Here is a 282,050-nt window from a genome sequence, read left to right as displayed (position 1 = left end):
CACCCAAGTAGGGCTGCCAGCTGTGGAGAGGCTTTCAGGGGTGCTGGGGGTGGGGGGGGAACTCACTCAGCAGCTCCCCTAACAGGCATGGCCCATGTAGCACTCCCCATGGTCCCACCTGACGGGAGAGGAGCCCCAGAGGAAACAGTGCAGGGCTGCAGAGGCACCTGGCTGGAGACAAAGCTCTGCTCTGTGTACCGCAGGGCACAGATGCCCCTGGGCAGACTGAGGCTGGGGTGAATTGTGGCTCCACTGCCCAGCAACCTGGCCTGCAGGTGGACTTGGTTTCCTTGCACAGCAGCCGAGAGCCAGAGGGTAAATAGAGGGGCAGGTGCAAGAGTGTGACAGCAAATCCGAAACCCCTTCTAGAGGGCAAGGATGGAGAAGTGTCCGGGGCCACCTGCGTAGGGCCCAAGGCATGGTTCCCCCAGCTGCAGAAGCTGTGAGGTGCTGGACACGTCCTGCTCTCAGAGGTGTGGGCCCACAACTCAACCAGCAGCTCCGACCGTAGGTGCAACTGGCCATTCTCCCCGGCACCCCGAAGGCGTCTCCTGGGAAGGGCAGCCTGCCCCTGCCCCTTGACTGAAAGGGCCTTGGTGCTGGAGAAGGTTCCTGTTCCCCCCCCAAACACACAGTGGCTAGTTCTCTGCCAAATGCTTCCCCACCTCCGGGCCGAGCAGCGCTGTCCCTGCCTGTCCCACACCTTCAGCAGCAGCAAGAGTAAACATAGCTTCAGCCCCTCATTGCAACTTGAGCAACAGCCCGGGCAGCGCAGACCGCTCCCCCTGCCTCCGAGGGGCCAGCTCACAGGCCTGGGGGGGTGCTCACAATGCTGCTCAGCGCCCAGCCAGCTGTCCAGGGAAGCCGGGAAGCCAGGAAACCACCCTGCCCCTCATCAGCCACCACTGCTCAGAATCACCTTCTCGCTGCCTGGACTGTCTCTCGGTGCTGGCCCAAGGCAGATCTCCAGCCAGTGAAGAATAGGGTGCGCTGGAGGTCGGGGTGCTGCTCCCGGGACCTCGGTTACCTACCGGGGAAATTCTTTTGATGTTCTTTGCAGCCCTCAAGGGCCAAGACAGACAGCAGTGCACCCCAGCTCAAGGTATCAGCCCAAGGAGCACAAGAGCCCCCACACCTGGCCCTTGTCTGGCAAGGAAGAGGCCCAGCTCTGGAAAAGATGCAATTGAGACTTGTCCTTTTATTGGGGATTTTCACAGTTGATGGGGGGGTGGGAGAAGAGAGAGAATAGTACTTTGACTCCATAGCCACACAGCTGGTAGGACAGTGTAGACACACACAAGACATGGGCCCTGCTGCACAATGGGGAGGGAGGCAGAGGAACGGGGCTGGACAGAGCTACAGGCCATGGGGAAATACCCTCCCTAGGGGGACTGCAGAGACCAAACCCCTAGGAGACAGAGGGATGAAATGGACACGAGACACGCAGACATTTCACCCCTGCACCGTTCCTGCCACATGGTGCTTGGCAAGTGTGTGCATGAATGCTGAGGGGCAGGGTGCTCTCTTAGAGAGCCCCCACATCATCTGCTGGAGGGGCTGTGCTCTGCTGGCCGGCCCCACTGCTCGGGGATCCAGGGACAGGGCCAAGGCGCCACCTCCATCACCCAGGGAAACCTGGCACAGCGCATGGTGGCTGCAGTGGCACGAGAAGCTTTTACAACAGGAAAACAGAGGGTTCTAAGCCAGCCCTCGCTAGCTTTGCTGCAAGAGGCAGCTGAGGTTGTGGTACTGTGGCAAGCCAAGCTCATTTCACAATGGCACCCACGGGCTCCCAGTACCTAGGGGATGGGGTGCTGATTGCATGCCCTCCCCCACAGCTGCATGGAGAGCAGCCACTGCCATGGGCCCTGACCCTGCAGAACCAGAGTCATGGCCACACAAGCCCTGCCTGCTCTACCCTCCTCCAGAAACAGCTGCATCCCTTAACCTAGACTGGTTCTTAGGGGAGCCCCTTCCTGCCTGACCATCAGAAGGGGGCAGATGGTGCCAGCGGTGCACTAACTGTTCTGGTGCCAGGTCGCAGGTTCTGCCAGGGCAGGAGGATGAGGGACCAGCGGTCAATGCATGGAAATGCCAGGCTCTTCATCCCACACACACAGGGCTCGCCCACATCTCCACCTGGCCTGCCAGCCCTGCAGCCATGCCCCATCCTGCTGCAAAGGGGCTGCTGCAACTGCTGATCTCACGCGCTGGGGTGCCAGGCCCCTCTGGCAGAGAAAGTTGTTTCTGTGATAGACAATCAGTGGGTAACGGGGAGGGGAGCGATGCACAGAGCTCCGGCTCCTCTCTGGTGGGAGGAAATCAGACAGTCCGCGCTGGTGCAGGTCCGGAGGTGCCGGGGCAGCTGGTGGGGCAGACTGGGGCGCGGCCCAGCTCCTTGGGCCTCTCCACAGAGGACACTAGTTCCTTGCGGCTATGACAACAGACAAGGCCACGCCACCAAGCGCTACAGCTGTTGCACCAAAGAGCCACTTCCAGGGAATAGCCTGGAGGGGAAGGAAAGAGCCCAGGAACATTAGAGGAGAGCCCAAGGGACCCGGCAGAGCCAGCCGAGGGTGCTCCAGGGGCAGGCCACCCTTGACAGCGGATTCATTAGAACCCTGCTGGCCCTGAGGCCAGAAAGCAGCATGAGGAATCAGTCCTGTGCCTGCCACGTGGTGGGGGAAGGGGGTCAGGAACCCCCATCCCACGTTGGGGTGCAGGGAGGTTCCCTGCCCCAGGAGCATTTGAGCACAGCAGGGCCTGAGTGGCAGCCCTCTACCTGGCCAGGGGTGATGCCATCAGGTGGACAGATGGCATTGCAGCTCTCTAGGCTGCCGGATCAGGAGCCATGTCTCAGCCCCACCCGTGGCCTGCCAGCCACAGCAAGCAGGCATCTCTACCCTCTCCACCACGGATCCCTCCAGCTGGCAGCTCCAGATTCTGCTCAGAGCCTGGCACACAGAGGCCTTTCCCTAGCACGTGCTGGCTCTGTGCTGGCCAGGAGAGCCCCAGCAGGCTTCCTAGTGCTAGGAGAGGAGGCGACCCACAGCCCAGCACACGCGGGCACAGGCAGCTGGCTGCTCCCTTGCTGAGACCAACAGCAAGCATGGAACCACTCCGGAAGCATGAGCCATCTCAGCGCCCCCTCAGCACATTGTCGCTGCTTTCCCGGGCCCCTGCCCACCCCTGCATTCCCCACCACTCACCCGGGGCGACTTGGCTTTGCATGTTGCAGGGGTGCTGCTCGTGCTGGGGTTCCCCAGCATTTTCCTGTACATCGCGGTCTCCACATTCTTCTGCTCCGCATGTTTCTTCACCAACTTGGAGAGCTCCGCATGGATAGTCTGGGAGTGAGACAGCCAGGCATACCTGAGAAGCAGCCCCACTTCCCGCCTCCAGCCAGCTCCCAGCACAGACAGGGCAGAGAGGAAAGAGCAACACGACAGCCCTGCAAAGACACAGAGCCAGCAGCCCCTTGGAGCCGGGCTCTACCCTGCTGGGCTTCCGTGTCTCAGTTCCCCACCTTTGAGAGCCTCACGAGGGGGCGACAGGGCCTTGTATTTGCTCCAGCCCTGTAGCGGGTGAGATGCACCCTAGTGGTAGGTAATGAAGCCCTGCGGCTGGTCTCCCAGAGCCCCACCCTGGGGCAATGGGACCACAGCAAAGTCCTGTTACAATTCCCCCCACCCCCCTGCCACCAAACCAGATCCCTCCAGGAGCACATGGCTCAGCCTCAGGCCATCAGCCGCAACAGGCCCATCACAACCATTGGGGATGGTTCCTCAGCATGCCAGGAAAGGGCTGCTTGCCATGCCTGGCTGGGGCTGCTGGTCAGGGCAGGGATGTCCCCAGCAGAGGGGGGAACTCCAGCAAGGGCAGGACAACAGGAGGGTCCCGGGCAAAGCAGGTCCTGGGGCTTCCAGCCTCTTCCAAGGTAGAGCTGCAGCCAGCACCACAGCTGTGACGGTCATGCTTGGGCCTGCATTCCCGGCAGGTGCTGGGCACGGCGGCCTAGCCAGGTTGGCGTCCTGGACCGACGGCCTGATGTACCTTCCCCCGCAGAGACGGACGTGGTGAGCGAGTAGCCGTGGAGGCAAGTGGCTCAACACCCAACTGGCTTCATTCTTCCCAAAGGCAGGGTTGAATGGGCTAGAGTCAGTGGCGTGACCCTCCATAACCCAGAGAGTAACAGGGCAGCTCCCAGAGCCGCAGCACCCTGCCAGCTCCCACAGCAGGGAGCCTTTCCTGCACCAGTCAAGCGTCCAGGAGCGCTGCACACAAGCAGGCTGCTCCCCAGATCCCCGGGAGCCTCGTGACTGGCGTGGGGCCAGTGCGGACACAGCAGCAGAACCACTGCCCTGGCCCAAAAGGAAGGAAGGAAGGGCATACCAGAAAACCCCACATCCCCTGATGCAGCTGCCCCCCACATTCCTTCCCTGCAGGCTTCCAGAGCCGGCACAGCCAGCCGGGAAGGGATTGCAAGGGCACTGGAGCAATGAGCAAAGTTGAATGCAGACCCGCCACCCTGGGTCATGTGCGAGTTTGGAACAGGCCCCGAGGCAAGATACCCAGGTAGCCCTTGGGGTCAGAGCCTGGGAATCCCTTAGACCATCTGCGGTCTCCAACCTGAGGCACTCACAAGATCATTGCCCAGCCCTTGGCCCGAGGGGGGAAGAGATGCCTGGCCCAGAAAGCTTGAGCGTGTGTTGGGTAAAGCTTCCAGGACACCAGAGCCAACCCCAACCCTGCTCCCAGGTCCCACTAGTCTCTGTGCCCCCAGCCACGAGAGGGCTGGTCTCACGGCTGGTCGGCTTGGGAGGAGGGGAAAGTTGCCCAGGCTTGGCATAAACATGTCTAGGAGACACGTAGATCAGCATCAAGCGGGAGCGGAGCAGAGGCCAGCCCACCTCAGCCAGAGGAGGTGCACTACAGCATAGGGCTTTATGGGGAAGCGGGAGTGAAGGGAGGAGCGAGATGGGCGGGAGGGGAAAGACACACACTAGAAACCTCCCCCAACAGCTCTGCAGAGATGTAACTAACATCAGATTCCATCCTTCCTGGAAGCTGAGCCCACCTCTGCTCATCAGGTAACAGGGCCCGTCGGAAAGGGATGTTAGCTGGGTGAGGAGCCAAAGGCCACCTCACAGGAAGTGGTGCTGTATGCTGATTTCACAGCCACTGGGAAGCCTCGAGGTTTCACAAGAGGTGCAGGCTAGTCCCTGCGCAGCCTGGAACTGAGCTCCCTGCAGGCTAGTCCCTGCAGTCCTACCCTCTTAGAACAGAGCTAGGTCCATACAAGACAGGTTCGAGATCCATTTAGGGGCATTTTCCCAGCACCTTGGGCAGCGAGATGTCACTGTCTCAGCCCCACTCTCTGGGATACAGCAGTACTAGCCCCCGCCCCCACTGGCTGAGGATTCCTAGCAGCCACGAGCCAGCTCTCAAAGCCCACATCAGAGGAACCAAAACAGAGCTGAGTGCGGACAGGACGCGAACCCAGGGCCTGGAAAGACTCAGCTTCAAGCCTTTGCCCCTTGTGCAGTGGGACTGCGCCCTCTGCTGGGGGAAGCTGGATACTTGTCTCTACACAGTGGGAATCCCACGAAGCGTCTTTGTAAAGGCATATGGGCATGGTGAAGTTACCTAAAGGAGCCAAGTTCCTTGACTTCTGTTATTTATCCTGGGTGTTTCTAAGACTCAGCTAATTTAAAGGATCCAAGTTTGCTGTTCCCCACTGATGGGCTCTCCCCATGACTCCTCTCTTGTTTGGAGCAATGAGAAGTCAGGGCCTTCACGCCTTGGGTTCCTGTACGCTAGCCAAGCACTGCAGGGGAAAGGCTCTTCCTTTACAAGCGATGCAGAATTTCCAGTTTGTGCTTTTCATGGAAAGAGATTTAGGCTCTGGAAAGAGGAGCCTTTCCAAAACCAGCCTTTGGGGCCAAATTTAATCCGACCATTTCCAAAGTAATAAAAACCAGGGGCACCAGAGAGAAGATTGGATTCTGGACAGTGTATTTTTAAGATGCTTTTGAGAGTGAAATGCAACAAGTTAGCCCAGTGATTGCTGCTTGTCATAACCCCACAGGCTGTCTGCCAGGTCGGTTCTGTTAGGAGGGCATCACGTCCAATGGCTTTCATGGGAGTTGTGAGCCCATGAGGAATTCCTGGGTGCAGTCCCTTGCTGTGTAGCAGGACATCTCCAGAGCAAAACCTGCCCCTGTGGGGGCAGGAATTAGCCAGCACTGCCTTTTCACCAACCCTATTTGAAGAGTTAGAATCTGGAACCTCCACACAGGGGGTGGGAAGAGAAATGCTCAATATTGCTGTGTGCTTGGCTTGCACCTGATGAAAGGCGCCTGACTAACAACTCTGGGGAACTGAATGATCAGACACAAATGAACATGATTTGTTGGGGGAGAGTCAACATGGCTTTTGTAAAGGGAAATCATGTCTCACTAATCTACTAGAATTCTTTAAGGGGGTCACCATAAGCATGTGGAGAAGGGTGATCCAGTAGATACAGACTACTTGGGCTTTCCAAAAGCCTTTGACAAGGTTCCTCACCAAAGGCTCTTAAGCAAAGTAAGCTGTCGTGGTAAGAGGGAAGGTCCCCTCATGGATTGGTAACAGGTTAAAAGTCAGGAAACCAAGGGTAGGAATAAATGGTCAGTTTTCAGAATGGAGCGAGATAAATAGCAGAGTCCTCCAGGCATCTGTACTGGGACCAGGCCTATTCAGCATATTCATAAATGATCCGGGAAAAGGTGGCAAAGTTTGCAGAGGATACAAAATTACTCAAGACAGTTAAGTTGAAAGCTGACTCCGAAGAGCTACGAAGGGATCTCACAAAACTGGGTGACTGGGCAACAAAATGGCAGATGAAATTTATTGTTAATAAATGCGAAGTAATGCACATTGGAAAATAATCCCAGCTGTTCATACAAATGATGGGGTCTAAATTAGCTGATGAGGGGATGGAACAGTTTCCGTGTGAGGAGAGATTCAAAAGGCTGGGACTGTTCAGATGGGAAAAGAGACAACTAAGGAGTGGGGGAGAACATGAGAGAGGTCGATAAAATCGTGACGGGGTGAAGCAAGTGAACAAGAAAGCGTTATTTACCCTTCACTTAACAAGAACCAGGGGTCACCCAATGAAATTAATAGGCAGCAGGTTTAAAACAAACAGAAGTAAGTATTTCTTCACACAACGCGCAGTCACCCTGGGGAACTCGTTGCCAGGTGATGTTGTGAAGGGCAAAAGCTAAAAACAAATTAGCCAAGTTCCTGGAGGTCAGGTACCTCACTGGCTATGCAACCCTGGGCACTGGGTTACCCTAAAGTTCTGACTGTCAGAGGCTGGGACTGGACAACAGGGGATGGGTCACTCGATAATCGCCCTGTTCTGTTCATTCCCTCTAGGGCACCTGGCACTGACCACTGTGGGAAGACAGGACACTGGGCTAGACGGACCACGGGTCATGTTCAGACTCCTCTAAGCCACAGAGCAAGTGAAGCTACGTTCTGCAGCTCATGAAAAACAAGTCCTATGTAGAGTTGTGAGTTAGTTAACACCACTGCCCTCCAGACCCCTGAGCCTTTGCTCCTGGGAACTCTGACAGCCCAAAGGAGTGGCCAGGTCTCTGCTGGACAAGCAGCCCCTGTTGACATTCCTGATGCGCACAAGATGCTTCGGGGAGAGCTGGGATTGTGGCTGACCACATCGCTCGCATGCCATCATACTGGCTATCCCAGCCCCCAACTGGGCCAGCTCGTCTTTGGCCTCGTCCCTATGAAGAAAAGGCGCGTTCTTCCCTCAAGCGAACGCAAACCCAGTAACACCCTACGGAAACAAGGCAATTTGCTGCTTTCACACAAGTTAAACCTTAGGCTCTCCCTTCCATCTCCATCAGCCCCGGCACGGCTTTGACGCCATTCATACTAAGGAATTCTGCTACATGGCCAGCAATCACAGGGTGCGGTAAGGTCAGAGAGACAGGCTGACCATCCAGCCAGTCCATCTGATGGGCCTAGCTAGAAATCAAACCAGGTGGCACCTGACCTGCAAGGAAGCCAAATCCTTTTTGGACTTGCCTGGATGAGGAGAAGGGGGAGTTACCACCACCTCTCTTCCTAGCAGAGATGCTCCCTTTTACACTGTAGGCTCTTTGGGGCAGGGACCGTCATTCACTAAGTCTGTACAGCCTCTAGCACAATGAGCCCATCCTATCTGTGACCATTAGGTGCGACAGGGATATAAAGTTTAACACCACTGCAATGAAATGCCCACTGAGATGCCTTTTCATAGTCAGGGGCACTCACTGACAGACAGGGAGAGCTTGTCCCCAGAGCAAAGCCCTACTCTGCCCAGACGCATGAAGGATTTGTGTATTCTGCCCCCGGCCCACGATCCTCACTGCCATCCTGGGTATTTCCTGGCTGCCTCAGGGCTTCCACTCCTGCAGCAGGGCATTAACGGGCAGGAAATTCCCCACCCAGAGCTCATCTCGGCCCATGCGCTTAACTGGAGTCCAGCTCTTTGGGGCTGCTCCCAGAGCAGAGTCAGTCATGCTCTGAACTGCCAAGCAAGGAGCCAGGGCTTGATTTCCACCCCACCTCCTACAATGATGGCCCAAGACGCTGGAAGCTGCTGGGCTGGGATCATCAAAATGTAGAGGGTATTTTTAACAAAGGATTGGGCTGGAGGGGCACCTGCCTGCCATGGGCCTCGACCCTGGGGGCAAAGGAGGAAGGGGAAAAAGCAGAGACCCAGTAGATCCATTTTCCCATGCATAACCAGAGCGGGTTCAGTCCCTACACTATGCAGTGTGAACACACACCACATGGTACCATAGCAATCTGAGCCCACAGGAGACACTGAATGCCTTGCACGGGCCAGCAGAGCAGCGCTGACCTGCTCCCGAGGGTGCCAGCCAATCGGCCTCCCCACGCCGGGATGGCTGGCAACACGAACCCAGAGTCTCAGTGAAGTGATGCCACACGACCAGGAGCCTGGCGGCTCCGGCAGGTAAATTCTCAGCTGGTCGCTCACTTCCACTCCAGCAGGAAGAGGAGCCCACTAGCCAAGCCCAATGCGCCAGCAGCCCAGCCGGCAGGGCGGCAGCAAGCACACTAGCCTACCTTGTTTGACGGCTCCAGCTTCAAAGCGGCTTTGAGGAGGGGTATGGCCTCGCTGTACTCGCCTTGCTGCGCCAGCACCTGGAAGACAAGCCACAAAGCTGAGCAGAGAGGCCCCTGGCTGGCCCCCAGCAGACACGCTCCCGCCCAGGCCGCAAGAGGCCAGGGTCCATCCAACACTCCCGCTGCTAAGGGGAGGGGGCCTCGCACAGCTCAGAGCCCCACTCTTACCTTCCCCTTGCGGAAGAGGGCCTTGATGTTCTCTGGCTGGTGCTCCAGGACCTGGGTGCAGGATCTCAGGGCAGCCTCATAATGGTCCAGCTTGAGCTGAGAGGCTGCCAGGTTGTTGAGACATTTCACCTTCACCTCCAGCAGCTCAGCCTCCTCCTCTGGGCTGAAGAGGACTGCAGAGATCCCAGAGCCGAGTTACACCCGCAGTACAACTGCTTTCCAGCCCTGCTCCAGCTCCCTTCGGTTTGCATTGCAGGGAACCCACTTCCCTAGCCCGCAAGCCATGGAGGTGTCTAGACCTCACCTGGGCCACCAACAGCCCGAGAGGGTGATCCCTGGGGGAGCCCCAGTAGACTGCTGCTGGGCTCTGGGCAGGACAGAGAGGAGCCAGCCTCTGCCCCAAGGGGCTCACAGCCATGGACAGACCAACAGAGGGTGCCCGTGGCGACCAGGCTCTCAGAACCATGCTGGTATGGCTGCCCGCAGGGAATGCTGGGGGCAGAGCAGGTGTGCAATGAAGGAAGCAGGCTGTAAAGCCACCAAATGCAACTTTCCAAAAAAATCTCCCCCCGACACTGCAGAAGGGCCCCAGGCAAGGAGACATCTCAGAGGGCAACAGTTCCTGAGAGACACAGGCTGCCAGGAGACCCAGCTCCCGGGTGGGGGATTTCTTGGCTCAGGCGAGGAGACGCTGTTCGAAGAGCAGCGTGTCCCAGAGGGGCCAGCGTCACACACGAGGACGAGGAGGGCTGAGCCCTGAGGGCTGGGCACCATGGTGGCAGAGACGCCTCAGACATGCAGTAACTCCACTTCCCAGAGTCCTGCTGCCCCCAGAGAACAGCTGTGCAGGCAGGAGCAGGACTGGCTGACCCCAGGGCAAGGCAGGGCAGGTACCTTTGGAGCTGGAGTTGATGGTCTTCAGGGCGATGTCGTACGAGTTGATGGCCAGCACGTAGTCCGTCTGCTGGTAGTAGAAGTTCCCGCGCTCCCGCTTGCGATTGGCCAGCTGGATTTTCTCTCTCCCCCGGAGGAGCTCCAGGTCAGGAGCATCCTGCACGGCCAGCAGCTGCACTTCCAGGGTGAGGGCTGCGTGGGGCGGGATGTCGGGGCTCCTGCTCACATGATGGAGGAGACGCGATGGCACCTCTCCCAGGAGGAAGCACGGGCCCAGCCGAGGCTGCGGTGGCTCTGGGGTCAGCAACGCTATAGCTCTGCGGCAGAGCCACCTGGCGCCAGCTACTGCCCCCAAAACACCCACCGGCTGCGAAGGAGCCATGCAGATTCAGTGCTGGGGAAAGGGGCAGCCCGACAACTGACACACACAGAGGCAGCCAGACCAGGGAGGGCAGCAGAACAGACCCTGTTGCCAGCTATGCCTCATTCCTGCCCTGGAGAAATCCCACCCTTCCCCGAGGGGCAATGGGGCCCACTGACGCCTGGGCTTATCTACTGGGACTGCGGCTAGGGGGTGAACTGTGCTGGGGACATGTTGATGAGGAATCGCACTGAGACCAACGCCTCCTCTCTCTCTCCCCACGGCAGAGGCTCCAGCCTTTGGCCTCGCTGCTGCAGGCCAGGGGGCTATCCCGGCTAAGCCTCCTCTCCAAGGATCCTCCCCCCTCCCTTTGGTCCTGCTGCGGTTAGCCTCCCACAGCCTCCCCGCACGGTCCCAGGACCCCTCTCACCTGCCCTGCGGGCCGAAGCAGTACTTGGGATCTGACATGATCAAGGCAGTTTCTCCCATTTCCAGCAGCTGTGCACACAGGTCTAGGGCCTGCAGGGACCCAGAGTTCAGAGGGAGGTCAGTGGAGGGCGTTCTCTGCTCAGGAGCAGGTGGTCATGGATTCAAATCCCACAGCCAGACTTGGGCTCCTCCCCAGAGGGCTGCTGTAGTGCAGGCAAAGGGACTGTACTGCTGGACAGGTCATTAAACCAGCACAGGAGCAGCTCAGAGTGCAGGCCGGCTGCCAAGCAAACCAGAGCGAGCCTGGCACAATGCAGGAACAGAGCAGGGGCAGGACAAGAGGGCATCAGCCTATAGCCCCAGACTTGGGGCTCTGCTTCTGAACCACAGTGCTTGGCGCAGAGTGCCGGATCAGTCAGTCAACACAACCTGGTGCCTTCGAGCGAGGAAGGGAGCCCCGCTTCCCAGGTGGGCAAAGGAAGCACTCACATGCCTCCTGTAGGTCGCCAGGGGGACGCACTCCCTCCCCCACCTTCACTCTCTCCCCGAGTTCTTAGAGAATAAAGCCAGCTGCCAAATCCACCTGTCAGGATAAAGAAGAAATTCCCTGGGCCCCTCCTCCCCCGCATTGCCCCACATACAGCATTCCTCAGTTAGCCAGGTGCATTACGGAGATCACAAGGGAAAGAGACACCAGGTGTCTGCAGTCACTCGGGGCAGGCAGGATACCGGGACCAGAGGAAGCAGCCATCTGACCCACACCAGACCCTCTCACCCAAACATTCCCAGGTCCATGAACCAGGCTTTGCACACAGGCTGGGCTCCACCAGGCAGGTCAGCTGCTGTGCAGAGATTCTTCTCCTCCCCCACCCCAAACACCTCTCGCTCCAGAGCACACAGGCCTCAGCCCCCTCGCACCTACCTGCATGACGTCGCAGTCTCCCAGGGTGAAGGAAAGGCTGGGATTGTCCTCCACCACGCTGCCATCCTCCAGCATCACCTTGAGTCGGACGGTGACATCCTGGCCTTTGCGCGGCCGGCTCTCCACGCCTTGACCTGGCACCAGGGTCGTCTTCTTGAGTAAGCCACTCCCTGGGGAGAGAGATGGGAGCCAGAAGCACGTCACACCCAGCGGGAGATAGAAAGGCTGTCTTGGCTCATGCTGCCGATGTCCACTTGGGTTTAAAGAGGAGGTGGGGGTGGGGAGGCAGCCAAGTTGGCACATGCTCCCATGGCTCATGTTGACAAGAGCGTGGTGGCCCTGAAGAGCCACTGGATTCACAGCCCTGGGGAACAAAGGCTCCTGGATACAGACACCGAGGAGGGAGAACGGGACAAAGCAAACTCACCCCCAGCAACTACCACCAACCTGCTGCTATCCTGCCAGGGAGGGACGGGGCTAGAGACAAGAGTGAGGGTTCACACTCCATGGACTCTCTGCTGAGACGTTAGCTGGGGGATCCCCCGAAGAGCTGCCACTTACCTCTCTGGGGCAGGGGCTGCGTCTCGCTCAGCATTTTGTAGGTTCTAAGACCAGAAAGGACCATTGTGATCAGCTAGTCTGACCGCCCGGATAACACAGACCAGAAACCTGCCCCCTGTTCATTCTAGGGCAGCTCTTTGTATTTAACCATTGGGACAATTTACCGAGGGTCACAGGGGCGTCTCCATCACTGGCCATTTCTAAATCAAGACTGAATGTTTCTCTAACCGATCTGCTCTAGGGATTATAGGGGGGCAGGTCTCTAGCCTGTGCTCGCAGGGGGTCAGACTAGATGATCACAATGGGCCTTTCTGGTCTTGGGATCTATGAATCCTTTGGAAAAATCCAAATCTTGATTTTAAATTCGCCAGTGAACAAAAACCCACCTCGCCCCTTGGTAAATGAGTTAATGACTCTCACTGTTGAAAATTTACATCTTATTTCCAGTCTGAATTGGTCTGGCTTCAACTTCCAGCCCTTCAGGGGACGACATTAGCACAACTGGTTGACTATGCTGAAGAGCCCATCATCAGATCTCTGTTTCCCAGGTAGGGACTTACAGACGGACCAAGTCTTCCCTTAACCTTCTCTTTGTCACAACGAACAGACTGAGCTCCTGAGTCCCTCCTGGAGGGGCATGTCATCGAATCCTTTCAACAGCCTTGTGGCTTTTCTCTCAAAGCCCTCCAGTGTATCAACATCCTTCTTGAACTGTGGGCACCACCGCTGGACACAGGATTCCAGCCGCGGTCGCACTGGTGCCAAGTGCAGCGGTAACAACCTCTGTGCCCACTTGCCATCCCCCAGTTTGTGTCTCCCAGGATGGCATTAGCCCTTTTGGCCCCAGCATCTCAGCGGGTGCTCTCGTTCAGCAGATTAGCCACCATGGTCCCCAGATCATCTTCTTCTTGGGAAGCACTAGCATGCTCTGAATGCTGCAGCGATCCAAGTCAACAACCTACATGCCGCGGGGGGCTCGGCCAAGACCCTCCCAAATGAACACACCCCTGACTCACAGGAGACGCTGTAAACAAACTGCAATGATAGCTGACACCTGACCTGGGCACAGACAGGTGGCTCAGAGGCCAAAGGCTCCATAGCGAGGCATCTGCCACACCCTCGGGCCCCCTTTCCCACACCACTACGGCATCTCCTGAGCTGCTGCGGGGGGCACATAGGAGCCCTGACTTCAGCCTGTTTGCCCTCGCTGGGAGGAGGGAGAAGGGGAAGAGCTTGTGACAACAGGAAACAGCATGGCATCTTCCTACACAGGATCTTACCCAAGACATCAAGCCACTCCTCAGCTGCCTGGGGCATGTTGGAGACCTCCTCCGGGGCTTGCTCTGACCCAGGCATCTGGGTGTCATCTCTGGCTGGTGGGGCCCTTCCCGTCCCTATGTCCTCCAGAGGGGGGAGTTCACTCAGGTCATCGTCGTCATCCTCATCTAGGACTTCAAAGTCCTCCCCGCTGTCCAGCATGGAGGCGCTGGCCTTGGTGAGGCCCGGTGAGCTGAGATCGATGCTGGTGTCAGCCCAGTCAGGGGAGCCATCGGCTGGACCCTCCCCTCCAGAAGCCATTGCAGAGAGGTGAGGATCAAACTAACTAAGAAGTAAAGACAGAAGAGGATGTTTTGTTTGGGGTTTTTTCCCCGGGGAGAGGCGGGGGGCAGGGGGGAGAGTTTAGAAGAGCCGTAGTTTGAGATTCCAGAACTACCTTGAAATGGGGCCTTGGAACCCAGCTCCCTCCTCCCCCCAGCCCAGCAGCCCTTGGGGAAGTCAGCACTCACACTCTGATAAACAGTGATCACTCAGATACAGCCAGGGTCCAGGACCCTGAGCTACCGCGAGAGAGACTGCAAATGGAACAGAACCAAAGCACCTGAAATTGCTACTCCCTCACTGAAGCACAGTGGGGCACGTTTGCCCGTTGCTCCCCAGCCCCCATCCAGGCTGTTGTCTGGACTCTGGGTGCAAATTGACCGGCTATGTTGTAGCTTGCAGCGGCCTCTGGTCTTTGCCATGAGCTTCGCAGGGCTTCTCCTCCGGCTCTCAAAGCCAGAAGCCCGGCATGGAAGAGTTAATCTGAAGCCGATCCCAGGATCACTGCAACCACACGTTTCCCTAACTAGTTTCCATTTATAGCAAGACCTACGAGCTGGGCTCTGCTGGGAAATGAAGTCTAACATGGCGCAGCATGGGGAGGAATTAGGAACCATCAAGCTCACAGGCAGCAAAGAGCCTAACTGGCAGAGGGAAAATATTTCCTAGATACAGAGTCTACAGCCAGATGGGCGGCAGGCGAGCCTCTCACCAGGGTTTTAGAAAGGCCTGGCTGACAAACACCTGGCAGTGGAGATTACCCCAGCGCTGGAGGAACAGGCTGGGCTGTACCCTCAGGCAGGCTCTTGGTCTTCAGTCAAGGGGACAGTTCCAGAAGGCCACCCATTCGGCAAGGGGCTTCATTCCTCTTTTCCAAGGGTATCTTTAAATAAAATAAAATAAAATAAAATCAATTAAGAAAGCTTGAGGAGACTCTTGCAGAGTCTGCAATCCCCACCCAGCCCCCATTTGGGGATGTCTGGACCCGATACCAGAGCCACCCATACACTGTGCTGCTTTAGAGCCAAGTATTGCAAAATAATCCCTGGGAAGAGGCAAGCGAGTGATGCCGCCAAGAGTCCAAGGGCAGACAGATTATGTCAGCCCAGCTTCCCAGCCTGGCCTCACACTCAGAGGGTGGAGGACAAGCCAAGGCCTCAAAGAGAAACAACAGGAACCTTGTGTCTCCACCGCAGAGCCCACCGCTGCTCTGGGTACGGCAGAGAGCACTCCCAGCAACAAGGGAAACTTGTTCACAGCAAGAGCTCGGTCTGCAAGCAAACGCCATTTGCTGGAAGCTGTTTATTACACACAAAGAGCCACAAGTAGCTCGCTGAGGAAAAGGTACGGGCTGCTAAGAGCAAACACGCAAATAGATCAGCTCCCGGCCAGGGCAGGAGAAGGGCGAGGCACCCCCCTGCACTGGGGCAGCCAGCTCACAGACGGGACAGGAACACTCTGGCTAGCGTCAGACAACGCGAACCCAGCTCCACAGAGGATAGAGGAGAGCAGAGTGCCCATCAGCCTGGGCCGAGCAGGCAATGAACATGTAAGAGAACAGGAAGAGACTGGTCTGGTGACAGCTGATGGAGATCAGCTGCCTTAGCATTCTCCTCTGGAGTAGGTGTCAGCCTTGCTGCCAGCTAATTACAGAAGCGAAACCAAGGCTGGTCTTGGACACCAGCCCAGGACCACAAAAGAAGACCTATGACCTACACTTGGAACTGGAGATATCGAGGCAAATAACTGTGGGGGCCACGTTCAGCGGCCATAGAGGGACTGCTAACAGAGTCTGCAGCTCAAACACCCAGACAAGAGCTACAGTACAGTGCCTAGCACCTTGGGGCCCCAGCAGTGGAGTGAGCTCTGAGGCCCTAATGCAATACACGTGATAAAGGATACCGCTCAGAACGGTCCGCCCACCAGCTCAGAGCTCTAGGCTTGCTGGAGAGCATCCTTCTCCCCGTCTGGGTCCTTCCAGCCTCCTGGCTAACGCACCATCATGCGCCAAACAGCAATGCCTGGATCTAGCCATTTGTATCCACTACGGCAGGGGTTCTCAAACTGGGGGTGTGATCCCTCACGGGGTCACAAGGTAGTTACATGGAGGTCACGAGCTATCAGTTTTATGGGGCTGACAGCCCTGAGCCCCCATTAAATTAAATTGCCCCTGGCCCTGTTTTTAACTTACAAGGAGGGGTGATACTCAGAGGCTTGCTGTGTGAAAGGGGTCACCAATACAAAAAGTTTGAAAACCACTGCTCTACAGCAAGTGCACAGGCCAAAAAAGAGCCATATTTCAGGAAGTTACTCCTCAATGTCATGCCCACCCCCTCCAGTTATCAAAAGGGAAAGACTGGGGAGTTTTAAATAAAAGTTCTCTCTTCACCACTGCCACAGTTCGTTTCCCTTTCTCTCTCTTTGGGACTGGGAAAGATGCTCAGATCCATAGCAATGAGGACCAGGTGAGTAGCTAGATAGACGGGGGATAATAATCCTGATTGTCTCCCATCCTTAGTCCCTGGCCTGAAGAGTTTTACAGTGTAAATAACAGGCCCATCTCACACTACAAGTCTGAGCAGCACTCAGCACAAGGGGCCCTCTGGGAGCTACCACAGTAGAATAATGAAGATCAGGCCCATAAAAAACAAATAAATCCAGCCCAGTCAGCATCCCCTTCTGGTTCTCAGGCCCTTACTACTGGCCAGGCTCCTTGTGATCCCAATGCAACATGGGAGGTAAAGTTACACTCCCTCTAAATGTAACGGACATATTTCTGTTCACACTTGTCACTCTGATGAGTGTGCTCCCAGAACCCTGGGCCCTGAAAGGACGGGCACGACTGGGACAAGCCCAGGAGCTTCCCTTAACCAGTCACTGGCCAGGGAGACTCAGGGGTCTGGCAGGCCCAAGACACTTTGCTGCTGCATATGGCCTGAGTGAATTCATCCTTGCCTTAACCACTGCCTCGCCCCCCAACCCCCAGCCCATTGCCTGCTGGGCTTTGCCTCTCTCACTGCCAGTCCCTCCAGCCCAGGCTGCCAGCCCAGCTATGAGAGGGGCTGCAGCAGCATGCTGGGTCACCACAGGGAACGCATGCACCCAGCTGGGACACTTAGCAAACAACAGCCAAGTTAAAGGTTGTAGTCACCATGCCAAGGTACAAGTCCTTTAAGAGGCAGGACCCTAGCTACCCAGTCCCGCTTTCCTGGGCTCCTGCCCACATCACCCTGCCCCAAGTCACTCACCAAGGGGGAATTCAGAGTAAAGCCCCCAGCCAAGAGCATCATGGATTGGCACCCCGCAGGGAGAGCCCATCCAGAGACTCATGCCGCTCCAGTCTACAAAAAAGCACCAGAAGGCAGCCTAATTCTGTGAGCGCCACGATGCTCGGAGAACAGCCTGGATTTATGTGACAGCGTTTCCCAACGCCCCAACACCGCAGCATGGGGCAGGAAATCACATTTTCCCCTAGTAGGCGTTTCAGTGAGGGAGCGACACAAAGCCTCTGTGCGGGGCCCAGCCCTAATGGGCAACACCCGTAGGAGCCTTGGCCCAGCGAACAAGCCCGCAGGTATCCTCCCCTCCAGCAGTTGGCCTTTTCAGGCCCCGCTTCCCAGCAGGAGCCACCCACAGAAAGAGATGGCAGGACACAAGCACCAGACTTAACAGGAGTTCACCACTAACACGGTGAGAGCGATATGGTGACTGGACCCTTCAGCCTCCCCGAAACCCAGGGAGCAGCAACGGATGCCCCCGCCCTCCTCTGCCAAGCCACTGCAGGTCACACAGCTGCTCAGCGGGCGCCATGGGGGGACTGCCCCTTTGGAACCATCCCCCTCCACAGAGTCCTTCTGCGCACCCCGCTGCTGCTCCCGGGGCTCCCCCCGGGGCTCCCCCCGGACCTTCCTCCCCACCCCCGGACCTCCCGCTCCCGGACCTCCCTCCCCGCTCCGGGGGCTCCCCCCCACCCCTCCCCGCTCCCGGACCTCCCCCCCCCGCTCCGGGGGCTCCCCCCCACCCCTCCCCGCTCCCGGACCTCCCCCCCCCGCTCCGGGGGCTCCCCCCCACCCCTCCCCGCTCCCGGACCTCCCCCCCCGCTCCGGGGACTCCCCCCCACCCCCCCCCCGCTCCGGGGGCTCCCCCCCCCGGACCCCTCCCCCACCCCCGGACCTCCCGCTCCCGGACCTCCCGCTCCCGGGGCTTCCCCCCAGCCCTCCCCGCTCCCGGACCTCCCGCTCCCGGGGCTTCCCCCCAGCCCTCCCCGCTCCCGGACCTCCCTCCCCCCCCGCCCCTCCCCGCTCCCGGACCTACCTCCCCCCCCGCCCCTCCCCGCTCCCGGACCTCCCTCCCCCACCCCCGGACCTCCCCCGGACCTCCCGCTCCCGGACCTCCCCCCCCCGCTCCGCTCCGCTCCCGGGGCCCCCCCGCCGCTCTCAGCCCCCCGCGGGCCGGGGAAGCGGCTTGGCCCAGTCCCCCGGGCGCCCCTGCCCTTCACGGGCCCCTCGCCCCCCGTCGAGGCAGGGCCATCCCTACGCGGGCTAGCGAAGCGCGCCGGCCGCGCTCGGACACGGGCACCAGGCAGGGGCCGCCCCGCGAACCCCCCCGGCCAGCGCCGCCCCCACGAGCTCCGGCACCCACCTGGCCTTTGGGCTCAGCTGCTCCAGCCCCGCCCCCCGGCTCTCATTGGCTCCGCGGGCCTGCTCCAGGCCCGCCCGCGGCTCTCATTGGCTCCCCTGGGTGGGGAAGACTGCCGCTAAGTGGCCGGCTGCAACGCCCGTCTCGCCTGGATCGGCCTTTGCCCGGAGCCTTCTTAAAGGGGCCGCGGCCGGTGGGGCTGCGCGCAGGTGGGCTCAGCCCGGGCTGCCCCTGCTGGGGTGAGCGGGGGCTCTGGGTGGGTCCCCGGCGTGGGGCGGGGGAGGTCGTAGCAGCCCCCACTGCCATGCAGAAGGGGCAGCCAACAGGCCCCAGCATGCACGGCTGCACCCCAGCCCTGGGGAGATGGCGGGCCCCAGCATGCACGGCTGCACCCCAGCCCTGGGGAGATGGCGGGCCCCAGCATGCACGGCTGCACCCCAGCCCTGGGGAGATGGCGGGCCCCAGCATGCATTGCTCTGATCCAAGGTGGTAGCCACCCCATGGGGATGGCACAGCCCATGTGCCACTTGATGCTGGCAGTCTGGACTCTGCCTCTCCTTTGCAATTTGGACTGAGACAAAACCCCTCATTTTAATCCCTGGATTCTGTGTGGCTACACAGAGCTGGTGTCCCCGTCACTTTTGTGGCTGAAAGTTATCTACCTCCGAAATGCAGTCACTGCACCCTCATTCATGGTCTTTGTCACATGCTGCATCCCTGGGAGACCTGGCAGGTTGAGAGGTGTGATCAGGGCAGAGCACTGCAGTCCCTCTGCAGGTGGCATCTCTTTGTCAATGACACTATGTATGCGTGGCTGAACTCTGCGGGGAAGAGGGCGCATTCTGTCTTCCCCTGGCGTAAACCTCCAATCTTCCTCCCATGTGCTAATAGCTCAATAAGTTTCTACATTCATGGATACTTCCCTTCTTATGTACTGGGACCAGGATAGATGGTACCAGTCTTCGGGAATTCTCTTGTGCCGGTTTGATCACTCCGCTCATCCATTTTGTGCCTCACTCATGCAAGACTTTCACTAGGTCTGCCATCACTTCATCAGGTCCCTTTGCCTTCATTTCCTGGACCACACTTCTCACCTCCTCCTCTGTTAGGTCAGGCTCAGGCATCACATTAAGATCATATGTTGGTAACTCTGCCTTAAAAGGGGTTTGCCTATTTAAGAGACTCTCAAAGTATTGTTTCCAATTGTCCTTTCACTTGTTTGGGTGTTACTAGCTATCTCCCCTGACCATCATTTACCAATGGTATTAGAATACCACCCTCTTTCCCTTAGCCTTTCATATGGGTTATATCTCAAAATTAAATAACTATTGGATCTTACACATTTTTATCACAACATAGGGCACAAATCCTCCATCATACCCACTGACACCAGAGAAAGTATTTTTAAATTCATAGAAATCTGGGACTAGGTACCATGGTAGATACCTCCAGGAGATATACAAAGAACTTTCCCTAGAGTGTGTAAAGTTTGGTCCACTAACATCTGTCAGCAGGCAGCATTCTGAAATTGACACTGCAATATGAGAACCTAAAGGAAGAGATGAAGAAGTAAGCCCCAGTTCAGGAAACCATCCCTATTTGGGACAGCACTTGAACACATGCTTTACATGCACCTACAATTAATCACATGCTTCAGTGCTTTCTTTAATTGTGGCCCTAGACTACTCTGCTTTAATACTCATTTAACAAACAGAAGATCAACAGAGAAATTTGCGATTTAAACAAAATAAGGTCACCGTCCCTGTTAGGATGAGCAGATTAATTCTTCTCCATTATTCATATCACTTTCCTGCACACACAAAGGAGCAATATTCAGTGCAAGATTACTGATTTACCTCTAGGTTACATTTCAACCAGGAACTTGCTGTATTTTAATTTTTCTGTAAGAAAGGAAACATGATTTTTTCCGAGGGCAAAAGATCACCCATTTGTGACGTATGTCCAAGGTCACCAGATCACCACCTTGTGATTTTTTTTCCAAGTCATTTGACCACTGGTTCATATATATATATACATGTATCTATACACACCACTGGTTCGTATGGATATTTTTATATAAAAGGGACCTTACTGGACATGGGCAGGCCTTCATCCTCACCTTCTCTTCTTTATTTTCTGTCTGAGTCATGCAAACTTTTAAAATGACACCATCCACATCAAAATCTGAGGAGAAATGTTGAACATATTCAGAAATCCATTCACATGGCCTTGCAAAACTACCTAGAGATGCATAACTTTTTAAAACTGAAGTTGTTTTTAAGATTGCCAGGCCAGTAGTGAAAGAGGATGAAATTTCCTTTCCTTCTTATGGTCTGTGATGTTGCACACACACACACACTTTTGGTGTGAGTGAGATGGATGGAATTTCTATTAATGAAAGACTCTTGATTTAGATTATTAAGGGGAAAGGGTGCTAAATGAGGCCCTGATTTTAGAAAATCTGGAAGACAAGTGGAAAAGGAAGCAGCATTTCAGCTGGTCTGACTGTCTGTGCTGGCAACGTCTGCCTTGTCTGATTTATCGGTAACTTTGAGGCTTACTGCAAACTGAGAAAAAAGTGAAGCAATAATTTTCCTGAAAAAGCCCTGCAAGCTCTCGTATTTTTTCTGACAAATGAATCACCGAGACTTGGGGAACTTTTCTCTTGGTGATTTGTGCTGACAAAGAAGCTTGAAGTTGGACCAGTCTGTGCACTGACTGGACCTTATACGAAGTAGGAAAAAGTTGCTTTGATTTTATTCCAGTCCACTGGGCTCAACCTGTACGCTGCTCAGCCAATCTGTCTTTGATTTAGTTTCCTAGCAATGTACAAAAATGTACTGCTCCCAGAGAACCTTATAAATATTTCTCTGCCAGTGTAGTTACCCCAGAGCCCTTCTGGTCACATTAATCTTCTACAGCCTCATCCCTGAGGAAATTTATCTCTAGTGATGAGGGGGCGCTTATGTTATCCATATAGCTGAGGGGTCACATGAACTTGAACTTGAACTGTTACCCACTGGGCCAGGGTCCCTACAACATCAAGGCCACTTTCCATGCTCTGCCAGACTCCCCACAGTGCCCATGACCCCTGCCCAGCTGGCTTCTCCACATCAAAGCCCACAACTGTATTACTTTTGTTGGAGCCTCCCCCTAGAGAGTCCCAGAGGGCGGCTGTGGGAGCCCCCCCCTCAAACAGACACTGAGGGGGTGGGGAGCTGAGGGGGCTCCCCCTTGGGACACTGAGGGGGAGCGGGATTGTGGGGGGCTCTGCCATAGAACACTGAGGGGGAGGAGGAGGGGGAGTTGTAGGGGGTTCCCCTTGGGACACTGGTGGGGAGGGGTGTTGTGGGGGGGCTCCCCCATAGAGCACTGAGGGAGAGCTGTAGGGGGGCTCCCCCACAGAGCACTGAGTGGGAGGGGGAGCTGTAGGGGGTATCCCTTGGGACACTGGGGGGGAGCGGGGTTGTGGGGGGCTCCCCCATAGAGCACTGAGGGGGAGGGGAGCTGAGGGGGAGGGATGTTGTGGGGGGACTCCCCCACAGAGCACTGAGGGGGAGGGGGAGCTGCAGGGGGTTTCCCTTGGGACACTGAGGGGGAGCGAGGTTGTGGGGGGCTCCCCCATAGAGCACTGAGGGGGAGGGGAGCTGAGGGGGAGGGATGTTGTGGGGGGGCTCCCCCACAGAGCACGGAGGGGGAGGGGGAGCTGTAGGGGGTTTCCCTTGGGACACTGAGGGGGAGCGGGGTTGTGGGGGGCTCCCCCATAGAGCACTGAGGGGGAGGGGAGCTGAGGGGGAGGGATGTTGTGGGGGGGCTCCCCCACAGAGCACGGAGGGGGAGGGGGAGCTGTAGGGGGTTTCCCTTGGGACACTGAGGGGGAGCGGGGTTGTGGGGGGCTCCCCCATAGAGCACTGAGGGGGAGGGGAGCTGAGGGGGTGGGGTGTTGTGGCGGGCTCCCCCACAGAGCAATGAAGGGGAGGGGGAGCTGTAGGGGGGCTCCCCCATACAGCACTGAGGGGGGAGGGGAGCTGAGGGGGTGGGGTGTTGTGGCGGGCTCCCCCACAGAGCACTGAGGGGGAGGGGGAGCTGTAGGGGGTTCCCCTTGGGACACTGGGGGGGAGTGGGGTTGTGGGGGGGCTCCCCCATAGAGCACTGAGGGGGAGGGGAGCTGAGGGGGTGGGGTGTTGTGGCGGGCTCCCCCACAGAGCACTGAGGGGGAGGGGGAGCTGTAGGGGGGCTCCCCCATAGAGCGCTGAGGGGGAGGGGAGCTGAGGGGGAGGGATGTTGTGGGGGGCTCCCCCATAGAGCACGGAGGGGGAGGGGGAGCTGTAGGGGGTTCCCCTTGGGACACTGGGGGGGCAAGTGGTGTTGTGGGGGGGCTCCCCCATAGAGCGCTGAGGGGAGCTGAGGGGGAGGGATGTTGTGGGGGGCTCCCCCACAGAGCACTGAGGGGGAGGGGGAGCTGTAGGGGGTTCCCCTTGGGACACTGGGGGGGAGTGGGGTTGTGGGGGGGCTCCCCCATAGAGCACTGAGGGGGAGGGGGAGCTGTAGGGGGTTCCCCTTGGGACACTGAGGGGGAGTGGGGTTGTGGGGGGGCTCCCCCATAGAGCACTGAGGGGGAGGGGGAGCTGTAGGGGGGCTCCCCCATAGAGCACTGAGGGGGGAGGGGAGCTGAGGGGGTGGGGTGTTGTGGCGGGCTCCCCCACAGAGCACTGAGGGGGAGGGGGAGCTGTAGGGGGTTCCCCTTGGGACACTGGGGGGGAGCGGGGTTGTGGGGGGCTCCCCCATAGAGCGCTGAGGGGGAGGGGAGCTGAGGGGGAGGGATGTTGTGGGGGGCTCCCCCATAGAGCACGGAGGGGGAGGGGGAGCTGTAGGGGGTTTCCCTTGGGACACTGGGGGGGCAAGTGGTGGCGGGCTCCCCCCAGGGGGGCAGGGGCGGGGACTCCTGGCGGGACCTCACGCACATGTACGTCCTGACGCGCCGGTCACGTCGTGCGCGTGACCTCCATCCCGGAAGTGAGGCTCCAGCCCGGGGACCCCACAAGCCGCCGCCGGCCCGCGCTTGCCCCGGCCCCGCTGCCGCTGCCCCACGGAGCCCCCTGGCCGGGGCGCCGCGTCCGTTATGTGAAGGCGGCGGCCCCAGGCTGGGCGGGGGGAGCGGCCCGTCCAGGTGCGCGGCCTCCGGCTGGGGAGTCGGGGGGGCCCCGCGCCAGTGGGGGGCCCCGGCTCCCGTGGGGCGCCCCGGCTCCCATGGGGCGGGGCTTTGGGGGGTCTCCATCCAATGCGGGGCGGTGATTCCATGCGAGGCGGGGTCATGAGCTGTCCCTATCCAGCAGGGCAGGGGCCGGGGGGTCCCCCATCCGGTGGGGGGCCGGGGGCCCTATAGGGAGAGGGGTTATGGAGGGGCCCGGGGTTCCCTAGGGGCGGGGTCCTGCAGGGAGAAGCGTTACAGGGTGTCGCCACCCCGTGGGGGTCTGCGTTCAGTGGGGACAGCTGAGGCCCCTGGGGAAAGGGCTCGAGGGGTGTCGGAGTTGGGGTGGTCCCCATACAAGGGGCTGGAAGGGTCTCCAGCCAGGCATGAGCCCCTTTAGCCGGCCACATCTCTAAAGGGTCCAAGTTTCCTTCCTGGGGTCGGCGGGGCCGTACTGTATCCCATGAGCCGTCTAGGTGTGTGGCTTTGGCTGGGCATCTCTGTAGCGGGACTAGATCTTGCCCTCTGGGAGAGGGTGAGGGGCTGCAGGGGCCGCAGTTACAGCGCGCGGCTTTGGTCTCATGGCTGCAGTTCTGGTCCTGTGTAAGGTAGCAGCGAAGGCGTGGCTGGTCCGGGAGGGATTCTGCTGTCTTCCTTCCTCAAGGATCTGACTGTTGTGAAAAACAGTTTGAGGGCGTCTGGTGCTGTTAATTGTTGCTAGGGCCGGTGAAGGAAGCTGCTTTGTGTTTTTATGAGCAGCCCTATGAACTTCCTCTCTGTATCTCTATTCCCTTCCTGCAGGCTACAGTGTACAGTAAAATGGAGCCCACAGCCTCTGGTGTGTTTTGCAGCAGGGTGCTAAGTATGGTGAACTCCGAAGACGTGAACGCCATCATTTTGGCTCAGAAGAATATGTGAGTCAAGTGGAATCTTATCAGCCAAAATACCCTGCTGTTCTGTTCAATAAATATACAAATATCCTTCTAATTACTAGTAATTCAGAGAAACTGGATGACTCGGTGGGGTTAGAATGTGATACAAAACCCCTGGTCACGATTTCAAAGCTGTCCTAGGTTGCCAGTAACTAACTGACAGCTGTTCTGTTCAGTGCCTGTTAAAATGAGTTGCAAGGTCTTAGTTAAATTCCTAGTGGGCATGTGTCTGGGCTGCCGAAGAGAGGGTTACATTTGCCACTTGTAGGCTGTCCTAGCTGAGAGGTCAAAGACTGAAAGAGCTGATCTTTCCAGGGCATGGGTGAGCTGCTTTGTGCTAATGCAAACTTCCTCGATTGCTGGTACTTTGTCAATTCTGGGAATAAACAGAGGCCTTTAGTTTGCAGGGCAGTCAAGTCAGCACCATCCTCAGTGCTGAATTCATTTCCTTTTTTAAACAAATTTTAAATATTAAGAAAAGTCCATCCATCACGTCTTAGCTGATCTTCACGTCTGTTCTCCCTTTTTGCTGCTGCTTTAAACTCCTCAATTCACTTATTTTGAATTCTTCCCTCAACCCCCAAATTTTCTGACAAATTTCCTGTCAGTAGAAATAGTCAATTAGACTCTGATTGATTTCACTAGGGTTTTGCCCAGGGTGGAATTTTGCATGCAGAGTTCTCTGGGCAGGACTGGGGCTTTAATCACTTCAAAAGCTTTTCGAGGAGGGGGAAAGAAGGATATAATTTTCTTTCTGACTTTTGTGGGGTTTGTGCATGTTTTGAGATAATTGTGAAAGTCTTACCTGGTGTGCTTTATTTTTGGAAACTCATGGACAAATTCCCCATGTCTCTTCCTTGCTCTAGGCTCGATAGATTTGAGAAAACCAACGAGATGTTGCTCAACTTTAATAATCTATCCAATGTACGCATGCAGCAGATGAATGAGAGGTTCCTGCATCACACTAGGACGCTGGTGGAAATGAAGAAAGATCTAGATAGTATTTTCCGAAGAATCAGGTGGGCTCTGGATTCAGGGTCTGGGATGCGGCATCTTTCTATAGTGCCTCCTGTTGGATGATAGAGGAAGGGCCCTGAGTGGATTCAGAGGGTGTCCTGCCCTGCTTTCCCTGTCCCAGGCAAGGTCACTGAGTCACAGTGACCTCTGTACAGCACCCCAGGAGGGTCAGAAAACGACAGAATGGTGACTAACAAACTCAGAAGGGGAGTGAATAAAAGGCATAGCTTGCTTTTACTCTGCAAAACAAACCAACATGGGAAGGAGGAGAGATGTGGTGTTTGCCATAGTACATTGGGTGTCAGGCTCCTGGCTTCCAGTCCTAGCTCTGCCACTGACCGTGTGACTCTGATCAAGTTACTTCACCTCTCCATGCCTCTGCAAAATGGGGAAAATGCAGACCCACCTCACAGAGGGCTTGTGAGGCTTAATGCTTGCAAAGGGATATGCTATTCTTGGGTGAAATGTGGTAGAGAAGGATTACATATTATTTAAAAACTTCTGATTTCAATTTTGGGGACAGCCTTGTCTTTGCTAAGGTGGAGGTAAAGTCATGAGACTGTCAAGAGTCTGCAAAGCAGTAGAGTATTTGTTGATTTACAGTGAATTACTTTATTCCAAAGCTCTGGGGCAAGGGGGGTGTTTTGGCCCCTTTACTTCTCAGTGCATGGAGAGCAACAATAGGTGCTCCTGCCCTGTGGTGGGGAGGTGCAGCAAGCAGACAGTCCATGAAGAGACCGGGAGGCTGCTGGAGCAATCAGGGACCCTGGAGCTGCTGCTCCTTGGTTGGGGCGCGTGACACTTCTCAACGCTGCAGTGCCCCATTTCCAGGGTGGGAAGGGACCTCAGGCTCCCTGCTTGCTACAGGGTTTAATAAAGTGCTTGAAGGGAAATGTCCCTTGAAGGAACATCTGGCAAGATGAGAAGTGGTCAGGACGTGACACGTCACGCCTCACATCTACCCTTTGTTCAGCAGGGTCTGGAGCTCAGGAGGGTCTGGGATTTCTGTTCCTGCAACAGCATGAATGTGCAGTGCAAGGGCATTTTATCTTAATCTGCTTAAACGGTTCCTGCAACAAAGCTTGTTCTGCTGAATGCTTGGCCCCTCTTTTGTTGGAGGGGAGAGGGGCAGTGGGTTGGTAGATATATTTATGTACTTTGTTAAAACTCAGCTCTCTTTTTCTTCTCCCTCCTGCCCCCTTACAGGACCCTAAAAGGGAAGCTGGCCAAACAGTACCCAGAAGCGTTCAGCAGTGAGTGTCTCCTTGTTATTCAATCTGATTTACAGCCTTTATATTGGCTTCCTTCCACTCTGATAAATCAGTACTTCTTGGTAATACAGCACCGGTTACTGTAGAGTCCCAGTGCATCCGAAGCTAAAGAGAAATGTGTGTTTGGGGCAGGCAGCTTGCAGTGGGGATTCTCTCGCGAGATTTTTTTTTTTAAACACCTCTGTGTTACCCAGTGAAAGGTGGCTGGGTGTAGGGTACAAAGCTGCAACTAGCTGCCAAGTTGAGTGCACATCACAGCAAAAGAGCTGGCAGGTTTTTTGTTACTACAATAATGAGCAGCCAAAGATTTTTGAAATAGAAATTGTAAGTTTGAACACCCTCGAGTCCTTCCTCAGTCCATTTTGGTGATGTTTGAGGATTCCTTCTTCAGTCATCTGTTTCCTCTTGCCGATACCTGTACCATGTCGTCTTTACTCTGGGTAGCTGGAGTAGCATGTGTGGCAAAGATACCTGGAGTCCTGTCATCTTTATGCAGATGGAATAAACTGCTGAGGTAACAATTGTGTCTCTCTCCTTTCAGATATTCATGAATCTCCAATTCTAGAAGATGACGATGATTTTGACCCTATTCCAAAAAGCACAGCGACCACAATTCCTACCTCTGAGCAGAGTACGGGCTCTTGTGACACAAGCCCTGACATTATTTCTCCAACCATGAGTCAGGATTTTGAGGATTTATCACAAGGCCGGTATGATTCTCCAGCTGTTAATGGACAGAGCCTAACAGATGATGAAATGGCCAATGAGCTGGACTAACACATACTAAAAACTAAGGCATCAGCTGAATCAGCTGCATGGACTGTGGAGCGCAACCAGAGAACTTCCTGTCCTGTATTTATATTTCTGTGTTTTCTTAGCCATTTACTTTTTTTGTGGGGAGAGGGAAAGTGAAGGCTGAGTGGAGAGGGGCCCATCACATGGTATTCAAAACTGCCATCATAATGCAAACATCGAGTCTGGGTATGGCAAACATGCAAAATGTATGGATTGAAATGTCTCTTCTCTGTTCTTGTTTGTGTGCAGGGGAGAGCAGTAAACCCAAAGGTTAGCTTTGAACATTAGTTTCTGGACAAATAGAGATCTTCTCAGAAGAGTACTCTAACTGCTTTTCTTTATACTTTTCTTAAATAATTTACTTGGTTTTACGCAGAAATCTTGAGGCTCTGTAATTTACAGTGCATGCAAACCCAAACTATAGCCTCCTTACCGGCGTGGTACAAATCTCTCTCAGCTGTGGCTCGCAGGATCTTGTACTTGCAAAGCAACTGTAGCTTGCTTTTTGTGATCTTCTCTGCCTTCTGAGAGGCCTGCCTGCACTACAGGGCCATGTAGCTAATTAATATATACTAATGATTTCTCTAGCACCTACAGAACATCTTTTCCCACACGGTAGCAAAAACCTGAAGTCCTCTTTTCTTAAGTGCGCAGCTGTTCTGTGCCACAGCTCGGATTTTCAGGAGGGAATCTTTCATAACCGCACTTCCATTGCTTAATGGAGACCTTTGACTGGAACAGTTTGACAACTGCTATGGCTGTACCTTGCTCTCTATAGTGTTCATCATATGTTAAATTATCAGGTAGTTTCTTTGGGTAAAACCTTTCATTTTTCAAACAGTGATAAAGACCCTGTACCGAAATGTCTGCTTTTTGTCTGTTTTCACCTTTGACTTTGCCAATGTCTGTGTTAATGTATTACTGAGAGCCAGGATGGAAATAACTAAACCTGTCGTCAACCTAAGAGAGAGGGGAAAGTTGCCCTCTAATCCTCAGTGGTTGTGATCAGCATATCTCCAGAAATATTATAGTGAAAAGAAAATATTTTTGTATTACATGTTTACAAATGCTAGGAGAAAATAACCAATAGAGAATTCATCAATAAAACATCCATCCAAAACACTTCATGTTTCTTCTTTATTAGGTGGAATTTGTGCATGTACGCTGTAACTTCCGGTCATGAGAGGTGAAGTTTGGTTTCTCTGATAGCTGTAGTGGCTATCACATAAGGGACATAGGAGTGGTCGTAATTATAGAGATGTGATCACTGCACCATGATTAAGAGTGTGAATTAAATGAAAATAGAAACGGAATTGGTGAGCTTTGCTGCACAAAGCAAAGGCCAGACTCTGAGAGCAACTGAGGGAAGCAGGTCAGTGCTTTATGAATCTGCCTTTACTCCCAATTCAAAATATTTTAATAGCAGAGGCCAGTAGCACCACTAAATTAGCTGTAGCGTAACAGTATAAATTGCTTAGGCAAATGAGGATCCTGCACATGGATCACAACCTCAGCCCTGGATTTTATACCCAAATACAGAAAAGTGGCCATGTTGGTGGAAACTGTCACTTCACCAAAGGAATTGGGGTAGCACTTTAAACTAAAGCTTTTTATTTTTAATGTTGGTGCAACATACATTTATAAAGCATTAATTCCTATAAAGCTGGGACCTGCACACAGCATGTGAACAATGTATACTAAGAAAGTTACTTCCAGAAGTTAGCAGAACTGATTAAAGGCTTTCCCTTAAATGAGAAAGGAAAGTTGTTTAATGCTGGGAGAAAGAAGCCGTGCAGACCTGCTGCCACTCCTTCGGGAATGAGCAACAATGATAAATGGAGGTGGGATAAAACCCTAACATGCTGTGAACTCTGCCCTGGACAAATGCTTGGTGTGTTGGGTGGGGAGATGTAATGTCTCATGCACAGCTGGTGTTAACCCCCAAACACAGAGCAGAGCCCTGTAGATATTTTATCTACCTCTGAGAGCGAGTATCTTACATTTTTTGGCAGCATCTCTACAGTACACAATGCTGATAAAGGATTTTGAACTGTCCGTGTGAGTGTGTGTAGCATGTGGGTATGTGTATGTGGACGGGTGAATGCACAGGGCACACATGTATCCACATAGAATCATAGAACTTGAAGGGACCTCAAGAGGTTTTCTAGTCCAGCCCTGTGCACTTGTGGCAGGACTAAGTATTACCTCCTAGACCATCCGTGACAAATGTTTTGTCCATCCTGCTCTTAAAAATCTCCAATGATGGAGATTCCACCACCTCTCTGGGAAATTTATTCCAGTGCTTAACCACCCTGACACGAAGTTTCTCCTAATGTCCAGCCTAAACCTCCCTAGCTACAATTTAGCCCATTGCAGAGCTTAAGAAAAACAATTTTTCTTCCTCCTTGTAACAACCTTTTATATACTTGAAAACTGTTATGTCCTCTCTCAGCCTTCTCTTTTCCAGACTAAACAAACCCAATTTTTTCAATCTTCCCTCATAGGTCATGTTTTCTAGACCTTTAATCATTTTTGTTGCTCTTCTCTGGACACTCCAATTTGTCCACATCCTTCCTGAAATGTGGCACCCAGAATTGGACTCAATACTCCAGTTGAGGCCTAATCAGCATGGAGTAGAGTGAAAGAATTACTTCTCATGTCTTGCTTACAATACTCCTACTAATACATCCCAGAATGATGTTCGCTTTTTTTTCAACAGCGTTACACTGTTGACTTATATTTAGCTTGTGGTCCAGTATGACCCCCCCCAGATCCCTTTCTGCAGTACTCCTTCCTATGCAGTCGTTTCTCATTTTGTGTGTGTACAGTTGCTTATTCCTTCCTAAGTGGAATATTTTGCATTTGTCCTTATTGAATTTCATCCTATTTACTTCAGACCATTTCTCCAGGTTTTCAGGATTATAATTCAAATTGATCTGATTATCCAAAGCCCTTGCAATCCCTCCCATCTTGGTATTGTTCACAAAAGTGTACTCTGTATGCTATTATCTAAATCATTGACCCGGACTTTAAGTCGCGCAATGCTTATAAACTGCCTGTGCCCGTAAGTGATCTGCACGCTGACTGTTTACGCTGTCTGGGGGAAACCCACCTCAGCGACCCTTGCCTTCCACTGCAGCATAGGGCCCGGGTCACTTGCTGGAGGATCTCTACACCTTGAAGTCTTTAAACCATGATTTGAGGACTTCAATAGCTCAGACATAGGTGAGAGGTTTATTGCAGGAGTGGGTGGGTGACATTTGGTGGCCTGCGTTGTGCAGGAGGTTAGATTAGATGATCATAATGGTCCCTTCTGACCTTAATTTCTATGAGTCTATGATATTGAACAGAACCGGACCCAGAACTGATCCCTGTGGGTCTCCACTTGTTATGCCCTTCCAGCGTGACTGTGATCCACTGATAACTACTGTCTGGGAACGTTTTCCAACCAGTTTTGCATCCACCCTACAGTAGCTCCATCTAGGTTGCATTTCCCTATTTTGTTTATGAGACAGTCATGCGAGACAGTACTAAAAACTTACTAAAGTAATGATATACCACATCTACTGCTTCCCCGCCCTGTGTGTGCGCCCCTCCACAAGGCTTGTTACCCTGTCAAAAAAAGCTATCAGGTTGGTTTGACATGATTTATTTTTGACAAATCCATGCTGACTGTTACTGATCACTTTATTGTCTAGATGTTTGCAAATTGATTCCTTAAGCATTTGTTTCATTATCTTTCTGGGTACAGAAGTTAAGCAGACTGGTCTGAAATTCCCTGAGTTGTCCTTATTTCCCTTTTTAGAGATGGGCACTAGATTTGCCCCTTTCCAGTCTTCTGGAATCTCTCCTGTCTTCCGTGACTTATCAAAGATAATCACTAATGGCTCAGCTATCCCCTCTGTCAGCTCCTGGAGTATTCTGGGATTCATTTCGTCAGGCCCCGTGCATGTGTGCCTGCACGGGCGAACGCACAGGGTGTGCATGTGTCCACATACGTGTGTGCGTGCATAGGCGAACGCACAGGGTGTGCACGTGTCCTCGTACGTGGGTGGGTGCACGGGCGAACGCCCAGGGTGTGCACGTGTCCTCGTACGTGGGTGGGTGCGCGGGCGAACGCCCAGGGTGTGCACGTGTCCACATACGTGGGTGGGTGCGCAGGTGAACGCCCAGGGTGTGCACGTGTCCACGTGCGTGGGTGGGTGCGTGGGCGAACGCCCAGGGTGTGCACGTGTCCACATACGTGGGTGGGTGCGCGGGCGAACGCCCAGGGTGTGCACGTGTCCACGTACGTGGCTGGGTGCGTGGGCGAATGCAGAGGGTGTGTCCACGTACGTGGCTGGGTGCACGGGCGAACGCTCAGGGTGTGCACGTGTCCACGTGCGTGGGTGTGTGCACGGGCGAACGCCCAGGGTGTGCACGTGTCCACGGGCGAATGCAGAGGGTGTGCATATGTCCACGTACGGGGGTGCGTGCATGGGTGAATGCCCAGGGTGTGTCCACATAAGTGGGTGCGTACACGGGCAAACACCCAGGGTGTGCACGTGTCCACGTACGTGGCTGGGTGCATGGGCGAACGCAGAGGGTGTGTCCACATACGTGGGTGTGTGCACGGGCGAACGCCCAGGGTGTGCATGTGTCCACGTACGTGGGTGTGTGCACAGGCGAACACCCAGGGTGTACACGTGTCCTCGTACGTGGGTGGGTGCGCGGGCGAACGCCCAGGGTGTACACGTGTCCTCGTACGTGGGTGGGTGCGCGGGCGAACGCCCAGGGTGTGCACGTGTCCACGTACAGGGGTGGGTGCATGGGTGAATGCCCAGGGTGTGTCCACGTACGGGGGTGCGTACACGGGCAAATGCAGAGGGTGTGTCCACGTACGTGGGTGGGTGCACGGGCGAACGCCCAGGGTGTGCACGTGTCCACGTACGGGGATGGGTGCATGGGTGAATGCCCAGGGTGTGTCCACGTACGGGGGTGCGTACACGGGCGAACGCAGAGGGTGTGTCCACGTACGTGGGTGGGTGCACAGGCGAATGCAGAGGGTGTGAACGTGTCCACGTACGGGGGTGTGTGCGCGGGCGAACGCCCAGGGTGTGCACGTGTCCACGTACGTGGGTGGGTGCATGGGTGAATGCCCAGGGTGTGTCCACGTACGGGGGTGCATGCACGGGCGAACGCAGAGGGTGTGTCCACGTACGGGGGTGCATGCACGGGTGAACGCCCAGGGTGTGCACGTGTCCACGTACGTGGCTGGGTGCATGGGTGAATGCCCAGGGTGTGTCCACGTACGTGGGTGGGTGCACGGGCGAATGCCGAGGGTGTGAACGTGTCCACGTACGTGGCTGGGTGCATGGGTGAATGCCCAGGGTGTGTCCACGTACAGGGGTGGGTGCATGGGTGAATGCCCAGGGTGTGTCCACGTACGTGGATGGGTGCACGGGCGAACGCAGAGGGTGTGTCCACGTACGTGGCTGGGTGCACGGGCGAACGCCCAGGGTGTGCACGTGTCCACGTACGGGGGTGGGTGCATGGGTGAATGCCCAGGGTGTGTCCACGTACGGGGGTGCGTACACGGGCGAACGCAGAGGGTGTGTCCACGTACGGGGGTGCGTGCGCGGGCGAATGCCGAGGGTGTGAACGTGTCCACGTACGTGGCTGGGTGCATGGGTGAATGCCTAGGGTGTGTCCACGTACGGGGTGGGTGCATGGGTGAATGCCCAGGGTGTGTCCACGTACGTGGCTGGGTGCACGGGCGAACGCCCAGGGTGTGCACGTGTCCACGTACGTGGGTGGGTGCATGGGTGAATGCCCAGGGCGTGTCCACGTACGGGGGTGCATGCACGGGCGAACGCAGAGGGTGTGTCCACGTACGGGGGTGCATGCACTGGCGAACGCCCAGGGTGTGCACGTGTCCACGTAGGCGTGAGCGGCGCTTGCACACCTAGGTGTGCCTGACCCCTACAAACAAACTCCCCCTGCCGGGGGCAGGACCCCGGACCCCGCGCACAGCCCCATGCTGGGACCAGCCGCCGCCGCCGCCGCCGCGCTGACTCCGCCCCCCGAGGGCCTCTCCGGCCGGGAGCTGACGGGGGCGGAGTTGAACGCGGCGGGCGGGGCCTTGGTTGTGACGCGCGGCACGAGGTGGGCGGGGCCACCATTATAATGCTGCGTGCGCGGCGCGTCTGACGTAACGCCCGCGTGCGCTGGGCTGTTTCCGGTTCCGGTGGGCCCTCTCTCTCTCTCTCTCCTGTCTGGCGAGGCGGCTGGGTGAGCGCCGGGCGGGGGCGGCCGGGGGGAGGGGAGCTGGGGGTCCGGGGTGGCAGTGGGGGGGAGCGTCGGGCGGGGCCGGGCTGGGGGCGGTGGGGGCAGGGGAGCTGGGGGGCCCGGGGTTGGGGGGAGGGGAGCTGGGGGGAGCGCCGGACGGGACCGGTCCGGGCTGGCGGACCTGGGGGCGGAGCTGAGGGGCCCGCGGGCGGTGGGGGGGGGGGAGGGGAGCTGGGGATCCTTGGGGAGGTGGGGGGAGGGCCGTGGGGCCGGCCGGATTGAGAGGCGGGGGCGGGCCCAGACTCTGCCTGGCTGGGAGGGGCTCGGGGCTGCCCCCTACCCCCCCCCCCGGCTGGGTGACCGCTCAGTGGGGGCGGGGCCGTTGCCTGGCTCGCCACGCGGGGCCGGCGCTGACCGGGTGTTGGCTCGTGCAGGGGACACGCGCGCGCCACGATGCAGATCTTCGTGAAAACCCTGACGGGCAAAACCATCACCTTGGAGGTGGAGCCCAGCGACACCATCGAGAATGTCAAGGCCAAGATCCAGGACAAGGAGGGTAAGGGGCTGGAGGGGGCTGGGGCTCGAAGGCCGAGGCCACCGTTGTTAAAGCCGGGGCAGTCACTTCCCCGCCCCGTACGCTGCCCTTGGGGCGGGGGTCCTAAGCTCGCCTTGGCAGCTTTATCCTCCAATGGGATCTGGGGACCCCCTGCGTCTCTAGTATGGGGGCTGGCCCCTGCTCAGAGACTGGTGGGGCTGGGTCTCTTCTGTCTTGATCCAGTCCTCTTTCTCCACCTCTGCTCCCCTGCATGCCCCAGGTCACAGATGAGGAGACAGCCGGCCACATTTCAGTGAGTGGCATTGTGGAAATGTTATAGTGAGTGTTGGAAATTGTAGTTTCTGTGACAAAATTGTGGCCTGTGATATTTTCACATCTTTATGAAGAATGGTCCCTGAACTACCCTCTGTTTGAGCTCTTGGGCGCTGCACTCCTGAGAAATGGATGGCTGGTGTATCTGATGAATGATGTTTACCTACCCCAGAAATGCAGCTGCTAAGGCATGGTAGCAGTTAAACACCTGCACAGCATTGCTGCACATAGGGCCGTGCAACTAAGTGCACATGTGGTTCAGAGAGTAGTTGTAGCCATGTTGGTCCCAGGACATTAGAGAGGCAAGATGGGTGAGGCAACTTCTGTTGGTCTAGTAAAAGATACTGCATCATCCATCTTGTGTCTCTGTTTCAGTGGTTCTCAAACTTTTGTACTGGTGACCCCTTTCATGTAGCAAGCCTCTGAGTGCGACCCCCCTCTTATAAATTAAAAACACTTTTTAGTATATTTAACACTACTGTAAATGCTGCATGCAAAGCAGGGTTTGGGGTGCAGGCTGACAGCTCGTGATCCCCCAGATAATAATCTTGAGATCCCCTGGGTGGGTTTCTGATCCCCAGTTCGAGAACCCCTGCTCTATTTGTTTCGGATACAAATTTTAAAAAAATTCATTTTAGTTTGACCCACAACATGTTTTGAAACTTCTGGTGTAAAAAACAAAAAAAAGTTGTTTTGTGTCAACTAAAACATTTTGTTTAAATTTTGAGGACATTCCAAAACTGAAATGTTTCACCTCTTCATTTAGGAAGTGGCATTTCAGCACTTCTGAATTTTTTTTTTCAACCAAAGCAGTTTGCCAAAATGACCCAAATTTGTTAATTATTTTGATGGACCCAAATCTGCATTTGTCTTATAGCAGATCACTCCCATCAGGTCTGCTGCCTCCCCGTGGTATAGTGCCCCATGGGTTGTGATTTGCTCGTCAAATCTCAATGTGATGTCAAAGGCAATTCAGTATTCCACACGTGGATGTCTTGTAGGTATTCCTCCTGACCAACAGCGTCTGATCTTTGCTGGGAAGCAGCTGGAGGATGGGCGTACCCTCTCAGACTACAACATCCAGAAAGGTATTGTTTGACAGCATATTACCACTGTGTAAGACCTGGGCTCAAAAATGGTTGCTAAACAGTAGCTTAAAGCACTACTAGAGGAAACTCTGCTCTTTCTGCCTGCAGAAGCTATCACTCAATGTCTTCTACAAGCCCTGTGGAATATCGAATTGAATTCACATCTCAGAAAAGGATTTCAGGGTCATGATGGATAATTTATAGAATATGAGCTTGTGGCACAATGAGGAAGCTAAGAGCAAATGTATTCCTTGGCTGTGTAAGTAGGGGAATAACGACTAGAAGTAGTGAGGAGTGGTGTGATCACTATCAAGTGTTAGTAAGATGGTTATTGGGGTTCTGTGTCCAGCTCGTGTGAACACAGACTGGAAACGCTTCAGAAAAGAGCTACAAGAACAAAGCACTGTCTTGGAAAACCTGCCTTAAAATAAGACTAAACAACTTCAGTCTATTTAACTTACAAAGGTTAGATTATTTCAGGGTGGTAAAGTACCCACGTGGGGACAAATTTTGGTAGCAGTGGGCTCTAGACAAAGGCATAACAAGATCCAGTGAGGCTAGACAAATTCAGACTAGAAACGAGGTCCACATTTTTTTAGTGGAGTGTAATTAACCATTGGAGCAAATCATCTCGTGATGTGGATTCTACACCATGTGCGCAGCTTTAAACCAAGATTTGGAAGGCTCTTTACAATGTGTTTCATCTCAACTGGAAGTTGTGGTCTTGATGCAGGAACTACCTGGTGAAACTGTCTGGCCTGTGATATGTAGGAAGTCCCTGTAGATCACAGTGGGCCCTCTGGCTTTCAAATCTAAGCATTGGAGGTTTCATGTAAGATGATGTTGCTGTCTTCTGTGTCTCTAACATATGGACTCTTAGAAATGGCTTTTAAATAACTGGGTTTGGGGGGGTTTAGGCTGGGACACCCAAACGGTGTCTTAAGAACAATGAGAGGCCCAGGTGTCTAAAGAACTGGCGTGCTTGTCCCATTTGCCTTTCGGAAACTGTCATGGCTCTCCCCACCCTCCCCTGGCAGTCTGGCTCTGCAGTGGGAATTGAGTTAATTTGGGGTTGAGACTGAAACCACCAGAACTGAAGTAGTCACTACTTTCTGTGGCAGTAGCACTTGGGACCTGGAGTCCCATTATGCTCCTCCCTCTGCAAACGGGGAAGTTTCTGCCTCAGTGCTAGCTCTGAAATGCTGCTAACTCGGTGTGTTCCTCCTTTCAGAATCCACTCTGCACTTGGTGCTGCGTTTGCGAGGAGGCATCATTGAGCCTTCTCTTCGCCAGCTCGCACAGAAGTACAACTGCGACAAAATGATCTGCCGCAAGTACGTGTCGCCTTATGCAATAGACTCAGCGTTTTAGCCTCTGGAGGGGAGTGTAGCCGCTGCCCTATCTGAGGGTGAACTCCTTTGAGCAGCATCCTTACATATTTGTGCTCTGATGTGTAGTGGGTGTCATTAGGTGATCAGTGTGCTAGGAGGCAGTTGGTAATGGAATCTGTCATAGAATAAAGAAAAGGAGGACTTGTGGCACCTTAGACTAACCAATTTATTTGAGCATAAGCTTTCATGAGCTACAGTTCGCTTCATCGGATGCAGCTCACGAAAGCTTATGCTCAAATAAATTGGTTAGTCTCTAAGGTGCCACAAGTTCTCCTTTTCTTTTTGCGGATACAGACTAACACGGCTGCTGCTCTGAAACCTGTCATAGAATAGATCGCTCAGTCTTGGCCTAAAGAGCCTGAGGAGGAGCTGGGCAGAGTAGCAAACTGCTTTGGGCAACTACAGCAGCATCCTGGCAGCTTTAACACCTTTTTACTGCCAGCTAATGCTGTACCGATCTCTCAACCTCCTAGAGAGGCTGCTGTTCTGGGTAGGTCATCTTCAGATTCACTGGGGTTGGGAAGAGCCTGTGATGGGTCACCTTGCCCTTTCTGCATGGGACAGAGGAGATGACACTATTTCCATCAAGGATTGGTGGGTGTTGCATTCTCTATTGAACTGGCAGGTGTTCATAAAAATCCCTTTGCATCATAAATGCGGGAGGCCAGAATAAATTGACATTGGTCCTTCCTATATAACTTCCCTCATTCTCTTCAGCTGCATATTCCTCCCCTGTGCTTGCTGCCTCAAGTAAATATGCTCGTAGTGTTCACAGGGGGGTTGACTGGGATCTTGCCATGCGAGGCAGAGCCTCCTGGGAGTTCCAAACCCCCAGAAGAGTTGACAGCTGTTCTTCTGCCCGTTTCAGGTGCTACGCCCGCCTGCACCCTCGTGCTGTTAACTGCCGTAAGAAGAAGTGTGGCCACACCAACAATCTGCGTCCCAAGAAGAAGGTCAAGTAGAGGGAGATACCTGTCTTCGGCCCGTGTGGCTACGTGCTGTTGAATTCAAGCTGGGTAGTCAGTCTGCTGCAATGTAGCTTGGTCCTGGGTGAGGCAGGGGTTTGTTGAATAAAGCTACGTCCAGTGCTCAGTCCCGTGTTTGTCATTTACCCTCTGCCCTCACCTGGACAGTTGCTTTCACATTCTTCAATGCTGTTCAGAACAATGCAGAGAAGATCATGTGCATATCCCGTAAAATGTGTTCTCTGGATGTCTGTTACTAATGTGTTTCAACATGAAATGCAGGGCTTGATTCAGACACGTCTATGCCATCCTTAAACTTGCCTGATCTATTCTTGGCTTCCTGTAGTAAAAGAGAGATACTGTTCCTTAGAACATACGTGGCAGATGGATTAAGGCATTCACAGTGCAGTGCAAACATTCCTGTACAGTAGGAACAGAATTCAATAGCTAAGTCCATGCTAACACATGGACCATCCTTTGCTAAAAGCACCTCTCAAATTCAAAACCATATTTTCTTGGTTTAAAGGGAATAGCCGCTGTGTAAGGAGTAGGTTGAAGATTTCTGTGGCTAGTCCACACCATCCTCATGTAGCAATCAGGGTTGTGCCAAAAACCTGTTCTGGTGGCTGGGGGAGAGTGAACCAGACAGCACATGGGAGATCTCAGACCCATGCGGTTGGAATAAAAGCCCAGCAGCAGTGAGGCTGCAGCTACAATGCTATAGGGCAGTGCTGGGAAGTCAGCTTGTTCCTCAGCTCTACCTAGAAAGGACCGTGTCAGTTGGGAAGAGGGGAAATGCCTTTCCCCTACTAAAGTAACTCCCCTGACAAAAAAGGGGGCAGGAGAGAGTTAGCCTCTTCTCTTGTGATCTGTCAAACTGAGTGACTGCCCCTTGCAGTGGATCGATCCTGGTGCCATCCTGAAAAGGCAAACTACCTGGCAGAGTGACTGAGATCAGTGCGTGGTGCCATCCTTGCAGGCTAGTGAGCTGAAAGCCTGGACAATCTATTTTGGGAATTGTTTGCTCCAATCCAGCACGAGCTCCTGCTCAGATGTACGAGTGCCTGTCTCATGGCTGGAGTTTTAGGGCCAAGCTGAAGTCAATGGGCTGCCCTTGTAAGGAATGGGGAGTTACTAGCCTGTGTTGCTCTAATGTGAGGATTTTACTTAGACACAAAGATGAAGGGCACTTTCTGGAGTGAAATGCGGGTGGAAGGTTCAATGTTTAGCTCTGCCAATGCACCTCACTCCTGGCCTGTGATCTTGGAGAAGAGAAGAAACCGCACGAGAGCCCCCTACTTCATGGCCACCTGTCACCTAAGTCAGGATTTTAACCCAGCCAGTGGGATCTGAAAGGGCTAGTGCGCAGTCAGCTCTCGGGGAAACAGCATTCCAGTTCCTAGCTCAGAAAACGGGTCATGGAGCTGAGTGCTGCAGTGTTGGAGACATCTTGTTCTAAGTGAGGAAATACTGTATTACCTCTGCTCTGGGACCTTTCTACTGGCCTCCTCCATCAGCTTTCATGAGCTTTAGCTAGGGTGACCAGATGTCCTGATCTTTAGTTTTGTCCTGCATCCTGACCGGTCTGGATGACATTTGTCCCGATATTGCGGCTTTGGCCGCTCCCGCCGGTTTTTTGTTGTTGTTTTGTCCGTTTCATCTGGTCACCCTGGCTTTAGCCTAAGGAAGCCTGCATCGGGGCTGCAGGGGAGGAGGCTGCCCTCTGGCTCAGGTGTCTGGGGATGCCTGTGTGGTCTCAGGAACAAGATGGGGTTGGGAAATGGTTCTGCCATGGGCCTGTCTCCCTGGGCCGAGTCCCCCCGGAACATGGGGATGATACTGACCCCCTTGCCCCCAGGCCTCTCCTGAGCTAATCCACGGCGACTGTAAGTCCTGTGGCATGGGGCCGGCCTTGTTCTGGCCCCCCACACCGAGCCCACCAGGGTCCTGCTCTGTGCATGTCTTCGCGCTACACCAGTACAAATAAGGACCGAGCTGAGGGGTTCGCAACCTCCCCCCCTAAAATCTCTACAGCCCACCTGTGTGTCAGCGACCGAGGGGGGGCAGCCAGCCGTGCAATTGCCCCAGTGAACGCGGCTTCGGCCCCCAGGGGCGGGGCCCTGCCCGGGGGACCCCCCGAAACCTGCTCGCGGCGCCCCGGGTGATCGTGACGGGGCGGGACCAGCGGCTCAGGGCCGCTGCCCCCCGGCGGGTCATGAGGCTGCCGGGCCTGCAGGCGGCCGCCGCCTCCCCGCTGCCTCCTGCCCGTCTCCGCGGCTGCGGCGCCGGCCCCTGCGAGCGGAGCTGGGGGCGCCCGGCCGGGGGAGCCTCCTGCCATGGTGAGCGCGGCTTTCCCCGGGGGCAGTGTCCGCACACCGCGGGCCAGGGCTGGGGGGCCGGGCCGGGCCAGAGCCGCTTTCCCCGGGGGGCCGTGCCGAGCCCGGGCCGGCCAGAGCCGCTTTCCCCGGGGGGCCGTGCCGAGCCCGGGCCGGCCAGAGCCGCTTTCCCCGGGGGGCCGTGCCGAGCCCGGGCCGGCCAGAGCCGCTTTCCCCGGGGGGGCCGTGCCGAGCCTGAGCCGGGCCAGAGCCGCTTTCCCCGCGGGGGGGCCGTGCCGAGCCTGGGCCGGCCAGAGCCGCTTTCCCCGCGGGGGGGCCGTGCCGAGCCTGGGCCGGCCAGAGCCGCTTTCCCCGGGGGGGCCGTGCCGAGCCTGAGCCGGGCCAGAGCCGCTTTCCCCGCGGGGGGGCCGTGCCGAGCCTGGGCCGGCCAGAGCCGCTTTCCCCGCGGGGGGGCCGTGCCGAGCCTGGGCCGGGCCAGAGCCGCTTTCCCCGCGGGGGGGCCGTGCCGAGCCTGTCCCGCGCCAGAGCCGCTTTCCCCGCGGGGGGCCGTGCCGGGCCTGAGCCGCTTTTCCGGGGGGCCGGGCCTGGCCCGGGCCGAGCTGCCTCGGCTCTAGCTGCGGCCACGCTTCCCGGTCCCGCATGGGCAGAGGCTGCCAATCCCCCCGGAGCAGGGCCCGCACGGAGCCCGGGGCGGGCTGGTTTCTGCCCCTGAGCGGGGCTGGGCTCGCAGCCTGCACCCCGGCCACCGGATCCCGGGCTCGCCTTTGCCTAGCGCGCTCCCGGGGCTGCGGCTGCCCTGGAGCGAGCCGGGAGCTCCCATCCCAGGCCCTGGTTTGGGGGTCTGGGGTGCAGAGTTCTGCCCCCAGCAGGGAGGGCGCAGGGGGGTCCTGGGGGGCTGCATACCCTCAGGATGGCCAGGCGCTCAGACACCAGGTGGTGGGGGACAGACACCGGAGATAGGAGGGTGCTGGGACTAGAGACGGGGAAGCCCAGCTGTGAAAAGCAGCCGGGGGAGGAGAGTGGAAGTGACTGAGGTGAACCAAGCCAGGCGCTATCAGGTAAAGAAATCCGTCTACACCAGCTCCTCTCAGGCTGGGCCCCTTCCCACTCCCCGGGCGTGAGAACCCTTGGTCTGTACTGAGGCCTTTCTCTCCCTTCCCCGGTTCATAAATTCAGCTGAGGGCCCCCCGCCCTCCCAGCTGTGCCCCCAGCAGAAGGCTCAGGAGTGCCAGCCCAGTTAAGGGGATGTCCGAATAGAAATGGAAGGAGAAGGGAAGTGGGGGACATTGGAGGAAATCTCCAACCCCCCTCTGTCTAATAGTAACCTAGCTAGTATTGACCCTTTACTTCTAGTGATTCGTCAACAAATATACGCAGCCATATGCTCAGTGTTGCATCATTTGCAACCAAAGAGCAAGTGGTGGCCGGGGACTCAAACTCACAATTTATAGTGGTTACTGACCATCTCCAGAAAGGTCAGTAGCAAACAGTTCATGGAGCACATTTTGATGGGAAATTTTTTCAGTCCAAAAATTTAGACCAGTTCTAATCACTAAATCACCGTAAGCATTTATAAGGTCACACTGTCCTTTGCGATAAGGTTCCTTCACACCACTCTGGCAATGTAAAGGAGCCTTAAAATGTTTACACCTGTCTTTGCTCTCCTGAGGGACAGTGCCTGCCCCATGCTTACCTCGTCAGAAACATCCCAAAGCCCTGGGGATGGCCGAGTGTGCCACAGTAGTGAGTGAGAACGGAGAGGGACAGAGTGTCTCTCTCTCTCTCTCTCACACGCACGACTCCCCAGGCCCTTTGCCCTGGTGGTGATTTACATCTCTATTGGGTACTCTGAGCACCCAAAGCAACCTGCCTACACTGCTGGGAAGGGGTGTGTGACCTTTGCTTCCCTGTCAGAAGTCATTTTTCTGTGGGGAAGCAAAGAAATCTGTGGGGGCCATGAATTCTGCACACACGCAGTAACGCAGAATTCCTGCAGGAGTAATCTCCATGTGAGTAGAGAATATGAATAACTAGCACTAGAATAGTGACTATTAGAAAACAAACCCTCATGCTACAGGGTGCAAGCCAACCTATGACCACTGGGGTCAGGAGGGATCAGGTCATCCCGTCTTTGCCTGCTGCCCCTTCCTCTGATGATGCTGGGGCTGGCCCTGGTGGTGAGAGGAATCTGACCTAGATAGGCCGCTGCACTGCTCCAGCCTGGTGATCCCAAGAGGATGCCACAGCCAGTGCCTGCTGCCACCCACTCAGGTGTGTGCCCTCTAATGCCCTGTAAAGCTTGGGCAATGGCACACTGGGTGTGGTTTGAGCTCCTTGTGGGCAGTAGCAGTGCATGGAGGATCGTTAGGCCGGAATTTACTGTCCCCGTTAATTGGGTGGGATACCGCAAGCTAAAAACTCCAGCGTATTGCTAAGACAGCACTCTGTCCCGCTCACTCTGTGCCTCCCCCCAGCCCTCGCCCCATTTGGAAGCAGAGGCGTTAGGGAGCGGAAGGCGCTTTGCTAAGCGCTGGCTCGGAAAGTGCTGAAATTGTGCTTTGGAGACTTGTCAAGCACACAACCCGCTTGGAAGGTTGTGAGGTTGCGGCGCTGGCTGCAGATGGCCGGGGGGCGGGGGCTCCCGGGGTGCTGGGTGAGATGGTATGAAACCTCCATCGCCCGGCGAGGGGCGACCCTGCCCTGGGTGCAGGCAGGTGGCTGGGTGCTGCTCACGGGAGTCCTGGCGACGCCGGAGCAGAGCCTCCTGGCTTGGTGCTGGGGGCCAAGGAGTCGCTCAAAGGCGATGGGGCTTGGAACCGGAGAGGCCGGCCGGGGGCTTTGCCAACAGGAAAGAGCCTCTGGAGCTGCCAAGTTAGAAAACGCAGCTGTTGTGTGGGGGGCTGGAGGCCTTGCCGTGCACTAGACCCCAGCACGGTGAGAGCTCTGGGGAGGATCCATGCATGCACGCAGGCCCTGCTGCTGCTCTGCAGCTCGGAACAGGCCCGCGGAAAGAGGCTTCTGGGAGCCCGTGGAACCTTCTTCTGGGGAGCGAGAGAAACCGGATCCCGCAGCTGCGGCAGCGAGGACTCTGGCCCCAGAATAGCCGACTCCGAGGCCGTCCACTCCTTACTGGGCTGGGGGGCCCTGGGCTCACCACCCTGGCCTCCCTCTGAGGAGCAGCTGCAGCCCCCGCACCTCCCAGCCCTCTGCCTCAAGCTTGGCATCTGAGAACCCAGAATGGTGGGCCGGAGTGGTGGGGAAGTGGGAGTGGATGCAGGGGGGTGGCCACGGCCCCATGTTGGTTACTGGTTCAAATCCAGCCCCAGGTTAGAGGGGACAGGATGGTACTTGGTACTGGGGGAGCCCTGGGGTGCTTTCATCTCCATGGCCCTGGCTCCAGCCCATCCTTCGGTGGGGAGACGCGGTGGGTCTCATGATGGGGACCTGCTGGCTCAGGGGGGTCAGGGAATGGAATATTGAGACATTCCTCACTACAGCCCTGGTTCCAGCTTATCCCTGTTTTGAGGCGACTGGATGGTCACAGGGTTAGGAACCCCTCACTCCATATAGTGAAGAGCCTGTCACCAGCTCCAATCCGGGCTAATTCAGGGGGCCTGGCTGGCTTGGGGGTTGTGAAATAGGACATGGGCCCTTTCCCATCCGGCTCCAGGGCAGGGGACTGGCCGGCTCAGGCAGGGAAAGCGGACACGGGGCCTTCCCTTTATGCGGCGTGGCTCTGATCTGTCCCAGGGTGGGAGACTGACTGGCACTTTTCCCTCGAGGGCACTGGTTCCCATGTGGCCCCAGGTCGGCAGTGGCAGGCAGCTGTGACATTGTGGCGGGGTTAGTGCCACAGTCCCTGGGTGGGGAGCCTCGCAGGGGGGAGGAGGAGGTGCCCCAGCACCATGTAGCGCCCTCCTGTGGCTGGTCTAGGGGTGGAGGGACTGGTTGCGAGGGATGTACTGGGGCCTGTCTCGCTGGTTCAGAGCCATCTGTGAGCCTGTTGCCCCAGGGCCGGTGGACACCCTGAGTCTCATGCTATCCCTTTGTCTCTCCCGCTGGCAGACGGACGACGCCGTGAAGCTGCTCCTGCACCGCTTTTACACCCTGCAGGGGGAGCGGGTGGAAGCCTACCGGCTCTTTGAGGAGTAAGTGACCCCAAGGCCGGAGAACCCCTGGTGGCTGTGGGCTCCGGCTCCCGCACGTGCCGGATCCCATCCTGTCCTCTGCCCTGGTTGCTCTTAGGGGCATCCGCACCCTGGCGTAGAAGGGCAGGCTCAGCCCCGCTGGAGACACTGATGTGCCAGGGCTGGGCAGGACTCTGGGTCTCAGCCCATGCGGACTGTGTATTTGGGCACAGACTGTGCCGTGGCAGACAACGCAGCCCCAAGCCAGCTCGCGGTGGGAGGTACCACTCTGCTGTGACTTCTCCTTCCAGCCCCCAGACCAAGGGAGGCTAACTCCTGCCAAACGGGGACTTTCAAGCAGATTCTTCTTGCTGCTGGCCTGCTCTGGCCGCTCCCGTTATTTGCAGGCAAACCGGGCGGGGCCGGGGGGGGGTGTTACTCCACCTGGCGGCCCTATCCTGGCACCTCTGCCTGCGGGGTGCCCCAGACTGAGTTTCCGATGCTTCCCGCTGCCCTCTGCAGCCTTCTTCCCCCTCCACCTGTGGTCCAGGGGCACTGAAGCAGGAGGGGAAAATGGGGCCATCCCCCTGCCCCATTGACCTTAAACTCCATAGCTCTGGCTGAGGCGCGTGCTGGCCTGAGGCCATTCCGCCCTTGCTGTGGTGCTTAGTGCCCAGTCTCTAAAGTTCCAGCCTCCCCTCCTGGCTGGCAAAGGGTCCCAGGAAGCAGCCGCCACTGCTTGCTGCTCAACACCTGGGCCTGGCCCCTGCGGGCTGGGGCTGAACGCCGGCTGGCCAGGGGGACCCGCGCACCAGACGCCTGTAGCCCATTTCAGCGACGTCTGGGAGATGATTTACTCTTCCGGATCCAGGCCCTGGAGTTTAACAAACAAACCAGCCCCAAGCCCGGCCAGCGGAGGTTAAGCTGTCGGGCCTGGTAATAATCCTCGGTAATGAGCCCTTCCTGAGCATTGGCAGCCAGCGGAGGTACGAGCTGCTAATTCAATAATATAGTGGAAAGGCTGAACAGGAAGATACCTGAACCGCTGACTGCAGGGGTCATGCAGAGGGTAGGGAGGGGGCCGTGCGCCTCTCTGCAGCACCAAGCTGAGAGCAAAGGCTTTGGGGTTACAAATCCCTGCCTGCAATTTGCTGTGCCTGGAAGTTATTACTGTACAGCCCCCAGACAGGCCTCCATCATGCCAGGTGCTGCCCAGAGAAAGACTCCCTGCCCCAGAGAGCATCATTATCCCGTTTAAGGACTGAGGCCCACACAGAGTCAGTGACAGAACTGGGATTTGAATTCAGGTCTCCTGAGGCCCAGTTCAGTGCCTTCACCACCCAGCCCATGCTTCCTGAGCTTGTCGGGAGCATCCCCTGCAGGGGTCTAGTAAAAGGGGCGCTCTCGGGAGGCTCATTCTTGTCAGATGACCGGTTGCTTTGTCCGGCTTGCAGGGGCCACCGGGCGTATCTGAGCAGCGGGCCGCACTACGACTTCCTCCGCTACCGGCAGCTGGTCCATGAGATCACGCTGGCCTTCAGCGGCATCTCCCGGGAGATCCTGGAGATCAAGGAGCAGCTCCAGGTGGAGCACGGGCGGCCGGAGCTTGCCCAGCACCTGTCCAGGGTCCAGCAGAAGGAGAAGGAGAAGCTAGAGCTGGTGAGAGGCCCCTGTCTCCTCCCCTTTGCACTGGGGCGTCCAAGGTGCCGACAGCCGCACTGCAGGCTGAGGGCCTCGATCTACTCACAGGGCAGGTGCAGCGCTAGAGTAGGCTTCCCGCCCCTACCCTGCAGCGCCCCTCCTCCCCCATGAGCCGGCCAGTCGTCAGAGCCCCGTCAGGCCAGGGGGCTGCTGGTGCCAGCTGTGGGAGGGGGTGTTGTACTGGGGACACTGCTTCCTAGGAGCTGGGCTGAGCCCTAGCAAACTTGTCTCATACAGCCGCCCCTCAGCTGCGAAAGGGCAGGAACTTGCACTCCTGGCTGCGCTGGGCTAGTATTGTGTATGAGAGCCCAGCCCCTGCCCCGGAGAGCTGCCAGGCGGAATGGACGAAGCAGGGGGAGCAGTCATCTCCCCAAGGCTCCGCGGTAGGTCGGAGGCATTGCTGCCGATAGCCCTGAGGCCCAGCCTCTCCTCCCGTCTCTCTCCTGTGCTGGAGGGGCCTTTGGTACAAGGAATCGAGGAGCGGGGGCCGGGGTGAGGTGGGGTCGCTCTGAGCCTGACCCGCCCTGGAGCCATGTGGCTGTGGTGGTGGTAATTTGCGTGGCAGCCCGGGGCGGGTTTGGGCCCTGAGGTGCCAGGTACTCTGGCCTACATTGCCCAGCCCGGGCGCCGCTCTGTGGGTGGGGTTGGTGTCTCCTCCTGGGAAGCTCGACTCCACCTGCCCTCCTCCTTGCAGACGGCTCAGCTGCAGCTCGCCAGGCAGCACGCCCAGGACCAGCCCGGCGTGCCAGCCCACCAGCAGGAGGTGCAGGAGCTCAAATACAAGTAGGTGCCCCGGGGGCTGGGCACAGCACCACCCCGTTGCCGCCCACGGCACTCTGAATGCCTCACGCCTTCGAGCCCCATGGAGGGGGGCATTGCCCCCCAGCATAGGGGCTAGTGGGAGCCCCCCCCTGAAGCCAGGCGGGAATGGCTCCAGCTGAGCCTGTGGCATGACGGGGGGTGAGGGCTGGGGGCTCCCCCTGTACACACTCACTGGGCACCCAGCTCCTGGATTCGAGGGGAAGGTCTAGAACTGCTCTGGCCAAGGTAGGACGGGGGCTAGCTCAGCACCCAGCAGCCTTTGGGGAAGGAGCAGGGGGGAGGCGCGCCGGCTGTTTGTTTGAGCAGCGTTTTGCCTGTCAGACCCTCCAGGCTGGGGGGCGACGTATGTGACCGGCCGGGGGGAGTGGGAGCTCCGGGATGGGATCCCCCAAGGGGGCGGTGGAGCAGGCTGGACTTGGCATGTGCTGCTCCAGGCCCTGGCAGCTCCTTTATCATCCCTTCTTCAAGGCTGGGGTGGAGGAAGGGCGCAGGGGGGATGAAAGTGCCTTCCCCAATCCCTTGGCCCCCTCTCCCTAACCAGGCCTGAAGGAGACCCAGATGGTGCCTTCAAAAGCTCTCTTGTTTGTCGGCCCTCTGGATTGTTTAGCACTGCCGCATGGCTTTGGTGCTGATCAGCCTCTCCCCGGCCGAGTGTTTCATAAACAGCGCCGGGAACGCGAGGCAGCCCAGATAATACACTCCATATGGCCTTTATTTATAGTTTCCATCCGCTCTCCTAGGCTAATTAAAACCATTGAGGCAATCAGCGAAATTCTCCAGGACCTCAAGTACGATTCGGAAGAAGCCGAGTGATGGGTCTCCCCGTGGGAATGGCTGGAGGAGGTGGGAAGCGCTGGAGGGGGTCAGCTGGGCCGAGCGCTGGGCCGCACTGCAGGGCTCTCGCTCACGTCGAGGTCTCGCTCCCCATGGCGGGATCCTCTCCCTGGCAAACCCCAGCCTTGGCGCCCCTGCGAGAGACTTGTCCAGGGCCCTCTGCCAGGCGGGCAGCAGCCTTTGCAACAGAGGAGCAGCTCGACTTTGGGCTGTTCCAGCACAGGGGCAGGTTTGCAAAAGGGCTCCACGGCCAGCAGGTCCCACTGGGAACGATGGGGAACCCTCCTCCTGCCTGAGAGCCATGGAGAACCCCCCACTGAGAACATCAGCAGCTTTGGGGGCTGAGCCCCTTTGACAAGCTTTCCCAGTTCGGTGCCAGGTGGGTGGGTGCCCTCGAGCCCGCCGGGCAGGATCAGCGTGCAGCCTAGATGTGTCGCTGTCTGTCCGGCAGGGCTGAACGCCCCCTCCCTCCAGGTCCCTTCCTCCTGGAGAGCCAGGAGCCCTTTGAGTACAGACAGAGCCAAACCTGTGGATTTGGAGAGGGATTTTCCAAGTGCCAAGGTGGCTGTGGGGGGGTGCCGTGCTCCTAAATCCCCTGGGTGCTTGGGAAAGCCCCCCCCCCGCCCCCATGCAGCAAAGCGTTTTAACCATGTGCTGTGACCTCTTTCAAGTCTGTTTGTTTTAAGAATTAAGCAAAGAACTCTCTGGCGTTAGGGCTAGGCTGGTTTGTGGCTCAATAAAAGGCAGGTGGGAGCTCAGAGTCCTGTCGCTGTCTCCTTTGCTCAGTGACATGCCACCGATGCTGCTGCCAGCCCAGGCTGGTGGCACCAGGGGCTGCCCATCACTGTGCCCTGGAGGGCCAGGCTAAACGGTGAGAGCATTCCCCTTTCGTACCCAAGCCCCTGGGGCACTCTGACCACTGGCTGGTCTGGGAACTTGGAGCTCCCCTTTTGCCCCAGGGCTCCGACCCCCGAGACAGGGTAGAGCCACGCCCTGCCTGTGGGTCCGCGGTGATGGCCTGTATCCAGCAGCCGTGAGGGAGGTGCCTGTCATCCCACCATGGCGCCACGATTGTCTCCTGCTGGGCCTTCCCACGAGCACTGCACCAGGCACCTCACAGCCCTGCCCATCGCTGCTGCCTGGCCTCTGCAGCGTGCCCAGGAATGGGCAAGGGGCACCTGCAAAGCGGCAGCGAGTTCCACCAGCCCCACGCCCCAGACGCTGGGCCAGAGCCAAGGACAAGGTAGGCCGGGGCTGGGCCAGTTCCTCCACAAACTCTGTCCTGACCTGCAGCCCCCCACCCATTCCAGCCGTGGGCTCCCCCTGCTCTTCCGAGGCCCCTTGTCACAGGGGAGATAGATGGGGGGGGGTCACAGCCTGGTCATGTGACCGGTGAGTCATGCAATCCAGCCAGGCCCTGGGGAAGATGTGCCCTTTGGGTGGAGCAGAGGAAGGTGCCTCCTGGAGCCCTGAGACCCTCGGGGGGGAGGGCGTGACCTGGGCTCCAGGCGGGCAGCCTGCGCCCAGCGGGGAGGCCTTGGAGGGGGCTGTGGTGGGGAAGGCTTCTCGCTTTCTTTGTGGCCAGCCTGGAGGGGCAGGGCTCAGGGAGCAGCCCCAGGAGGAGGGCGGTGGTGTCTCAGCCAGGAGGCTGGGGTTGGGTCTGCAGAAACCCTGGCAGCCACGTGTAAAGCCTTGGTCAGTTGGACCCCAGACGGGGCAGTTTGGTTTAAATACTCGTTACTGGAGAGCCGGGGGGGGACGTGAGGCTGGGGTGTGTGAAGGGCCGCCCCACACCAAGAGAGGGGCTGCAGCGGCGCTGGTGTCCCCACTACACCTCAGGCCTGACCTCCAGCCCCCCTGCCCCAGGCTCTGCTGCTGCCCCTCGTGCGCGCACACACACACACCCCGGCACGCAGCTTCGCCAGGGGACCTGAGCCTAGCACCCCTTTGTTCGGGCCTATGCCAGGGCTGGGCGGGCACGGCAGCCCCTTGTCGTACCTCACCCAGAGAGGAGCTGGCTCAGGCTCGCCAGCCAGGCTGCAGCGTGATCACCCATGGCCGGCAGGACACGTGTAGCTGACCGGGCCGTGCCGCCCATGGCTGCCCATCGCACTCCGGCCTGGGCTGCGCACACGGCACTGGGGGCAGACCTGGGGCGGAGGCAGATTGGGTCTGAGTGGTTTACTGGGGTTTAACGCAAACCCGTTCCCGATCGACTTCTGCATCACCAAATTATCCCTGAGCTGGTGCCGAATAAGAGCGGCCACGCGGCCTTCGGCACTGCTCTAAATACGCTGGTTTAAAGTCACGCCTTACGTGTAACTGGTGCAGCCCTGTGGAGACAGACACACACAAACCCGCTTTTACTCTCCCAGCCCCACGTGGGGCCGTTATTTATAGTTTCCATCCACTCTCCCAGGCTAATTAAAACCATGGAGGCAATCAGAGAAATTCTCCAGGACCTCGAGTACGATTCGGAAGAAGCCGAGTGATGGGTCTCCCCGTGGGAATGGCTGGAGGAGGTGGGACGCGCTGGAGGGGGTCAGCTGGGCGGAGCGCTGGGCCCTACCGCAGGGCTCTCGCTCACATCGGGGTCTCGCCTTGCAAGGAGGAGCCCCTTGCTCCACCCACTCAGGCCAGATCTTTTTTCTTCCTTGTTTTCTTTCCTTTATTAAATAAAACCAAGGGTGCGCCCCTCCCCCCCTCCCCCCGCAGACCGAGCTAGGGGTTGGCTAAAGCCACGCGACACTGCGTGTGCAATGAGCGAGTCTGTGTGGGCGCTGGAGGTGATGTCCATGTGGAGTCCAATGCTCGGAGAACCCCGGCCGTGGCTCTGCGCTCTGGTGTTTAATGTGGAGCCAGAAAATGAAACAGTTTCCCTGACACCTCGGGGGGGGGTGGGGGGAGGGCAGGGCTGGGCTGGACTTCGGGCCCCCAGGGGGCCCAGCGGGGGAGGTGGCAGTCATTTTCATGGATTCTTACGGAGGCTGAAGCCCTTTGGTGAAGTGTGGGCAGTGTAAAGGGGCCGTGCACAGGGCCTGTGTGTGCAGCATCCTGCCTGTCGTTTGCGTTTTGCCCAGTGGGGGATTCCCGCCCCCCGCTTCTTAATTCTGCCTCAGGGGCAACCTGCAGCAGAGTCCAGGCTCCACCAGCTGACAGCAGCCTGATCCCCTTCGGGGGTGTGCATTGACGGCTCCCCCTCAGTGCTGGGAGGGACCCTCCGCACCAGGGGTGCCTTGGCAATGCTGGGAGCCCCACCCAGCGGTGACAGGGAGGCTGCACCAGGGGCCCCTGCCAGGGAGCAGGGCTGGATGCTGGGAGGGGAGAGCCTGGGGAAGCCGGTCAAAGTCCAAGTCTTTCTTACTGTCCCTGTTGGAGAAGAATGATTTTGGGGGGTGGGGGGAGTCCACACCCTTCCCCCCAATCCTGAGGGCTGGGTGAGGTCCAGCCGCATGCGGGTGCCATGCAGCTGCAGCCCAGTGCTCCCTCTGCTCTCCTGCCACTGCCGAGCGCGGCGGGGGCTACAGCTTATCGCCGGGTAGCACCTAGAACGAGAGCACAGCCCAGCTTCCAGAGGCAGGAACCGCGAAGCCAAATGTCCGCCACGCCCTCCCAGCTAGCCACAGAGCAAACCTCCCGGTCCCAGCCTGTCTGTGGCCCGTCAGCCTGTTCGCCCTCCAGCAACTGTAAAGCATGCAGGGCACGTCTGCTTCCTCCTATAACCGCTGGGGCTGGGGCCGGCTCCCAGATGGGGCACCCGGCGGGAATGTCTCTGGGAGGCCAGTGGGGCGGGGGGGACAGAGCCAGCCCCAGGACCCAGATTCCCCCGGTGCTGCAGCTGAGCTTGGCTGGCCGGGCAGGATGTCCAGGCAGCAGCTTTGCCTCTCCAGAGCGGGGCAGGGCAGCCAGAGCCTGCGCGTGCTGCTTTCCCCTCGAGGGGGGCAGAGGTGGAGGGGATGCTAAGGAGCCTCATGGCCAGGGGCAAGGAATGCAGCCTCCGGTGGATGAGGGCCCTCTGCCAGGCTGGGCACTGGCTGGCACGTACAAGGCTGCCACTGTGCCAGGAGCCGGGGACCCTGTATAAATCCAGAGGGCAGCCCCTGTGCTATGGGAAAGTGCAGAGGCCTGACCACCTCCGAGGGCTGGCTCCCAGGTGCCCCAGCCTTGGCCCCCATCTCCAGATCACCGGGGCTGGTGAAACCTTGCCTCAGGGTGGGCGCTGCAGCAGGCAAGATGCCCCTTCAGGGCCATGGAGAGCAACTCCCAGGGGGGCAGCGGCGGGAATCTGACGGGGGCCGCTTTGTGTATCTGGAGACTCTGCTCCTCCTCGCAGGGAGAGGTGACGTGGGTGGGGGGCACCTGACGCCCGAACTCCTTGCCCGCCTCCCTCTCGGCACAGAGATGTAAGGAATCGGAGAAGGGTCCTTACCTACCTGGTTCCGTGTTTTGTGGGATTTCTGCAGCCAGACACGCCACTGGTCGTAGAGCTTGATGCTGAGGTTGGAGCAGCCGTAGGCGTGTTTCTTCACCCAGCCGAAGAACTGTTTGAGCTCCCGTCGCAGTGTGGTGTTCTGCTCACCGCTCTTGGGGTCGCACACGCCCGGGACCCGATCTGGGCCGGGGAGAGCAGAGGGGGTCAACACGGTGCTGCTGGGGATACCGGGGGGAGGATGCCCAGGAACAGCAGCACCTCTGTGGCCCTGGACGAGTTCCGTCTTTGGCCACGTTCTGGGTTTCATGAGCAACACAGGAATTGCGGCCTGGGGCCCAGCTCTGGCCGTGCCAGCAGCAGAAGACAGGGCGGGAGCCCTGCTGTTCTGGAACTGACAAGAGGGGGCCATTTCTCCCCGGTGCATGTTCCCTAGTGGTTGGCTCACCTGCAGAAGCAGGAGGGCTCCTACCCCTGGGGCTGGGGCGGGGGCTGTGAAGGCGATTTTCAAAGCTGTCTAGACAGGACCCTCCTATGAGTTTTAATGCCTCCAAATGTGACCTAAAATCTTCCGTCTGCCTAAGAATCCCGCTCCCTCCGGCGGCTTTTCTTGGCTGGGAGCAGCTGTGGGGGTCCCGTGCTCCCCCTCTTGTGTAGTCAAGGTGCTGAGCCTGCGGGTCCCCCAGCGAGGGCCAGGGTGGGGCAGAGCTGTTCCAAAACTAGGGCAAATCCCCCAGTGGTCCCGTGTTACAAATGCCCAGGGAAGGCGTGACATCAAAGTCACATAATAAATAAAGGCAGGAGAGCCCTGCTGAGCGGCGGGGCCATGCTGGCGCAGTGCGAGGGGTGAAAACGAGGTTCGCTCTCTCCCTGCTGGGAAATCAGAGCTCCAAATTGGCTCCTTTGCAAGAAATCCAGGTGCCGGGCACAGAGCGGGGCCAAGGGGGGAACAACCTCTCCGCACGTCCCTTGCGCTCCGGAAAGTGGGGAAGCAGAGGTTGGGCTGCTGGGGCCTCGGCAGCCTGCCCCGCCCCCCCGCCCCGCCTGCCCCCTCCCTTTCCAACCCCACGGCCCCCAAAAAACAATGCGAATCGCAGCCAATTTGCATATGGCGCGGGAGGAATGGCTGCCCCAGCAGGACTGAATGCTAATCTAATTATTGCCAGAGCCAAGGGGGGTGGGGAGGGGTGACCCTGAACTCCAGCAGCTGGCGGGGTGCCAAGACCCCCGGCACGCCAAGGAAAGTTACATCTCCGGGAGGAATAGGGGAGTCGGCGCTCCGAGCCATCTGGGGGGAGGCGCTGGGCTGGATTTCCGGCCTTGGTCTCTCGCTCCCCACCCTTGGCTGGGATGGGAGCATTGCAGAGGCTGTTGGCCTGCTGGGAAGCCTGGAGGGACCCCTCCAAGGCAAAAAAACTGGGGGGCTGTGACGAGCGAGAGCCTCAGCTGGAGAAGGTGGAGTTGCAGTGCTGGCTTTTCCATAGCAGCTGCCCCAGCTGTCAGAGCCCCCAGGCACCATCTGGGGGGAGTGGCTCCGCCTCACCCCAGGCCAGGCAGCACCTCTTGGGCAGGGCATCGATGGTTCCTGCCATCCCGCAGCATAGTGCCTGGCTGCAGGGAAGTGCCCAGCACCACAATCCCGAGGTACCCGATGGCCGAGAGCATTCACCTGGCTCCCTCCCGCCAGCTGGGAGCCCATGGGCCAAGTACCCGCTGCCAGCCCGAGGCCCCTCGCTGCAGCCTCTCCGCCTGGGCTCTGCTCTCCAGTGGCCCATGCAGATCGGCTGGGTCCCTGGCAGGTGCTCCGGGGCACGGCATTGCCCCAGCCTCCTCCCCTGTGGCCTGAAGGCCGTGATAGCATGGAGGACTCAGAGGGGCCCCTTCTCCCCTCCCCTGCCACGGTTATTGCCGCGGGGCCACGTTGCTCACCGCTGCGAGGAGTTGAGGCCGCTGTGGGGTTGCTCCAGTCACTCCAGATCCCAGCCTTTTTGGAACCATAGATGCCAAAGGGATTACACCGGACTTGGACGAAGTACACGGTGCCGGGCCGCAGCCCTGCCAGCCGGCAGGACGTCTGGTTCCCGACGTCGTCCACGACCTGCCGGGAGAGGAGGAGGGCGGGTTCCAGGCACGGTCCAGCCTGTAGCAGAGCTGGCAGCTGCGCCCTGGAATTCGCCTTCCCTCGATACCCAGAGATCCACACGGAGCTCATTCTCTGGGGAGGAAGAATGCCCAGAGCACCCCGTGGCCTTTGTGGAACCCCCGGCCCTGCGCTGAGCGAGGGACAGGCCAGGCCCAGGCCGGACTTTGAGCACCAGGACCAGGCCAGTCCCTCTCTAAGCAGGCGTGCATGGTTCCAGTCTCCTGGCCACCTGGGTGAGGTGCTGTCCCCTGGAGTCCTGGGGTACGTGTGGGCTCCCTCATGCTCACCTTCCACTCCGAACTGTCCTCCACCCTGTACTGGATCTGATACTTGGCTTGAAACAGAAAATCCTTCAGCGCAGGCGGGGAGCTCCAGCGAACGCTCAGCTGGTCCTCCAGGTCCCCGACTCGGCTCACGGTGACGTCTGCCGGTGGGTCGGTGGTGACTGCCAGGGGGAGAAGACGTGTTAAGGGGACCAAGTACAGGCAATGCCAGGGAGAGGGCTGCTGGCGTGACCTAAATGAATAGCCGGAGTGCTGCTTTTAGGGGGCCCAAGACGCCACAGAGAGATAGACAGTGCTTGTGCGGGGAGACAGGGAGTCACTAGCAATAGGGCCTGGCCAGACGGCAGCTGTGGCCAGTCCCAGCTCCTGTTTTTACAAGGCCTGGGAAGGGATTTGGTTGCTCCTCCAGGGGAGGCTTTCAGGCAGGAATCTGCTCCTGTGTCCAGTTACTTTCATGCCCGGGCCGAGTAAGGTGTAAAGCGTAAAAGCACCTTGCATGCAGGCAGCTCTCCCGTTCTCGTGGCTTCTAGAGCACGGTGCAGGGAGCACTTGGGAGCAGGATCCTCATGTGGCTGCAGGGCCCACTGGTGCCTCTCCGGCCAGGGAAGTAAGCTGCTAATGCTCCAGCCCAGGGGGAGGGCTCAGGGGGTGGGGTGGGGTGTGGGTGTGATGAACACCCAAGCCACTGGGGGGCCTCTCTGACCCTCCTAGGGCTGGGGGGCAGGACCAAGCACCCACAGTGTTTTGCTGCTCTAGACCAGCCAGGTGCACAAGCGGAAGGGAGGAGAGTTGGGACTTGCAGGGAGCTCTGAATGAAACCTTTCTTTTAGCCTCTTTCCCCGTTTGCTGCGAGGGCAATCAGTGGGCATTTGCTGCCCTTCCTGTTGCCTGGGACATTCGCTCGCCTTGCTGTTGTTGCTGGTTCGTGTGCAATGGGGGGCACCCCCTCCCCATACTGGGCCATAGCAACTGCCCATTCCTGGTCTGCGAGGGGGATGTGACATCTGCCTCCTGGGGGGCCCCATGGATCAGCACATCGTGCTGGGTTACTCTGCCTCCCTAGTATATGACACAAGAGGAAACGGGCATTTCTTCCTCCGGCCATGAGCCAGGGATGTTTTGTGTTCTCCGCGATGCAGGCTGGACATCTGGTCTCAGGTCATGTGGCAGCCCTGCCCCCCTTGCCTTGGCCTGGCAGCAGACCCCAGGATGGGGGTGGAGCCCATTTCCTGGCCATGTGCCTTGTGGGGCAGAAAGGGTTAAGGAGCAGCAGATGCCTCCAGGAAAACTTGGAGAAACATCCTAATTAGATTAGAAGCAATTCTGCTCACATATCGTCCATTTCCTGTTGCCCTTCTCCGTCCTTCTCTATTACCAGGGAGGATGCCATGAACCCAGGATCCTGGTCCCTCTTGGAGCTCCGCTACGCCTCCCCCCACAGCTGAGGTCATGATCCCCTGTGTGTGACATCACAGTCATCGCCGCAGCAACTGGCTGTGACATCACAGTTGGGAGGGCTGTGGCTCCAGGTGGAGAAGGAGCAGGGCAGGGACTATCCTGTTTGCAGGCAGTGCAGGAGGAGGGCAGGGGAATGCAGAGACTGTAGGTCTCAAGGAAGGATCAGGTCTCGCTGCAATGGGCTGTAACATTCTCCATGAGGTGTCAGCAGCTCTTTAGCGTGTGAGAAGCCCCCCAACTCCCCTCTGCACTGCTCCAAGCAGCCAGGGCTCGGATTACCAGAGCCGCTCGGCTCCAGAGGAAGGAGGTTAGCTGGGAGCAGAGGTGCGCTGGTAATTAGGGACGGGCTGCCCTATGCCTTCCCACCAGACTTTGAAATCCTTCGCCTCCCCTCTCCTCCCCTGTGCATTACTACTTCCCATGGCAGTCAGCCCCACAATGGTGCGCCCAGCCTCACGGGGAGCTGGCAGGAATGGGAGGTTTCCATGGAAGACCCTTGTGCTGGGATTCCACCCTGGAGCACCCAATGGGGTGGCTAAACCCCTCCTAGGCTGGGGAGGAGGTGGAGACCATGGGCTGTTTCTGAAGGATTTAAATCCCCCTCTCAAAAATAAAAATCTAGTCTAAAAAAAACCCCCTTTAAAAACCGCCAAAAATGGGAAGGAAGGAAAGAGAGAGAGGCGGGAACCATGCGAGCAGTGACCCCGTGCAGGGAGGGGGCGGCACAAGCCAATGTCTCACCCACGTCCAGAATGTCGAGCATGACGACTTCAGAGACAGCCACTCCGAGCCGATTGGAGGCCTCCACCCAGATCTCGTAGGGCGTGAAAAGAGCCAGGTCTTTGGGGATGTGGCAGGAGTACTGCCCTGCGGTGCGATACTCCTGGCACGTGTTATCCCGGCCGTACCACCTGCAAACAAGAGGCACCAGCCCACCCGTCAGGTCGAGTTGGCTCTGGAGTCAATTCAGTCAGTTTGCACCAGCAGAAAATTTGGCCCTTGGTTTCCATCCAACCTTCCATGGACAGCTGAAACTGCTTCCGGAACTCTGCGGATGCACATTGGTTCTAGTGCATTAAGCCGGGATGTGTCTGGTTTCCTCACTGGCAGCTTTTGATGTCACTGAGCTCTTTCGGTATTAATCCGTTGAGCACTAGGCATGGACAGCATTGCCAAGTCGACAGCCTCCATATTAACACAGGAGTTAACTGCTCCTAACAGGAACTGTGATTCATTCATCTGCTGTTTAATATTTGCAGTGTCTCTTTGCAAGGTGTTAGATTCCCAGCCCCAAACACCAACTTATGCTATTTATCCAGAAAGCAAAGACTCTTTGTGCTTCTATGTGCCTTAAAGCCAAGGATCTCAAAGCACTTCCCACATGCTAATGAATAATGCGCACAATCCCCCAGGAACTAGGTCAGTGCCATTTGCCCCATTGTATAGATGGGAAAACCAAAGCACGGAGAGATTGCCCAAGGACAGGTACAGAGTCAGTGGCTTAGCTGGGAATAGAACCCAGGAGTTCTGGCTCCCAATCCCCTGCCCTAACCCCTGCTTCCCTCCCACAGCTGGGAATAGAACCCAGGAGTCCAGGCACACACTACTATGCGTGTTAGCCACACACTCCTCTTAACCTCCCTGAGAGCATGTGTAGAAGAAGCAGTGGCAGGACATGCTTCACCTGGGCTGCACCCTGCCTGGGTCTCCCTGCTCATACAGTCCTTGGCCTCTCTCAGGCTGCCAGCAAGGAGAAGCCTGTTAGGAATCAGACTGAGCCCCACCAAACTCATTGCACATGCTGGCCAATGGTGCTGATTGGATGGCAAGAGCTTGCAGCCTGTCTTTCCCCTACGGGGTGGGCAGGTTGGAACTTGGAGGAGTTGCATACTGGTTCCCCTCTTTGTAGGTCTTTTGCTGCAACACTTGCCTCCCAAAATATAACAGGAATTTATCTCCCTTCCCCCTGCCCCATCTTGCCCATACCTGAGTTTGTATTTGAGGGTGTAGTTGGTGTGGAGGTAGGTCTCGCCTTCTGTGCCAGGGGCCCATTTACAGGTGAGGTCTTTCATGTTTTTGGACCAGCAGGTTATGTTGACTGGTTTTTCTGGTGGCACTAAAAGGGAAAAGAACCCTTGACATGAAACCCGTTCTGCAAAGAAACCGCCAAAGCTCCCCCAGCTCAAAGCAGCACAGAGACTTACAAGGGCTGAGCCAGAGAACTTTGGTTTGTTTAACAAACTGTTTTAAGATCCCTGACTAAATGCATTTAGATGTTCAACTAAAATCAGCTCATTTGTCACTCACCTGCGAAGACCCAAGGTCAGGATTCTGTGATTCACACGCAAGCGTGGATGACATCATCAACATCCAGAACACCCCAGGGAATACAGGAAAATGCCCTGAGCTGGGTGCCAACAAAACCACCCACTGTTGCAGGAGGAAGACAGGCTCCTGAACTCAGGTCTTGGCAGGTGCATGAAAGAGCAAATGATTTCCAGCTCTTTGTTTTAAATGTAAGTGCTTTTGTTGGGTTGGGGTGTTTTTTTTAAACATCCGTCCATTTATTCTGTTGCTGAGCTGGGATCTGAAACAGTTTTCTTTTGGGAACAAACCAAAAAAAAAACCTAAAAAACCCCGATGTTCTGTTCCTAGTTAAGCCTCTGTATTCTGAGAAACTCCTAGAAGTGTCCTTAAAATAGCCTAAGATAAAATCTTATGATCATTGATTTGGACAACTGTAATTTTACCAGTGATTGCCAAATAGTCTTTCTGTTGTTGTGTTCTCACATGCAGAGGCTAAAGCCAGCTCTGATAACTCCCAGGCTCAGAGCTCCATTAATTAATGCTGGGAAATGAGCAGTTAGTGCAAATTATTGCAAGGACGTTACAGGTGCAAATGATTAGTGTACAAATTACTGTTAATATTGCAGGGGCTTCTCTGACTCGTGTTCTTGGTAACCAACAACACTGTTTTAAATTACTCCGTTTGTTCTAATGAAATACTCAGCCCCTAATGAAACAGGTGGACACATGACAAAACGCGGCTTCTCATCTGGAAGAGAAGCAAAATCTCTCTGAACATCTTGTCGTTGGTAGAAACCGGTGGAACTTTTCTGACAAGAGCTGGAGCATTTAGCCTAGTGTTTGGGCCAAATTCCCTCCAGTGGTTCTGTCCCCCTCTAAATACCCGTGGCAGTTTTGATTAGAGATGTTATTCTTAATTTCCCCTCCTAAAAGCTATTGAGCAATGCTGCCCAGTATGTTCCACCCCAGAAACAGCTGCATGTCAGTGGGTGGGCAGTGACTGCTGTATCCATACAGTCCTTAAACTGCTTTGGGACCCCTTGGGATGAGAGGAGCAATCTAAAGTTAAGGTTTATCAATGAACAAGGTAAATATCCCTGTGTAGCCAGATTCATCCCTGTGTAAGCTCCCAACTCAGCAGACTTGTACCGGGGATGAATTTGGGCTGGTTTGTTTTCCTGTCTGTGACTGGGGTGTTTGGGGCAAAACAACATCTCTCGACGCAGACGCACTGCGAACCTACATCCCACATAAAGACAGGAGCCAGCCAGGATGCTGCTGTCTCTGCTGTGACACACCAGGTTATCTCCTGACTGCTGCCTCGACCCGTTCAGGTTGGCTAGAGCCACGCTGAGGGTGGTGCCATTGAGGACCTTGTAGGACTCTGGGGGGAGCCGTCTGCCATTCAGAGTCCAGTACAGGTCCTCTGCTTTCAGGTGTAAGTCAGAGTTCACTGAGCAAGTGGCGGTGAGCGAAGAGCCAATCACCAGAGTTGGATCTTGGGGGGATATGACTGCAGGATCTGCAGCAAAAAAAGAAAAAAAAAAAGAAAAAAATCAAGGAACAATCTCTTACGTGGCTCGACCTCTAGCTCTTCCCCCAAATAGACTGTGGTCTGCCTGCTGGGTAAAAATCCTCCCTTGCTCTTCTGATGAAAACCTAGGAGATGCCTGGGATTTATATAGGCAGGTTTGGCAGCTTTTTCCCACATGAACAGTGAGATGTAAATTGAATGTGGGTTTCTCTCCAAGAATAAGCTGATTGTGTCAGTGGAGAAGGTGTCTCTCGCTCACCGCTGCCTGGGCAGGGATTGTTTATGTGGTTTGCTTTGGCTTTGGTTTCTGATAGCCTACGGGGCTGCCCATGGCTGGTGGGTGGGGCTCGTGGCAAAGGGGATTTCAAAAGCAACTGTGGTAACACTTTTTCTAAAAACACATTCACAGCCAGACCTCCCCCCACCAGAGGGGGAAGTATCACGGACCCAGAGCTGGTCCGATAAACCCAGTTCTGGAGGGCTCCAATTCAACAAGGCCCTGGAGAACTGCTTAACTTTAAGCATGTGTGTAAGGCCTGAGTTGGGAGCACAAGTCCCTGTTGTAGGCACCTACGTCCAGTTTCGGCCCACGGTGATGCACAGGACTCCTCCTGCTCTAACCACCAGGTGACAGAGTCTGTCTCACAGGACTACCCCTCCTCCTCCCCAAACCAGCAGGAGGCACTGGAGTCCAAAGCGGGTTCCTGGCTGAGAACTGGAGCAGAAGCAGGCGTCCCCCGGAGCTTGGGGACCCCTCTGGTTGGCATCTCCCATGGGAGAGCCTAGCCCACTGGCTTTTGTGAATCACAGTCTAAGGGGCTTCTCTTGCCCCATTCGCTGTGCAGGAGCCTAGGTGCCGAAACTCGTGGTGATTTTTCCCAAGCACTCAGGGTCAGGCAGCGTGAGGTTCTGCTGCCCAGCACCTGAGAGCTTTGCTGGGTCAAAGCTTAGACCTGCCAATCCATCCCCTACACTCAGGAGCACAGTGTGCACCCAGAGCATCACGCTCGTCTGCACACACCAGTTTGCACTCCTAAGCACCAGCTGCTGAAAGGGGGCGAGCTGTTACAATCGCACTCCTGCCCTGTGCCCCGGTTGACACAGAGCTCAGATGCCTCCATTTGACAGTGCAGCCCGAAGTGTACATGGAGAGTCGCTGTGTTTATCTCACTCCAGTCATCGGAGAGAGACACCGAGAACATTTTACGCCCTGACGCCGCACCACTCTTAAGGCCATGCTTTTATTAGAGGTACCACTAACTTGCCTGGAACCTCTCACGTGGTTAAGCATAAAGAAAAGGAGGACTTGTGGCACCTTAGAGACGAACCAATTTATTAGAGCATGAGCTTTCGTGAGCTACAGCTCGCTTCATCGGATGCATGCCGTGAACTGTAGCTCACGAAAGCTTCTGCTCAAATAAATTGGTTAGTCTCTCAGGTGCCACAAGTCCTCCTTTTCTTTTTGCGAATACGGACTAACACGGCTGCTACTCTGAAACCTGTGGTTAAGCATGTATATTAAAGGGTTTGCTGAGGGCTTAGTTTATTTGTTTGTTTATATTCCACCCTCTGTGCCACAGGGCCACCCTGCCAAGCTCTTGGAGATTTACACAACATTTCTAGCCATCAAAATATGGAAAACGCCACCGATCTCCATCTAATGGAGACTAACACGCTTAATGTTCCAGCACCACTTTGGTTGCCCTGGAGATATTATAATCGACCACTGCTGAGCAGATGCCACTTCAGAGCTTTGTCAGCCAGGCAACTGCTTCTCCAAAAGGCTAATTTTCTGCTCCTGGCTGTGATCTTCCCCCTGTGGCCCTCTGCCCAGAGGCGAATTGCACCTCAGTGAGCTAGACAGTGCATTTATTTGGGATTAATTCTCAGAGCCCCTGGCAGCACCCTAAAAGCTCCCAAAGCCCCTCCCCACAGCTGGCAGGCAAAACCGAACCCTGCCAGCCTGCAGCCTCCCTGCCCGCAGCACTGATGACAAAAGAACACACTGAGCCTTAAGCCACAGCCTCGTACAGGTGCTGGGCAAGGAGCTGAGTCCACAGTGCAATCCCTGAAGTCAACAGAGTTGGGCCCTGGTATTCCAGTGGCAAACTGGGGTCCCCACTTTATTGCTATTTCCTTATATCGTGCTAGTGCCTAGAGGCCCCCAGACAAGGCTCAGGGCCTCGTTATGCCTGGCACGTGTTTGGCACTGCCCACGAACAGGGCTGCCTAGCGAGGGGATACCTTGACATCGCTTATCAAGGGGGTGGTGTTTTCTCTTGGGCCAGCTTAGTCAGCATGGTCCTAGGCTAGCCCCGTAGAATGGCCTCAGCATAACTAGACGCCTGAATGAGATGAGGAACCAAAGCCCAGAGGGGACCTTTGTCTCTAGCGTGCAGAGCTGCCACTGGGGAGTGTGCAGTATGGGAGCTGCACAAAGCTTTACATTCCCCTTTGCTAAAAACAAACAAAGGCCCGTCCAGCTGCTGTATGGTCTGAGAGCCCCTGGAATGAGGTGAACGAGCCCCTGATGGTGTGGCTGATGAATCTCTGCAGTTCAGAACGTCCAGCCCGATGTGTAGGACAGAACGCGCCTCGGCCTCCGAAAGGGCCTCTGAAAACATAATCATGCTGCACACAAGCATTTCCATCCACCAGCGTTTCCTCCATCAGGCAAACCCTGAGGAGCTCTCAGTGAGAAAGCTGAAGCCCTGAGGATAAAAGGGGCCAATGCTCTGGACCCTAATTCTAGTAAATCTTAATCTAAACACCACTGGAAACACGTACGAATGTCATAAAACAGACACATTTCCCGTCCTCCACGCAAAGCCTTAGAGAGGGAGTGTCTGCAGGGGCCAATTGTTTAAGCAGTGTTTTTTCGAGACAGACCCAGAAATGAACATGTGTTTTAAAAGGGAAAAGTGTGAAGTTTTCAGATTGGAGAAGAATGGGCCAGAGAGACACAGTCAATGTGTGGAATGTACAACTCAGAACTAAAATACCTGCTAGAAGTTTTATTACTTTCCTATTTTTTTTTTAAAAGAACGCTGATCAGGTGCTAAGTAATACTATAAAGTAAAACCACACGTCCAAGGTGTCAGGAGCATTTACTCTTTTCTTTTGAAGGGCTGGATTTCATTTTATTTTTATATTGGAAGTTTAAATGCCTGGGAAAGGGGGGAAAAGTCTCAGAGAAAAGCCTCTGAGATCACACAGCAAGAGCGTGCTTTAACTGGGAATTGTAAAGATTTAAAAAAATAATTATCTGCAAGATCCCCAAAGGGGAAAACAAAGGAGAATTTGTATGGTTTCAAATTGTGTAAAAAATACAGTTAACATTCCCGCAGATCCTGGGAAATGTGGCGCACAGATCCCCTTGTTGCTGGGCCAAAGTGACGTGACAGACCTCAGAAATCCCAACCGAAAGAGCCATTTCGGACACATCCTTTATTCCTTCACAATCTTCCCCTACCGTTTTTTTCCCCTTTCTCATTTTGAGGCTGCATTTCTCATGCTCCATCCCCCAGCTCAAAAGTGAATCTTTTAAAATGTTTTATCAAAATCAATAAAGTCAAATGTGTGGGTGGGGGGAATTAGCCATTTTAAAAGTGGTTTGGATTTATTTTTGAGTTCTGGTCACTCGGAGGGGTTCATTTCTGCATGTCACAGTTAGCATGGGCTTCGTCTTCATGCAGGGTGGGTGCCTTGGACAGGATTGAAAAAAACTGGCTCCCAAACGTATAAAGTTATAAGTGACTGAAAATGACACACTGGCCACTGACCTAGGGGGCTGCTATTTCCATTATTCAAAGCAACCCTAAGCATAGCCACTCATGCAGGCTGAGTTCATAAAATAGCAGAGCAGAGCAGTCTACCTTTGCCAAGGAGAAAGGACAAGCTTGTGGGTAAAGCTCTGGCTAGGGCCTAGAGCGACATGGGTTCCAGTCCCACCTCTCTTATGAGACTTCCTGGGCACGTCACCCTCTCTGTGCACCTCAGCGCCTCACCAGCCCCTGAGACTGTGATATCAACACACACCCCACAGGAGGGATTTGGGGCTCATGTTCTGTGGTCTATACCTTGGGAGGTTCCCCAGAGTGTTCTTGACATGTGTCTCACAGCCCAGGAGACCCATAGGAAAGTGTGAGTCCCTGGGTGGACATCTTGCCAAGTCTGCTGGGGCAACAGAAATGCCATACACAGGACGGTGCCTGGCTTGCTGTGTTCTCGTTGGAATCTCTCTGGCCACTTCCATTCTCACCCTCTTCTGGGATGTTTTGTGGTGACTCTAGCTGTGATGGGAGAACGTGTCACCAGCCTAGAGGTACCGTCCCCCTCCCCCACCAACCTGATAGCAAAAAGGGGGTAAAATACTTTTGACCATAGACTCTGGAGATTTAGGAAAAGGGCACACTCCCCCCTGCCCAACGGCAGCTCCAGACAAGCCACTGAAATGCACGTTCCCTGCTCTCCCCCAGCCCTGTGCATTTAGCAGACCCTGCTGCGTCTCTGGCTGTCCCTTTGGATCACCTGTCCGTGCATAGGAGTACTCCAGCCAGCATCAAAGGGCTGAATCCACTGAACTTTAGTGAAATCAGGCGAGTTACCCAAGGAGGCAGTTAGGGCTGGCAGGTCACATCTAGCCCAGTTCTCCCCAGGAGGGTACCTGAAAACACAGACTCCAAGGCAGTTCTGTATGGGAGGACTGCTCCCCAGCCTAACAGACAAGGTTTGTCCTCAAACTGAGCTTGAATTTCTTACCTTCACCCTAATCTGGCCACAAACCCCCTAAACAATCACCCCCTGCCAATGTAGGTGCCCATCGAACAGCTCCAGACTTGGACAGCAATGTCTCCGCTCACCTGGGACCCTGCTGACCAGAGCAATGCCCGGGCCAGCTGCCATGTGGGATACCCCACTAACACAGCAAATGCCACCCACACAGTATTAACTCAGGAGTGCCCAGGGACTGCCTCACACTTGGGGCCTGGTCCTGTAAGCCCTGCCCACGCAAAACTTCCATTGACTTCAGTGTAATGGGAGTGCAGGATGGGCCCCCCGCTGGAGAGAAGCTGGCCACACTTCTGAGACCCTCAGGTGGCTTTAACTCCAAATTCCTCCGTTTGGGTGAGTTTCCTTGGCAGGACCCCAGCTTAGCTGCTATTTCAGTCCCGAAGAATTAGCTTTTGCTGTTTAATGATTAACTGCTAACGGTTCTTGTGAATCAATCATTAAATAAGTCATTGCACGCTCCTTACTGCCCGTCAGGGAACAAGGCTCGGCGCTGCGGAGCCTGCCTGGGTCGTACTGGCCAGGTACAGCGCCAGGCTACCGAGCGGGAGGGAAGCCCCAAGTCCCAGCAGCCCACAGCAGCGGTGTCGCGGGCACCTGCTCTCACCACAGGGGCCTGGGAGCGGGACTGTCCTGGCTGAGGTTTCGGGCGCCCAGCTGCGGCCCTAGGTGTGGCTGGCGTGGTCTGTCCGGCCCGGGCCAGGCGGGGGGTGGCAACGCTTCCCAGACCACAGCAGCAGCCCTCCTTGGCCGGGCGAGCCCGTGTGTTTGCGGCGAAGAGCGTATTGAGAAATTCCCATCATAAAAAGGAAGCACCAACTTCCTGCTCCAGGAGAAAGGGAATTCCTCCCCCCCCGCCCCTTGCTTGGGAAACAAAAACAGAGCTCCAGGAACCAAAGGCTAATTTGTGTTAACAGCACTTCTGGGGCCTTAGGAAATACACTCCCTGCTCTGAGATGCACGCACGCACACACACAGACACACAGTTACACACACACAGGTAAACACACACACACACAGATACACACACAGACAGCTACACACACAGAGACACACACACACAGCTACACACACACAGATACACACAGACACACACAGACACACACACACAGGTCAGCTACATACACACACACACACAGCTACACACACACACACACACACACACAGATACTCCCACCACCTATAGATACACACAGACACACACAGATACACACACACAGATACTCCCACCACCTATAGATACACACAGATACACACAGATACACACACACACAGATACACACACACAGGTAAACACACACACACACAGATACTCCCACCACCTATAGATACACACAGATACACACAGATACACACACACACAGATACACACACACAGGTAAACACACACACACACAGATACTCCCACCACCTATAGATACACACAGACACACACAGATAAGCACACACCCCGCACAGAGACACACACAGATACACTTACACGCAGGCACACACTCCACAAATACACACACACAAACCCACTCCCCCCTGCTCCTACACACAGAGAGACACACGCCCCACAGATAAGCACACCCAGCCACACACACAGAGATTTGTTCTTGGTGAAATGATCATCCCAACGGAAGGAGGCAGAAACTTGCCCCCCACCCAAAGCCCAGACCCTTCTCCTGGAGGGAAATATCTGGGCCCTAGGAGCCACTGAAGGGCCTGCTCTGCTCCACGGAGTGAACAGACCAGCCTCCACTGCCCAGACGGACCAGGAGTGGGACTGAGGGTTCCCTTCTATTGTTCTCCATGGGGGTAAGAGAGATTCTCCATTGTTCTCAATGGGGGAGGGGGGATTCTCCATTGTTCTCAGTGGGGGAGGGGGGAGTCTCCATTGTCCTCAACGGGGGCTGCGCCCTTCAGGTCCCGAGCTGGGAGTCGAGCCCTGCGGCGGGTCTGGGCACACGTCCCCTTGCCCGGCTGCTTCCCGGATCGCTGGTCGCCGGGCCAGGCGGATGCTCCCCCGGGACTGGGCTGGCAGCTCCCCCAGGGAACCGCTGGGGCTGGGCGTGGGTGGACCCGCGGGGGGGGGGGGGACACACAAATCGCGAAGGGGGTTAGGACGCTTCATTCCTGGGGAGCCGCCCGCACCTGGCCTCAGCCTGCGCCCCGCGGCGGCTCTGCAGAACGAGCACCCCAAGCCCAGCAGCGGGGGCTGGGCGGCAGGAGACGGGAGACGAAGCCCAGGGGAAGGGGGTTTTCTCAGCCCCCCCCCCCCCCCGGCTGATCTCACCGCGGGATCTGTGCGGGCCCTGGCTGCCTTGTTGCGCTGGGGCTCAGAGCCCGCCCCGCGCAGGGAGACGGGCCAGGCTTGGCGCCCAGCGCCGCGGAGGATTTGGATTTGCAGCAATAAAGCCCTTTGTTATGGCCCCCCCGCCCGGCTCGCTGCTCAGCCCCCCACCTTTGCGCTTGGCGCGGAGCAAAGGGATCCCCCTCTCCAGGTGCGGTTCCGGAGGCTCTCCGCAGACAAGATCCCCCCTCTCTGCGCGCAGGCTGGGACCCCGCGGGAGCGAAATTCCCCTCTGCCTCGGGGGGCTTGGGGGCCGGGGCAGTGCGCTGGGAACCCTTTGTCATGTCAACGGCCCGAGCCCGGCACGTTCTCCTTGGACTCGCCCAGCCAGGCTCGCCCCGTGCCTGAGACGGGGTGTGTGTGCGTGATCCGGGGAGCACAGATAGGCAGGGACCGGGGGGACGGGCCCCAGAGAGAACCTGGGCTGGGGTGGGGGAGTTATTATAGAGCCTGGGACCCCCGACCCCGCGCGCCTCGGAAATCCACAGAGAGAAAATGAATGGGATGGCAAAGGAGGAAAAATAAGGATTAACGAAAAAGAGGGGCAGGGGCCTTAGGAGACCCCAACGGGGAAGCGCCCCGCCCCAGCAAGGGGGCCGGGTGCAGGGAGGGAATGGGGGGGCATTTCGCCCTGGTTTGCTGCAGATGGTCCTCGGAGGAGCCGCGTTTTCAGCCCGCACCACCGATTTCTGCGCTCTCCTCTCGGCCGCTGCGCCAGGGGCGCACGGAGCTTCCCGGCGTCCACTCCCATTGTCGGTGCCTCTCTCCCCTGCACGGCATTTGGGGGGGGGCAGATCCGTGCGCCCGCCATCCCGTGTGCGCGGGGCAAAGGGCTCGGGCAAACCCCGAAGCGTTTATCTGGGAATTAAAAAACTCCGGGCGCCTCAACTTTTGCTCAGAGCAAAATCTACCCCGCGCGCCCCACCCCACCCCTTGGCAATGGACTGGCCGTTTGCTCTACAACCTTGCTTGGCCCGGGCGGGCTCTGCCCCTCCCCTGGTATCTAAAACTATCCTTCCCTCGACCTTCTGCCTTGTCTCTGTCCCTAGCAAGGCACCTTTGCCTGGGCCGGGAGACCCCCTTTTACCAAGCGCGCTCTCCCACCTTGCAACTGCAAAGGTAATTTTCTTCAGGCTTTTAAAAATTCCCCTTTCGTGCCACATGTTGCTGGATTTTTCTATTTCCCTCATAACCCCCCAACCCCAACTCTCTCTCTCTCTCTCTCTCTCTCACACACACACACCCCTACCTTTGCTAGTTCCTAACCGGTTATTGATTTCTTGCTAGCATTGTCCCATCAGATACTGTCTATTACTGACTTGCAAAACATCCGTGCATCTGCTGCCCACCTTACCGAGAAAAGGCCCGGGAGAGAACGGAATGCGGCGTTACTTACATGTCAAGGATTCCACTCGAGAAAGACCAAGCCAAAGGAACAAAAAAGTGATCATATTTCAGCACTTTTGTGTGGGAGCCTGGGGGGTTGTTCTCCACCTCGAGGGGCAGAAATGGTTCCTTTCTCCCCGGCAGATGTTCCCAATGGGGAATGGGGTTCCCCTCAAATTTTTTCCCGGGTGTGTATTTCCCACACCCCAATTTTAAATTTCAAGAGATCTTGAGAAATGCCTGAAAGAGGAGCAGAGTGGAAGGGGGAGGTGGGGGGGGGGGCAGAAACACCAACAAGTTTTGGAAAGTCCTAAGCAAGTCTGAACAACTGAAATTGACAAGCTTCTTAATACGTCTCTGGCCCCGCCTCACCCTGCCCGGTCCCGCCCCCATGGGGGGACAGAAATTTACAAACCCTAGTCAGAAGAGATCCTATAGTATTTCCCCTATAGCCCCCACCCGCTTGTCTCTGGGTTGCTGCAGAGCAAAAGAAAGGGATGTGGGAGAAAGCCCCCCCGACCCCCCCATCTCAATGACATTTCCTGAAATCGCGCTCCTCTTACTCAATCAGCGCCCTGCAAAGATCAGCTGTGACTCACGGCTGTAAATACCTACTCGGCCCTGGGCTGCTGCCCCGCGCAGTGCGGTTTCTTTGTGCGTTGTTTGTAACCTTTCCCCGCTGTCCGAGCCTGGGACCCGCGGGCGGGGGGGTTCACAGCCGGCCTCCCGGAATAACGCCCCCAAAGTCCCTCGGCTGAGGGTTTCAGGGTGTCCCGCCCGCGCCCACCCACCCCCGAGGCTTGGAAGAGAGACACATTCCCTGCGCGATTAGGTGAGTAATAAATGAGCCCAGGAACTGGGATTACAGCCCCGGGCGCCTCTCCCGCCGTGCCTGGGAGCCCTGGCCTGGCCTCACCCCGGCCCCGGCCCCGCCTGACCGCCGCGGCTCTTCCTCCTCGTCCGCGGGCTTGTCTGGCCAAGAGTGACCCGCCATTTCTTGTCCCCGTCCCCCCCCGGTCCGTTTGCGCCTGTTGCTGCTGCCCGTCCCTTGTTAATAGGAGAAGCTGGGTGTTTCCCTGCAGCCACACAGACACCCCCGCCCCCGGGAAGGGCTGGGGGCCTGGTGTGCTTGGGGCTGTACAGGCAAGGGACAAAGGGCTTCTCTTCGCACAAGGGGCGCGCTGGTTTAACCGAGAAATCAGTTACTTGCCGGGCACCCTTCGCAGCCGGGTGGGAATCGGTTTTCTTCCCCCGACCAATTTTTCTTTATTTTTTGTGTGTTTCTGTCGTCCCCCCCCCCATTAAAATAAACGTGTTTTGAATTTTGGGGGGGATTTTGGCAACTAAAAGAATTTCGGTTTTTCAGTGACCCCCCCCCTTCAATAAAAACAGACATTTCCGCTGACACTTTCCATTTCACTGAATGGCAAGTTTTCCATCAAAGAAACTCTGACTTCCACCTAACTCCGCCTTGTATCTGTCCCCTGTGTGTGGACTGGGTCCAAAGAGCCAGTCCCTGCGCCCACAGCTCCAAGTCCAGGGGTCACATGTAGAGCTGTAGTCGCTAGATGTAATAGAAAGCCAGCCAGCCAGAGGTCCTAGCCAATTAAGGATTGGACAAACCCGAGAATATGCTTCTTTCGGAAAGAAATTGGGCTTTTAATGATCTGTCCAGGACCTAGACACTGCTCCTGCTGAGTGCTTTACACAAATATAAATAAACATTGGTAATCTTGGCAAGGCTGTATTTTCTCACAGCAGAATTTCCTTTCTTGCTCCTCCCCAGCCACCTTCCTTCCCAACACATCGATTTAACAATCGTACCTTCCATTCACATCAAATGGGACCTAGCCATTTTGGTGTAAACAGTACTCTGTGATGGCATGGGTTCATGTCATGAAAGAAGGTATCACAATGCATGCGCACAAGGATTAAAGCTGGACTGGCAGCCTTCATTCTGGCATTCCTAACTTGGCAGGGCTTCACTTTGCAACCTTAATGTTCTGTAATGTAACTCTTTGGGACATCATTTCCTCATTTAAACAAATAAATAAAATTGAACACTGGGAAAAAAAAAAACATTCCATGCTGTGGACCCACATCCAGACACATGGGTCCTCAGCAGAGTTGTGATCTTTAAATCTACCGGGTGTAACTGATGCAGTAGAAGGCTGCTACCTTCTGTGGGGACCCAGCGCTAGAGCGGGATGGAGACACGCTTTGGCATAGGGGCTGCAAGCTGACAGGGGAGGAATGCAGAGAGGGGAACCCTGGGTTCCATTCCAGGTTCTAGAGAGGAGGGCGTAGTTGTGGTCACAGACTCTTCTACCCCTGCTTCCCCAACCCAGGTACAGTCCCTGCCCCATCCCCTTCACCCCCCAGCTCCTGTCCTTTCGCCTGCTCCTCTCCCTTTGGATCTGGTCCCTAGCTCCTGTCCCGCACCCTGTATCTTCCCTCTTCCTCACCCCTCTTCCTCCTCCTCCATGTGGCCTGGGCCCAGCAGGTGGGTAAGGGAGAGCCCAGGAGAGACAGGCTCCCCGCTGTCACTTCTGGTGCCTGCTGCAGCCCCGCACTGTGGCAAAGAGCAGCCACAGGCCAGTCCTCTGCCGTGCCAGGCTGGCTCATGCTCTGGCGCTGTGTGTGGATGGCACATGTGCAGTCCAGCCACCTGGAGGAGCAGGGGCGGGACGGGGCATGCTCAGTGCGGATGGAAGCCTCCGTGGCTTGAGTTGCCAAACTCCATCTAGTGCACATTGAGATTTTTTAGAGGCTTATAACTTGGCCAAGTTTGGGTGAATTTTCAGTGTTGGCAAAAGGCACCTCCCTGGCTCCAGGGAAACGTCCCCTGCCACATTTCAAGTCCCTGCTCCAGAGCATGGAGATGCTTGAGCTTCTTAATGAAGCAGCTGGGCATTTTTTTTTTAACATGGGCCAAAGAATGTAGTTCTCCCTAGCCTCATTCTTGGAAACTGCTGAACTGTTTTAGCTGAAATTTCCCCAACGTTTCAGTCTGTTGCAGACACCCAGCATGGCAAATTTCATCCCATGCTTAAAGTCTGGCAAAGCTTTGAAAACAGGGTCTTACAATGGAAAGTATCGGGCAACATTCATCATAGGTGGTGCTAACAGCTGTACATATGACGCAGTCACGCCTTCATCTCAAAAGATCCCATCACGTTTCACTGGCTCTGAATAAAGTGCTTGCTTCCATCTCCATCGAAAAGCAACTGCCTCTGGGGTGAAACACAGCAAATGTTTAAGGACACAGAAAAACATTACCCAGCAGTGCTGCAGTAGACGAAGCAAAAAATTTCTCCACTTCAGAGCTCAGATGGAATCATAGCAATGTAGGACTGGAAGGGACCTTGATAAGTCATCTAGTCTCGTCCACTGCGCTGTGGCAGAGATAAGTATCATCTAGCCCAGTGTTTCTCAACCTTTTTGATACCAGGGATTGGCTTGCTGCCTTCCTAAATGGTGTTAGGGAGATACCGGGGCTGGCTGTTGAGACACACTGATCTAGCCCCTGAAATCCCTGACAGGTGTTTGTCTGACCTGTTCTTAAAAACCTCCAGTGATGCAGATCCCACAATCTCTCCAGGTAGTTTGTAATTTACAGCTAGGAAGTTTTTTCTAACCTAAATCTCCCTTATTGCAATTTCAGCCCATTATTTCTTGTCCTGTCCTCAGTGGCAAAGGAGAACAATTAATCACCCTCCTCTTTATAACAACCATTTATCTAATTGAAGACTGTTATCATGTCCCCCCTCAATCTTCTCTTCTCCAGACTAAACAAACAGTTTTTTCAACCTTTCCTCATAGGGTCAGGTTCTCTAGACCTTTAATGATTTTTGTTGCTCTCTTCCGGACTTTCTCCAGTTTGTCCACATCCTTCCTGAAGTGTGGTGCCCAGAACTGGACACAATACTCCAGCTGAGGCTGTATCAGCATGGAGTAGAGCGGAAGAATTACTGCTTGTGTCTTGCTTACAACCCTCCTGCTAGTACATCTCAGAATTATGTTTGCTTTTTTTTGCAATGGTGTTACCTTGTTGACTCATATTTACTTTGAGACCCATTGTGACCCCCCCAGATCCTTTTCTGCTGTGCTCCTTCCTACACACTTGTTTTCCATTTTGTGTGTGTGCAGTTGCTTATTCCTTCCTAAGTGGAGTATTTTGCATTTGTCTGTATTGAATTTCATCCTATTTATTTTAGACCAGTTCTCCAGTTTGTCAAGATCATTTTGCATTCTAATCCTGTCCTCCAAAGCACTTGCAATAGCTTGGTATTGTCCACAAACTTTGTACGTGTGCTCTCTGTGCTGATATCCAAATCATTTTTGGAGACCCTGAACAGAACCAGATCCAGGATGGATCCCTGCTGGAACCCACTCAATTTGCCCTTCCAGCTTGACTACTCTCTGAGTACAGTTTTCCTTATAGAAGGCTGAATGTAGTTACCCAAGTTGACAGGCCCTCTGGGCGAACGCCTCTTCTCTTGCGAAAAGGGTGGTGGGGTTTTTAATAACCACGAATTTTCAGGATCTTGGATTTTTTTAAATCTCATCTACAAGGTTCCACCAAACCTCTAACCCAGGATCCAGTGTAGGGAGCTGTGTGGGGGCTGCGGGACAGATACCCAGAGAACAGACACTCAAAGAGCAATGAGCAATCTGTGTTTTTGGGAGACAGAATGGGAAGCCACCACACTGGGATGTTATGGGCTTGTCTACCAGTGTCGATCCTGCCCTGGTCTGGGAATGCCTCTGGAAACATGAGCAACGGCCTGCACTGGGGCACCCAGGCATATGCTGCTGAGGTGCAGGAAAGCAAAATGGGTAAATTAATGGCTCTAGGGAGGAATTTACAGACTGAAGGCAAACCTGGGTGCTTTGTTGTGGGCTCCAGAGGTTGGAGCAGCTGTGGGGAAATAGTTAGTTATAAAACCCGTGTGCTTGCGAATGGAACACTAGGGTGTGGGAAGAGGGAGGGACAATCTGTTCCTGGTGGCGGGACAGACCATGCTAGCAATGGCCAGGAAATGACCAGGGTGCACTGAGTGGGACTGAACATCAGAGCAGCACATTCACGGCGTTTCACACCCTTCCCTCCCTGAGAGACCAACAGACCGTGCCCTGGAAGCTTTGATTATTCCCTCTTATTTGCGCTGCAGGCCCCAGCCAAGGCCAGGACCCCCTTGCACTGGAGACTACATCGGCACCCAGGGAGGCCTTGGGGATGGGCAATGATTTGTGGAGGTGCCCGCCATTGTGGAAGGGGCAGGAAAAGCACATTCCTCTAGATAAAGCAGGGAACAGCCCGACCTCCATTCTTCTTGGGTTTTATGGACAGGAAGGAATTCTATCCCCGCACGAGAAAACTCGGCTGGGTGACAAAGTCCAAAACACAGCACCTCCCTTCCCCCCACAAAAAAGAGGGAGGGGAGCGTGAATGTCCTGGGAGGGCAGGTGCTGGCTGCCAGTAAATAATGACAGACAGCGTAGCAGGAAGCTGAGGGTGCAGGAAGCCTGGCAGGATCAGGCCCTCTGAGGCAGAGTGGGAGTGGCAGAGACAAAGGCAGGGCGGGGAGAACTCCTTTCCCCACTTGCTCTGAGTCAGCCTCTCCACCACAAACCAGATGTGGTTCGTTTCGCCCTTCGACAGTGACCTTTAAAGAGCTGACTCCACGGACTCGCCATCCTGCCCACAGACTGACACAGCCGGCCATGGCTCACCAGGCACTCGCTGAGCTAAGAAAAGGAGCCACGCAGAGCAGCAGCAGTAGCCTTTCGGGGTGGGGCGGGGGGAATAATGCGGCCCCAGCGTGCAGCATGGTTTAAACTGAGGACAGGCTGAGCCGTTTTGTACAGAGCATGTCCTGCCCACTGGGGAGCACCCACGACTGTCCCTAGAAACCACTTCTAGTCTGCAGGGTCCTCCCACCCTCACCAAGTTCAGGACCCCCTTATTGTGTGTGTCAGGGAAGTGCCGGGGACCCCCACGCTGCTGGCGAGGCGCTGCACAGACGGAATACACGGCTAGATGGAACCGCGCGGAGAAGGAGCATGTGACATAGCTGGGTCCCCCCCGGCACAGTCGATGCTGTAGGGCACGCAGGACTGACCCTACCGGGTAGGAAACCACTTGTGCCACCCTCCCCTCCTGCCCTGTGTCTGCCTTGCCGGTTCAGCCTGGGCTTCGGCTGCCTCCCCCTCTGGGCCTGGGCAGCCCCGGCAAATCGCACACAGGTGGAACGGGAGCCGTGTGACAAGCGGGTCAGTGACAGCTCACTGTAAGGACAGCAGGCCCTCAAAGTGGCTCAGGTGACTGAACCAAGGGCCGGTGGGGCCCAACTGCCTGTGGCAAGGAGACCGGCTCCCCTTTGCGCTTGGCTCAGGTTCAGCGCTCCTTGGTGTGGCCCGTTTGATTGGCCAGCGGACCCTCATCGTCCTGTCCTCATTGGACCTTGTGTCTCATCAGCGCAGAGAGCTCTGGAGTTAATCGAATTACTTGATTTTCCAGCCAGGGGCTTACTCCATAAAGTCCTTGGATTGCGAGAGTATCTGGCTCCAAAGCTACGGTGTAAAAAGCCCCAGAAGAAAGCCCCAACCAAACCCACAGCAGATCTTTGCATGTTACTTTCTGCATCCTTTTAAAGTGACCTGGGGGGGGGAAATAAAGAAGCTAGAAATGCAAAGAATCCAGCAGTCAGGCTTTTCCTTATATTCTTCTCCCTAACATTTCCACATTAATGGGTAATTTACAACCCGTTTAACCCCTTCCACACTGCTGACACAAATCTGCTCTCCTTTGTGCAATAGCCCTCTTTGAAAAAAGCCAGCCCCGCCTTTTGGCTAGTGTTTGCATTGAGACAGCACAAATAGTTCTAGAGAGTGCAAGGGGCAGGGGGCGGGGGTTGGTTTGCTAATCTCTAGGGAGGGGGAAAAATGTGACAAATGTTGAGCATGGTGCTTGAGTCTGAGTGGCCGGTTCTCTGGGGTAACTCCAAGGGCCAGGGAGAGTCCAGCTGGGGGAGGGGAGATGTGTCTCGCCACATGGCGCAAGTGCAATTTTGGTGGAAAGGTGGATTTTCGCCACAGACCAAAAAACCAAAGCCCTCATTAACTCAGGTGTGTTCGCTGGGATTCCGGACCCGGGGCCGCAAGTCGTTACCTGTTGCACATTGGGGCTCACCTGGACGAGGTATTCAGGTAACCATGTGCCCCAAGGGAATGGCCCTAGCAATGAACCGGCTGGCCCAGTTGGAAGGGCCTGGCCCATGTGCCTCTCCAGCGACGGTGGTTTCGTTATCGGCTGAGAGGCGCCAGTAGGAGCAGGGGTCACTTCTGAGAAATGCGAAAGGCAGTAACTGTTTTTATTGAAAAGGGGGAGGGGGAAGTGAGGGGCAGGCAGGGAGGCTGAGGATCAGGTGTAAATGTTTGCCACCTGGAATAGGATTGCACGGGAAGGTTTTTCCCATTAGAATGCGAGTGCATTTCGTGCTCATGCCGTTGAGGAGCTGACAGCGCAGGCTTGAGCCAGGCATATTGCAGGCAGGTGCTGCATAGCTTTCCACACACACAGCTCTGCCAGCGCACTTCAGTCCTGACCTGCAGCCCCCCTGCTAGCCCAGTCCTGGGCCCCACACAGCTCTGCCAGCGTCCCCCACACCCTTCCTGGGCTCCCTCCAGCACTCCGTGATTTCAATGCCCCATACGCTTGTCAAGTGCGGGGCATCCCAGACAGCGCCTCAGACCCGACTGGCAGCCCACCCTGCTATTCCAGGCCTGGGTTTCTCCTGAGCAGGCCAAAAGCTGCATGGATGTATTTGTGATGGGCAGCGAACCCAGCTGAACTGGGCATTTTTCTCTTTTAACCACAACCCCGTGTCTCAGAGTGGGGGCTCCTAACTGAACGGTGATGGCATCATCCCACTCAGGGAGTCGCCCCACACGCACCCATTCCCACTGAGGCTGAAAATGGCACCATGGCCTCTCCCGCCACTGAACCCTTAAGATGCAAGAAGACAATGCAAGTCATCCCTTCCCAGGCGCCTTGGCCCAGCGCTGGGGCAGGAACGCTCCCCGGCATGGAACAGCTATAATGGAGGGTACTGGCCTGGCACCTGGGCTTTGCACCCTTCACTGCCATTGCTCTGCTGCGTGCCCTGGGGCAGGCCCCAGCTGCTCAGTGCGGATAATGACGCCACCTTTGTACCTTTGTACTTTGCAATTGAGGGATTAAAGGCAAGTGCAGAGCATGACCCTTACAGGAGAGTTTGCAAGAAGAGTGGAGTATCAGGGTCCTGCAAAGCCCAAACCAAGTTTGTTTAGGGTTTAAATCCCAAATTTCCAGAAGAATCCTCCATTTTGGGTGCCCAACTCGAGTCCCTTCGAGTCTGATCAGCAAAGGGGTTGAGCACCTGCTGCTCCCCCCGACTGCATCTCTGCAGGTCTGCAGTGCCACAGACGGGGCTCCCTATACGCTTGGAAAAGCGTTGGCCTGGCTCACCTTCAGCGGATGGTGACGTGGGGCCAGAGCTCCTGGCAGCCCCCCTCCCCGGGCAGTTCAGTGTCCTGAGCATTGGTAGTTCAAGGCATAGGTGTAGATCCCCAGTTGGTGCAACCGTAGCTCTAATGAAGTTACAGGAATGGTGCAGCACCTGGCCCACGGGTTTGTTGACACCCCAGGGCACTCGCCAGGGCACGTGGACATTGATATCTTAACGAAACTTGAGTGGCTGAGAAGCATCCATCCAGTGCGGCTGGCTCTGGGCATGCTCACAGGGGAGTGGGCGGGCGCTTCCCAATTACCGCCCTGAACAAGTGGATGAAGCAAGCCTGGGACACAGCGTTCTCTCAGCAAAGTGCACAGCGTCCCACTCCCCCAGCCCCAGTGCCAGGGGCTTGGCATGCTCGCGGGGGAGCGCGCCTAACAAAGGCAGGGCTGTGCCTTGGCCGGCTCCTGTGAATCTGCACGCTTTGCCAGTGAGATCAGCGTGAGCGACCAGCTCTGGCTTTTTCTGTGCAGCTGGGAGGGAGTGCTGGGCAGCGAGGGGTTCTGCTCAGCGCAGGGCTCTGGAAACTCTATCTGTCAAGCATGTGACTCGGCTCTCAGTGTGATTTACTGTGACAGCTCCCAATCTATTCAATTTACTTCGACATTACTCACCGATGCAGGACACGGAGGCCGAGAGCCTGGACCAGAGCCAGCGGTGGGGTGGGGGGGGGGGGCGGGTGGAGAGAGCAGAGCGGGGGAAGAACTAAAGCCAAACTGGCAAAGTCGCGAGCAGCTTTTCACCCTGGCCCAGTTTTATTGAGCAGAATAAGCTGGCACGACATGCCAGTGTGAGCCACCTGCCTCTTCGCCTTGCTCTGTCCACATGGCCCGGATTCTCCTCCAGTGCAAATCCGGGCCACGCCACCAACTTCAGGGGAGCAGGCAAAGAAGCAAAGGGAGGGTGGGGGAGAGCAGGACTCCCTTCCCCCTCCACTCCCTGGCTTGAGTAAGCGGCGCTCCCCCACTCCATGGATGGGTCTGGGGAGAGGTCTGCCCCGCTTCTGCTCTGTTCTACACTCACTGCTGATGATGCTGCTCTACGCCCGCTGAGGGTCCTGCCCCATGTGTTCCCCATTAGGGGTGTGAGGTTATCAAAGCCTGTCAGCAGCTCCCAGCAGGCTTTGGGGTGCTGCAATAAATAACCATAACGAATGGAGCAGTGACAGCCTGCAAGGAAATACTGCTCTCCCAGCACGAGATTGACATTGTAAGGAGAGGGAGCCAGGGGATGGGCAATGAGGCGCAGGTGGGGGGCTGGCGGGTATTTTTCCTCCTGCCTTAAAAAAACCCTGTGAAATAAAAGTTATAAATCTAGCATGTCAGGAAAAGCCCAACAATGTGTATCTTTGTTTGGTAACGTCGCTCGCCTAGGAACTGGCCTGGCTCGGGGGCTGCTCCGTGTGCACAGGGAAGTAATGAACTATGCCCACCTCAGACCTGAACCGCAGCCCTCTGGATGGCCAGCTCCACCCTCCGGATCATGAGAGGCAAGGCAGCTAGATGGAAACAGACAGCGCTGCAGGGAAAGCCAGGCCCAGCTGAGGGTCCTAATCCCAACCGTGGCTCGGACGGCGTGGTGCTCCTGCAGAGACTCCGTGGATCCATCAGCTCCTCAGACTGGGTGAGCTTCCTGGGGCAGCGACCAGACCTGGCTTTACCCTCGGGAAGCTCTCTGCGCAGTGCGGGCTCTATCGGAAACGACGGACACAAACTTTGGCCCAACAAGGAGCAATCTGAGTTAGCGGCCGAGCTGCCTTCCTGGGGGGCTGCAAAGCTGCGCTGTTTGGGTTTGAAATCTTGGGGGCTCCCCAAAGAACCGGGCAAAGCTCCGGAGCGGTGGTTCTCATTCTGCCTTTGCCACACTGGCTTCTTCCATGCCCCCGACCCAGCTCGCCGGCCTTCCCCTCCCATGCAGCAACCCGTGTTCCGGCAGGGCCTGGGGGCTGGGCTTGTAGGTGGTGCTCATTCCAGAGGGCAGCAAGAAGGATTTCTGGAAACTTGACAAGATCCCGAAAGCTGGGCCCAGCCTCAGACCTGCCGAGCACTTTACGGCTTCTCCGAGTGTTGGGAGCCAGGAGTTGAGGGGAGGGGTAAGAAAGGAGCCCAGAATTAGTGCCCACTCTTGAAAATGCAGGTCTAGGCCCAAAGTCACAGAGTGAGTTAGGATTAGCGCTTGCTGTGGAACCCAGGAGTCCTGACGCACAGTCCCTGGCTCTAACCGTTAGATCTCCAGAGCAGGAGTGGGGCGCAAGGTCATGCAGTGAGTCAGTGGCAGAGATGAGAATGGAACCCAGGAGTCCCGACTCTCAGTCCCGCTGCTGGAGCCACAAGCTGAGTACGAACTGAAATTCTCACCTACAGGGGGAGAATGATCCGGTTAAAGGGCCCGCCCATGCTCAATTAAGGGGGTGCAGCTGCACTGGGGCTCCTGGGGCAGCTCTGGTGCCGGGGCCCATAGTCCCCAAGGACGCCGGGCAGGTCCACTCTCCGGGCTGCTTAAAGTCACTAGAGAAATATCTCAGGCTTGAGGCAGAGCAGACACCAACGGGGCTGTCTGACCGGCCGCCAGGGATGTCACAGCCACGCCGCTAATGCCCAGGGAACGCCTGCATCTGGTGTCTTTCCCCTTTGCAGATTCCATCTCATGCCAGGCCTCAGACGCGCCCCGTCGGCTCAGGCGGCGAAAGCACGTTGGCGCCCGGCCCCGCCCGAGGCATGTGGTATAATTGCCCGGGAATGCATGGCCCCACAGGGCTCTCCCCACTCCAACACGCACTTAGCGGCTGCTTCTCACACCCTGGATGAGAAGCAGCCAGTCGCCCGGTTTCCCCTTTAATGCGGGGAATGTGCTGAGCAGGGCCGGTGGCCGGCTCCCTGAAGCTGCCTGGGCCTGGCTCTTCTCTGAGCCAGCCCGAATGTTAGCCTCTGAGGTGCCACAAGGACTCCTCGTTCCTTTTGCTGATACAGACTAACACGGCTACCGCTCTGACACCCGTAACTGAACAGTGCATGGTCTGCAGTCGGTCTGTCCGGACTCGGCTGTCGCTCTGTCTGAGGGAGAGAGGAAGCTGCCGCCGGGAAGGCAATGACTGGAAATCAACACACTGGTACAAAACTAGTCCCCAGTAGCTCCCATCCTCCCCTCAGCCCCGCCCCGCCCCACCCAGCTGATTCACCAGAGATTTGGCTCAGTCTGGGAAATGGGACCAGGCCCATTGCACTTCCCTGGGGCGCATCCACCCAAGGGTCTCGTCCACCCAAGTGTCTCGTCCTCATTAATTAATGCAACCCTCACTGGGATAATTTCACCTGCCACCTGAAATGCAGCCAGCTCTGGGGTGGAACGTGGCACCTGCTGAACAGCACACAGCAACACCACACAACAGTTAGGACAGGAAGTGAAAGAGACTATTGATGGCAAATGCATTTGCAGAGGCCCGGCGGGGGGGCAGAGTGGACTGACCTAGGGCCACAGTGGAATGGAATAGGCAATGATTGCTGTTATTCTTGGTTGCTCCCACCATCTCCCTTGGTACTGCTCACCCAGCTGGTGTGAATCCAGGGTGCCCCTCCGCCTGTCATTCCTCAGTTCACTAGGCATGTGCAGGGTGTGACTTCTGTTCTCCGTCTCATCTATCTCACTAGCACGCTGGGAAATGCCTGGGGCCTTAAGAGTTAATCACCGGAATCAATAATCATCTAATCCAAAGGAATTGCACTAAACGCCTGGCTCACGCACCAATGCTCAGTAGTTTGTGCTCCCTCCTAACATGCTTTGGCCCTGGCTGGAGGGGGAAGATCAGAACTGCTTAGCAGAGGAAGGCAGCAGTGAGGAAGGGAGCAGCTGGCCAGCTGTTCGGGTACCCTTTGCAGCAGAGAGCTGCATCTGAGAGGCCGAGCTCCCTCACTCCCTGCTTCCCCTGCTGTGTGCTGCCCAGCTGCAGAGGGGTGCATCCCTTAAAGGCCACCATGCACCCATGGTTTGGCTGGTGTGACCAGTCAGCACAGGGGATGTTGTATTTGCAGACAGGGATGCTAATATAAGAGTGTCTGGCCTGTACCTGGGAGCATGCTGGGATTTCCTCTCCACCCAAGAGCCCAGGAAAGGCGCCTTCACCCAAACCCTCCTGTTTGAGCTAGTGAACCTCCAGAGCCCCACCTGGGCCCTCTTGCAAGATGACTGCCCTATAACAGAGCATCTCTGCTAACTAGGAGACTCCAAGACATGAGATGGGCAGGTGGCCCTGACATCTTCTCTGCCTTTGCACTCCAAGCCAGGAAATGCAATACCCCCCGGAGCTGCGTGATGGAGCTCTTTGGTACCATGCAGCCCCTTGCCTGGGCCCTGGGCAGGATTTGTCCTGACCATGTTCACGGTTTTCCCTTGTCCTGTTCTGAATGACTCAAGTGACGGGGCTCCCACTACTCCCTTTGGGAGACTCCGTCTGTCCATGTTTCGGATGTGCCGACTGCCCAGTACCTAGATGATACACTTGGCTTATAGAGCGGCACTGGCAGGGGACAGCCAGTTCTCCGCCCTTCTGTTGGTTTCTCCAGCATCTCCCAAGACCCCACGCTAACCTGCCCCTGCCATTTTTCATTGCCTCATTCCCGCCTCTGGCCCACCCTGCTCCATTCCTCTCCCCGCAGCAAGTCAGCCGGCGTGACAATTCACGCCAAGGGGGGATCCCTTCCCAGCCAGGCCAGCCCCAGGGCGGCCTGTGCCACAGGAGAGCAGGCAGGGCTGCCCCATCCTCCCGTACAGGGAAATCCCGGGCACGCTCATCCACCAAGCAAACGCGAGCCATCGCTCCCAGGGCCCAGGGGGCAGCCCCAGGGCAGGAAGGGTGTTGGAGCCCTGCTGCAGAGGGAGGCCGGGCTCGGGCTCCAGCGCAGATCCTGCAGCCGGGATGCATGCGGTACCGTTGCATCCCCAGCTGCCCGCATCCCCCCCCCCCCCGTCTCCTCCCCCCTTCTCTCTCCCAGACTCCCTTGCTCTGTGCAAAGCACGTCACGGGGATATTGACACCGCTGGGCACCGCGCGCTCTGCCTCTCCCCGGGTTGCGGGCTGCAGCCCCGCAGTGCGAGAGGCCGGGGGGAGCCATGCAAAGCCCCGGGATGGCGGGGCGCCGCGCCCTACCGCTGCTCGCCCTCTGCCTGGCGCTGGCCGCCGCCGGCTCCGAGGCTCCCTTCGCCCCGCCGCTGGGGGACATCGGCGCCTGCCAGAGGCGCTGCGGCCAAGGCGCAGCCCGGGTGAGTGCGGCGGGTTCGAGCCCGGTCCCGGCGGCCGGGGACAGCGGGTTATTTCCCCGGGGGGGCTGGGTTAGAGGAACAGATTTTTCAAGGGCGGGGGGGGAGCCTGTGAGCAAAAGCAAAACACCCGCGGGGAGGCGCCCATCTTCCCGTGTCTGTGCATCGGGCCCAGGTATCGGGGCGCGGGGGGGGCCCTGCTGTCTGAAGGGGGAGGGGCAAAGCCCAGGACTGTTCGTGCATCGATTTGTTCTGCAAGCAGGAAGGGGGCGGGGGGGGTCTAATTTTTTTTGCAGCAGGGAGAAGGTTTGTCCTGTGGAATCCTCCCCCGCCCCCCCCGGCTCTGCCTCTTTCTGCTTATGCAGGGTCCAGGGCCTCTGGCCTGCCACCTCCCGTTTTAAAGCCTTGCCCATGGATTCCTTACCTCGCCTGGGGGGGTCGTGTAAAAACACTGAGCCGGGGGAAGGGGGGTGTGAGCTTGTCACTACACGAAGGGCGTTCATCCAGGGGACGCTCCTGGACTGGCGGAAGGTGCCCGGGCAGACGCTGCTGCCCAGGTGCGGGGCTTGGGGGCGGGCGATCGGACAGGGCTGGTAAAATTGCTGCTGATCCGTTTTATAACCCAGTGGACGAGCAGAAGCCGGTGGCTGGATCTGGTTGTGTTATGCAGCAGGACACCGGCCCTCTCTCCCACCGCTCCCCCCTCATAGGCTCAGCTGAAAGGTGCCCCTGCATTCCCCTCCCCACCCGACTCCCCGGAAAACCCAGGCCTGAGAGAAAAGCACTGCACCCGTAGGGCACCGTCTCCTCCCCGGATGCATCCTCCGTGGCGGAGCCTCCTGGCTGAGAACCGTCAAACTCGTCACACTGGTGTGTGCACAGCACTGGACAAAGCTCTTGTTAGTGCTGGAGCCAGTAATGCTCTCAGGAAATCGCTCGAGTCTCATTCGTAAGAGCTGCAATGACAAGAACCATGCAAACAATAATCATTGAAAAAAACCCAGTTCTGGCTTCTAAACTAATAACTTCAAACTAAGGCCTCGGATCAGAGGCTGCCTCGCCTTGCTGTAATAAATGTACCATGCCATACGTCCGCAGGTCAAAAAGGCCATCAAAGATCCATGAGATACATCCAAACACAGCAGGGGAAAAGCCCACCTGATTGTTTTAAAACCAGCCACATTTTCTGCTGTTAAAACCAGTTCAAGGGAGGGGGAAAATGCATGGTGTTGTCAGACACTTGCCATCCATAATACACTAGTAATAGTTTAGTTAAAAAGTAATTGAAATACTCCCCACCCCTAGCCATGGTATCCACTCTGGCCACTCATCAGGGAAGAAGAATCCGGTCTTTGTCCTCCCAGGCTTGGTAACTGACCCTTTGAAAATATATTGAACAGGATTATCTGCACTTGGTGTCGTCCCCTTTAATCTAGAAACGGGACCGACTTTTGTTTGTGCAGCAACAATAAAAATAGTTTAAAAACTCCACGTCCAAGATTTTTCCATGTCCATTTTAGCTTTTGTTTTCTGGATCGTTCGTTTGCAATAAATAATGCTTTGGGGGAAGGATTTGCTCAAATGAACAGGAGCTGAGGCAGGGGGAGGGCTGGGGCTGTTCTGGGTAGATTTTTGTATGTGCATGCATGTGAGAACTGGTGTTACTCTGAACTGGGACGTCTGATTTCCAAGCCATTTGGGCTGCTTTCTGGTTAGCGATCCTGCTTTGGAGGTGAAAGTGTGGAGTCCCTGTGGGATTCAGTCACAGGAGCTGGGTGCAAATCGAAAACATTTGAGGGGGGTCTGTAACTTTATATCTCGCAAAGACATATTTAAAATGTGAAACCCATTTGAAGTACGACACATACTGCAAAAAGGAAAAGCCTACTGCCAGCCTGAGCAACTAGCCCAAGCGTGTGAGGGCAGCAGCTGGCTTGTATGGTGTTCAGCTGATTGCAGCCACCTCGCTGCGGCTTGTGGAGACTACAGGTCCCAACATGCAATGTTCTATGGAGATCCGAGTGCCTTTGCTGGAACCCGGCATGCTGGGATCTGTCGCCTCTGCCCACTGCACCTCCATGTTTCAAAAAACCAGGCAGCCTTGGGCTGTGCCATAGAATTCCCGGGGTTGCTTTTGCACAAGGCTTTGGCCACCCGTGGTGTAGCAGAGAATGGAGGGGACTGGATGCTGCTGCAATCCACCTGGATGCCAGCATCTCCTTCCTGCTGGAATAACTCCCCTGAGACAGGACGTGCATAAAGCAGTGATTTCAGGGGAAGAGCCAGCATCTTAAAATGTAAACTGGGCAACTTGGGCTCTTCTTGTGTATCCCCTTGCAAGTGGCTGTTTGTTTGCCCAGACAGAAGCTGGGCAGGCGGCGATAAAAGTTGTTTGTTTTAGTGACCCTGGACAGCATGGTGTTAAAGTGGGTCTTCCTTTCTTAGCAAGGATGATCCTACTGTGCTTCCATGCCCTAGGGCTTCCCTCAGTGTACAGGCCAGTTGTCTGGTACACGGAGCCTCGAAGAGGAAGTGTAAAATAGATCCTTCTAAAGGCTCATGCCATTGTCCGCGCAGCATTTGAGCATGAGAAATGCAGGGCTGCGCTCCCATTTCCTGGCACAGGGTTCAGGGGATTTGGGATTCAGCCCTGGGGTTCTGTGCAAAGCAGAGGTTATGAAGTTGTAACCCTTAGGTAAATAGTGTGTCTTTGTCTGTCTGTCTTCAAACGCAACCATAGAAAAATACACACGGAGAGAAATACAATCCCAGGCTGGGAGGTTGCTGACCATGTAGGGCCAAAAGATAGACTGGTTGAGATGGGAAATTTCCTTGCCCTCTTTTGGAATAAATCACTTGTGGTCTCTGAAAACTAACCGTGCAGTTTTGTGAGCTCCATTCGCCAGCAAGTGCTCAGTTATTCCTAGGTGTTTTCCTTTCTTGCCCTTGTTTTTGTTCTATGTTTATTATCATTTAGTCTCATGCAGTGAGATCGCCACGCACGTATTGAAGAGTAACTGCAGCCCTACTTACAATTGCTGGTCCAGGGCCACTCTGACTTCCTGCTAATCTTGCCTCTTTCACCCTCCCTGCAGAATGCACAGCGGTGTCTGAGACAGGTGCTTGGCAGACTGATGGGAATATCTCCTTCTTCCTGGGGGCTCCTGCCTGGTCTTTGTTGTGTCTGTTTGCTGTCTCTTGGCTAGAACACTGGCTTGAGACTCAGGAGATCTGGGTTCTATTCCTGGCTCTGCCACTGGCCTGTTAGATGACCTTGGGCAAGTCACTGCCTCACTCTGTGCCTCAGTTTCCCCATCTGTAAAATGGGGGTAATGATTTCAAATCTACTCATGAAAAGAGCGATGTAGTGGTATAGCTACTTTACTGTGGGACAGGGACCATCCTTTTGTTATGCGTGTGTCCGGAGCCCGGCACGATGGGCCTGGAGCCAAGCCAGGCGTGATCCCAATACACACAATGAATGGAAATACTAATACCGGGGGGGGATCAACACTTCGCACACGTGTAAGGACGCCCCGTGCCAAGTGCAGGGCCTGAGCTATGCTGCCACAGAGACTCAGGAGGACGGATGCTGCAGGTGGATGCGTCACACGGCTGGTTTCCAAGCAGCCTCCTCAGTGGCCGTGTGGGGCAGGGGTGAGCCCAGGTGAGAGGGCTCGGGGTTGGCCTCGCCTCACAAGGCTGCTGTGGGTGATTGCCGGGCAGCATCGGGCCCTGGCAAAGGCAGGTAGGCAGGGAGGAGGGGGCTGTGTGTCCTGCTGCGGCCCCGAGCTCCCCCCTGCTGGTCAGTGGCGATACAGGGGCAGGTTGCTGGGTGCAGCGCCCAGGAGGCGAGAGCAGCAAACGGCACCTCGGTTCTTTTGCTGAAGCTGTTGTGTCTGCTGAGGCTGGTGCAGCTCTCGCTGGGGCCCGGCCCCGTGGCAGGATTCTGGGAGGGGGTGAAGGTGCCCTCAGAACTGTGCTCCCCCTGCGAACATGTGCGTGCTCCCCCACGTGCACGGGCCCACAGAGTGTGCGTGTGAGAAACACACGTCCTGTTGGCTCGCCAGGCCCATGGTTCTCGGGTAGCCAACATCACGCCGAGTTTTTCAGAGAAACGTTCGCAGCGTTGCGGGCTGCCCAGTGCTGTGAGGGTCGTACCAGCTCGAGGTGCAGGAGGCCAGCTCGCTCTCCTCTAGGTCAGGGGGTTTTCAACCTTCTGTCAACCCCTACAAAATTTCAAATGGAGGTGCGGACCCCTTTGGAAATCTTAGACATAGTCTGCGGGGTCCATGGTCCACAGGTGGTAAGCCACTGATCTAGTCCGTTCCCCGGGGAGCCCTGTCCCTTCCCTACAGTATATTCTGCAGGGCCTTGTCCAGCCTCGCTGTAAATGCCCAGCGCACTGGGGTTCCACCACCCCTCCTGGGAGACGGTGCCACCACCTAGACGTGGTGCTAGGTCTTGGTGCTTGTGTTCCATTGACAGGGAGGAAGGATCTGGAGCCGGCACCAAGGATCCAAGCCCTGGAGGTCCTGGTCCCATGTAGTGCAAAGCTCCCTCCCTCCCGCCCTGCCCTCTCCCTGCTGCCCCAGTCCCAGAGCACAGCTGGGTCCCCAGGGGCATTTGGGTATTTGCAGGGCGCTGGGGTGCAGCCACTGCGCTGTGTATTGTACCAGCTCCTAGCTCTCCTCTTCCTCTCCCCAGGATGCTGCGCTCAACGCCTGTTACCGAGGCTGCCGGCTGTTCTCCATCTGTCACTTTGTGGATGCGAGCGCCGAGCTGAACACAACCAGAGCCGAATGTGAATCAGGTAAAGAACAGTACAGCCAACTAACTTCCCCTCCCCTCTTCTCCTGTGGCCCCCCAGTTACATTGTCCAGAAGTGGCTTCTCCACTTATTCCTGTCAGGACAGAGGTTGCTTCTGCTCCTTCTGCGCTCCCATGCTGTCCAAACAAAGTTCCATGGCTGTGATGCACCAGCGGTGCAAATCCGGGCCGGCTCCGCTCGCTCCCTGGTGCAAATCCGGGCCGGCTCCGCTCGCTCCCTGGTGCAAATCCGGGCCGGCTCTGCTCGCTCCCTGGTGCAAATCTGGGCTGGCTCTGCTTGCTCCCTGGTGCAAATCCTGGAAGTTAGAGAGTCACCTGGATGCAAGGCCCCAAATGAACCCATAAGGGCTATGGCCACAGCAAATACCAAGGGGATTAATAATGTTCCAACCGTGATTTCAGCCTCTCAAAGGGGTGGGAAAAGGGAGAGGAGGATCCTCTGCTGAAGCCAACTCCCCACACCTCTGCAGTTCTAGCCTCACTGCCAGGCAGCTGCGAAGATGGAAGTTTCCTGCAGTAGCGACCGAATCCCCCCGCCAGGCCGAAGGCTGTCCAGCGAGTTCCCGGTGCCGTGTGAGCAAACCGGGCTTCCTCCCTGGCCCGGGGACGATGTGCTAACCCCCCAGTGCCTCTCATCACAAGGGATCCCAAAGCACTTTGCAGCCTCGCTTTGCAGCCTGCAGCTGCCTCTGGGGTGGGGCGGAGCAGCCGTATTCAGCACCAGGGAGGGTGGACTTTTCAGCTGAAGCTATTTGGGCAACCCCCTACTCTTGTGAAAAGTGCTCTGGGGGCTTTAATGTCCCCACAGAGTAGACAAGGCCTCAGTGTTTAAGGTATCGTAGGGGAGACGATCCCCCCTGCCCCCCCCATGCCACGCCGCTGGGATCTCAGGGTAGCTGCTTGGAATGGGGACTGGGCCTTTCCGGCACGGGTTAAGACTCTGCTTATGGGAAATCCGGGTGTGTCCCATTGGAAGCTGAGACCTGTCTGGGAACGTTGTGCTGATTGCCATGATTGGTTATTCTTTGGGCAGAAATGAACTAGGGCATGGAGCCCGTCAGGCAGCCCTGAGTGTGCCCAGCTCGGCCTAGTGGGGTGGCTCTGGGCGAGGCGCTCTCCGGGTGACTCCGATGGGCTGTCGGACGGGGTTTGGCTGGTGGACACACCCTTGAGCTGGGTGTCTGACTCGGAGCTGGGGGGGTCTCATCCTCGTCCATAGGGGGCGTTTGTGAACGTCACAGGACATTGACCATGACCTGGCAGGAGAAGCCCAGTCCTGGAATAGCTGTCAGGGCCGAAGAACGCTGACAGCTGCCCGTGGGAGCCCAGGGCTGGCATAGTAGGGGGCTGTGGGTGCCCTGGCACAACACCCCCGCTGCGCTCTGCCTGGCTCTAGGCTGTGCTGCCAGCCCCTTGTTGTCCTGAGCTGCGAATTCGCTCGTGTCCGACGGCTGCGGGGTGCCCGGGCCCTGACTGGTCCCTTCCCCTCCTGTCTTGCAGCTTGTATCGAAGCCTACAGCAGCGCTGAGGAGCAGTTCGGCTGCACGACTGGATGCAGGAAGCAGCTGCCCGAGACGCAGAGCTGGAAAGACAAGGTTTCAGCCTCCTCTTTCCCTAGTGCCAAGGGGCTCTGCTGCCTGGGTGATGGGCCTGAGAAGAACAGATCGTAGCAGGGGGCTGGGACAGTTTGTATAGTGGGGGGCTGTGAACCCCTGGGTGTGATGGGAACCCCTTCAAGCCAGGGGGTGCAGCAGCCCCCCGCAGCACCCCTAGGTGCAGCACCCATGGATCATAGTGGGAGAGGAGCATCGGCAGAGCCCCTCCCGTCTCCAGCTCAGCCGTGCGGCAGGGAAGCCAAGGAGCTGAAGGAGTTTCATTCTCCTGCACAGGGAGCTCCCACCATGGCCCATGGCTCCTGGGAGCAGGATGAGAGCCAGGGTCCGTTCCGGCGGGGGCTGGAAGCCAGCGAGTGCTCCTCTCTCTGCAGTGCTGAGCTGGCCATCTGGCCAGCAGACTGGGCCAGCCGGGGGGAACCCTGGATCGATTGCACCTGGAGTGGAGGCTCCCTCCTGCAGACAGGGCCCCCCGTTCCAGGGTCGGAGGGATTGCAGGGGCGGTAACCAACGGTCCCATTCGGTGGCTGTGTCATGAGGAAATCTGGGTTGTGACTCTGGCTGGGCAGTTGCTGTCCGCAGCCCAGCTCTCAGCGATCCCCGTGGGATGGGGCAGGCAGCAGTTCATGCCGAGAAACAGGGGAGGACGAGCTGGGTACCGGGCCATGATCTTCCTCCTCATGCCCTTGTTATCTCTCGGGAGACAAAGCCCAGCCAGCTCTGCTGCCGGCGCCTGTCGGCTCAGGGTGCCGTGGGCGTACGGAGCCGACAGGGTGTCCTGGAGGAAGACCATCCACTGGGGCAGCTGGGGAGACTAGTGCAGGGCTGGCGGGATCTGTGGATGCAGAGGAATTCGCTGTCTGATGGAAGGATAGAGGAACAGTTTGCCCTGCCCCCTCTGTCTAGACTCTGCATCCCGGAGGTAAGTGGAGCGGAGGAAGGTCGCATGGACCTTGCATTGATTCGGCCTGGCAGGAATGGGTGGAACCCCCCCGTCCGGCAGCACGTCCTCCTCTCTTCCTTTTCCCTTGTCATCGCTCGTGCTGGCAAAAGATGCAATGGGAAAAAGGACCCAACCCAGCTGTGTTCAAAGGGCCACAGCCGGGAGCCCCCTAGCGGGTGGATCCGGCTGCACTCGGAGGGTGCGTGACGGGAGCATTTGACCTTGTTCCCCCCCTTTCTGGTGGTGGTTCTGGCGCAGTCCCCCGGGGGGGCTCCGCACTTTTCGGGCGGGCGATGCAGGGCTCTTGGCACCTGTCCACAGGGCAGCTCTGCTGCCAATGCCCTCGTGTACCAGTGCGGGGGTGGGGACCAGATTAGCCAGAGCTGGGAGTGGGAAGCGGCACAAGGACATGGTTTCTGGAAACCGGCTCTAATCGGATTAGAGCGCCGTGGTCTGTCCGTCCCAGGAGGCTGATGCTCGTGCATTTGGCTCCTTCTCCAAAGTGCTTGTGGGCAGAGGGCGGGGAAGGCAAGGGCTGGGAACGTCCCCATGTGAGTGAGTCATGGTGCATCTGTTCCAGACGAAACCAGGCATCTGGGCTGCCGTGTCCTCAGAGCCTCGGCCAGGCAGTGCCATCCAGCAGTTAGAGCAGAGAACAGGGAGACAGGACACCTGGGTTCTCTGCCCCTCCTTGGAGGGGGTTGTTAGTGAGTGAGCCAAGCAAGGCACTAGGAGACAGGACTCCCGGCTCTGGAAGTCTCTAACAAGTGGAGCAGTGGGGGCTGGGAGGCAGGACTCCAGGGTTCTATTCTTGCCTCTTGGAGGGGATTGGTCTGTGTCTAGTGATTGGAGTGGAGGACTGAGAGATTCAGGGGAATGGCACCTGTATTTCCCCCTAGGTGCTCCCTTGAGGCTGTGTCAGGGAGGGTCATTTGGCTCGTGTCTCACTCCCCAGCTCTCTGCTCTACACAGCGATATCCCCAGCAAGCCAGGCTGTCTAACCGGCCAGCATGGCTGCTTTGCTCTCTCTCCGAGGGCTGTGACCAGCATGTTACCAGCTACCACCCCAGCTTCTGCTCAGCAAGCGCATTTATCCTGGCGGGTAAAAGCATTGCAGAGAAAGCCAGTAAAACCAATAAAAAGCCCTACCTGCATTCTAACAAGGTCACCCTGACTCTGGCCTGGGGCCAGGGTAGCGGCCTGTCCTTCAAACTCACAACTGGGTTTTTCCTCTGGTTACAAGTTCATATCAGTCTTTAGATCAGTTTCAGCTCGAGCTGTTCAGCCAAATCTCCTCTCTCTGCCTGTTCGACTCAGGAGAATCCAGGCTGGACCAGAAGATGGGAGCCTGTGATCTGAGTGATTTGCTTTCATCACCCCCAGCTGTTTTCCCTTCCCGGAGGGGCTGTGGTACCCTGCCCCCCAGTGGAGCGCATACAGTCCCTGGTCCACGGGGGAGCATCAGCAAGGCATATGCTCCATGCAATGTGCTCTCCCAAGGACAGTGTAGGAAGCTGCCCTGTTTGTCACCCCATTCTCCTCCCACCTCTGCTCCAGCCATGACAGAGCCCCTCAGTACTGACGGTCTGGAGATGCCACAACCGTGCAGCCGATCTAGGGCCAGACCCCCCCCCCCAGGCTGATTGCAACCCCCACCCCGACCCTCGGATCCTTATTCACATGTTGGGAGCGTGGGAGACATGTGAGACTGTGCCTGTTAGCCCAGTGCCTGGCAGGGCCCGGGGCGTGTGGTGAGGGGGCGTTGCGACCCAAACACCCAGATGCAGCTTTTATTGTTTTCAGCGGGGAGGGGCTGGATTTCGTTCAGCCCCAGCACGAGGCGTTGCATGGAGAGCACTGGGGTGGATTCAGCCCTGGGATCCTCTGGCCTCCGCATGCCCTGCGGGGCGTTGGGCAGCAGCTGCCTGAGACCGGGCCCCTGGACGCTCTGTTTCGCGGTCGCACGGCAAAGCTGCAATGATCAGACCTCTCCTGCAGCAGAGCGCAAGGAGACTGCCTGGAGCAGCGGGGGCTGGGAGCAAATCTGCTCCTTGGCCCCATATACAGCACCCTGCATCTCCGCCCAGCTGCACTGTGGGGAGCTTTTGTCTCCTTTGGCAGCACTGGGGATTGGCGGGAGGAGGTGGGGCTAGGAGGGCCCATTGCCTGGTCTGGGATTGCAGGATCCTGCGGGCGCGTGGTCAGTACCTGCTCCCTGGTACGCAGGGCCCCCATGCTGCTCCAAGCAGACACATGGCTGCTCCCTTGGGAGCTGTGCTCAGGGCCTGGGTGCAGGAGGATCCGTACTCACCCTCCTGTGGCTGGTGGAGTGGATCCTGCTCTGCAGGGGGGGCTGTTGATTGGCCTCGGTCTGGGGGCCAGGGCAGGCAGACACGTGGGCGAGGGAGCTGCAGACGTATTTGTGCTGACAGCTGCCACAGCAGACAGGCTCGGAGGAGTGACTGGCTGTGCCTGGCAGCGGGGAGGGAGTGTCGCTCCTTGCCAAACCTGGGGTTTAAAGCTTGCTGGTGGTCCTGGTGTCCAGTACAGCTGCTGCCTCTCTGCACAGAGCCCAGCTGCACGCCAAGGGGGTTATACCCTGGAGCTTGTTCCAGTGATGGGGCCAGGAGCAGATAACAAGGGGGCTGGGAGACAAGTTCTGGCTCAGAAACCCCAGGAGGAGGGAGCGCTGTGTGCTCGGATCCCAGCTGACCCAGCCCCTGGGCAGACAGCAGAGGCAGTGAGAGCTAGTGGGCAGGGCACAGCTTGGACGCCTGGGTGGAGCCACATCGAACAGGTCTCAGCCTGCCCTTCGGGAAGACTAAGTCAGTCGCTCTCTCCCTGCAGTCCCAGCACGTGGTGTTAAAGGCTTTTCCATTGTAATGGACACATCTCCCACCATAAAGGAGGACTTGTGGCACCTTAGAGACTAACCAATTTATTTGAGCATGAGCTTTCGTGAGCTACAGCTCACTTCATCGGATGCATCCTGTGGAAACTGCAGAAGACAGTCTGCATCCGATGAAGTGAGCTGTAGCTCACGAAAGCTCATGCTCAAATAAATTGGTTAGTCTCTAAGGTGCCACAAGTACTCCTTTTCTTTTTGCGAATGCAGACTAACACGGCTGTTACTCTGAAATCTCCCACCATGCCACCTTCCTGCCGGTAATCCCCCCGCCCACATTTTGGGAAATGCTGGTGCAGATCTGCACGGTCTGACCCGCCCTCTCCTTTCTCACACTCTGCGATGAGCGGGGGGAGCAGGTCTGAGCTAGCACCTCGTGGCGTGGACGGGGCAGTTACCATCTTGGAGCTACTGCTTCAGGGTCGCTGCAGGCCTGGGCAGGCGTCACTCTGCCCTGTACGCTCACTTCACCTTTGGAAGGTTTTTGTCCCAGCTGTAGCAGCTAGAGGCTGACGGCCTCTGGGAAATGAAAGCTGAGACTTGGGAGAAGAGGGGAGAGATCTGTCCATGTCCCCCCGCTACTCCATCAAGCCCTCTGCGGGGGCGCACCCTGCCCGTTGGGAAAGACAGCTTTAGTGCTTTTCAGCCCCCCAAAGGTCCCAGCATGCTTTGCAAACCGTATTGAAACAGGAAAACCGTAGAGCCCGGTTGCCATTTCCCCTTCCTGACGTCTCCCCCTTTCCCCCCAACGCACACTCAGCAGATCAGCTGGCTGAAGATGGAGGCGGCTGTGATAACTCCTCGTAGGCCGCCTGTCTGGAGCACAGACGTCCGGTCCGCTGTCCCCCCCTATTCAGTTGCCCCACGTCCCCCTTGCCACCAGATGGCAGCAGCGACGTGCCATACCCCCACATCGCAGTATCATTACACTGCAGCCCTTTTGAGGAACGCTGTCCTGGCTCTGGGCTCTGCAGCCGGGCATTTTGGATCCCTGCAATCTCAGGTCTTTGCAGCCCCTCACACAGCAGTAAAATTCCCCACTAGCAAACAATACTTACAAATATTTGACAGCAAAAAGGGGTCTTTGTTTATTTCATGTCCTTGTTCCCCCTCCGAGAATCCCACCTGCATAGCACACCTTCAGGGCATTTGATGGTCACCAGGTACCTGGGATGCAGGAGACAGACAAATGGTGCCAGAGCTTACAGGGAACCTGCGAATAACATTGTCCAGGGAGTGGATTGGTCTGGGCTGTTGGAGGCAGAACCACCCAATGCAGGGCTGTTTAAATCAAATCATAAATGGCAGCAGGTTCATTGCATTGCGCAAGGCCTTGATTTGGGCTAAGCTAGGGGATGCTGTTGAATTCCCAAGATGGAAGGTTCTTATCTATGATTACATTTAATTGATTAAGCTTTTGCCCAAATAATTGTGTTAGCCTTTGGCCCCAGGTAGAGGCTTTCAGCTTTGCAGGATGGCTTTCTGCAGTGAGGAGTAAGGATCAGGCATGGGCATACAGTGCTGCCTCTTCAGCTTCTCAGCCGAGGAGCTCAAAGTGCTTTCTACTAATTAATTAATGAACCCCTGGGAGGCTGGTAACAAACATTAAATATGGGGAAACTTAGGCATGGAATGGTCCAGTGACATGCCCAAGGTCGAACACAGAATCAGTGGTAGAGATCAATGTTTTTCTTTGTGGGAAAGAAGCCTCAGTCGGCTGGCTGTATCAGAGTGGCAGCTGTCCCTGTAAAGGGGACAAGCATCTGTCCCTGCTTCCCCTGAAAGAATGGGTGGATGGAACTCTGTGAAAGGCCAGGTCCCAAACGAGATTGCTCCATGGCGACAGTGTTCCAGACCTTCCCTTATTCCATTCATTCCACCCAAAGCATGTTTCCTTTGGATTCCTGGGCAAGCAGGCAAAGCAGATTTAGCACGATAATCAGCTACAGAACCTGAGCTATTTCTTTCCTATTTGCTCATCTGACTGAATGAGGGGCTCTGGCATTCCCAGCCTTGAGAAATGTTCTACGTCCATGGCAAGGAGCAGCCGAGCAGATTCCAGCAGGGATGCTTTAAAACATAACAAACCTTGCAAAGAGCCAAGTATCCGGGGCATGGCTAAGCTGGCAGGAGAGAAACGCCCTCGGCATCTCAGCTCCTCTTCTTTAAAACATTTTCATGTGAGTTTAGTGCTGGTGGAAGGAGCTGGGCTGTTTATCCCCAGCGCCTTCAGCCAGTGTGTATCGACTCTGATCTCTGTGGCCCGCTCAGCTCAGGGCCTTCATGCTGAGGCTGATGGTGCCGGGGCAAATGGTCCTCCGAGAAGGCATGGGATTGCCTGTGCAGGGGGACCTATATTGAGCCCTGCCAATGCATTTAATGCCAGCCCCTGCCCTGGGCTATATGGAGGTTAGCTGTCGTCTGTCTCCCTCACTGTAATATCCGAGGGTCTCCATGTCATCAATGGATTAAGCCACATGGTACAGGGCTGTAATCCCTATTGCACAGGTGGGGAAAATGAGGAACAGAGGAGCCAAGGGACTTGCTCCAGGTCACAGAGAGACTCTGGCAGAGCTGGGAATTGAGGCCAGGTCTCCCAAGGTCGAGGCTAGTGCTCTAAACACTAGACCTTCCTTTCGCTCTCAGGAGGGTTCATAGCTCATTAAGGCTATGTGGTGGGTCATTCAGCATGGTCTGGTCAATAGACCTGCTTTAGAGCCCTTGAGCAGAGCCTTGAGCCCTGTATGCTAGAGAGCTGGGGCTGGGGTGGGGCAGGATGATGCGGGGGTTCCCAGCACAGCGAGCTGGTCCTCTTCTCTTTGATTATTTACAGAGTTTGGAGCTGCAGCCCGTGTCCTTCTCCATGTTTGACTTGGTCTCCAGTTTCTGCAACGACATCGTCAGCTCTGCCCAGAGCTTCATCTCGTCCACCTGGACCTTCTACCTGCAGGCAGACGATGGCAAAGTGGTGGTGTTCCAGGTAGGCTCACGCAGCTGAGGTCATCAGTGGCCCTGCGTGGCTATGGGAACAGGGCATGGAACCCCATGCTTCAGGGCAGAAGCTGAAGCTGCAGGGGATCAGGAAGGGGTTCCCTCTTATCCCACGCATGCTGAGCATTTCACCAGTGACCAGGTATATTTGTCTTCCTGCAAAGCATCAGATATTGGCCAGAACCAGGAATGGATCACCACATTAGATGGGCCAGTGCTCTGGTACAGCAGGGAGGTAGGATACTGAGCTACAAGATGGAGTTATGGCCTGGTGCTAGACTAGATTGTACCATCCAGCACTCAGATGCTGCTGAGGTGACAGGCACCCCAGAAGTACAACGGACAGACAGACAGGCTGACTGACAAACCAGTGTCCGAGCCTTTGTGGCAAGTCCTGCGTCCCTACAATAATAACTGTTCTTGTTTGTATCTGGTGATGCCGAGGACGGGCACTGAGATTGGGCCCTACTGTGCCAGGTGCTGCCCAGACTCAGCGAGAGGCTGTCTCTGTGGGTTAATGCTGCAGGAGGGATCTGGCCCTCAATATCCCGCATGCCCCCCAGCTGAACCTGTGCCTCCCCCCCATGGGCCAGTCCTGCCCCCACAGGAGGTTTTGGGGCTCAGTCACTAACTGCGTTTTGGTCCTTTTTATTTCTTTTTGAATGCTGGCCCCTCAGTCCCAGCCGGAGATTGAGTACCCGGTGCCCGAGATGCCAGCACCCAAGTCGGAGCTGATGGAGAAGTCCTGGCCTGTCTCCAGTCCTAACACCTTGAGGCCCCACACAGGTGAGCAAGGGGCAGGGCCAGGTGGGTCAAGGGGGCTGGGAGCTGCTGGAAAGGTGGTCCCAGCTCTGAGCCGGTTTCTCTAGAGCCTGTGGCCTCTGATTAGCCCCCTGGGACATGCACACACTCTGGGCTGAATCCTAGTGCAGGCCTGGAGTCTGCCTCTGCCGGGCTCCTACCCGAGGGGCAGATCACCCATCCCGCCCCATGCCCCTCCTCCACTGACCTGGGACCATCCCCCATGCTATGGAAGCTTCCACATACAGTCCTGAGGCTTCGTCCTGACCGGGGCGGGGGGGAGGGGCAAGGAGGGCACCAGCGTCGTCAGGCAGCTCAGGTGCCCTGTCCCCTTCCGTCTCTAGCCTCTGCTGAGGCTGCCAGCACAAGGCATGTGGGGGTGGGTTTGTGCCATGGACACCTGGCTGCTGGGAACCAAACTAAGAACCCACCAAACTCACTGCACACTGGCTCCTGACCAGGCACAGCTCTCAGTCGCGACGTTCCAGTGGGGGGCGGGGAGCTGGCACCCTCAGTGCGAAGGGCTGGGTGGTTTGTGCCAGCCTCCTGGAGCTGTTTAAAGCCTGGAGTGATCATTATTTTAAGTCTTTTGGGGATGGTCTCGTTCTAGGCTGCTATCCAGTAAGCCAGGTCAAGGGCTTGCAGTTCTATTTGCCCCGTTTTCTACCCTCCCCTTTCTGGCCTTGGCACGCAAGTAGCAGCCCCAGCTTCGTTGGGGGCCCAGGTGGTTGTGCCCAGTTTGCTGTGGCAGGGGGGTCATTTGGGTCTGGGTGTCGTCCTGCCAGGCCGCAAGGAAAAGCTGGAGAAACCCCCCATGAAAGAGCCAAAGAGCAAAACCAAGTTCCAGCATGTGGAGACCCATCAGCCAGAGCACGACTTCCTGGGCTGCATGTCCAAGTAGGTGCAGGCCTGGCCCCGCAAGGGTGAGGGGGGCAGAGGGAGAGGCAGAATGAAAAGGCCTGGAAAATTGGGAGAGGGGTATGGGGGCAGGGAAGGAAAGAGGACGGGGTCTAGAAAGGGGATGGGGGGATAGGGATTTCCATTGCAGAATAATGTTGCAAAATGTTGCTAGCAAGGGGTGGGGTTATTTGGTCTGGGGGCGGGGCTATCTGAGTGAGGGGTGGGGTTATTTGGTCCAGGGGCGGGGCTATCTGGGTGAGGGGTGGGGTTATTTGGTCCAAGGGCGTGGCTATTTGGCCAGGGGTGAGACTGCAAAGGGAATGCTCCATGGAGGAGCCAGGGGAAATCCTTCCCTTGTTGGCCCTCTCTGAATCCTGTTTGTGCCCCCCTCCACCCTGATACCCAGCCATAAACTTGTCCTCTCTCTTTGGCGGGGGGTGGTGGGGTGCTACAGGCGGTCAGGCCTTCCTCGCTGGATCCTGGCTGCCTGCCTCTTCCTCTCCATCATGGTGATGCTGTGGCTGAGCTGTGCCAGCCTGGTGACTGCTCCGGACCAGCACGTCAAGACCCAGGTACGGAGCCAGCTGGCATCCCAGGGCAAACTCAGGTGCGGATGCCACTGAGCCGGGACCGGGCACTGAACCCAGCCACAGCCCACTGGGGGACGTCCGGGTGGGCTGGGGGCAGTTCATACCCTTGGCCTGCGTTGCACTGTCTGCTGGGTGGGGACACTGAGTGGGGAGGAGAGCCTGGAAAGCCCAAAGAGTAACCCATCCTCGCACATGCCCCGGGTACACCAGGGCTCCGGCACTTCACCCCCTGACCTTAGCCAAACAGCACCCGAGACTGGTTTATTTTGAGGGGTTAAATCATGGCTCCCGTTGGGAAATGAATCCCAGAAATTCCGGGAGCCGTGGTGATAAGACTCTGGGCTGGGCCCTCAATGGGTGCAAACCAAACCCCTGCTGTGATATGTCCCCCTCTCCGCTGCCACAGCCCCCTCCGTCCCCGGCCACGCCCTGTCACCTGGTGTCTGGCTCTGGCTCTCTTCCAGACGCTGAGCATTAATGGCGATAAGGAGGACCTGGAGAACCTGGATGGCTCGGCCCCCTTTTCTCTGCACCCTGTGATCGCTGTCACCATCTGCCCAGCGGACGACAACGAGGAGGCGGGGCCACTGCCGGTCAAGGTGGATCTGGACAAAACAGTGCTCTAGAGCCCCCCCTCCACCCCCTGCCGGCCTGTCATCTCCATGCCTTATTTCCTGTGAACATTTTAATGCAACCCCCCCTTGTTTTGATCTGCCTTCCCGTTTTCTGCTGTTTTAAACCCCCTCACCACACTGTGTTTGAAGATAACCATCCTGGGCTGTGGGGGGGCCATCCGCTCCCGGCTCCACCTCCATCCATTGTCCCCGTGCGCGGGAGGGGGAAATGTTTTCCTCCCCCTGTTCACAATCCCAGCTCAGCAGGGAGTGGTACTGAGGGAGATCTAGTTGGGGGTGGTTTCTGGCCTTGTGTCTCCAATGCTCCGGGAGGGAGCTTCGGTGAGAACAGCATGGTCTGTGACCTTGGTTGGATGGAGTCAGATGACTGGTGGGAGCAAAGAGGGGAGCACGGGGGGTGGGGAGAGAGTGCACCCTGCCATGGGGGTGGGGAGGGAGCGTGGGAGTTGGTATGGCAGCGCCCGTCTGGAACAGGGAGCTGCGTATGATGGGAGACCCCTCGGGGTTCAGGGCAGAGCCCTCCCCTTGCAAGCCTCAGGGCAGCTGGTTTTGCAGCCGTGGAAATGGGCAAGAAGCAGATGGGGGCTCCATGGGGAGAGGATGTGGCCGTGGGGTGGCTCCAGCTCTCGGTTCACCTTCCCTGGAGGCTGCAGGCATTGGAGGCACCCTGCGGGGAGGAAATTCTGGCTCCGGGCATGCAGTAAATTGATTCAGCCTCAGTCTCTGCAGCAAGGCGTTTACGCTCTGGCAGACTCTGGATGAGACGCGCTGCCCCCATGTGAAGGGTTTGCACTGCTGCAGCTCTGCTCTGCCGATTCGGGTAAATCCGGCAGGTAGACAAGGCCCAAGGCTGACACCTAAGAGGCTGGGAGTATCAGTGTTTCCCTGTCCCTGAGCCCAGGCACTCTCTAGGGCCCAGGGCAAGTGTCAGGGAGCTGTCATGACTCTTCTGCCATGGACATGGTTTCTGTCTGGTCCTTGCCAGCCCATGCTCGGTGCAAGGAGAGCTGCTGGCTGCAGCAACCGCAGCTGGCCAAGAGGAGCCTTGCTCTGAGCCAGATGCGGAGGAAGTTCCCCCTGGGGCTGCTCTAGTAGTGGGAGGAGGGGGGGACCCCGTGGGGAGCTGCTTGGAACCCCCTGCAGCCTGTTCACGCCACATCTCCAGGTTCCCCAGTGGGGATGCCGCTGCTATGGAAGGGCTGGATGGCAGGCCCCTGTGCCACGGCGTTGGAGCCAACTCAAGCCATTTCCCAGCTTGGTACCTCTCCCCACTCCCATCTCCCTAGCACCAGCTCCCACAGAGCTTCGGGCAATTCCTGAGCCACACTCCAGGGTTCCTGGACGAGGCCTCCCAATTCATCCCCTTTTGCTGTAACTGCTCTAGATGGTGATTGTGCTCCTGTGGCCAGGCGAGGGGGGAGCCCATCTCACGGATGTTCCATATCCCTTGACTTCACGTCTCATTTCCTTACGGTTTTGTTGTGCTGGCGTGGGCCGCTGAGCCCAGGCACTCTGCATGGGCACTCGCTCTGAGAACACCCTTCTGCAGCAGCAGGAAATCCGCTCATCAGTCCATTTGCCTAACGCTGTCTGTATAGATTAACTTATTACCTTGGACCCCCTAGCCTTGGGTTTGAAAGCTGTATATCTATTGACCCGTTACTTTGATGCTGCCTCAGTTTCACTGGATCCTGTAGGTTGTTATTGCAAAGAGACTCTTTCATCCTTCCCCCCTTCTGAGTTCTGTATCGTTCTGTATCACTTTAATGTGTGCAACATATCTGGTTTTTGGAGAGGGGGGAGGGCAGTTTGGGGAGGGGGGAGGGGATATTTTGTGTACGTGCTGGGATCCATCCCACGATTTTTCATGATAGCTTTTCGGCAGATCAGCTCAGTGAGGTGGCGTTTGTGGTATTGTCCTGACAGGTGCGTTCGAGCCAGCTGGGCCTCTCTGCCTTTTGTGTCAGCCATTAACGATCCCGGAGCTGAAGGCCCCTCGTGGCTGCGGCTTCGAGGGAAGCTGGGTTGAAATGGGGCGGGGGAAACAGAGAGTCATCTGGGGATCTGTGTGTGTCCTGAATTGTCGGAGAGAGCTGGTTTGTTGTTTTTATCTAAAAAAAGCCGTGAAAGGAGCACAGAGCGGGCTGGGAGGGGTGGAGAGGAATGGAAATAAAGGTTTGTAAAAGAACCAGCAGGGCCCGTGGCTTTATTGGGGTCACCTGGGGAAAGGGGGCAGCGGCTCTCCATGTCAGTGCCCAATGGGGAGTGCAGTGAACCAGATAAACCCCTCACCCCCAAGAGACAGGAGGTCTCCGCAGAGTGGAAACAGATATTTTCTTGGTAGGGAAACTGCCCCCCGACCCACAAACCCAACAAGAAGCAATCCCTACTCAGGCCGGGGTTTATAGGCCCAGGTCCTCCATGCCCTGGGAGACCAAGGTGCACCATGCTCCCCTCCCTGCCCTTTGTGGGAGCAGCGGCCCCATTTCGTTCTGCAGCCAGCGCTTTGCCAACAGGAATGGTGCTGGAGGTCGGAGCTCACTGTGCTGCCTGGCCCGGCGTGGCCTCTCACCCCCACGCCGGGGCAGCTCGATCTCTCCCGCTCCGCTGTTCCAAGCCTCCAAGAGCCTTTCTCCGCCTGGCTTCGGACTGACGCTGCTTCTCTCTGAGGTTCTTTCTCTCCCTGGTAGCAAGGCAGCGTGCAGCTCCCACCAGCGTGGTTAGAGGGAGGATGCTCCCGTTCACGACTCCTGCCAGGTCAGCCGAGGACACAGCTTCATCCCTTCCCTGGAGACGAGGCCCCTGGAACCAGGCACTCTAAAGGTACAAAACGGGGGGCCAAAGATCTGCATGGAACAAACGCCATTTGCCACCGACTTAGCGAGAAAGGAGAGGTACCGTTCCCGGGACAAGATGAAAGCCACCCCCCTCGCCGAGCAAGCGGCAGGGCCCGGGCGGGCGCCATGAAGTGGATTTCAGGAGTGGAATGCATGTGTCTGTGTGATTTGGGGGTTGTTATGGCAACAGCCCGGACTCATTCCAAGTCAGCCAGCAAATGCTGGGGTGGAAATCTGTGTGAAGGGCCAGGTCTCACGGCGGAGCCTTCCTGGCCGTCTCTAAGACAGGCAGCCACGAGTTTCCAGGACGGAGAGCCTGGCTGCTGGTGGGGAGGGAATCACGCAGCACGCAACCCACCCCCACGAAGAGATGCTCTTTGGAGAGCTCCCTGAGGGAATCCCCTCTTTACAAGAGTAAACAGCTGCCTGCATCCAGCAGGATGCAGGCTGAGGGGGCTCAGAGCTCCTCCACAGTGGGGCTCTGCCCTACACTTACTCCAGACTAAGGGCATTTGCCTCCCAGGCGGTGGGGCCAGCGAGGGCTGCGGGACTGCCCCCTCCCAGGGTGCAAAGGCTGGTCCCAGGAGGGAGTGGAAGAGAGCACCTGGCTGGGAGGATGGTGTGCAATTGCACAAGTGTGTGGGTGGGTGGGCAGGAGGCCGTGGACAGATACGTAATTGTTGTGGGCTGTCTGGGGAGAACTGCACTGTCTGCTGGGCTGTCCCGAGGAAAGGGAATCCAGGGACACACACGTTCTACACACACATACCCTTTGCGGTGTGTGCACACACTTATCCACATGCCCACAGGCTCCTTTCCCCACATGTTCACCCCTGGGAACGGGGTCCCCAGTCAGCTCCTGGAGACCGTGGCTGGGAGGCCCTCGGTGAATCCAGCAGCATGTGCAGCCCAGCTGGTACCTGCCCCAAATGTCGTTACTGCTGTTTATCCTCCCAGTGCATCACAACATGGCTGCAGGTCTGTGACGCCCCCTTCCTGCTCCTGGATCAGCTGTTCAGAGTGCTTGCTCCTCAGCACTATCCCCCTTCAGGCTTCCCAGCTCGCATAGGGCCCCCCTTTCCACTGGGGGCCCCTTCATTTGACTTTCCATCTGTGAGGGTTTCCCACAGTCCATCCCCAGAAGCAGTGTTCCTTCGGTGGGGGCTACCCCACAACTCCAACTCCAGCCCCACTCCTCTCCCCCCTTACAGGGATTGCTTTTACTCCTTCAGAGAGCTCCCCCTCACCCCAGTCCAGCCGCTGTATTCCAGCAGTGCATGTTCCATGTGCCGGCAGAGCACGCTGAATGGGGCCTCTTCCCCAGCACGGGCAGCAGGCAGTATCCTGGCTGATCAAAATGACCTTATTTTCTCCCTGCCTTGCACCCGCAGGTCTCACTCCTGAGGGAATCTCGTCTTTTCCCCCCTATCTCTGCTTGTGCTGGACAAGCCACTTTCCTTGGGAAATCTGCCTGGACACACTCCTCGGCCAACGTTACCGCTGCCTCCATCATCTCTGGCTGGTGTCTCATCACCAGACCTTAGAGGGATCTGGGAGAAGCTGCATAAATTGCTCTAATATCATGTTTCAGAGTAACAGCCGTGTTAGTCTGTATTCGCAAAAAGAAAAGGAGGACTTGTGGCACCTTAGAGACTAACCAATTTATTTGAGCATGAGCTTTCGTGAGCTACAGCTCACTTCATCGGATGCATACCGTATGAAGCGAGCTGTAGCTCACGAAAGCTTATGCTCAAATAAATTGGTTAGTCTCTATGGTGCCGCAAGTCCTCCTTTTCTAATATCATGGCATCCGTGACCGCTTCCACATCCTGCCCCCTTGGCCTCAGCCGTCCGGTGGCCCAATCAGTCAACTGCTGCACAAATGCGCTGGCTCTTACCCCCAAGTCCACCTGGCTGCCCTAAATTTCTATGGGTGTCTTTCGGCTGCCAAGCCTCGCCAATCCAGCCCCGCAGCCACGAACACACCGTAGTTCTCGGCCTGCTCTCGGCGCAGCACTGCGTAAGCGGCTTGAACATCCCCCACCAGCTAGGGGCTAACCAGAGCGCCCCTAAGCCTGGATCCCAGCCCCAGCTAGGCGCAATCCGTCAGTCCCAGTGCACTGGGATCATTCCCAGGCCCCACAACTTCCATTCCCCACGGCAGGGCGTGTCACGGTCTGTACTAACGGCTGCTCTCCCTGGGCCCGTTCCGTCCCAAACTCCTGAAACGTTGGCGATTGCACCACCTGCCACCCAAACAGGGCTTGTCTCTGGCTTCTGCTGCTCTCCCAGCCACTGCATCGGCTCCAGGTTCAGCCTGTCCTCTCACAGGCCACCTCTCGAGCCTACCTGGCTCTGGGAAGGGCTCCCCCGTCAGCTCCCGGAAACCACGCCTGAGAGGCCCTTGGTGAATCCAGCAGCGTGCGCAGCCCAGCCGGTACCTGCCCCAAGCATCTTTATTGCTGTTTATACTCCAGATGCATCGCAAGGTGGCAGCAGGTGTGTAGAGCCCCCTTCCTGCTCCTGGCTCAGCCGTTCAGAGGGCTTGCTTCCCAGCACTGTCCAGCTGGTGAGCGAATAACCTCAGTAGCTCAGCAGGCTCCCTGCCGTGCAAGTGATCCTGGCTACCCTTCCAAACCCAAACTGCCGACGGCCCTCCTACACCAGTGCCCTGGGTCGGCTACGGAACCAGGAGGGTGGCTTGCAAAGGGCTCAACTTATAGCTGCTAACAGCACCCTGTCACAATGCTGTACACACACACGCTGACACAAATGTTTCACACACAGACATCACACACATGCATGCTTCTCCCCGCCAAGAGACATATATCTTCCCCCCCAACCACTCAGCTAGGCCCTCCCCCCATGCACACACTGGACAAACGCATTCTCCACACACAGAAGGGGAAATTCCTGCTGTGGCCATGGCTCCCTTCAGTCTGAGCCTGTCGCTCCGGGGAACGCTTCTTGGAGCTGTCCCCCAGGAGCCTGGAGTTCGTTCATTTGCCCAGGGCACGTGGTGACAGGCGGAGCCCTGGGAAGTGACAGGATCTCTGCACCCAGGGCCTCAGCCTGATACCCTCCCTCAGGCAAACCTCCCAGCAAAGCCCAGAGATGCTTTGGGTGAGTAGAATCCAAGCCAGGACGTGGGGCTGTGGCTCCCACAGGACAGGGGGATGGACAGTGTCACACACAAGTGCCTCATGCCCTGTGTCTCAGCAGTGCCCTGTAGGGAGCCCGGCGAGGGCTGCTGGGTCTCCATGGCCTCACAGCGCCATGCCAGGGAATTGGGGCCAGCACTCCCTGCAAAGGAAGACCCCCCCTGCATTGGCTCTCCCACAGCGCCATGCCCCGCAGCGCCATGCTGGGGAATTGGGGCCAGCACTCCCTGCAAAGGAAGACCCCCCCCTGCATTGGCTCCCCCACAGCACCATGCCCCGCAGCGCCATGCTGGGGAATTGGGGCCAGCACTCCCTGCAAAGGAAGACCCCCCCTGCATTGGCTCCCCCACAGCACCATGCCCCGCAGCGCCATGCTGGGGAATTGGGGCCAGCACTCACTGCAAAGGAAGACCCCCCCTGCATTGGCTCCCCCACAGCACCATGCCCCGCAGCGCCATGCTGGGGAATTGGGGCCAGCCCTGAGGGCCCCCACCTGAGCCCCTTCCCTGCTGGGGGTGACTATACTGGGGTTGCTTGGTTAGTACGGGTCCATCCTCCCGCAGCTGCTGCCTCTTCTGAGCTCTCAAGAGTCCTTCAGCCTAATTCTCTGGCTGCCTGGAGGGCTCGTGGCGCGGCCCTGACCGCGCGACCTCAGCAGTCACATTGCCAAGGCAACCCCTGGTCTGTGGTTACGCTGGCCCGTTCCTCAGAGAGCTGAGGTCACGGGGGCCCCGGGGAGGCGACACCAGGGTGGCGGGAGGCAGCCGCAAACACTGCTGAGCGATGGGCGAAGGGCTGGGCTCGTCCGAGGGGCACCTTTGCCTCCAGGTCCCTGCTATAGCTCAAGGTCAGCCGTGGCTCTGGAGGCGAGAATGGCCCCGGGATGGGCTGGGCTGGGCTTAGGGAAGCCTGCGTGAGGCCTCAAGGCACATGGCCCGTCACAGGGCTCCCCTACGCTGTTACCTGGCAAGCGAGACCCCTGGTCCACACAGAGGCAGGGCTCCATGCCCGCCAGTGTGCATCAGCTGGGTGCGGGACAGGCCACTCCTAGGAAACCTTGGCCCGTGCACTAAGGCTGCCAGCTTGGGCAGGAGGGGAACTGGTGCCCAATATGCTGCAGACCCCTGTGCCACTGGAGACTAGACTGAGCCCAGCCCGCTCGCATCACGCAGGCCGCCTGGCAGCTAGCGGGCACAGCATCGGGTCACAGTGGCCTGGGGTAAACTCAGACAGGGACGCAGAGGTGAGAGGCTCCATAGGCCAGCCCCCATGCCCTGGGCCATCCTACTGCACCATTCTTATCTCCGGGGAGCTGCTGCTGGGCAAAGTGCTCGGGCTACTTGGAGTGGAGAACAGCTGTACAGCCCTCTCTGTGGGATTCACTCTGGGGCAGAGGCCCTGTAGGAGGCCTAGGAACCTCTTCAGTCCCATGTAAGCCCGGACGGCTCATGCACGGGGAAAAATTCACTCTGTGCCAGCAGCTGCATTAAAGTCCTGGGGAATTCTGACCCTCACCATGCATCATCCCCAGGCCCCAGTGTGAATCCCCTGCACAGGCCTGATGCCTTGTTTCTTGCTAGGGCTGTGAGAGTCAAATTCCTCTTTGCTGGCTCTAGGTTCATGAAACAGCCTCCAAGAGCAGGTGAAGAGGATCCCAGCTCTAACTAGCTGAAGATGCGTGAAATTAACCAGTTCCACTCCCCCCAGCAGGCAACCAATCCATTTTCCTTCGGATTTTCCCTCCTGTTTTGTTTATTACAGAGAAGACAAAAATCTCGGTGTGTGGCCCCATCTGCAAAGAAAAGGGAAATCTGCAAATCAATCTGCAATGGAATCGCCTCTCTCCCAGCCCCTAACTGCAGCTGATTATACAGTGGGTTGTTCCCCCCCCCGGTAAGTGATCTCCTGCAGCAGAAAGCAGCATCTGCGCTCCTCTACGCCCACACAAGCCCAAACAGCCCCAGCACATCTAGGCACAGGTTGGAAAGAAATTCCAGACCAGTAGGTGGGGCCTGTTAGCCGCAGTAGAAAACACAAGTGACTCATCAGCACAACTGGTAGATTAGGAAAACAAGCCCCCCCCTAAATCTATGCGTCTCTGTTGCTCTCTTACATTTAATACATGGGTTTGAGCATGCTCTCCCTAGCAGGAAGCAGATACATGTGTGAAGTATGTCCTTATACTTCCAGTTACTGCTTTGAACACTGGGCCTGATCCTGCTGCCTCTCATTGATTTCTAAGTGAGGGGGCCCTTCCCAGCAAGTTAGAGATAACAGCCTTGCAAGGAGCTACCTGGGTCAGTGTCAATTCAACTGCCTCCATCAAGTGCAGGATTTGCAACAGGGTGAGCACGACCGTCAGCTGGCCCTTTCCGTCAGTCTGTCTCTCTTTCCAGCTGTGCAGGGGCTGTGAGAACTGAGTTGATCACACACAGTCTGTCAGCTGACCTGCCTATTCAAAGGTTACCTTTGCTTCCTTCACATGGTACAAGTGTACAGACACGTTTAATGGCCCTTGGAGTAACTGGCTCTGTCCAGCCAGTGTGCTTGTGGCCGGCATCCTCATGTCATGCCATTCTTTCCTCTCTCTTTGGTTTAAAGTGTGATGTCACATGGTGTGGCCACACAACACTGCAGACTGCTGGGAAACTGGTTGCTGCCCCAGGCTTGCATGCACAGAAAGTTCAGTCCATGCAAGTCTCGTGAGAGTGTTTCCTCTCCCACCCCTTGTTACTAGAACTGAGCCAAGAGGCAGAGCTGCGGGTGACTCAATAAAAGCAAAAACAAATGAAAACCAGTCTCCTCCTGGCGATAATGGGATTGGTTCTGTCTCCACCAGGCACATTCCAGAGAGGCGCGAGGGACTGGGGGGAACTTTAACGAAGCCAAATTATTTTCCGTATTCAAATGTCAAAGTTCAGCAAGGTGCCGCTGGCTGCATCTGGCGCAGCTGCTGCCTGGTGGCAATGCGGTGGAGAGGCATCACACTCTTGTTGCAGCCAGCACAGAGTGTCTGGTGTGTGCATCCAGCCTTCAGCCAAGTGACATGCTTTTTCCATTCCCTGCTCTTCATTACTTTTTGGAACGCAGACAGCGTTACACTTGACCACAAGGGGCTTTGTTTCCCTTTGTATTTATTTTCCCTGTGTTTTGCTGTCATGTGCTCTCTTGCCAGACACGAAACTCAGCAAACCTGGTCAGTGAAAGTACAAGTGTATGGCTGTGGTTTGGCTGGGGGGATGGGAATTTTACTCCCTTGGGTGCCAATCCAGCAAAACACTTAAGCACCTGCTTAACTTTTGGCACTTGAATAATCCTGTTGGTTTCACTGGAACATCAAATCAAGCGCCTCCATAAATGTTTGTCTGGATTGGGTCCTGGGGTCAGTGGTTTCTACACGTGCCATTTATGGTACTTCCAACTTTGGGGCCTGGTACTGTAAGCTCCCCCTGCCTTTTCTAGAGCCTGATCCTGTGATGAGCCAGGTGCCCTCAGCTTTCATTGACCTGAGTGGGAGTTGAAGGAGCTAAGCATCTCACAGGAAGGTGCTAATACTTCCCCTGGGTTGGGCCTTAGTTCAGCACTGCTGCCTGCCTCCCATTCAGCTGTGCACCCTCTAGCCTGCTACGGGAGTTGGGCCGCTCTTAGGTTTGCAAATGCAGAGCAAAATCCCAGCATGAACTAGGAGGAGGCTGGAATAGATGAGGTTTTTATCTTGGGAGCTGGCACAACTGCCTGAGAAGGCTGGTACCAGTCTGAACAGCTGTCTTGCTGTCTGGTACCAGTCTGAACAGCCACGTTGCCTGCACCCTGGGGAGGGAGCAGATATTATGGCAAAGGACCATCCAGTGCTCATATGCTGTACTGTAGTTTCAGCAGCATTTTAGCTTTAGGGTTTTTTTTCTTGTCTTCCCACCATGAGAAGGAGAATGAAGCCTCATCGATTTGATCTCTTCCCCCCTGCTATTTGGATCTGTGGGTGTGAGTTTGTTGTGTCTGAGCTCACGCAGCTCTCGCTGCATGCTTACCTGAAGAGGTACCCATGTTAATTAGCTGACCAAAGCCACAGGAGTATTTGCAATGGAAATGGGCAGAGCAGCTAAGAGGGAGAGAAAGGCTGGTGTTGAAAAGGTCCCGACATATTTTGTGGGGAGGAAAATGTGTCACCGTAACCAGCTTCCTGGTTGAGAACAAATAATGCTCCAATCATCAAACCCCCCTATCCATGTGAGAACATGACTGTGAAGAGAGCCAGCCAGCGCTAAGGAGTGGGCTGACAGGCCAAGATCTTGGGTGTCCAGGAATCAGTCCTGCAGTAATTACTTTGCAGAGCAACCCACTCATTTACTCCCACACTCACCAGGGTACACACACATTCGCTGTCACACATGCTCTCCCCCTCCCACCCAGGATTATGGGGGGATTAAGGGAGGACAGTCTGTCAAAAATCAAGAGTGAACAAAGCCAGGCGAGACACAGACACAGAAAGAGGCCCCCCCACACACACACATTAAAATGATGGGATGCGATTAGTATTTGCGTTTGGTATTTTTTTCTAGACCCTGCGTCTTAGCTACTTAAACTGTGCTGCTGTAAGAGTGATTCCTGCAAGTTAGCACAACACTGTCGCAATGAGAGCTGAGCAGTACCCTCTGTTTGGGAGCAAAGGAGAGATCAGCCTTGTTCAACAGCTGGGCAGCTGGTGAGTTTAATCAGCCAGACTCAGGGGGAAAGTCACTGCATAATTAGTCCAGGAGCTGGCTCGGGCGACATCGCACTCTGGAAAGCTGCAAATGATGCCTTTGAAGCCGAGATAGGCCAGAGAGACAGTTCACCCTCCCATTTCTCCATGACAATAGCAATAAAGGCACTCAGGTGATCTCTTGGGCCTGGAATACTACTGAATAGCTGCTTAGGACCTGATCCCTATCCCTATCACCTCCACCCAAATATGCAAGTGATAATGCTGTGTGTTGTGACAGATGCCTGTGTATAAATAGTTAAGAAATAAAGTGCCAGTAGATGGCGCTCAAGAATATGCAGTGTTGCTACCTCAGGGTTTTATCCCTCATCTGGCGCTATTTGGTGTGTTTCTTGGAGCTCCAGCTTCTGGATTCATGTGAATATGTGAGACTCTCATCTTTTATTTACCAAAAATAGTTTGTAGCCCTTGTGGTTTCAGAGTAAAGCTTGAAAATGTGAGCTGAGTGCACCCCGAAGGCTCAAAATGCAGAAGGTAAAGAAAAACAACCACAAATGTATTATTGTTTTTAATAACTCCTGATTATTAAGCTTCAGAGTAACAGCCGTGTTAGTCTGTATTCAGTATGCATCCGATGAAGTGAGCTGTAGCTCACGAAAGCTTATGCTCAAATAAATTGGTTAGTCTCTAAGGTGCCACAAGTACTCCTTTTCTTTTTGATTATTAAGCCAGTCTCATTTTGAGCGAGGGGACTTGATGCATGATTTTTGAATGTTTGAGTCTTGGCAATACTGAATTCCTTCCTTCAGCCCCTTTGCTTCCTGCATCCATGCCTTGTTTATGCTGTCAGGCTGTGAGCCCTATTATAGATCTGCAAAGTGTCCAGCCTGGCTTGCGTGCTATATGAGAAAGATGGTTCAGGCACTAGAAGACTTCGGTTCAAGTCCCTGCTCTGCCACAGACTCCCTGTGTGCCCCTGGGAAAATCACCCTGTGCCTCAGTTCCCCATCTGTACAAGGGATGACAGCCTGGCCTTGCCTGCCAGATGTGTTGGGAGGATAAATACATGAAAGACTGTGAGGTGCTCAGATACTACAGCAATGGAGGCCATAAAAGTACCTTAGAGAGATATAAACATCATAATGGTAAGCTCCTCGGGACAGTCTACACCCTGCCTAGGGCTAAGGGCACTCAACAAATAATCAACAAAAGTAAAGTAAGTGTCAAATGGCCCATGCAAAGGTCCGGGACTTGTTGTCAGAGATCAAGTCCCATCAGTTATATGAAATAACCAGAAATATCCCCCATTGGTTTCCTTCTCTGCATGACATGAGGCAGCATGCCTGGTCACCAGAGGAGTTATGGAATCCATCTTCCTTCCAGCCTCTTATAAAGGTGTTTTTCATGCTTTGACAGACCTGGTGGGGTTTCCTTTAACTGGGGTCTGGGGAACATGTGAAAGCCATTTACAGCATGCGGCATCGTCTGGCTTTGCCCGCAGGGGGAGCAGAGGTGTGATGTTCATAGCTCCAATCCTTTGATCTGCCTTGCCTCCGGAAAGGTCTGAGTAGCCACTGCCGGGAAAGCCTGTAACTCGAGGGCAGCCTGGCCAGACGAGCAGTCAGCAAAGCTGGTTTATTGCTTTGCATATATTGGACTGAGACTTAACAAATAAAGTCAGAGTGTTTCTTTTAAACATGTAAAGCAGCAGGGGGGCGTGTGGGTAAGTATTTATAGTGCACAGTTACAGCTACAGAAGGGAACCCTTAGGGGAAAGTGCAGGTTGATGAAAAATGAAGTGGAGACCAATTTCAGAGGAAAGCTGCACGTGCGTGGGGTTGGGGAACCATAGAGTCCAGGGTGGGAGACCATCAGAAACAACAGAAAACAGGTTCAGATAGCAATGGTTCTTCGTGTGGTGACTGGGAGTCAGGACTCCTGGGTTCTGTAACTGACTCCCTGTATGACCTAGGGCAAGCCATTAACCTCTCTTTGCTTCCCTATCCCAAGCTGTAAGACAGGGATAGTAACAAGAGGCATTTTGAGCCAGAAGGTAGGGCATTAGAATGAAACTCCAGAGACCTGAGGATCTGCTGTTAACCTGTGGTTACCTTATGCAAGTGACTTCTCTCTATGCCTCTGTCCCCGCTCCGCTTTGCTTGTCATGGCTATTTAGACTATCAGCTGTTTGGGGCAGGGACTATCTCTATGTAGGTACAGCATTTAACACAATAGGGCTACATTCTTGATTGGGGCCACTGCATGCTACAGGAATACAAATAAATTAATAACTAGATCTTCCCTCCTTTGGCTGACAATGAATGTCTTTAAAGTGCCATTAGATCCCAGGTGAAAGGTGCTGAGGAAGTGCCAGATATGTTGAATTGCTCCACCAGATTGACAAGGATCAAGTTTGAAAAATACACAGTTCCACTCTTTCAAATGAAATCATCTCCTCGAACTGCAGCAGCCTTAGCCAGTTCTCATCATGCTGCCTTGAGAGAGTATTTTGAGAAATGAAGCTTTCCAAATAAGTTTATTCTTCTGTACAAATTCCTTATCCCCCCTTTTCAGATGTGGAAACTGAGGCATGGAGAATCCAAAGGGACTGGCAAGGCCAGGATTAGACAATATCCTGATTTCCAAGTCCGCTCCCTGCCTTCAGCTTTCTCTAGTTCTCTGCTGAGGTGCTTGCTGCACACTCTTAGAACCGCACTGATGTTTCTAGATCACATGGAGCATCAGCATTTTGCCCAGCTGTTGATAACACGCCTCCCTTAGCACACAGCCAACAGTGATTATGATTATGATGTTCTACATCAGTGGTTTTCAACTGGGGGTCTGCAGACTATATCTAAGATTTCCAAAGGGGTCTGCACCTCCATCCGGAATTTTGTAGGGGTCCGCAAGTGAAAAAAGGTTGAAGGCCTCTGTTCTAGGTGTATCGGGAAGTGGTGAAGGATGAAGTTCTGGACAGAGAGGTAAGACACCCAAGATGTGAGGATCTTTGACAACAGAACGGCACCCTCTGGAGGGTACTATTGTTTTTCCACAAAACTGTTCCTTTCAGTGAATGCTGGCACAGGTAGGCTGTGGTCTAATAATTACACAGCTCAGGATCCTTTCAGGGCTTCTCCCACAGGCCGCAAACAGTAGTGAAGTACAGCATGTGCTAGTCCTGTACACGGGACACGAGACACAAAGGACAGGGGCTGCCTGTAATGCCTGCGCAGGGGGACTGGGTGGCCTTCTCATGGGAAGGCACTGCCCCCTCCGGAACAAGTTACATTCCAAAACCAAAGTGGAACCGTTAACCGCTTTGGTGCAGTCTAAAGTAGGTGCGTGAAACAGTGTGAATTAATAATATAACATCCCAGAAGTTAGAGGTGGACAAGAGCTGCTAGATCAGACTGTGCTGGACACAAGGAGGTCCCAGGGGTCTTCTGCGAGGGAGCCTTACAACTGGGGGCAACTTATGCCTCTTATGAGCTGTGGTAGCAGGATTATTGTCCAGCCACTGTGTGTTTGCCATGCGACAGCAGCAGCTCGCACCCTTTGGCACCTCAGGAACTGGATGCACCCTGTGGGCAGCGCTGGGGATCCCCTTCAGCAGCCTGCTTGGTGCCAGGGGGCCTCTCTGGTGTGAATCACTCCACAGGGTCCCACCCCCAGGGCCCAGCTGCTTGTTGTAGGGCAGCACCCCTCGGATCTGACCAGTTCTGTGGGGTGGCAGCACCAGATGTCCCTCTCCAGGCCTCTTCGTGGGGCAGCGCCACGGGGCACCATGGACCCAGGCTCCCTATGGGGGCGGGGGGCTCCGGGGGGCAGCGCTGGGGGGGCACCACGGACCCAGGCTCTCTATGGGGGGGCGGGGGGCTCCTGAGGGCAGCGCTGGGGGGCACCACGGACCCAGGCTCCCTATTGGGGCACTGGGGGGCGGGGGGCTCCTGAGGGCAGCGCTGGGGGGCACCACGGACCCAGGCTCCCTATGGGGGCACCGGGGGCAGGGGGCTCCTGGGGGCAGCGCTGGGGGGCACCACGGACCCAGGCTCCCTATGGGGGCACCGGGGGCAGGGGGCTCCTGGGGGCAGCGCCAGGGGGCACCACAGACCCAGGCTCCCTATGGGGGGGCGGGAGGGCTCCAGGGGGGCACCATGGGCCCAGGCTCCCCATGGGGGCATCGGGGGCGGGGGGCTCCTGGGGGCAGCGCTGGGGGGCACCACGGACCCAGGCTCCCTATGGAGGGGCGGGGGGGCTCCGCGGGGGCACCACGGACCCAGGCTCCCTATGGGGGCACCGGGGGGTGGGGGGCTCCTGAGGGCAGCGCTGGGGGGCACCACGGGTCCAGGCTCCCTATGGGGGGTCGGGGGGCTCCTGGGGGCAGCGCCGGGGGGCACCACAGACCCAGGCTCCCTATGGGGGCACCGGGGGGTGGGGGGCTCCTGAGGGCAGCGCTGGGGGGCACCACGGACCCAGGCTCCCCATGGGGGGTCGGGGGGCTCCTGGGGGCAGCGCCGGGGGGCACCACAGACCCAGGCTCCCTATGGGGGGGCGGGACGGCTCCGGGGGGGCACCACGGACCCAGGCTCCCTATGGGGGCACCGGGGGGCGGGGGGCTCCTGAGGGCAGCGCCGGGGGGCACCTCGGGCCCAGGCTCCCCATGGGGGCTCCGGGCGGGGTCCGCAGGGGAGGCCGGGCCGGGCCGCACTCGGCTCCTGCCCCTTTAACGCGGCGGCGGCTCCAGCCCAGCGCCGGGCCCGGCGGCGGCGCGGGGAAGATGGCGGAGTCCGGCGGGGCCGAGTCCGCCCTGGAGCGGCCGAGCAGGTGAGCGGGGCCGGGGCCAACCTGCCCCCCGCATCGCCCCCTCCCCCTGCCCCCTCCGGTCCCCCCTCGCTCCCTCCCTGTCCCCCGGGTCCCCCCCTGCCCCCTCGCTCCCCCGATCCTCCCTCCCTGCCCCCCCGGGTTCCCCATCGCTCCCGGATCCCCTGCGCCCCCCGGGTCCCTCCCTGGGTCCCCCCCTGCCCCATCGCCCCACGGATCCCCCTCTGCCCCCCGGATCCCTCCCCGGGTCTCCCCTCCCCCCTCGCTCCCTGGATCCTCCCCCCCGGGTCCCCCATCGCCCCCCGGGTCCCCTCCTTTCCCCTCCCCCATTGCTCCCCGCCATCCCCTCCCCTCCCCTCCCCCCCCCGCCCCCCGGATCCCTCCCTCCTCCCCCATCGCTCCCTGCCATCCCGCCTGCCCCTTCCTCCTGCTCCCTCCCTTCCCCCCCCGCGGATCCTCCCTCCCCCATCACTCCCTGCCAACCCACCGTCCCTCCCCCTGGATCCCCCCTGCCCTCCCCCACCTGCTCCCCGGATTCCTCCCCTCCCCCCAGATCCCTCCCCGCCATCCCGCCTGCCCCTCCCCCCTGCCTCCTGGATTCCTCCCTGCCCGTCCCCCTGGATCCCCCTCACCTGCCCCCTGGATCCCTCCCCTCCCGACCTCTCTTCCCTCCCCCCAGCCTTTCTGCTCCCCCTTTTCCCCAGTGCTCCCCTCCTTAACTCTCTGCTGCTGCTGCTTGGCCCCAGCTGTCTGCCCACACTTCCTCCATTGTCCCCATCCCACTGCCCCCTAGCATGCATGCCCCGCCCCTTCTTGCACCCACCTGCTCCCCTCGGCTGTGCCTCTTGCACATACCCCCCTGCTCATGCACCTCTGCCTACCCTGATCCCCGCCTGCCCACCACCAGACGTTGCTCTGTGCCCCTTCCTCCCCCATGCCCCACCTTTCCCTGTGCCCCTCAGTGCATCCACTTAGAAACTCCCCCTCCTCTCCCCACCATGGGTCCCTCTCAACACACAGAGGAAAGTAAAAGTCTGGAGAAGTCCTTTTTTCTACCAATAATTAACCCCTTCCTGCTTGGAGACTTAGACTTTGTCTTTCTGCAGCAACAACAAAATGGTGTTTTTTATATCGAGATATCATTTGCTATGTAAAATCATAGTTGGGATAAGATGCAGGTAGTTTTTACCTGAGTATACCTAGTTGAAGTCAGTCCTGTTTCACACCTCCCCCGCAGTTTATTGTGACTTGCTACATCGGGGTAAAAACTACAGCCCCTTGTCTCCACTAGGTTTTTACATCAAAATAGCTATCCTGGTGCAAAACCACACCTCTTCTGCAGCGAGGACACAGTCCAATTTGGCAACTGAACTGGAAGGGGAGGGAGGAAAACGAATACAATGAATGTATTTAATGATCCCTTGTCTCTGATATTTGACCAAAGACATCAGAAGACACCCCCGTCCCCCCCTCCAACCTCCCCAAATCCAGGGTCTTTCCTGGTAAACTAGAGGCGGAGGTGGTGGTGAATTATTGCTAATTCTTAAGCATTAAGATTAATTTTTGGGGAGCATTAATGATTTCTGCAAAGACCAGTCCCTTTGAAGTAAACGTTTTTTGTAAAGATTTTCTCCAGTAGAATCAAACCTAGTCACAAGTTCCTGAAATGAACAATCTGCATAGATATTAATTAATTCCTAGGACTTCCTCCAAGAATGTATTAATAATTCCCAAACAAAAACTAGTCTTTGAAGAAATACTGCATCCTCCTTAGTTTTGTGATGCCGGCTCGTTTCTTCGGGGGAGAGAGAGGAAGTGGGCGGTGGCAAACAGCAAGTGAGTTTGCTCCCTGCCTTAATCTCTCAAACTGGCCTCAGTTCTTGGGACAGAGTTGCTTCCTAGGGAGTGGGCATAGGTGTTTGGGCTAAGATTTCTGACGGGGACTTTGTCACACTCCAGTACTGCTGTCTATAGTGTAAATGAAACGGGTTACACTGAGCAATAATTCACCACCACCTCCGCTCTAGTCTACGGTGGAAGAGGGGTTTTGCTGGTATTGCTATACCAGTAGAGAGGGAGTGGCAAACCCTCCTAGTGTAGATGCCGTTGTCTACCAACAGAGGGGTCTTTTGCCTGTATGGCTTATGTCAGTTCCCCAAACAAAATAAGCTATGTCAGCAAAATGACTTTTTTGTGGGTGTGGCTGTGTCTACACTCAGGTTTTCCTTGGTAGAGGAAAGGTGTAAAAAATCATACCACTAACCAACATTGTTGTATCAGCAAAAGTCCCTAGTATAAACCTGGCTACTCTTTCTTGAGTGCTCACAGTGAATTTAGACCCATCATTTTCTATATATAGTTGGGATAATGTTTTCCAATGTGCATTACTTTGCATTTATCAACAATGAATTTCATCTGCCATTTTGTTGCCCAGTCACCCAATTTTGTGAGATCCCTTCGTAGCTCTTCAGAGTCAGCTTTGGACTTAACAATCTTGAGTAACTTTGCATCATCTGCAAACACTGTCACCTCACAGTTTACCCCTTTTCCCAGACCATTCATGAATATGTTGAATAGGCCTGGTCCCAGTACAGATCTTTGGGGGACCCTGCTATTTACCTCTCTCCATTGTGAAAACTGACCATTATTCCTACCCTTTGTTTCCTGTCTTTTAACCTGTTACTGATCCATGAGGGGACCTTCTCTCTTATCCCATGACTGCTTACTTTGCTTAAAAGCCTTTGGTGAGGGACCTTGTAAAAGGCTTTCTGAAAATCCAAGTACACTGTATCCACTGGATCACCCTTGTCCACATGTTTGTTGACCCCTCTTGAAGTCATTGTGGAATTTGTGGGTAGTTCTCTGAAAACATCTGCTCAATGTGCAGCGACAGTCAAAAAAGCCAACAGAATGTTAACAACTATTAGGAAAGGGATGGATAATAAGACAGAAAATATCATAATGCCATTATATAAACCTATGGTACACCCACACCTTAAATACTGCATACAGTTCTGGTCGCCCCATCTCAAAATATATTAGAACTGGAAAAAGTACAGAGAAGGTGTGACATTCCCCGCTGGTATTACCCTGCTCAGCTGTGAAAACCCCCACTCCTGGGCTATTCATGCATAGCCTCTGGCATGTAAGCTGCTTGGATTGTGCAACCGAATGACACTAGCCAATATCTCCGGTCTCAGACACAGCCCTAGGAACTCCGTCTTGCAGTGTCCATTTATGCCCGTTGGATGCTGCAAGCTTATATGAGTCTGGCAATTTAACAAAGAAATTGATATGTACCAGGCTTGTTATCTCAAGGGGAGTCTCTGTCATGCTTCAAACCAAACGCACTGCTTCAGGTAGAATAAACAGATTTATTAACTATAAAGATAGATTTTTATAAGTGATTATAAGTCAAAGCATAACAAGTCGGATTTGATCAAATGAAATAAAAGCAAAATGCATTCTAAGCTGATCTTAACACTTTCAGTGCCCTTACAAACTTAGAAGCTCTCACCACAGGCTGAGTGGTTGCCCTTCAGCCAGGCTCTCCCCTTTGATCAGCGTTTCAGTCGCTTGGTGGTGATGTCTGTAGATGGAGGTGAAAGAGAGAGGAAGAGCATGGCAAACATCTCTCCCTTTTATCATGTTCTTTCTTCCCTCTTGGCTTTGCCCCCCTCAGAGTCAGGTGAGCATTACCTCATCGCAGTCCCCAACTGTCCAAAGGAAGGGGGGTGACTCACTCGAGAGTCCAACAGATCCTTTTGTTGCTGCCTCGGCCAGCGTCCTTTGTTCCTGTGAGGCTGGGCTGGGTTTGTCCCCTACATGCCTTGATGAGGTGTGAGCTGACCCTCTGCTCTTAGAGAGTTCTTGCCAGTTCTTATTTTAAGCCATGAAGACACATTTTCAGCCTCAGAACTATATACATGAAATTACAACCTATAACATTACGTAAGAACAATTACTATCACATCACTATAACAACAATGCTCAGTGCATCATGAGCCTTCCGAAGACACCCGGCATGACAAACTTTGCATTGGATACCACACAGTCATTCTACAGGGATGAACATGGGGGTGCTGGGTGTTCCCCCTGAGGTACAGAGCATCACAGAAGAGCAACAAAAATGGTTAGGGGTATGGAACAGCTTCCATATAAAGAAAATTTTAAAAGACTGGGACTTTTCAGCTTGGAAAAGAGACGACTGAGGGAGGATGTGACAGAGATCTATAAAAACATGATGGGTGTGGAGACAGTGAATAAGGACGTGTTAGTTACCCTTTCACATAACACAAGAACCAGGGGTCACTCAATAAAATGAACAGGCAGCAGATTTAAAACAAACATGAGGAAGCACTTATTCATACAGTGCACAGGCAACCTGTGGAACTCATTGCCAGGGGATGTTGTAAAGGCCAGAAGTGTAGCTGGGTTCAAAAAAGAATTAGATCTGTTCATGGTGAATAGATTCATGGCTATTAGCCAAGATGGTCAGGGATACAACCCCATGCTCTGGTTGACCCTAAACTTCTGACTGCCGGAAGCTGGGACTGAACAACAGGAAATGGATCTTTTGATAAACTGCTCTGTTCTTTTCATTTCCTCTGAGGCATTTGGCACTGTTCGAAGACAGGATACTTGGCTAGCTGGCCTGTTGGTTTGACCCAGTATGGCTGTTCTTAGTTATTAGAATTAGCTGTATGGGGGATAGGAAATGAAGGAATACTGGGATTCCATGCATTCCACTTTATTTGTATTTTAAAAAAGAAAATCCCTTAAAAATCCCCAACAGATCTTCATGTTCGAGCAATGTCGTTTGGCTGACGCCAAGAGTAAGGTTGCTGGTCTCCAGAGCATTCTTTATCCAGGCCGCTGTAGAGAAGGTTGGTTGTGGGTGCAGGGTGAAGGAGAAGCAGTGAGGGCAGAAATTCCTGGAGGATTCTCTCTCCACTTCCCCCGGTGTGATATCAATACACTTTGTGATGTATACGTGTGCAGCTGTGAAATTTTATTGAATGGTTTTAATGAAAAGGTGAGGAGTACTTGTGGCACCTTAGAGACTAACCAATTTATTTGAGCATGAGCTTTCGTTTTGGTTTTCCTTCACGAGGAAATGTAATCATGTTTCATAACAATTTTTAACGGGTTTGGTGATCTAAAGCTGCAACAGACAAGTTGCATTCAGCTTTGTGTCAGCTAGCGGGTAAACATTAGCCCCAGATTTACTTACATTGCTGACATAATGCTGAACTGACTTGCTCTTTTCCAGGTTGATGTCTGATAATTCGATTGTTCAAAAATAAAGCTTAAACACACTTCAATTTCTTAGTGAAAACGAGGCCTAAATGTAATTATTCCTGATTGATTTTTTTTTTAAAATAATGTCCTTTATCGATGGGGATTTATAGGAATGGGGTTAAGTGATCTAGCAGGACATAAATGTTTCCATCAGAAATGACCAGCTACAGCTGTTGATTGCAGAAAAACATTTGATTCCATTTAAGTATTGACAGTTTGTAAGATATTTTCAGATTACTCTGTTTTGGGGGCCTATTTTAAAAATACCAGGTATTTATTTCATACTGCTGTTCTGATCCCAAATATTTTATATAGGTTCCCTCCCAAAATCAAGCATTGCTGCTGTACTGATAATATCCCAGCCTTTCTTACTGGGCACATGCAGGGTGCTGGGTTTCTCCATACTTGCATGTGTTGTGCTGGCCATCCTGTTTGTCTTCCTGTGATCCGTCAGGGGACTGAAAAGTACAAGGATCCTCTTGCACTTTGTATGCTTCAATTCCTTATGCTTAGAATAATGGACCCAGACAAGTGGTGTAGAAGGACAGTGTGACATCTGTGAGGGTGGGCACAGAAGCATAGTTGGGAGGGCTGATTTTTTTGGCCCACTAGACACTATAATGTCCCCTGTAAAGGATATGTAAGATTAACAGTTGATTCAGAAAGCCAGCTCCAGATCTCTGTGCTGCACTGTTCAGATGGGAGCTCTTCCATGTATACATTAAAACCTCTTATACTTCTGGTGTGTGTGTGTGTATAAAATACATATATGTAAAACCTGGTCACTGCTAAAGATGTGTAGTTCCTTTGATTGTTGTGAACAGGTGGTTACTTAATACAGGGTGGCAAAGACCCTTCAGAGAACTTTTCAATGTAGGCATCTGCAATTGCATTGTTGTTTATGCATTCTAAAACACGACATACATAAACCATACCCCTCTCTTTGCAAGTTAAAATGTATAATTGTTCAAGTGACATTCTTCACATTTGGAAAAAATCCTGAAGAGACTTCCCTTCCTGGCTGCATTAGCCGGTGACTGCAATGAAATTTAAACCGATGACCATGTCAAGGTGAGACTTGCTGTAGAGGGGATAGGAAATTTCTCAAGGATGGAGATCTTGTGGACCGTTAGCACAGGTGACACAGTTAGTACATGGCAGTAAATACAGGTTTGATTGTGCACGCAGTGGGATTGCCACATGCTAGTCTTTCTGGTTTAATGCGTGCATTTGTTTCGCTCTCATGAGCTACAAGTTGTTATAGTTGAACGGTGTTCAGTAGCTCGCATTCCCTGTCCATTCTAAATCGTGTCTTACCGTGTCATTCCTTCACTTGGGAGGCCAAGTGTGCCCTCTCAACTTAAGCTGGCTGCATTTGCAAAGGAAACAGTCAATACGTGCATCGCGCTATGGGGAGGCAGTGTTCCTTGAGGCTAGAGCACAGCATTGGGGAAGAGGCCTTTCTGAATTCTAGCCCTAGCTTTGCTACTGACTTGTTGTGTAGCCTTGGTGTGTCATTACACCTCTCTCCATCCCCAAGCCCTCCTCCATAGAAATAGGGACAGTAATACTTCCCGTGGATGCTGTGAAGGCTAGTTGATGTCTGTGTGGCATTGGGAAGATTTACAGTGCTATGTGAAGTGGTGTACTTTGTTCGGAAGACATCGTAAACTATCCGGAATGGAGCTTCAGTGGTTTGTTCCCTGCCCTACGGAGAAACTGTTCTTGCATCATTGCATGTTGGTTGTTTTGAAATAAAGGGCTCTGCCACTCTAGATACCACTACTGCTTTCTTAAGTTTGGGTTTGTGAGAGAGTTCAGGGGTCTGCAGGAAGCAGAGTGTGAGGGAGAAGCTTTAAGGGCACCTCCTCCAGACCTTTATTTTGATTTGTTGTGCTCATTAAATATTTATTCTCGAAGGCAGATGAAAACAGTCCTTTGTTGCAGTTACGCAGACAGATACCATTTCAGTGGTGCAGGATTGTTCAAACAGCTGGAAATTCTGTCTGTGCAGAGGAATTACTACTGCGCTGTTAATGCTATTCACTTTAAAATAACACCGTAACCTCCTAAAAGCCAGGAAATTCAGCGATGTCTGCCACACATCCTATACACTAACCCAGTAAGGCAGAGATGGTCTCAGAATTGCATATGATCTTGCATTGGCTGTGTGCCGCTGTACTGTGGCACCTAGAAGGCATAGACAGAAGGGTCACTATAATCCTGAATTTGCCTGGGTTTTGCATAGTAAGAGGTATGTGTGCACACATACTGCACGTCCGTTCACATGTGTTTGCAATGCTTTTCAGTTACATTATTCCTCTTTTGATTGTTTAAAAGGTTGCAGTAAGAATTTAGTACCTTTAAAACAAGACCAAACTGATCCCAAATCCAAACCTTGTCTTTTGAAGTTAATGCTTCTTGCTTTTCGTGCAGTTAAGAATTGATGAAATGCAAAGGGCTATTACATCCAGCCCTTTCTATCTTGGTGAGGGAGAGGTTCAGGATACATAAATACATTTGGAAGAATGGGTACAGCCCAGGTCCTAAAGGAGGATTCCGACTCCAGAGAAGGTGGGTACAGAAGAGACAGCGAGACTCATTTGGTGTCCCCTGGCAGAAGACACGTACTGAACTGCATATTAGATTGAGGGATGGGTGAACTTTACTGCAGCGTTTGAGGACAAGAGGAAGGGTCGTGCTATGCTCTAGGAAAAATCCTTTTGGACTCTAGGGAAAGGGTATTGTGCAGAGTCACTGAATGGGAACTGACTAGGGAGGGTCTCAGCAAGGTATCGGGAAGAGCTGTGAATTTGGAATAATCTACCACAGAAAATAAGAGAAGCAAGTGGTATAAACTTTTTTAGTAAAACAAAGACTCCCGTTCCCCTCCCTCCCGTACTCCCAAAATAAAGTCTGCACAAAATGAAAAATGTGAAATATTTCCCACAACCCAGGAATCCTATAATATACTTTGGTGTCACCTGCCAAAAGCAGAATGAATGGATGCGGGAGACCTATAATTTTCTCCAGCTTAAAAGATGCATGTGTCTCATTGCACATCAAGAGCAAACAGGTCTGTTTTTTTTCTTCCTTAAAGAAGGTGGGAGAAAGAGATCAAATGTATCAGGAAGGAGGGGAAACCCAGTACAAAGGGAGATTATGGGCTGAACTAAGAGGCTAGGATTGAATTTATGTTGCTGTAACCTAATATACCTTTATTGTGGAGTCTGGTCCATTAGGGGACTTTTTTTCTCTAGGAACTGTTCAAAAATTCAGTTTTGCATAGATTTATATTCTGAGCATTTGCAACAAGGAGCTATTAAAACAAATTTAGCTGCCAGCTATGCTAGACATATATATATCTATATACTCGTATAAATGTTTATGCTGTAGTTGAGTCACTAAAAATGATTGCTGCTTTTTTTTCTTTCATCATCTAAAGGCTTCTGAGCTGATGGTTTCAGATTATGTAGTTTAAAAGTAAACTTCAGAAGTGCTTTATAGGCGTTGTGAGTTACTCTATAAGTAAACATTTAGTGCATTGTAAGAGACAATCCTGCATTAGTAGGACAATGAACTAGAGCAGGCGTTCTCAAACTGTGGGTTGGGACCCCAAAGTGGGTCACCACCCCATTTGAATGGGGTCACCAAGGCTGATGTTGGCCCTGGGCCCCAGCAAGTCTGAAGCCCAAGCCCCACTGCCCAGAGCTAAGGTTACATGTCCCCTGCCCAAGGCAGAAGCCCTTGGGCTTCAGCTTTAGTCTCCCCACCTGGGGCAGCAAGGCTCAGGTATTGGGGCTCGGTCTTTGGTCCCCCCTCCTGGGGTTGTGTAGTAATTTTTGTTGTCAGCAGGAGGTCATGGTGCAATGAAGTTTGAGAACCCCTGGACTAGAGCACTGGTTCTCAGCCTGCAGCCTGAGGGCTGCTTGTGGCCCAATCAGCACACAACTGCGACCCACATGACAACTTCAGGTCCATACAGGTAGTATATACATTGTGTGGATGCGGCCCAGAAAACACAAAGAGAGCTGCATATGCAGTCCACAATGGTAAATAAGTTGAGAACCGCTGGACTAGAGGGCCTATGAAGTCTTTTTCTATTTCTAATTTATATTAACTATAATTGCTGACCTTTCGTAGAAGGAGAATAGAAAATGAAATGACCTTTCCAAAGAAAAGCCGTTGCAGCACTCAGGTAGGACTTAGACTGTTCTGTTCAGTTAACACAGAGAAGCTGGAGTTCAAGGTGCGTAGCGTAGAACCGGTTTATGTCCCGTCCAAGACTCTTTAGAAATGCTACAGGAGAGCTTATAATGGGCACATCCTTACCCAGAAGGTGAGTGAAAAGGTCGTAGAAATGCAGGAAATGAGTGATATTAAGAGAATTTGACCATACAGAATTTGAAATTATAATGCCAGTTCCAAGTGCTCATGCAGCTGCTTGCCAGTGCTGCAAACCCGGATTTCTTGTCTTTGCGTTAAAGTGGAAGTATTTAAAATGCTCTGGCAGGCAAAATGATGGTGTGTTTTGGGTTTTTTGTTTTTTTTTTCCATTCTTGCTTCAGATTAGCAGTGGGTAGCAGCACCAATCTGGTGGGTGGTTGTTTATGGAGGGTCATGAAAGTTGAGCCTTAAATTTCCATCCATTTTACTGTATTCACATTTTGTATTTGTAAGTAACACAGATAATTGATACTGTCACTTAGGGTGTGTCTACACTGCAATTAGACACCCACGGTTGCCTGTGCCAGCTGACTCGGGCTAAGGGGCTGTTTAATTGCAGGGTAGATGTCAGCCCCAGCTCTGAGACCCTCCCACCTCGCAGGGTCCTAGAACCCTGGCTCTGGACTGAGCCTGGACGTCTACACCACAGTGAAACAGGCCCTGAGCTCTGTGAGCCTGAGTCAGCTGGCATGGGCCTGCTGCGGGCTTTTCATTGCAGTATAGACACACCCTTATAGTGCAGTAGCGCCCAGACGTCCCAGTCAAGTGCTACAAAGACACATAGCAACAGAGACCTATCCTGACCCGAAGAGTTCACAAGCCAGCTTTGAAATAAGCTGTGGTGAGTGTGGAAAAAGGGGGAAGGAAGGACGAGGGTAATGAAAATACTGTACCACGGCAGGGTTACAGAGGCCGCTACCTCACAAAGCGCTGAGTCCAACACATCAGACGTGGGGTAATCGATAGATTTTTTTCAGGCCAGAACGGGAGGGACAAATGTGAGCAAGTAGTGTGACCTGCTGCATAACGGAGCAGAAAATTTCACCCAGTGACTCAGAGTGGAGGGAACTCTTCTTCCCTGCTCTGTACGGAGTGTTAGTATTGTGTGCCGTGTTTTGTTTTTTAATAAAATCCACTCTCTGAGAGAGGTACAGCCTAGCCATCGCTGATTTGCGGTAGGTGTGGAAGCAGGGGTGGGTCTCGAGAAGGGATCTGAAGGCGGAAGCAGTGGCCTCGTGGATTCATTCGGGTAGGGTGTTCCGTTGTACCCGGTTCTATATGTCAGTCATGTGCACGTGCTCTTGAACTAGAAGTATTGCCAGGGGCAGTGTGGGAAATGAAAAACAAACCAAGAGCCCCCAAGTAATTAGGCCTGTTTGGGATCTGGAGGAATTACTGCACTTTAGTATGGCACACAAGCAGGTTTGATGTAACTCTTGCCTGCTCTGCGGCTTGGCACCACTAGGTGCCTCTCTGCTTTTGCACACCAGTCCGTGGAAATGTTGGCTATTTTAGGATGGTTGTGGTCAGGGGGGTATTGTATTAGGCAAAGAAAACAAACAAATGGTAGAAAAAACCTGGGTCCAATTTTGGGCCTCTAGATGCTACTGTGTTGCAGATAATACATCATGATTTTAAAAGAGGATCTCATTTTATGTAGTTGGGATCGGATGTATTTGGCTTGTTTTAAACTAGTGTCATTTGGTTTAGAGACTGGATCTGGAGGATTAACAGATTATGACTCCAGAGGATGTAAGCCAGTCATGGACGCTTTCTCTATCATATCAGACAGTGTTATTACCCGTAAGGAGTACCATGAAGACAGGGCACAGAATTTGTAATATTTTCCCATGTAACCCTTTGAATCTGGCTGAGTCTTTCTATCTCTTGAGGTCCTTGTGTGTTTGAATCATCCTGAAATTTTAGGAATGGAAGAGAGTAGCTGGTTGTTTTATACGATTGGGATACTGTGTAGCTGCCGGAGTAATTTGTAGGATTAGGATCATTTTATATGGGCCCAAGGTGGAGTCATTCCTATACACCAGCAGGATTAGAACTGGGTCTGATGACAGCACTGTCTTTGTTACTAAGTGTCCCCTTTTAGGATCTTCCCAGAACCAATCACTGTATGCACATAGCTTGAATGGTATCAGAGCGAAGTATGGGGCTTAAGTGCAGGCATGGTTGATTGTCTGGTTAAAGCACCAGGTGGGACTCAGGAGATGAGGATACAGTTCCAGGCTCGCTACAGATTCTGTACATGATATTGGGCAAATCACTTAATCTCTGTGGACCTCAGTTTCCCATCTCTGAAATGGGCATGATGTAGGGTTGTCAACTTTCTACTCCCACAAAACTGAACACCCTTGTCCTGCCTTCTGCCCCACCCCTTCTCGCTCATTTTCACCAGGCTGGGGTAGGGGGTTGGGGTGCAGGAGGGGGTGAGGGCTCCGGCTGAGGGTGCAGGCTCCGGGGTGGGGCTAGAAATGAGGAGTTCAGGGGGCGGGTTCCGGGCTGGGGGTTTGAGCTGAGGGGTTCAGAGTTGGGGTTTGGGAGCAGGTACAGGCTCTGGGCTAGGGGTGTGGGTTCCAGGGTGGAGCCAGAAATTAGGGGCTCAGGGTGCGGCAGGGGGATCTGGGCTGGGGCAGGGGGTTGGGGTATGGGGGGTGTGTGAGGGCTCCAGCTGGGGGTGCGGGCTCTGGGCTGGGGATGGGGATGAGGTGCTTGGGGTGTAGGAGGGTGCTTCGGGCTGGGACTGAGGGGCTCGGAGGGCGGGAGGGGGTCGGGATGCAGGTTCCCGGCAGCGCTGACCTCAGGCAGCCCCTGGAAGCAGTGGCATGTCCCCCTGCCAGCTCCTATGTGGAGGCGCGGGCAGGCAGCTTTGTGCGCTGCCCTATCTGCAGGTGCCACCCTACAGCTCCCATTGGCCACAGTTCCAGGCCAATGGGAGCTGCAGAGCCAGCGCTTGGGGCGGGGGCAGTGCTCGGAGCCCCCTGGCTGCCCCTACGCATAGGAGCCGGAAGGGGGACATGCCATTGCTTCTGGGAGCCACATGGAGCCTGTCTTAGCCCCGCTGCACTGCCAACCAGACTTTCAACGGCCCAGTCAGCTGTGCCGACTGGAGCCGCCAGGGTCCCTTTTCAACCGGACTTTCTGGTCCAAAACCAGACACCTGGTAACCCTATCTTGATGGTATGTCTATCTTGTCCACGTAGCATGATGGTAAGACTATCTTGTCCACGTAGATTGTAAACACTTGGCGGCAACAGAAAAGCTTCAGAAACAGACTCCAACAAGAAACTGCTGAGCTTGAATTAATATGCAAATTAGATACCATTAACTTGGGTTTGAATAGAGACTGGGAGTGGCTGGGTCATTACACAGACTGAATCTATTTCCCCATGTTAAGTATCCTCACACCTTCTTGTCAACTGTCTAAATGGGCCATCTTGATTATCACTACAGAAGTTTTTTTTCTGCTGCTGCTAATAGCTCATCTTAATTAATTAGCCTCTTACAGTTGGTATGGCTACTTCCACCTTTTCATGTTCTCTGTATGTATATATATATCTTCTCACTATATCTTCCATTCTATGCATCCGATGAAGTGAGCTGTAGCCCACGAAAGCTTATGCTCAAATAAATTTGTTAGTCTCTAAGGTGCCACAAGTACTCCTGTTCTTTTTTTGTATGTCTAATTTTATAAGCAAGTGGTTTTTAAGTGAGGTGTAACTTGGGGGTATGCGAGACAAATCCGACTCCTGAATGGGGGTCTGGAAAGGTTGAGAGCCACCGTCCTAGCATGTGTATTTTGTATTTACAATTCATGGCACCATGGGGTTCCAGCCACGGTTGGGGCATCTAAATGCTACCATAACATAAATAACAATGGTTGCTGTCTTGTTGATGTAAAGGTATATAATTTTTAAGAACAAGCAAATATTAAACCCCCTTCCCTCCCCCAAAGAGCAGATTTTGAAAATCGGGCCCATTGAAAGGGTCTCAGTTTGGGCACCCAGATCACTGGGCGTGTTTGAAATGCTTGGACAGACACATTAGTCCAGAGCTCAGTACTTGTCCTGATCATTTATGGTGAAAGACAAAGATGCCAGGGGACACAAAGAGAAGAGGGAGGTAAGGTGGGGAAGGGAACAAAGAAATGAGCAAAATTTATTTTATTCACCGATGTTGCTTCCTAAAGGTGTTTGGATTTCTCTGGAAAACAGCCCCTCCACTCTGTTAATGTTTAATTAGCTGCTGATCATTAAGTGATTATTGACAGGTTTCAGAGTAACAGCCGGGTTAGTCTGTATTCGCAAAAAGAAAAGGAGGACTTGTGGCACCTTAGAGACTAACCAATTTATTTGAGCATGAGCTTTCATGAGCTACAGCTCACTTCATCGGATGCATACAGCTCACAAAAGCTTATGCTCAAATAAATTGGTTAGTCTCTAAGGTGCCACAAGTACTCCTTTTCTTTAAGTGATTATTGTTAATTTGGACAGGGAGATGATGGTAGATTATTGTGATAGACTGTTCTGATGGTGGGCCACTCCAATTCCTGCATGCTGCTGCTGGGCATGTAAATAGGTTAATGGGCCAGGTATTTTTAAGAGCCACATGGCCGAGTAGCAGCTAACGGCCCTCCTCCTCCAAATGCCAAGCCTTGCATGTTAGTACGGAAGGAGCCGGATTAGTGGGTTTTGGCAGAGGGAAAGAGGGCCAGAGAAGTGGTGTCTGGAAGTCAAAGTGCCAATTGATATGACTCCATCCAATAGCAAACTCTTCAGCGGTCTGTTTAGCCTTATTGCTCCTTGGTAATATTTGTCAGTGTGAGTTGCTGAAAACAACAACTTTATCATTTGGGCGTGTGAGATAAAGCCTAAGGATCTGAAATATTACGGTAACCATAGCTACCACTGACTTATCCGAGGGAGTTTGACTTTTTTTGTTTTGATTTTAAGTGTCTAATTGTAGTTTAGAAATTGGAATCTGAATGTGCTTTTTACATAGGCACAAAACTGAAGGCATTTAAATGAACTACCTTAGTAAAATCTCTCTCGTGCTACCTTGCAAGCGCTCGGAAAGAAGGCCCTTTGTATTCAGACCACGCATGCAAAATAAAGGGATTCTCTCTGGCTTCACTTTAGTTTTGCTGTCCTCACTGATGTGGGCTTAGCACTGCCCGATCGACGGCTCGAGAGTCTGAAGTCCTTTTTTTATCCACTGAAAAGATGTGCCCATGCAAGCTTCATGCACATAAACCTACCCTTGCTGCTTCACACCCCCTGCAGTGTCTTACCGTTAGAGACTTGTCTACCGTAGGGACGCTTACAAACACCATCCCTCCAGTGCTACCCCTGGTAATCAGGGTTAGGACTAGTGGTAGCCATGAGGCTCTTGTGGTCAGACCTGTCTTTAGCACTGTCAGTTGTTGCTGTTGTTTGTTTGAATTAAAGTAGCACCTAGAAGCCCTGTCTGGTGTCAGGGCTCCATTGTGTTGGTGCTGTACAAAGGATGGGACAGTCCCTGCCCCATGGAGTTTGCAGTATAAACAGACAGACAAAGGGTGGGAGAGGAAATAGATGCACAGAGAGAGGAAGTGACTTGCTGACCAGTGGCAGAGCCAGGAATAGAACCCAAGTCTCCTGAGTCCTAGGCCAGCACCATAAACGCTGGACCATGCTGCCACTGGAAGCCTCCAGAACCCTGTGTACTCTAGGGCTCCCAGTGGCACCAACTGTGGTTCAGCTGAACCAATGTCAGCATTGGTGGTAAAATTCCCTAGTGTAGACACAATGGAGGGATAAGAGAGGAGCTCAGTATCCACGGGCCATTAAGTCCTTGGGATTTTTCAGAGGCCTGGTCTACATGGGGAAATTGTCCAGCATAACTTTTGTGGAATAAGTTCTTCTGCAATAGCTCTGCCATAATTGCTTCCCTGTGGACACGCTGTTCTGGAATAAGAGTGACTTTTACTTTGGAATAGCACCCATGTGGGAGAGTTACCCTAGAATAGCTGGGCTGGTCCCTTTCCCCCTTGTAGACAAGGCCTGAGACTGCTGTTTAGTTTTGTTAGAAAATGTACTAATGAATGTTAACTCCTAGGGCTAACCACAATGAGCTGATGTGTCTTGAAACATGAGAGCCCTTGGCCACACAAAGGGGGAACCCTGTATTAAACATTTGTTAGGTAAGGCTCATATTTTCTAATGCAATGTGTTTGCCCAGGAGAGAGAAGACCAAATGCTGCAGTTGTTTTTTGTGAGACAAGGTGGGTGAGGTAAAATCTTTTATTGGACCAACTTCTGTTGGTGGGAGAGACAAGCTTTCGAGCCACACAGAGCTCTTCTTCAGGTCTGTTTTTTTTTTTTTCTTCTGGTTGCTTTTTGTGATATGTACCATTGAGACTCACCAAATTCCTTTCACATGGGCTACGAAACAGCTATCACATAGTAATTGTTTTCAATCCTTTGTAGCTTGGACTGGCTTCAAGGAGCAGCAGAGAGATGAAAGGTGTTCCGTCCCATTACCTGTCTCTGAGTCAGCCAGTCCCTTTCACTAAATAGAACTGCGACTGTCACGGAGCTTATGGGAACATTTGGCCATTAGCATGGGCAGTGCCCATGAAACAGTCACCTACAATGAGCTGCCTGTACCCTACTCAGGGCTTGTCTACACTAGAAAACTATACCGCTTGAACTGGTCTATTAAAGCAGTACAATACAATCGCCCTAACTGGATGCAGATATACTGGTAGAAAGATGCTGTACACTGGAACTGCTGTTCCTGTATGGGAAGGAGAATAATTATACAAACTTTACATAACTATCCTAGCAGTCATCATCTTAGCAGTGCAACTGTGTTAAAAGCCCAGATCCTGCAAATGCTTTCAGGTCCTCTTAAAGTTGATGAACAAAGCCCTCGGATGCAATGTGCACTGAATATGTTATTGCTTTATGTGAATGTGGCTTTTTATTGTTGAATGTTTACACCAGGGTAATTCTGACTCGTTAATATAGACAGCCACTTCTCCTTGCTCCCTGGATTGGGAGGAACTTGAAGTGCTACAGAAGCAGTATTCTCAGCTCTTGGTGAAAAACACTTTGCTTTTCTCTAGAGGTCTCCGTAGGTCCTCTGAGAGGCTCTGCAACAGAGGGAGAGGGTGGCCATAACATGTAGCTTTGAGAGTGAAGAAATAAAATAAGGAAAATCCCCAAATGCCCCCAATCCTATCTTATTAAAAGGGGGGTGTGGGAGAGAAGAGGGAGAAAAGATTTGCAGACGAGTGAATAGCTTGGCACCGTTGTACAGTGAAGAAGGCTCTGTAGCTTGAAGGCATGTTCTGAAGCAGAGTGGTAGATGGTGACTCTTCCTTACTTTTGCCACTCAGGCCGTTTCTTCTTTATCAGACGGTGACAGTGATAAGTGTACGGTATATGCAGATGATCTCAAATTAGATACGAACAGCCTTGCAAAGGCACTTTCAGATATTCAAGGCTTCCTTTTGTGCTTCATCGTCTCTGGCATCCAGCTTCTGCTTCTCCTCGTTTCTCGTGTAGCACAAAGCACGGAGAGCAAGGCCACACAGTATAATGTAGTGCACCATTATTTTGTGCCCTGTGGTATGACAGACAGACTGGTTTGAGCTTAACCTGTTTTTATCACAAATCCTCTTCTATTAACTGCGGTGTTGTGAGACACAAGGCAGTACTTGTTCCTGCCTCTCCCCCTCACCCCCCCCCGCCCCTTGGTTTCTCTGCGCCTCTTCTTCTGTTTCCTGTGGTTGTGATTATTTGTCTCCATTGGACTTAGGGTTTCCAGTTTGAGCAGTTTATTTTGTGACAGTTTTGGGGTGGTACTTTTCAGTACCCCTAGCAAACATGGGCAACAATAACCCTCCTTATGCTATTGGATTTTTCATGTGTTTTATCAAAAGGAGCTAAAGTGACTTTAATTGTTGGATCCTTTGCATTTTTTCACCCAAAAATGTAAACATGAAGTAGACAGAGGAATTGTTGAGCATGGGGCAAGAGGGTATAACTAGGAGTAACGGGATGAAACTAAATGAGGAGGAATATTGGTACGGGGTGAACTTGTGAACAGTGAGATCTCAGGCCTGCCCTACACACAGCTTTTGTTCCACTTGACCTATTTTGTTCTGAGGTGTGATATTTTTCACCAAGATAGTTACACCAGCACAACCCCTAATGGGGTTCAGTTAGACTGTTGTAAAGTGGCTTATGCCATTATGGCTCATTCCCCATCCTGGATGGGAAAAGCTGTCCCAGGTTAGATTCATAGAGTTTAAGGCCAAGGACCATTAGATCAGCTAGTCTGATCTGTGTATCACAGAGCACTAAATTTCACCCAGTTTAATCCTGTGTTGAGCCAAACAACTTGTATTTTGACTAAGGAAAAACTTGTGTTTGGCTAAAGCAGATTTCCAAGACAGACAGACTAGGCCAGCTTTGTGGCTTGAACTATATCCTATAGTGAAAGCAGCGCAGCCCTTGTGTGTAGACAAGGCCTTATACTGTGGAATAGTCTCCCACGGAGATGGACGTTTAAAACTAAACAGGAGAGACTCCTGAAGAATGTTCCATTAATGAGATATCCTGCCCTGGGAGAGGGACCCGATGTAACCTAGTAAGTCTCTTCCATCTTCACTTTCCAAGATTAACAGCTAATAAGAGGAGATGTTTTAAGCCATGTTTTACCTGAATCTTTCTTTTTAAGCTTCTCATTTAAACTGGACTTGGTCCCATAGTTATTTCACAGGGTACAGAGAAGCGTAAAGCTTCATGTGCGCCGACCTCATTTGTCTTTAGCCGCTGAAGGGGGCCAGGGCATTTTAAGACAAGCTCCATGCATTTCTGCTCACAAGGAGAAATGGGTGGGGACTAGTGACATTTTCACTAAAGTAAAACCGATGTCAGAACTGTATTGAGCTTTATGAACTAAGACTTCGTCCTACTGGTAGGTAGCTGATTTGTAACAGTGAATTACGTCCCTAGAGGGACGCTGCCACACTTCACCGCCCCCCAGATATAACCATACATTAATAGCCCTGATGGACCCCAAGTGCTCTACAGTGACATGCATGTGGCACTCCTGATTAAGGCAGCTGCCTCATGGGCAGAGCATGACAGCTGACCAGAATGCTGGCCAACCTCTCAGGACTCTGATGGATTTTCTTTAACTCGTGCTGCCATAATGCACTGCATACAGGAAACTGCCATCTGATCACAACTAAGCAGTTGGCAAGTTGCGTTCACGGCTCCTAATTGGCTAAGAACTGGGCACATCCTGCTGATTTTGCTACCCTGTCTTCTCCTCCCCCCAGCTGACCTGCTTGTTTGTCTCATCCACTTCTTCTGTCTCTTGGTTTAACTTGCAAGCTCTTTGAACAGGGACTGTCAATTCATATATATTTGTACAGTCCCTAGCACAATGGGGCCCAACCTGTTTGGCCTCTAGGCATTACCCCAATATAAATGTTAATAGCACTAATCCTTCCCCCACCTATTCAGTTAGAATACCAAATACACTCATAGTATGGCTTGCATCTCCAGATGAGCTTGGCAGAAGTTAATCTCCAGGTAAAAGATGCACTGAACGTACATCCGTAGATTACTGTGTAAATACGACATCAGCAACTCATCAGGTTCTACAGGACCCATCTGGAACTCTCTGTCACTCCCTCCTCATTCCACAAAATATGCTAATTAGGGATGTAAATATCATTTAAAAAATTAACTGGTTAAACGATTAAAATTATGTCGGTTAACCGGTTAACTGAGGTCCGGCCAGCATGGCATGGCATGGCTGGGGCTGGGGTCCCTCTGGTGCGGCCCGGCACAGCTGGGGCTGAAGCTGTTGCAGTTGGCCAACTGGCCTGGCATGGCTGGGGCTGCTGTGGCCAGCATGGCCGGGTCCTGGGGCTGGGGTCCCGCTGGTCAGCCAGTGCGGCCAGGGCTGGGGCTGCTCCAGCTGGTGTGCAGGGGGTTAATGGTTAAGGTTGGTTGACAGTAAGCCTAATGCTTACCGGTTAACCTTTTACATCCCTAATGCTAATTAAAATCTGATGATCAGTAGTCTGAAGAAAGAATAATTTCTGCAAATTGAAATCCTAGCTTGAACACTAAGGTTCCTTCCAAAAGACAGAAGTGTGGGATGTTGAGCGAAATGACAAGAATAAGTGAACAATGGGTCAAATTTGAAAATAGGCCTCAAAAGTTTTGCGAACCCCATCCCCAGTGTGGTGTAATTTCAAAGTTTGCAGGTCCAGCATCGGACAGGCTTGAAAATTCAGCCTAGACCAGTGCTTCTCAAAGTGGTGGTCCACGGACCGGTGCCAGTCTACGAGCCATCGGCTGCTGGTCCGCGCACACATTGGGAAAAAAAATTGCTAGTCCACCACATCAGAGAGTTTGAGAAGGACTGGGCTAGACAATATACATCTTAATTGTAATTGTCTGCCCGGCTGCATGGAGGATCTGGGCTCTGATGTTCTGCTCTTCCTGTCTGTGTGGGAAACTCACAGCTGCCAGTGAGAACCCTACGTGTAGCGGGTAAGGAAGTGGAGTCAAGGCCCAGCATGTTAATCTGAGGGGAGAATTTTCCCCATAGCGAAGAACATGCACAGGATATTTCAAAAAACCCAAGAAGATATTGACATGGGGAGGAGTCTAGTTACAGTGCAATGCCAAATGCTGCACTAAATGGCAATGTCAGAGTTTGCATTCCCTCTTTGGATGTGGGTCAAGCTGGTGTGAAGAAAGCACTGATTAGGGGTTAGCAGGGCTGGCCTTAGGATATACAGGATGCTAAACTGCTGCAGCATGGAATGCGCTATGACTTGTGCCCCTCTCCAGCCGGGCGGCTCCGGAGATTGAGCAGTCAGCTGCGTTCCCCTCCAGTGTCAAGGCCAGAGTTGGAGGTCCGGATGGGCTCTGTAAGTTAGTCACAACTGTGGGGTCCCAGCAGTGTGTGTGAATTGCTTGGCCCTGTTTGCTGGTGTTTAGGCTGGCTCTGATCTGCTAGCCAAGAAGCCCATGTCAGCTGCAGGCTGACAGCTTGTTGTCAGTAACGTGAAAATGTAATTTAAAAATTCAGAAATCTGTCTGGGGTTGGGGGAGTGACAGCGAAGCTATGGACATCATCATGTTCTGCACTGCATTTGAGCTGGAGAACCCGGTATGATTGCTTTCAAACTGCTTTACATCACAGCATCTTCCCCAGCAGGTAGCTCCATAGGTGTATCACACGTTTTAAATTTAAAAAACCAGTCTGTTTCTCTTGTTCTGTTTTTAGCATGGCTGACAAGAACAGCGCCCTGAAATGCACGTTCTCTGCTCCTGGCCACAGCACCACTCTCCTGCAAGGACTGGCCTCGCTCCGGGCTCAGGCTCAGCTGCTTGATGTCATCCTCACTATAAATAACGAAGTGTTTCAGGTTCATAAAGTTGTCTTGGCTGCCTGCAGTGACTACTTCAGGTGAGAATCTGACAGGAAAGCAGAACCAGGCATCTCTTCCTTTGCCTTTCCTCCTTTACTCTAGGAAAGTTGGTGGGTTGTGAAATTAAGGGCTGGCTGCTCACTCACACTGAGTTGCACCTTAGTCACAGTGAAGTCTGTGCGGAGCGAGCAACTATTCAATATTCAATTCTAGGTCTTGGTCTCCTTTTGGAGGCTGCCCGGGCAGTGCTCTCTGCCTGTCAGGGAGGGAAACTCAGCGAGGGCTGTTCCAGCTGATTATGGAGGGTCATCGAGTGGCTCTGAGCTGGAAGGATGGTGGCCACAACCATAAGAGCCTCCAGGGGAGAAGTTAGGTAGCAATAATGCAAATGCTAGCTTGTTATTTTCAACTATTACATGTCATTTTATCTAAGGTGTTATGGCCCCCATTAAGAACATCAGAATGGCCACCTTGGGTCAGACCAGTGGTCCATTTAACCCAGTATCCTGTGTCTGACCAGTGCCAGATGCTTCAAGAGGGAATGAACAGAACAGGGCAGTTACTGAGTGCTTCATCCCCTGTCGTCCATTCCCAGGTTTAGGGACACCTGGAGCATGGGGTTGCATCCCTGACTATCTTGGCTAATAGCCACTGATGGACGTGTCCTCCAGGAACTGAGCTAATTCTTTTTTTAACATAGTTATACTTTTGGCCTTCACAACATCCCCCAGCAATGAGTTCCACAGAGTGACCCCTGGTTCTTGTGTTATGGGAAAGGATAAATTACACTTCCCTGTTCACCTTCTCCACACCAGCCACGATTTTATAGACCTTGGTCATATTCCCTCTTAGGCGTCTCTTTTCTCCTCTGAATGTCCCAGTCTTCTTCAGCTCTCATTCCCAGAGTAGCTGAGCCTCACAGTTTGGCTGGACGTATCCTTCCAGCACCCCTGGGAGGTGAGGCAGGGCTGTCACCCTCTTGGTACCAATGCAGAATGGAGGCAGAAAAATGAGCTAACGTGCCCTAGGCCAGACCTGGAGTGAGTCTGAGGCAAAGCAGGGCACTGGACCCAGCTGTCCTGAGTCACTAGCTAGCATCCTCCCACCGGGGCCCTCCAACCTCTCTGTCAAACTGTTATTAACTGACAGCGCATTTGAGAGTGGGATCGCTTCCTGACAGGGAAGCAGCAGTTCCAAATGCTAAAGGGTACTGGGGGTCCAGCAGGTGTTTTGATCCGAAGAGTCTGGGTTTCATTGGAGTTCCTGATGAACGGCCGTTCAACACTGGGAGCTAAAGGGGCAAAGGGCCCCGTAGGTGGAGTCTGCAGTCCCTGGAAGTGCTGGCTCTTGCCGGGTCTGAGGGGCTTGGCCGCTGGATCCCAATGGCCAAGAACACCAAGCACTGTGTACAGGGACATCTCTTTGATTTTTCCACCACATTTTGCTGCTGGTCCAGGCTGCCTTGTTGTGTGTCTGTTTTCTTAGCCAATCCAGGAGCTGTGTTTTTTCCATTACCGTGAGCCCGAAAGGTTTATCGCTGTCCCTAACAGGCAGGCGATTAACAATGGAGATGATCTTCCACCAAATGCTAATAGCACCGTTTGGATTCATAAAGGCTGTCGCAGTGCCATTGCTCGTGTGTTCTCACCGCCAACCATAATTGCCTAGTAGGGTTCTTTTTACCACCTCTGTTGTGTTAAGTAGGGCTGTCCTGGGGAACAATGGTAGCATAATCTAGCCTTTGAAAATACCCTGCTTTTTATTCAGAAAGGTGTGTGGGGGGGGGCAGAGCACTAAATGCCTCTTTCATACATTTCTGTAGCCAGTATTTCAGACCCATAACACCTTTTACAGGAATTGCATGATTTCACTATTTCATAGAATCATAGGACAGGAAGGGACCTCGAGAGGTCATCCAGTCCAGTCCCCTGCCTGTTTCCTTCTTCACATTCAGCTTCTCTACCCAACAAATACGTCTGCATCCCAGGTGGACCGAAAACCAGGGTCGCCCGGGGGGGAGCGGCAAGTGGGGCAATTTGCCCCAGGCCCCACAGGGGCCCCCAGGAGAGTTTTCGGTGGCAATTCGGCGGCAGGGGGTCTTTCAGTGCCACCGAACACACCCGAAGCGGAAGAACCCCCATCCCCGAAGACTCCAGACTCCCTGAATCCTCTGGGTGGCCCTGCGGAAAGCAGCATACTGCTCTGGGAGATGGTTATGTGGAGGGATTGTAATATAATGCTCCTTTCTGTTGCATGGACATACAACATCAGTCAATAGCATTATTGGTCACTGGGCCATGGAAGGCCCATTTTTTCCCCAGGTCTCCCACTCAGCTCAGCTGTCTGGGTGCCCACACTGGACTGCACCAATCCTTTTGGCACAGTTTGGGGAGGGGAATTGCAACTCCCTTGCCTCTGATGAAACCCCCAAGCCATTATTTTACTCCTGTGTCTAACTCCTTGAAGGTACAAAATCAGTTTCCTTCTCCCCAAGGTGAAGGCAGGGGAGAGAGGAAGAACTTGGAAGAACTTGGAAGAGAGAGGCAAAGGGGGCCAGGTGGGTGGGAGGCCCTAAAGTGGGGGGAAGCACATATCCATTAAAAGCCCTTTTTAAATTGCAGACCCTTTGGACCTTTATGCAGCCTGAGCCTGGTTTTGGTGAAAGTGGCTCCTCGTTGCTTCTCCAGCAACGTGTTTGCAAGAGGCGTTTGCTCCCTGCGCCCCTCTGGCAACACTAGCTGAGGCATGTGTTCACAAAACAAACCTTTGCACTCAAGCTTCCCAGAAGTAACATAAACGGCGCCTAAGTTTAATGTAAACTTGTAAATGACATGCGGCTACAGCCCCATCATGCCCACAGAGTGGGAAACGCAGCACCTACCTAGAACAGCTTACTAGCTTTGCCTGCAGCACCTGGCTCTGCATGTACCGCCTGTGGAATTTAGAAGCCTCCTGATGAGGGGATCCAGGGCCTAATCTGTGCAAGGCCTGGTCAACTGATTTGCTCACAGCTGTGCTGTAACTAGATATTGTTTTTAATTGCCTGCTAGCCCCCTGCCGTCCTCCTGCAATACGACAGCAGCTTTCGGAAGATGGTGCAAACTCACAGTTTCATAGGGAGTGGAGAATAACCCTCAAAACCAGCAGCGTAGCTGCACTAGTGTGCAGGGAAGCATGTAATTGGAGCAAGTGTTTGTAGCTAAGTAGTTCTCGACCTCCTCATATAAAAACACTGATGGTCCTTTAATAGGCTTGGTCCAGATATTTCTGTGAAGTGTAAGACTCGGCAACTGATGCCTGGCACTCCTAGAGTGATGGGTGTATAAAGGCTGTGGCCAAAGTGTGCTGGGCATTAGCTTCTGGCAGGATGTCTCAGTGACTGGCCAGCAGCGTGCTCTCTGCAGTTCTCTATCACAATTACCAAATGGAATTTTACAGTCAAGAAAAGTCAGATCCTTGTATTGAGATTTGCAGCAATTGCAAAGTTCTCCATGTGTCCAGAATCTTAAAGCCATTAATAAGTTCACACACAATACAATGGGCCAAACTGAAATCCTTGCCTGAAACGCCCTGCTCCATGTAAATCCAAAGCATCATTGAACCCCCAAATACCAGGACCTGTAGAAATCTCTGCATTCCCACTGCACCCACAAAACCCCCATTTGCACTTGCAAATCAGGAATTTAGGTGTGCAGTTACCCCTGGTGGTTTTTGCAGGGGCAGGATTGAGACCTTATTTTTTTATAACTGGAATATTTAATTTTTACCTTCATTGTATGTTCCATCATAAGTTTAGTATTGGTTATTTCGTGCTCCCATTTCTCTTTGGCAGTTAGGCCTTTCAAGATGCTGTGCTTTGATTACCAGTCCCCCGCCCCGCCCAAAAAACCAAACAAACACAAAAACAAAACAACTTAAGGTAGACAGTGCATCACTTTACACATGATTGGAAACAAAAATTTCTCTTGTGTTTTTGACCTTCAGGGCAATGTTCACAGGAGGGATGAGAGAAACCAGCCAAGATGTGATTGAACTGAAAGGGGTATCCGCAAAAGGACTGAAACACATAATAGACTTTGCTTATAGTGCTGAAGTGACTCTCGATCTTGATTGTATTCAGGATGTGCTGGGAGCTGCAGTCTTCCTCCAGATGGTGCCTGTGGTAGAGCTCTGTGAAGAGTTCCTGAAGTCTGCAATGAGTGTTGAAACGTGTCTTAATATCGGGCAGATGGCCACCACCTTCAGTCTCGCGTCCTTGAAGGAATCAGTAGACACGTTCACCTTTAGGCACTTCCTTCAGATTTCTGAGGAAGAGGATTTTCTTCACCTGCCCCTGGAGCGCCTTGTCTTCTTCCTGCAAAGCAATAAACTAAAGAGCTGCAGTGAAATAGACCTCTTCCAAGCTGCCATCCGCTGGCTGCAGTATGACCAGTCCCGCCGTGCCAACGCCAGCCAGGTGCTCTGCCACATTCGCTTCCCGCTCATGAAATCGTCTGAGCTGGTGGACAGCGTGCAGACCCTGGACATCATGGTGGAAGACGTCCTGTGCCGGCAGTATTTGCTGGAGGCGTTCAACTACCAGATCTTGCCCTTCCGCCAGCATGAGATGCAGTCTCCTCGAACCACCATCCGTTCCGATGTCCTGTCCCTCATCACCTTTGGTGGCACCCCATACACTGACAATGACCGGACTGTGAGCGGCAAAGTGTATTACTTGCCAGACACCAATGTGCGTCAATTCAAGGAGCTCACTGAGATGGAGGTGGGCAGCAGCCATGCCTGTGTGGCTGTGCTTGACAACTTTGTCTACGTCGTGGGGGGGCAGCATCTGCAGTACCGCAGTGGTGAGGGAGCTGTAGATATCTGCTACCGCTATGACCCCCACTTGAACCAGTGGCTGCGCATCCAAGCCATGCAAGAGAGCAGGATACAATTTCAGCTGAATGTCTTGTACGGCATGGTGTATGCCACGGGTGGGAGGAACCGGTCAGGGAGCCTGGCCTCCGTAGAGAAGTACTGTCCCAAAAAGAATGAGTGGACCTACGTGTGCTCCCTCAAACGCAGGACATGGGGGCATGCTGGGGCTACAGTGGGCGGCAAGCTGTACATATCGGGTGGATATGGAATATCAGTGGAAGACAAAAAAGCCCTGCACTGTTATGACCCGGCAGCTGATCAATGGGAGTTTAAAACCCCAATGAATGAACCTAGAGTCCTGCATGCCATGGTCAGTGCAAATACGAGGATTTATGCCCTAGGAGGGCGCATGGACCACGTTGACCGTTGTTTTGATGTATTGGCTGTGGAATACTATGTACCTGAAACTGACCAATGGACAACTGTGAACCCTATGCGGGCAGGTCAATCAGAAGCTGGTTGTTGCTTGTTAGAAAAGAAGATTTATATTGTGGGAGGGTACAACTGGCACCTGAACAATGTAACGAGCATCGTGCAAGTGTATAACATGGAAACAGATGAATGGGAAAGGGACCTGCATTTCCCAGAGTCTTTTGCTGGCATAGCATGTGCCCCTGTTATACTGCCACAAATAACAACCCAGAGATAACCATGTGGGACTGTGCTGTCTGGGAGCTCCTCTGTTGTGTTGCATGTTCTCAGGACTGTGTGTTGTCTCTTTGTTGTTTGCAAATAACGTTGTGTGTTTCGTTTGTTTGTTTCGGGGGGGGGGGGACGGTGGGGAAAGGGAGGAAGAAAATACTTTGCATTCCCTTCTCCAGGAAATCTCCTCCTCCTCTTAATGTAGCGTTCTGACAGCGTGTTCCCTCAGAAGCAGGAGTCGGCCAGTTAGACTTAACATATGCTACAGCTAGACAAGGCTCTTCGTTGTTGTCCTGGGGTGGGGAGGATGCCTTCTCTGATTGCCCATCTTTTTAACGAGGTCATGCATTGCAGGCAGTGACTGCTCAGGAGCATGTTAAGTACTGTGGGATGTTTAGATGAGTTCCGATGTGATTTCATTAATGTTTCACAATTCCAAAAGCTCACTGGGGAGTGTGGATTTTTGTCATCGTCTTGTTTTTAACAAACAAAACCAAACTCTTTATAACATACTGACCTCCAGAAGCAATAAGGGGATGCTGGAAACTAGACGAGTTGAGGTGCTTGGATTATGACGCATGTTCTTGGCTTCCCAAGAAGGGATTTTTTTCTTTCTTTTTGTCTAATAGGATACAGGTTCTCTCTGGCCACTGAGGTCTGTGTTGATTCTGTTTGCTCTTCACCAAATGGGACAGTTTAATGAAGCTCCTCCTCCCATTCCTCCAGATAACCATGTAATGTCCTACTCAACAAAACTCCCCTCAATTGGGGCACCCAAACTTTGCAACCCGGAGGGGCCATGTTGGCAGCTCGCCAGGAGCTGGAGTGCATTGCTAAACGTGCATGATTTTCATAATTGCCAATAAAGTGTGACATCCCCAGCAGTAAGAACCTTGGAGTTGGTAGCTGTTTGTACCCTGATGATATAGGCAGAAGGCACCCAGAGCTGCTTTATAGGGCCCATTTACTGCGTCTTTCGCATCTCCTTCCCCTTTGAGTGCATTTCCCTTCCCTCCCCTATGCAAATTTACCCAAACTGTTTTTTTTTAAATACTACCAAAGAGCCAGGTGGTGCTTGTCCTACTGCGAAAAGGTAGTACCAACCACCCCGTTTATGAATAAGAAACGTCCGCTCCTAACACAACAGAACTCTGTGAAATGTAAAGTCCTGTTGCCCCAAAATGTTTTATTCTTTAACTAGAGATTCATTTTAAGAGGGCTTTGCAGTGTGTGAAATATATTTGCGTTTTCTGCACATAGAAGGTTTTTACTTCTCAGATATGTTCTTTTTTCAGGTCAGTTTTCTAAGCAAATTAAACCTGTTGGTACATTGAAGTTTCTCCTTGTATCAGGAATTCTGTGCCAAGGGCTTCATTATATTTCTCTTTTTTGGTGTATGCAAAATGTTGAGAAACAGTTAGGTTCTGGCATTATATAAATGCTGAGCTGTTACCTTTTATAGGGAGTATAAAACGTCTGTTTTGCTAATGTATCCTTGATCAGGCCTATTTCTGCCCAAGTGATAAAGCATGAGCTTCATAATTCAAATTAATTTTCAGATACCTTTCTCTAGGACTTAAATTCAGGTATTTCAAAAAGCGATACAGTAAGTATGCATGTTACCCGGCTAACCTGGTGAAAATGTAATTCTCCATCTTCATTCCATATTTTGCCAGTGATGAATGAATAAAAATAATGCCCCCATTTTGCTGCAGACGTACTAGAGATGCTGCAAAAAAGGTGGCTTACCAACAAATGGCCAAAATTTGAGAGGAAAGAAATGTAAATAGAAGCACTAAAACAACAAAATAATGGAGCCCCTTTTATTAAAATAGTCTACCTCTACATGTTTATCAGACGTTAGCAAACCCCAAATGTAATCTGCCTTTTCTCTTCCAGTTGCAAAGTCCATGTAACTTTGCATGGGTTTCTTCCCAGAGGAACACTTCAGTGCTCTTCCCTATTTTGTTTTTCTAACCTTCATATAAATACTCTTTCTATGCCAGCAATGCAGAGCCGAAGAGCAGCCCTCTGATAACAAACCAAGGTGCATATTCCCAGTGCTCACAAACTACCTTACAGTAAACAAACCAGAGAGCCTGCATGAAGGATGAGATAGGAACCTGGTGCTAAGGTAAATTGATTTTTTTCGTTTCAAGCTTCGACAGTGGTGATTAAATTGTTGCAGGGAAAGAGAAGAGGAATCTACTTTAGAAATTATGAAAAATACGTTCTTGGGGTCCTTTTTAAATTACTCTTGTGGGAAAAAAAATCAGTTTGAATGCATCTCTGGAAGGGTGGTTCCTTGATAGGGGGCTAGAAAAAGCCATTCCAAAGTGGGCATTAATTACGCAGACACTTACCCACTGAACTAGCCTAGTCACTGCACTCCCTTTCCAGTCCCCCATGGAATCTGTGCTAGGGTGGGTTTCCTGATTCTCTAGCTGGAGACTGCTGGCAGAGCAGTGCTGTGCACCATCTGTGTGTTAATGGAATGTTCTTTTTATAGATCTATATCAAAATAAAATTATTTTTCATAACGTTAACTTTCAAAATTCTAGCTGCTCTGAATCTACAAGAAACTGGCTGAACTCTTGTGAAAATGTGTCTCTTGCATACCAGTAATAAAAGAAGTTTTACTCATGTAAAATACATAGTAATGGCTCTGAGCTGTAATATCCATAAGCTCTGTTACCCTGAAAATAAACTGGGTTCTTTGCTGGATAGAAGCTACTTGAATGAACATAGGGTCTACATGACAATGATACTGCTTTATTTCTTGGATGCACAGTTCAACAACTTTGAGTCTTAAAGGGACTTAGTGGGAGCAAAAGGTTGAGCTTTCCTGTATGCATTTTTCTGTTACAAGTCTGTCATCTGGGACTGAGTTTGCTTGGAAACCATCTACCTATTTACAAGAAGCATGGACCAGTTTGGGTGCAGATTTCTCCTTCTCTTCTTTGTCCTGACCTCGCTGGCTTTGTGCCTATAATAGGACAGTCTTGTTTGATAACATAGTGATGGTGCTCAGTATAAATACGCAGATAGATTTGTCCAGAATTCATTTTGGGAAGGGGAAGGGGGTGAAAGGACTTGCTTCACTTCTTGTTTTTCTTGTAGAACTCCTCACTGGCCACGTTTGGCTGGTGGAGCTGCACTCCGCGTGAACAGCAATTGGACTGGGATCCTCTCCCCTCAAAGAGTGAACAAAGCCAAACAAACGTTTGATTGCACTCTGAGTCATTTGTTAGATTCAGAGCAGCAATAAACATTACAGGGATAAACCTGATTTGGCACATTTTTAAATACACTTGAACAGATGGGAAGCGGTAAAAGCAAAGCGTCATTAGTTCTAGGTATTTGTGCAGTTCAGGCATGTCCCATTAGGGGCTCATGGCACTACCAGGATAATAGCCTCTGTCATTTTATGGGCCTGAAAATGTACTTCAAACTGTAAAGAAAAATTGGAGCTCTTGGCAGTGTCCTGTGCTTGGCAGTGTCAGTTTCATACAGCAGTGTCATTTCATACTTTCCCAAAGCTCTGTCTGCTTCATAATCTACTTTAGTTTCCCCTACAATAGAACCTCGCTAATTCTCACTTAACAACTCCCCAGGCAGGCTAATGCTCACAAACAGATCCCAGCCATCTCACCCCAATCCTCAAATTTAGAATGAATAAAAGCTCTCTTCTGCTAGTTCCGAGCACTCTGCCAATTATTTAAAATGACAAAATACAATACATTCAGCTCAGCCGTCTTAGCAAGCCACAGCACATTTATTCAAACACTCCCACACCCATCCAGTGGCCAGTACCTCCATCCATCTACCTCTCTTCAGATGCCGAATGAAACAAACAAGCCTGCAGTGTCCTGTGAAAGTTAGCAAACCCCAAGGCCTTTACTGAGAACGTCTTGCCAGCCACATCCCTCTCTGTTCTAGCAAGGGTGACCTAGCATCACTTGCTCTGCTGGCCCCATATCATGGGGAGGTGCTGTCTGATGAGATGTCATATTACTAAAACTCTTTTGTTAATAACCATACTGATCTCCTTTGCAAAGCACTTTGAGATCTACGGATGAATCATAGAATCATAGAATATCAGGGTTGGAAGGGACCCCAGAAGGTCATCTAGTCCAACCCCCTGCTCAAAGCAGGACCAATTCCCAGTTAAATCATCCCAGCCAGGGCTTTGTCAAGCCTGACCTTAAAAACCTCTAAGGAAGGAGATTCTAGCACCTCCCTAGGTAACGCATTCCAGTGTTTCACCACCCTCTTAGTGAAAAAGTTTTTCCTAATATCCAATCTAAACCTCCCCCACTGCAACTTGAGACCATTACTCCTCGTTCTGTCATCTGCTACCATTCAGAACAGTCTAGAGCCATCCTCTTTGGAACCCCCTTTCAGGTAGTTGAAAGCAGCTATCAAATCCCCCCTCATTCTTCTCTTCTGCAGGCTAAACAATCCCAGCTCCCTCAGCCTCTCCTCATAACTCATGTGTTCCAGTCCCCTAATCATTTTTGTTGCCCTTCGCTGGACTCTCTCCAATTTATCCACATCCTTCTTGAAGTGTGGGGCCCAAAACTGGACACAGTACTCCAGATGAGGCCTCACCAATGTCGAATAGAGGGAAACAATCACGTCCCTCGATCTGCTCGCTATGCCCCTCCTTATACATCCCAAAATGCCATTGGCCTTCTTGGCAACAAGGGCACACTGCTGACTCATATCCAGCTTCTCGTCCACTGTCACTCCTAGGTCCTTTTCCGCAGAAACTAGCAAAAGCGCTAGTTTATGAAACATGAATGATTCAAATCTAACTATTTTCAGAATAAATGATCAAAGTATACTTTATGATGCTCCTTGGTGTTTTTAACTCACATTTGTTAGCAGACTTGTTAAGTGACCAACTTCTGTAAGTTAGGTCTCCTGTCATTAGTGTGAATCAACAGGGTTTCACTGCAGGTGCCTTAAGGCAAGAGGAAAGCTAGTGTTACTTAATAAATCGACAGCTCTATTAAAAAAAAGTGGAGCCCATCCCAGTATTTCAGCTGAATATGGGGCTTTTCCAGCAGTATCTCCTAATACTGCGTTTGCTGATGATAATTTTAGACCATTATTCAGGTGTTTATAACTACCTCTTAAGGTCCCTTCCAGTTCTATATTTCTACGATTTGCTTTGGGAAGAAACTTAATCTGCAAGGTCCTCACCTGGGCATTGTTTTTTAACCAAACCCAACCTCCCCTAATTCCATCTGTTGTGGCGATTCTTGCATCGGACTGTGTATTTTAAACCCTGCCTGGGCATGGTACTCAAACTGCAGACCCTAAAGCTTCCTGGTTTTCCATCCTCATCCCAAGCTACTGGCTGAATTTCAGTAGCACTTTTTAGTTGAATATTTAAACAGAAGGGAATCACACAGAGAAGTTTGGAACTACATTTATGAGCCAGTTGTGATTTTTAACCTCATGACAGTTCAATCCCTGTACGTTCCACAAAGCGGGCAAATGCTGGCTGAGGTCTCGGCTGTGAAGTCTGGCAAGGAGCAGCTTGAAGACAGCTGCCAAACTAGCTTCATCTGCAGCCTGAAATTAGATTCAGATTGTAGGACAAAGGGTAAAGATTTAGTGCCCCAAGACTAGGCAGCAGTAAGAGCCCAGAGTTGCGAACTGAAATGGAAATCGGACTAACTGCTGCAGCAAAAGTCTCTAAGGTTTATTTACTGCAGAGAAAGCAAATCAAAGCCTCTTGGCTTCATCCCTGAGGCTTTGCAGCTGCAATTTCACACCCAGGTCCTGGCACATTGTTAGGTAGAGCAATTTCTGTGTCTTAAAAATAAAAATAAAACCTTTTTCACTTGTTTATGCAGACAGGGGCCAAACTCTGCTTCTGGTTACACGGGTTTAAATCTGGAGTAATTCCTTTGAAATCACAGGATTTACTCCAGATTAACGCTAGGGTAAGCAGAGCAGAATTTAGCCCTGTCAACGAGTAGTGATATGTATCTTTTCCCAGTCACATTGCTTTGGAATTGTATCCAGGAGTTTTTTACATATGGTATCTGATAACTTTCTTATCAGACCACTGCTCTGTGTCTCGGTAGGAACAGAGCTTGCCATTGTTTTAAGTGCATCATTTCCCTTTCATCACCAGCCTAGGATCTCAAAGCTGGAGACCTGTTAAACCTGCGGCCTTGAAGGGCACAGACTTAGAGATTCAGCAGCCATTCATCTTGCTGAGTGGAAATCTTGTGTTCAGAGTAAGCATGTTAATGGCAGCATTAAGATACTGATGCATAAATAAATTTGTGGGTTTCACTGAGGGTTGAAGGAGACAAACTTGTAATGCAATTCGTGTAACTAACCTGTGTGTATGGTGTAGAATTTGTGGAAAGGATTTTTGCATTAGACATGCGTATTGGCAGTTTCTTAGGAAGTGAACGCAGTCAAATACGACAGTGATGAGTGCATTATAACTACCTAGATAGGTGGAAATGCTTTCTGTTTGCTTAGGGAGGAACTTTCTACCCTGCCCCTTTCTGTCTAGTCACCACTCATCACTTTGAGATCTGGATCCTAAAGTGACTGATTAGAGAAATCTACCTAAAGTGCTTGTTTCCTAAGTGGAATTCGGAGTTGGAAATGGTTGACTTAAAAATCCCTAAAGGCTGCCTCTTTTCCTGCTTCCCCAAACCTGACACATGTTTATTGCTTGTTCATTAGGTGTGTAAACTAGGCCATTCAGGTTATTGCAGGTAATACAGGCTTTCTCTGCTTACCATGTGGGCTTGAGAGGCTTCCCCATAAAGATCTGAGACCTTTAGGTCATCGGGGAAGCGGTTGTTTGTCCTCTAGGGCTGCAGCTGTTGGGGTGGGGTGGGAACCTTATCACTGTCTGTAGCAGTAACATAGAAAATATTCCAGCCTTTACACCAGGGAATGAACACCATCAAGTTGGAATTCAGAAAAAGCAAGCCTTGACCCTGTAAATCTCTTTATGGGAGAGTTTCAGGCAGGAGCCTTGAAAATAACCATAAAGCTGCGTTTAGTTTCCGAGGATAGGGGCGCAGTGACTTCTCTGCTTTGGTTTGTGGCTTGCAGTTTGGGGAATCTGTCATTTGCATTGTGCAAAACAAGTAACTACATTCTGCTTTGGATGGGAATTCTATGAACAAGTAACTAGGATTTGAATGAATGAGTCAGATCTAACAAAGGGGAACCTTAAGAAGCTGCTTAGAAAGTGCACCTATTTTGAGGTGCACAGGCCCAGTGTTGGGAAAGCACTTATGTCAGTAATCCATTCCTATTCAGCAAAGCACTTAAGATTGTATTTCAAAGTTCCAGAAGCACATTAAAATTAAGCATGTGCTCACGTGCTTTGCTGATATAGGACTTAATCATGTGCTTAAAATTAAACACATGCTTAAGTGCTTTGCGGAATCAGAGCTTTAACTGCTAAAGACTCTGCTGCTCTGAAACTCAGTGTGCAAGTGAAGTTCAGACTCATACAGCAAAGACAGCAATCTAGTTCTGGAAACCACTCAAATGGGTCCACAGTTGGTCTGTAAGTAGTTACCTGGTTACACTGAATAAACAACTTTCGGTAATGTTCCAGGGAGTGAAAGTTAAGACACTCAAACACCTGAACTGCTTGGGTTTTCCAGGCATTCTCGTTTATTTGGTGATCCAGTTCCAATGCAACAAAGAAGACCTCTGCTTTCAGAAAGCCACTAAGTGCCTTCATTTTCTACTCCTCATCGGGGCAAATAAATCCAAATCATTCACAAAGGAGTAGATGTTTCATTTCTATGGCTAAAGAGAACATCCACAGTTACATTAGGTAAGAAATATGAGGGATCAAACCTTCACGCCTCAGGGCATGAGCTAACTGGCTGGGGCTAGGAACAAACTCCTGCTGTGGGCTGTTTATTCCAGAATGGTCCATTGTGGGGGATTCTTGCACCTTTCCTCTGAAGCATCTGGTGTGGGGCATTAAAACAGGATACTGGACTAGATAGACAATAGGTGTCCTCTGGCCTCTCAGCTGAGTCTGGACATCTGTCTACCAGGGACTAAGACCTATCAACTCAGAAGGGGGTGTTGAGGCTGCATTTCAGCAGTGGGTGAAGTAAGCTCTGTCTTGACAGCCTGTGAAGTCCCTTGAGAGTCTACTGGATTAATGCTGTATGAGTGTAACGAAGTATAATCTTTACAGAGAGACGTAGAAGGATACAAGAGACTGCAGCTCACTGTAATTTGAAACTCCCAAATACACACCCTGAGAGACCCCCATCCCAACACTGGGAATAGCAAGGAGGGATGCGGTCACCTTCAGGTTTGACTGTTACCACGTCAACTACCTCAGGTCAGATGCATCTAAAGCAGGGCCTTGTTTGCAACAAAACCTGATGCAAGCCTTTTAGCCCCTGTGCTTCACTAACTCCAGGTGAGCTTCGGAGCCACTTTCAGCACTTTAGTCTGTCCTAATCTCAAAGGTGCTTCCATCACAAAAGGTGTAGAGGGATGAGGTAGGTCTAGCTACCATCCCAGGGTGTCCCTGTTGTAGGGGAGGGATAGCTCAGTGGTTTGAGTATTGGCCTGCTAAACTCAGGGTTATGAGTTCAATCCTTGAGGGGTCCATTTAGGGATCGGGGGCAAAAATTGGGGATTGGTCCTGCTTTGAGCAGGGAGTTGGACTAGATACCTCTCCTGAGGACCCTCCCAGCCCTGATGTTCTATGATAACTTTTCCAGTGAGACCATCAGTGTTCTCATATAGCCCATCTGTGCTCAAGGTGGAAAGAGGGGCAGTCATATAAATAACATTCCTGGCCTCAGCTCATCATTTTGTCAGATACTTAGCACAGCATTTGCTGGGGGAAGGGTGAAACCTGGCACTGGGCTGAACTGCCTCCTTGCCAGAGCCTTAATGCAGTCAAGATTTATACTGGCTTCCAGGCCATGCACGCAGCTGTAGCCCAGACCCCACCCACACCCCATAATGTGCAACTATGCGTCGGAGAAAGACTCCAGAAGCAAGAAAATGTGTGAATATTTTGCAAGAAAAATTTAAAAACGATGTAAGAAGTTTTAACAAGTTTACAAATACTTGCCATGTAAATATCCGAAAGAAAACAGTTACCATGACCAGTTAGCATTTGTTCAGAGAGGCGTACAGGCATGTAGTCATCATATCTTTCTATCTGACAGGCGGTTAGAATATTCGAGTGAGAATCATTGCAACACCTATAATGTCATTTCGAATGATTTGATAAAGTTTAACATATTTAACAGACCAGGCATATCTCTCCGCTGTTAATATTCAGGAACAATTGGAGAGGTGTGCTGGGTTTTGTTTTGTTTTTTGCATGCAAGTGTACATTGAATATTGAATAAACAGTAATCAAATTTATCTACCTATCCTCTGTCTGTTTTGCCAGGTATGTAATTGATGTGTTAATTTGCTATAACCACAACCTTCCATATCTTCTGAATCATTCCTCTATGGTTGGACCGTTTTTTCTTTTTCCCATTAGTGGCTACCACTAACTGAGCAGCTCCTAGCAGATGAGAGACTAATTTTTCATTTCCTCTTGTGTAACCATTCCTATTAGGAAGCCCCAGCAGGATTACCAAGGGATCATTAAACAAATTATTTTAAAATCATGGAATGTGAGCACAAGAACTAGTTTAGCTGTTGTAATTCACCCAATCACATCATAGGACGATGGAGCCAAAGCCACATGAGAAAACCGCGGCTGGAAAAAACCTGTGTTCTCCCGCCATGCACCACCCGAGAAGCAGAAGTCAGGGAAGGTGAAAGGTTCTGTCGCCTTTGGGATGAAATCTAAGCAAATGGCCACCCACAGTCTTTCACCCCATGGAAGGAGAAAGGAAGTTGAATCAAGTTTAATCTTTAGCACTTAATCTTCTGATGCCAATACCAGCAGATTGCTATCTGGGTCTATGGATGCCTGGTATTCCCATTTGTATTAATCCGTTCTGAGACTGGGATAACTCTGCAAATCATTCCCACCCTTCCCAAGCAAAAATAATGAGTAGTTAATAAGTCACAAAATTTCTACATGCATTTAGCACTGAAGATCCATTATGCAGCTTGCACACTGTTAATTCCCCTGTACAGTCAGTTCCATTTACTCAGCTGGCCTGTATTTAACTATTCAGTTTGCTGTTTATCTAATTATTTATTCCTGATCAGTAATACACCAGCTACTAAGTTATCAATGAACTGAGGGTTGGTAAATGGAATGCAAGGTAAACTATTACCTGGTTGTTAATAGTAATAATATGTTGTGCTGACAGAGGCATAATTTCCTCCAGCCATCTCCAAGAGTTTTAAAATGTGGATAAGTATCGTTCTCTCTCTCTCTCAAAAGGGAGGGGACAGGGGCACTCAGCAGAGGCTGCATAGTGAGTCAGTGGCAGAGCTAGGAATAGACTCTAGGTCTTCTGACTCCCAGGCCTCTGCTCTGAGCACTTGACCATTACAAATACACCGTTAGTAGGGCATGGACTGTTCGTGTGACAAAATAATGCACCAAAAAGTAGGGTGCTGACTTTACCGCAGCTGTTCCGTAAAAGTGGCAGCGTAAAGGCCAGTGGGGGGCGTTAGGAAATACCAGCATGATCAGGGTTTATTACCGCTGAATGCCTGCATCTCCCCGACCCCAGCGCTTGACACCAAGATGGCATTAGCACAGCTGCAAGGGGTGACTTAGCAGCCTGAACTTGAAACAGCTACGCTCCCTGGAACTACAGGCTACAATCTCTTCTCTACCCTTCACCCTCTCAACTCCCAGGCAGGAAGGTCCATGCATTTTACGGAGGGTGGGTCTTCTAAGGTCCTGACTACTCAGCATGGACAGTAAAGATGCTGGGGGCACCTTTCGTAAGAGTAGAGGCTGCTACAGAGCAGGCAAGATGTGTGTGTGTCTTGATATTTTTATATATATAGGAGAGGGCAGGTGTATTTATAGGTGGGTGTAGGGGTATGCACTGGTAGTTATGGGGGGCTGGGTTACCACAGTGTAAATATTGCTTCCACGTCTCTCCTAGCTGCTTGTACCCTCTCTTGCAGAAGAGGGTAGCTGCTGGTGAGGGCAGCCAGGGCTGGAAGGAGGGGGGAATAGGAGGGGGAAGGGAGGGGTTGGGGACAATCAGGGCTAGGAGGAGGGGGGAATAGGAGGGGGAAATGGGGGGGTTAGGGGCAGCCAGGGCTGGGGTGGACGGGGAAATAGGAAGGGAAAGTGGGGGGACTGGGGCAGTGAGGGCTGGAGGAGAGGGGAACTGGGAGGGGAGTGGGGGGCAGCCAGGGCTGGGATGGAGGAAGGAAAGTGTGGGGAGGTTGGGGGCAGTTGGGGCAGGGGGAGGAGGAGGGGAGTGGGGGGCAGTCAGGCTGGGGTGGAGGGAGGAAAGTGGGGGGGGGTTGGGGGCAGCCCAGGGCTGGGGGGGAGGAGAGGAGTGGGGGGGTTGGGGGCAGCCAGGGCTGGGGGAGGAGGGAGGAAAGTGGGGGGGGGGCTGGGGGCAGCCAGGGCTGGGGTGGATGGGGAAATAGGAAGGGAAAGTGGGGGGACTGGGGGCAGTGAGGGCTGGAGGAGAAGGGAACTGGGAGGGGAGTGGGGGGCAGCCAGGGCTGGGATGGAGGGAGGAAAGTGGGGGGAGGTTGGGGGCAGTTGGGGCAGGGGGAGGAGGAGGGGAGTGGGGGGCAGTCAGGCTGGGGTGGAGGGAGGAAAGTGGGGGGGGTTGGGGGCAGCCAGGGCTGGGGGGGGAGGAGAGGAGTGGGGGGGTTGGGGGCAGCCAGGGCTGGGGGTGGAGGGAGGAAAGTGGGGGGGGTTGGGGGCAGCCAGGGCTGGGGGGGAGGAGAGGAGTGGGGGGTTGGGGGCAGCCAGGGCTGGGGGAGGAGGGAGGAAAGTGGGGGGGTGTTGGGGGCAGCCAGGGCTGGGGGGGGAGGAGAGGAGTGGGGCGGGTGGGGGCAGCCAGGGCTGGGGGAGGAGGGAGGAAAGTGGGGGGGTGTTGGGGGCAGCCAGGGCTGGGGGGGTGAGGAGAGGAGTGGGGGGGGGGCAGCCAGGGCTGGGGGAGGAGGGAGGAAAGTGTGGGGGGGGTTGGGGGCAGCCAGGGCTGGGGGGGGGAGGAGAGGAGTGGGGGGGTGGGGGCAGCCAGGGCTGGGGGAGGAGGGAGGAAAGTGGGGGGGTTGGGGGCAGCCAGGGCTGGGGGGGGAGGGAGGAAAGTGGGGGGGGCTGGGGGCAGCCAGGGCTGGGGGGGGAGGAGAGGAGTGGGGGGGTTGGGGGCAGCCAGGGCTGGGGGAGGAGGGAGGAAAGTGGGGGGGGTTGGGGGCAGCCAGGGCTGGGGGGGGGAGGAGAGGAGTGGGGGGGTGGGGGCAGCCAGGGCTGGGGGAGGAGGGAGGAAAGTGGGGGGAGGTTGGGGGCAGTTGGGGCAGGGGGAGGAGGAGGGGAGTGGGGGGCAGTCAGGCTGGGGTGGAGGGAGGAAAGTGGGGGGGGTTGGGGGCAGCCAGGGCTGGGGGGGGAGGGAGGAAAGTGGGGGGGGTTGGGGGCAGCCAGGGCTGGGTGGGGAGGAGAGGAGTGGGGGGTTGGGGGCAGCCAGGGCTGGGGGAGGAGGGAGGAAAGTGGGGGGGGTTGGGGGCAGCCAGGGCTGGGGGGGGGAGGAGAGGAGTGGGGGGGTGGGGGCAGCCAGGGCTGGGGGAGGAGGGAGGAAAGTGGGGGGAGGTTGGGGGCAGTTGGGGCAGGGGGAGGAGGAGGGGAGTGGGGGGCAGTCAGGCTGGGGTGGAGGGAGGAAAGTGGGGGGGGTTGGGGGCAGCCAGGGCTGGGGGGGGAGGGAGGAAAGTGGGGGGGGTTGGGGGCAGCCAGGGCTGGGGGGGGGAGGAGAGGAGTGGGGGGGTGGGGGCAGCCAGGGCTGGGGGAGGAGGGAGGAAAGTGGGGGGGGGGCAGCCAGGGCTGGGGGGGGAGGAGAGGAGTGGGGGGGTTGGGGGCAGCCAGGGCTGGGGGAGGAGGGAGGAAAGTGTGGGGGGGGCTGGGGGCAGCTAGAATAGGGGACACCCTCCCCGTCTATCTGTTCTTGCTGGATGGGAACAGGGTCGGTGGAGCCTAGATTTACCGCGCATGCGCGCCGGACGGCGCCCAACCTGCTCCTCTCCCTTCCCCTCCCAACTCATCTTTAAAGGGCCAGTAACGGGGGCGAGGACGCGGAAGTCCGCTCCTGCGCCTGTTCCACGGCGTCTGCGGCACTTCGCCCCGCGTACGCATGCGCACTTGGTTCCCTTCGCCCCGTCTCAGGCGCGGGCGCCGCTGGTCTCCACCCCCCGCCCGGCCCCTCCGCCCGCGCATGCGCCGTGCCCCCTCCGGCCCGGGGAGGGGGACGCGGACGGGGGAAGATGGCGGCCTCGAACAACCCGCGGAAATTCAGCGAGAAGATCGCGCTGCACAACCAGAAGCAGGCGGAGGAGACGGCGGCTTTCGAGGAGGTGATGAAGGACCTGAGCCTGACCCGGGCCCACAGGGTGAGTGAGCGCGGGGGGCTGCGGTGGACCCCTGCGAGGGGCAATAGCCCCCGGGGGGGGGCTGGGGGCGGCTGACCGCCGTGCAGCGGGCGGGCTGCGGAGGAGGGGGCAGCTCGTGTCCGCCTTGTGGGGGCTGAGGAGGGTGCAACTAACATCCCTCTCGTGGGTGAGGGGGCGATTGACCCCGCCCCCCTGTGTGTGTGTGGGGGGGCGGAGGGAGGAGGGGGCGATTGACCCCCCCTGTGTGGGGGGGGCTGAGGGAGGAGGGGGCGATTGACCCCCCCCTCTGTGTGTGTGTGGGGGGGGCTGAGGGAGGAGGGGGCGATTGACCCCCCCTGTGTGGGGGGGGCTGAGGGAGGAGGGGGCGATTGACCCCCCCCTCTGTGGGGGGGGGCTGAGGGAGGAGGGGGCGATTGACCCCCCCCTCTGTGTGTGTGTGGGGGGGGGCTGAGGGAGGAGGGGGCGATTGACCCCCCCCTCTGTGTGTGTGTGGGGGGGGGCTGAGGGAGGAGGGGGCGATTGATCCCCCCCTCTGTGTGTGTGTCTGGGGGGGGGCTGAGGGAGGAGGGGGCGATTGACCCCCCCCTCTGTGTGTGTGTCTGGGGGGGGGCTGAGGGGGCGATTGACCCCCCCCTCTGTGTGTGTGTCTGGGGGGGGGCTGAGGGAGGAGGGGGCGATTGACCCCCCCCTCTGTGTGTGTGTCTGGGGGGGGGCTGAGGGAGGAGGGGGCGATTGACCCCCCCCTCTGTGTGTGTGTGGGGGGGGGCTGAGGGAGGAGGGGGCGATTGACACCCTCCCCCGTGTGTGTGGGGGGTGCTGTGTGCAGCCCCAGTGCTGGTTTAACATTCCCCTCTGGAGAGCAGGGCTCACCAGGCTGCCTCCCCAGGATATATGCATGGCAGGGAGTGCCATGTATTCTGGTAGCTCGCACAAGAGTGGAACTGGTTGGATTTGTGGCATGGGGTTCTGCAGGCCCTTTTGCCCTGTCCAGCTTTTGGTGGTGCCATGATGCCCACCTGCTGAACAGAAGTAGGTTATTACTGCTGGCTAGAATCAGTACCTCGGAATAAGAATGAGCATCATTGTGTGAGTGAGAGCCCAGACTGAGGTGAGAGGAGTATCATCTGGGTGTGAGGTCCATGAGGAATGTGGAGAAGATTTCATGTAGTATTTAGGTTCAGGGGCCTTTTGTGCTTGGTCCTGTGCAAACATACAGGAAAACATTGTGTCTCTCAGAAAGAGTTTATAATCTGATCCTTGTCCTCCTCCTCCTTTGTAAATATGCATTTGCTTTCTTGATACCTTCTGTAGAGTGCTGAAAGCTTCCTTTTGCTTTACAAAATATGGAGAGATGAGTCCCTGCCTTGAGTAGCTTGCAACTGAACTTAGACATTACGCTGGATGAGTTCAGGCACAAGAAGGTGTAGAGGAGGCACATGTATCGCCATACTGATAATAAGTAAAACTGTAAAAGGAAAAGGAGGACTTGTGGCACCTTAGAGACTAACCAATTTATTTGAGCATAAGCTTTCATGAGCTACAGCTCACTTCATCGGATGCATGCAGTAGAAAATACAATGGGGAGATTTTGTATACACAGAACATGGAACAATGGGTGTTACTGCACCCATTATTTCATGTTCTCTGTGTATATAAAATCTCCCCACTGTATTTTCTATTGCATGCATCCGATGAAGTGAGCTGTAGATCACGAAAGCTTATGCTCAAATAAATTTGTTAGTCTCTAAGGTGCCACAAATACTCCTTTTCTTTTTGCAGATACAGACTAACACGGCTGCTACTCTGGAGTAAAACTGTGTGAATGCATTGAGTTAACATCATTAATATTTTTCCCATTATGTTTTAATTGTCATCAGTGCAAATTAATGCACCTTCAGCTCCGTTTTGTCTTGTGCTGTCTTTGGGAAACACATAATTAGAAATTACAGTGTAGTGAATACATTTTCAGTGCTTGCCAGGAATGTCAGGGTGCTATTTTGACTGCTTATGGATTTTTCTGATTTAAATCTAGTGATGGTTGAGACAGAGAGAGAGAGAGAGAGAAAACTCTCCATTAGTGTCTTCAGCTTGTGTGTGTGTCAACATTTTTATGCTGCTTTAAGATAAAAAAATAAAAATGCAAGCCTGTTTGTAGCCCTATCGTACCATGAAAGGGAACATATTGTTAAATTCGCTGTATTGCTTTATATTCCTTGTTATCAGAATAGTGTAAATACTTGTTTGTTTTAATTAAAACAGCTTGGTCTCTTTTACCAATAGAAGCTGGTCCAGTAAAAGATATTACCTCACCCATCTTGTCTCTCTAATAAAACAAAGGCACATTTCTTTTATCAGCTAACTCTTACTATGGTATATACTTACTTATTCTTACTCTGTTCATGCTAAACTATTTGTTGACATTTAATGGAGGATGCTATGTGAAGTTTCTCCTTGTGTTAGTTGAGGATATACTGAAAGCAGTTTTAGTGATGTTTGCAGTTATCTGAATCTTCTCTTATCCCTTGTGTTGCTGTTGTCCTGGTAGAGCTTGTCAAGTTGGGTTTTGTAAAGAATCTATTTAAATATACACGAGCTTTGTAATTTTCAACTCTCCAGATAGTTCTCAGGATTTGAATATTCTTGAGAGAGAATTCATGAAACCATGTACTTAAAATGTGCCCAGTGAAAAGTGATATTCAGTACTGAGCATTCACAGTTTGAAATATTTATATACGGTAAGGATGGATACAACTCGCAATACCAGAGCCAAGCATACCCAAATATTGGTGTTCAAAATTCTAGTCTGAATTTTGCAGATGGAACTCATCTTTAGTTTAAGGAAGACCAGCATTGAGAAAGTGACCCAAGCTGAATAACTTGTTTCAGGAATCTGGGTTCTGAAGTGATGGAAATTTTGACCAAATAGCTGAGCACAATGTCTCCTTTGTGAATTTTTTTTATTGCATGATTTCATCTGTGTTTAAAATGCAGTATAAAAAGGGTTAAGCACAATCTTGCTGTTGGCTCTCAATTTCACTTGGCAACCACACACTTTGCTGTCAGTCTGAAAATGCGTTATTCTGATTCAGTTTGTGGAACCAACCCAAAATTTCTCTTGTTTTTTTCATTATTAGTAATTGTCTTTTTGCAGTGCTTTACCATCTTGTCTGTTTAGGGTTAGTTATTGGTCATAGCAGAGGCAAAGACTTGCAATACTAACGTTTGTGCATACGCACATTAATGCTTCTCTGAGTTGGTATTCTTCATCTATTTATGCAATGTAGTCTTGTGTGCGGTTTTTTTTTTAAGTCATGGTATTTTCTTGTTCTCACCAAAGTATTTTAAATATGAAACAGAAAAGTCTTAATTTTTTTCACACCAGAGACACATCTTTCTCTCCCCCCCGGGAGATTTAAATTATTTTAGTTTGAAAGGTAGCTTAGCCTCATCATGACGGAGTGGGGAAGAAGGCCCATCTTGCAGCAGAGAGAACCTGGGAGCATGTTTTTTTGCTTTTGTTTTTAATTATCTGAGGCAGTGTGTGTGGGGAGAGGGAGGTGAGTGGCTAATACAGGGAACACACCAAAGTGGGGATGTGACTCAAATGGAATTACCCCTTGTGTATGGGACCTTTGTGCCTGTAATTGGAGAGATCTGTGAGACCCCATCTTACCAAAGTGAGTGAAAAGAACTTCTCTTTATTGTGGACTTTAATATCATAAACAGAGAGTAGGAGCTGTTTTTAAGGTTGGAGAGTGGCTCTTTTGTGGAAAGCCCCTTTTTTGGGACAGGACATGAACTTCCAACAGCTTTTCCGCTACCAATTAGTACTTTCTTTTGATGAATGAGCTATCCACATCAGTCTCCCCACAAAATATCTGCTACAGCACAGCCTGATGAGGGTTGCCTCTGCGTGTGTCATCCTAAATGATGGAGTAGCAACCTTAATATTCCTTTATAAATATTAATCAATTTTTCAAGGTTGTATGGACCAAAATGTTAGAGCACAAAAAATTTCAAGTAATGTTGGTATTCATATTTGGTCCTTCAAGTGTCAGGAAATTCAGGGTATAAAAAAACAGTTTAGGCTCAGAATGTCATCTGCCTTTTAAAGGTGGTTTTAATCCAGTTGGAGATATCCCCTGGATTCTAGCTGTTTGTTTTATATTTTTTGTAAATCACTAGGATTTGAGGGATCAGAGCCAAAACAGTATTTGAGCTCCCTCTTCTGGACTCAGCTGTGTTAACTAAGTGAGCACTGCTCTGAGAGCTGTGCTGACATAGATGATGCTGGTTCATAAACAAGGAAGTAAACAAAAAACTAGCTTCATGTCAACAGTTGGAAACATTTTCCATTATTCCAGTACTCCTGTGCAAAGGTTTGTGTTGTGGATAAAATCCCAGTGGTCATGGAACTGCATGGAGATGTTTCATTCAACCTTAATACTAATAGCACGTTTCATCTGAGGACCCCTAATAATAATAATAAGCCTATGATCCCCAGTGGCACACATTTACTTTATGTTCTGTAACACATAATCCAGCGTCATATGCAGTAGCATCATATGGATTCATATGTTTACGACCTGAGAAAATGGTGCATGCCTACATTACCTGTTTTTTTCAATGTTACTCAGTTACTGAAAATTTCTTTTGCGAAATACCCGCTCAAAGTTCACCTTGACTAAGCCTGAATTCTTGAATTTTTATATGACAATGAAGTTTTAAAATCGATCTTTCAACCTTAAACACAAGTGAAAAAATAAACTTAATGTAGTAGGTGTAGCCACATGACTGAAGTAAAATTAAATAAAAATGAATGAATGATTAAACAGGGTAAGATAGCAATACATTTGTGTGTGTGTATATATACAATGAAATTGTTATATGTAAAGTGAGAGAATTTCATTACTTGTATTTTGAATTAAAGCCTGTGTAAAAGAGCACTATGTCTTATATGTTCATAGAACACACAATTTGTAAGCAATCAAATGTAAACATTATGCAAAACAGTATTTAAAAGATTAGTTAAACCAAGAAAGCTCATCTATAAATTTTTTTGTTAAAAGGCAGGCTAAATATTAATGATGGTGATACAGTATTTAATTTTATTACAATAGTGTTTGTTTTTGTTAAAAGGATTTGATGAAAATGCTAACTAGGGAGATAGTCGTTATACGTATCTGTAAAGCTAAAATATATTGAAGAAATATATCATGAAAAATTAGGACCCAACCTTGCAAATGCTGCAGGTAGTGCTTTGCACTGGGAATCGTCCCACTGATGTCAGCAGTACTGCTTGTGGTAGTAAGCACCAGTGTTCCCTCTAATTTTTGACAGGCTGTGTGCGCAAAAAATTTCTTCTGTGCAAATTTTTGAAGCAGAGTTCAAATTTGTGCGCCCTGAGGCAAATGCTCCCAAGCGAGTAAAATGTTTATACATTATACATTATCCCTTCCCCTCCATGCCAGCTAGTAGAGTTTGGCTGTGTTGATAGATGGTGGGTGAACAATGTCAAAAATCGCCCGTAAATGATATTTCGGCCAGCTCCGATGTAGTATTTCATTTTGTGTGTGCGCACTGTTTTGGATCAGTGTGCGCCCGGACACGCGTGCAGCTTAGAGGGAACAGTGGTAAGCACTATACTTCACTTCTATAAGGGTTTGAGAGATCTGCCCCCTACGTTATTTAATCAGTGTCTAAAATGCTTAGTCACTTTTTTATTTTATTTCAGATCTTAGCTGCTAATTTCTTAAGCAGAACAACAGTGTTTATTTGATATTGTACTTTGGTAATATTTTAAATACTACCTATAAATCAAAACACAAATGATGTAGCAGAGTCTGAATACAACCTAAGTCATGTAACTGATTTAAAAAAAAAAAATTGTCCACCATTCGCAAATCACGTGGTGTTAGCATGGCGGCCCAGCCTGGCCCAGCATGGCACTTCAGATTTCTGTTTTAAGTCACTGTTGATGGATTTAAAGATGTTTTGTCTGGTGCGGCTCATGATTTTTCTTTTCTTTTTTTCTAACAGAAGGCTGCTTCTGCATTGTAAACACAGAACTCTCGATACGCAGTTACACAGGGAGGTAGCTGGATTTTAGACTCGGGTTTCCCCTCAAATGTACATATTAATTTTGACTCTTAGTTCCCTAGGTTTTGGGGGGTGGGGTGGGGGAGGTGGTAAAGGTCCTCCCCTTTAAGTCCTTCATAATGCTAAAGAAAGACTCAGGTCCCTGGATACATATCTCTAAGACGAAAACTAGGTCATTTAGGCCTGGCTCATAATCTTCCCGTATGGTAACTGAATTTCTGTAGCAGGACACAGAATAAAGCCATAATCCTGCAATTGACTGTTTGTGGGTAGACACCTGTGCATGCAGGTGGCATCCTTGAAGTGTTTGGGGATTTGTGTGCAGGGGTCTGCCGGTGTGTAAGAGGTTGCAGAATCAGGGCCTAAATGTCCAAGGGGCCATACTGTGTTCCCATTGGCTTTGTGCATTTTGTACTTATACTCACAAGCTTAGGGAGAATTAAATGTGCAGAAATAATTGCACCAGATGTTATTCATTCTTTGTAAGATTTAGTGTAAATTGCATTGTGTGAGCATGAAAGTTAATTACCCACAAGGGAATAAAGAGTTTCTGTTCTTGTGCATCACTCAGTGTTCCTTAACTAGTCTGCGTTGTCCAAAGTAAATAGACCTGGTTGGCTGTTGATATGCCAAAGTATAAAACACACATACTGTAGTATTTCTTACTATAAACTTGCTTACATTTTGTTTGAAAAAAGAAAGGGGAAAATTGCTTTGTTCTTAATTTGTCATTTACATGCATTCTGATTACTGAATTTTCTTAGAGGAAGTATTTTCCTATAAAGTTGCAGTGTTCTTGTATTTAGGTTCATAGTGTTTTGTTGGATTCGTATACACACACAAGAAATTACATTTGTAAAAATCTGTTATGTTTCAACAGCATCTTGTAACTGTTAGTAGAACACCATGTTCAGTTAAACAAGTTGTTTCTTTAGCTCAAGTGCTGAAGAATCCTTATGGTGGTTTGCCTTCATAGGAGTTATTCAGTTTACAAGCAAATCCATTCTGAAAGATATGTACGCTCAGCTCTTCCAGTTGTTTGAAGTTGACTAAGGTTTCCTTCCCAGTAAAATGCATTCTTGACATCCCAGACACAAATGCCAGAAGTCGCTGTAATGGGATATAGACCAATAGTTGAGAACAGTTAGTTTTGAGAGCAGGTTTTTCCACAGTTAAGATCCCCAAAAGTTGTTTTGAGTTGTTAGTTTCTCAGTGTCCTGTTTATAACCCAAAGTCTGTAATTTTGGTTTAGTACTGGTTATAGTTACAAAACTTGGCCTATTGACCTGAGTGGAGAACTGCTCCTAAGAACTGCCTGCATGAATAAGGGGGTTGTAGGTCTGGACCACAAAATCATGTCTATGATATGATATCGAACAGTTGCTGAAAATGTTTTAGCAACACATTTCCCTTAAAAATGTTTGAATGTAGATCAGGTGCAAACCATTTTCAGTACTATTTCAGAAAGTGTGATTGTGATTTGGTGAAAGAAAGGAAGGGAAAACAGTTTTGTATAGTCAACTCTTTTCAGTCCTGGTTTGGGGGAACCATTGCAGAAAACCATGCTCAGTAATGGTTTAGTTTCTTATACTTAAGATAGGTTCTCACAACTTCTCAGTTGCCAGCTGCATCTCATTTTCCACCGGACAAAAACATCTCCTTTTTCTTGGCATCTTGATTTTTTTTTTAAAATCACCTTAGATTTGACTGTGCCAATTGGGAGAAAGCAGACTTTTTTTTTAACTGTTTGACAAAATACTGCTTTTAAAATAGGAAATAAGTAATTAGTGCTAGAACCCATCTATTTGTCTCATTGATTTTTGTTGCAAACTATTTTGCTACATTTTTAAAGAGAGTAAGGACTCCCTTCTTCACCGAACTTGGATTGAGTGGACTCATGCCCAGATGGAGCCCCACTGAAACTCTGTGCAGGATCAGTGACTGTAAGGTGGCATTTCAGCTTTTCATGTTTGAGCACAATAATTCTACCAATTATTTTTACTCTTCAGTGAAGTGTCTGCATTGAGAACGTGTAAGGTGCTATTCCTTAGTAATTTTAAGATGATATACACTTGTTTAAATTCAGTTATGATTTAGTAGCAGCTTCTTAAATCTTGTAACTTTTTTGTTTTTAAATTTTATATCTGTGGTAGTAAATTGAGAGAAATTGAAGTTATTTAAAAAAAATGTTAACGTGCAAGTAATGCTAAAATGATTCCGATTCAGAAAAAAAAGTTAATTTTATCAAAGTAAATTTTTTTAAAATTGTTGCCCTTAATGTAAGATACATTTGCATTATCTTATTATCACTCAACTCTAATTATGAAACCACTGTATCAATTTCTAATAGTGAATTATTACAGCAGTCTTGTCAGAGCAGCTGTGAAAATACCAATTTGTGCACAATAACTTATTTTGTGTTGGCTTTGTTGTTTTTGTACTGAATATATTATCAGGAACTCACTACTTTAGTGTAGTGTGCAGCAAATGTAAAACTATATCTGAGAGAGAAAAAAACAATGGGGGTTTACATTTTAAAATAAAAATTCAGCGTCTTATGGCTGTAATATTACTCCAGTAGTATCATAAATATGCTATTATAGCTGTTTTACACATACATATATGCCAGCTGATGGCATTGGAAGAACTAGGTGAAAAGAAATAGGCTGTCAAGATACTCTTACAGTTTTTGCTAACCATGTAACAATGTTCACTTTGTGACAACAACTGGTTGTGACCTCAGTAGTGCATTCTTTGTGCTGCTTTGCTCTTAAACAACTTGCATTTCAGCAAACAAATGCAATCCAAAGACTAGTGTAAATTTAAGGGAGTGGTGACCGAAGTGGAGACCTCCACGTAGTTGAAACAATGGAATTCAGGAGGTTAGTGTTTATTATAGTTGTTTGGTTTGTTTAAAATCATCTTTCTTATAGTACTGAACGTGCTATGCATGACAACTCCGAACAAGACATTTGTAAAAGTCTCCATTGGCACTTGTGTTTAGAGTCAAATTAGCATTGCAAAAGAGCATATTTTGTCAACCAAAGATGTTTGAAAATTCATCACTACTTTATAACTCATAACGCTGTCACTGAATAACTATGATAGAACTGTTTATAACTGATTTCCTAAGAAATCAAAATTCTTCTCTCTCCCCAGAACAATCCTGTGCATTATTTAAAAAAAAAAATCACATGAAATGAATCTTAATTTTTTTAATGATTTGTCGTGGGTGGGGGGAGGATTAGAGTGGCACATTCTTATTTTATGGGGTACCTTAAAATCTTACAAATTTCATAAACATAATCACTTTGCTATTCAGAGGAATTGTGGTCTACCAATTAGAGTAGTAGGTCAGTGGTTCCCAAACTTGTTCCGCCTTTTGTGCAGGAAAAGCCCCTGGTGGGCCGGGCCGGTTTGTTTACCTGCCGCGTCCGCAGGTTCGGCCGATCGAGGCTCCCAGGGGCCGCGGTTCGCTGCTCCAGGCCAATGGGAGCTTCCTGGAGCAGCGAACCGCAGCCGCTGGGAGCCTCGATCGGCCTAACCTGCGGACGCGGCAAGTAAACAAACTGGCCCGGCCCACCAGGGGCTTTTCCTGCACAAGCGGCGGAACAAGTTTGGGAACCACTGGAGTAGGTTATTGGGAGCCAAGTCTCCTGAGCTGAGAGCTCCAGTTTCAGCCAGTAACTTAGTGTGTGGTCTTGGGCATGTCGCTTAACCTTGTGCTTTTTCCCCCCCTTTAAAATGGGAATAATGTTTGTAAAACACTTGAAGGTTCTTGAATGAAAGGTACTAGAAAAGTTCATCCTTTTTTATTAGGAAATGTTCCTAGAATATTTACTTCCTTGCCAATTAATCCCATCTCTGTTTTCTTGGTGACTGGGAGAATACCCTCCCTGATGCTCCCACATACCTTAATTTTTGAGGCTGCTTGTGAGTCTTCTTCATGTTGGTAATTGGATGTGCTAATGGCAGATTGCTGTGATGGTAGCTAAATCTTCAATTCATTTGGATTCCCAACATATAATTACTTTATTATTAGTGATGGGTTTGTTTTCCTCTGGATCGTCAAGGTTTCAGAAGAGAGATAAATTAGAATTGGATGCCCCAAACCCCTATCAGCTCACTTCATCGGATGCATTCAGTGGAAAATGCAGTGGGGAGATTTATACACACAGAGAGCATGAAACAATGGGTGTTACCATACACACTGTAAGGAGAGAGATCACTTAAGATGAGCTAATACCAGCGGGGGAGGGGGGAGAAAACCTTTTGTAGTGATACTCAAGGTGGGCCATTACCAGCAGTTGACAAGAACGTCTGAGGAACAGTGGGCGGGCGGGGGAGGAGGGGGGAATAAACATGGGGAAATAGTTTTACTTTGTGTAATGACCCATCCACTCCCAGTCTCTATTCAAGCCTAAATTAATTGTATCCAATTTGCATGTAGTTCAAGAAGGTGTGTTGCTATTTGAGGCAACTGATTATCTACTGCTAGTTCTTCTGAGGCATCAGGTTAGAAAGAGATACTTGCAGAGGTGTGTGTAGCTCTACAGAGGGTTCTTCATTGTTTTCATTTCTAATTGTTCTGATGCACTGAAATCCCTCAAGTGGTGCTCTGAGACCTCCCGTGGGCTGGTTCTTTTGAGAAGATCTGGGGGCAGGTGTCAAGACAATGGACTGGAGCTCCCTTTTCTTTTTCCTCAGTGACACACTGAGGCCACTTTTATGACTTCTAATACTGTTGGGTAGAGTGGATTATCAAGTTTTTTACCCCTTACTATCTATATATCCAGTGGCCGTCAGATTGCTTAAAAGGTTATGGTAAGGACACAATTGCAGGAAACCCACAATAGAGATTCCGCCCCCCCCCCAATTTTGTGGCATTCTCCCACCTGAGAGGGAGACTGAGGAGGACATTTTGAAAAGTGCCTGATTCCCACCCTTGTGCATGGAATTCAAACTTTGTTAATCTTTTCAGTAATATCATATTTTTCATTTGTCCAACAAAAGGATTAAATCTGTCAGCTTTTAGCATTCAGGGGATGCCAAGTGTTTCCAAACTTAAGGGGGCTTGTTCCTCATCTTGTAAACTCAGTATAGTTCTTGAGGTGCAGTATGAAGGTTGGAGGCTGAAGAGCAAGTGTAGTCATAATTTCAAGAACTGTCAGAGGGAAAAGCATGTTGCAAAGTTTGTGACATCAGGATTGGTGCAGTATAAATTTGGTAGCATCGACATGGTTAAATAACCTTCTTACCAATGTGAATGAACACAAGACTCCACAGGTTTCAGAGTAGCAGCCGTGTTAGTCTGTATTCGCAAAAAGAAAAGGAGGACTTGTGGCACCTTAGAGACTAACCAATTTATTTGAGCATAAGCTTTCGTGAGCTACAGCTCACTACATTGGATGCATGAATGCATCCACTGCATGCATCCGATGAAGTGAGCTGTAGCTCACGAAAGCTTATACAAGACTCCACAGTGGATGAATCATTTATTCATTTTGTAACAATAACATTTTAACTAATGAATCACACGAGGTATGCTCCCAGCTACCTGTCAGTGGAGTAAAGTGAAGTAGTACACTTCAAAGAATGTAAATATGCCCTGTTTGCCTTTTGATTTATGAAACATGTGGGGTTACATAACTGAATATTCATTCTGGGGCTAAAAATAAAAATTGGAGCATAAAAGCTTATTTTTTATCTTGCTTAATGAGGGCATCTCTGCTTTTGTTTGATCTTTCCTGAGGCCTTTCTATTTGAGGAACAGGGCATGGGGCAAAGAGCAGGTATTAGGGAGGCACACTTCATTCCAGATCATCCTGTGAAATGTCCATCAGCAAGGAGACGCACTTCAAAAATTATTTGTTCACAATTGGCTAAAGGTGTCTCTACATCATTAAACTTAAAACATTTGAGATAGGAGAGGTCTTTTTATAATAAACTAACCAATAAGTTTCAAGTCTGAGTCCAGGTTGAGGTTTTACATTTAATTGTCAGTGGCAAACATTCTCCTTTTGGCTGGATACTTTTCAAAAACAGAGGGTGACATTTGAGAACCGGCAATAGATCTGATTTGTGTGTGTGTGTGCACTTTTTTTTTTAAGCACAAGTAAGGTTTGGTTTGTCTTGTAGCTTAGCTTGGCTCCATGCCCAGCAGTAGAGCAGAACTCTGAAGAATAGTCACTATTTTAAGTCTGTATCCTGATTTTACTTGTTACTGAGTTGTGGCTGGGTTTTAAACTGCAAACTTTTGTTCACTAGAAATAGCAAAGAGTATTTAAACATAGAAAAACAATCCTGGCTTTCTTTTTTTTACAAATGTTGCAAGAATATGTTCTGATTCCTTAGACACTCAAATAGGTTAAACTTGTTCATTTTCCAGAAGACTTCAATCTTGGCTCGTGAAAAAAAAAGTGACACAGTGCTCTATTAAATCACCCACCCATATTTCTCTGGCATGTCATATCTGGATTCATATGCAAAAGGAATTTTGTCTGTGAAGTATCATGCAAATTTAGCATGATGTATGAATAATAAATATTTTCACTCCTAAAATGCATAATTGGCTACTCCTAGAATAAAAAAAGCAACTTTTGTATAACAGCAACAATATCTCCTGTTGCAGAGGTGATCTCTGTGTGTGTAACTGTAATATTGCTTTATTCGTAAGACAACCTTATAATTGAGGCCACCTTGGAGATTTGTTTTAAGCTTATGAGGGAGAATCTAGAATGTCTTGGAGGTCTAGCTTTATGAAATTTACAGAAGAAGCATAAGAGAACAAATGATTCAGTGAAATGAGCTGAGGTCTCAAATAATCTCTTCATTAAGAAGGTAGAAAAAACCCTCTATAAACTCATGAAAGACTATAGTAATTCTTGGCTGCTTTGTAATTGTAAGGATGCAGTGAATACCTCACTAAGTTCAGAAGCCTAGCTGGCAGGGAATCAAATGAATGATTACTGACTAAGTTTCTATCAATAAATACCTCAACTCTGAGTTCTTATGATTGGGTGTCGTTTGACTGATGGGCACTGATTTTAACACAGCATTATTATAAGTTCTGAGAGCTTCAAAAGTGAATTAATTTTGTGTGTGTGTATAATTGTTACCTTTTTATAGCTCTGCTATAATATTCTTATAGCAATGATGGCTTACAGAATCATAGACATTAGAAATGGGAACTGCTTATTATGTCATCCAGTCCAGAGGTTCCCAAGCTTTCTTTTTGCTTTTCCCCCTTTCAGAGAGTCACATTTCATGCACGCTCCACTCCGCCCTTCGGCAGTGCAGGGAAGAGTAGGAGGCAGAGCTGATGAGTGCATAGGAGGATGCAGTGGGTGGTGGGTGCCTGGGAAGATGCAGGGGGGCAGATTGTGTGGGAGGCAGGGGTTGGGTGGTTGCCGGGTGCCTGCAGGAGGTGAAGAGGCAGGGGTGCCTCTGATGCACTCAGTCACACTTCTGTCAGGAGCAAGTGCTAGGTGCCCATCTGCCCCCTGCCTCTTACTTGCTGCTGAGCACAGGAAGATGATCTGCTGCTGCTGGGGAGGCTTTGTTTCCTCCTTGCTGCAGCTTTGTAGCGACCCCCGCCCCCCATATCAAATCTGGTACCTCTGCAGTGTGCATGCACAGGCACCTGAAGGCTGCCTAGCTGTCTGTATGCTGTCTGACCTGAACTTGAGCAAAGCCCAATTCCCAAGCAGCGAGTGATGGCAGCAGCCTCCTAACTGTGTCACCAGGCAGGGCCTGCAGTGACCTGCACGATGTGGCTGACTCAGAAGCACCTATGCTCCATCCTGTTCACTGCTCCCCTGATAACCTCATCCCACCTCCCTCAGGGAGGTGCACCCCAGAGTTTTAAAACCAATGAGCTAGTCCATTCCTCTTGTCCAAAGCAGAATCACTCCATGCAGATTCTCTTCCACATGAGGAGAAATTAAAAACACTAGGCTGTGCAGCATAGAAAAGAGACAACTAAGGGGGGGGATATGATAGAGGGCTACAAAACCATGAATGGTGCGGAGAAAGTGAATAGAGGAGTGTTATTTAACCCTTCACATAATACAAAAACCAGGCGTCATCCAAGAAAATTAATAGGCAGCAGGTTTAAAACAGACATGAGGAAATACTTCACACAGTGCATAGTGAACCTGTGGAACTCATTGCCAGGAGATGTTGTGAAGGCCAAAAATATACCTAGATTAAAAAAAGAATTAGATATGTTCATGGAGAATAGATCCATCAATGGCTATTAGCCAAGATGGTCAGGAACGCAACCCAATGCTCTGGTTGACCCTAAACGTCTGACTGCCGGAAACTGGGAATTGACAACTGGATGAATCACTCAATAATTACCCTGTTCTGTACATTCCCTCTGAAGCATCTGGCACCAGCCTCTGTTGAAAGACAGGATACTGGGCATGATGGACCACTGGTCTGACCCAGTGTGGCCATTCTTCTGTTCAGTGCATATTTCTTAATGTTTTTATCCCATCTTAAATGACCTGCATAGGTTTTTTGCCAAGTCCGTAGCCTTGGAGACCTTGTGGTTAGCAGAGAGTAACTGAAGTTGCAGCACGCTTAGGACAAAGATATTTTCAAAGGGTTTGAGAAGTTGTATACATGAATTTTTAGTGCACTGGGAAGGCTCTTGGGCTGAGTAGTGCATTTGATTGCATGTAGATGGCCTGCTATCACCAGCGGAGCTATGCACAAGTGCAGCAGTTATTGCAGGGTTGGGGCCTTTTGTTGGAAAGTGTGAGTCCCGCCAGCGGGTACGTACGTACTTTACTGCTCAAATGGTACTGAAGAGGTGTGGGACTTTTAAAAAAGCTCCAGTGAAGTATAGCTATGTAGCAAAAACAGTTTTCATTTCATCACAGTTGCTTCCGATGAAGTTGGTTTTAGCCCACTAAAGCTTATGCCCAAATAAATCTGTTAAGTCTTCAAAGTGCCACCGGACTCCTTACAGTTTACATTGCTTTTGTCACTGGCTGATAACTTCTAACATGTTATACATAAGAGGATTTTTTTAAAGTAATTTTCACTTGGTTTGTAGTAGTCATTTGGCTTCCTGTTTTGGCTTGGTTGTCTGTGCTATAGAACCTACAGCACTTGAATATTAATGGCATCACAGCTCAAGTTTGAAGGCATTGGCAGATGCAAGTAGGGAAACTTTCACAGAGTCGTATCTACACTGTCTAGTTGTAGCCAGTGGTGTTGCTCTTCTCTTCTATGAGTAACCAAAAAAAAAAAAAAATCACTTGTGTAAGAGAATAAAACTGTTACAAAACATTTCACGTTAAAGGTGGAATACATTATGTCCCTTGAGTGCTCTGGAAGGAACAGGTGCTATCACTGTAGGTTACAACTTTGCTCTACACTTCAGGCTTTCACTTCCTGTGCCAGTCCTGTTGGAAGAACATCTGTCAGTCTGGATCCAGACACTGCTGTCTGATCAGTGTTAGGAACTGCAGGCAATCAGTGTCTTTAGAAAGCTTGGCTTGCTGGAGTTGCTTCCCAACTGTGACAGCAGAGAAACAGGGAGAGGAGAAGGAATTTTTTTGTTTTTTCTCTTTGATACAGACTCTGCTGTGCAGTTTGTGTCGGCACTGTCCTCGTAGAATTGTGAAAAAGCGGGCTGTTACCAATCGAGCACAAGATACAGTTAACAGTGTCTTCTGGTGAATTAACACACTAGCGGCTTTACAGATAAAATCGTTCTACTGTCATGAGCATTTAATGTTTTCCACCACTAATCTGACAACTAAGTAGTATGGCCTGAAATTTAGGTTTGCTAAAAAATAAAAATTATAACACTTGAAATGGTTTAAGAGCTTCTGTCTGGATGTAAACGTTCTCTTGCTGGGTTTGCAATCTCGAGATTGAAGCCTTAGTGCTAGTGAATATGAATCATGAAGAGAAATTGGTCTCCTCTTAGTGTTCAAGTTGATTAGAGTAATTAATGTAAATTGTGAAAACCAGTGTAGCTGCTTAATTTTTTTTGCCTTTTTTCATAAAATAAGGTGTTAACATAAATAATAATTCTCCATGCACTTGGACCCGTGTGCCTGCATGGATCCCTATTGACTTCAGTGGATTCTGCATGGGTGCAAAAGTTTGCCTGTGTGTAACAGTTTTCAGGATCAGGGCCTTGGATAAGGAAATTGTTTTAAAAATCATTTTTTAACTTGTTAGTGCCTTTTGACACCTTGAAATGGCATTCTCTCTCTCTCTCTGACACCCTTTAATAATTTGATCTAGTTGTTCAGGTTTTTTTTTGCAGAACATATAACTTGCTGTTTTCTGAAGTAAAAAGAAACTTCAGCCAGAATTCTAGTATGTAAACTAGCCAAGGTAGAAGCTGTGTGTTGAGTATTTGACAATCTGAAAAATCCTTGCATTTGATTAGGTGACTACAGATGCTCAAAGTCAGAATTAAATGATATAAAAATCAAGGGATTTGCACTCTTTATCTTCAGTGTAAAAAAAAAAAAAAAAAAGGACAAATCAAGGACCCGTATTTAACCCCCGTTATCATTAGATTATAATTGGAAATTGAACTGCATTGACCTAGAATTGCTGATTAAATTGATGGAAAAGTCTTACACATTTTCCTTTTGATGACCCTTGCAAATTAACAGTTATTTCTTCACCTCTACACCCAGTCAGGAACTGAAAGGAATATTTACGTCTTCATCTTAGTGTCAGGATTCTACCATTAGAGGTGCGTGTGTCTGTCTTTTTGGGCTGGTGGGTGTGGTGGGTGGGTATGTTCAAAAGAAATGGCAAAACCAGCAATTTCAGTTATAGATAATAGCTTGCCTATAGATAATATGCTTGTCTTGATTTACAGTGTTTGAAATTTCTCTCAACTGTTCTTGTTAAGTTTGTTAGACTAAATTTTTTCCTCCCCATAACCGTTCTGTATCGAACATCCCATTTGCACTCACGACTACAATTATTTTTATTGCTATAGTGAGTAGGAGTACTAGTCATGGACCAGGACTCCATTGTACTATGTGCAAACACAACAAAAACCAGTCACTGCCCCAGAAAGCTTAAGTATAAGACTAGAGGCAGATAGGCAGATGGGGGAGTGCAAGGAAACAGTGAAATTGTTAGCCTGCATAATAGGCAGTGGTCTCAGCACACCAGCAGCCGAACCGTTGCCAAGTATTTTGTAAGCATCACGAGGAAGAGTTTTTTAAGCAGGGATATGAAAGGGAATAACAAGTTCGCTTTTTTTGTGTGTGCGGGGAGTTTCTTCCAAACCTTTGGGGCAGATACTTCAAGATATGTAATGAACGATATAATAGCCACTGTAACTCACCCTTCACTGTTTCCAGCATATAATATAAGATGCCACTTCCTGGCTGTCATCTGTATTCAGGCAGCTGTCCACCTATTTGTGAGTTGTCCCTGTGGGCCCAAAATGTTTGCTGCTTTTTTTTTTTAATTCACTGATTGTCAGACATTTTATTAGTTTACCAAGCAATGATAGCTTTGAAAATCAGAATCAGTTTGTGTTTTGTGAAGTGTGCTGAAGGCAAACTCTAGTCACTGGTCCTCTTTAGTGCAGTAAGTGTGCTTACCCATATTGTCTTGCTGTACAGTAAGTCATGCCCAGCAGGCTGGGGAAAAAAATCTACTGGTTTGGATGTGAACTTTGTCTTTTGTAGTGTTTAATAGGGCTTCACCATATTATTTGTTTCACTTCATATATAATCTGGTATCCTTGAACATAAGGGATCCCAAGTGGCCTTATGTTCACCATAATCTTTGTTGCTGTGGACCAGAAAAATTAAAAAAGAAAAAGCAAACAAATAATACTCTATACACTTGATCAGGCAGTCATGTCATTCAAGGCCAAAAACCATCTAAGGAGTTTAATGACAAATATTAACCAGTTCTCCCAACTATTATGCTGAGTGAGTGACTAACTTGCCTAAGGACAGGTTTCAGAGTAACAGCCGTGTTAGTCTGTATTCGCGAAAAGAAAAGGAGTACTTGTGGCACCTTAAAGACTAATCAATTTATTTGAGCATAAGCTTTCGTGAGCATCCGATGAAGTGAGCGGTAGCTCAGGAAAGCTTATGCTCAAATAAATTGGCTAGTCTTTAAGGTGCCACAAGTACTCCTTTTCTTTTCTTCTAACTTGCCTAAGGATGCACTGGATGTTTAGCCTAATAAGGTGTAAAATACTTTGAGGCTAAAAGAGTTAGCCAGGATGGTCAGGGATGCAACCCCATGCTCTGGGTGTCCCTAGCCTTTGACTGCCAGAAGCTGGGAGTGGAAAAGCTTATGCTCAAATAAATTTGTTAGTCTCTAAGGTGCCACAAGTCCTCCTTTTCTTTTTGCGAATACAGACTAACACGGCTGCTACTCTGAAACAGGGGATGGATCACTGAATGATTGCATTTTATGTTCATTCCCTCTGAAATACCCGACATTGGCCACTGTTGGAACGTAGGATACTTGACTAGGTGGACAATTGATCTGATCCATTATGGGTAGTAGGATGGTACCCTTTCATTAGTATTGTGTTTCTGATTTATTATGGGTATTCTTATGTAGTAGGATGGTACCCTTTCATTAGTATTGTGTTTCTGATTTTTAATGGGACTCTATGTGAGTATGTTGGTCTGCCTGCAAGTATCTGATTGCAGGACACTTGCCATAGTTTGTACAAATGGGGGTACTGGTCTAAATTTTTCGTTTTAGGAGGGGATATCTGGGTAGAAAATTTTCTTTTTTTCATGGTTGTGCGACTATGTTTGATTGCAATTAAAAAGAAAAACAGATTTACAAATCAGATGTAGGTAGGGTGATATTGGCAAATAAGAGATTCTGTGGCTGGAGGAGGTGTAGTTGTATTAAATAACCCTGGGTGACTGTCTGTGCTGTTGTACATTTGTAAAATTTGTAAAAAATTACATGTGTAATTTGTAAAAAGCCGAAAATGGCTGAGAACTTAAAATTTGAATGGTAACAGACTGCGAAACCTGGTGATATTCTAAACAAAAAGAGCTCTCAACCATGCTTTTAGCTCTTTCCATTAGTTCACACTGACTCAACAGACATTCTAGGCTTCAGAGAGAAAGAGAGACAGTGACAATCCTGGAATCTTATTAAAATAGATTAATCAAAGAGTAATTGTCTTGCTCTTAAGATCTCTAAAGTTAAAAATGCAAAGTGAATTTCAAAAGTCTGAACAAGAGGGCTATTCTTCTATGGTTAAAAATGATTTTATGTTCAGAGTTGTTAAACTATGGTATAGTTTTGGGAAGCTTCTCAACATAGGCAGAAAAAACAATTTACTTTAATTTTTTGATGACTTAAATAGATTTTGCTTTATGTAGTGACTGGTTGACTTATGAAGTTTTTAGCCGAAGGCTATGCTGTCAAGTCCAAATCCATATATGTGAATCTCTCTTATACACTATTCACTTATCTTTCCTTTTAAGATTTTATTTGCTTTGCTTATCTTCGTGGGAATAGTGGACTGGGAGAAAGTCTCAAATTCCTTGTGGAAACAAATTGGCCAATCTTGAGGTTATTAGATTTTGTTTTTAATTTAGGGCTGGAGAAAGGTGCCAGACTGACCGCCTTGGAGACTGTGACATCCACAGGTCAGTCAGAGCCTGGGCATTTGGATTGGCAAGCTTTCTTATTGCCCTGCAGGTGTACCTTACTTCTGATCTTACAGGGCCCATCTTTAGGAATGAGAGGGGAGTTTGGTCTCAACTACCCATGTGGTCCATGGCCTCTGCTCAGATGACTAACAAGGGTAACGATTGTGGTATAGTGGCTTTTTGTTGATGTGGATGCGCAAAGAGGGAACTGGACTGGGACCACCACCTCATTTCATATAGGAGACCCCAGATTAGCTATTGAATAGTAAGTCTGGGTGCCAACCCAAAAACTTCCAAGCAACTGTAAATACTTCTGGGATGTTGTTTCTGTCTCACAGATAGTCATTTAGGAGGGGCAGTTCCTGAGCTCTTTTAAATGTGCCTTATTTGGAGACTGCTTGGAGTGCTGCTCCATGCAATCTCATTTCAGTTGAGACAGATTTGTACTAGTAGACTTCCTGAAGACTCTTCTGTAGTCTAACTTTATGTATTTAAGAGAATTCCTTTTAGCCCTTTAATCAGAGAAGTTTAATATCACTAATGTTTTATTTTAAATTATAAATTAGATTAAATCTTTGTTTAATTCACTGTATATTTAACTTGAAAGTACTGGCTGATTCTAGAATAGCTAAGTTTGAATTTGTATGTAAAATTTAGTATGGAAACTGCAAACTGGCAATTCTCTTGAACTATTACTTCCTGTGTTCATGAGATTCACAAGAGATTATCTTTGTTCTCATCAGAAGGACACTCCACCCTTATTATGATATCAGACTTGCGGGAGCCAAGTATTCTGAATGTGTATAAAGAGATGCTTTAAAAAGGGTGCTTATGAAATTTGTCATTTTACTGCAGCTGAGTTCTGTGTACACACTTGTAACTTGCTGAGAATTTTTTTGGGAAGAGTTTAGAACGTCCAGTGTTCAGTTTGCATAAATGCTGTGTTATTCCTGGTGGTTAGCACTTCCTTTGGCTTCCACCTGCATATTTTGATACTACTTAAAGTTGTGCAGGAAACCCCCATGAAAAAATAATGCACTTTTCACTTTCAGAGATCTGGTTCTCCTTTCCCACAACTCCCCTCTCCCCTCCATTCTGAATGCCACTGTCCAAACTCTTATATTTTTAGAAAGTTTTAGCCCAATTTAAATGGGACTCTTGGAGATAAGTCAAGTGAATGTGACTTTAGTTCTTGAGTGCAAGTCATAAAGTAGATACAGGAAAATTGCAGCACTGCTGGCTGTTAGGACAAGCCAGTAATTGTGTTAAATCTGGTGGTGTTGGATTCTGGTACAGATTCTGATCTAGGTTGTACTGTTGTAAATCCAGAGTAACTCTACTAACTTCAGCAAGATTAAAAAGAAAAGGAGGACTTGTGGCACCTTAGGGTATGTCTACACTACGGAATTGGGTCGAATTTATAGAAGTCGGTTTTTTAGAAATCGGTTTTATATATTCAAGTGTGTGTCCCCACAGAAAATGCTCTAAGTGCATTAACTCGGTGGAGTGCTTCCACAGTACCGAGGCTAGAGTCGACTTCCGGAGCGTTGCACTGTGGGTGGCTATCCCACAGTTCCCGCAGTCTCCGCTGCCCATTGGAATTCTGGGTTGAGATCCCAATGCCTGATGGGGCTAAAACATTGTCGCGGGTGGTTCTGGGTACATATCGTCAGGCCCCCGTTCCCTCCCTCCCTCCGTGAAAACAAGGGCAGACAATCGTTTCGCGCCTTTTTTCCTGAGTTACCTGTGCAGACGCCATACCACGGCAAGCATGGAGCCTGCTCAGGTAACCGTCACCGTATGTCTCCTGGGTGCTGGCAGACGCGGTACTGCATTGCTACACAGTAGCAGCAACCCATTGCCTTGTGGCAGCAGACGGTGCAATACGACTAGTAGCCGTCATCGTCATGTCCGAGGTGCTCCTGGCCACGTCGGCCTGGAGCAGCTGGACAGACATTGGCGCAGGGACTAAATTTGGAGTGACTTGACCAGGTCATTCTCTTTAGTCCTGCAGTCAGTCTTATTGAACCATCTTATGGTGAGCAGGCAGGCGATACGGATTGCTAGCAGTCGTACTGTACCATCTTCTGCCGGGCAGGCAAGAGATGAGGATGGCTAGCAGTCATATTGCATCATCTTCTGCCGGGCAGCCATGAGATGTGGATGGCATGCAGTCCTTCTGTACCGTCTGCTGCCAGCCAAAGATGTAAAAGATAGATGGAGTGGGTCAGAACAAGAAATAGACCAGATTTGTGTTGTACTCATTTGCTTCCCCCCCTCCCCTGTCTAGGGGACTCATTCCTCTAGGTCACACTGCAGTCACTCACAGGGAAGGTGCAGCGAGGTAAATCTAGCCATGTATCAATCAGAGGCCAGACTAACCTCCTTGTTCCAATAAGAACAATAACTTAGGTGCACCGTTTCTTATTGGAAGCCTCCATGAAGTCCTGCCTGAAATACTCCTTGATGTAAAGCCCACCCCCTTTGTTGATTTTAGCTCCCTGAAGCCAACCCTGTAAGCCGTGTCATCAGTCGCCCCTCCCTCCGTCAGAGCAACGGCAGACAATCGTTCCGCGCCTTTTTTCTGTGCGGACGCCATACCAAGGCAAGCATGGAGGCCGCTCAGCTCACTTTGGCAATTAGGAGCACATTAAACACCATACGCATTATCCAGCAGTATATGCAGCACCAGAACCTGGCAGAGCGATACCGGGCGAGGAGGTGACGTCCGCGCGGTCACGTGAGTGATCAGGACATGGACACAGATTTCTCTGAAAGCATGGGCCCTGCCAATGCATGCATCATGGTGCTAATGGGGCAGGTTCATGCTGTGGAACGCCGATTCTGGGCTCGGGAAACAAGCACAGACTGGTGGGACCGCATAGTGTTGCAGGTCTGGGACGATTCCCAGTGGCTGCGAAACTTTCGCATGCGTAAGGGCACTTTCATGGAACTTTGTGACTTGATTTCCCCTGCCCTGAAGCGCATGAATACCAAGATGAGAGCAGCGCTCACAATTGAGAAGCAAGTGATGATAGCCCTGTGGAAGCTTGCAATGCCAGACAGCTACCGGTCAGTTGGGAATCAATTTGGAGTGGGCAAATCTACTGTGGGGGCTGCTGTGATGCAAGTAGCCCACGCTATCAAAGATCTGCTGATATCAAGGGTAGTGACCCTGGGAAATGTGCAGGTCATAGTGGATGGCTTTGCTGCAATGGGATTCCCTAACTGTGGTGGGGCCATAGACGGAACCCATATCCCTATCTTGGCACCAGAGCACCAAGCTGGCGAGTACATAAACCGCAAGGGGTACTTTTCAATAGTGCTCCAAGCTCTGGTGGATCACAAGGGATGTTTCACCAACATCAACGTGGGATGGCCGGGAAAGGTACATGACGCTCGCATCTTCAGGAACTCTGGTCTGTTTCAAAAGCTGCAGGAAGGGACTTTATTCCCAGACCAGAAAATAACTGTTGGGGACGTTGAAATGCCTATATGTATCCTTGGGGACCCAGCCTACCCCTTAATGCCATGGCTCATGAAGCCGTACACAGGCAGCCTGGACAGTAGTCAGGAGCTGTTCAACTACAGGCTGAGCAAGTGCAGAATGGTGGTAGAATGTGCATTTGGACGTTTAAAGGCGCGCTGGCGCAGTTTACTGACTCGCTTAGACCTCAGCGAAACCAATATTCCCACTGTTATTACTGCTTGCTGTGTGCTCCACAATATCTGTGAGAGTAAGGGGGAGACGTTTATGGCGGGGTGGGAGGTTGAGGCAAATCGCCTGGCTGCTGGTTATGTGTAGCCAGACACCAGGGCAGTTAGAAGAGCACAGGAGGGCGCAGCACGCATCAGAGAAGCTTTGAAAACCAGTTTCATGACTGGCCAGGTTGCGGTGTGAAAGTTCTCTTTGTTTCTCCTTGATGAAACCCCCCGCCCCTTGGTTCATTCTACTTCCCTGTAAGCTAACCACCCTCCCCTCCTCCCTTCGATCATTGCTTGCAGAGGCATTAAAGTCATTGTTGCTTCACATTCATGCATTCTTTATTCATTCATCACACAAATAGGGGGATGACTACCAAGGTAGCCCAGGAGGGGTGGTGGAGGAGGGAAGGAAAATGCCACACAGCACTTTAAAAGTTTACAACTTTAAAATTTATTGAATGCCAGCCTTCTTTTTTTGGGCAATCCTCTGTGGTGGAGTGGCTGGTTGGCCGGTGGCCCCCCCACCGTGTTCTTGGGCGTCTGGGTGTGGAGGCTATGGAACTTGGGGAGGAGGGCGGTTGGTTACACAGGGGCTGTAGTGGCAGTCTGTGCTCCAGCTGCCTTTGCTGCAGCTCAACCATACACTGGAGCATACTGGTTTGGTCCTCCAGCAGCCTCAGCATTGAATCCTGCCTCCTCTCATCATGCTGCCGCCACATTTGAGCTTCAGCCCTGTCTTCAGCCCGCCACCTCTCCTCCTGGTCATTTTGTGCTTTCCTGCACTCTGACATTATTTGCCTCCACGCATTCGTGTATGCTCTGTCAGTGTGGGAGGACAGCATGAGCTCAGAGAACATTTCATCATGAGTGCTTTTTTTTTTTCTTTCTAATCTTTACTAGCCTCTGGGAAGGAGAAGATCCTGTGATCATTGAAACACGTGCAGCTGGTGGAGAAAAAAAGGGGACAGCGGTATTTAAAAAGACACATTTTATAAAACAGTGGCTACACTCTTTCAGGGTAAACCTTGCTGTTAACATTAAGTACATAGCACATGTGCTTTCGTTACAAGGTCGCATTTTGCCTCCCCCCACCGCATGGCTACCCCCTCAACCCTCCCCCCTCCCCGTGGCTAACAGCGGGGAACATTTCTGTTCAGCCACAGGCAAACAGCCCAGCAGGAATGGGCTCCTTTGAGTGTCCCCTGAAGAAAAGCACCCTATTTCAACCAGGTGACCATGAATGATATCTCTCTCTCCTGAGGATAACACAGAGAGATAAAGAACGGATGTTGTTTGAGCGCCAGCAAACATACACTGCAATGCTTTGTTGTACAGTGATTCCCGAGTACGTGTTACTGGCCTGGAGTGGTAAAGTGTCCTACTATGAAGGACGTAATAAGGCTGCCCTCCCCAGAAACCTTTTGCAAAGGCTTTGGGAGTACATCCAGGAGAGCCGTGAATGCCAGGGCAAAGTAATCCTTTCACATGCTTGCTTTTAAACCATGTATAGTATTTTAAAAGGTACACTCACCGGAGGTCCCTTCTCCGCCTGCCGGGTCCAGGAGGCAGCCTTGGGTGGGTTCGGGGGGTACTGGGTCCAGGGTGAGAAACAGTTCCTGGCTGTCGGGAAAAGCGGTTTCTCCGCTTGCTTGCTGTGAGCTATCTACAATCTCCTCCTCCTCATCATCATCTTCTTCGTCCCCAAAACCTGCTTCCATGTTGTCTCCATCTCCGTTGAAGGAGTCAAACAACACGGCTGGGGTAGTGGTGGCTGAACCCCCTAAAATGGCATGCAGCTCATCATAAAAGCGGCACGTTTGGGTTTCTGACCCGGAGTGGCCATTCGCCTCTCTGGTTTTCTGGTAGGCTTCCCTCAGCTCCTTAGTTTCACGCGGCACTGCTTCGGGTCCCTGTTATGGCCTCTGTCCTTCATGCCCTGGGAGATTTTGACAAAGGTTTTGGCATTTCGAAAACTGGAACGGAGTTCTGATAGCACGGATTCCTCTCCCCATACAGCAATCAGATCCCGTACCTCCCGTTCAGTCCATGCTGGAGCTCTTTTGCGATTCTGGGACTCCATCATGGTCACCTGTGCTGATGAGCTCTGCATGGTCACCTGCAGCTTGCCACGCTGGCCAAACAGGAAATGAGATTCAAAAGTTTGCAGTTCTTTTCCTGTCTACCTGGCCAGTGCATCTGAGTTGAGAGTGCTGTCCAGAGTGGTCACAATGGAGCACTCTGGGATAGCTCCCGGAGGCCAATACCGTCGAATTGTGTCCACAGTACCCCAAATTCGACCCGGCAAGGCCGATTTAAGCGCTAATCCACTTGTCAGGGGTGGAGTAAGGAAATCGATTTTAAGAGCCCTTTAAGTCGAAATAAAGGGCTTCTTCGTGTGGACGGGTGCAGGTTTACACCGATTTAACGCTGCTAAATTCGACCTAAAGTCCTAGTGTAGACCAGGGCTTTGAGACTAACCAATTTATTTGAGCATAAGCTTTTGTGAGCTACAGCTCAGTTCATCGGACAATTGTTTGTTTCCTGCTGAGGTAACTGAGTTAGGAATCTAGTTGTTTGGAATGTGCAGGCAGTCAGGGTACCAAATTGTTACATGACAAATTGCTGTTTCATTGTAAAGGTGCTTCTGTCAGCACATAAGATGTTCTTGGTTGTATCACTTTTGTAGCTTTTTGGAAATAATATGTGTGTTTTTAAATACAGCTCCTTTCACAAATCTAAAATAGCAAATTAGTAGCATGACATTTTCATTTGGGCAGCATTTCGTTTACAGTATACAACTGCTTCATGCAAAACCATTGTTTTTAATAATGAAATTTCTAAATTGATCTTTTAATTTAAAATACATGTTTCTCTGGGAAACATACAGTATAAATTGACACTGTATCTTGGACCAAGAAAGTAAAATATCTTGGTGAAGTCCCAAGAGTTCAAAATAGAAAACTTCCATTAATTTAATCTCAGTAGAGCAAACTAGAGTTGAGAAGTGTGAAAGGATTTGAGAATAATCTCACTCTGTAAAGCAACCTTTTATTTTCAAAAATGATGATCAGAGTATTTCAAAGGGTCCAACCTCTTTTGTCTCTGGGATTGCATCTTTAATTTACATTTTATGCATATAGTTGACAGGTTCATACCCTGGTGGAGTTATTTTGATTAGAAAAAGGAGGAAGTATTTGCTCTGGTGGCATCCAGTATCTATTCTAATTTAACTTGCTTCTTACCATAGAGGCTAAGTAATCCCTCTTAAGACGAGTCACATGTTTAGAGCACTCACAAATCGTAACAGTGAAATTTGCATTGCTTTTTTTCTGGTTTGTGCACACACAGCAGACTTGAACTGCATTTTCATGGTATCAGGCAAATATTTGGAGCATAAAAATGCTGCTCAAACTTCTAAAATATCAGTCAGTTGACAGTGTCATCTGATCATACAGAGTAACTTCAGGAAGTGGCCAGATGAGGAGATCTTTCCTTGTTCTTCTTCCTTGAGTGATAATCGTTTTGTATTCCACTCTTGGTGTATATATACCCCATGTGCCAAAGATTGGAACCTTAGGGCCAGTAGTGTCCATTGGCCTGCCACCGGTTTTCTTTGTGTCCCCTGTCAAAGGGCATAAAAGGGTTGAATAGGGCCAGCTGCCTCTCAGTTCCTTCTCACCATCTTTGGCTGAGAGATGGTTAGTGGTGTCTATACTCTAGCTATTTTTTCCTAATTTTTTTTCTACTGTAAATACTATATGTAGTTAGTGTTAGGATTAGTGTTGAATTTCATTTGGGAAACTTTTTATATTGCTTTAGTTTCCCAATATTGGGACTTCAGTCCTTATGGCTGATCAGAAATCTCCTGAGTTCAAATATCTCTCATGTGACACAACCATTTTGCTTAATGATGGTCTTTCGAAGTGCCTTTTGTGTAGGTGAGGGACACATCATGAACAAATGCTCTATTTGTTTACTTCAAAATTGAATTTGAAGCTGTTCTTGCTAGTTAAATGTGAGACCAGCATTGGATCTGGGTATGCTGGATCCCCCAGGTTTGGAACTGTCTTCTTCAAAAAGTGCACCAGCAGCTACCATGCCTTGGGCTTGTCTGCCTCTTCTATTCTTTTGGCAAAGGTTCTGGCTCCAAAATCTTCATCAAAAATGGGTAGGAGACATCATCATTTCTGTAGGGAATGTAAGATCAGCTTTTCATGGAGCCTCAAAGAAAGGACAGAAATCTTCTCACCCATCTCTAAGGGTAGTTCAGGGCATAAATGTAGTTCCTTTGACACCCTAAAGCATGTCTGTATTCTTTGGTACTTACAAAGAGTAGCCCCTTGTGCAGGCTGTGAGTGAAAAATCTCAAACTTCTTTCTAAATTACATACATCTCTGCCAGAAAGACTGGTGATGCCAGTTAATGATGGTCTTTAGGGACTAGCTCAGCTAAACTCTGGCCCCAATACATCCTACCAAGAGTGTGCAAAGTGTCATCCTTCTTTGAACTAAATACTGTAGTTCTGACCCTTCAAAAGGTAGATTGTTAGTAGCATTTTAAACCTCACATGGGATACTGGAAGATTGTAACCAAGACTCACACCTCATTGTTGTTGCAAGTGTCATTGAATGTGTGCAGTATTCAGTATGTCTACTGCCACTTGTAGTGAGGTTTTAGCTGCTAATTGTGATTAAAGATTTTAATTATTCTCTGGACTCTTGTGGTGCTTTATCAGGGATGTCATAGAATATCAGGGTTGGAAGGGACCCCAGAAGGTCATCTAGTCCAACCCCCTGCTCGAAGCAGGACCAATTCCCAGTTAAATCATCCCAGCCAGGGCTTTGTCAAGCCTGACCTTAAAAACCTCTAAGGAAGGAGATTCTACTACCTCCCTAGGTAACGCATTCCAGTGTTTCACCACCCTCTTAGTGAAAAAGTTTTTCCTAATATCCAATCTAAACCTCCCCCACTGCAACTTGAGACCATTACTCCTCGTTCTGTCATCTGCTACCATTGAGAACAATCTAGAGCCATCCTCTTTGGAACCCCCTTTCAGGTAGTTGAAAGCAGCTATCAAATCCCCCCTCATTCTTCTCTTCTGCAGGCTAAACAATCCCAGCTCCCTCAGCCTCTCCTCATAACTCATGTGTTCCAGACCCCGAATCATTTTTGTTGCCCTTCGCTGGACTCTCTCCAATTTATCCACATCCTTCTTGTAGTGTGGGGCCCAAAACTGGACACAGTACTCCAGATGAGGCCTCACCAATGTCGAATAGAGGGGAACGATCACGTCCCTCGATCTGCTCGCTATGCCCCTACTTATACATCCCAAAATGCCATTGGCCTTCTTGGCAACAAGGGCACACTGCTGACTCATATCCAGCTTCTCGTCCACTGTCACCCCTAGGTCCTTTTCCGCAGAACTGCTGCCTAGCCATTCGGTCCCTAGTCTGTAGCTGTGCATTGGGTTCTTCCGTCCTAAGTGCAGGACCCTGCACTTATCCTTATTGAACCTCATCAGATTTCTTTTGGCCCAATCCTCCAATTTGTCTAGGTCCTTCTGTATCCTATCCCTCCCCTCCAGCGTATCTACCACTCCTCCCAGTTTAGTATCATCCGCAAATTTGCTGAGAGTGCAATCCACACCATCCTCCAGATCATTTATGAAGATATTGAACAAAACTGGCCCCAGGACCGACCCTTGGGGCACTCCACTTGATACCGGCTGCCAACTAGACATGAAGCCATTGATCACTACCCGTTGAGCCCGACCCTTTGCCAGGAAAGGTATTTGGAGAGGAGTGTTTGATAATTAGAATTCCTCATTTGAAGACTGTCTGGGGATAGCTTTTCCTTCCAAATATGTCAATTCACTTAAGTCTCTTCCTTTGGGGTAGATTTGGAGCTTTATTTTGTACGCTCCTGAGCTGGTGTGACCACAAAAGAAGCCATTTGTAAAAAATTGCTTGGTGTGTATGCTTCTCAACTGAAGAGGAAACAACAGACCGCAATCACAGTCAAGACAGCTGTCATATTTTTGTACCTGCTCTTGTCAGAGTCTAGCTGAGTCTCCAAGAAAGAAGCAACACTTCCACAAGATGTGTCCTTGAGCTTTTTCTTTGGGTGCTACTTTGCACCCAAACAAGCAACAGATTTGACAGTCTTGTCAAGAGCTTTTCTGAACCAGACCCTCTGATTTATTTTTGTGAAACCTGGAACAATATTACAGCAGGACAATGGGTCCTTGAGGTTATTCAGACTGGATATTCCATTCAGTTCCTGACTATTCCTACCTCTCGCCCAGCTTCCCTGTCTCTTTTCAGGGACCCCTCTCAAGAGGATTCTGCAACCAGGGCTTGAATCTCTTGTCTCTCAGAGCATAGAGGAGATTTCTCTTCAGTTCAGGGAAAAGGGTATTTATTCTCAGTTTTTCCTGATGCCTTGAAAAAAGAGAGGTTAGCGTGTAATTCTGGATCTGAGAAGAATCAGTCATTTGACCATTCATATTCAGTGTGTTGCCCCAAACCTTAATAATCTTTTCCCTAGATCCACAAGACTGCTTTACAGCTCTTGACGTCCAGAACCTGTTTCCATATTTCAGTCCAACCTGCTCTTAGAAAACATTTGCAGTTTGTAGTGGGAACACAACAATTCCAATGCACAGTTCTCCCATTTGCCTGGCAGCTGCAAAATTCACAAAATGCTTTGTGGTCATGGTGATGTTTCTCAAAAAGCAGAACATTTCCATTTATACTTATCTTGGCAGCAGGCTGATTCCAGGTACCCCTCCTCAGCTAGCCTCAAGCAACATTTATTATATTCAGGTACCTGCCAAACTGGTGCTCAGGATAACTGGGGAGAAATATCTTTTGATGCCATCAAAGAAGATACATCGTTGCTGTGGTGGAATCTACTTACCACAGTTCAGGTTCAAAGTAGTGACAAAAATTATAAATGAGTTACAGTGCATCCCTCAAATGTCTATAAGATAGTGTCTAAAGAATTCTAGGCACATGGCATCATGCACATTCTTCGCTCCCCATGCCAGACTTCAACTTCATTGTATTCAGAGCTGGTTGAAGTTGATACTCGCTCCAGAGAAGTACCCTATAGACATGCCTTTGAGGGTTCATCAACACTTACTTTCTTCTCTATAGTAGTGGAAAAATCCGATTCATATGTGCAAAGGTGTTCCATTGTTGCCTTCTCTTCCCACATTAACACTGATGATGCATGCTTCCAGTCTGGGTTGGGGAGTACACTTAAATCATCAGTTGTAGGCTCTCTGGTCAAGAGACAGATCTTGTCCTCTCAGAAAGCATGTGTAGCTTTCTACCTCTAATCCAAGGCAAACTGATACTGGTGATGACAGAAAACACCACTGTAGTATTCTGTATAAATTGGCAGAGAGGATCCAGGTAATCCTCTGTCAGGAAGCATCAAACACTGGATATTGCTCAGGACTGAACTCCCTTGCAGATTGGCTGAACCAGCCATTTTCTTCTGACCACAAATGGTCAGAAGAAAGAACTCAGTTACTCAACAGCTCTTATTCAACAGATCTTCCAGAAGCGGAGTCACCCAACCATAGACTAGTTTTGCCTTAGAGATGAACACACAATGCAGCACCATTTGCTCGAGAGGGTGCCGAATTCAAGGATCTCTACTGGATGCTTTTCTAATGGTTTTGGGGTCTGATGAACCCCAACCCATTGATTCCTTTAATACCGTATACATTGAGAAAGCTTGGGCAGAATGCTGTAACGTTGATATTAATAGCACCAGTTTGGCCCAGACAGTTCTGGTTTCCAAACCTCCTGAGTTATTGTAGGGACTCCAAACGTGTTGTGTCTGGTCTCAGGTTTGATCTCCCAAAATGACAGGAAGACCTTTCATCCAGACCCAGTGTCTCTGCACTGTACATCTTGAATGCTTGCTGCCTAGCTGAAGTGGAGAAGTCTTGTTCCAGGGATGTCCTGAGCATTTTGAATAATAGTTCAAGGACTATATAGGAAGGACTCCACAGGGACATAATGTCAAAAGGAAAAGATCTACCATTTGGACAGAATGACATCACACCTCACTCTCCCTAACAGACATTCTTTTAATTTTAGGTGACCTGCTCTTGTTAAAATCATCTGGACTTTCAGTTAGTTCTATAAAAGTTCAACCTGTGGTTATATCTGCTTATAATCCTCAGATTCAAAACCACACAGGTAGAGCCACACAATGTGAACACAACAGGATTCAGGTTGGTTCGGAAAACAACCCAACTCCCTCAGGCTCAGGTCAGGTGGGTGAGGATCTGCGGTCAGGGTTAAAAATTAGGCCTGAGTAGACCTCTATGCATAGCCTTTACACATCCAACCGTGTCTAGATCTCTGAAGGGATTAGTACTCCCTCTGATTAGAGAATCCTCTCCTTTGTAGGATCTTAATGTGTGATATTAGTTGGTGTTATGGGTCCTCCATTTGAACAGTTATCTGTGTTCATTACATCATCTTTCCATGAAAACATTGTTTTTGGTGGCTGTTAATTCTGCTTGTTGTGTGAGAGAAATTCAAGTTTTAATGGCAGGCTCACCATACACTATCTTTCATAGGGATAAGGTCTCTCTCTAGGTAGGAAGTTTGGATGGGATCTAAAGTAATATCTAATTTTCATGTTAATTAGACTATTCATGCACTTGTTTTCTTTCTGAAACCTCATGCCAGTGATTCTGAAAGAAAATTACTCTTTAGATTTTTCCAAGAGCTTTATTTGCATTTAGATAGAATTAAACCATTCAGAGTCTCTTCTAGATTATTCATAGCCTATGCCTAGGCTGTACTATCTGACTGTTCTCAAATAGGTAAGCTTGATTCCCCTGACAAGTCAAAAGGTCACCCAGCTTGAGTTCATGCTGCATCTGTGGCTTCCTTTAGAAATGTCCCCATAGCTGAAATCTGTAGGGCTATCACCTGGGGTTCAATTCACATGTTCAAAAAACACTAAGCTATTGGGGAGGTATCCTGAGCAGATCTTTGCTTTGGCAGAGTGGTCCTTCAGTCATTATTTGGTTAAGACTCTGATTACCCATCTCCTCACACAGGGTTGCTGTACAAGTCTCAAGAATGGAATACATGTAGACAGTTGCTTGAAGAAGGAAAGACCATTATTTAACTTACAATAACAGGTGTATTTTGAGATGTGTTTTTATGTGTATTCCATGACCTGTTGGCCTTCCTTGCTATTTCGGAGTATCCATTATCATTTGAATTCTGGTTGGCTAAGGAGCTGAGGCAGTTGGCCCCAGACCATCCTTTTATACCTTCATGAGTGGGGAGCATGAGAACAGCTGGGGCATGGGCCAGTTGGCACTGCTGGCCAAAAGGTTCCAGTCTCTGATGAATGGGGCATGTGTGAACCCAAGATTGGACTATGTATAGATAACACATCTCAAACACTATTTATTGTAAGGTGAGTAACAGCCTCTTTTGTACGGAAGGTCCTATTGGGAATGAGAGTGGGTCTTTTAAAACATTTATGTTCTTTGTAGAAGGGCATTGAGACAGCTTTGCTCTATTACAGTGAAGTTGGTTGAGTGTTGACTTAACTGTGGGATAACCAGCAGCAGCCATTGCAGGGCAGAACTTTTAAAATGGAAGAGGCTGAGGTGAACAATAAATAAAAATACAAGACAAATGTAAATTTTTATAGTGGTGAAAACTAGTAAATAGTAGCAATAATAAGCAATTAATATTTAGTAATTTTTCTGCATGGAGCTCACTGAAGGTAGTGTTGGTAAGATCACAGATACATCAACGCCTTCTAACAAGCTCATTTTAAGACTGTTCTGGTATCAAAGGGGATGATCGAAGAATAAGGGAAGAAATCACTTTCACTGCTAAGTACAGCAAATAGGTTCTCAACTCTTCCATCCTCTGCAGATTGAGTTGCATTCCTAAGGAATGGGAAGCGCAGACCACTTGCTTCACAGTTGCTAAACAGCTAGCATAGTTTTTGTGCCTTTTTGACCATAAAATTTCTACAATTGAGATTAGATCTGTGAATTGTCTGATACATTTGTCAGATTAATTGCCTCAAACAAAACAGTTGAGAGATCTGGGTTAACTGGGTCTGTGGAAAACTGTTGGTTCTCATAGAGTGCTCACCGTTAAGGGACAAGTAGATTTGTTTTCTGATAAGATTTGGATTTTATCATATCAGTGTGCATGCTTATTATTGAGAGTGAATTCACTGTTTTGTGAAATTGAGCAACCTGAGAATGCTGTCTAGAGCCAGACATAATACAAGCAGGCCTGTGTCTTTTTCTCCCTCAGTTATGATTATTCTCTGGTGAATTTGCACATATTCAGAACTGTTCAGGACACCTGGTCACATTATTACAGTTTTATCCGAGTATCTCTTGATAGTAACCCTTTTCAACTTTTTAGGAGGAAACAAATTGCTTTCCTTCACATAAATGTCTTTGTTCAACCCCATAGTCTTTGTTGTAGGCGTTTAAAGGTAGGACCATAGGTCCCATTTTTCATTTCCAAAGAAAGGGAAAACAAACATGTGAACACTGAGCTTTGGGGATGCCAGATTTGTTGTGGCATTTCCAAACCTCATTCTCTGAAATCCTGGGATTCTGAGAGAATGGCTTAAGGATCCGTTTGAGAGTGAAAATGAAAGATCTGTTGATGTACATGCTACAGTGCTTCTAGTCCAAGGATCAAACATTCTTTAAACAACTGTTCATTGCCAACCTAGGAATGCCCGTCTTACTTTTCGGAAAGTAGAACAGCTAAGCTGTCACATTTAAATGATCTCAGCCTGCACTTGGTCAGTCTAGCAGAGGGATATGGTGGCACTGTGACATCAGATCTGACTTTGCTGTGCAAAAGCAGTACCGAAGTCAAGGAGAAATGCCTGAAAATGGAGTTAATAAACTGGTAAATATGATTTGGATGCAAGATTTTCTATCTTGAAAAGAAAGCCAGTCACTTAAAACTTTGTTAAAAGGCAGGTTCTGTTGATCAAAAGTGGTTAAGGACATACAGTTCTCTGGAAAGAGAAGGAATAACAGTGAAAATAAGATGACTTAATTTCATGTGCAAAGGTTTCTTTTTTTCCTTTATCTCTTTACAAAAACTATTATTGGTTAGATGAACACATAGAACATGCTGAAATGTTTTTCAGGTAGTGTGTTGTCATTTAACATTTGAACATGTTTCCTGCATTCTCTGAAACCGTACTGTTTGTGTCACATTGTTCACTCTCATACAAGTCTCTTATAATTCTTTTTGCGGATATAGACTAACACGGCTGCTACTCTGAAACCTGACATTCTGGACATAAGAGCTATCTGCAGCTTGTCTAAAGAGCCTTTTCCAGTGTTAAGAAACTGGCGCCCTGACAATAAGAGGATTTCCTACGCAGTATAAAATTACAATTTAGGCTGAGTAATTCTGTTCAAGGACAAATGCCGAAAACTTTGCAAGTTTTGTTAAACAAATACATATATTTTAAATGAGAATGATTTTGTTACATATATATCTGAGCTCTTTGAACTTGTATCTAATTTTGGCATTAGCGTGGTCAAACATCAGATTAATGTAAGTTTTTAAATTCTAGCTTTTTAGTAGGTGAGATAAATACCTTATGGTTTCACATAATTTATTGATATAAACTTGCATGTGGTCACTGTGATTACAAAGCTGACTTTCTATCATTTGTCAAGCAGAATTGGCAAACTGTCATCTTCAATCTTACTCTTCATAGTTAAACTTATTCATGAGCTGGTGTCAGTTTTCCTTTCACACTGTTTGGAATGGAAGCTGTTCTCAGTGATGTCTGAAATTAAGCACAATTGAATGAAATGAATGTTGTTTTTTAAAGTATCTCTCCAAGTTGCAATCATCCTTTTTTTCTTATTTCTTTAGTTACAATTACAGAAAACACAGTATTTGCAGTTGGGACAGAGTCGTGGCCAGTACTATGGAGGGTCACTGCCAAATGTGAATCAGATTGGGAACAGTGCCATGGACTTGCCTTTCCAGGTGAGCTTCAGCTGCTGTTTATACATTTTAAATCAGAGCTGTGACTTTCTTCAACTGGAGACTGTACAATAAAGGCTGATAACAGGCCCAGAGCACAGAATCGTAACCTCTGCAGATCAGCGTAACTGTATTAAGATTTGTCAGTCCTAAAGAATGTAATTTTAAAGTAGAAAAAGCGCATAGTGCTTTGTGGAAAAATATATGTTACCAAGAAGTTGATTGATACAGTTCTGCTGCGCTCTGGTTGTGGACATCTTTCACAGTTGGTGCTACATAAGTGCATGCTGCCAAACAGTAACTTTGCTTTATTAATGATTATAGTGCCCATGTGCATCTGCATGGTACTGTTCAGAGGCAAAGGCCTTCGTTTTCAGTTTTTATTTGTTTAAAATTTCCTGGCAATTTATTGGTGCTTATTACAAAAATTAAAAAAACTGTAAAAAACAGTTCAAAAAATGGACTTCACAGTTTCTTGGGTAAATATTGGGGGGGTAGGAGGAAAGGAAAAAAGCAACAAATAAAGACAAGTAAGTGTATTGAAAGTATAAGCAGTTTAATGCTGTGGTTTATTTCATGGACTGTACATCAACAGTACATACACACACACATGCATGCGCATGCATATATCTGCCACGACATTGCCTTACTTTAAAAGACAGCCTTGCCTCTAGACATAAACTAAAGCACATCTACTTAATGTACTGGGGGGAGGGATAGCTCAGTGGTTTGAGCATTGGCCTGCTAAATCTAGGGTTGTGAGATCAATCTTGGAGAGGGCCATTTAGGAATCTGGGGCAAAAGTTGGGGGTTGGCCCTACTTTGAGCAGGGGGTTGGACTAGATGACCTCCTGAGGTCCCTTCCCACCCTGATATTCTATGATTTTGTGATTCTATTAGATTTTCTTAACATGAGTGTTTTTACATACTTGAGTGGTCCATAATTTGGTCAAAATTGGTAAAAACCATGTAATAGCTTTTGTAAAAGTTTTTAGTAAAAAAACAAAAACAAAGGGCCTTATTCACAGTGTGACCAGTATTGGACTTATGATGGGACCCGTTCCCAAAGGGGTGACAGTCTAAAGGCGCAAGTGGAAACGCACTGGACAAAATAATTCCAGCCACAGAATAAGATGGGGGTGGGAGGTGAGTCTATTACAGGGTGAATATTTTGTGGAATTGGGTGCATATTCTTGGCACCTTTTTTGGGGGGGTAAAATGCTTTAATCAAATGTCCTGTGGCTAAACGTTAGCTTCAGAGTAGGCTCCATTCTTCAATATGGCTATTACTGAGGTTTTGTTATACTCTGGCTAATTTTTGAAATGACTCCTTTATCTAGATTAGTTTCTCATGATGCCTGAAACTGGTGGCTTGTTTCATTTCATTATTTGTGGTTTATATACTAAATCTGCTTAGCTTGCTCCTGTATTAAAAGACATTGTCAGAACAATCCTAGTTATGCATTTTTTTGCCCATGTTACTGATTAATATCCCATATTACTAAAATGGAAAACTTTTAAAATCTCATTTAATTTTCTCTGTTTAGGTTGCTTGTGTTCTGTGTATTTAAAAGTTTTACATAATGTCAGTTGCTACAGTTTCTAAGTGCTCTGCTCCTGTCTTTCCTAGACTAGGGTTATAATTTCCCAACTCCAAGGAACAAAAACTCTTCCATCCTCCCCAGAACCAATCCTCTGCCCTCTTTTCACCCCTCGAGCTCAAGCTCTGCAGAATTCCTTCCCAGGGTCTTCTCCATGCAGGCCCAGCTAAATTCCCTCTAAGCCGCTCAGCTGCTTATTAAGCCCCGCGCAGGGGCTCAGTGCTGTGGTGGGGAGGGGCACCCCTCCCCGCCAGCTCCACCACAGACCTGCCCCGGACTTGCCATGGCCAGCCGGGGAGAGGAGCCTCTCCCTCGGCCTAGCCCAGCCCCACTAGAGCTGCCAGGGCTGGGGGAGAGGCGCCTCTCCCCTGGCCCCGAGCTGCTGCCGCAAGAGAGGGCTGGAGGGGAGTCCTCTCTCCCCACCACAGCCCCGGGGCAGCCTGCACTCCTCTCATCCCCGGTGGTGTAATGGCAAGATGGCTCTGTGGTTTGGCAGACGGACAATACGCTGTATTTGCAGGACCTGAATGAAGGAGCAAATTTAGGATTTTCCAAACAGATGGCGCAAAGGGATTCAGCAAAGCTGTTACGGTTGGCAAGGAGTTGAGAAGTGCCCAGTTTTTCCCACGTGGTTCACGGACAGCCCTTGATGTACGAGTGGAGGCTGAGCATTCTGTTCTCCCACTTATGCAGCTTTGTACTGTGATAATGTAGAGGATTTCGAGTGAGATTGCTTGGAAGTCTTGTCTGCAGCAGCTTTGGGTTCTGGGAAACCTGTTGCCAAATAGTAAAAGTTCTAGTGGCATATACATTGTTCTAATGCATAAGATCCATAGAGTGGAGTTGACCGGACTAGTTGTCTTCCCAATCTAAATGAAACTTTTAGAAAGTAAATTCAATTTTAAAATGTTTGTTGCTTTAATCATCTTTGTTAGCAACATGAGAAGGAAATTTCTTGTTTTGATATTTTTATTTTGTCAGTGTCTCTTAATATAATTATGATGCTGATGAGAGGGGGTGAAAAAAATGCCTTGAGAGAGACATTTCCTACAGAGCATCAAGTGAATGTTAGGAATCTGAAATTAGAATTCAGTGTACTCGATGAATCCCCTTCCTGCATCTTTTGCCTTCATGGTTAAGTTTAAGCTCCATTTGTCAGCATGTTCCTTCTGGATGCATGCTGCATGATACACCAGGAGTAACTTATGCACTAGTTAGCAGTAGGTTCATAGATTACTCTACTCATTTCTATCATTCCTGGTGTTTCAAAGATGGGGTAGGACTTAAAGGCTGGAAAAATAGTGCAAATTTAGGAAATCTGTTGCCGTCTGCCTCCCCCTATTACTAAACTCTCTTTTGGGAGATAGTTTCCAGTGCTTCTCCATTCCAGATATAGTGTGATCTGTCTAGTATATGAAAATTACATTTAAGGAAAAAGTTACATTGTCCAAATGATGATTGGCTGGTGTACCCGTAGCTGTTAGGTTTATTTTTAGTGCATACAGAATCAGGCCTAGCTGTGGATATATTGATTCTGTCCGGGTGGTTTCTGCATGTATTTTTTTGTTGATAACTTTTTATCTCCCTTAGACTCCTTTTCAGTCATCTGGACTGGATACAAGTAGGACAACTCGGCATCATGGTCTGGTGGACAGAGTGTATCGTGACAGAAACCGCCTTGGGTCTCCACACCGGCGTCCGCTGTCTGTGGATAAACATGGAAGGCAGATATCCTTTGATTTATGGTGTGGCATTAAAATGTTGCCTTTGTCAGCACTGTTCGTATTTAAAGTTTGTTTTACAAATTGTTTTAAATAAACGAATCGATAAACCCCAAGCATTGTAGAGCGCGAGTGTGGATTATAATGGGGGACTCCTGAGTTCCATTCTGGTTTTGCCACTGATTCATTTTGTGACTTTGGGCATAAGAACATGCCGACTCAGATTAGAAATCCACCCAGTCTCACATCCTGTCTCTGACAGTGAATCGTGTCAAAGGAAGGTGCAAAAAACCCCATAATGGACCAACTGTCTTGCTTGCAGGGGACGTTTCTTCTGAACTCTGGACAGTTAATATCTCCTGTTCTGAAGCATTATCCAGTGTAATGTAACTGGATAGTCTCCTTATTGCTATATGGAAGTCTGATCTTTCACAAATCCTAATACTTTGCTTCTCTATATCTCAGATTCCCCAGCTGTAAAGAGGGGACAATAATACATACTTAGTTCCCAGAGCTGTTGAGAGGCTTAGGTAGTGCCTTGAGATCCTTTTGTGAAAAATACAACAGAAGTACAAAATGGCAGTGTTGGTGGGTCTGACTCCTCTTTCAAAACTGAGCAGAACCAGGACTGAATTTTTTGCAGGTGATTTCTTTCCATTTCTATTACAAGCTGACTCATATGAGTTCAGCATCTGCCAAGCACTATTTCTTGGTGACTTTCATAAAACAGAATTAGTTTATTGTTGTTGACTAGCTTTAAAAGTGCCAGTGTGAGAGTGGTTATTGGAAATGAGGGTGATCCTCCTGTTACTCAAAAGTGACAACTGCTGGCCAGCTGAGTGGCATTATGTGATCTCTCTCTTTAGAGGAAAGTTGTGATACAACCTATATACACGGAGGGAGCAGTATTAGTGTGTGTATGATGGGAGGAGAGATGTGTAGTTGGAATAAACTATCTGAAGCTATAGGTTGAATTGCGTGCTCCTAGCAAGGCGCCATATTTCATGACCCACCCCGACTTGTCTGAGACGACTTCAGCCTGTGTGTGTGTGTGTGTGTGTGTGTTGGTGGGTAGCAGGGAGAGGGGATCATTTTGACAATAGTGTGTGTGGCTAGGGAAAATGTAGGATTATACGGGGGGAGGTCAAGAAAAACGTGTGAGAAGAAGGTGGAGAGTGATTACCCCTTCATTTGACTGTTGAGAATGACTCCCTGTATACCACTCCACCCCAGTAGGTATAAGCATTTTTTGTTTATGTATTGTCAGGCTTGAATTTTTAAGTAGGAACACCCTTTCCTACAGCACCTACAAAGCCACCATTAACATGCATATTTTGTTTGAAATGTCATGCCAAAATCAGCATTTCCTCCACAAAGAAATGCTCTTTGCTTTTCTCACTAGAGTGTATTGGCTCTGACAAAGTAACTTAAATTATTCCTTGTTCAAAGCTTTCAAATGGGCCTGTTATTTAAACAAGAGGCTCCTGGTTTTCTCCCCCTTAACTAATTGAATCACGTGGACAGTTGTCCATATGGCACTGTGTATCTGTCGCCTCCATCGGATACAAGCTGGAGAAGGTTAGTGGCATAATTCCATGTGCATTGGTATTTGGTCCAAAGACTTAGATCCTGTGACAACCCTTAGAAGTGCAAGAAACATTTGTTTTTCCCTGTGGCAGCTTACAGTACTTAGGGTAATCTGGATTGCCATGTGTGGTTTTTTTTTTTTTTTAACTGAATCTAGAACTTAATGTTTTTTCAACTCTGTATGGATTCTTTTAAGAGATTGTTTTTTAAACTTAAAGTATGCCAGTGCATAATTAGATTTTGAGATATAAAGTTTCCCAGGTTTACGTCTGTAGAGGGGTAAGATGCTCAGAATTACTGAGTTAGAAAATCATAGGTTTTTACCACTACATTAGAAGTGGGGCTGATCTTCACAAGCAATCAGTGAGCAAAGAATGTGTAGTCATTTGTCCCCACCGTCATGCCCCTTGCACCACAGTTGGGAACAAGGAGTGCCTATGTGGTATGCTGTGCTTACCAGTTTGAGGACACATCATCATGCAAGAGTGGCAGAGTAGAGGACTGGGATCCTGGGACTCCCACAGTTTAATTCTGGCTCTATAACAGGCTACTTTTATGTTCCTTGGCAAGTCAGTTTCCCTTTCTGTAAAATGTGGGTGATATCTTCCTCGCAGAGATGCTGTGACGCTTAAGCAATGTTTATAAATTGCTCTCAACTCCAAAAGTGCTGCTGCTTACTCTGAGACCATACGCTGCCCCAGTGGTACCAGCGAGAGCACACCCCAGATAGTTTTCTATCTGTAGCGGTTCGTTCGTTCGTCTTTGATGTTCCTCCTAAACTCCGTTGTTTTGTTGAAACAGTTACTCTATAAACGTGTAATAAATTCAGTTCTGTAAAGTTATCTGATCGTTTCATCAAGAAATCTTGCCCAGCATAATCCCAGTGTAATATTTTACAATTACAAAGTGGTATTTCAGGTTTATTTTAATTTGCTGAATTTCCCATGTGACTAAGGGGATTGTTATCCTCATAAGCATCCTTAGTTTAAAAAGCTAACAGGTTTCTTTGCTTTCTTGCCAGGACCAATTCAGATTCTGCCTTGCATCAAAGTACAATGACCCCAGCTCAACAAGAGTCCTTTTCAGGAGGGTCACAAGACATGCAGCAAAAAAGAGGTAAACTCTGTGGGGGAGAAGGGTGGGAAATGGAAAATCCATTTCAGAACTTGATATCATTAAAAAATTGTTTTTCCCGTATAAGTGGGACTGCAGGAATTATCAAAATGTGGTTGGTGCCGGAGAAAAGTGCCTCAATGACAGTTCTGGAGACTGAAATCCAAAAGAAGTAGAGCATTATCAGCGATAGAGCAGGCTTCTCATACTCTATCCTGGCATTTTACTTCAGCCTTGTTTGGCATGGCCCATCTTCAAGAGTGAGAAGGTAGTTTAGATTTCCTGGACCAGCCAGTCCATGATTTGTATGCTGGCACTACTTTTGGGGCTTCCAACTAGCTCCAGTTTGTAGTGATGGTTTGCATTATGGACATGTTTTAGAACTGGGACTGAGATCCCTATGTTGTTTAACATTGAGCAATCATTTGGTGGCAACAAGTTTTTGGGTACCAGAGGTCACAGTGAGAGCTCTTTTCACAAAGAGAATGTATTCCAGATGATTTTAACCAAGATTTAATACCCCGTGGTATCAGTAGTACTGGTAACTGTTGGGGAAAATTGCTGTAATTGACAAGGTTTATTTTGGGCATTTCATTTAGTTTGTTACTTGTTGATTGATGAATTCTGGCTTGTGACAAACATTCCAAGTTGGCAGTCTCATAAAATATTAAAGCAAGTGGCAAACAAAATCAAATTCTTTAAATTAATTCTGGCTTCAGAATCTTAGGACTGCTACATTTCCTTTCCAGTAAATTAATCCAACAGATTTCAAGGGCTTTCCTCCAGTGACCAACCTTACCTCAAAATATAAAACTTCCAGTGTTCAGATTGAAAAACACATGACTGTTAACACTTATTGTTCAATGTGCAAGCTCTTAACTCTAAATATTACCTAGGTTCAGATAGTCTGATTCTCCCCTTGGGCAGGTGTTGGGGATCATGACAATAGTAAAACTACCTGGGCCTTTTGTTAAATATTTAGGGGTGGCTTTGGTAACTTTCGCTTTCCATTTTTTAAATTAGCCATTGTAAGCAACTTTTTCAAAATTTGTCAAATAGCTATGTTGGAAACCTGATTCAAATATGGCACCATAGAGGGATCTTCTCCAGTTCTTATGGGTAGCAAATAATCAATGTCTTATACCTCAGTACCAATGTTTAGAAATATAGGTTGGTGTTTTTAATGTCACTACTGACAGGTAGCAATAACCATTAAACACCACTACTGATTTTTGGTGCCCTCTACTGGTTTTTGCTTCTATTACCAGTTCCAAAATATATTGGAGGCCCTTTAATCTATGCAATGAGATTTACAGATGCATCTAAAATGACTTTGTTTTAGTCCTTGAAGAAATAGACAGTAATACTGATATATAACAGTCAAGTACACACATTCTCCATTGTAACTTCTATTATGTACTCTTTACACCACGATATAAATGACCTTTTACAAAGTACTACAAATTTATACAGTGCTTTTCAAACGTAGGCTCTGGTCCTGCAATCAGATGCATGCACGTGGGCCTTTGTGCCTGCATGGAACCCAAATGGGTTGTAAAGTCTGCATGTATGCATTTATTGGATTGGGGCCATAATGTAATATGTCATAGCCTAGAAAGGTTTCTGCAGATGGAAATCTGCTTTGTATGGATGTTCTGTCTATGTCACTATGCAGTCTTGCTGCTTGCATGATGAAATTGTTTCCAACTTTGAACCCATAAACGTCCTGGACCACAGAAATAGTATAAATTCAGTTTCTCCTATCCCAGTGGAAATGTCTAGTTTTTGCCCCATTGGGCAACATTGGTAACTCACTAGAAGCATTTAAGTCTTGCATATCACGGACTTAAAATAGAGCAGATAAAAAAATGGGACCACCTCAAAGGGGAAACTACAGGTCCCAGCATGCAGTTCCATCTAGATTTGAGCAGTCTAAATCAGATTTGGAGTAAAATTTTCAAAGGTATATAAGGGTATGTCTTCATTGCAGAGTTAACCTGGGCTCTTACTTGGGTCTTGCCCCTAACACCCCTCTCCCCTCCACATACAACAACTCGCTCGCCCAGGTTTGATGCTTTTAAACTCTTGGCTAGCTGGCCCAACTGGGGTTATAGAGCCTGGGTACAGCTTTCACTCAGGCTGGTAACCTGCCCTCTGTACAGTAAGGACAAGAGCTAAATCATTTGAGTGCTGATAGTCTTCTAGTACCTTCCCAAAGGTCCTCCTATGTGTCAAGAAGGTCACACAAGCTCTTTCTCAATTAATTGAGAAAGAATCACAGGAAGAAAAAACCCACTATGTGGCCACAGCTGGGGAAGGTCAGCTGACTCAAGGTCTTGGGGCTCCACCTGCAAGATTGGAGGGTCGCCAAGCTCGGGCCCCAGCCTGTTGCCTGAATGTCTACACAGCAATTTTTCAGACCTGCAGCCTGAGCCCTACGAGCCAGAGTCCACTGATCCAGGCCAGGCATGAGTTTTTTTATCCCTGTGTAAACATAGCCATAGAGTGGTTCAGCTTACTGTAGCACTGAGAGCCATGGGATATGCCCCCAGAAATCCAAATGATACACACACATATCATTTAGGCTAAGTCATTTACATGCTTTTGAAAGTTTTTTGTGCTAGATGGAAAAACAAATAGCTTTTTAGAAAGCTGATGAACTACACTTGGGGTGAAATACATTTTTTTAGTGATCTGGATATAGTTTTATTCTGAAATATACATCTTATTTATTAGTTGAGAATAGGAATTATTTATGGTAAAAAATTACCACATTTTTTCCTGACTGAAATATATGATTGTTTCTGCAGGATGTAGCAGATTTATAATAGGATGTGCTTTTATTTTTATTCTGTTTTCTAGTCTTATTATTGACTGTCCCTGGAATGGAGGAAAGCACATCTGAAACAGACAAAGCCCTTTCTAAACAAGCATGGGACACTAAAAAGGTAGAAATGCCAAATCTTTGTAAGGTTCAGATGTTCTAGTCCAGACAATGTATTTTGTAAATATATTTAGGTAAACATTTTGAATAATGTTGAATTGAAATGAACTTTGCTTGGTCAGACTTGAGTTGAGGTTCTATATTCTGCAACAAACAACCTAAAGTGAGATCAGGGAGCAGTATAGCTATCTCTCTGTGCCTATTGTTGTCAACTGTCTCGGCGGAAACTGTATTCTAAACTTGAGTCTTGGAAGACTGTTAAAGCAGAAAATGATTTTCAGCTGTCTTGCTTTAAAATTTATCTGTAAATGTTAAGTTTGCATGTAAAAACTCCATTAATAGGTTGGTCCCTTATGCAATTGCTTTTTTAAAAAAGTACCCAAGCATTTGTTTCACTTACTAAGGTTTGTCAGGAATTGACAGATTCCAGGAAATTTTAAAGTGAAGTCTGATATGTCATCCTTAGCTTGCGCTATTGCATTAACAGTGCACCAGTAAGAACAACATGAATGAAATACAGAATTAAAACATTCTTCCATCATCTTTTCAAATGCAGAAAGCTACTTTAATGAAATAAAATGCACTCTTTCCCTACTTGTATCTCTGCTTTTATTTCTACCACTCACCATCCTGCCTCTTTTTTCTCTCCTCCTTTTCTTTTTTTCTGTGAATTTGTCTAACTGGCATTTCTCAAGGCAACTTCCGCACCAAAACAATGATCAGATTTTTGTTGTTTGTAAAACAAATGGTAAATATTCAGGATTTTAGTTATTTTGCTCCTATAGAGCTGCTATTGTCTCCATGCTTTCCCCCATCAGCCTGGTTACTAGATAGATAGAAGTAGCAAAGGTAGCATTTGCTTTTGAGATCTGAATATTTTTTTAATGCTTAAATAAGTCTGGATGTTTAAGCAGGTCTGAATTATTGAATATTAATAAACTTATTTAGAAAAAATATATTAAAGAATCAATAGGGAAAGGATGTTTGGTTCATGAAGTTCTTCAAAACCAAGGCTGAATTAATGATTTTCTTGAGCTGTTCTTTGTGTTAAAGTATTTTCAAAGTCTAATTGTGGCTTCTCAGCATGGCAGCTTTCTCTTTTCTTCTCTCTTTGCTACGGTCTCCCTGCTTACCTTGGGAATTATGTGTTTTAACAGTCAGTCCCTAGCAAATATAACCTTTCTAAAAAGGGTATGCATATTTTATAAAAAGCCATGCATTGGTTAATCAAGTGATCGTTCCCTGTATTACATGCAGATTGAGCTAATTTGGCTTTGTGATCATACAAAGTGACTGCTGCCATCATGTGGGATTTTCATATGAGAAGTCTTGAAAGTGACATTGTTGGGAGGACTGCAAGGTTCTTTTTCTGTGGATTACCACTGTAGTATTCATGTCCATAAAGTGTCTAGGAGACAAGTTTCTCTAAGCTCGTGGAACTCAGTAAGATAGAAGTAGGACTTGTATTCTGGATGTACTATTGATGCCTGAGTGTCTGGTTTATGACAGTTGGATGCAAAGTCTTATACCTCATCTGAGAGCTTTTACTTTCTAATAACTGTTATTTTAGCGCAAAGATATGCTAGCAAAGGCAATAATGAATACATTTCATACTATTATGTCTTATCAGGAAGATTGCAATCCTGTTTTGGTAGAACGTACCCTGCAATTGTCCAGGCAGATTTTTAGGAAATATCAAAATGGAAATACTTGATGTAACAAACATTAGGGATCAGAGTTTATATCCTGAGCTGAGAGATATGGGGAGCAAGTACTTCTGTGTAACCCCCTTGCAGACTCATGGAGCAAGTGTTAAAGAGCTTTGCGTTTTTCTCCTCCATTGCTATGAAAGTTGCTATGCTGTGGTGCTTTTGGAGTGTGGCACTGTGAAGTGGGAGATAAGGGCTTAGATAACCTATTAAAGTTTTATTGATATACCAGTCTTGCACTTTCCAAGTTTTTTTCTAAAGTGCTACTTGCTTTTCTGTCATTCAGTTAGCGTTTTTGTGATAGTTTGTAGATTTTCATTCATTTAATGTCGACAGCCCCGACATATAGCGATAGGCTTAGATTTAGTAAGAAAAATGACGTGGTCGATGTTTGCTTGCTAATTTAAGCAGGTGATGTTTTACTCTTGCTCTGTCTTCATTTTGTTTAGTTTATCATTGGAACTTTGAAGCTTAGCTGGCTTAAAGTCCATGCTGAGATCAGTTTTTTTGGTGTGGCACCAAACACCCATTTTGAGCAAGAAGAGGCTTTTAAGAGCATATGAGAAACTGCTGTTCTTAGGTTTCATTTAGTAGGTTTCCTATCTTTTAAAACAAATTATTTCCTAAATGTTGTTTTCCACATTTCTTTGCCTTTCACAGTGTCTTTCTGTTCTATTTTAGACAGGGTCATTGAGGCCTAAATCATGTGAAGTTCCAGGAATCAAGTAAGTTTGGGAGTGGGGTATATGGTTTTGTAGGGATGCATGTAGAAAGTTCACTGCCTGTTCCTAAGCTTCTTGCTCCGTAAGCTCTATTGATTAAGGTTCCCTCTATACTGACAATGAAACAATGCTAACCAGATTACTTTTAAACACTGAAAACATGGTGAATGCTAACATTCCTTGAACATGGTTTGCTTGGCCATGGTAACCCAGATGATGAAACCATTAAAAAAAATGTTCTAGATTCAGTCTCTAATTATACAGAGTACATGTGATTTAAAACAGGAGATGGAGAGTCAAGAATTCTGAGTTTTATTCCCAGTTAGGCATGTTTTGTGTGAACTCGGACAAATCGTTTGACCTCTCTGTGCCTCAGATTCACAATCTGTAAAGCTGGGGGCTGAGATCTTCAAGGAGAGTTCATCACTTAGACATAGGCTTTATATGATCGTAATCACCATGAAATGCACAAAGTGTAGTTCCCTCTTCTAAATAATATGGAAACAGCTGCAACCCCACTGAAAATATTGCCATGTGACAACTGTGGGTAAACATTAAAACAGTGACCACTCTAAATATTTTATTTGTATATTTTTTTACATAGCTTTGTGCATGACCGCTTCAGATAAACTTTCTTTTTGTATATCATGTGGGAAGTGTGTATGTAGACTAAAATCTCAACTGACTTTTGTTACTGTATTTTTTTTAAATTTAGCATCTTTCCATCAGCTGACCAGGAAAACACTACAACGCTGATTCCTGCTGCACATAACACAGGTGGCTCTCTGCCAGACCTGACAAACATCCATTTCCCTTCTCCCCTCCCAACACCACTAGATCCTGAGGAATCCACGTTCCCATCCCTGAGTAGCTCCAATAGCACCGGAAATCTTGCAGCCAACTTGACTCACTTGGGCATCAGCACTGCCAGTCAGGGTAAGAACATATCCAAAGGGCGAATTTATAGATTGTCTGTCAGTAAAAAGTCACTTTCTATCCCTCAACAGTTGTGTAGCATTGCTGAACATTACTAAACAGCTGCTGTGTTTCATCTCAAAGTTAGCGTCACTGGTGTATGCAACTCGTATAAATCATTTTGGGATAAAGAAATGTGTAAACAGTCATAATTAATTAACTCTGTTTTGCGTATCCCTTCTGTGATAGTCTTCCATCTTTCATTCTTGGCGCACATGCATTATTCTGGTTTTATTTTGTATGATTCTTCCAAGGGTGAGATGCAGTGTCCGCATCTTGGCAGTAACTCGACTCATTTTCTGGAGTACCAGCCAGAGTGCACCCACGTAGGGAAACCACTGCAGCAAATTTCTTGATTTCTTGTTTCCATTCCTTCTGTCCTCTCTTTTTGTTGTGGTGACTCTCTTGAGAGATTGTATCATTCCTTTACCTGAACCAAATGTGGACTGTTAAGCAACTGAATTAGTATATAAGCCCCCTAAAATACGTTCTAGTCGGGATTGTTTGTAAGCCTGACTGTTTCATAGCACAAACTGCATTTTTGAAGAGATCCTAAATACACCCACCTTCATAAGGCTCTTAGGAATAAGCTTACAATCATCTGGACCATGTTGTTTTAGAGTTGTATCCTGCTCGCTCTTTGTTTTGTTGTGGCCTTGGATTGTAAGCTCTTTTTAGGGCAAGGACTCTTGTGTTTGTACACCTCTTAGCACAATAGACCTTGATGCTGGTTGGAGTCTCAGGGCTTGCTTCAATACAAATACATAATTAAAAATCCCATTATCAGCCGTGCTAGAAAAATGTCAGTAGACCAGCACAACTACTGTATTTTCAGGACCAGTAGCCTTTTCCAGGCAAATAGCCTGAGGCAGTGATCAAAAAGAATCAATCTCTGACTTGGGTTATTTTATTTTATTTTGAAATAACTCATGTTGCCTGAGCAAGCAGGTGCCTTATATCACTGACAACACCATTAGCAAAGAAATGGCATTTTATAAAGCACCAGGCCAGAGGGCCACTGAATGAGTGCTGCGAGCCTTCATTTCCTTATACAAGTTGTCTTGGTTATACTGCACTCTTCCTTCCGTCCCTTTCTTGTGTAGCTTGCCTCTGTTGCTGTGCCCTATTACTTTGTATCCACCGTACATCATGGGCTGCAAAAGAAGCAAAGAAATGGGAAAGATAATGGGAAGGGAGAGAGACTGACAACAGAATAAGAGATGAAGGCCAGAAGGGAGGAGAAGAAAGAAGGTGGTGCTGGGGCATGTGGCGTAGGAATTGGGATAAACATTCTTCGTATATGGTAGCCATCAGTGATAAGCACAGAACTTGGCTCTTCAGGTTGCTGCAGACCATGACTGGGCATTATAACAGAAAAACCTGCAGAACAGACGCCTGTTAATTCAGACTGCTTAGATCAAAAGACCTTGAAGTTATAGGATCTGAGTACCCCTTGGAAGAGGGTTTCTAAATGTTACTTACCATAAAGGCGCTCTCTTTTTCTTCTGAGGTTATACTTATCAGGGGAATAGATGTGAGTGGGGTTAATAGTTTGTCTGACTATCAAATAATGACAGGCAACTTTTGTTTGCTAGTCATAAAATGGAGTCATACCGTTGTATCTGGCAAGAGAAGTGTACTTTCTTTGGCAAAGCACCCTTGCAAGCTTTTCTTAAAAGTACTCACTGCATAGCATCCTGAGAAACTCTAATGATTCAAATAAGGTGGACACATAACCAGTGACAATAATTTAAAGAATGTCACAAGAATACTGTTAAAAATATTTTTATTCACAGAAGTGCCGAACAGTCCTTAATTAGTTTAATCCCCTTATTTTTAGTTACAATTGTCCAAATGAAAATATAAAACACGCTTTTTTAATCAAGCCTTTCCCAGGAGCTATTTCCCATTGTATATGTCGAGATATGCTTTTCTGAACACTTGCCCTTGTGCTTTGGAGGAGGTGTAAGGGGAGAGAATGCACCTTTTTGGATTTCTTATTAGAGCTCGTTGGAAATATTTACACAAAACATTTTCATCAGAACTTGATGATTCATCAAAATCTAAGCATTTTGCAGAGCTTTGTTGATATCAGTGAAATTCTGCTGGAAACTTCCTACCAGCTCACCTGCCCAGCTCCTCAGCAGTCTGGGCTTGCAGGCTTTTCAACAGCCCTCCTAGGAGCTGACCAGGTGTTGGGAGCCCAGGGATTTGGGGTTCTCGCATGTCAAGCAGCCCAGCCTTCCAGTGTCTCTGGATCCAGGACAACCCACCAGGCTGACTGCTTTAGGGTTGAGACTCCCAGTAGAACTGGGTAGAGAACAGTAATTTTGTTTCATGGAGGATTTTAAAATGTTTGATGATTTGTTTCAAATGGCTATGAAACCAAATTTCTAAATTCTCAGTGAAATGGAATTGCCATTCTCTGCCCAGCTCTGTTTCTCATGGCTTTCTTGCAATTTACTCTTTGGTGCTTAGATACCAGATAGGTACCTTAGAAATTCCTGATACGTATAGTTATAACGAATCTCCTTAAACAATTCCTCTCCTCTCCTCTCCTCCCTCCTTGGTGTTTTTTGCACCAATTAGATTTTTTCATAAATTCCAAAGCCAGAAGGAACCACTGTGATCATCTAGTCTGACCTCTTGCATAACACAGTCCAGAGAGCTTCCCCAAAATAGTTTCTAGTGCAGATCTTTTAGAAAATCTTCCAATCTTGATTTAAAAATTGGATATTAAAAATATTAGTAACTGTTATCATGTTGCATGCCTTCTTTCCACTCCAGTCCTTCAACACACCCAGACCATTGTTTAAAAAGTGGTCTGTGTTTAATTATTTTAGTCAATTGCTTGTAAGTCAGTTTCTCCAGGTGCTTATTTTTGCTGCTCTTCTAAGGCCTGGTCTGCACTACGAGTTGAGGTCGAATTTAGCAGCATTATCTCGATTTAACCCTGCACCCGTCCACACGACAAAGCCCTTTTTTTCGACTTAAAGGGCTCTTAAAATCGATTTCTTTACTCCACCCCCGACGAGGGGATTAGTGCTGAAGTCAGCCTTGCTGGGTCGAATTTGGGGTACCATGGCCGCAATTTGACAGTATTGGCCTCCAGGAGCTATCCCAGCATGCTCAGTTGTGACCGTTCTGGGCAGCGCTCTCAACTCAGATGCACTAGCTAGGTATACAGGAAAAGGCCTGCGAACTTTTGAATTTCATTTCCTGTTTGGCCAGCATGGCGATCTCACCTGCACAGGTCACCATGCAGACAGAGCTCATCATCACAGAAGACCATGAAGTCACAGAATCGCTGAAGAGCTCCAGCATGGACTGAACGGGAAGTATGGGATCTGATCTCTGTACGGGGAGACAAATCCCTGCTGGCTGAACTCTGTTCGAAAAGACGAAATGCCAAAATATTTGAAAACCTCTCAATGGCATGAAGGACAGAGGCTATAACAGGGTCCCGCAGCAGTGCTGCTTGAAAATTAAGGAGGTCAGGCAAACCTACCCAAAAAACAGAGAGACAAACAGCCGCTCCGGTTCAGAGCCCCAGACATGCCACTTCTGTGATGAGCTACACGCCATTCTAGGGGGTGCAGCCACCACTACCCCAACCCTGTGCTTTGACTCCATCCGAGGAGTGGGAGGCAACACGGAAGCGGGTTTTGGGGGCGAGGAAGATAGCTCACAGCAAGGAAGCGGAGAAACCGGTTTCCCCAACAGCCAGGATCTGTTTATCACCCTGGACCTGGACCCCCTGAACCAACCCAAGGCAGGCTCCCGGACCCTGAAGGCGGAGAAGGGACCTCTGGTGAGTGTACATTTGTAAATATTATACATGGTTTAAAAGCAAGCGTGTTTAATGATTAATTTGCCCTGGCATTTGCAGCCAGTACAGCTACTGGAAAAGTCTGTTAACATGTCTGGGGATGGAGTGGAAATCCTCCAGGGACATCTCCATAAAGCTCTCCTGGATGTACTCCCAAAGCCTTTGCAAAAGGTTTCTGGGGAGGGCAGCCTTATTCCGTCCTCCATGGTAGGACACTTTACCACGCCAGGGGAGTAGCACGTAGTCAGGAATCATTGCAGCGTATGGTCCCGGTGTTTGCTGGCATTCAAACAACATCTGTTCTTTATCTCTGTGTTATCCTCAGGAGAGTGATATCATTCATGGTCACCTGGTTGAAATAGGGTGGTTTTAGTAAGCGGACATTCAGAGGTGCCCGTAACTGCTGGGTTGCTTGCCTGTGGCTGAACAGAAATCTTCCCTGCTGTTAGCCACGCGGTGGGGGGTGGGGTGAAGCCATCATCCCAGAGAATTGGGTGTGTGGGGAGGAAGGGTTAGTTGGGTTTCTGCTGCATGTGAACCCGGAAACCGCAGCCGCTCCTTTTAAATTGCCAACCCATTTTTAGTGGCTAACCCAACGGCTACTTCGTATGGGAAATGAGGGCACTGCTGTTTGAAATCATTCCCACATGTTATGAAAGTTAAAGAAGCCAAAATACTGTGCCTTACCATGGCTGCCTGCAAGCCGAATTCTGCTGCCCGGCCCTGCATGAGTGATCTCTCACACCAAACCAGCATACCCTCAATAAGAGGCAAAATACGACCTTGTAATGAAAGCACATGTGCTGTGTAATGTTAACAGCAAGGTTTACTGTGAAAGAGTGTACCCATTGTTCTATAAAATGTGTCTTTTTAACTACCACTCTCCCTTTTTTTCCCCTCCACCAGCTGCATATGTTTCTCCTTCCCAGAGGTGAGCGAAGATTAGAAGGCGAAAAAACCACACTCGTGATGAAATGTTCTCTGACCTCATGCTGTCCTCCCGCACTGACAAAGCACAGCAAAATACTTGGAGGCAGACAATCTGAGTGCAGGAAAGCACAATATGACCGCGAGGAGAGGTGGCGGGCTGAAGATGGTAGGTGGCATCAGCTTGCTGAAAGAAGGCAGGGGTCAATGGTCAGGCTTCTGGAGGATCGAACTCCTATGCTCCAGCGTATGGTTGAGCTGTAGGAAAGGCAGCAGGAGCACAGACCGCCGCTACAGCCCCTGTGTAACCAACTGCCCTCTCCTCCAAGTTCCATAGCCTCCTCACCCAGACGCCCAAGAACACGGTGCGGGGGCCTCTGGCCACCCAGCCACTGCACTGCAGAGGATTGCCCAAGCAACAGAAAGCTGGCATTCAATAAGTTTTAAAGTGCTGTGTGGCCTTGTCCTTCCCTCCTCCACCACCCCTCCTGGGCTACCTTGGCAGTTATCCCCCTATTTGTGTGATGAATAAATAAAGAATGCATGAATATGAAGTAACAGTGACTTTATTGCCTCTGCAAGCGGTGATCGAAGGGGGGAGGGGAGGGTGGTTAGCTTACAGGAAAGTAGAGTGAACCAGGGGAGCAGTCCATCAAGGAGAAACAAACAGAACTTTCACACCATAGACTGGCCATTCCTGAAACTGGTTTTCAAAGCTTCTCTAATGCGCACCGCGCCCTCCTGTGCTCTTCTAACCACCCTGGTGTCTGGCTGCACGTAATCAGCAGCCAGGCTATTTGCCTCAACCTCCCACCCCGCCATAAACGTCTTCCCCCTTACTCTCACAGATACTGTGGCGAGCACAGCAAGCAGTAATAACAATGGGAATATTGGTTTTGCTGAGGTCTAACCGAGTCAGTAAACTGCCAGCGTGCTTTTAAACGCCCAAATGCACATTCTACCACCATTCTGCACTTGCTCAGCCTATAGTTGAACAGCTCCTGATTACTGTCCAGGGTTCCTGGGCATGGCTTCATGAGCCATGGCATTAAGGGGTAGGCTGGGTCCCCAAGGATAACTGTAGGCATTTCAGCATCTCCAACAGTTATTTTCTGGTCTGGAAAGTAAGCCCCTTGCCGCAGCTGTTGAAACAGACCAGAGTTCCTGAAAATGCGAGCGTCATGTACCTTTCCCGGCCATCCCACGTTGATGTTGGTGAAACGTCCCTTGTGATCCACCAGAGCTTGCAGCACTATTGAAAAGTAACTCTTGCGGTTTATGTACTCGCCGGCTTGGTGCTCCGGTGCCAAGATAGGGATATGGGTTCCGTCTATCGCCCCACCACAGTTAGGGAATCCCATTGCAGCAAAGCCGTCCACTATGACCTGCACATTTCCCAGAGTCACTACCCTCAATATCAGCAGCTCAGTGATAGCGCTGGCTGCTTGCATCACAGCAGCCCCCACAGTAGATTTGCCCACTCCAAATTGATTCCCAACTGACCAGTAGCTGTTTGGGGTTGCAAGCTTCCACAGGGCTATCTCCACTCGCCTCTTAACTGTGAGGGCTGCTCTCATCTTGGTATTCTTGAACTTCAGGGCAGGGGAAAGCAAGTCACAAAGTTCCATGAAAGTGCCCTTATGCATGCAAAAGTTTCGCAGCCACTGGGAATCATCTGAGACCTGCAACACTATGCGGTCCCACCAGTCTGTGTTTGTTTCCCTGCCCCAGAAACGGTGTTCCACCCCATGAACCTGTCAAATTGACACCATGATGTGCACATTGCAGTGGCCCGTACTTTGTGAGAAGTCTGTGTCCATGTCCTCCTCAGTCTCGTCCCCGTGTTGCAGTTGCCTCCTCCTCGCCTGGTTTCACTTTTCTTGCAGGTTATGGCTCTGCATATCCTGCTGGATAACATGCGTGGTGTTTATAGCGCTCATAATTGCCGTGGTGATCTGAGTGGGCTCCATGTTGCCAGTGCTATGGCGCCTTCACTGAAAAAAGGCGCAAAATGATTGTCTGCCATTGCTCTAACGGGGGGGAGGGGCGACTGACAATATGGCTTACAGGGTTGGCTTACAGGGAATTAAAATCAACAAAGTGGGTGGCTTTGCATCAAGGAGAAACAGAATGGCCCCCTCAAGGATAGAACTCAAAACCTTGGGTTTAGCAGGCCATTGATTTCACTGAGGGAGGGAGGAGAAAATTAATACAAAACAAATCTGGTCTATTTCTTGTTTTGATCCACTTCATCTATCTTTATACATCTTGCTGGCAGCAGACGGTGCAGTACGACTGCTGGCCATCGTCATCTCCTGGATGCTTGGCAGAATACGGTGCAGTAGGACTGCCGGCAGGACTGAATCGCCATGAGACAAAACTTAAAAGGGAAATGACCTGGCTGAGTCACTCCCATGTTTGCCCAGGTGCCCCTGACTGACCTCACCGAGGTTGGCTAAAAGAGCACCCTGGAGTACAGCAACGATGGCTACCAGTCATACTGCACTATCTGTTGCCAAAAGGCAATGAGCTGCTGCTGTGTAGCAATGCAGTACCACGTCTGCCAACACCCAGGAGACACATGGTGACGGTGAGCTGAGCGGGCTCCATGCTTGCCGTGGTATGGCGTCTGCACAGGTAACCCAGGAAAAAAGGTGCGAAACGATTGTCTGCCCTTGCTTTCACGGAGGGAGGGAGGGAAGGGGGTGCCTGACAATATGTACCGAGAACCACCTGCAACAATGTTTTTGCCCCATCAGGCATTGGGATTTCTACCCAGAATTCAAATGAGCAGCAGAGACTGCGGGAACTGTGGGATAGCTACTCACAGTGCAATGCTCCGGAAGTCAATGGTTGCCTCGGTACTGTGGATGCACTCCGCCGACTAAATGCCGACCAAATGCACTTAGAGCATTTGTGTGGGGACATACACAATCGACTGTATAAATATGCTTTCTACAAAACTGACTTCTATAAATTCGACCTAATTTTGTGGTGTAGACATGGCCTATATTCCATCCAGCTTGTCAGTAGCTCTCTGATGTTGAGATGCACAAAAACTAACCTGTTGTCCAGGAAGCAGACTCAGAGCTGTATCGAATGGACTGTCCTCTCCTTGTTCCATAACATAATGCCTAAAATTAAGTTCAGTTGCTTTGGTGTGAAGATGGAAACTCTATGTCAAAGGCTCTGACAATCTCTGTAGTGTTGCTTCTTGCATCAGCCTCCAGTGGGTACAGAGAGCACTTTGTCATAATTAAGAATTGAAATCACCTTTTGCATTAGCAACATAGTGTTTCTATGAGTGCTGCCTTTATCCCAGTTTTTCAAGGCTGAGCTGAAGTTAATAATAGGCAATGCAGGTCAGAGTGAATGCAGAACCTTGACAGATGTTACCTGTTGAGATTGGTTGCTTTTGTGGGGAATTCATATTTAATGCTGTTTAGTTTATTGTAATGAAAACTATGTGTGTCCTATTCATCTACACATGTGAACAAATCTGTTACACTTAGAAATGAATCTGTTCTTGCTTTGCCCTTGTTCTTTGCCTGCCAGTAAACCATTTATCTCCTTTCAAATGCAGCTGGAATAGGACTGGTGAATACAGTGGGCAGAAGCACTGTTCAGGATTCTGTGGCATAAGGACAATGTGGGGTGGGAGGTGGAATTACCTGTTCAATGTACTACCCTCTAGTATATAACACTGGGAGCGGGGAAGGGCAGAACGAAAGCACAAGACTCGGGGCTTGTCTACGCTTAACACTTCAGCAGCACAGTTGCACTGCTGTAGCGCTTCAGTGTAGACACTACCTACACCACAGAAATCCACCTCTCCGTGAGGCAGTAGCTAGAATTCTTCCACCGATGTAGCACTGTCTACATGGGGATTTAGGTCGGCTTAACAAGACCCTTTGGGAGTGTGGATTTTTCACATCACCGGGTGGATGTAGTTAGTGACCTCATTTTCTAGTGTAAGCCAGGCCTGAGTAACTTGTTTCCTTGTCTTTCTGGTCCAAGTTTCTGCAACTCTGATACACCGTTACACCGTCTGGAGCTGTTGGGTTGTTCAAACTTGTCACATGAATGAGAGGCAGAAGCACTATTCAAACTGTGGCAAAAGTTTTGGTGTTAGATTCTGTGTTGTCCTTGTCTCTCACTGATACCTCAGTCATGACTACTCACAGAAACATGGACTTGCTCCTTCACTACAGAAAGAGTTAGTAAATTACAGCAACTTTGCAGTCTTTCATCCTAAGGTTGCTTGCTTTATCTTCAGCCATGAGAGCTTGAGGAATGAGAAAGTATCTCATTTAACAGCAATTTAACAGCAGCACTTCTAGTGGGTGGAAGAAGTTTCATTTAGTGGTCAGAGGAGGAGATGGTGGGGTTAGGATTGACCGTTTCTATTTTCAGCTCTGCCATTTTCTTGCTCATTGACTTCGGGGAAAGTCATTTAATCTCTGTGCATTCAACTTACCCAACTGTAAAGTGGGCATATTAATATCTATGCCACAGGGATGTTGCGAGGGTTAGTTAACGCAGTGCTTAGAGAGCCCCTGATGAAAAGTGCTGATGCTGTGCAAACTAAGTTGGGGTAGGAATATCCCTAGTAACTGTTGTAGAGTGTTCTGTGCTGAGCATTGAAACCTCCCTCATCAATAAATCTGACCTCTTATTCCAGTAACAAGAAAAACTCTCCCACAATGCAACCATTCATCACTGATTCATCAAACAGGTACTTTCTGCCTAGGTGCTTTGTATGGTCCTCCTTGTAGTATATGAACACCTGAGATTGTTTACGGATGTGGGCCCCCTATGTGGTTTCCGGAGTCTGTGTAAGGTTTAATTAATGTCTGTACAGCACTTGAGATCTGTGAATGAAGGGTGTCATAGCAGGGTAAGTATTAATAAATAGGGTTGCCTGCAGCCAGAGGGAGTCCATTTGGCATGGAACAATGGTAGCCACAATGCAGGGTCTTGAAAGTGCAGGATATTAGTAGGGGAAATAAGAAGTGGCTCAGGACTATGAGATGAACACAGATAACAGCCTTCCCCATCATTCCAGGAAACGAAATTATGGCCCTGCTTGTATTATTTTTTTATAAAATGACCTGACTTCATTTGCCCTTGAAGTTTCCAGTGGGTCTCATGGCCTTTGGGATAGGTTGGTGGTTCTGATTTTCAGTCTGTGGGCCACTTTGTTAGAAGGGATAGTCTTGCAGACCCCCTTCCTGTTCCCTGCACCACAGACTGCACTGCCCAGTTCTCAAAATGTTTCATTCTATGAAGCATCAAGAAAGGTTCTGCATGCCAGTTTGACAACCACTGGGCTAATTGAATGGCAGTATCTATTTATACATTAACAGGAGTGATCAGCAAAGATGCTTGCAACAATCTTCTCTCCATCGTGGCATTTTCACTGTCACAAAATCCATTACAGATTTGCTAAGAATTTAAGCCTGATGCTGCATTCAGCATAGAATATTGGCCTAGCCATATTCAACACTTTACTGTAAAGTTTTGTAAAATTCAGCCATTTATTCATCATAATTTTACTTCATATAAACAAATTGTTAAATGTAAACAAGCATCACCACAGTTCCTGCGTAAACTGGTTTCTTCCATTAATGGCAGGAATGACAACGACGCAAGCCTCATCCCGACAGCCAGCTGTCAGTCCCCTCTCACTGAATGCAGACTCCAGACGACCACAGTCCCAACAGATGTCTCCTACGCTCTCACCTCTGTCGCCAATTACTCAGGTAGGAGGCTGCGTGGAGATCTGGAGAAGGACTACATTTTATAAGAATAATGAACCTTGTTCCACTTTGTAAAGTTTTAGATCATAGCTGTCTGTTTCTGTCTTCATTCACATAGGGAAATATTAGCTGTAAGGTTGATAAACCTGTAGTCGTGTCATTAATTTAATAATTTTCTCCTTTAGGTATGTTTGTAAAGTTAATGTTGTCATGTTCCCTTTTATAAATAAATGCTTTGGGCCGTTTTTTTTTTTTTAATTTAAATCAAAGCCAACAGCCAGATCTGAGCAATTCTACCAAGATAAATTCACGTATGCTGTCAGACAGTGGAGAAGACAGTTTAAGGAAACAGATTTCACTTTGTCTTCCAAGGCCTTGGAAGCACTAAGGAAAACCTCTTTCTTTAAAGATACCATCACAAGATTCTCTTGTGTTTCATGCTTCCATGTGAATCGTGAGAAACTCCTTTGGCTCTTAGGATTTTTGACCCTTTGATGCACCTGTAGGCTGCCTCTGCCATACTTGGCATGCTCTAGTTTGGTCCTTGAGGGGCTCAGAACAGGGACTTAGTAGATGGGTTTTCCTTGACTGACTGACTTGTCAGCTTTCAAATCAAACATTCAGCTAGGTTTGCAAACATACTTTTTATTTATTTACAACAAATAAAAAAATGTCAAATTAGTCCCTTTAAGCCACATCTTTGAAGGTTTAAATGTAAGTTGTTGTTTTCTTAAATGCAAGATCTCTCATAACTTTCCAGATTGCTTATGTGATATATAACGCTTAGATATATATGAATATTCACTTGGTGTGAAATTTTAGGAGTCTTGGAGTTGAACCAGAGCTCTGCATAGTACATTTTCCTGTTTTCTCTTTAAGGCTGTGGCTATGGATGCATTGTCTTTGGAACAGCAGCTTCCACCATATCAGTTTTTTACCCAGGCTAGTTCCCAGCAACAGCAACAGACCCAAGTGGCAAGTAGTCTGCCTCAGAATGCCCCTTTAATGCAGACTTCTGGCTTACAGCGAGGAGCACAGCTTCCCCCCCTCTCAGTCACAGTACCATCGACCATCCCACAGTCACCTCCAGGCAGCCAGACCCAACCTTCCATGGGCATAGACATCAACTCGGTAAGTTTGGGCAATGACTGAAGATGATATAAGTGGAAACAAATAGCTTTCTTCCAGAGAACGTGACCTGGTAGAATTCAACAGCAGTGTTGGCCTGCATTGTCAGAGTTCTAACTAGATAGCCCTTGTAGCAGTTCCGCATCCAGGCACTGTATACACTGGATTCAAACAGTTTGGTTCAACCAGTTTTTAACATGTTTTAAACATATTATAAAAAATGTTTTAGACGTAATATGGCTAACCCATATGAACCAGGCCAAACTGTTTAAACTACTAAATATGATTTTAGAACACTTGATAAAATGGGAATGGCTCCATAACTCTGGCTAACCCTGTCTAAATTCAGGCCCACTTGAAATAGTTTAAATAGATTTTTTTAAAGATCAGTTTAACAAATGCAAGTTTGAAGCAGTGGAGATGTCTTCAGAGAGACAGTTTCAGGGCTAGTAAAAAAAATAAACAGGTGGGTAATGAAGGCGATGCCCTTATTCTTTGGGTGGATGATATATAAAATTTATAAACTGGCAAGTCAAAGGTCAAGGTAATATGTCAGTAGGGTTTTTTTAGTGAAGGAAGTGGTTGGGGAAAAAACTGTCATTTTAAATGACACATCTGCAAGTTGAGTGTCCTATGCCTTTAGAAGGGAAGATGTAGATAAGCATCTGTGTTAGCATTGCAGTTTACAGGGTGTTGGAAAGCAGCAATAAAGTGACTATCAGCTAGGTATGGAGAGACTGAATTAAAAAGTACCATTTTATAAACATCTGTATCTGTAAAGTGAGAAGCATCTTTTGAAATTTAGCTAGTTTTAAGTTCTGAAAGACAAGACATTTCTGTGCAATTGGAAAGACCAGAATTTCGTAAAACTGAAAAATATTTATCCATGTTAACTGTGTTCAGGTGTCTGCCAAAATGGAGTTTGGTCAGACTAGTTTAATTTTCAGACAGCAGCATTTGCATTTTAGCGCTAGTGTACTGCTACCTTCCCAGCTATCATATGTACTTATTTTTTGCCCCAGGTGAATCTGGTATCCACAAGTTGAGTGCTACACAGCCAAGATGAGAAATTTAACTGAAGTTTAATAAAGTTGTGCTAATCAGCATTTTCCACCAAAGATACAGAAAACCACAGATACTGTTTTTTAAAGCACAGCAGTTTGTTCAAGAGGAATTTTTTTGGCTAACATTATTTCTTGGAGAGTTTGTTATAGTTGCTTTCAAGTCTCTCTAAAGAACTGAGTAGACACATCTATACGGTTGAAGGGCAGAGTTAAACCAAGAAGGCAAAATTTTCTATTGTAAATTGTCCAATCTCTTCCTACAACCTGGAATCCAGAATTCAGAAGGTGGTTCAATATAATAGGTCAGCCCTGAGATGATGCCCCATTGCTAGGAAGAGGTACCTGGCACATTCTCTGCTGGTTCTGCTCCGAAGGCCAGTGAATTGCTGTCTCTGATTTCATTGGAAAATCTTCTCTTCCTGGCAGTGGGGCAATACTAGCAGCTGTTCAGATAACAAGAGGAGCCGTTTCATTGTGGAGGGCTAAGACATGATTGTGGGTTTCAATCTGGGGATCAGGTTTAAACCAGGTTGTGCTGGTAGAGATGTGGCTTCTGTGCCAGGATTGTGAGGGAGTAGGAGAAGATACAGGTGAAACAGAAATCAGTAGTTTGAAGGGATATTGGTTTTAACATGCCAGCTACTCAAAACAACATGTCTGAATGGTTTTTTTTCTAATGTTTATGCAATAACTAATACAGATATTCTGATTTTCCTTCTCTGCTTTTCACATTGCTTTCCTCATCCTAAACTTCTCTAGGCCCTTAAAATTCAGAATGTTCAGTTTCTCTTTAGAACTTGAAATAGTATACAAGTACACTACATTTTAAACCTGGGTAAAAAAAGTATTCTAAGCTACAATGCAGCTTCACTGAAAGGTTTTCCATTAATCCTCATAGCCCCACTGAAGGCCAGTGTGCAGTACCTCAATAGAATACTTGAATTCTATGGATCTTAAAAAAAAAAACAACAACAACAAACAAAAACCAAACCAAGATGGTGTCAAGACGGTGTACTAACCTTGAGTTATTCTTTATGCATTTTAAACAGTGTTAGAAAGTGTTAATACACCATTCCTCACTTTATAAACTGTCTGATTTAATTACTTCTTGGTCAGCGATATTGGGTTCTTCCTCATAATAATCTTGGCTCTCAAAGACAGCATTATAGAAAGAGCGGTGTTTATTATTTCAACAGCTGCTCTGTATCTGTTTTGCGTTTGAGTGATCCTCTGACCTTAATCCAGGGTACTGTATGTGACAGTGAAAAGGTAATTCTGTGAACATCTTATCTCACTAAGGCTAAAAACTATATGGGCATAGCTAGCATTAGCCTACAGACAGTGTATGTATCAGATGGTGTCTAGTTCATACAGTTGGAAAGTATGTAGTTATGAAAAGGGTTTGTCTTTGCAATTATACATTTTAACCTAATTAATTTATCTAGACTAATTCCTAAGAGTAGGAAGAACAGTACTTATATCACTTTTCTAAGGGCCATAGGCATCAAATTAAGAAGGGGAGAGGGTGGCAGTTGAGTCTGAAGGTATCAATGCCCGTATTTTCAAATTATTCCCAGATTGGGAGGCCGCTTTCCGCACGTGTCTCTTTTATGTGTTGGCTGACTGGTTTTTTTAAAAAAATGAAAACAAAACATAAACCAGAAATATTTCAGTTGTCCTTGAATAACAGCACTGCCCTGTTTTTAGGTGTGCATAGTTAGACACCAGACCATGCCGTGTTGGTATCTTGACCTTTTTCATGATGTTTGGGGCATTATTCACAGTCATAGCATAATTGCTGATCTCCGGGAGTTCTTGAAGATGGTCTCACCTGGCTTCCCCAGCTCTACACCAATAAGTATATAATTTTTCAACCTTTCATCAATCCCATGGTCTTTAATTCTGTGTTGTTCTGTAGGCTTCACTCCAGCAGTACCGCAGTAATGCTGGATCCCCAGCCAACCAGTCTCCCACCTCTCCTGTCTCCAATCAAGGCTTCTCTCCTGGCAGCTCCCCTCAAGTAAGGGACTCTGTGCTTCCACAGGCCTTGCTTCTTGTGTTTGTTTTTTAGTTGTCTTTCCATTACTGACCCGTGGTTGTCTCACTGTAACTTTATGTGCTTCATGCATCACTGATGTCTCATCATGTTTACAGCTTCATTCAGATACCGAGTTTTCCAAAAGTTGGTGAATTCAAACTTAAATAGAAGCTACTGTTAAATTTACACTCAATTACTCCTTCATGAGAGCTACACAGAAAATGCATCCAGAAAGATCCCTTTCAAAAAAGGAAATGATGCCTCATGGGAAGTGTGAGTCTATAGCAATGGTTGTTGGAGTGGCTGGAAGGGCGTAGGGATGTGAAAGGAAGTGAGGGGGATGGGGAGGTCTGTCCAGGTGATCTGTGCACCTCTGAATACAGCTCACATCCTCAGGTGCAATTAAAGCAGGAAACAATGGACACTTTTTTAAAGAAACCTCTGTAGAAAGTGAACTCTTGAAAAGGCAGTAACTCCATTTCACGACTTGAAAGAAACAGGTTAGAAAAACATTAAATATTAATCTTGCAGGGTGGCTATCTTCCCTGTCTGTGTAAATTTTAATTTATATATGCAAGAGTCCCACAAATCATTGTGCCCGTATTTAAACAGAGCAACAGGAATTTAATCCGCCAGCTACAGGGCAACTAAAGAAATAGTGAACTAGTTTTTAGGGGGAACTGCTAATCAGGCAGTGCTGAGATAGTTTAGAATCTCCTCCTAGTGCTGCTGCAATAGGTCAAAGTTGTTGCCCTTTCCTACATCCCAAAAATGGTGATGGGAGGCAGAAGGGAGTGCTCACTGGACACCATGAGAGAGTCTGAAATTGTATTTCCTGTTTTCTGGTACTTTAACTTTTAAAGGATATTTATAAGGAGAAGCATAATTAAAATAGATACAATTATTCCTCAAAGTTGGAGGTTCCTCTCCAGGCCATTAGCCATAGACTTAAGTCAGTGATTTCACTCAGAACTTAGTGAACTCAGTAATAGATCTGAGGGTTAGGGCTGTCAGTGTGACTTTTTAACCTTCACTTCACTGCTACTGTAACTGATTCTTCTGCCTGCCTCTTCTACCTCTGCTCTGTCTTTGTATGGCTCAGAGTAGGCAAGAAAACGTACTCCCTTTTCTCTAAGCTGCCATTAGGTTAATGCTGCTACCAGACACTGTTACTAATTCTCAGCCCTGAAACCCCCATTGAGCAGTGCACCCAAATGTAGGCTTCTATTGATTGTCCGTTGACTGGTCAGTAAATCCTCCCTGCCTGTGTCCTCAGACCAGTTAACTTATTGTCATGGGGCAGTCTAAAGTGGTGGAATGCCATGGAGAGCAGTTTTTCCTATTGGTCTTCCCTCCGTATCTAAACCAAGTCACTGTGATGTGCCTAACAGACATGTGGTTCCTCCTCTAGCAGATATATGGAAGGAGGTGGAGTTTAATTACATTGCTTGTTTTACTATTTGGCCTCTTAAAAACATTTCATTTCATATTTGGTATGTTGGCAAAGGGATACATGTCAGACCAATTTACAAGGAACAATTAGTTTCCGAACTAGCAGAACTTGGTTTGAAGTACTGTACTTCTAAATAGGATGCTGAGATACGGGTTGTCATCTAGCAAAAGCCAAATGGGAAAGATTGGAAAAAGGTTCTCGATACCTTATTAAATTAGAAAACTTATTCTCCTTCCCACATCTGTAAGCCAACGGGTGGGGTGACATAAGTAGCTACGTATTTTTAAGGATGGAGAGAAGTGATAGAAAAGGGTATAACTAGGAGAAAAAGGATAAGAAAAAAGATGTAGGCTGAATGGTTGGGGTGGTGGGGAGAACTTGTTAATGATGAGGTCTGTTAGGCCCCAGCATAAATAGTCTCTCGAGGGAAGAGGTGGAACCCTCATCGGTTGAGACGTTTTAAAAATAGCCTGGTAAAGAAACTGGAAGATGTAGTGTAGGGGAACAATCTTGCTCTGTATGAGGATGTAGGGCTGGGCTAGATGTGGCTTTGTGGGCCTCTACCATCTCTAACTTCTGTATTTCTGATTAATTTTAGGTAAATCCCACATTTTATTAATAGTAGAACCAGCTCTCTGTATGTAAACTTTTAGAATATAACTTGTTTAATCACATCTAGTTCATGCAACAGGAATTATTCCTCAACTTCCCCACCCCCAAATCTATTTGCTAGTCTCTTGAGTTCCAAATTCTCATTTCCGATCTGTGAGGGACTTTCCATTAAAACATCAATTGAAAAGCTCTGCTTGTGGTTCTCAGCTTGTTTGCATGGCTCTTCATTAACACTGGCTTTGTTTATTACTACTTGATTTTTTTTTTCCCCTGACATCATTGTTACATATAAAGTTGCTTTTTTAGTAGAACAACTAAATACTTGGAAAATATGGTATGTATTATTAGACAATGATTTAAACGAGGTTTTTTTTTGCAGTCACCACGTCATTAACCAAGGAAGATGTACTGTTGACAAAACAGACCTTGTATAGTATTTCTGTAGGAGATGGGTTAACAAGATGTATATCAGACCAGTTGATACATTATTTTTAGACCCTGAAGTCATAAACTTTCTGGTTGATTTCCTTATGGAGCTTTACCACTAATATAATTATTAGATAGTGCATTTAGGAGTCTCAAGAAAAAATTAATGTAGCTTGAGTTTCTGTGATTTGTTCAGAGCACCTTGTGAGGAACAGGGGCTAACACGTAAGAATTTTGTCCAGTTCATTGCTTTTCATGTTCTACTTCAGGCTTCTTCTAGGACAGGAGTCATGATAACCATACTATGGCAGGGATTTTTTCTTTTTCCTCTTTTTCCTTCTTTTTCTCTTTCTTGCTTTTTGTTGTATCTTTGAAAAGCTTGTGTAAAAATGGCAGAAGTTAAAGGAGAAGGGTCTTGTTTAGGTTCTGTTTGGGGCTGCTGCATGTCAGCTGCATTTCTAATGACAATTCCAGATTGGCTTTAGTTGTGCATATTGCGGATATGAGGAGGCACTGTTGCGGTTAGGGTTTGTACTGGGGGCAGGGCAGTCATGTCTTATAAATGAACGAGAGTCAACAAGGTACTGGCAAAGAAGCTCCGTATTTAACATGCAGGATACAATTCTGGCAAAAACATCTTGTTACAGTACTTAGAAGGAAAAAGTGCTTTTATTTTTCACTTTGATGCAATTAATTATACTTTAAAAATTCATGAAAGTGTTCGAATCATCCCTTTCAAATGTAAAACAATAAGAGTGGAAATATTCTGTGTCGAAAACCTTCTTTTTGCTGTAAAATCCTATTCTTTCTCTTGAATCAGTGTTAAGGAAAAGGTTCCTCATTTCATTTAGTAGCCAAGCCCTTCCTGAGAGTGACAGGAGACTGTGATCTTTCCTGTCGGACAAGATTTGCTGAGCATCAGGATATTTTCTGACTTTACACATCAGAGTTTGGAACATAGAACCTTTGGGCATATATACAGTGCAGTTGGCAGTGAGCCCTTCAGTCTGGGTAGACAGACTCCTGCTAGCACAGTAAAAATAGCAGTGTGGAGGTTATGGCTTGGGCCTTCAAGCCCACCCGACCCTTTAGGCTTGAGAGCCCAAGCCACAGCATCCAAACTGCTGTTTTTAGTTCACTAGCCTGAGCCCTGCTAGTCTCTCTACCTGGGCTGGGAGGCTTTCTTCTAGATGGTGTTTAGACATAAGCCTGGAGCAACGCTTTAAGGGTGGGTTGCAAGTACCCACCATGTTCAGCATTGTGCTGGATTCATATAGAATGCTCACTACTCAGGAGTTCAACAGTTTTCTATTATCTGAGTGCACTCAAACTATGCCCTCTGCCCTCCCACACACAATGGAATGGGGGTTCACAGTATTAAGACCAGACCTGGTGCAAATAGGATCTGCTTAGCAAATGGATTGTATATGTGCACCATGCTGAATCCCTACTGGGCTTTCTTCAAGGCTTTTAGTTATCAGGCTATGAATCCGCTGCTGCCACAGTAGCTCAAGAGTTTCCCTATAGCATAATGACACTGGAAGATTCTGCCTCAAGGTAGAAAGTTCCTTTCTTTTGCTTTGAAAAGGCATTGTCATCATGTTTACTTCATGATGGCTCCTTTTTACAAAGGACTGTTGGAAGGGTTGCTGAAAAAAACAACCATCCCTTCTCCTCTTTCATGCTGATTTGAAATATTTCATATATATACGTACACGCATGCATGCACAAAGACGCACACAAATTATTGGTGCCATAGGAAAAGTGTTTCATCTGAGATTTTACTATTTATCTTAACTGTTGTCTGCTAAATTGATTTTATGTTCACTGTTGTGGACTTCATCTTGTGCTTTTGAGTATTTTGCAACTTTGCCATGTTAATATCCTTAGTTGTATTAGTTGGTGTAACTGTATAGTTGCTAATTAGATTTTTGCTTAAAATTTCTTATGTAATTCAACTTTCTGTGGGAAAAATGATTTGTCTCTTAGCCTTGTGGTTGAATTGAATGAAATTAAAACTGCTAGAAGATACTATGCAAGACATTTAAAAAACAGAAACAAATACATCTCTAAACATAAGACAAACTTTCCAAATAAGTTCTATATAAGTACACTAGTTGTGTTGGAGACAGTAGATTTTCAACTAGAATCTGCAAAGTTAGACAGAATTTAAAGAAGGAATTATATTTGTGATTTCTATTATAGCTAGAAGCCTTTTGAGTAAATAGAAGTTGAAAGTTGGATGGTGTGTAAAAATAAAACACAACAATTCAAAGCTGTTGGTCACCTTTGGAATGACTGATCAAAGGACATTTCAGTAAAAGGAAAAGAAGGAAATTAGTGTGGTTGTAGAATTCCTTCTGCAAATTTACCTTCTTTTGGTACTGCTGAAAGCACATTTCATACACAGGCATGTTAATAAATAACTTCTTGATCTGCTCTTGTTGCAAAAGACTTGATACTGTAAATCGAGATTCACTGTGGCACCTTATTGTTTTAGTTAAACTGCTCATTTTGTAAATACTAGGTGAGGGAGATGGGTAACCAGCCATCATAGGCATATTGATGACCGAAGTAGTTACTGCATTATCCTAGAATCATAGGACTCAAAGGGACCTTGAGAGGTTATCCAGTACAGTCCCCTGCACTCATAGTAGGATTAAGTATTATCTAGACCGGGGTGGGCAAGCTTTTTGGCTCGAGGGCCACATCAGCGTTGCAAAACTATATGGAGGGCCAGGTAAGGAAGGCTGTGCCTCCCCAAACAGCCTGGCCCTTGCCCCCATCCGCCCCCTCCCACTTCCTGCCCTCTGATTGCCCCCCTTAGAATCCCCGACCCATCCAACCCCTCCTGCTCCTTGTCCCCTGACTGCCCCATCCTGGGACGCCCTGCCCCTAACTGCCTCCCGGGACACCACTCCCTATCCAACCCCCCCGCTCCCTGTCCCCTGACTGCCCCCCGGGACCCCCTGCCCCTTATCCAGCCCCTCCTCCCCTGCTGCCCCCTTATCCAGCCCCTCCTCCCCTGCTGCCCCCTTTACTATGCTGCTCAGAGCAGCAGGAGCTCGCGGCCCCGCCGCCCAGCTGGAGCCAGCCCTGCCGCCCGCACTGCCAGCAGGAGCGGCGGGCCAGAGAGCTGACGGCGTGGCGCGCTGAGGCTGCAGGGAGAGGGGAACAGCAGGGGAGGGACCAGGGGCTAGCCTCCCCTGCTGGGAGCTCAGGGGCTGGGCAGGACGGCACCACGGGCCATAGTTTGCCCACCTCTGATCTAGACCGTTCCTGACAAGTTTGTCCAACCTGCTCTTAAAAATCTCCAACGATGGAGATTCCACCACCTCCCTAGGCAATTTATTTCAGTGCTTAACCACCCTGACAGTTAGGAAGTTTTTCCTAATGTCCAGCCTAAAACTCCCTTGCTGCAATTTAAGCCCACTGCTTCTTGTCCTATCTTCAGAGGTTATCGAGAACAATTTACCTCCCTCATCCTTTTACGTACTTGAAAACTTTTGTTATGTATCGGTTGCAACGTGCACTTTGCTGCCGTAGCTGTATGTGTGGTTTTTATTCTTTTCATGGAAAAATGTTTGGGTTTTTGTGCAAAAATTGCAGTGTTTTTTTTATAGTATATTTGCATAACTTTTGTTATAAAGCAGAAGTTTATGTATGTCCCCTATGGGAGGAAGCTTATGGTTTCCTAGAACCTATATTTCATGTGCTTTAATGAAAAGAGTTATACAGGAGGACTCTGGTGTTTGAAGAGAAAATCCAGTATTTTATATTTTGTTCTTTATTAGTTTTCCTTAATAATTAATGGTATTTCTTACCAAATTTGATACCATTCAGTTGGAAGAGTTCAGTCACTCACACATCTTGGGTACGCCTCACTGTTTGTGTGACTTTCACAACATAAGGACTCTGTTTTGTTTTCAGCATTCTTCCATTCTGGGGAGTGTATTTGGTGACTCCTATTATGATCAGCAGATGACAGCTAGGCAGGCTAATGCCCTATCCCATCAGGTGAGCAAATTCATCTCAGATTTTGACTATATTTTGGCCATTCTGAGATTAAAATAAATACATAGAATTCAATTTACGGCTATTCTAAAGATCACATTTCTGTCCATATCTTATTACTTCTGTTTTAGTTTGTAATTGCACGGGTATTTCATTTTATTTGCTGTTCCCCTTAAGCATTATAGCAGATGGCTTTTAAAGGGACTCTGCCAAGATTATTAGATGAAAGAAAACCAAAAAACCTTTCTTGACAGTGATCCCATTTGGAAGATCTCACTTTGTGGGTGACAACAAATACATACATCTATAATTTGCAACCAAGATGTGTGGGATCCCAAAATGTAACAAGCAGACCTCCATGCTTTTGTCAGACCAGCCCCCCACTATAGTCCCTACTTTAGCTGTTAAATGTGCCAGTGTAGTTGAGAAGGTGAAATGGCTTCAGAATGGGATTGCACTTGGGGCAGGCAGATAGTTGGCTACAATAGCATCAATCATATCGCTTTAAACTTTTTTTTACTGTTTTTTCATTTTTTAAAAAGTATTATTTTCTTTCTTTCTTTCTTTCAAAGGCTTGACTGCTTGGTAGGATATTGTAGGCAGCAATTTGATTTGGCACAAGAGCGGAATTTGGCTGTAAACTATTCTGCAAAGCTAGGTGGAAATAGACCATATTCTGGTCTACAAAACCTAAAGATGAATTTGTTTGCCTGCCCTTCTGAAACATTATCTCCCTAACTAGAGGTGTGTAAATTGCTTCACTGTATTTCCTGGTGGCTAGAAGTAACTATTCCTTTGTGCCTTGGTCTTCAGCTTGAACAGTTTAATATGATAGAAAACGCCATTAGTTCCAACAGCCTGTACAGCCCCTGCTCCACCCTTAACTACTCCCAGGCAGCCATGATGGGACTTACTGGGAGCCATGGCAACTTGCAGGACTCGCAGCAGCTGACCTACTCCAGCCATGGAAACATCCCCAACATCATCCTCACAGGTAAGGCATTTGCTGACCTAACTGAACAGGGACGAGTAAAACTTTCCTTCATTTTACTGGGGTCATTTTCACTGTGTGCTGTTATTGGTGAGTGGAACTAAGAGGGAGTGTTGGAGCCTGTGAAAGCTGTGTTCTAGATTATACAAATGTTTGTGGATTTTGTGCTGGTGAAAGGTGCCAGGAGGACATCCTTCATTTAGTCACAACATAGACCATACTTGCAGTGATAATGCTAACTACTTCACCCCTAACCTTCTAGGACCATCAGTCATGGTGTGAGAAGAATTCAGCCTTCATGGCCCATTTTATCTTCAGCTCCTCTGCTGAGACTTGGCAATAAGAGAAACCCTAGTGCCAAATGTGTGTGTTGAGGTGGATATGAAGCACTTGAAAGTGAAGTGATTCCCCCAGGGTCACTAAGCAAGTCAGTAGCTTAGTCCAAATATCATTTTAGGATCTTTCTGGTGTCTAGTTCTTGGCATCATGTATGTTAAGTTATGGAGAGAGCTTAGTTCTTTTTGAACCTTTGAGAGGGGAGGAGTGAAAGGTGGCTTTGGTCTCACTGCACTCCTCATTTGGAAGTTAAGACCATTTTACTCCTAAAGGTGCCCGTGCAAAGCTTTCTACATTTATTTTTGAATTATCAAGTGTTGGTGTGATAGTCATGTGACTGTGTGGTCTGTCCCTTTCAGTTCCATTCCCACAGGGATTCACTTGAGTTATGCTTTGTATTAGGCTGCCCATGATGATGTAGAGCCCTTTAATTTAGGTTTTGTGATGCATTTGACAAACCTGCAATGCAGGTTAGGATCTGTTTTTCTTTTTCAAATGTATTCTTGCTAATTCAGTAAACTCGTCTGATCTGTGTGCAAGCTGTTTCATCACTTTATCTTTAGCCAGAAGATTGTGCAAAGAAGTGTGTGTTTTGGTAAATGAGCAGCAGTACTGAGGCCTGTCTCCCCTCCTCTTCACTCTAGTGACAGGAGAATCTCCTCCCAGCTTATCAAAGGAACTGACCAGCTCTTTGGCAGGTGTCGGAGATGTCAGCTTTGATTCGGATTCCCAATTCCCTCTGGATGAACTCAAAATTGACCCTTTAACCCTGGATGGACTGCACATGCTTAATGACCCAGATATGGTCCTCACCGATCCTGCCACAGAGGACACTTTCAGGATGGACCGGCTGTAGACTGAGGACACCATGAGCCTGGGAATAAAATTAGTTCCTGGAGCCCATCTGAACTGAAGAGTCCAATGGGTCAGTCATGTCCGATTAAAGAGTTACCGAGAGCAGTAGCTCTGTCATGTACACCATGTACAATGAGTAAAGCTTGTTGTTCTAAGCTTGCAGTGCTGCAGACCCCCATTCCCCGTTGCGCCATAGTTTATCCCTTATCTACTCATTGTCATTAAATGAGTAAGGAGTTTGCATCAGCCTTCTCCCCTCCAAACCCCCACCAGTGAAGTCCCAGCGTAAGGTTGTCAATTTATCCTTTGCACTAGAAGGTGGTGTTTCTGGGTAGGTGATGAAGGTTCAGAGTCAAGGGTAAAGAGATTCTCTTTATAAAATACCACATCATTAGCATTTGATCGTTGGCTGTTTCTGTAACTGATCAACAGCCATCTCCTTGCGAGACTGAGAGGGGAAACTCTCAGACTACTGACCTCTCTCTAACTCTAAAGCAAAATGCCTGTATGGCCACCCTCTGGGAAAGGGGGGAGGCTGTTAATTTTGACTCTCCCAGACTATTTTGTGACAGTTGCTTTGTAGAGTACAATGCTTCTCCCTTGATTGATATGCCATATTTGTTTTCAGGTTTGTTTCCTTGACTGTTGTCCAGCACCCACTGCCTGTTCGTATGCCCTGAGCAAACTCGTGTACTTGGCAAAGCAGGAAAGCGGCCTGGCAGCCCAGTGGGCTCTCGGTAGCCGGTTATCCAAAAAAGCAACTGTAAACACTATTTCTGGAGCCTTTTTCTTGTTTTAAATTTCTGAGCACACAAAAAGTACTATAATTCATTACCTGGTGAGTGTGAAGGAGTGAGTGGAGCATTTTGAAGCCACTAAAAGTATATTGGTGGCTAAGTTGCAGAGAATTTTATTTTTAAATTCTGCTTCTTGTGTGAAATTCATATAGGCAACAGGAAGGGCCGTTGTGTAGCAATACCCAGCCCAAGTCATGGTGGCTATTTTTATGATTTTTTTTATTCTTGTTCGTTGCCTATTGAATATTCTGTTACTGTTATTTATGCATTTTTTTTATTTAAGTATTTGGATATTAGAAAAGTAGCTAAACTACATAAGGCCAATTGAAGCACTCTGCATAATACTTATACAGTACATCCTTTTGTGATTTTTTTATTCCAGAAATATTATATATAATATTTTTAACTAACTGGAATTTGAAGCCAGATGCTGACCAGAAGTAAGCAAACCCAGGGCAAGTCTGTCAAGTGTTTGCTGTTTTATATATTCACATTAGGGTAACAGGAACATACATATTCTTTGACAGGGTTACTGGCCTACTGGATGGGGAAGAAGATATAGATGTGATGGATCTTGATTTCACTAAGGTTTCTTGACAGATTCCCACATGATATTCTCATAAGCAAATTAGTGAAATGTGGCCTAGGTTAAGTTACTAAAAGATGGGTGCACAACTAGTTGAAAAACCATACTCAAAGTGTAGTTATCAATAGTCCACTGTCAAACTGGGAGGGTGTATCTAGTGGGGTCCTGAGGTAGTCAGTCCTGAGTCTGGTACTATTCAATATTTCATTAATGGGTTGGATAATGGAGTGGTAAATATGCTTATAAAATTTATGGGTGTCCCACCAATCTTGGAGGGATTACAAGCACTTTGAGGGACAGGATTAGAATTCAAAATGACCTTTACAAATTAGAGAATTGGTCTGAAATCAACAAGATTAAATTCAGTAAAGACAAATGCAAAGTATTACACTTAGAAAGGAAAAATCAATTGCACAACTACAAAATGGGGAATCACTGGCTAGGCGGTAGCACTGCTGAAAAGGATCTGGGGATTATAGTGGATTACAAATTGAATGAGTTAACAGTGTGATGCAGGTGTGAGGGGAAAAAAGCTAATATCCTGGGGTTTATTAACTGGAGTGTCATATATAAGACATGGGAGGTAATTGTCATGCTTTACTTGGCACTGGTGAGGCCTCAGCTGAGTACTGTGTCCAGTTCTGGGTGCCGCACTTTAGGAAGGATGGTACTAAATTGGAGAGTCCAAAGGAGAACAGAAATGACAAGGTTTAGAAAATCTGACCTATGGGGAAACGGTAAAAACACTGGGGCATGTTCATTCTTGAGAAAAGATGACTCGGGATCTGATAGTCTTCACATATGTTGAGGGCAGCTATAAAGAGGAAGGTGATCAGTTGTTCTCCATGTCCTCTGCAGGTAGGATAAGAAATAATGGGCTTAATCTTCAGCAAGGGAGATTTAGGTTAGATACTAGGAAAAACTTTCTAGCTATGAGGGTAGTTAAGCTCTGGAACAGGCTTCCAAGTGGGGTTGTGGAATCCCCATCATTGGAGATTTTTAAGAACAGTTTGGACAAACACCTGTCAGGGATGTTCTAGGTTTACTTGGTCCTGTCTCAGCGCAGGGGGCTGGACTTGATGACTTCTCACGGTCTCGTCCAGCTCTACATTTCTATGAGTCTGGGATATTTCTTCTGTAACCCTGGAAACAATCACTTGCTAATAGTGAAATGTACTGTGTCCTAGCATGCCGAGGCTCTTACATTCATAGTAGACTACTTCTGTTAGTCACAGCGAATATTCTCTGGTACAACACAGCGGAATGGTGAATGATTTAAAAGAACAGACCACCCATAGATTCTAAAATGATGATTTCACTTAAATGTAATGGCTGAAATTGACATAGAATAATGAGTCCTAGATTCCTGACACTAGGTCACTCTTTTACAAATCTGAGAAATAGGATTTGCTGTTCACCAAGAGGCCAGTGCACTTGCGGTACTTGTCGGAGAAGTATAGCTGTTAAAATGTTGTGCTCATTGGACTGTAGTCCTCCCAGTAAGAGAACCCACGTACATGACCCTTCTCAGCAGAAGTTAAAATTTACATTATTTGACCTGTACTAACAAAAAATATTTGATTACAAATAGTATATTGAATGTGTTAATGAAGGAATTACTACAAAAAGAGAGAATATTTCCCTGCAGCAGGGGCTGAACATCCAAATATATTTTTGATAAATACAATTTCAAATAAAAAAGCCTTCTTAACTTATATTTAAAGACATCATTTGTTTGTTTGTTTTTCCCCTTTCAGGAATGGTGTTTATTCTCCACCTTCTCCAAATCTTGTTCTCCTATTGACTGAGTTTGCATTGCCCTGTTTTGCATTTGGTCAAAAAATGCATGAGTTAGGGTTTGTTTTTTTTCCAGTTATGAAATTTTTTATCTAAAAACATCCCCCAACCCAATCACCCCACTCCCCAAAAACCTTTCCCTTCCCTTTTTTTGAGCAAGGAATGTGAATGTCCATGGCAAAAGTGGGCTACTTCTAATGAGTTATAGCTAGGTTTCTGTGTGCTTCCAGAAATCTGTGAGGTGCTGTCCTGAGATGCACAGAGACACTGCTAAGCAGAATTATTGCTGGGATCTTATATAATGGGGATGCGTGTTTGCTCACATATTTGTGCCATTAGTTGACCATTTGCACTAAAAGTGATGTGGGATTTTTATTTTTTCTGTCTCATAGCTTTTGTGTAAGCTTCTTGCTAAAGGTTGGTTTTCTTTGGTTCCTCTCCACGTAATTGCAAGGCTATCCTGCATCTCCATTTATAATGTTCATCAACATTTAAGCCTGATGTTACGTGTTACTCACAAAGTCTGCTTATGTCAGATTGCTAATGCTTTGTCAATTAAAAAAAAAAAAAGGTAGCTTTAAACAGGAGGTTACCCTAAAAGAATGTGAGTAATTTGGGCACAGATGATATGAAGTTCTTTGCTTCAAAACAGCCAAAGGTACAGTGTGAATGGAGTACACTTTGTGCAGTTACTTAATCTCCTTGACAGTACTGTTAGTTCATTGATTGGATCTCTGTCTATATCAACCTCTTGTTCAGATGTCTCTTATGCATGTAAATCCTTGTCTGTGATGATCTATTTTTTTAAAACCAGAGTCACTTAAGAGTGAAGCATCCAGTTAGGAATTCAGACTCCTGACTGGATAGTTTTACAGGGAGATATCGCTAAATGCTACCTTCTATTTTTTTTTAAACTACACGTGTATATAGGAGAGCTTGTTTTAGACTTGTAAGTAGACATTTTAAATGGCCTTAATTTAAAAAAAAAAATATAAACCCATCTAGATGCAATTGTCAAAAACAAAATGTGTGTGTGGGGTGGGGGGGAGGCGGCAATTAGGGACCATCTAGTTAGGAGAAATATCTTTACTTTGTGTTTCTTTTCTGGAAGGGGTAAGAGGAGAGGAAGAGGAGATCATGGGAAAAGGGGATGATGAATGTGTATGAAAGAATGTGCTTCATCTCTTTAGCCCCAGTAGGGGGCAGGCTAGCTGCTTTCATTTTTAACCCTTTGAAAATCAGAGCGGTTATTTTAGTGCAGTGTCAGTAACATTTCAATAGTTTCTGCACTTTGCTCCCTGAGAGAGTGGCTTGTTGACAGCAGAATGTGTGCTCTATTCTAGTAGAAGAATATTTTCCCTTTCCCTTTAAATCTGATTTTTTTAACAGTTGTGTATGAGTTTACATTATTTTAAACAATAAATGTTTAAAGTTTTCGAGTTCAAACACAGGGTGGATCCCCAATGCTTTCAGAACGTAAGTAGATTTCAATTTCATTTTTAAGTTAAGTAGTACCGTTTGCATTTTCTACTCTGCTTATGAGGGTGGTAGATGTGGAAAAGCATTGGCCATTAGAATAAAGGAACTGATGATGCTTGCAGAGATACTTGTGGGAGGAGGGGAAGAAAGGACATTGCTTGGGGAAAAATAAGATGAAAAAATTGGAAGTATTAAATTAGATGTAATTGTTTTTTAAACAGTCTCATGTCTCAAAGGGTTAATGTCCAAACATCTACCCGCTGATTGATTTCTGTAGAGCTGCGTTTTTATAAGAATTTCCCAAGACAGACTGTTGCATTTGCCAACACTTTGGGGAAGTAAAAGGAGTAAACTCTCAATGTATAAAGTACTGTGATTTAAAAAGAAAAGTGAATTTCTGCTTTTTATTGCAGCTTATTGGTGGGCGGGACGGGAGAAGCTCTTTTGCATTGTATATAGTACTGACTGTGCATTCTCTTTAAAAATGGATCTGCACAGTCCGAGTTATGATAGTTCTGTATGCTGCATGCATGGTTGACCGCAGGCAGCATCAAACGTTTGTCTCACTACTGCTTCTGCATGTTAGTGAACACTTTTCCAGCATTCTTTAACCGTGCAAAAACCCTTTCCTGTACAGAGAGAACCTTTGCTTTAAAAAAAATAAAATAAATAAAGTGGAAAGAAAGATGTTGACTTTTAGTTATGGCAGAAACTATTGATAATTTATGGACTGTTTTTTGTTTCCCTTTAAAACAAAAAGTTGTCCGAGAATACTGGTGCAAACCCTCTTAACAAAGGTGGTTGCTTAAAACTCCCCGCTAGGAGACTTGAGCCACACACAGTTGGTAATAACTGGTACAGGGTTCTTTTTGATTAAATTCCACTTCAGAGTAAGCTATGAATTGTTGTTTCTTAAAACTCTATTTCTGTAGGAGTGCTATTTTAAGACTTGCCCTTCCCTTATTAGGATATTACTCAATTTGGAAACCACCTCAGTGTATAATATGGAACAGGAAATCCCCCTCATCTTACAGTTGGTTAAAATGTACTCTGTGCTTTAAGGATGAAAGCATTTATTACTTGGACAAACAGACCCCCTGTCACTGTGATGGCAATGTGAAAGAGCAATTAGCGTTTATTATATGTATATGTTCTCTTTTTAAAAAAGGAAAAACTTTGTAGTGCTCCTGTTATTTGTATTTTTAGTTGCTTACTATTTATACTGTGCAGTGTAGGCATGGATTGCATGTCAGTTTTCTATGCGGGCACCATGATGACATTACGATAACTGTGTATTATAAATCATTTTTACCTTTTTAAACAGAATCATTGTGTGGAATTTCTATACTGCAAAACAAAACACTACATTAAGTACTTTATTCATTTGTGTTATTTATTTTTTTTTTGTGGGTGGGAGGGGGTGGTTTTAACTGTGGTGTATATTGCCTTATATGTGGGCGTGACCGACTTTATCAAAATAAAGGCATAAAGGGGTAAATATGCTTACTGTTTTATTCAGTAATACAATGTAGGGCTGCCACAGAGGTAGCTGCAGAAAAGTATATTATACAAGCATAGAAAGGGAAGCAGATATATAGTATATAAATCTTTATAGGACAGGAAATCCAGCTATGTGTTATAGACTACAAATAGCAAGCAGGCTTAAAGTCCCATAAGCAATTAAAAGTTTTTATATGGTGATTATTATGCCAATCATTTTGTACTGAGTATTATCAAAGCCCATTCTAACCTGTTCCAGCACACGTAAGGTACATTCTATAGTTTGAGGAAGCTCAATCCAGTAAAAGTTTTGGTTTGGACACGACCTAAGAAATCTATTCTCCTGCACCCTGTTGATTGCAGAAACTTGACAGACGGTACAGTTACCTGCCTTTGCCAGAGGTTGTTGCGTGTTTTCTGAGTTTGCAGTCTCAAGGATACACTGGAGCTGTACATTGTGCTGTGGGTTGCTGAAGGCTGCAGACAAGTCAGGCAATAAGAATTATCAAAGAACGTAAAAGTTGTATTTTAAAAGAAGAGAGTGAGAGAACTCCTGTTTGAGGCTGTAATTCAGTTTGCATGTGGTCTATATTCACAGATTACAGAGCAACATATTAACCAGGGCGTGTGTATTTAAAAACTGCACCAGAAAATTGTCCCTAATACAAGACTTCCGATAATAGTGTTCTTCCTAGTTTGACCTCTTCCTGTACACCCCCCACACCTTTCAGTCTGCATTCACGTCTTCCTATAATGCAAAAATATAAGGAGGCATGTTTAAAGCCACAGAATTTCTCTGTTCTGTCCTCAGTTTTCAAATGCACCTAGAATCTGTTGGACTCCATTGTGTTTCTTTTCCCCTTGAAGTAGTACTTCAGGAACGTACAAAGCTTTGGGGAGAGTATTCATGAGCAAACAAGTAGAGTAGAACCACGGCTTGGGGGGCCCACACTGTTGTGGTATAATCTGTGATAATGGCTGTCAGGTTTCCAAATTTCTTTGCCACGGAGTAGTGAGTTTTTCTTCTAATTTTGTGTCCATCTAATTTTCAATACCAAAAAATTAGTTCACTTGCATTTATTGATGCTTTCTAGATGCAAGTGAAGTGAAGAGCCTGCCTACTCAATGCCTGTGTTCTCCTAGAAGGGCTGGGTAATACCCGCTCAGAGGCATGTGTCGCAGGTCCTACAGCCTAACATGTTCAGTGCAATAAAATCAAGGATTGAACAGTTGGTCTATTTGTTGTGCAAGGCTGAATGTGAATCTGTAAGGAGACTTCACAGAGCTCGAGTAGATGTGCTGCTCTGGTAGAACCTAGCTGAGTTGTGAGCACTGGCCACGAATTCCTAACAGCTGCGTGCTGTAGGTGCCTTGATTCCAGTTAGTGTGGAATAATGATGGTTTGTATATGGCTTTAGTCTTATGTTGGATCGGGAAGGGAATGTGCCATTGAATTAGCGCTCTGACCACCGCTACAACAGATCTGCAGCAGTTTTCACTTGCCTTCACTCCAAGAAAGGTACCTAGCAGTCACTACAGGAAAGGCGGTAGGTATACTGAGCTTGGCAGAGATGAATTACAAGTAACAACTCTCCTGATTTTCTCAAGCTATGACAGCCAAATATTATTGCTAACTACTTATGGGGGATATTTTTAAAGGCACAAAAGGGCACTAGTCACCCAGCTGCCATTGAAAGTCAGTGGGAATTGAGTGTCCCGTTTGCATTTGTAAAATTCCCCTTAGATGCATAATGACACAGTAATTGGGGGCTAATAATTAAAACCAGAGCGGTTTTTAAAGTAAAGTGTAATAGCAAAGTTTCATAATATAAATCCCTTAACTAGAGAGCAGTCCTATACATGCCATTTACTTCTTATGTTCCAGCTTCTGCTGAAGGGAATGCTGGCCATCTCCTCAGTACTAGCTTCATTACACTGTTGCTCTTTCGGAGTGTAATCATGTAAATGAGGGAGAGAGAAGTGCATAAATAGATTTGATTTAATTTTAGCTTGACTCTTTTTTTTTCTGGAACACTGGATTGTATATTAAATAGCTACAGGAGAATGGGACAAATTATATATGTTGAATTTCTGACTTGTAGTTTCCACCTGCCAGAGAATCAGCCAGATGATGTAATCTTAGGGTTTACTGGTATCTCTGAAGATCCTGTTTTCTGTTAAATGCATTTTAATCTGGTACATGGCCAAGCATTAATGCAGCATCATGATTCAGCAGAGGAAACATCTGTGGTGAGATCTTCTCTGTAAAAATAAAAACACAAAACCTTAACGTCTCTTAGCCAGTCTCCAGCGATCTGCTGGGAAGCCACATGTCCTGTTAAGTAGTACCCAGGTTAGCAGTGTCAGTGGTGTAGAGCTGGCAATAATTGCCTTGTTTGGGGGTGTTTTGCGTTTGTTAGAGTCCCAATCCAATTCTCAGTCATTATCTTAATGGCTTTTGTGTGTTCGGCTGCAGTTGACTGTGGAGCATCTGCACTGACATATGTCCAGGTAGGGCCAGGGCACTTGCTGAACAGATCTGCTATGTCACTCAGGAGTGAAGCGCTTCGATGATAGGTATCTAAGAGAGAAAAGACTTCAAAATATAACAACCCCTCTCACGCAACAATGTGATTGGGGGAAATTAATATTTCTGTTGATGCTGCAATTTCAGTGTCTGGTTTATCCAGTTACACAGCTGCATATTGGTAATTTTATGTAAGCTCTTGGCAATAGAAAGGTTTGCATCTCCTTTTGGAAGGAAAGTTGAGTGCTGGAGAACACAGCAAAACACTGAAGCTGTTTCACTGTGAACAGATCTGGCTTGCCCTGACTAATGAGAACTTGCAGCTAATGTGATAGTGGCAAAACTTTTAATAATTAGAACAAGAACCAAACACCTCTTCTGGAGCTAGCAACAACTATCAGGAAGCTGTGACTATAGTGTCTGCATTTTTCCCAAAACAGTGTCCTCCCTGCAGGTTTTTCATTATAGTTCTGTAGTCAACAGCTGCCCAGGCTTCGTGCATGTTGCAAGCAGTAGTAAATTCCTGGAGACCTCAAACGACTTTTCCACATCCTGGTGGCAGGGTGGAAGCGAAGAGGACAGTGTTAACTATTTTACTTCTTAATTTTGTTTTCCTGCACTCACTATAACTTACAAATTTTTACTTTTTAAATTTGTTGAGGGTGTTGAATATTTCTTTGTAGATAAAGTATACAGTGAGGGGTGTGAATGTGGGGACGACAGCTCTATGACCTGGCTTCAGGACAAAAACTGATCACAAACCAGATTTTATGGCCAAAACATGGTACATGCAGGAGCTGTGCATGGGACTGTGCCAAGGGTAGAGGTAGTCATAGCTTCTCAAAACACTCCCTTCAAACATTAGGAAGCTAGAGTCCAGTAATCGCAGGAAGCCCCGTTCTATGCCTGGGAAGAGAATGAGTTTGCATTTTATAAGTCACTAATTCTGCAGGTTTTGTTTTAAATGAGCATTAGACTTTGAACGTGTGCAATGCTTGGAAATCTAAACTAAATCCAGCTGACTCTGAAAGCTAATTATCTGTTTCAAATGATTTAGCTCTCAACTAACAATTTTAGATTCATCTGTGCAGAAAGGAGCATTTTTCTGAGCGGAGGTGCTGGGATTCCTCCCTCTCCATGAAGTAGATGTCTCCTACACTGCCTGATTGTAAATCAGGAGTGGGCTGCAGAGCCTGGCACATTAGCATAAATCCTCTGGAAGAAAGGAGAGTGCTCATTACTGAGTTAAAGAAGGCCTCCCACTCACACATCCACCTTGCAGGCTTGTCAGGCTGGGAAGTTGCTTCATACCTATAAAATCTGGCATGCAAACTTTGTGGCCAGTGGGTGTTGGAAGGTGTCATAGTTTCAGCGGCTCCAACTCCTGTTCAGTAGAGTATTAGTAAATGAAGTGAATTTGTTTAAAAATTCTGTTTGGAATACAGAATCTCTCCATTCTGTTGTGTCAGCACTCTTAGAAGTGAACAGTTCTCAGCATGGAATCTGTGCTGTGGGGTAGAACATATGTAACACATCTGCAGTACCCAGAAGTGGGAGTACAGAAAGGCTCCCAATGCCATGTGGGGGATAGGATGCTTGGGTCTGAGCTGTGAACCTTACTGCTGTGTTCAGAGTTTCTTCCTATAGTGTGTGTTGCAAGCCAGCATAGTCTACGGCTTTTGTACAACTGTGTGGGTGTGTGTTTGTCTAAAATGAGGTTAGATATGAAGAATTAAACAATTCTTTGAAGTGTGGCAGTGGTTTTCCTATGTTGATGTGTAGAGCTCAGTTCAACTAGGTTGAATGAGGTGCTTGCTCCATGTTACTGTATTTCTCTTTGTTTGCATTTTTGTTTAATATTAGGATCAAGTCTGGCATGTTTTGTAGTATTTTCCTTAAGGTTTGTGTGGTAGATGAGTCAGAATGAGATTGGAACCGTCAGTGTTAGAATCAGTATGAGCAAGTTGGATGTTTAACATGCTAGAGAGTGAGTGACAAACGCTGACTCACGATATTTTTCTGTTTGGCTGTTAAATATGTTTTCACAGTTCCTGATATCTGTTTAAAAAAGGTCAAGTGACTCAAAAATCCTAGTGATCTCTCCCTCCCCCCTTCCTTTTTTTTTTTTTTTTTGGAGGGCAGAGCATAAGTTAAATTGGGTTTAGGGCTTGCAAAAATTAAGTTGCAACCAATATTAACCTAAGCTCTCCCCTGCTGCTCCCATCCCCTTGAAAGTTTACATTCTTTAGTTAAAGACAAGAGTCTGAGCCTCATCTTCGTGCACTTAATCAGTCAAGAATGATATTCTGTTTCTCAGGGCTCCTAAAAGCAGATGTAACAACAAAACCAGCTGGTGATTATACTGAAGAAAATGCAGATCTTAAAATCACAGAAAAGAGCAATGGTAAAGGCCTCTTAGGTTTTTCCGCCCTAAACTCTTCGGGGCAGCTGATGTCTCATTTTGTGCCTTTTAAGGTGCTGTGTCTGTTATCAACTCTTAAGAGTGAGTCCCCTTTGCTGGTGCAGGACTCTTCCCTACGTTATGGTCATCAGTAGCATTTTAAATGTCTCAAGAGCTTTTACCTCTTCCATTTGGAGATTAACTTGAAGTCGAGAAAAAGGAGAGCACTGATTTGGGTCATCTTGCTTTGAGACTGCCATGTCAGTTGAATCAAATACAAATTGCTTGACTGTGAGCCTTTTAAAAACTCACTCATGTGAATGTTTAATGTTAAAAAAACATTCCCCAACATTATATATTCGAAAAAGCACACCTACTGAATTCTGTCAAAGGGAACTCATTTCTGCAAGCCCTAATTATAGAGTAAACTTGAAACAAAGCCTTTGTTTTTTTCATAATTGCTGTTAGGATTTTTCAATATCAACATTTAAAGCTACAGAAAAAGATGTTTATGGGGAGGGAAGATGGTGGTATGAAAGGGAAGTCTCCATCCTACCCATTGGTAGAGTGTCATTTTTTGCCATTTGTAAGTTTGCTAATGTACATTTAAAAAAGATTAGCCTGAGATGTGTGCCGAGTCGTGTGACCGTTTTCTCTTTCCTAAACTTGTGACGCAAGTTGTTGCCTGAAAAGCTTAAATTGTCGCAATTGAGAGTAAGTGACAGAGAAGTGGGTTTCCTCAGATGGCAGCAGTTTTATATATGTAATGAATCTTCGCTAAATCTGTGGAAGTAGGGTAAGGCTCATTGGCCAGTTCGAAGGCAGTCTGATCTATCTTGGATCACTCTGGAAAGCAAAGTATCAAGCGATTTACTGAAAGGCTGTTGTACCTTCTGCTGGTTTTCATTAGAAACGTGTCTGCTTTCAGATGCTCCCTCTTACTCTGTCTTCTGAACTGTTGTATTTATACAGTAAATGAAGTGTAAGGTTCGTTTGTACATGTCCTATGGACTATTCAATCCAATCTTTTTATATTATGGCTTAGAAAAAAAACAATGGAGGGTGTTACTATTTATAAATCTAGTGTAGGGACTCATTCCTGCCACTGTAATAATGGTGGGTCAGTATTTACATGAGACATTTTAGGGGTGTTAGCTTGAACATAGAAATTAACTCTGGTTTGAAATTTACCATACATGTGGAAAATTATTGATTAAAATCAGTTCTGGGTGTTCGGTAGTGAAGAAAAAGAAAACAAGTAGTTAGTAGTTGTCTTTATGCTTTACATAATGCCACAAGAGTTTCAGTTTGAGAGGGAAAGGTAGTTATCCAGCCTAACTGTTGGCCTAATTATTGTTGGAATCTGGAAGAAAATTAAACATAGGGAAAATAAGCAGGTAGAAAAATCTTCCTTTACTTGCAGAGTAGAAGATACATATAAGTATTGTATATATAAAATATATAGTATTTATGGGACAAAGTATTGATGGAAATAGGACTCATTTAAACAAATCTTTGTCTTTACTTACTAGATCCTAAATATTTATGGCATGAGCATTTATAAGCCTAGATGATACATGGTATATGTGTATAAATATATATATTATACACATCCAGATACTATTTGGTCAGCATTATAAAGCATAGCAATTACAAATATTGTATTTCAATCCGTTCTAAGTAAAAGGTCAGTAGATATCAGGGTTTTGTTTTCTTTTGGAGGGAATTGGAAGTTGTTGTTTTTGTTTTTATCTGAGCGAGGTCCCCATCTTTGATTGGATTCCTTTAAAAGAACTGCAGATCAAATGCAATAGGAAAGTACTTATGAAGGGAAGGTTTGATTTCAATAAAGTTAAATCCAGCTGCTTCTGGCAGCTTCTCTCACAGACTGGCAGCTAAACACAATTTCATTTAGTTCAGAGTTTGGGGGAAAAAGTGTTGGATTTATGTATTTTCAGAGACAGTATAATATACTGTTCTTTACAAGCTAAACTTTTCTATCAAAATAACTTGTGGATTATTTCACTGATATATGCAAATCCTATATTCAGCTACAGCTTTGGTGACCCAGGAACTCTGGAGAAATTGTCCCTGCGACATAGAAGTTTAATTTATTGTGCTTTTCTATGGGTAAAGTGGAAAACTGAAGTTGGCTTTAAGTGTTTGCAATCTGAGAAATGATGTGAAAAAGCAGCTCAACTAAATGTAGATTCTTTTCGATCCTTTTTGTGTGAAGGCTTTTGTCTTTGTATCTTTGCATTATTTGTAAATGAAATGTAATAAAGTTCAAATGGTTTTTCGTCTCTGGCTGCTCAGCTTTTCTTCCTTAATAGTTTTCTTACTGAAGCTTTTTAATGTTCAAGTGGTTAAAAAAAAAAACAGGAATATTTTCATAATGTTTACCAGAAACCATGGAGGCCAGTCATTGTGGCTGGCTAACATTATGTTTGCTGATGCTTTTGCGAGTATGCAAACTGACAATGATCTAGGTAATGAAATCCCAGCTTCAGGATGTGCCTTGTGCTTTTAGATAACAAGTCTAGAAAGATGATAAAGCATTGTGTTAACCCTCAACACTTAAGTTACTTAGAGAAGTCCCCAGTCCTCACAGCACCTGTGGTAACAGTAGAATGGTCAATCATGCCATCTTTTCAATGGGACATAGCCCAAGGTTCTGATCACTTGTGGTCATTGACTATCCTGTGGTGCTGTTTCTAAATGTCAGGTGTCTAATACTGGTGTCCTGACCAAATTCTGAATCAGGTAAGTTCTAGCTGACTTTGCTGAATTTCCCCTGGCAGTTTTGTGGAAGGTGATGGTATTCTTCTGCACGTCCTGATCTAACTTGTTGCTGCTGTGTTACATTGGGGTGGATGTCTTTGCAAAGTGGATGCATTTCACTAGTAGGAGAATGGATCTCTACATGTCCTTCACAGCTCAGCAACCTGTGAAATAGGTAACCGGGCAAAGACTGTAAGATGTCTGAAAAGGTTCTAAAGAATACAGTTACTTTGTGAGCTCCACACTTGTATTTCAATGATCTGTAGATAAACTTGAGCCCAGTCAGGACATTTTCCCAACTGGCAGTGCCACAAACTCCAGCTGGGATCTAAAATAGTTACCACCACAAATTAGCAGACCATCTTATTGCCGACATATAGCACAGAATTACACCCAAGCTCATTCTCCTACAGCTGTATTAACTCTGCAGTGTTACGCAGGAGTGTCAAAGGAAGTGAGTTGGGGTGGGGTGGGGTTGTGGATATAACATGAGTGGGAGTTGGATAACTTGGTTTTCTTTCCTGGTATTGCAGAGTTCCTGTGTGACCTTGGCCAAGTCACTTCACCTCCATGTCCTACTTCATCTAATATGTGTCTAATCCCTTTTATGTAGGTGAGTCATGGGATGTAGCACTTATAAACATTAACGAACAACATAATTTTAGAGCATTATAAAGTAAGATGAGGCTGTTTTAGTCATTTTTAAGCTATAACTGGACTTCAAAAAAAAATGTAAAAGTTCAAGCAGTTTGCTTGGTTGACTCTTCAAGCGTATGCCCGTATCCTAAAAACTGGGTGCAGATAACAAATGCAGTGAAACCTGCTATATAAGTTGGTTGTTAAAGATGTGAGACAGGTATGGTCAGTGGTGAACGGGGCAAGTTTTCTGTTTGTATTACAGAGGTAAACAGAGGTAATCCATAGTTGGGGTATGCTAACTAACTATTTAGCTCTTGAGAGACAGCTATTACTGAACCCTCCCTGGAAGGAATTCGCCTTCTGTTACATTTTGATTTATTCCTGTTTGTGAGAGGAAAACTGATGAAGGTTTGGCTCTAACCAGAATTCTGAATGAAGGGGCAGAAGCACTCCTGTTCTTATAGTGATGAGATGTAGTTCTGGTGGGACTGTTTTGCATGAGGTGTGTATTACCTTGTGAGAGAATCTACCCCCGGTGTGACTGGAGGAACACGCACATGCCCTTTGTGCATGTAAATGAAATGTGATTTATTCTTTTGTGACAGCAACCATACTGAAGATGTATTTAGCTTTTCAAAGGAATTTGTGGAATTCACATCTCTTGAACTGTTTGAAACCAGATGGGACAAAATCTTGACGCATAGAATGGTTTTTGAACAAACCTGCATTGGGTCCTGCAGATGGACTGATGGGCTTTCCCTTCACTGAGGTCTTGAAGGATCATTTCTTGTTCAGTTTTTAATTCCTGTCCTTATGCCTCTTTTCCTGCCCCAGCACGTTTTGCATAGGGATTTTTAAAAATGATTTAAAACTTTTCATTCTTTGTTTTGGAACATTACTCATCTGCATTTTGTCCTCTGGTAGAACAACAACTTGGTTGGCTCTGTGTTTTCATGGTAACCTTAAAGGGAGGGAGACACTGTCAAGAAAACTTACCGCAGAAATCCCCGTCCTGTTGTTCATTCGGCTAGAACAATGAAACTAGACTTGGCAGTGTCACTTTAGGCTTTTTGTACGTGGAGAGGAGGAAGAGGAGTGCCGTGTGATTGGCGACTGCAGTATTATTGCGGCAAGCACTAGCCTGTGAACTAACTCACTATCCAGCGCTTGCTGGGTTACATGAAAGTACGCAGGGCTCTGCAAAATTGATGTCCCATTTTGGATGTAATATCATTCAAATGGAAAAACGTGTCAGACCTGGGCTCCACTAGGTGAGTTTTGAAACTTTTGGAGTCATAGCTCAGTGCTGAAGAACATTCTGATAAACTTGAGGGAGAGAACACATCTGTGGTTCTTGCAGATCTGAAACTCTTGTGCTTGGCTACATGGTAATAACAGCAGGAACCACACATGATCCCCATGTACCTTTTCAAGGAATGGCTATACTAAGAATGCCCAGAATAGCATGGTCAGAAGCAGGATATCATGTGTCCTGTCCAGAAACGCTGGGCCTGCGATCCGCAGCATTCACAGAATGCGGTTCTGCAAACCTGAGTATTGAAGCATTGATTGATCGAAGAACCACCCCCTCTGCAGTGCTGGGGTCACTGCCAAAGGTAGTGTGATAAATGGGACTGAATACTACATCCATTGTTTTTCCTGCAGATTTCAGTCTTTGCTCTAATCCCCTCCTTCAGAAAAGGAAAAGCCATTCAAAGGGGCATTCCAAGATGAATGCACTTGGCAAATTCAGCCTGATGAATTATCCTGAGAGGGAAAGGTTATATCCTGCAGTGTTCAGTACTTTGTTTCCTTGTCACTAGTCTAAGTGTTTGGGAAGTGCTCTTATGGCTCAGGCTTGCTTACCTACCTCTGAAAATAGCTACACCTCCCACATGTGGTGGAGCGGAAGAATGTGGTAAGTAAACTCTAAGATGTTAAGAAGAGCCTAGGGGAAGAAGTCTCTTAAATGATAAAGCTCTGGGTGGGAGGGGCCCTGTGCTAATATTTTGACAGTTTTATTGTGCTTGGAGCCTGGAGTTGTTCCTCTTTAGGCTCACCTCAGCTGAACTCTCCCATACAATTAAGCATGACTTTCACCTCTGGAGAGCAGAAGCCACCCCTTTATCATCTAGGAGCTGTTCAGCTGCTGTAAACGTATCATACCAGACCGGCTGGAGAAGAGACAGGAACAGCTTGAGTTATTTTTACAAACCCAGGACTGGGCCAGGGCACCATCACCATGTGGCCAGCTGCAGCAGGGAACCAGCCAGAGACTCCAGCCTGTAGGAGCAGCCAAAGCAGGGACCTCTGGACAGTGAGAACTTCCTGCAGTCTCTTTACTTCAGTTTCGACACCCTTGGGCTCCTCTCACCCTCTTCTCACCTGTAGGATCCATTTAGCTTCTTCCCTCCTACCTAAACCCAGAAGAAAAATCTGTCCTGTGAATTGAGATTTGGGGTAGGGTATGTCTTACTCTAGAGTGCACAGCACATTCTTGGGGAGTCCCTAGATGCTACATAACAAAGTAAATCCGACTGCTTCTCCCACCTGCTGCAGCCAGTCCGTAAAGGAGATTTAAACATGTCAATGATCATGAAAAAGTACTTGTCTATTAGAGTGGTGTTTATTATCCAAATTATTCCAGAACTAAGGTGCCCTCTTAAAGTGCCTTTCGTGTTCTACGAGTAACTCAAACATCCTGCCCATCTCTAATGTATGTGTGCTTTTCAAACGGACATTTCCTGGCCTGCACCTGTAATGGGACTCGATCTAACAGGAGGCGATGTAAAAATCTTTTAAGGCTTCAGAGCCACTAAGCAGAGGACAGATACTTAAACAGGTCCAGCCACAGCAGGGAGCGTCTCAGCACATCTGTCTCCAGGCTGTGTGGAAGACTCGTGTTAACCACGCAGTCCTCATTTTTGGCTTCTATTCACACTTCATTTATGAATCTCCTTTCAGCACCTAAAATCTCTGCAATTCCAATAGACTTTCATAGCAGTTAAAGAGATTTGCTGTTGTAGAAAAGATGCCAGATAGTCAGTGACACCTGCTGCTGTACAGAGTGCAGTGGTACATTACATAGTTCTTTATACAGTATATCAGAGCTGCAGTAGTGGATAGCTGAGTACTTTTTTAAAGCAAATTTTGATGGACAAACATTTAAGCCGTGGGCTGGTCCAGCTGAGTTCGGAATGTTTCATAATCTTCAGGAATGGTATCTGGAGGGGATGAAATTGAAGTTGGTGTAGATTAGCATCAAGATTGCAAATGAGAAGCAGAGTAAACCAGTAACATGAAATAAACACACCCACAACCCTGTTGTGTGCAAACAGGAATCCAACGAGACCTAAGTGATGAGACAGGAAAGAGGAGCCAGGAACCTCAAGAAAAGCCAAGCATGATTCAAAGGGATCAACGTTTAGTAGTAATAGTCTTTTGTCTGAAAACCCAAATTCATATCTTGACCAAGTGTCGGGTATTGCCAGTCTCAGAAGCAGTGACTGCATTCCAACTCCCTAAGGTCCCTGCAGTTTAATGGGCATTGAACTCTTGACTTCCTCTCTTGAACAGTGCTGCTAGAGAAGAATTGCTGACTGATTTCACTCAAGAGCTGGATGCATTTTAGTAACGGACAAGACAACCCCTCTCTAATCAACCCATTTCATTCACATGGGATCCCATAAATGCTGCACCAGCTCAGTTACACAAATCACGAGAGATGAATCTCTGTCCATCAGTGACGTGCAGCTGTCCCTTGGGGGGAACAAGGAGTGGGGCCATACATTGCATGGGGGAATGTCAGGCAGGTAAATTCCATCTTCCCGCCCCACGGGCTGCTGTACTTAGGTACCTTTTAGGGAAAAATGCAAGTTGTGGTGCTTAATCTCTGAGCAGGCAGCACGACTGTATTGTGTTCCTGTGACAGCTGGCAGCAACGCTCCTGCTTACGGGAGCAAGAGGCTAGTCCCCAAAGTGTCAGCACAGGGAACAACTCACCATTGCAGCGGTAACGCAGATTGGACCAGATAATGTTCTCCTGGGAGAAGCAGAAGACCCCCAGACGACCCCCTCGCATGGCTGTATCAAGGATGACTCCGCTGTCAGCTACCATTTCAGGGCCTTCATAGAAGCGAGCTCTGGAAGGGGATGATGTATCTTAAGAGGCCTAGCCCTATTGAAAGGGGTTTCCCTTTCCAGAGGAGGGAGTATTCCCCCTTCATCTCCTAGACACGCTGAGTAAGGAGAGGGGCACGGTATTTGACTTTAAACAGGAGTTGAGTTTAGCAGTGGGTTCCCCCTTTCTTAAATGGTGCTTAGTGCAGTTTTTAGGTTGACCCCCTCTCCTTGCACAAGGAACAGAGCAAGCCCCACTCCTTACCTGATGTATCCAACTTGAGGCCGGTGCTGTAGGAACCAACGATACGAGGTCTTATCCTTCCAGCCGGAATTCCTGGGGTCTTTCCATAGCAGTTTGACCTGGTCTGTAGTGTCTCCAGTGTGCCAAAGGGAATTACGGAGATATTCTCCTGGCCCTGTTTTAGATTTCACTGCCTGAGGGAGGAGTGGTCATGTAGTAAGAACACTCGAGGAAGCTAGTGCTACTGTTCATCACATGCACATACCTTCTGTTCATAAAGAGCAGCTCTGGCCAGAGTGATAGCAAAGCTAGGAAGTCCTCCCTTTCCCCCACATAAGGTGCTTGGTCTTATGCTGCTGCCCCCGTCACATGCCCATGGTAAGACTACGGGAGGACAGGAGCAGGGCTCTCTGAAGCCCCCTTGGTGTTTCTCTTCTGGTCTTACCTTCAGCTGAATTCCAGGCTCTGCTACTGCGCGGAAGGGGTTTGCCTGCCAGTACGTCTGCTCCATCTGCTTCCACATCACCACGTAGAAACTGGAGCTGTCCTGGTAGCCGAAGATAAAGCCTGCGTAATCGTCATCTGTGGCAGTGTTCACGTGGAAAGTGCCCTCAAAATCCACCCCGTTGAATGCAGTGTAACCTCAACCGGTAGGAAAGGGGGAGAAATAATCACCGCCCATGAGACAAGAAACAAAACAGCCCAGTCCCCCCTAGAACCTCAACCATCCTGTTGGGATCCAGGCCTTCCCTTCATGGGCTTAATCCAGAGACCCATATAAACATGGTCTCTCCCTCTACTCTCCTAGCATTAGGTCCTAATAGCCGATCAAAACCAGACCCATGTCTTGTTGAACCGAGCCTCCTGCCCAAGTGTCTAGATTGGATAACATGGAAGTTGGACAGAAACTTCTCCTGTTCTGGGTGTTGCTAAGAAAAATCCCTTATTTTATTGCACCCAGATAGCTTATTACAGAGCCAGAATGTTCAAGACAAGAATTTCTTTCCTCCAAAGGAGGGAATTTGGCTGACTCACTAAAACAATCTCCAAAATGCTCTTTGAAAATTGTGCTGGAAAGAGGAATTACACCTATTAATAACGCCCTGCTAGGCCAGAGAACCGATTGTCTTACCCACTGCCAGGCCAGGATCGCTGTTCATGGTCTGGACAATTTCCATGCCCTGTGAAATGTAAGTGTTAACTCATTACCATCTGGAGTTGAAAACTTTATCATTGTCACTTGGACTTGGGGCGAAGAGGTGCAAATGTGCTTCCCTCTCCAAGGAGGAGATAGCAAAATCCCACTCAACAAGAGTTCATTCCAGTCATCTGTGAAAATCTGGTGCCGATTTAAAACGTGCTTTTACCTCCCAACCCTTTGGGGTGGGAGGTAAGGGAGAGATTTGGCTATTCACTGCAGAGAACCTCGGGCAGGCTGGTACCACCCGTCCAGCCATGTCTCTGTAACCTGAGCCATCTCTCTGGTTCTTCTGGCTCTCCCTAGTGACAGCACAACTGGGCAAAGGACGGGGCCCAGGCTCAGCTTTGCAGGTCATTCTCCTCCCACTCCCACAACCAGCCAATGGAAGAACGTTGGGGTTTGCGGCGCTAAGTCAGTGGATTCTGCTAAGCCATGTGGCTGCATCATCGCTCACTAATTCCTAGTGCCCCTCGCACTAGGTCCGAAGCCATCTCCTACCTGATTGAGGACAATCCAGTTAGGGTCAATCTGTGCGTCGCCCTCAGGGTCCAACACGACTGTCTGGAAAGCCCTGAAGTCTGTCAGAGTCACCTCTGCATTCTCTGGGCACACGTCGATTCTGTCAATCACCTGGTCCTTGTCAAAGTCATCTTCACAGAGATCCCCCACACCATCACCTGCGGAGGGGGGAGGGTGAAGTACACTAAGCCTCCCCTTCTCTGGTAGCACCATCTCCTCCCACCCACTTGGCTCTCGGCACTATCGGTTTTAGGGTGGTTGTATCTATGCTGTGATAACTCGGCCTATAGATTTACCCAGTGAAAGGTCATTAAATGTCACAGTAACCCAGAACAACAAATGTTGAGGGGAGAAGGCACAAGAGCGAGACAGACTGAATTAGTCCCTACAAAAAGACCTCCTGATACAACTCGAGCGCAGTCTTAAAATCATTCCTGGTAAACAAGAACAGTGTGAGATTGAAAAAAAAAACAATGAATCAAAATTGATGGGTCAGAAATTGGTCCTTATTGGTGGACAAAATCCTGTGGGGCTCAGCTGTTCCAGCCATCGTTCCCTGGTGGGGGCCCTTAAAACTTGGGCAGGGGGAATACAGATGAACAGGAGGCTACTGCTACACGGACTGAAAGAAGAGGAAGGGACAAGCTTCACTTGTGGCTGCCGCCCCCACTGTCTCTGGGGACCCTGGACCACCTTCATCCTAATCCTGAGCCACGTCCTGACCTGACTAGACCAGAGAGGGAACCAGATGACATCACCACCACCCCTCGTTCTGGCAGACTCCTGAACACCAGCTGGGAGGTGACACTGTCTCCTTCCCTACCTTTATTTCTTCTCCTTTATTCTGTCTGGTAAGAGTCTAGCTTAGCTGGCCAACACTGCTATAAGCCTGCGACCAGAGGTCAACTAAAAGCCCTTCCCTAAACAGCCCAATGCTGGTACAAGTTTGCCAGGTCTCAGAGCAGTTGATCAGACCATGGGCTGGGCCTGTGTTTTTCCAGCACTGAGGCTGCAAGTGAAAGTCAATGCCAGAGCCAGAAGTTGTGTTTTTTCTTTGCTGCTCTTTTCTCTCCTTTGGGTGCCTTCATCTTTTTTTGTCTTTTAGGAAACAGGATCAGACTTTAACAGCAGCTCCAGCCCAACTCAACTAACTTCCTGTTTTTCACTAAAAGGACATTATTACCATCTTTTAGTACGATCTAAGAAACTGAGAGACAAGGAGGGTGGTCCTTCGAAAAACTCTCGCCAGGGAAAGGGAACAAGGGCTGTTGTTAACACAAAAACCTGATTTATACTTTACATTTCAAATACTTTAACCTGTCCCACTTCTCTTTGTGTCTTTTATTAAAGATTAACAGGATTTGTAATAGCGTTTGTACCACGGTGCTAAGCAGCCGGAGGTCTCTCTAGCAAACCCCAGACCTGTTTAGCCTGGTTGAGTGACTAGATTCTGGTAACGCCTTTGGCCCATGTAGTCCATCTGAATGAATACAACCACCATCCCAGGTAGGTGCCCTGCTGGGGCCGAGTCTCCATGTACAGCTGGCATTCTCTTGAGACGGTTTTGTAGGAACCCTCACCTGGGGCTGGTTCGCCCTCCCAGTCACAGTGCTGATAATGGTGTGGGGGATGGGGAAGGAATTCACACCTTTTAACCCCTTTGAAATGTTCTAAACTGTGAGTGCTTCTTGGACAGTCAGGAGCATGCTGGCTCCCATCCATGGACCCCACTGATGGGTACTGGGCACCTGGGTGATACCTGGGTCAGTCACTACACCCAAGAAAAGGAAGTCAGGTCTCCTAAATGTTCTTTAAACTGGCTCCCATGTGACTGAAAGCAAGAAGGGGCAGGGCTAGTGTGACACGTGTTCCCCTTACTGTCTGAGTCGTCTTGGCCAGGGTTGGGGACTAGCCGGCAGTTGTCAGGGCCAGGAGGTCTTAGATCCGGAATCCCATCATTGTCATCGTCGTCATCACATTCATCTCCAATCCCGTCGTGGTCCGTGTCCAGCTGGGAGCTATTGGGCACTGAGGGGCAGTTATCCTGGGAGTCCTGGTGGCCGTCCCCGTCTCTGGCAGAGAGAACGTCAGACAAGGTGATATTGGAACATTGGGCAAGACCAGTGGATACTGAAGGGCGCAACAGGGGCACATGAACTTTGCCCCAAACGCAACAGCAAGACGCCTGCAACACGTGTGTGTGTTTTACAATAACACAAACGCACCCACCTATCAGGTGAGTTTGGATCCTGCCTGACAGCAGGAAAGTGGCAGCTGGTGGTTTCACCAGCCGAAAAAATCTAACCTGTGACTTTAGCCATGATTTTTAAATTCACTCAAGCTGGACATGTCTTCAATAGACCAATAGTTGCCTCAGGGCCAGCTGTTACTTGTTCCCCAAACACTCCTGCCTCCTGGATTCTGTGTGGCATAAACAAGCCTAGGTGCAGCTGGTTCTCACCGGTCCTGGTTGGTGTCACACAGGTCCCCCACAAGGTCATGGTCAGCATCTTTCTGGTAAAACAAAACATTAACAATCAGCTTAAACTTGGCCTAGCTGGACTGAAGATTTAGATCCCAAGGAAGAACTGAGACTGCTTGGGCCTATAAGAACCTGCCCCTCTCAACTGATACTTCGAGCTGATGAGGTGAAGAGAGCCCCACGGAGGAAGCAGTTTCTCCTGTGGTGCTCCGTGTGAACGGGAACATGTCTCCCCCCAGCAGTCATGGAGAGTAGTATCCTAGGATACAAAGCTGCTGCTCACTCAGGCCCATTGCATGCTGGGAGCTGTGGTCTCTACAGGCTGCACTTCTGTAGAGATTGTCACTTGCAAATAGCAGCTCTCAATCTTGTCAAGTTACCAGCAAGGCAGCCCAGGGCTGGGCAGTGGGGGTGGCATCCATGCTGCCACGCCCAGTGGAAAGAAGAGAAGGAGGTGGAGAGAGCTCAAGCCGGAGTGGCGTTTACTTGCCTGGTCTGGGTTACTGATGGTGGGGCAGCTGTCACACACGTCCCCCACTCCGTCCCCATCGCTGTCTTTCTGATCAGGGTTGGGGGTTTTTTTACAGTTGTCCACCACATTTTTGATCTCTGTAAGCCACAAACACAGGGCCCTTTAAACCAGCATTGCCACGTGAGCATATGCAGCAAGCTTGGCTATGTTAGAGAGGGCAGGAAGCTGGAACTGCCCCCACTTGTTCATGTAGCCATTTCTTGTTCTTCATGCACCCTGTGTGTGTATTTCATTTCACTGGCGTTTCAGTGCCTCAAAGGCTCTTCTCTGGGGCTGACTCATCCCCAGCGACTGAAATCAGAAGACCAGAGGCCACGTGATTTTGAGCCCTTTAATGGTTCAGAAGCACATGCCTGTAAACATAAATTAGTTTGGTCCGCACGGTATAACCGTACTAACTACAGAGGCAAAAAGATAACAAGATTTTGGTAGGGTAAACACAGCCTGATGGGAGCCAGAGGCCAAAGGAGAACCTTGACTGGTTGAGCTTTTTGCACTAGAGGTGTGAAATGTACTAGACTTGAGTTTTGGCCATCAATACCACAAGTTGCCTACAGAGGGCAGCTATGTCTATCAAAGGCCAAAGCAGTGCCCACAGCTGGTTGCTGCATTCACCAAACTGGGCTTTGTCTACGCTAGATTTTGCCCCTATGCAGCTCTACGGGTGGGAAACTCATTTTCCAAGCAGTGAACACTAATCCAGAAGTTACAGCAGCCCATCCATGACACGGGATTCTCCTTAGTGCCCATATCCCCTCTGTGACCTAGGTGAGAGCTAAACCTTTCCTGTGTCCTCCAGATATCCAGCTGGTATTTGAGGGGTGAGGAAGGAAGGGTGTTTAGTGGGAGGGAAAACTATGTATAAGAACTATTAGAAAATCCCCAGGGACTGGTAGTTCCCAGACTGTGGCTTAGGGTGCTGGACACAGGGTGTTAGCTCTCCTTGTTAACAGCTGCTTCTATGAGTGTCCAGGCTTCCCATTACAAAGAAGAGCCTGTAGGCCATTAAAAGCACCTGGAATGGAGGCAGCCAGCTTCACTTCCTCTTCAACAACAGAACAGGAGCCACACTGGGCTGCAGGTCTAGAGGATCAGCTGGCTGAGTGGCCTGTCATCACACTGCATAAAAATCTGTAATTGCCACAGGGATGTTATAGAATCGTGAATGGGAGGGAAAGTTTCCACAAGACAGTTCATGGTGATGGAGAAGTTGGCAAACCCCTGACAGGGAGAGAATCCCGTGTACATTCATTCAGTATCTCACCCATGTTATCATTCCTGGACACCTCTGTACCATGCAGGCCTGAGAGAGGAACTGTTCTCAAACCTGCATTCCTCACAGAGAGTGACAGAGCTGCAAAAAGTCAGCATCTTATCTGTCCAGGAGTAACCAGCTGCAGAGGGTTTAGACCAAAGTTGTCAGTGTTTTCCCAAACTGCTCTAAAGCAGATTTTATGTATTAGCCTTGGCTTATTTACTGTGCATTGGCTGTTAGACTTGGAAAACTCCGACAGCATCTTCCAGAGGTCTGAGACAGGACAGACAATATAATCAGCAACCTCTCTGACGTCACTTCTTATCACAATGCCATGAGCTCCTCCACCAGTGAATCGCGCCAGTGAGATTCCTTAGTTGTAGCGACTCTGCAGAATAGTCTGTAAAGGAATTTCGTCTCTCCCAGGCCTGAGGCAGTTGTGGTTTCTGGCTCTAGGAAGCTGGGCTGGGGGTAAATGCACGGTATCTGGTGATGTCGTATAGACAAGCAAACCTCTTCCAGGACCCGGCCCTGACACTGGCTGCTTTAACTCCCTCAGTGTTCCCTCATCAGCCTGGTAGTGGAGCACTCAGCAGGCCTTCATCCACGGAGCGGCCTGGGCTGCGGGCCGCTCAGTTTGCCCAGCGGCTTCATTTCTGCATGGAAGCTGCAGCAGCTCTGATTTGGGGAGTCGGGTTCTAGGGCCAGTGTGAAGATCGCGTGTGTTGTGGCCTCTCATGAACTGTGAAGGCTCTTGGTGGGAGCGCATCGCTGCCCAAGGACACAGTGGTTATAAGTGCTTTAGCCAATCAGAAATCAGTGCTTTTCCTGCAGAGCTTTAGGCCACCTGTCTCCAGTATCTGGTTTCTGCCCAACGTGACTCAGGCTGTGGGCAAGGCGCTGGGGCCAGCTCGAGGCACCGCTGCTCTCATTTGGGTGTGGTACTAATATCATTGTCAGCTCTTGGGGGTCTGTGTCCCCACCCCCCAGCTCTTACTGTCTCCATCTATGTCATCGTCACACGCGTCTCCCTTCCCGTCGCTGTCGCTGTCCTGCTGGTCGTTGTTCTTCACATGCCGGCAGTTGTCACAGGCGTCGCCGAAGCTGTCCTTGTCTGTGTTGCGCTGGTCCGCATTGCGCACAAGGACGCAGTTGTCCTGTGAGGTGAAGGGAAGGGAGCCGCGATGAAGCTGCGCCCAGCAATGGGGAAGGTACAGAAAGGGGTCACAGGGCAGACCTACTCTGAACGATCTGACCCCAGCCTTGGCACCAGTGATTCCAGGCAGTGTCTCAAAGCCCAGGAGCGGTGTATGTTCAGCCGGTACCAGCCTTTGCCCAGGACTAATGCTGAAAAGCTGGGACACACCCATCCCTGCCACTTCCTCAGAGAAGCATGATTTCAACCAGTCGCAGCCTCTCTCCCTCTTCCTCCACACCCACCCCTTCCTGCCTTGATCGTTTCACGAGAGGAGCAAAGCCTCCTGTCAGCACTGGACAGAACAGTGGCTCCTTCGGGCACATCTGAAGCCCTCACCCCAGAAAGCCCCCTTTGCTTCAGGTACCATAGGGCTGCCTAAGCTTTGCCTAGCAGAGCTGCACCCTGTGTCCCAGGGTGGAGGCTGCAGCTCCTGCTGGGAGCTGTCATTTCCCTGGGGCCGGTGGGTATGTGCTGGCATGGCTTGGGGCTAAGCATTAGAGAGTCCAAACCTCGGCATTTAATATCCCATCTCCATCAGCGTCGTCATCACACGCGTCGCCGATGCCATCCCTGTCCGCGTCCTCTTGGCCAGAGTTGGGGACGGTCACGCAGTTATCCTGACAGAAGAGCCGCAGTGAAGTACCTTGAGCTGTTGGCGTATTGTGGAACCCCCCCCCTTCCGCGCCCCCCCCCCCCCGCCTTTTCTAACCGCGAAAGCCTGGGCGAGCCTGCCCTGGGAGTCCGTCACTCCTGAGCCAGTCCCAGGGGCTGCTGCAAGCGACAAGCCTGCGGGGCTTAGGGGACAGTGGTTCCATGGGGTGGGAATGCGGAGCTGGGCTGCATTATGAGCTCTCTGGTGCTGGCCTCTTGCTCTGCTCAGTCTCTTACCTTGCGGCATTTTTGGTCTGTGCAGCGCAGCTTCTCATCCGGGAATCCATCGATGTCTGTGTCCCTCCCGCAGACGTAGCCGTTCCCGGCCCACCCGACAATACACTGCGAGACAGCAGATGTGGGGAGTGAGGGCGCAGTGAGACCTGCTCTACTGAGCACACGCATCCAGGCTGCAGGGCTGCATCCCATGGGCTGCACTCGGTCTCAGAAATCCTGGGGGATTGGATGCCTCAGCCCTGGGCTCGCCCTGGCACCAGTGTGTTCACTGGACCTTAGCTCCCAGTCTGAACAGGGCTCACCCCCCTTCGGTGCCAGTGTAACACTCAGGGGCTGTGGACACACAGAGACCTGGAAGCATCAGCTCACTGCACGTAGGCAGCATCTTCTCCAAAAGCAACAGGCTGCTATGTGGAGTGCTAACGGAGAAGTTACTCTCTCAGCTCAGCTGGGAGAAGGAACAAATGCAGACTTGAACTGGTGGCACGTGCCAGCCGGTAGGGGGTCAGTGATAGACGCAGGAACCCGTGAACACTTAGAAAATCAGAATGGATGTGAAGGGAAAACAGGCACCCCCTGAAGGCCCTGCTCTCTAAGCAAAGGGTGGTTTGGTTCTCACCACACATGAGATGGTCCCATCACGTTCAACAATGCAGCGAGCTTTCTCATGGCACGGACTGAGTTGCCCGTTGGGACAGCGTCTCTCTGTCTGGCTCCGGCACCCAACAATCTGGTCCCCAACAAAGCCAGGCTTACAAGACCCGCACTTGTAGGATCCCTGCCAGAGAAGCAACAAGAAGTAACGTGGGTGCTGGGAAAACTGCTTGAACCCCCATTCGGCCGGTGCGACTGCTCCGTCCCAATGGAAAGGAGACGCTGCAAGGGATCTAGGGCACAGGCCCAGGCCAGCTGGTGCTAGTTACCCGTGTGTTGATGCAGATGGAGTTTGGGACACAAGCCCTGGCGCTGTCTGTCTCACACTCGTTGATGTCTGTACAAACCTGTCCGGGAAGGAGGAAGCGGGAGGGTGAGTCACACTTCAGTAGAAGGCAGCCACCTCACTTAAAGTGGCTTTTGGGGATGGGATGAGGGGGACGGATGTACCTGTTTGTTAGCTCTGGCGAATGCTAGCCCAACCCCTTCGGGTGCTGGCCCAGTATAGCCCGTGGGACAGGGGTCACAATGGAAGCCAGGGGCAGTGTTAACGCAGTTGACTCTTGGGAAGCAGGGATTCATGCTGCACTGTAGGCAAGAAGGAGAGTTCCTGCTGAGTTGCTAGTTGCGATTATAAACCAGCCATTCCTACAGTCTGACCCTGGCCCCACGATGCAGGCACAAGTGAATGGGGATATTTGGATTTCTGTGCCAGGGGAAAGTGCAGCTCCCCCTCTACTCTGCTCTCCCAAGCTGTCTGGGGCGCAGACAAGGAAAGCAAATCAACTGACAAGATTCCTTCCTGTTAATTTCCAAGGTGCCATCTGTTTCCCAGGCAGGGCACTAACTTACACTTCATGACTTCTTCTTGGCAGCGTCTCTGAGTCCAAAGTACCGTATAATTTGTCACGCTGGTTTTGAGGGGTCAGGGTTTTTTCACAGCACGGTGATGTAATTGCCCGTCTCAGAAGGAGACATTAGCATTCAACAGGACCTCCAGCCCCAAAGATTATAAATTGCTTAATCTTTTCCCACCGTTTTAATTTAAGCCTTGTGCATTATCTCCCCAGTATCATTAAACAAAGAAACCTGTTGCCATCCAACAAACCTCAGCAACTGAATGAAATTCCAGCTGTACAAAGGAAGGAAAACCTGTCTTTAGTAAGTGACCCCCTAAAGAATCAGGGGGAAAAAATCATTTGCCTTGTAGAAACTGAGCTTAAACTGCAGAGACGGATTGGAAAGCCTGAGACTGGTTTACTGTGTGCAGGTTTCACTGTGTGTGGTGTCCACAGAATCCAGCCCTGTCTACAGTACAGTTTGTCCTCTGTTAAGTGCAGAGGGCCAGAAGAGGATCCATTATGATCATCTAGTCTGACGTACACATCACAGGCCAGCAAGCCTCACCTGATCGTTTTTGCGTTGGGCCCATGCCTCCTGTTTGAGCCATTGAATCACTTTTAGAAAGAGACACCAGGCCTTTAAAGACTTCTTGGATGGAGCAAGAAGAAGGGAGTTTTAATACATGAGACATGCATTCCACTCCAGTTAAAGTACGGAGGGCATTGGTTTGTTGCATTGGGCAGGGAAGTTTAACTGTGTGACCTCTATTAATGACCACAAGGCTAATGTGAGAAAGTCCTACTCTGCTGTAGAGAGGAGTTAGCCACAGGTTTTTGTAATGTCCAGTGACTCATTACAGAAGATCTCTGACCTCATTAATGTCTGTGCAGTGGGTCCCGTTGCCTGTGAAGCCCAGGGGGCAGGGTCCACAGCGGAAGCCAGAGCCAGTCTCTGTGCAGGTAACTCCAGGGAAACAAGGGTTTGACAAACATCTGGGAAATTGTGTTATGGTGATCCTTGGGCCAGTTGCCCCGGTGTTCATGCCTGGAGGATAGAAGACATGTTAGGAATAGAGCTACTACAGCCAGCACCTATCATACGTTACACTTACAGCATGCCTTCTAGGGGAAGGTCTCCTAGAGGGTCACAGATAGTGAATGATCTCTCACTACCCTGGGAGGGAAAACAGTCGTGTTCCTATTTTGCAGCTGGGGAAATTGAGGCACAGAGAAGTTACTTATCTGAGGCCTCTGACTCTGTGAGAAATACAGCCTGGAATCTTGATTCCCCATCTGGTACATTAATGACATTCCCATCCTTCTCAATCCTGCTTGCCTAACCATCACACCCATTACCCAGACTCCCCAGATAGCAGAGGGTCTAGAACTGGCCCCAGAAGGGAGGGCTGGTGGGACTCTAAGATGAGCGTCAATTTCAGAAACTCCAAGGTTTTCCCATGGGACGACTGTTACCCAGTCTGCCCTGAAGGTGCGGCTTAGAGCTGCACGGGTGCTATAAAGGGCTCTCTTTCAAGGCCCTGACAGCTCGAAGGATAGCCAGGAATGCCAAGAAACTGTCTTTCCCCAACCTCTTTGTAAACCAGAGTAATAAGCAGGGAAGACAGATCAAGTGAGAGGAAGAAAGTTCAAGACAGTTTTATGAGCAACTTATTAAAGCAACTGCTGTGGATGAATGTGATTCTGTATGGTGGGTCCCAGAGGCTGTGGCTAATCTCTTTTCCTGCAGAAATGTGGAACCAGTTACTGCTCTGTTCTTTAGATGTGCTGGCAAATAACGGAGCATCTCCCTGAACTGTGCGCTCCTAAACCCAAATACACTGGAAGTAAATCTCAGTCCAGAAAGTCACTTAGTGAGGAGCAGACAGTAACTGATGTGCAAAATGTTGTGATTGTTTCCTTGCTCGGACGGGGAAGAAGTGGCTTGGAAGGAATGGCACAGAGTAACGTTCCATTTCATTCACAGCTCAAGAGTGGCCAACTCTAACTAGCAGACCCGTCGCGGTGCATTCCTAGGTGATTAGAACATGCCTGAGGTGGAGTTATTAGGCGACAGGAGGCTGTGTGCACCTGAAAAACTAAATGATTGCCCTGAACGGTGCAGCGTGGCCCAGTGGAGGGCTGTTATGGAACAGAGTTTATCAACAGTTTAGGATACAAAGAGGTGGGGGTTGTATGGACTAATCGGCTATTCCTGAGGCAGCAGGAGATCAATAGGACTCTGGGCTCACCTCCATGCAGCATTGCACAGGTTTAACTTGAGGCATGGTTTCCAAACAGATGCAAAAGGCTGTGTGGACACACTGAGTTTAGGCTAAGAGCAGCGGTTCAGCTTATGTTGACTAGGAACATGTCTGAGCCACTCTAAACTACAATTGTCCACACAGTGTTTTACCTAGGGCCTGTGCATGGCTAGGCAAGGCCTGTGGCTCAGAAGGAAAGAGGCTTATGTAGGTGCGTGGCTCCCAGTCCCTGCTAATTGTTCCGCCTGCGATTGCTAAGGAGGTGACACCCTAGGACAAAGACCTGAGCACAGAAGTACCCAAGTTCTAACCCCAGGTCCAACACTGACTTCCTGGGGTCAAGTTGCTTCACTTTCCCCAGCTATGAAATAGGGATAATTATCCTCAGCTGCCTCCCAGGAGTGGGTCATGAAGCTTAATTAACGGTTACGGAGTGCTTGGAAGAGGGGCAGTGCCAAGTCCGAGGATTATCCGATGGCACTTCTAGTGAATGTGAACAAACCGACCCCTTGATGGAGCTGTGCTAGGGGTGGTCTGTTGCTTGTTTAGACAAAGGCAGGAGGCAGCAGTGAGCAATTGGGCTTGGGGCATTTAACAGAGCAACTCACCACAGGCATCACACTCCATGACTGTGTTTTTCAGGAACGTGATCTCCTTAATCTAGAAAGGAAACAAGAGCCACCAGTTAGCCAGAAGGCAGCTTCCACTCCCCTTCAGTTCACTTGCACTGAGGATTTTCAGTGCCAGAAAGGAATCGCATGCCTTTGTTTACAAGGGGCTTAGTCTTGCACCAAACCCTGAGTTGTGGGCCTTGTGCAGACTGAGACCGCTTTATCTCCCTGCCCTCTGCACTGCTCACACACCCCAAGCCGAGAGGAGGCAGGCCCCCCCTTGCTGCCGAGATGAGCTTATCATGGGCCGGGGCAGAGAATCCAAATGCCAGGGGAGAGACCTATTTAATTTCTCCAGGGGCTTTAATACTCATGTAAGTTGCTGGGCCTCTCCCTCCTAGCACTGAGCTGCCCCAGGCCATTCCCTACAGCTGTACCTCCCCCTTGAGCCAGAGGGGCTGCCCGCAGAGTGAAAGGGAAAGCCAGGGCCAGTAAGGAATGAGTTAGTGTCACACATGGGCCACTAGACAAGGGCCTCTGGGTTTTAGACAGGTGGGAAATACAGGGAGATCAGACAGCCTGCCCCGCATTGCAGGTGCCACAGATTGTACACAGCAGCTCTGAGACGTAGGCTCAGTCCTTCCCCTCCCCTCCAAAAGGCACTTACTCCAGGGAGCCCCAACTCACTGAGCAACCTGCTGGGTTTTCAACAGTGTGGGAGGAGGAAAGCCAAGCAGCTGGCAGAAGCCACCACCTAGCCAGTTCCTTTAATCCAAAGAGGGGGTGGGGGAAGATCAACTGTGTCATGAAAAAAATCCCTCCTTGAGTCCTGCTTCAGCCAATTGATAATCTGCAGCCGCGGGGGTGGAGACAGGCTGTCCCTTCAGTGAGTAAAGGGTGTTGGCCTGGCACAGGCAACGATGTAGGTCAGTTTCACGGCACATGCAGAACCAAGCGTTTCAGCTCTCTCCATGACCCCAGCTCTCCTAAAGCTACAACCAAGCCAGAGAGCCTGCTTATAACCCAGATAAAGCGGATAGCAAGGACAGGAGCAGCCCAAGGCTTTAGTCTGGATCTGGGGACACCAGTTAGGTTCTAGTCAAGACATACCTTTTATCTGGGGCCCCATTGCAACTAGGAAAATGCATTAGCTAAGGTGTTTTTCAGCAAGACTTTGCAGCCAGCATAGACACCTTTAAAAATAGGAGTGGCAGACCCTGACTGCCTAGGAGCCTAGTGTACAATGTGCAGTGACTGGGGAATTGTCTAGATGACTTCATAGGTCTTTTCCAGCTCCCATTTCTATGGTTCCATAACATTGTAGGGAGCAGCCCTGCCTAACTGCGGGAAGGGGAGAAGTCAGACTGAAAAGCGACCTCCCCTGGCCTCTCTCCAGTGCCCCACAGACCTTGTGTTCTCATCACCATAGATCAGGATTGTGCCCACACAGAAGCACCTGTTCATACCTCACCCACAGCTCCTATGTACAAGGGCAGAGTCATTTTACACCAGACTCTTCCTCCATCCAGCATTATCCTGGGGCTACAGTAATCTTTATATCATGTGTTTAGAATAATTTAATCTAAGACAGATGTAGCACCAAACCCAAATCCCCACGCCAAAGCATTCCAGCCAGTGAGGGAGTTTGGGTCAGGATCAGAGTGCTGCTCTCCAGCACCACTTCTAATTCATCGAGGTTTGCTTGGTGCTGCGGATTTGGGCTGCGTGGCTAACCTGTTATTGCCCTCAGTACTGAGATGTGAAATGCTGAATTGTGGAAAATAAGGTACTAGAGAAACTTAAAGAAATGAACAGCACATCTGTGTAAGCTTCCACCGTAGCTCTCTAGTGATGTGCGTGAGTCCTTCATTGGAGAGAGTCTTTTTCAGAGTCCAGACACTGTTTGAGAATGAATCCATGGCAAAGGCGGGGGGAGAATAAATAACAAACCCTGTGTGGAGAAGCAAGGCTCAGCTTGAAGGGAATGTTGGAAAGCACCACCCCAGGCTACCAGGAGCCATGTCTGACCTGATTCCTAGCAAACACTGGATATTTATGCAACAGCCTGAAATGTGAGAGTAACTCAGTACAACAGATGGTTTTGCAGATTAGAGGCCGGCCAGTTTGCACTGGCACAGGGGCCTGGCTGCCATTCCAATTATCTGGCAGGCAGAGGCTGCTGCCCTCCATGAACAGAGTTGAGAGAGGGAGAATGGAACCTTTCTGCTGAGTTAGAAAAGGAGCTGACCAGACAAACTGCCCCCTCCTTGGTAAAACAGAGCAAGATCTAAAGTCACCCCTGCGAGGATTAAAGCAACAGGAGGAAATCGAGACAGTGAATACCAGGCTTGTTCCCATCCCATGTGACTTCTGTTTCCTGGACCTGCTGGTGTCTGAATGGGCTCCTCTCTCTTCCAGCCTGGCCTCTGCTGTTGACTTCATAAGCCCACAAAACCAAGGAAAAAATGACTTTCTACTGGCCCTGCCACACGTTACTCCAGTAATATATGTCCAGTCTGTCTGTCTATTCATTTCCAAAAATAATTAGTCATTTGTGTTAGTTTTCGGTAGATGAGGGCCTAAGCAGCAGAGTTTGCATGGAAATTTGAATCCAAATTATCCCAGAATTCAGGGATGCTCAGAGCTAGGTGTGAGGGTCACCTGGGGATCCTACCCTTCCATGGGATGAGAATACCATTGTGATCTCCCTGTTCGACAGGTCAGCATGTGAGGCAGCTGCCTCCCTGGTCCCTCTGGCAGTGAGAGAGACAACTGGACCACTTTCTCACGTACCTGCTGTTTCAGCAAATCTCTGACTTCCTTCAGTGCCAGGTTAGTTTCTCTCATCTCTGTGAGCATCTGGCGCCCGACATCATCTCCTATTGAAAACAGGAGCATCAAGAATGGAACATGCCAAATAGTCTGCTCACCTATGTATTGTGTTTACTGATTTTTAATTGTTACGCCTCTCCAAATACAACCTACTAGCGAGGATCCCCTCCCCAGTCTGTGGCTAGGAGGCTGCTGTTGAGAGTAATAAGGAGTTGCACGCTACAGAAGGAAGATTACATTGGACTTCAACAGCGCTGAGTCAGAGACGAGAGTGCAGGAACTTTATCACAAATCCTTTATCAAGAGGGAGTACCTTGTGACATGATCAACATTAAAACCTAGGAGGAACCTGTCTTCATTTCACCCCAAAGTCACTAACCAGACCCCTTTTCCTCAAGGGTTAACCATCGACTTCTATAATGCATTTACTGGGCACGTTGTGACATGAGCAGGAAATGCAAGATGGGTGACAGACCTCCCCGTCTCTCTCCCCCCACTCAGTTGCTCCAGGGAGGGTGAGGGTGACATCTGGGTAACCTGCCAAGATTCATCACTCACCCAAAATGACACTTAGCCCCACTGCTAAACTGCCAGGCCAGCTTATGCGCTGGCTGTGGGGCTAACAGTTCGTGTGGCAGGTTTGATGCTGGTTGCACACAGGACGGGTACACTGCTGACCGGGCAGAAGGAAGTTCACAGCCCAAGGCTGTGGAGGATTCTATGAGACGCAGCCCCGAACATCAGCTGGCCCTAAGGCTGCGCCCATGCATAGAAAGAAGAGCTGCTGCACGGGGGGGCACGGCCACCCTGGTCCTAAGATCCAGGAGGCTCTTCATCCACTGCTTTAAGGGAGCTTTACCGGGCAGTTTCGCCTGCCCACGAGTGGACAGCAGCAGATCCCCCTGGCATAGAATTGCCCTGCTGTGGTTTTGGGGATGTGCAAGGGACAGCTGCCCGCCTGCAGAGAGAGAGCACGCGCCTGCAGGAACTGCAGCTCAGGGGAGTTTGAACAGAGGGGTGCAAAACAATTCCTAGGTCACCACTGTCAAAACCAACTACGATGGACCATTCTCTGAATTCTGATTTAGCTCCTCTTTGAAATATTTGGTGGTCCTGCTCGTAACAATGGAACATTCCAGCTGAATGAACTAACCCCAGAGGCTAGCTCATTCGAATCCCCTGTCATGCTGAGCAAGAGAGTCTGTCTAGTTTATAATCCTGGATACTGATTGGCGGCGGGGGGGTGTCGCATGATTTCTATCACAGCACAATTGTCCATGCATTTGTCTCTGTGAGGTGACATCCCTTGCACACGCTACGCGGGATTTCGCCTGAAGACCATTTGGAAATTGCAGCTAATACAGAACATGACAACCTGCATTGGCTCCCAGTCAGTTTTGCAACGAAATTCAAGGCATTTGTTTTAACCTTTGAAGTCTTGAGTGGTTTGGGCCTTGTCTGCCATAGAGGCTGCCTCTATCCTCATACAGTCCCATAGCAGCTGTAAGCTCCAGGGTCACTTAAGCAAATAAAATGTCCTGTCACTAGCCCCTGGGTTTTCAGGGAGGGGTCCTTGGCTCAGGCTTTCAGTTCCTCACAACTTGGTCTCTAGGTCTAGCTCTGCAAAAGGTATTTAAGCTTCTAACGTCCATTGAAATCAATGATGCTTAAAAAACGCTCTGGTTCTGGATGCTAGAACCTAAATGTGGGTAGTCTTTGAGGCATGCAGCAAAGCTCATCTATTCTCCAGTGGGGAACAGCGCACTTAATATCTCTGTAAAAGCCACAACAGATGGATCAGCTGTGCTGCTGTCCTCCTGACCCCAAAAGGGAGACCACCCCTCTTTCTTTTCTCTTCTCTCCCTAAGGCATTTCTAACCAACCTGATCCCACAGTTCCTCGCACAGGGAGCAGTAAGGATACTTCCTATCCACACACAACACTGAATAATTGGTCAGGTGCATTATGGGAGAAGGGACTGTCATCCTCCTCTGAAGCCTGAGGTATCTGCCAACACCACTGGCGGGATATCAGACTTGGAGGCCCATGTAGTTGACCCCATACAGCACATTGTATGTTCTGTGATGAATAAACTTGAATGGCTGGAGGGTTGGCTCTGATAAGTATCTCAAAGTTCAGGTGAATATTTGTAACCTCTCCAGCACAATTATGTCTAGGAAACGAACCGACAAACACCACAAGAGTGTCTAAGTCAAATACCAAATGAAACCTGCTTTTCTCAGTTTATTGAGGGTAGGGAGTGGAGGGTGGTCAGATGTTTTCTGACTTCACAAAAATATTTCGTGAGAGTTCTGGCTGAAGGTTCCATTTTATCTGAACAGGTTTGTCTGACCCTAGTAGCATGATACTGTTTTAAAATGAATGTAAAAGATTGCATATTAAAAGAACTAAAGACACACACCACAAAGAACCAGGTGCCCAAATGGGATCCCCCAGGGACTCTGAGCGCTTGCAGACATACCCTTTATTTTGGAGTCCATGTTCCTGAGCTCCCTCGCACTCTTTACAAACACATTTTGCCCTTTAGAACTTGCTCTTTTAGTTCTCTCTTTGCTTGACATGGGAATCACAGATTCCTCATGAGTTGAGCAACAATCCCAAACATACTGCTCAAGAAACGAAGCATTGCCATGCATTCCACAAGGGGCTGAATTCCTAGCCTAGACAATAGGGTTTCCCGGTGTTGCGTGTATGCAAAGCATACAGAAATCCCAGGTAGCTGCCACAGAACATCCTGCATCAAACAGGTCATTTGCAAAACAAAGATGACTTGCCATGGGCACGTTATCCTATTTGCAAAATAACAAAAATTTGGTCAGTTCCAGCTGCCAAAGGGGAAGAGATTTAATTTGTTAAAACATCGTTAAACAGAGGGGAAAAAATACAGCCTAGGACTGGAACGTTTAAAACGATTGGCGCAAGGTTTTATACGAAGCTACAATTGATAAAAATGGAATTCAGGTATCACCAGCCATGGTTGACGAGTCATCTGCTTTCTCACTGCTCTGCTGCATGCTGTGTTTGCAGAGAAGGTCCATGCACATAGAGGTAATTAAAACCCACTTACCTCCTACAGTTGTCGTCTGACTTGATGCAAAAGGACAACAGAGGCTTAGGAGAAAAATGAAGGCTAGAGTCGAAATCATTCTTGAATCCCAGAGAGGTGAGGATGTGTGGGCTTCTCTTGCAAGGAATCTGTTAATGTGCAGGTTTGCCTCTGCTCCCCATTAGTGTCTGTGGTTTGCTATTTATGAAGTTGCATTCCTTCCTCTGAAGTTCTTAGTCTCTGATGCTGGACTAGGGGTGGACGTCATTTCTGGCTCCTGGTCCACAGAGAAGGGTTACAAAAGTAAACAATATGAAAAAGTCATCAGGAGAGCAGCTCACAGTGTTTTTTTAAAACCATCTTGCACCACAAAAAGGTCGGAACATTCCAGAATTAAATGGATTCCCTTTTGGACCAATGGCTTTTTTGGATGGGGTGGGCTGGGGAGGGTGGAATTTATAGCCCTGGCTTGAATGGCATTTTCTTTCTAGCGTCGCTCACAAGAACACATCAGCTTACAGTGAACGTGGGCTTACCTAGAGCTTTATCCAAAGTCCTTTGGACTTCCTAAAGACAGTTCTACCACTTGGGCTCAGCTGCTGTTGTTATTATTGCATCCTCTTCCAGCCATTAGAGGACAAAACCATCACATACGTCTCCCATTCAGCGGCTTTCCAGGGGGCGCAGGCTCAGCACAAACTATTACAGTAGCCAGAGGCTGAGCTGCAACAGAATATTTGAGGGGCTGCAGTGACCAAAGGTCTGAACCTGTCAGAAGGTGAAGTGTCCATGTCACACAAACCACCAACACAAGCAGTGCTAGCTGGCCTCCTTGTTAGCCAGCTTACAGAAGAGGCCAGAACTTAAACAGGCCATGGAGACTTACGCTTTTGCCCTCACCCAAGAGGGGCTCCTCTGGGGAATGAAGCATATTGGCAGGGTGGTGGGAGGGAGAGCTCTTTCTGCTGCTCCCTTTGCTGGTCCAGCTGTGTGGATAATTGATTCTCAATCCAGCACCTAATTCACCACACAGCAAACACAGGAGGACTCAAAAATCCACTTACAAGGCAGCTTTGAGATGACCCTGCCCATATGGGGATTGGGGCAGGAGCCTCTCGGCGTCATCAGAATAAGAGGAAGTTATGGGTACAACTGCGGCCCACACAGGAAGATTATCAGGAGTGACGACAGCCAGCCGGCGCTGCTCCTTACTCTGTGCACTCTCACAGTCGGATTGTGAACTCTGACTTGCTGCAGCTGTGCTCTGGTGGCTTCTACGTGGGTGGAGCAGCAGGACTTACAGCAGGACCTTGGGATGCTCATCTGAAACTTTTGGTAAGGTCTGAAGACAGAACGACCATGTAGCCTGTGTGCTACAGAGTGGGAGGTGAGGCGATATGGAGGGACCCCACTGGCAAAAGTGCAGGGGAGCGTTCAGCAAAGGTGGTGGTCCAGCAGCTGTTAATTTTATGTTCCATGAATGGTGGAACAGGAAGTTTTTACTTTGTTGAGCCAGCCCACAGTTGTATTCAAAATATAGTAATTTGCAGCTGTTAAGCAGCCTTTATATGACTCTTAACTTGTCTGAAACGCACAAGAGTCATCTTCAGCCAAGTGGGGCTGGCTACAGTTGGGTCAGGAACCCCTAGGAATGCTAACGATGCCAATTTTATTTGCTGTAAATAAAGGTTCAGCTTGAATTGAAAATAACTGCCACTTCCCACCCATACTGGAATTTTCATCATTCTTTCCAGCACCTTCATGGCAAACCAAAGCAAAACCATTGTGATTGACAGATCTTCACTAACAACCCACACCGCCTCTCTCGGGGGCCGCTCACTGGGGAAGCCAGCCCTACCTTTTTTTTTTTTTTAAGCCAAAAAATTTCAGTGAACTAAATTCTGTCAAAGATGCTGGACTGAGAGCCCTAAAGACAAAGTCCTCTGCCCCAAGAACACCTATCGCTTGGGCAGAAGCCATGCAGGCTTTCCACACGTTATCCCCCCAGCTAACATCCCTCCATCCTGCTTTGGAAAGACCCCTTGCTAAGGGGCAAGAGAGTTGTTAGAATCATAGAATATCAGGGTTGGAAGGGACCCCAGAAGGTCATCTAGTCCAACCCCCTGCTCAAAGCAGGACCAATTCCCAGTTAAATAATCCCAGCCAGGGCTTTGTCAAGCCTGACCTTAAAAACCTCTAAGGAAGGAGATTCTACCACCTCCCTAGGTAACGCATTCCAGTGTTTCACCACCCTCTTAGTGAAAAAGTTTTTCCTAATATCCAATCTAAACCTCCCCCACTGCAACTTGAGACCATTACTCCTCGTTCTGTCATCTGCTACCATTGAGAACAGTCTAGAGCCATCCTCTTTGGAACCCCCTTTCAGGTAGTTGAAAGCAGCTATCAAATCCCCCCTCATTCTTCTCTTCTGCAGGCTAAACAATCCCAGCTCCCTCAGCCTCTCCTCATAACTCATGTGTTCCAGTCCCCTAATCATTTTTGTTGCCCTTCGCTGGACTCTCTCCAATTTATCCACATCCTTCTTGTAGTGTGGGGCCCAAAACTGGACACAGTACTCCAGATGAGGCCTCACCAATGTCGAATAGAGGGAAACGATCACGTCCCTCGATCTGCTCGCTATGCCCCTACTTATACATCCCAAAATGCCATTGGCCTTCTTGGCAACAAGGGCACACTGCTGACTCATATCCAGCTTCTCGTCCACTGTCACCCCTAGGTCCTTTTCTGCAGAACTGCTGCCTAGCCATTCGGTCCCTAGTCTGTAGCTGTGCATTGGGTTCTTCCGTCCTAAGTGCAGGACCCTGCACTTATCCTTATTGAACCTCATCAGATTCCTTTTGGCCCAATCTTCCAATTGGTCTAGGTCCTTCTGTATCCTATCCCTCCCCTCCAGCGTATCTACCACTCCTCCCAGTTTAGTATCATCCGCAAATTTGCTGAGAGTGCAATCCACACCATCCTCCAGATCATTTATGAAGATATTGAATAAAACCGGCCCCAGGACCGACCCTTGGGGCACTCCACTTGATACCGGCTGCCAACTAGACATGGAGCCATTGATCACTACCCGTTGAGCCCGACAATTTAGCCAGCTTTCTACCCACCTTATAGTGCATTCATCCAGCCCATACTTCCTTAACTTGCTGACAAGAATACTATGGGAGACCGTGTCAAAAGCCCATTGTTCAGTGTCTGTGGCCCATTCAGCCTATGGCCTTTCTGCTAGATGGCCAAATAGGGACCCTTTAGTGCCACTTCTGGTGGTGGCAGTATTTGATGGGAAGCACGTTACTTCGACAGAAGCCCAAAGGCTCATTATGCCAGGACCACCGCCGACTCTCCAAAATAGCTGTTTGGTTCAAGGAAGAAAAGCGTGAAACGGGAGAGACGTAACCCACATGGAATGAGGAGCATGCACAAGGGTCCCTTGTGAGCAAAGCCCAGCAGGAATTCACATTGGAGAATTTGCTTAACATGGAGAAGTGTCTGTACCTGTATAGCCACAGAGCAGCCACTCAAAACCGCAGCATTACAAAAATAAAACCTGGGCCCACCCCGTCCAAAGCAAATAAAATGTGCCTGTGCAGTAATAACATTTTCGGCCATCCAAGTGAGGCATTGCTTAATGTATCAGAGCAATAAAAATCCTTAAGGGCTGACGCCCCATAAACAGGAGTTTGGAAGCCATGGCGCACACAGTGCTGCTCAGGCCCCTCTCCTAGCCATGCCCAGACAAGGGCAAAGCAGGTCACATGCTGCCCTTCGAAAACTAGATAAGAAAAAGTACAGGAAGCTAGAGCAAGTGGTTAGACCAATGAAGCTGCCCTGGAAATTGTTCCCTTGGAATTAATAAGGGGTTTATTTTCTTGCACTGTTAGTTTTGCAATTTTGCAAAATTTGTTAGTTTTGCAAAATTTCAGAAACCAAAAAGAAAAGTCTGCCTCATGTCTCCTCTCCAAACCAGATGTTTGCCAACCTATGGTGAATGGACATGTGAAATGATACAGCCCCTAAGCAGAAAGGGAGCAGCACCCAGAGCCATGCAGAGTCGGGGGAGGGAACCTCAGCAGCAATCCGGACCCCTTTGCTTTGGACTCGGCATTTGTACACAAACACCTCTCTGCCATGGCTACCCAGTGCCTCACCTAGGGTTACTGGAGCCTGCTGACCACACTGTTGTGTAAAACCCTCACGACTTTCTCATACTGTGCAATGATTTAACAAACCTGTGAAACCACAAAACAGTAGATGTTAATTCACTTCCTTCAGTGTTCGTCTGTGGACTGAAAACAAAACCTAAAAATAACACTGGGAGGGAGAAAACCAAATGCAATCCTGGGGTGGAGGGCATCTGGGACAGGCTCATGGGACACCAGGAACAAGCCAAGCTGCCTCCTTCCAGGAAGTGAGCCCATTCACACAAGATGAAGTCATGGAAGCACTAACAATAATCGGGGCTACCACCTGTGACCCGTGCCACTGCTGGCTGGTAAAGGAGCAGAGAACATCTGGGGCGCCCACTAACAGAGCCCAGCCCCATGTCTTCCTTTACCTCCCGTCCCATAGGACGCAATAGTCTAATACCAGTGAAGCCATCAGTAGACCCTGGAGACCTCGTTAATTCGCCCAGTGTGGAACATTACCTTTCTAAGCTAGATAATAGGGAATTTAGCAGCACACACACCCTAATCTGTCCATTTTAAATCCCACCTGTGGAGGAGAGAGAGAATGATTGTTACTTGGGCTCAGATAGTATGGTTCTGGGGAGCCACAGAAGTACAGCAAGAGGGGCCGATGTGTCAGGTGGGGCAGCCATGAGACATCAGGACAGCATTTTCACTACACACCAATCCCCTGCCGACATACTGCGGTGGAGGATCCAGCTCTCAGGGCTGGAAGGAAAGGGCAGTCTGCACTGCCCATTCGATCCTCTGCCTCTGTGCCAAGACTGCTAACTGTGATGTCTCTTTCTGGGACTTGGACAGCTTTCTGCAAGGAGCCAGACCAAGACCCTGAGACTGCGCGACTATGTCTGATGGGCATTTTAGAAACAGGCACTTTCCCCACTTGCAATTCATTTTGTGCACATGAGATGTGGCAGCTGTCAGTCCCCCAGCTACCTGGTCTAGGATGGAACTCGAAACCCAGAGGGGGTTTCCCCATCACCAATCCCTTGTAGGCCTCATTCCTAGTGCATATAGATATACGCCAAACTATGTTTTATTCTACAGAACAAAGCCAAAATCCCCACACCATTTTTAAAAATATATACATATTATACAGAATTTTTCAGCAAGATACAGAAGATGCATCTCCAAAGCAACAGGCCTGGAATATTCCCCTTGAGTGCATTGCTTAGGTACCACGTTTGAAATCTGAGCCTGAGTTGCCTCTCACTGACACCACCATAAATCGCAAGTCACCCCAATGAAGCCCATAGAGATATTGCAGCGTAAGGGGAACACTAGGCTCTTGGCACGTGCAAGTAGATTCGAACGTGCTAAACTCTGAATGCAGAAAAGCTCAGTGATGGCACATTAATCTCTGTCTATTTCTCTACAGGTGGGTAAACCAGTACAATTCAGAATGATGACAGACGGAAGGATTCCGAATATGCAGGGCAAAGCCTATTAAATACAGATAAAACCTCATCCCTTTTCTAGATAGATCTCTATGTAACATGGGGACACAGACATTTTATGTTTTTAGCCTTTCCTTTGGAAGTTACAGGTCACTTTTTTCTTCCAGAACAGCTTCTGGAAGTCATTTCCACTCTCATTCATAGTAGGAGTATACACATGCGGAGGAAAATAGTGAGGGGTTCCTACATGTCTGTCTGGAGTTTAGCAAGCACACAGTGTCCCCACAGGGTGAGATCATTCCTACTCATATTTTCCTTGGCCTCACCCTGCACCTTTCTTTATTTGGGTCAGAGAGATAGAAATCTCGCTACAGCCAACATTCCCACAGCTTAAATACACAGCAGACTAGAAAGCGTGCAAACAGAGCTTATAAGGGCCGTATTAAAAGTTGCTGACCTATCTTAAGCTTGTTTTGATTTAATGGGAAAAGGTCTTCCCAATTTCCAGGGGCTTGTTTTAATATTGGTGAGACAAAAATGAAGAGGAGCCAATGTTTATGTAGGCCCTAGTATAACAATATTTTGTTCCCTGTGCAGTGGCTGAACTTAGTGCACACCTTGTCCCCAGAGCTGCACTGACGACATCAGCGAGGCTACTGCACAAACAACAAAACAAGAAAAAGTTCATGTCGATTTGCAGTTCAATTAAAAACACAGAGGATGGAAAATATTCAGTGAAGGACAAAGTCAGAAGGAAAAATAAGTGATTTTTCAAGCCTATAAGGGTGGACTACTTATAAACAAAGAAGAGTAAAATAAACACTCCTAACCTTTAGAATAGTATTTTTACGAAGTACTTGACAATGTGCTTTATAAACTGGTGATCATATTAAGGACAATCCTAGGCTCTTGCAGAATACATGGAGATTTATGTTCATGGAGATTTTATACGTGCAGTATATAAAATGGAGCCGAGCAGTCGTCGTAGCAGTTAAGGATAGACGAAGAGACCTACACGTCTCCATCAAATGCAAGACAGTCTGCCCAATAGAGGATGCAATACCTGGCACTTAAATAGGCCACTTTCATCCATGGATTTAAGTGCCATATGAAGACGGATATTTTCCCCATTTTACAGATGGTGAAACTCCAGCACAGAGAGGTAAGGTGACTTATCTAAAGCCACACAGCAGCCTCACTGGCAGAGGTCTCCCAAGTTCCAGTCCAGTGCCATTTTCTCTAAGGCCAGTCCTGGGACTGAGACAACATTAGAGGGCTTGATTGTTCAGCAGCTGAAGAGCTGCATTAAATTGCAGACCAATCAGATCACTGAGATCGGCAAAAAAAGAAAAGTAATTTATAATTTAACAGTCAGATACACAGGCAGAGGTGGTGCGAGGGGACGGTTTGTGCAGGCTCTAGCCACCTCAAAATTTGCCTTACTCCCCGCCCTTCCCGTAACCACCCCTCCCAGAGCAAAGGCCAAATGTTGCACAGAAGTAAGGGTGGCATGGTATGGCATTGCAATGCTATGGCGACTGCTGCAGTTCTTCACAGCTGGGCAGCCGCCACGCTCTGGCCGCCCGGCTCGGAAGGCAGTGCCTTAGCCGGCAGCAGTGCAGAAGCAAGGGTGGCAGTGGGACGCTTGGTCTGCTGGGAAAAATGATATTGGCGAAGTTTCTTTATGCCCCCACCTCCCCCCTCCAGTATTAAACAATAACTATTTAAAAAAATAACTTTTCTGCTTATCACAATCATTTGATAAAAATGTGTTTTAGTCTTCATTTAAAAGTGGCGAGAAAAGGTAAGTTCATTTTAAACGGTAGGATTATAAATTTAGCATTGAAAATTGTGTTTGTGTTTTTAATTTCTATGGGGGGGGCACTCAGAGGCTTGCTGTGTGAAAGGGGTCGCCAATGCAAAATCCACTGCTCTACTGTCTGTTAGATGTAGGTGCTCATCACACACTGAAAACTATCAGGACTAAATACAGGTACACACAGCCAGACATGCTGTTGATAAAAAAAGAAAAAAACACCAACAATGCAAACAAAAACAAAAACAAAAAAAAAATGAAAGCTTGCAGCAGATCTCCAGCCTGCCTCCATGGTTTATATCACACTCTCCTATTCCATAGGGTCTGCCATCTGCCCCACATTAATGGAGGTGAGAGCCTGAAGATCTCTGAAGTCTGGGTCTGATGCTGCTTCCATTTAAATCAATGACAAAACTCCCATTGACTTTAATGGCACAAGATCAAGCCTAAATAGCATGTGTGTGTGTCATGCCTTGTGGCAAATTACTTTTAGGCATAACTTGACCATTTGTTTTTCCTGTTCTCCCCTATCCTATTCTTGGAGTCTGAATAAGATGAGTATTGCCACCTGCCCGAATTTTTTTTAAATAAAGTCTTGTCATATCACTGTGGTGTGATGTTCCGTCATGTGACAAAGGAATCTGTGCAGTGGGGCAAGGTGATGCAGTGTCATGCCATGATCAATCCCTGGGTCACGTTGCTGCATCCCAGGCTACAAAGTGGCACCAGCTTGAAGCAAGATTTTGCAGTCCTGCGTGGCCCAACTTCGCAGCCACCTGTGGCTTATTCCTGTAGCACAAGAGTTCCATTCCACTGTTCATGATATAACAGGTTTTCCTTGGAATTGTCCTGCATGGGAAGCAGGGAGGTAGATTGGGGCAGGGAGGTAGAGAGCTCAGGGTAATGCTATTGACATTACAGAGATACGTAACAAGAGTGAAACTCCTGGAAGATGAGGATTTTAAAAGTTATATTTGAAAATTTCCCCTGTATGAAAGTCCCATTTTTCAAGGGAACATTGATTGATTTTCACCCTCCGGACTTTCTTAAATTTTTTTAGAAGGATTGACTATGCACCATCACAAAGTTACAGTGTATAGGTAGCTATAGAGTGCCAGCTGTATCCTCCTGAAAAAGGACGATGAAACATATATGTGTCTATTCGAAACTAAAATAAGGAGAGAGTCCCTCCAACATCTGAGGAAGAATTCCCATAAATAAAACAACACATTCAAATTCTCTTTGTCCTCGTCAACTCTTAGCCTCCAGCCAAATGTAAGAATCAAAATTAGCATGACTTGACTGGGAATTATTCAGTGTTGTCCCGTTGTATAGAGAGTGTGTAGCCTATACACTTCTCTATGGAGTAGGTGACATTTGTAATCCATCAATTGCAAGGCAAGACAGAAAAGTGTTGTACAGACAAAGGCTTTATTTTATTTTGTAAAGGGAATTCAATCTGTGCTGGCGAAAGGTGCCTGAATGAAAACCCTGGAGACTGAATCCGCTCTTTATCCACAGAGCCGGAACCGCACAGGCTGTGCGTGCTTCCTCAGACAGGCCACCTACTTCAGTCCCTCTGATGCACTTATTTGGTGGTGTCTCTGCTGAGACAACCAGCAAGGGAGCCAATTAGTACTAATTGAGAGAGAGAGTGTCATTTGTGGGGTGTCCACTAGGCAATGGACTCTGAACTCATTTCACATCAGGACCACTAAACAATAACTTTCCATCATTACTGCCCTCCAGGGTCAAACTCACACCAGTGATCTAAAGGGGAAAGAAGTTCCATCTCTCACTACCAATTTCCTGAAGCCTTGGATGTTCCCCAAGAATCACCGGGGAGCTCTGCATTTGAGAGGATCCCTTGCTGTCTTAGGTACTCACCATAGTATCTGAAAAAGCGGCAAAGAGTCCTGTAGCACCTTATAGACTATCAGGTGTATTGGAGCAGGAGCTTTTGTGGGTGAACACCCACTTCGTCGCATGCATGTAGTGGAAATTTCCAGAGGCAGGTATAAATATGCAGAAAAGAATCAGGCTCGGGATAACGAGGTTAGTGCGATCAGGGAGGATGAGGCCCTCTTCTAGCAGTTGAGGTGTGAACACCGAGGGAGGAGAAACTGCTTTTGTAGCTGGCGAGCCAGTCACAGTCTGTGTTTACTCCTGAGCCGATGGGGGTCAAATTTGCAAATGAACTGAAGCTCAGCAGTTTCTCTTTGAAGTCTGGTCCTGACGGTTTTTTGCTGCAGGATGGCTGCCTTTAAATCTGCTAGTGTGTGTCCAGGGAGGCTGAAGTGTTCTCCTACAGGTTTTTATATATTGCCTTTCCTAATATCTGATTTGTGTCCATTTATCCTAGTGTCTGAGCATCTCCCAATCCTTAACATATTTATCCTCACAACATCCCCATGAGGCAGGGCCAGGTTATGGTACCTGTTTGGAAAATGGGGAAACTGAGGCACAGAGAGACAGAGTGATTTGACCAAGGTCACAAGGAGTTTGTAGCAGAGCAGGGAACAGACCCTGGGTCCTCCCGAGGCCTAAGCTACTGCTGTAACCACTGAGCCATCCTTCCTCTTCTTATGTTTAGTACATGATTCCCAGCAGCTGGCAGAGCTGATGAACATTAGTCAGCACACTTGACCCTAACAAAGGCAATGGAATATTGATTGAGCACCCTCACCCACACACCTGCAACTTTTCCAGGAGAGGATATTAGCTTGCAAAGGATGTCTCAGTAGCCAGGAGGATGAGTCACTGAGAAGGGACTGACAGGAGAAAGCACAGATTTCAGGGCGGATGGGGAATGAGGTGTCTGACTCTCTGGGAGAAAGAAAAAGAAACAAAGGGAAAAGGAGCAAAGATTCCTTCACTAACTCTACTCTTCAGCAATATAAAATATATGGAGCCAGTGACAGCCCCAGAGTCCAGCTATATCCGAACTGCAGAGATCCTGAGCCATGGCTCAGCAGGGAGTCTGGATCAGGCTAAACTAGACCAGCCAATGGCTGTGGAAGTCCAAATCTCTGCTGAATGTGTTAATTCTAACCCCCGGTGTAGGAGGAACATCTGTCTATTGCTCCAGAGTTAGTGCACTGCTTGCAGCATACCTGCCTTCCTTCCGAGGAAATGAAGGAGCCCGAGATTTCCTTTCATCTGACTCACTGCGCCCACCCTGGGTTTCTCTCTGACATGGCAAAAAGTTGACAAATTTGAATATAAAGGAAGAAATCAGCAAGAGAATGATCCCTGTTTTAAATAGGCTCAATGGTGGTCTTAGGAACTGCTTTCTCCACTGCTTGACTGGCTCCTCTCTCTTCTGGTCAGTCAGGGTCACTGCCAAGCTCTGCCAGCGTGAAATGTCACCTGGGAGAGGGAACCCCCAAGCCGCTGACGCCAGTGAACCGCTCCGCTCAGAGGCTGCTGGGAGTGGGAGGTGGCTGGGGTCTATATAACCAGGTGTAGGTCCTTGCAGAGGAGAACAGAAGGAGAAGGTGAGGCAATACCCACGAAGACTGAAATGCTGGAAGAGTGCCAAGGGGGAAAGCAGCTCCAGAAAGGGCCTGGAGGAGAGAATCATCTTGTGGAAAAAGGTACTGAGTTTGGGGAGAATTGGGCACCTGGGCCCTGCCTCCATAGGAAACTTTGGACTTGCCTGTGAGGTAAGAGAACTTATGGGGAAATGAGACTAAAGACTCTGGGTGTCGATGAAGACAAACTGGATATTGATACATCCTTTATTAGTGTCATGCCCCTCAGGCATACACCCAGGGTGGTGAGGCACCTCCCCATCGCCTGCCCTTAGCGTGTAGCAGCCTTGTCCGTGCCTGCTGTGGATCCGCTCCCTGAATCCACCAGTCTTGCAATGCAAGCTCTACCAGGCCTCGTTCTCTCTGGACAGGTATTGACAGGCACACACCAACCTCTGAATATTCCGCGTGTTCCCTGCAGCATCCAGCCCCTGAACACTCCCAAATTACCAGGATCGCTGTTCCCAAAAGAACAGTAGGTTCCAGCTTGTACGATTCAGTTCAGGACCAGCACCTTGCTCAACACTGCAGCACTTCGATTTATCTATAGAGAAAATGCTTGTTTGTTATCAGTGATTAGAGAGTCAGGTAGTAATGAGTAAGAATATTGGAAAAAGAATCAAAATCATAACGTGCTTTCTAGAGACTCAATTTAACCAACAGATTAACCTCCTGTCTGAAGAAGTTTTTTCTCACCAAAGCCCGTGGCTTAGCGGAACACTTTTAGTAAGGCATGCAATCATTCACTTGCATACCTCAGGTGATCCAAAATGGCACCCTCCAAGCAGGATGACCTTGCATGCATGCTGTGCAGAGGATGCCCGTGTGCTCTACAGAAGAGCATCCTCCATGGGGGCAAGATGGAATAGTCCGGCGGGCCAGATCTGGGCCGTGGGCCACCAATTGAACAAAGCACAGCCGCTTGAGCATATAGGGCCTACCTTGCACGCCAGTGCCCAAAGTTCTTATCAGTGTTTTGACCAAGCCTGGCTGAGGCCCCTCTTCATGAAGCAAAACCACTGTCGTCCTCCTACTTCCTCAGTGCAGGGTGTCTGGGAGTCTTCTCTGGCCCCACCCAAACATAGCCAAGCAAACCTCTGATAAGGTGCTTCCTCCCCTGCTGTTTCTCTCCCTCTCTTGGTTCCTTTGTCCAAAGATCTTACAAACCTGCATTTGCATTCGGTTCAAACTGGTGATAAGAAGCCTGTTGTGAATGAGCCAGTACTCAGTTTACACATGAACAGATAGATGAACAAACATCTCTTGTCTGACAGCAAACCTGCTTTTCACCTTTGCTGGTGATGAGAACCTACAGACTTTAAGGATATATTTTATTCTCGTGTACACCCACCCCCCCACCCACCCACCCCCTCCTTACATGGTATCTGTACATACATTCCACAGTGATTTTGTTGACCAGAGTGACACAGGCATTTATCAAAGATTCTTTGATGCACCAGACCCACGAGATGCCTGGAACCCCTCTGCAGCCCCTTGGTAGGTGGCATTAAGAGGTTCTTGGGTCCCAATAAGTACTAGTACACTCTCTCAGGTGTGTCTTCTCCCGCCACCCTTTTTGCTGGGGTCAAGTCATCCTGGCCCATTAGGCAACAGCTTGGTGATATTTGGGGTTGGCTGGAAGCCCAACTCGCCCTGGAGATTGTCGGCCAGACTCTCTAGGGTGTTGACTCAAAGTTCATCATGAGAAATCTCCTGCAAAGCACAAATCTCAGACTAGAAACCTGATATTAAGTGTGGTGGCCTAGATGTTTGGACTCTTCACAAGCCCGAGGACAAGAGGGTGGTCGGGGGATTTTAGAAGCCTACAGACTTCCCACAATTCCCCCTTAATCATGCCTTGTCCTCAATTTAACCCTGCAGGATGAGAGACTCTTGCTCCCCGGGAAGGTTCAGGTTCTGGAGACCAGAGGACTGGAAAGCAGTGATGTGCTCTGGCCATGGAGAGCCTTGGTGCTTGTTTTCCCGCAAACCCGCCCCCCCCCCGCCCCCCCGGCCCGTTTCCTCTCAAGTAGCACATTGTAATGAGGCTTGCAGATGGGGATGTGAAATGCTGCCAGAGCGCCTCTTCCCCACCACCACCCTGCTCAAACCTATCTCCAGCATATGCTGTAATCACACACCCAGGAGAGCAGTTAAAGGCCTTACAGGAAACATCTGACATTTTTTCCTTTGCTATTCATGCCATTTTCTATTAAGGACCATAAAGGCTTCTAACATTGGATTAAACTCATTTGCAACAATGAGCTACTCCTGTTCCAAGGGCCAGCAGGAGCTCAGGCTTGCTGGGGAGGGAGGGAAATCGGGGGAACTGGGATAACTAGTTGACCTGGACTAGGAAAAAAGAAGATGACGAAGAGCCACTCTCTCCGAAAGGAGATGCAAACTGCTGGTGTGGTTAAGGCTGCATGCTTTGCTGGGAGAAGTTTGCCCCAGGGCTAGGAGCAGGCACCATTTTCAGCATGCAGTAAAACTATTTGGCAGTGGCTTCTCTTTTGGGTCCCTTCATTTCCCAGAAGCCACCTCCTCTACCCTTAGGACAAATGACACCGTTTACTGACTGCTTTCCACTTGTTGGCTCGGTGCCCAATGAACAAGCGGTCACTTCCCAACACTTACGTGGATTTGGCAGAGTTCAAAACAGTTGCTCTAAGCAAGCTCTTATTTGAAAAGTGATGTATGTAATGCATCTAGGCAGACAAAGCCTCCTGATGTGTCATGAAATGGTCTTTAGCAAAGGTGTTAACAGGAATTCTCTCCTACAAGAGGGACTGGAACTGCTCAGGGCTCTGAGCTCACACACTTAAACTTGTACATCATGTCTCCAGCCTCAGTATCTGAGGGACAACAACATTTCTTATGGAGCTTTCATCAGATCTTTTATTAAACACACAACAAGTACCTAGTGTTGACCCCACTAGAGGCAAGATGCCAAATTTGATGGACCCAAGTTTGATGTCCTAGGGCAGGGGTGGGCAAACTTTCTGGCCTGAGGGCCACATCGGGCTATAGCAATCGCAAGGCGGGCCATGAATGCTCAATAAATTGGGGTTGGGGTGCAGAAGGGGGTGAGGGCTCTGGCTGGGTGTGCGGGCTCCAGGGTGGGGTCAGAAATGAGGAGTTTGGGATGTATGAGGGGGCTCCAGACTGGAGCAGGGGGGTGCAGTGTGAGGGCTCTGGGCGGGGGTGCAGGCTCTGGGGGGGAGCTGGAGATGAGGGTTTAGGGTATAGGAGGGTGCTCCAGGCTGGGACTGAGGGGTTTGGAGGGCTGAAGCTGTGGGCTCTGGGGTAGGGTGGAGGATGAGGGGTTTGGGGTGCCAAAGGGTGCTCCAGGCTGGGACCAAGGGGTTTGGAGGGTGGGAAGGGGATCAGAGCTGGGGCAGAGGGTTGGGGCATGGGGGGGGCTCATGGGTGCAGGCTCAGGGTAGCGCTTACCTCAAGCAGGTCCCAGAAGCAGGGCATGTCCCCCCACCAGCTCCTATGTGGAGGCATGACCAGGCGGCTCTGCTGTGTGCTGCCCCGTCCGCAGGCACCGCCCTTGCACAGTTCCTGGCCAATGGGAGCTGTGGGGGCAGTGTGCAGAGTGGAGCCCCCTGGCTGCCTGTATGCCTCCCTTTTCTACAGGGCTTTTTAGCTTGCAGGATCCCAAAGGACTTGACAAACTGTGCATATATACCACCACCAAAACACAGCCATCTTTGGTATGGGGAGAAGCTTCCAGTACCCAGCAGAGTGCTGAACAGAGGGGAGAGGGGAACATCTGGCCAGTGATGCTGGAGCAAACCTTACCTCTTCTTGGTAAGAGCCAAGGAATGGTTAGTGTCCATTCACAACAGACAGCCTCTGTTTCTAAGACCCACACACACAGGAAACTGCATGAAATTCAAATCCTCTGCCTTGGAAAGATGAAGTGGTGAACTAATTCCAGCATTTTGAATCAGTGGTTCCAGCAACTATGTTTCACACAGACCACAAAGCTGTCCCCTCTAACTGTGATCTTCCCTATGGAACACCAGGAAAGTCTACACACTATGCTTTATAACTGCACACGGGGTACATGCCCCCTGAACATCTATACCACAATAGTCTTCAAACTTTTCAAAGCGTTGACCGAATCTTAATGAAGAATTGGTTTTGGATATTTCCTCTCATTAGCATTCACAGGGCCCACTTTTTCATGCTTACATAACATCCCTGTGGCAACCAGTGATCTTACTTATCTGGAAAAGAAACCCCAGGAAAAGATGTAATGTATGTTTAGCCACCCAATACAGGTTAGCAGCTGGAGGTGAGGAGGGACAGCAGCGTACAACCAGCCAGCTCCTTGCAGACTGCCAGTGACCACTTGCTTGGGAACCGCTGTTCTAGATGTCTAAACTGCCGTCAGGTCTTCCAAGAGATGTAACCCTCTTTGGTGCCTGCAGTTGGAATTAGCCTGCATTAAGAGGGGAGAAAGGATATACCACATGGTACCTCTAGACTGCCCTTGCTGATATTCTTAGTTGGGGGATGCCATGAAGTGTAAATCTGCAAACTAAAGCAAGTACAACATGGCACCCTCCAACTCCCTGGAAGAGTCAAAAAACTTAGAATCGCATGGCTAACAGTTAGGGAACACAACCCAAAATTTTACTCTTGGTATCTAAACAATCTAGGTGCAGAGCCTGCCTGCCAAATATCTCCAGCAATGAAGAAAAGGTAGAGATCGGGGCTTGGAGGCAGATGGTACAATTCGTATCTCCTCAGATGTCTATCCCTCACACAAGTAAAATTACCTGCATAGCCTTCTAAATCTACTGCTCCAGATTCATGAAGTGGATAACATCCCAGACATTCTGAATCTCTCCCCACACCCTACTCTCACCACTTGCTCTTTTTAATTTGAGAGCTGGGAAATCATGGGCTCAGAAGTCTAGATCTTCTTTTTTTCAGCACAGCTCAGTCCAGTGGGTCTGGATTGCATAACTTTCTGTGGGTTTGGAGGGGGATGCATAACTCAAGCCTGTTTTCACCACTTTTTTTTTTCACAAGGCTTTAACCACATATAATTTTCCTGCCTTCTGAAGAAAACACACACACTTTGTCTATTTCCAGGAAAGTGGGATTTTCTGGCATTAAATTTCACGTCGTTAATGGGACTGATCACACGATCCTTACTTTTTAGTTTAATGTCTGCCTTCCCCCAACATCTTTTTCTTTCTTACTCTCTTATCCTACTGCCTGAAGGAGCAAGTAGCCAATAAATTCTTTCTCTTTGAAGCAGTCACTAGAATGGACTCTAGAAAAGTCTCCTTTCTATTGAAAAAAATTTAATATTTTCTGGATACCTTCAGTTCACAGCATCCAGTATGGAAAGAGGGTAGGGAAGGACCAAGGGAGCAGAGTCTAGTTCCAAATATCAGCCCTTAGAATAAGCAGGGTTAAGGTCTCTTGACGAGACCAAATACAGCACAGGTAGTTCTACGACGCAGCATAGCTTCGCTGATCAACATGGAGCACGGCATTCTGTTACCTCTCTTTATGAAAGATTAGGGAAGGTTTTTATCGGCTCCCTTTCATGCAAATGTGGCCCATGGACTCCTGGTAAGTAATCAATGCAATCATCAATTGTGCCAGAGTTTTGGGAGCCCCTGTTCTGCAAACCACCTTCATGGAGTGGCCTTTCCTTAGTTTTGTCTGTTAACTTTAATGCTCACAGTGCTGACCTGGAGATTGGAGTCCTTCTGTCCTCCAAGAACAGCAATATAGTAGTCTTGCCTTAAGTCATAAACCCCTCTTCACCAAACTGGATACGCACTGAGGCAGCTGACTACAGGGCCCACCTGCACTGGATTTTGCAGTGTGGACACTCAACAACTAGGAACTGGATTGAGAGATTTTGGGGGGTTATTTTTAAGATTACCTTTAGGGAACTAACAAAACCATACTCAGAGGAACTCCAAACACTACCTTGCATAAGCTGGATTGACTGCCCCAGCCCCCAGAGCTTCATTACAGTAACAAGACAGTAACAACACAGGGAAACCAAGATCAGAGGAGAAATTCTATGAAATGAGGAGAAAGCATTTTATGAATTGCCATGGAAATTCTTCAGGTGCAAGTGCTTGCTGGAGTTGCTATGGAAATGGGAGGTTCATGGGGAGTGCTACACACACAAAGCTACACCTTGCCCAAACAACTTGGCAGGACCATATGCTGCAGGATCCTGGTTAGTACATGGTAGAATTACAATCTCAAGGATCAATCAATCAGTTTGGGACCGTAGCAGAGCCTCAGTCTTGCAGGTTACATTTTTCCTTGTATGTTCTGGTGGGAGGCTACTTGAAAGATTTTTTTGCAAAGAGGACTTAGTGATGGAGCGCCTCCTTCCCAGAAACTGTTCAGGGCCTCCACCAGCCATCCCAAAAACTTAAACCTCTTAAGAAGTTTAGAGTCCTCAAGAACATGTGTGGAAGTGTAAAACTCGGTGTCCTTGACAGAGGCCCTGTTACACCACGAGGGGGCAGTTTGCCACAGTACTTGCTCCTTACCCGTGTTTGCCTGTGGGATTCTGCAGGTCCCTGTCAAAGACACAGCTGTCGTAGGAATGAACAGACATCAGAGATGGTTACACGGCCCACGCCGTGGGAGTGGGGGAAGGACACAGCCATTGTCCTTGGACAAGGGCGCACTTCGTCTTTCCCACAAGAGAAATGCAGCTGGTTGCAAAGATGGAGTTTTAAAGAGAAACAACAGCACCGATCTACCCAACTGAGCCCTCATTCACAGCTGGTTAGAAAATGGCATTGAATGATCAGAGTCACTCTCATGCATAAGCATCCTCCTGCTCAGCCCTCAAAGCATGCAGGTGCTCTTCAGTAAGGTACCCAAAGCCACAGCATCCGCATGGCTGACGGGAACACTTGTGTTATCTGGCTGGAGCAACCTTAAAATTCTTATTAACCAGCAGGAGTCAGCTGGCCTCCAGAGTCTAAAATAGTGATTTAGTATAAAATGTGCACAACGTTGTTTCTGTGAAACTGAGAATAAAGCTCCTAGCTGCCATTTCCCTCATGTGTGCTGCATAGCTGTAGCCGTGCTGGTCCCATGATGTCCGAGAGACGAGGTGGGGGAGGTATCCAATAAAAGATATGCCCTCAACCACCTTGTTTCTCTACCTTCACTAGTGACACACACCAATACGCCAGCGTGTGAGTTCCCCCTAGTGCTCCAGGCTGTCCTCTCACCTCACTGTGTGTTTCTTCTTCTGCAGTATTCATGATGCTTTACCTGTGATGGGATACTGGCGGTCTGTAATTTGGGCCTTTCTAAGTATCATTCACAATCTTGAGGAGAAAAATCCAGTCTGCAACATTCTCCAGGTGAAGACCACAATGCTTTTTCCCTGGAGAGGTGCACAAGACAGAGCACATCTGCACAGACTCACTAGTGACAGGCAGCCCTCCAGATCCTTGGAGCCTTGAGGCTTAGCCAAACTGCTCAAGTCTGCAAAAATATCAGACCAGAAACCATGCAAGAATGAGCTGGCCCTTCCTTCTCCTGGCCCACCTGGAGCTGTAGAGGCAGCCAAGCAGAAAAACAGCGAGGAAAAGCTTTTATTTATTTATTTTCAGCACTAAAAGATTCAGTGTGGCGGTTTGGGTGAAGATTCAGGACCGATTCCCATCTCATCAAAGCCACTTTGCCCATCCCAGGGTTAGATAGGCGCAAGAACCCACTCACCTCCAGCTCTCAGGCTTGCTCTAATTTTAATTCCATAAACAAACCCAGTGTTGGTCCCATGAACTCTGTTTCTAGACAAGGCTTCATCCCACAAAGGCCAATCTCCTCCAGCTAACCCAGCAGTCAGTTCCTCTTAGGAGTCTCGGCTACAGCCAAAACACCATGTGTCTAAGAGGTACTGAGTTCCTAACAAAG

The 282,050-nt window shown here is 49.4% G+C and overlaps 9 protein-coding genes across 23 annotated transcripts; 6 read left to right on the top strand and 3 right to left on the bottom strand.

Annotated features, from left to right (window-relative positions):
* Nucleotides 1-1,178: 1,178 nt before the first annotated feature.
* FKBP8 (FKBP prolyl isomerase 8) lies at nt 1,179-18,851 on the bottom strand. 6 transcript variants are annotated; one of them, XM_084614513.1, is made up of 10 exons: nt 18,777-18,851; nt 14,848-15,018; nt 13,817-14,139; nt 11,976-12,145; nt 11,055-11,143; nt 10,264-10,481; nt 9,370-9,542; nt 9,142-9,219; nt 3,210-3,347; nt 1,179-2,507 (listed from the first exon to the last, which is right to left on the bottom strand). In XM_084614513.1, exons 3-10 carry the CDS (start codon nt 14,112-14,114, stop codon nt 2,421-2,423), a joined length of 1,251 nt encoding a protein of 416 aa, XP_084470639.1. In that variant the 5' UTR covers nt 14,115-14,139; nt 14,848-15,018; nt 18,777-18,851; the 3' UTR covers nt 1,179-2,420. The 6 variants fall into 6 exon arrangements, with proteins under 6 accessions (XP_084470639.1, XP_084470643.1, XP_084470638.1 ...); XM_084614517.1 differs by having other exon boundaries at nt 14,897-15,018; XM_084614512.1 differs by lacking the exon at nt 18,777-18,851 and adding an exon at nt 18,672-18,770.
* Nucleotides 18,852-23,769: 4,918 nt separating this feature from the next.
* On the top strand, nt 23,770-29,101 carry KXD1 (KxDL motif containing 1). The gene is made up of 5 exons (XM_084614518.1): nt 23,770-23,943; nt 24,766-24,878; nt 25,763-25,915; nt 27,120-27,166; nt 27,726-29,101. The coding sequence occupies exons 2-5, from the start codon at nt 24,784-24,786 to the stop codon at nt 27,959-27,961; spliced, it is 531 nt and encodes a 176-aa protein (XP_084470644.1). The 5' UTR covers nt 23,770-23,943; nt 24,766-24,783; the 3' UTR covers nt 27,962-29,101.
* Nucleotides 29,102-34,094: 4,993 nt separating this feature from the next.
* On the top strand, nt 34,095-38,685 carry UBA52 (ubiquitin A-52 residue ribosomal protein fusion product 1). The gene is made up of 5 exons (XM_084614420.1): nt 34,095-34,249; nt 34,681-34,802; nt 36,116-36,202; nt 37,434-37,536; nt 38,462-38,685. The coding sequence occupies exons 2-5, from the start codon at nt 34,700-34,702 to the stop codon at nt 38,553-38,555; spliced, it is 387 nt and encodes a 128-aa protein (XP_084470546.1). The 5' UTR covers nt 34,095-34,249; nt 34,681-34,699; the 3' UTR covers nt 38,556-38,685.
* A 2,067-nt stretch (nt 38,686-40,752) lies between these two features.
* On the top strand, nt 40,753-49,138 carry REX1BD (required for excision 1-B domain containing; the record flags this gene model as incomplete). Of its 2 annotated transcripts, XM_084614419.1 has the most annotated exons (5): nt 40,753-40,897; nt 44,960-45,042; nt 46,476-46,680; nt 47,417-47,505; nt 48,285-49,138. In XM_084614419.1, the coding sequence occupies 5 exons, from the start codon at nt 40,895-40,897 to the stop codon at nt 48,355-48,357; spliced, it is 453 nt and encodes a 150-aa protein (XP_084470545.1). In that variant the 3' UTR covers nt 48,358-49,138. The 2 variants fall into 2 exon arrangements, with proteins under 2 accessions (XP_084470545.1, XP_084470544.1); XM_084614418.1 differs by lacking the exon at nt 40,753-40,897 and having other exon boundaries at nt 44,930-45,042.
* Nucleotides 49,139-50,739: 1,601 nt separating this feature from the next.
* Nucleotides 50,740-71,685, bottom strand: CRLF1 (cytokine receptor like factor 1). Of its 4 annotated transcripts, none has more exons than XM_084614412.1 (8): nt 71,511-71,685; nt 60,243-60,521; nt 58,679-58,808; nt 57,434-57,603; nt 55,238-55,395; nt 54,737-54,905; nt 52,808-52,990; nt 50,740-51,923 (listed from the first exon to the last, which is right to left on the bottom strand). In XM_084614412.1, the coding sequence occupies exons 1-8, from the start codon at nt 71,668-71,670 to the stop codon at nt 51,907-51,909; spliced, it is 1,266 nt and encodes a 421-aa protein (XP_084470538.1). In that variant the 5' UTR covers nt 71,671-71,685; the 3' UTR covers nt 50,740-51,906. The 4 variants fall into 4 exon arrangements, with proteins under 4 accessions (XP_084470538.1, XP_084470537.1, XP_084470540.1 ...); XM_084614411.1 differs by having other exon boundaries at nt 52,812-52,990; XM_084614414.1 differs by lacking the exon at nt 71,511-71,685 and adding an exon at nt 69,056-69,342 and having other exon boundaries at nt 52,812-52,990.
* On the top strand, nt 66,890-101,252 carry TMEM59L (transmembrane protein 59 like). 3 transcript variants are annotated; one of them, XM_084614417.1, is made up of 8 exons: nt 66,890-67,124; nt 87,564-87,669; nt 89,187-89,281; nt 95,981-96,127; nt 96,816-96,924; nt 97,725-97,837; nt 98,271-98,411; nt 98,894-101,252. In XM_084614417.1, the coding sequence occupies exons 1-8, from the start codon at nt 67,119-67,121 to the stop codon at nt 99,053-99,055; spliced, it is 879 nt and encodes a 292-aa protein (XP_084470543.1). In that variant the 5' UTR covers nt 66,890-67,118; the 3' UTR covers nt 99,056-101,252. The 3 variants fall into 3 exon arrangements, with proteins under 3 accessions (XP_084470543.1, XP_084470542.1, XP_084470541.1); XM_084614416.1 differs by lacking the exon at nt 66,890-67,124 and adding an exon at nt 82,602-82,859 and having other exon boundaries at nt 97,725-97,836; nt 98,294-98,411; XM_084614415.1 differs by lacking the exon at nt 66,890-67,124 and adding an exon at nt 82,602-82,859.
* A 13,213-nt stretch (nt 101,253-114,465) lies between these two features.
* KLHL26 (kelch like family member 26) lies at nt 114,466-145,573 on the top strand. Of its 2 annotated transcripts, XM_084614778.1 has the most exons (3): nt 114,466-114,588; nt 135,430-135,612; nt 139,559-145,573. In XM_084614778.1, the coding sequence occupies exons 1-3, from the start codon at nt 114,542-114,544 to the stop codon at nt 141,138-141,140; spliced, it is 1,812 nt and encodes a 603-aa protein (XP_084470904.1). In that variant the 5' UTR covers nt 114,466-114,541; the 3' UTR covers nt 141,141-145,573. The 2 variants fall into 2 exon arrangements, with proteins under 2 accessions (XP_084470904.1, XP_084470905.1); XM_084614779.1 differs by lacking the exon at nt 135,430-135,612 and having other exon boundaries at nt 114,484-114,588.
* An 8,897-nt stretch (nt 145,574-154,470) lies between these two features.
* Nucleotides 154,471-239,338, top strand: CRTC1 (CREB regulated transcription coactivator 1). 3 transcript variants are annotated; one of them, XR_014709639.1, is made up of 15 exons: nt 154,471-154,663; nt 190,035-190,151; nt 193,340-193,477; nt 194,987-195,048; nt 196,079-196,173; nt 199,033-199,118; nt 201,505-201,548; nt 202,261-202,481; nt 212,911-213,038; nt 213,915-214,166; nt 217,146-217,247; nt 223,687-223,773; nt 224,584-224,764; nt 225,742-226,022; nt 226,581-239,338. XR_014709639.1 is itself a non-coding variant. In XM_084614613.1 (14 exons), exons 1-14 carry the CDS (start codon nt 154,538-154,540, stop codon nt 225,951-225,953), a joined length of 1,851 nt encoding a protein of 616 aa, XP_084470739.1. In that variant the 5' UTR covers nt 154,527-154,537; the 3' UTR covers nt 225,954-239,338. The 3 variants fall into 3 exon arrangements, 2 of the variants coding, with proteins under 2 accessions (XP_084470738.1, XP_084470739.1); XM_084614613.1 differs by having other exon boundaries at nt 154,527-154,663; nt 225,742-239,338; XM_084614612.1 differs by lacking the exon at nt 217,146-217,247 and having other exon boundaries at nt 154,475-154,663; nt 225,742-239,338.
* Nucleotides 239,339-243,573: 4,235 nt separating this feature from the next.
* Nucleotides 243,574-263,291, bottom strand: COMP (cartilage oligomeric matrix protein). The gene is made up of 19 exons (XM_084614525.1): nt 263,186-263,291; nt 260,059-260,144; nt 257,263-257,314; nt 255,266-255,438; nt 254,002-254,139; nt 253,821-253,898; nt 253,517-253,675; nt 252,898-253,002; nt 252,519-252,626; nt 251,809-251,968; nt 249,515-249,633; nt 249,004-249,056; nt 248,421-248,614; nt 246,522-246,700; nt 245,955-246,003; nt 245,268-245,464; nt 244,844-245,016; nt 244,462-244,601; nt 243,574-243,683 (listed from the first exon to the last, which is right to left on the bottom strand). Exons 1-19 carry the CDS (start codon nt 263,262-263,264, stop codon nt 243,625-243,627), a joined length of 2,301 nt encoding a protein of 766 aa, XP_084470651.1. The 5' UTR covers nt 263,265-263,291; the 3' UTR covers nt 243,574-243,624.
* Nucleotides 263,292-282,050: the final 18,759 nt, after the last annotated feature.

The sequence above is a fragment of the Lepidochelys olivacea genome, assembly GCF_965140295.1.
Source record: "Lepidochelys olivacea isolate rLepOli2 genome assembly, chromosome: 25".
In the NCBI taxonomy this organism is placed as follows: Eukaryota; Metazoa; Chordata; order Testudines; family Cheloniidae; genus Lepidochelys; species Lepidochelys olivacea.
Note: the sequence above shows the minus strand (reverse complement) of the source record. Positions and strands in the feature narration are given on the sequence as shown.

Bases quoted from the DNA above. Each gene is read 5' to 3' on its own strand.
- FKBP8 (XM_084614513.1), bottom strand. From the start codon at position 14,114: ATGGCTTCTGGAGGGGAGGGTCCAGCCGATGGCTCCCCTGACTGGGCT. The intron at 12,146-13,816 runs GTAAGATCCTGT...CTCTCTCCCCAG, and splicing joins GGAGTGGCTTGATGTCTTGG to GGAGTGGCTTACTCAAGAAG. The intron at 9,543-10,263 runs GTACCTGCCCTG...GGATCTCTGCAG, and splicing joins CATCAACTCCAGCTCCAAAG to TCCTCTTCAGCCCAGAGGAG.
- KXD1 (XM_084614518.1), top strand. From the start codon at position 24,784: ATGGAGCCCACAGCCTCTGGTGTGTTTTGCAGCAGGGTGCTAAGTATG. The intron at 25,916-27,119 runs GTGGGCTCTGGA...GCCCCCTTACAG, and splicing joins AGTATTTTCCGAAGAATCAG to GACCCTAAAAGGGAAGCTGG. The intron at 27,167-27,725 runs GTGAGTGTCTCC...CTCTCCTTTCAG, and splicing joins GTACCCAGAAGCGTTCAGCA to ATATTCATGAATCTCCAATT.
- UBA52 (XM_084614420.1), top strand. From the start codon at position 34,700: ATGCAGATCTTCGTGAAAACCCTGACGGGCAAAACCATCACCTTGGAG. The intron at 34,803-36,115 runs GTAAGGGGCTGG...GATGTCTTGTAG, and splicing joins CAAGATCCAGGACAAGGAGG to GTATTCCTCCTGACCAACAG. The intron at 36,203-37,433 runs GTATTGTTTGAC...TCCTCCTTTCAG, and splicing joins AGACTACAACATCCAGAAAG to AATCCACTCTGCACTTGGTG.
- CRLF1 (XM_084614411.1), bottom strand. From the start codon at position 71,670: ATGAGCCAGCCTGGCACGGCAGAGGACTGGCCTGTGGCTGCTCTTTGC. The intron at 58,809-60,242 runs GTAGGTTCGCAG...TTTCCCTTTTAG, and splicing joins CTCCTGTCTTTATGTGGGAT to TGCCACCAGAAAAACCAGTC. The intron at 57,604-58,678 runs GTATGGGCAAGA...TCTTGTTTGCAG, and splicing joins ACCCTCAAATACAAACTCAG to GTGGTACGGCCGGGATAACA.
- TMEM59L (XM_084614415.1), top strand. From the start codon at position 82,710: ATGCAAAGCCCCGGGATGGCGGGGCGCCGCGCCCTACCGCTGCTCGCC. The intron at 82,860-87,563 runs GTGAGTGCGGCG...TCCTCTCCCCAG, and splicing joins GCGGCCAAGGCGCAGCCCGG to GATGCTGCGCTCAACGCCTG. The intron at 89,282-95,980 runs GTTTCAGCCTCC...GATTATTTACAG, and splicing joins CGCAGAGCTGGAAAGACAAG to AGTTTGGAGCTGCAGCCCGT.
- KLHL26 (XM_084614778.1), top strand. From the start codon at position 114,542: ATGGCGGAGTCCGGCGGGGCCGAGTCCGCCCTGGAGCGGCCGAGCAG. The intron at 114,589-135,429 runs GTGAGCGGGGCC...TTCTGTTTTTAG, and splicing joins GCCCTGGAGCGGCCGAGCAG to CATGGCTGACAAGAACAGCG. The intron at 135,613-139,558 runs GTGAGAATCTGA...TTTGACCTTCAG, and splicing joins GCCTGCAGTGACTACTTCAG to GGCAATGTTCACAGGAGGGA.
- CRTC1 (XM_084614613.1), top strand. From the start codon at position 154,538: ATGGCGGCCTCGAACAACCCGCGGAAATTCAGCGAGAAGATCGCGCTG. The intron at 196,174-199,032 runs GTAAACTCTGTG...TCTGTTTTCTAG, and splicing joins AGACATGCAGCAAAAAAGAG to TCTTATTATTGACTGTCCCT. The intron at 199,119-201,504 runs GTAGAAATGCCA...GTTCTATTTTAG, and splicing joins AAGCATGGGACACTAAAAAG to ACAGGGTCATTGAGGCCTAA.
- COMP (XM_084614525.1), bottom strand. From the start codon at position 263,264: ATGATTTCGACTCTAGCCTTCATTTTTCTCCTAAGCCTCTGTTGTCCT. The intron at 260,145-263,185 runs GTAAGTGGGTTT...TGTTTTCAATAG, and splicing joins TCAGACGACAACTGTAGGAG to GAGATGATGTCGGGCGCCAG. The intron at 245,017-245,267 runs GTAAGACCAGAA...CTCCTCCCTCAG, and splicing joins AGCCTGGAATTCAGCTGAAG to GCAGTGAAATCTAAAACAGG.